Genomic DNA, 265,455 nt, shown 5'->3' with positions numbered 1-265,455 from the left:
TGCCAGCTCCAAGTCTTGGTCCATGCTGTGTGGCGCAACGCGAAAACTGCCAGTGTCCTCGAGAGGTAGGTGCCTTTCGAAAGTATTAGTAATCGGGTCCTCATGATGTGTGAGGAAGGGATAGGTTTGGAAGAGACTTACAAGATGACAATCTCACCATTATGGCTGGGCACTCTCCTCTCCACTGTCGCAGCAGTACCCTCAAGGCCCTTTTGGAAGTTGACCAGATAGCGAACTTGCGCGTCAGTTCCGTCTCCCGATGGTCGCTTCATCATGGCCAGACCAAGCTTATACTTGCTGCTGCCGATAGGCTCCTTCTTAACAGCCTTGTCGTAGTTTTCATTATAATCGTAGAGGGGCAAATGAGTAGAGGCGTCTTTATGGCTTGGAACATAAACGACGCGGGTGAGATGGGCCGGCGTGGGCGCGAGGTGACGGCCCAGCCTCTGATCAAGGGCAGAGTCAAAAACCCCCGCCAGCTGAACGTGGTAATAGTTTCCGTACGCTGGGAGGGTGGCCATATTGGTGATGACAGACGCAGACAAGAGTGAAGTCGATGCCATGGGATCGGGCGTTGTCTTATCAAGGCGGTATGGTGGTTAGGTTGAACAAAGCTTAGTTGGACGACTGGAGGATCGGGTTGGCCTGATGAGGAATGGTGTCGTTGGGGTCAATGATGCGACGATAACGGACGGCTAGGAGCAATCAATCGAAATAGTTCATGTCAATGATAGGAACAACAGATGGCTTGTTTAACTATTGTCGGCTTCAGCGTGCGGTCGAGATGTGCTATGCATTCAAAGAACACAATGGCAATTGACAGAAGCAAGGTATCATCAACACAGCGATGACCCAACAAACAGACACGAAGGGAGATGTTTTCCCACCGGGCGCAGATTTCTTGCCCAGTTTCTCAGGTAGCTGAGGAGGAATAATGTCATGGCATGTGACGTCGAAATGCAGCTAACCCCGACAGTGTAGCGTGATTGTCTCACTAGGGGAGAGCTAGAAATTGTTAGCCGAGCTCCCGAAATACTTAGTCCCAACGCCAATGAGGGACGTGATCGTCGTAGTTGATGTGCCGGCATATCAGACCAACCAGCTCAGCCAACCAGCGGTTAGTCATACGGCATGATTTGTCAAGGGAAACAAAATTCCGTCTAGAGTTACACAAACACCAAAAGTCCTGAGGCTGGTCAGTATCATGACTTTCCGAGGATCAACCGGCTGCGGGCATCCGAACGGGGCAAGGCCGGTCGATAATATGCTGACCCGGCGCGTGGATAACTCCGCTACCTCCGCCTCAGCTCCACTTGTTTGCTATCCTCAAGGCGAAAACCACAACGAGGCCCGTGATGTTGCGCATGTATAGCAAGATACTCTTTGTGGCGACCTGATTACTCAATGGAAAGTGACGGCAACTATATTCCGTCTCACTTCCCCTTGAGCTTATTTTATCTACGGCACGATGCTCTCAGGATCATTGAGCATACGAAGCTTAGAACCTAAGGTTAGTCAGATCCTTAGCTTGCCGGTGGGTTCTATTGCCTCTTTGGGAATCGATCGCAACTATTCTGTACAGGGATTATCGAATGCTGCCATCGTGCCACCTAAACGCCCTTTCTAATTCCTTGAAGAAAACCACATCCTTTTTTTCCAAGAGTCACGTAAGAAACCTCTCTGCAAAAGCATGCCAAGTAGTCAATGGACTACGGGGACTAGGGAACACTATCTAGGGCGCACCTGCATACTTCGTCGAGCGATCACCTCTTATATATTACCCACTTAGTACTATACATCTAAAGCATAGTGGCCCGGCAAGAGCCGGATAAAGAATGGACGTACTATCTCAAACGGGGTTAGTAATCTGCTATACTAACTAGACGCGACGCAAACCAAAGCCATCAGAGCGATGGTCCCCGTATACAGAACTACGCCTGTACCGATCCTACAGCGCGAAGCGGCTCTACCCCCAGCAGAGGTGATACTAGACGCGAAGCTCCACACAGCGTCCACCAGAATCCATCGTCTGGACGAGCGACACCCTCTCCGAACGAGACTCAGGGACAAATCAGGACCAGACTCACGGCTACGACGAATAGCAAGCCTCGTAAGCAAAAATATCGAATACATCGATCCGTTAGAACTCCCCCCTTGGGAGTAACTAGCGGACTGGCAGACAGCCCTCGCCAGGGTCGGCTACGAACCTAATAAGACCAAAGAAGAACAGGCCATCTCTTTTACAGGCAGGATAGTAACTTTCTCCAAGCGGGATATTGTTATCTATACTAACGGGTCCCAGATGTCAGACGGCAACAGCACCTCCGCCGGAGCAGGCTAGGTAGGGTACCAAGCTATACGACAGATCTTCCGCAGATCCGAACCACTCGGCTCCCAAACTAAGGTGTATAACGCGGAGGTATATGCTGCGTATTACGGCCTAATAGAAGCTACCCGGGCTCCTACGGCTCGTATAGTAAATAACATCCACATCTACCTCGACAACCTCGCAGTCGCGGCTAGACTATACTCCTAGAGCACAGGAAGCAGCCAGGCTAGATTTAGGGCCTTCAATAGGCTCTCTTCCTCCTAGACTCGGAGATAAAGAGAGAGCTGGACAACCCCCGGCAGGGTTTATGTTTCGTGGTGCCCTGGGCACACGGGAGTACCAGGAAATGAAGAAGCGGATGCTCTAGCCAAGGAAGCCTGCAAACTAATCCCAAAATCACAACCACAGCCCTCATTAGCGTACCTAGAAAGGCAAGCTAAAGTAGCTACCTTCCAAGCCTTTGCCAGAAAATGGCTGTCCCAATGCCCTCGGCAATATACCGACCTCGATAATTCTTCACCCCAAGCCGCCCGAACTCCGCCTCCCTCGGCACTTACTAGGAAGGCTATACGCAACAAGATCCCATCATGGAGACTTTGCAACATACCACGAGAGATTCGCTTATCAAGATACGTTACTCAACTGCAGCTGTGGGAAACCTAAGACACCAGTCCATTTCTACTTCTACAAGCATGGACGCAAGGCTACACCGCGCTACCTCCGCCAACGTATAGCCAAAGCAAGCATTGATTTCTTATTAGGTTCTACTAAGGGAGCCTCTCTTCTATACGAATAGATAGAGGAGACCAATTTCTTTTCTGAAATTTGCCCGAGTCATTAAACAGGAACGTTAGGTAAAGACGGTAGCCTATAACATAGTTTAGATTAGCATAGACCATATCGGCATAGCGCCCGGCACGTCCTTTTGTTACCAGACGTTAAATACATCATCATCATCATCATCATCATCATCATCATCATCCTAGGCCGTGCCTCGCAAGGCAAAATCTTCTCTGAAGGCGGTCACGTACTTTTGCGGATTACCTACCTAGGTACTTACTGTTGCCTTGAGGCTGAAGACGTTGGATTAGGCTAACTTCCGACGGAAAATAATCCCGCCCATCCCCGACGGACAGCATGTCACTGTAATTTTACCCATGTCGACATAAACAGCATGACGCGACTCACGAGTCACAACCTTGCTGGCTGGGCTTTCCATCACCTTACTTCTACTTACATCGAAGAGCAATGAAGACGAAGTTTTTGCACTCTTTGATGATTTTAATACTGCGAACCGGAAGTTATCAATAGTTCCCATGCTTTCATTCTTCTCACGACTAACGGGCGTAGAAAGCAAAGATGCGTGTCTCAAAATTCTGTAAGCGAAGTTATTCTTCAAGTACTAAGTAGGGATCCGGCTAGCTCGAGTTCTTTAGCCAATCATCCTCGCTGAGCATTAGGATGGATCGAGACTATGTGTTCTTGAGAGGGACAGCGGATGAAGCAAACCAGCAGCTCCTACAGGGAGTTCTCAATCTTCGTCTATCTTCAGAATAGCCCGTAGTTAGTATACGGCTACGTTTAGACGGCTTTTCCCGCCGGAGGTCAGTGAAATCTAGATTAAGCCAGCGTTCATAGACGACATAATGCTGAACGTTTGTTACGAAATAGGAATAGCATCAGCACTCTGTAATCAGCACATCACGTGCTTTATTACGTGATTCTCTCATTTGTTCCTGCACCTTTCCTTGCTCGATTCTATTTGGGTTAATACAAGCCACTTTTACCACACTTCATATGCCCATTGCTGCGTGCCATAACTCGTGACAACGTTTCTACAGGGACCATAACACAAGATCCACAATGAGCGAATGCTCAAGCACGGTCCGTGTTCTCGAGTATGAATGGCCTCTTTTCCTTACCGATCATAGTCAAACGGACTTCCGCCCTAGTTGCTCCGACAGTACTCCTCATGAGTGGCCATTCGAACTCTCGATACCAGGGGGATATACCAGAAACCTTTCAGGGGTATAGCCGGTGTAGTATTACTTACTAGCTGACGGCCACGACGATCCGAAGCAATACTTCTTCATCGACGCCTCAGACATACAAGACCATACGAATCAACAGAACGCTGCCAAGTTCAGCATTCGAGCTGATGGACCCGGTGACAGTTGAAGGCATATGGAGTAAGAAACTACGCTACTCAATATCCGTCGGCCATCGCGCCATCGCCCTGGGCACAGCTATTCCTCTCGAGATGCGTTTCGCGCCGCTGAAAGCAGGGACAAGAGTCTCGCAGGCGAAGTGTCAGCTTTTGGAGTCGCACAAAGTTAAGGCTGGTAAAAGTCAATTTACATCCTTCGTCGGCGACAGAGACGTTGCCGAGTGGGAGACACCCGTAAACAATCATGAGAATTTGGAGCAAAGAATTTATAAGACAACGCAGAGTCTTCCCCTTCCTTCCGAGCCGAAAGATTATTCTCCTAATATAGAGGCCCACAATATCAGTATAACTCACCTTCTTTCTATCGAAATTACCATCCAAGAATCAGACAATAGTCCCTTTATAAACAAAGTAAGTACGAGGTACTATATAAATATTCAAACATTTGTTAACAAATTTCAGTACCGCGCATCACTTACCGTCGTGCTCTTTGCATCGTCTCAGATGCCGATTGATACAAACAACAAGTTCGTTCGGTCACTGGGCCCCGATCTCGATGATGACGTGACACCGCTTAGCGGGTTGGACGTGCCACCTGTCTATAGTGCTCACCTACAAGACAAGATTCTGAACAACTTTACCGAATCTTTATCTGCCTAGCAATTCTTAATGAGACATAGACCCCAAGCCATAAAGCCACTAGATTTCATAATTTTGAGAATCGTTACCGCGGGACTGTGAGTGGACGGCGTGGCTCGTACTGCTTTGATGCTACATTTAGTACATTATCCTCTCCCCCAAAATTTGAAGACGACAGTCGATTGCATTAGACAGGAAGCATATGTCCTGGCTGTCTATGTAGTCGAGTTCAAGTCCGGTGGGGAGTACTTCCTGATTCGGGAAGCGGTTCCTGACTACAGGACCCATAGAATCCTCCCTGTTGGTATCACAGGCGTGATACATTTCCTCATGAGGGTGTATCTTCGGCAACAATCACGTCGATGTCCGTGATAATTGCTGTTGTTCTTCTTCCTATTTATATTGTGGGCAGGGGCCGATCGAAGTAGGTGGGGACGGCCTGGGTGGTTGCCCCACCTTAACCGGCCGTGATGACTAAGCCGGTTGTCCCACTTCGCCCAGGGCAGGCGCCAGCCAGCCCACGATACCTACCCATTGCTCCTTATCAGCCTTGCCGTTCCGACACTCCCCGATCCACAATTTACCAAGCTCGGCGTTCGATCCGCTAAGAAGATATATATAGATATACTAAATAGGTCGAGTTTAAACTATAGATTAATATAAAGAAGTATAACTAGACCCGTACTAGAGTATCTAGGAAACAAATTTTTATCTATTTGAAAGCTGGCACGAGATATTAGTTTAAGTCACCGCCTAAGCCTCTCGAATAATCATAATAATCGATAATGCAGAGGTTCAAAAGTAACAAAAGTAAATGTGCCCGCCTTTAAAAGGGTGTTTGAGCAACCCTGTGATAATACAGAGGTTTAAGCGGATTACAAATCCTTCGAGCACTTACTGGTACTCTTGCCCGCCTATAATTAAACTAATCATTACGACAGCTTAAGTACAGAACTGTCAGTTCATATAAGCACTTGTAAGTTGTGTGAATATTGAGTGTGGGGACCCTAGTCACCCTATGCGCGGCAGCCGCACTCACTGCTCTGGGAACTCCGACAGAAGGGACTACTCATTTCTGATCACTTCTGCTAGGAAGAGGCTGACAATGACAGATGACCTCTTCTTATTTTGAAAATTCTATACCGTTTTTAAATTGAGCCTTCTTACAACACACCTCAGATCCATCACCGTTGAAAAGCTTCCACTTCGCACATCGAGGCATAGACCTCCGGGCTTCAAAGCCACAATTTCACCACATGGCGCCGAGTAATCAAGTCCAACGCATCGAGTTGCGACAGTTTCCTCTCCCAGCTATAGAGCGAGAGCACGTCCCAACATTCGGCATTTGGTCCGCTACTGGAAGTGCATACCGAGAGGATAACCCCAAGGGGCCAGAACCAAGAGAGTCAATTATACACGAAACTCTTTTTACACTGCCTTTGGCTCGGGTAACTTGGCTCTGCGCAATATTCGCCCTAGGTTACGTCGGACTGGAAGTGTCTCTCGGCGGTTGGATCGTCACATTCATGTTGCAGGTTCGTCATGGAGAGGATTTTGCTAGTGGTATGACGACTACTGGTTTCTGGGCCGGATTAGCTCTGGGTCGTGTTGCCTTAGGTCTTGTGACACAAACTACCTCTATTAAGAAACCAGATGGTTATAACGGAACTAGGGCACCAGTGGGAACTAGGGATGGATAGAACACATAGTAGCTCACGAGCAAGATTTGGAGGACGTCAGGATACGGCGTGTACTATATAGTATATAGCTAGAGCCTGCGACCCTTCACGCCACATACCCTCCGGGAGGTCTGCCGCAAGGGCGGCTGCGCCCTTGCTGCCATGGCGTTAAATAGAACAACAACAACATTGGGTCTTGTGACACCTCGAGTAGGCGAGAAGCTCGCTGTCATGGTATGTTCAACCTTAGCCACGCTCAAATTCGGCGTAATGGTGTCAACCGACTAATCACTTGGAAACCTTATTAGCTATACCTCGGCGCCACCGTGTGTTTACAGCTCTTATTCTGGCTTATTCCCGGATTCTTTGTCTCTGCAATCACCGTATCGCTCCAGGGGTTCTTCCTCGGACCACTGTTACCCACCATGATGGTTGCCATCACGAAGCTACTACCAAGGCACTAACACGTCAGTGCTATCGGTTTTGCCATTGCTCTTGGAGGCAGTGGCGCGGCTATCCTACCCTTTGTCATTAGAGCTCAAGCTCAGCGCCATGGCGTGCAAGTCTTATCTCCAATACTGCTCGGGGCACTCGCATTTTTGTTGTTCACCTGTCCTTCCTGCCCAACTTCGGTCGCAAACATGAGTGAGCTGCCGCGGAAGGGGACAAAAAGCCTTGCAAGAATTATTCCGGGTTTTCGTACTAGATCAGACTCTGTTTCTCTCTTGCTGTCGTCTGAAGTACTCCCTTTCTGTTCAGTCCGCCTCACCTTAGCGGGATCAGTCCGCACGGATGGTGTAGACAGGCTTTTAACTTCTCATCTCTCATAGGCGGAATTATTATTCAAATTAATTGTTGAGCGGAGCACTTTGCGAATAAAATCACCAACCTTCACGGGGCTCGGATTATTCCCGAAGCCTCTCCTCTGACTCGCATTCAAGCCCACTTAGTACGCTGCTTATCTGAGTCGACCATACACAGTCAGTGTAGTACGTGAGGTGACGGTCAGAGCTTCTGATAGAACTTCGCAAACCCCCACATTAATCAAGGAGAGTTCAGTCTACTTGATAGAGTAATTTCATATTGCTCCTATCGCTCATTTCAAAGCAATGAGATTGTCTGCTGAGGTAGATTTGGCCTATAATTCCGGCAAGTACGGCTATACGTACTGTGCTAGAGACTATAGAGAGTTAAGAATAAAGGTATCAGCTGCCCATACAAGGGAAGTCAAGGTATCAGCTGCCCATACAAGGGAAGTCAAACTCTACTGCGAACACCAAGCAACACCACAACTCTCCAGCAGCAAGCAACCTGCACCTCATTCCCACCCAATCATATACTTGAAAAAAAAGAAAGATCGTCAAACTCAACCAAAGACAGTCACAATGCAGCTGTTGACCCTCTCTACCTTGGCTGTAACCCTGCTGTGGGGTCAAGCTCTCGCAGACTGCGGTGAAGGGACTTTCAACGGCAAACCCAATGCATACAATAGAGTTTCGAACTGCAACCTTAATGCAAACAACGTCTATTTCTGCGGCAACTCTGGGACTTCCGTGGTCCACAAGCAAAGCCAACTTATTCTCCGAGCTGGAAATGTCGATTCAACAGTCCTAGTTGCCTGCAACGGATTCAGCTTCTTGTATCACTGTTCAGCCGGCGAAACAGGCCGGTTCAGGGAGCCGCAATGCAAGGGCGCGGTTTGGGAAGTTGAGAATATTAAGGAGATTTGAGAAGTAGTGTGGGAGACAACAGACCGCTGGATTCAATATGACTCGTAAACATAGAAGCATGTTGATGGTAACGTACATGCATAGCGAGTGGCCCATCATAGCGAGTAGCCCACCTTCAAATACCCTCCAGCCATTTGTATAAGTCAATTAAGCTACATCTTACAAAATCAATTCGAACTACTCATTAGCCTCTTCTTCAGAGGTCTCCCAAACTACCTAATATATTCGTATATTATATCCAGTCTTTCTATAGTTACTGTTGGATCTCTGAGCAGTCGGCAGAAAAGATGGATCTGGAAGGCGGTATTGGTTGGCACTTACAAACGGCCCTTTCACTTACATACCACTTCTGGGAGATCGTGGGCGGACTTTGAGATATAGACCATTAATAACATCAAGCTCATCGGTAGCCCGATCTTGAAGAAGTTAAGGGACTACCTTATTAATAACGTTATTAACGCTGGCAGCGCTACAGGAGGCTACCACCACCGGCTCTACCGGCTAGTCAAGTTAGATAATATACCAACGTAGACCGACGAGGAAATCCACGCGGCCCGCAACAAGTCTGCCCGTCTTCGCGAGATTACAAAAGACCTCAAGTTCCTTGCCACTCTGCTCCCCGACAGCACTTCGACGGCAGACCTCCTTCGTGAGGTCAGAGGCACTGCCCCTCCTTCTCGGCCACCCACTCGACAGCAAGCTCTACCTCCTGCCCAACCCACGATTCCACCGATTACTCCGAACCCACTAGGCCACGGCCTTCCTCCTTCAGGTCAACATCTTCTCGAAGATACCATAATCGACGAACGCCTCGAGCGACATCAGCGACATCCTTACCTTCCTTCCGAGAACATCATGCCCGACACTCGCTCCCTTATTACCCTAGCTAAGCTCTACTACGATGAGCGTAAGTACGGCGGTGATAAGTACGAGATCTTTACAAAGAAGGTGGCTATATTTAGAGACCTCTACCGTAAAGCAGGGATCGACTAGTCTAGCTACGCGGGTGCCTTCTCCAAGATGCTTCAAGGCAGGGTAGCATCTTTCTATTTCGATAACCTTAGTTAATTAAGCGCGACCATAACCTCCTATAACATATACTACAAAGTTAGGGATTACTTCGAACCTCCTTCTACTCGACTTATATACCTTACCGAGCTTCGCAATCTTAATTACCGTTCTATAGCCCGCGGGCAAGTCAGGCCAATAAGTGCTTTAAGAGCTCGTCTAGTGGATATTAATCCTATCCCATCGAGTGCCACTTGACGCCATTTTCGCCAAGGGCGGGTGTCAGAGCCCTCCCGGATAGGGGCTAGTTAGAGGTAGTAAGGAGTCCAAGCAACAAAGGAGCAGCTCAGATATATATACAGCGCAGGGAGTACACGTCGGGGGAGGAGCAGATTTCAGTAATTCATCATTCTACCCCTAACTGCAGTTGGCCTCTGAGAGCTTCCACCCTGCGTCAACACCCCAACTTGACACGTAGCGATTAGCCCTACTATAAGCATTGCGAAGCTCGGCACCCGCAGCCCTACTTCGTTGCTTATCCGGAATTAATGCCTAAGGACTTCAAGTTCCGCCCGTAGTTTTAGAACAGGGTAGATGCCCATACCTATACAGATAAATACAGAGAGTTTAATGGTAAGGCTGCGGTAGTAAAGGCCATAATTAATAGTCTTTACTAACCGTCTATTAGGCATACTACCCTGCCCGTACTACCTATGCTTACTTATAACCTGCGCCTACTGTTGGTAGCTGCTGGTTCCGTCGTTAATAAGAACGACGTGATCCTGGATTCTGGATGTAGCGTTAGTACCTTTAACAACCTGTCGTGGTTTATTTCCTTCATAGAGGCGCAGATGCCGCCTATGGAAGTCGCCAACGGTCAATTGGCAGCCCCGTTGGGTTATGGAGACGTCTACCTGCCTGCTGTTGACCCTGACGACAGTGGGAAGGTTGTGGACTGGACTGTCCAGCAGGTCCAGTACTGCCCTGAATGTCCAGTCAACCTGCTCAGTTACGGCAGCCTTCGATCACAAGTATACCGTACCGATGATTATAATAACATAATCACGTTAAATGGGATCAACATGGCCAAAGTGGATTGGCGTAGCAACGTCGCTGTATTCACCACCCACGAGACGGAAGGTCCACGACTTGACACCGCTATTAGCCTTACTATAGTTACTAAGATGTAGAAAGTCACGTTTAAACTGATACATCAACGCCTTACACATGCTAATAAAGATCGAGTGATCTAGGCCTACCGCCGCGTCGGTATTATATTTAACCGTCAGGAAGTTAAGGACTTCTACTGTAAGGCCTGCTACCTAGGGAAGTCGCAGTAGCTCATTAGTAGAGTAACCCCGGCCCGCGAGGCCCAGCCTAGCCACTTTATTTATATGAATCTAGTAGAAGTTAACGTGCATGATAAGCGAGCGGATCGGACAAGCGAGCGGATCGCTCGACAGGAACCACTCCACGTATGTAAATCTTGATCAACATCAACAAAGTTTAATTAATTGAAACTACCCATAATCCTCTTCTCTAGACATTTCTCTCTGAAATGGACATGTGCGCGCATTGTGTCCAGTGTTCCCGCAGACGCCACATCGCCGTTGACCTGTTTCCGTCCTCGGCCGACGGCCACTACTCCGGCGCGTTTCCTCCTCAATCTGAGCTGTAGCCTCTCTCTGTGATTGAAGGTCATCTGCCTCAGCTATAGTAAGGCTCCCTCCTTGCCTGAGACGAGTTTTCTTAGATCTCCGCCGTCGGCTAAGTAGATTATTCTCCTCCCGAAGGGTTTTGTTCTCAGCCTCTAGAAGAGCATTACGATGCATCATAGCTAGTGTCCCTTTGAGGATATGGTCAACTGCGTGACTAGTTGGTATTGGCGAGCTATTTGGATGATTTAAGATTCGATCTTTAATCAAAGTTGACTGAGAATTTGCCTCTGTTGGGTTGTTTGGTGTCTGAGAAGTCCACGCTGGGGGTGTTGCTGGGAGAGACCCTGGGGGCGTTGGAGTGTGTAACTTCACATCCAGCTTCGAAAGCACACTTTCAGCACTTAACGGAACAAGCCCAGCCCCTCTAAAACCTCCCTGGATGTTTTTTACCGTTAGGGCTTGCGTGAAAGCGTTGCGAAATGCAGGGAAGAAGTCCTCCTTTGTAATATGCGTATTACCCCGGCGCATCTTATCCTCAATTTGTCGACCATAAGCCGTCTTTAGTGGCCCAAAATACCCAACGTCTAAGGGCTGAAGTAGATGAGACGAATGGGCCGGTATGCAGAGTGTGATGATATTGTTTTCCTTTTAATATATCTCAAAGTCCGCAGAGTGGTGACTTTCATGCCCATCAACGACGAGGAGGCGATATCTACTAGTTGCACGCGGTTTTGTATGCCGATCAAAGTACTGGAGCCAGTCTAGGCCTCTTTCATTTGTTGTCCATCCGTTTTCAGACGTTGCAATGACCTAGTCGCGTGGGAGACCTGTTTCTGTGTATTACCAGGTGGAGAGGTGATATTGGCCTGCGACGATGATGTACGGCGGAACGCTGTAGCCTGACGAACTGATGGCTTGAATGACTGTAACCCATTCACGATTGCCAGGCTGCGTCATTTTTGTGTTTGAACGCCTTTCAGCACTCGTGATAACTATTCTGGATGCAATCTGGCCCATCATAAACCTAGTCTTATTAAAGTTGTAGATATCGGAGTCCACGATGCCGTACTTTGCGATTGTGTTTGCTATAAGGCGAAACTATGCGTTTATCGCGTCTGGATCTTTGTATTGGGCCCTCTTGTAGTCATACTTGCGAAAAAAGCGCGTCCGGAGCTGTGGGTGTCGCTTGACGAAGTTCGAAGCCCAGCGCTTCCCAACTAGGGGCGCGTCGCGGTCGGCGAGCAGTCGATTAGCCATTTTTTCTATACCACTGATCCGAGGAGGGAATAATCGGGAATCTAGGTCGAGAATATACTTAACTAGCGTAACCTCTTTGAGCAACGTTAAATTCCGTGAGTTTGGTACGGTTTTAAGTTGCGAAGTTCTTCTATTAATACGGGCGCGTAAGGTTGAAAATGGTACTGAGTAGATCCGAGCTATATCTTTAATACTCAAATTTGGTGTTTTTTCGATAGCTTGAACTATTAGAATTATACTAGCTTCTTTGTTTGATGACTGTATCATTGTGGTGGATGGATATGTGTTGGAAAGAAAAAGATGTGGCGGTCGCTGTTGAGCGATCCGCTCGCTTGTCCGATCCGCTCGCTTATCATGCACGTTACCCCGCTATCGATCCATAAGTCTAAGTACTACCTACATATAATCGACGCCCATACTAGATTCTATTAGGGATACTTTCTAAAGGACAAGAAGGCTATAACCGTATACGAGAAGGTCAAAGGGTTCATCCAGTTCTTCAAGACCCAGACCAACGGCCTGACCATCAGGCCTTCCTTATTAACAACGGCACAGAGCTATACAACACTATTACAAAGGAAGCCTTCTAAGAACTCGGTATAGCTATTAAGCTAACCGTTACTTATACCCTATCGATAAACGGTAAGAGTGAACGAGCTAGCAAGTCCTTTGTGGAAGCAGCCCGGACCAGCCTGATTGATACTAGCCTGCCGGAAATACTATAGGACTACGCTATTAACACTATGATTACTGTGCAGAATTTGCTGCCTAAGAAGACCAACCCAGGCCAGCAGAGCCCCTACGAGATGTTGGCCAAGGACTTGGGACTTGACAAGCAGGCCCAGATCCCCCACATCCACTACCTTCGGACCTTTGGCTGTGTTGCCTACCTTTACAAGAAGGGCACTCTTCAGCCAGGCCGGGCAGCGAAGATGTCTGCCCGCGCAGTTAAGGGTTACCTAGTTGGGTATGAATCCCACCATGGTTACATTTTCAACGTCTGAGTGCCTTAACACTGTAAGGTCTACCGCTGTCGCGACGTACGATTCAATGAAGGACAGCAGCAGAAGGCTGATGACGAATATGACGATCCTACTGTTGAGCACGATGCAATTCTCATCGATCCAGAAGTCGAGGCGGACCTTACTGCTTACGAAGGTCCCCTCTACCCGTACAATGACAACACTGCTGCTGACTAGTAGTCTATTAACGACCCCTGTGATGGGGATGATGCTATCGCGGCCAACAAGGAGCATAATGAGGTGACGAAGTCCTTGCTATCGCTACCTCCTGAAGACATTATTGTGGTCAAAATAGATACCCTGGAATAGCAAGATGACGATGACGTCGCCCTGATTCCTACCTACCAGGACTAACGTAATAACTTTGATAGCGAGAGTAACTACGACGAGGCCCTAGAATCACAGCTCTAGCTGGATATTAACGAGGCTACCTAAGTAGTTATAGCTGAAGATCACGACCTCCAGCCTACCCAGCCTCTTCCTATCAAGAGGAGACCCTGTAAGGATTACGGCCCGCCGTTACGGAGCTCTGCCCGCGTTGTCAACAAGGGTATAGCATCTATTCCAACTATTATCAATAAGGCTTACGTGAGCCTCGACCTCATTGATAGTCAACACCAACAGCTAGCTACAGTGATCACTACCAGCACTACTGCTGCCGCCACCAATCCACATATTCCACGTACGTTTAAGCAAGCAAGAGATAGTCCTGAGTAGGACAAGTAGAAGCCTGCCTTTGAGAAACAAGTGAAGGTACTGGAGGATACCGGAGCGTACGTTCTGGTAGACCTGCCAGACGGCCAGAAGCTTCTGCCCGGCTAGTGGATCTGCGATATTAAAGATGACGGTATTCACACTCGTTACCGCGCCCGCTAGGTGGTCTGCGGGAACAGGGTAGTGGAAGACTGGCCTGTAGAGGAGTTATATGCTGTAGTCGCTATAGCTGCTTCTATCCGTGTGTTCTTTGCCATGGTTATAGCTAAAGAATACATCGCTGAACTGTTCGATTACGATACTGCCTTCCTGGCAGTGCTGATTCTAGACGACGTTAAGGTATACGTCTAGTAACCCCATGGATTCCGGAAGGGTAGCAAGGTCTACCTGCTCCGCCGCGCCCTATATAGCCACCCGAAATCACTAGTATAATAGCTTGAGAAGATAATTGGCTATATGACTGATCTAGGCTTTACCCTCGTTGAGGGCGAGGTCTGCTTATTCTACCATAAGACCCTTAATTACTTAGTTCTAATAACGTGAATGATAAGCGAGTGAGACAGACAAGCGAGTGAGACACAAAACTGCGCCGATGATGCTTCAACACAAATGGAGACGTTTCTTCCACAACACATCATGGCATCCAGAAGTAATGAGTCAGGCATACAGCTGGCCCTTCAAGCTATCAGAATCAATCCAGAGCTTAGTGCACGGGCTGCAGCTACGATCTACTCGGTCAGCCATGCAACATTGAGTCGACGATTGAAGGGCTCTACATCTCGAAGCGACAGGATACCGAACTCGAGGAATCTTACTTTGCTAGAAGATCAGACGTTAGTTGATCACATTCTCGATCTAGATGCCCGATCATTCCCTCCCCGGATCCGTGGTGTGGAAGAAATGGCTGATCGACTGCTTGCTGATCGCGACGCGCCTCCGGTTGGGAAGCGCTGGGCCTTAAACTTCGTCAAACGACAACCACAATTGCGGACGCGGTTTTTTCGGAGGTACGACTACAAGAGGGCCCAATGCGAGGATGCAGAGGCTATTCGCGGCTGGTTCGCTCTTGTGAAGAACACAATCGCGAAGTATGGTATCGATGAGTTTGATATCTACAACTTTGATGAGACTGGCTTTATGATGGGCCAGATTGCATCTGGCATGGTTGTCACAAATACTGAAAGGCGTTCAAACACAAAAATGGCGCAGCCTGGTAATCGAGAATGGGTTACAGTGATTCAAGCCATCAACTCGCAAGGCTATAACGTCCCGCCGTACATCATCGTTGCAGGCCAATATCACCTCTCAACCTGGTATACAGAGTCAGGTTTCCCGGACGACTGGGTCATTGCGACGTCAGAAAACGGATGGACAACAAATGAAAGAGGCCTAGATTGGATCCAGCACTATGATCGTCATACGAAACCACGTTTGAGAGGCCAATATCGCCTCCTCGTCGTCGACGGGCACGAAAGTCACCACTCAACAGACTTTGAGCTATATTGCAAGGCAAACAAGATCGTTACACTTTGTATGCCGCCTCATTCGTCTCATCTACTCCAGCCCCTTGACGTTGGGTGCTTTGGTCCGCTAAAGACGGCGTATGGGCAACAAATTGAGGATAAGATGCGGCGGGGCGTAACCCACATCTCAAAGGAGGACTTCTTTCCTGCATATCGCAGCGCATTTAGTCAAGCGATGACTGAAAAAAACATCCAAGGGGGTTTTAGAGGAGCTGGGCTTGTTCCTCTGAGTGCAGAAAGCGTCCTATCAAAGCTGGATATCCGGCTACACACTCCAACGCCTCCAGCATCACTACCACAGACACCTCCGCCTTGGGTTTCAAGGACACCAAACAACCCAGTAGAGGCAAGCTCTCAATCCAACTTTATTAAGAGTCGGATCACTCGTCACCAAAGCAGCTCCCCAACCTCTATTTGCGAGGCTGTTGAACGACTTTCTAAAGGTACAAGAGGCATCATGCACCAAGTAGCCTTACTTAGATCTGAGGTACAGATTCTTAGAGACGAGAATAACCAACTCAGTCGACGACGGAGAACTAAGAAAACACGCCTACAACATGGAGGAAGTCTTACTGTAGCTGACGCAGCAGATATACAGTCACAGAAAGATGTGACTGCGCAGGTTCAGGAGGAAATGCGTCGTACTAGTGGTCGCAAACTGAGGGCCGAGACAGGTCAGCGACGGTGTGGCGTTTGTGGTCACCCGGGACACAATTCACGAACGTGCCAGTTTATTGAAGAGATGTCTGAAGATGAGGATTATGAGTAGTTTGAATTGAATTGATGCTGTTGATGTTGATATGGAAGCCAGTTTATCTCATCGGCGCAGTTTTGTGTCTCACTCACTTGTCTGTCTCACTCGCTTATCATTCACGTTAGCTTTTGCAAAGGTATTAACTCGGTCGAAGAGGGCATCATAGGTTTGCTCTGGATCGCCAGGAATCGGTGGGTTTGGGATTTCGGTTATAGGAGGAGAGGAGGATCGGTTGCTTAGAGTGTGGTAGGAGGCTGTAGTTCGGAAAGACGCTTCGCTTTGAGGGGAGGATTACCGTGGGGGTGAATAGGGTGGTGGGTTGACTTGGGGACCCTATGTTTCTTGCCATTGACGGATATACTCTTGTTGTCGGAGGAGTGCCGTTGTTAGCTGTTGATTAGTCCTAACAACCTGTAGAACAAGCTAAAGAGCACTATTGAACTGCTCTGTTGTAGGATAGGAAGGTTACTGGGACTGTTCGTTGGGAGGAGAGGGGCTATGCTCTGGAGAAAGTCGTGGGAGAGTAGTCCGCTGGGTTTTTATTGTTCCTTTAGGGAAATGACGAGTAAGATATAACATAGGCTCTATGCTAGGGTAATCGTATGCAAGAGGTCGCGTGTCTTGTAATATGTCGGCTGGGAGCTCGGTGATAAGGTCGCGCTGCCCTTGAGGATCACCAACTCCATAGAATTGGCTAACGCTAGGGCGGCTGCTTTCTGAGGAGGGAGATAATGGTGGTTGGCCAGATGATAGTGGGAGGCCGTACTCAAACAATAGTCGCTCTCGTATAGGGGGAGGTTTATTAGTAGGGGTATTGCTTTGAGATTGGCCTTTTGGAACATCTCTAACTCCAGTTAGAGAAGCCATTGTAAGCAAATAGCATAAGTTAGACTTAGAGGCTTGATGATGTAACCTTAGAGGAAAGGGAGCAAAGGAACAAAAAGGGTTGAGTGTTACGGCCAGCTAGTCGTAGGGGTAGTTTGCAGAAGTTGAGGCTGCGGAACTGGTAACAGTAATCGTAGTCGTGGAATAGTTTCAAGGAAACTATGTCTGTCAATCGTAAGGGTAGGTAAGGCTTCGGTGATCAATCGTAGTCTTGTCAAGGTAGTAGCTGAAAGCGGATGTTAATCCTGATACGAAGTTAATTGCTGAAGAGCTATGGAAAGTCTGTCCTAGAGCCCAGCTCGAGTCCATCCTTATATACAAGTCCGATCCTAACTGAACAGTGCTGTACAGTCCACTTTGTCTGGATATGTTGGATATGCCGAATATCCAACATATCCTTGACTCGGTTGGATATGTCGAATATCCAACATATCCTTGGCTCGGTTGGATATGTCGCATATCCAACATATCCTTGACTCGGTTGGATATGTCGCATATCCAACATATCCTTATCCCTTATCATATCTCTTATCATCACGTGACTTGTACCATAGTTCTTCCGTTCCTGGGGTTTCCCCAATGTTCCGTCCCGTCCTGCATATATGATGCGCCGTAGCCGCTAGGCGTCAGCGGGGCACGCCCTGGTCTTCATGTTGGGTCGTAACATATTCAGAGTCCTCTTCCTCAGACATTTCCTCATTGAATCGACATGTTCGCGCATTGTGACCAGTGTTCCCGCAGACGCTACATCGTCGTTAGCCCGTCTCAGTCCTCGGTCGGCGACCACTACTCCGGCGCATTTCCTCCTCCACCTGGGCTATAGCCTCTCTCTGCAACTAAAGGTCCTCTCCCTCAGCTATAGTGAGGCTTCCTCCTTGTCGGAGACGGTTTTTCTTAGCTCTCCGGCGTCGACTAAGTAGGTTATTCTCCTCTCGAAGGATCTAGTTCTCGGATCTTAATAAGGCGATCTAGTAATTACATAAATCCACGAGCCCCCTTAGATAGGTACTCTACAGCTTCGATAATTGAAATTGGTAAGCTGTTTTAATGACGGGAGATTCGATTCTTAATAAGTTCTGACTGAGAAGATGCTTCCGTTGGGTTGTTTGGTATCTAAAAAATCCATGCCGGTGGTATTATCGGGAGGGATCCTAGAGGCGTCGGAGTACGTAACTTCACATCAAGCTTTAAGAGCACACTCTCTACACTCAAAGGCACAATTCCTGCCCCTCTAAATCCTCCCTGGATGTTTTTCTCCGTGATCGCTTACGTAAAAGCCCTATGAAACGCCGGGAAGAAGTCCTCCTTGGTAATATATATATTACCCCGACGCATCTTATCCTCGATTTCTCGACCGTACGCCGTTTTTAGAGGCCCAAAACATCCAACATCCAAGGGCTAGAGTAGATAAGACGAATAAGCCGGCATACATAGGGTAACGATATTATTCTTCTTATAAAAAATCTCGAAATCCGCGGAGTAGTAACTTTCATATCCGTCGACAACGAGGAGGCGGTATTAACCCTTTACACGCGGTCTTATATGCCGTTTGAAGTACCGAGCCCAGTCTAGACCTCTTTAATTTATTGTCCATCCATTTTCAGACATTGCGATGACCCAGTCGTATGGGAGACCGGATTCCGTATACCAGGTAGAGAGGTGATATTAGCCCGCAACGATAATATACAGCGGAACGCTATAGCCCGACGGGCTAATAGCCTGAATGACAATAACCCATTCAAGATTGCCAGGCTACATCATTTTCGTGTTTGAACGCCTTTCGGCACTGGTCACGACCATGCCGGTTGAGATCTGGCCCATCATAAAGCCAGTCTCGTCAAAGTTATAGATGTCTAAGTCTACAATGCCGTACTTCGCAATTGTATTCGCCACAAGCAAGAACCACGCGTTAATCGCGCCCGGATCTTCGCATTAGGCCCTCTTATAGTCGTACTTACGAAAACGACGCGTTCGCAACTCTAGTTATCGCTTTACGAAGTTCGAAGCCCATCGCTTCCCAACATAGGGCGCGTCACGATCAGCAAGCAATCGATTCGCCATTTCTTCAACACCGCGAAGACGGGGAGGAAAATATCTGGCGTCCAGGTCGAGGATATACTCAATCAGCTTCTTCTCTTCTAGCAGCGTCAAATTCCGTGAGTTGGGTATACTACCACGTCGTGATAACGTTCCCTCTAATCTGCGGCCTAAGGTAACGCGACTAATATTATAGATCTTTACCGCGGCCCGAATACTGAGATTTTGGTCTTTCTGGGTAGCCTGAACCGCTAAGTTTAATTGGGTATCTTTGTTATGTACTGTCATTGTTTTCGATGGAGAAATGCGTGTTGTGATGATGTAGGTGGCACGATGGCGGTTGGGTGGCCCACTCGCTTGTCTGGCCCACTCGCTTATCATGTACGTTAGTTATAGCTTTATATAAGAGGAAATATAAAACTGGGTCTACGATAAGGCTAAATTTCTATATAGGAGTTTTAGAGGTAGTTATGTATAATTTTTATAATATTATGTTTTATAATAGAACCCTTATGTTACGCCCGCCGCAACTTGTCACTGTGGGCGCGTAGCTATATAATGCAGAACAAGGGACAATGATGCCGGAGTCATCATTATCGAAGCTTTTGCTTTGTGCCACAGTTGGTTGCCTTGTCCAGCTCGTAACACCTTATCAAATGCTCATTTGAAAAGGCTTCTATATTTTAATCTTATAACTTATAAAATTAAGGGAATTGATAGAGCGGCGTCAGGAATTGATACAGCGGCGTCCACCTTACAGCGGCGTCCGCGTCCACGATTTTAATTGGTTGAAAAACCTAGTACTTCCCCATGAAGGCGGTGAATGCAACTGCACTAATATTTCCTTTTTGATATAGCCCAACACGCATCACCACCACTAAGGCCTGCCCCGCAGGACCGTTCCGGAGCCTTACCTACCTTACCTTACGACTTATAGACACGCCTATTACGACCCAATATGCATAACAAAGCCAGGGGGCCCGCCCCGCGGGCCTGCGGCGGCTATTCACTAGATATATACAGGAAACCCCGGGAACTCGGGAAACTCCTCACGGAACGGAAGAACTATAGTGTTACAACCCAACATGCATAACAAGGCCAGGGGGCCCGCCCCACAGGCCTGCGGCGGCTATCTACCTGATATACGCAGAGAATCCGGGAACTCAGGTGACTCCTCATGGAACGGAAGAACTATGGAACAAGTCACGTGACGATAAGGAAAGTGAGCACACGATAAGGTGATTACAGTGATCACCCAAAGTGAGCGCTCACCAGTATCCACTTAGTGATCACCAACGAACATGGTGACCAGGCAACAAAGGATATGTTCAGGATCAGGACTTGTATATAAGGATGGACTTGAGCTGGACTCTAGGACAGACTTCCATAGCTCTTCAGCAATTAACTTCGTATCAGGATTAACATCCGCTTTCAGCTACTACCTTGACAAGACTACGATTGATCACCGAAGCCTTACCTACCCTTACGATTGACAGACATAGTTTCCTTGAAACTATTCCACGACTACGATTACTGTTACCAGTTCCGCAGCCTCAACTTCTGCAAACTACCCCTACGACTAGCTGGCCGTAACATATAGATAAGTCACGTAATGATAAAAAGGACCGACGGGCGATAAGCGGTCCCTGAACATGGACCGACATGATAAGGGCGGTCTACCCCTGAAGAACCGACACGGTGATATCGGTCCTAACCACAAATGATATGTTCAGACAGGATCAGGACTTGTATATACGATGGACTTGAGCCGGGCTCAAGGACAGACTTCCCATAGCTTCTTTAGCAATGAACTTCGTATTAGATCTTATGATCGCTTTTAGCTATCTTTACTAAAAACCCCTCTAATAAGACTACGATTAATCACCGAAGCCTTCTCTACCTTACGACTTATAAACATAGCCTCTAGGAAGCTATCTAACCACGAAGTATAATAATCTCCGGTTATTAGATCCGATTATTACATCGACTAGAACTGTTCATTAGTATCGCAGCCTCAACTTCTACAAACATACCTCACTACGACTAGCTAGCCGTAACAATAGCCTACCTATATCTAGTTTTATGAATCTCAAACAGGCCAACTTTATCTACTTATAACGTACAGCTGCTTTTTATATATTGTAGACTACCTAAGTACCTGAAGTACTCAAGCGACGTGGCCGTAAAGGCTAATACTCGTCCCCTTCACTAAATAGCATCTCCCATTCAGATCGTCGCCTCTGAATACTAGGCTGTAACGGCCGACCACTAGCATGATCTCCTGTAGTCTTCCCTCTACCAAGAGCACTGGACGGGCTCCTTATTCGCCGCTGGGACGAGGTTAGAGCCTGGCTTTGACTTGGCTGGCTGGTCTTCTGCGTAAGCCTCGCTATTGTTGACATATTCCGGCTTCCTGCTGGGCGACCTCGCTTACGACCAGCCGAGTCTTGGCTAGTACGGACTCTGCCAGCTTGACCAGCTGGCTGGCTTCCCTGAGGTATAGCTAGCTGTAATGGAATAGGCTGTACTACGTTCTTTGGCCTGCCACGTAGAGAAGTCGCTATCTTTGGGTCAAGGATCCGACGATACGGATCAGAGGAAGATGTTTCTCGAAGCCGCCAGCGGGGGTAAACCTCCCATTTGCTGAAAGTCGCTAAATCAGCTGTCTTTGAATAGATCTTGCGATAGCACGGAATACCAAGCTTAACCGAGATAAAGCAGTCATTGCCACAGTCCCCAAGGGGGGGTGGGAATGGCCTTTTACCGGAAGTCATCGCCTTTTGTGCAAGCCGGTACTGCTTCCTAATCAATGCCAGACACGTTGAGGAAAGCATTGTCCGGAGTTCACCAAGGTACTCTGAGCGAACACCTATATACTCTCGGCCTGTCAGCACCTCATCCTCTGCACAAGCCTGTCTAAAGCGCAGCTCCTGATCACTGATCATGTCTTGTATAACGTCGACAAGCCGATATAAGTGACTAAGACCATTCAGAAGGTAGCCCTTAATGTTGTTATTGCTTGACTCTGTACTAGAAGTGACGCGAACACCAAAGTTCTGGTACTTCCGAATAAAGCAACGGGACCATTGCGCCCTTGTAAGTAAGTACGTAGTATAGAGGTACTGTAGAATTAGGCGCTGGTCGTTAAATTCTTTACAGAGCGTTGTCCAGGCCTTCTGAAAACAATCCTCCGTCTCTACAAAAACAACATGTTTCTACATCATTAGGACCCCGCGATAGGTATGGGGAATAGCTTCATCTGCAGGCGTATTGATATAGGCGCGATCTTCGTCGCTAAGCTCGGCTATTACTTACATAGTTGGCTGATGATCCTCATTGTCAGACCTATTACTGTCACTACTGTAACTAGGGTCCTTGATCCACTTCTGTTTAGCCTTTAGCATGACGTTGGAGTTGATATGGTGGATGTAGAAATGTTGCTGGACTTCGGGAAACTGCTCATTGAGTGCAGCTTTCATCTGCTTATCGTAGTCGGTAATGATGACGGAAGGCTAGCGAATTAAGTATTGCTCGACTAGTTGACGGATGCTTGCTGAGAGGAACTGAAACCCTTTTAGTCTCTCGTTGTCAATAAGACCGAATGCTACGTTGTAGACAGACCCAAGGCAGGTCTGCCCAGTCGCCTGGAACAGTGGGAGCTTAAAGCGATTGGTATTATATGTGTTGTCAAAGCTGATCAACTCAGGGAACCACTTCCACATTTGGAGACAGTAGGGAAACGTCCAAACAAGCCCTACAAGGCGGTTAGGCTCATCGGCCGCCCACTTAACGACGTATGGGATCTCTCGTTCATCAAATAGCTTGATTAACGCCGCAGTTGGTGAATATCCATCCAGTTTCTCTCGGTTTATTCCGGCTCTAGCGTTATAGATGTCTCGTTGAGTGAATGAGGACTCTAGGAACTGCTCTTGGACGACAGCACGTACGTCACGTGCCCGAATCCTAACCCGTCGGCTTGTAGTTTCAATGGCATCCTTAACTAGCTAGGTAAGCTTGCGATGAGAAGGGTATGCAGATGCTCCGAGGCTGGGGCTATGGTTATGTAGACCGTGCTGAGGGTCTGGATGATAACGCAATAGCCACTTGCCCTCCTCTTGGGCCTCTGCAATAACCTGCCATTTACAGCCACACTTTCGAGACTTACGTTGACGAATGCCTGCACCCTTAGGAGGTCCGGGGCTCCCAAACCGATCGCATTGGAAGGAATACCTTATAAGCCGACCTCCTCGAGACATATATTTGTTACGTCTCACAATCCCAAATCCATTAGCTTTAGCAAAAGTATTAACTCGATCGAAGAGAGCATTCGCTGTTGGCTCTGGGTCGCCAGGAATCGGTGGGTTGGGAGTTTCGTTAAAAGAGGAGAGGAAGATTTGTCGCTCTGGGTACGATGGGAAGCTGTAGTCTGGAAAGATGATGGACTTGAAGGGGGGTTTTGTCGTGGGGGTGAATAGGGTGGTGGGTTTGTCTGAGAACCCCACGTTTCTTGCCATAGACGGCTTTGCTCGTATTGTTGGATAAGGGTAGTTAGTTGTTAACCTTTGGTTAGTCCCAACCACTCGCACAACAAGCTCAAGAATATTATTAAACTGTTCTATAGTAGGTTGGGTAGGTTGTTGAGATTCATCGTAAGAAGGAGAGGGACTTGGCTCTGGCGACATTCGGGGGAGGGTAGTACGCTGGGTAGTCTGTGTCCCTCTTGGAAAACGGCGCGTAAGGTAGAGTGTGGGCCGTCGAGACTCTTCGTCAGAAGGGGAGGGGCTGCGCGCTGGCGAGAGTCGGGGGAGAGTAGTAGGTTGAAGAGAACGCGTTCCATTAGGAAAATCGCGTTCAAGGTAGAGTCTAGGCTCGATCCCTGGGTAGTATGGCTGATGGTATAAAAGAGGCCGTGTTTCTTATATTACCCTGCCTGGAAGCTCGCTAATGAAGTCGCTTTGAGTATGAGGATCGTTAACTCCATAGAACTGGCTAACACTAAGATAGCTGCTGTCTGAAGTAGGAGATGATGGTATTTCGTTCTTGTCGGAGCGTCGGCGTTTTGTAGGACGGATTTGATTATTAGAGCTATTATCTTGAGCTTGGCGACGTGGATTACGTCTGGACTTGGACGTAGAGGACATTATGCGCGTATATTATGCCTTGAAGATAAAGCTCCTTTGAGGCAGATTCGCGTTGAAGAAACTATGAAAAGTGATGGGTACTTCAAAGAAAAGTGGCAGAATCTACATGCACTAACAATGAAATTTTCAACCAATTAAAATCGTGAACGCGGACGCCGCTGTAAGGTGGACGCCGCTGTATCAATTCCCAAAATTAATAGTTACTATTAGTATTATCAGGGTCGATATATTTTTAAATAGCCTATTTACGAGCCGAAATACGATGTTACGACCCGACATGCACGACCAAGTCCAGGGCCTGCCCCGCAGGACCACGGCGACTAGGGCACACCATAAGTGCACGAACTATGATGATGATGATGATGATGTATTTAACGTCTGGAAACAAAAGGACGTGCCGGGCGCTATGCCGACATGGTCTATACTAATCTAAACTATATTACAGGCTACCGTGCACGAACTATGGGAACACATGCGTCACCCTACGGAACGGAAGAACTATGGTACAAGTCACGTGATGATAAGATAAGACATGAGCGGCCATGGTGGGGCCATGAGCGACCATGGTGGGGCCATGAGCGCTCATGCCAAGTAATGAGCGCTCATGCCGAACAATGAGCGCTCACCCGATCAGAGGAACTGATCATTGACAAGGGATATGTTCAGGACCAGGACTTGTATATAGGATGGACTCGAGCCGGACTCTAGGACAGACTTTCCATAGCTCTTCAGCAATTAACTTCGTATCAGATCTTATGATCGCTTTCAGCTATCTTTCCTGAGAACCTCTTTGATAAGACTACGATTGATCACCGCAGCCTTCCCTTACCTTACGACTTACAGACATAGCTTCCCTGAAGCTATCCACGACTACGATTACTGTTACCAGTTCCGCAGCCTCAACTTCTGCAAACATACCTCACTACGACTAGCTGGCCGTAACACTACAGCCCAAGTTAAAGAGGAAACGTGCCGGAATAATGGTCGCCGACCGAGGACTAAGATAGGCTAACGACGATATAGCGTCTGCGGGAATACTGGTCACAATGCGCGAACCTCTTAATTCAATAAGAAAATGTCCGACAATGAGGATTCTAAGTAGTCTTAATTGAATTAATAAGGTGGGCGTTGATATTTGCTCCTTTATATAATGTGGTCGCGGTCGGGTGATCCGCTCGCTTGTCTGATCCACTCGCTTATCACGCACGTTAGCGCTATTAGTTATTATTGTATAATACCGCTTTCTATAAGCCGATTACCTATCTTATACGGTATATAGATATGACCCTCATACGGATCTTCTACTTAGAGGGATCAAGCTACTTTCTACTATACATGTCTTCCACTTGCTACCTCGCTTTATGGTACCTTACCTTAGGTGGTCAAATACAGGGTAGGATCCTGTATCCATGGGGTTGCGGGGAGTGGTGAGGGGCAGATGCTTGGTTGTTCCAATTCTGAGTTGAATGGAAGCATTCCACTCCTTTTTTGGTGATTGATGATTGAGATGGGGTTACGACACGGTCTTTTGTCCTTTCATCTTGTGCATATTGGATAGCATTCACAGTAAATAACAGAATATTCTGCACTTGAGCTCCCCTTCGTGCGCATGCACTCTACATTGGACTTGACCTCAAGGCTTTGATCCCTGGATGGGCTGGTGATTCGTTGCCTCATTACTCTATTTTCGCAAGTGTGTTTCCGAGCATAATTAGTACGTACATAGGTCAGATCTCTTCAGGAGTTCGTTGAAGGATTCATACCCCAGAAGACTTGAGGAACTACCGGTATCTGACTCGATCCGCTCAGGCACGACACCAACAAGGTTGAGATAAAGTTCTGACGCGGCATGTATTAACGAACCTGAGGTGGGATGTATTTTCTTACCAAATCATTTTATGTCGCCTCTACGGGCTCTGCCACTTATCCCAGGTTGATGGAAGGACAAATGAGGTGGAGGTGAAAGGATGCAAAAGGGGATCCTTTCCTAACTATAATGGAATGGTCCTCGGCGTATCCCGTATACAGCGAACGATGGGCAAATCAAGACCAGGGCGTCAATTATGACTAATAATATGTACATGAAAACTTAACGGATGCTACAGAATCTCTTACAACGCCCTGCCTCAACTTGACTCCTCCTGCATCTAGAAGTCACCATCTCTGGTAGTGACTTGATGGTAGTTTAAAAGTCGCAAAGCCTAGTAAGGCCACTGGAAAGTAGTGGAAATGTTCACAGACCAAGGTGCGCCCGCAGAAAACGAGTCCACGCGGCGAAGCATGAACTCGCTGTGTCTAAACGCCACGCTGGGAGCGTACTGAGGCACCATGTGACCACTGATCTTGACAGTAGAGTGGGTGAAGCCGCGCTCAGTGTGAACAGAGCCTTGCACATTGGCACCAGCCCAGCTAGGAACGTTGTCATCAACAATGTTGACGGTGGGGATGAGAAGATCCTCGGAAGGCTGCTTCTGGAATCCCTGCTGGCCATTCCACTTGATATACTGGATGGCAAGGGTGGTGACGTTGGGCTTGATCACGTAGTCTGCCAGGCCGGAGCCGACGTGGACGTTGTTCGTGCGCTCTACGAGCGTTTGGAACTTCTCCTCGTGCTCGGTGCCGTTGTAGTTATCGTTGTAGTCGACAAAGACGGGGTCCTGGCACTCGCTCCACGTGGGGTAGTCAACGGGCACGTGGATGGCCTTTCTGACTTCGGGCCTGTTGAAGTACAAGGTGGCGTTGGGAGGACTGTACATGATAGAGGGGAATCCCAGGACATCCCAGAGAACGGGGCATGTGTCGAGAATGTGGTACCCGTTGAAGCAAGGGTTGATAACCGCTGAGATCGCATCAAAGTGGGCAATGATATCGCATTCATCCTTGACATTAGCCGCGGGCCAGGGACGCGCAGGTGGAGGGTAAGCCAAGTGCTTGTTGAAGTACGCGTCCAATTGACAGTTCTTGGCATCTTGCTCGATCTGCTTGTCTGCACCGCTGGGAAGCGCAAAGACGTTCTTCCAGTAGCGGTAGAACGAAGGGAAAGCGGCGTGGTCAAAGTTCATCGCGTCGTCGTAGGGCATGACTGGGTCATAGTAGACCGCACCCTTGACGTCGAAGTAGGTGGTGTCGTTCTTGTCGAGCATGGCGGCGCCGACATAGGGGACGTAGATTCCAGCATAACTTTCGCCAGCAATGTAGATCTTTTTGCCTTGCAGGTCGAAGGTGTTGACAAAGTTCTTCCAGAAGCTGACGAACTGATCTGCCGTCTCAGCGTTGTCAGTGGCAGTGACATTGCCGCTGCTAAATCCAGTGCCGATTGGGTATTCAACCCTTTCAGGAAAGTATCAGTCCTACTCTCTCGCGTACTGATATTACGGGGATTCTCACCAAATTATGTTAGCCAACTTGTGCCAGGACCAAGCATTCGCGACAGGCTTGATGGTGCCGTACTGCCACAAGAACGGACCGTTCTCTTGCAGGAAGCCTACTGACGTTTAGTAATCCATTTTTAAGGGTCAAGGGGCTTGACTGAGCCAACCTTCCATGGATGAGCACCCTGGGCCACCATTGAACCAGATGATGACATCGTCTTTGCCAGCAGGGTTCTCGGTGGGGAAGAACCAGAAGAAATTCTTCTGCTGTTCGCTCTCAGGCTTGGTAGCGTCGACAGGAATGAGACCAGCATAGCTTTCGCCAACGTCGAAGTCGACGTCTGGGATTCCTGTGCCGTCAACGTAGAAAGCTGGTTTCCAGGTGTCAGAGAAGCACGAAAATCGAAGATGAAGGGGCATTGCTTACCACTGGTCTTGTTATTGAAGTACTGCAAGGTGCTGCTGCGACGCATAATCGCCCGTGGCGGAGCTTGCACCTCAGCATGACCAGGAGCGACGCGACGGAGCGGGCTCCGGTGCGACTTTGGCGGCGAGTAGGCGGAGATCAGCGGCAAGCTGAGCACAGCCGTCAGGCCGGCGATGAGACTTGACGTGCGCATCTTGAAGGTATGTCGTCGGTTCTTGCCAAGATGTCAAGCTTCAGAGCCTCAAAGTGACACTGCAGAGCCAAGAAGAGGCCAAGAGATGCAAAGGAACATGGCATCGCTATTTACATGTCGGTGGGCAGGCGTCAAGCTGGTATGGTGGCAAGTCGGGCGCCGGCCAGTTGGGATTGACGAATGATACGAGATTTGAGCATATTACCGTGGGTAGCGACTTGCCCCAAGGAGGCATGTCGATTGCTATGGCCCGTTCCCCAACTCTAATTCTCTATTGCTCATTTTGATCTTCACTTTGAGCGCCGTCTCCCGTTAGCTACTGCATGGGAGATGGTTTGATTCATGTACAAATCAGGCAGGTCAATGAGATAATCTGGGGCAGCCAACTGATAAGAAGACAAAGTGCCGACATAGCCAGTGTCGGAGTGGAGAAATTGAGATTGATGTCACCCTCTTGGTTTAAATTGGCAAAAGATTGTTTTTTTGACCCCACGAGCGACCACGGACTGCGGACGGCTATTCCGGGCGATGCATTGTCACTGTTGGAACAGCAAAGGCTGATAAGGAGTAATGGGAAGGTACCATGGGCTGGCTGGCACCTGCCCTGGGCGAAGTGGGACAACTGGCTTAGTCATCACGGCCGGATAAAGGTGGGGCAACCACCCAGGCCGTCACTACCTACTTCGACCGACTCCTGCCTACAATGTAAGATAGAACAACAACAAGACAAGAACAAGCAATAGGATCACCAACAGACGAGTGATAATTGCTACCACTATTTGTCGTATACGACCCCGTGAACCAACAGTCACCATCAACGGCCGACATACATATCAAGTCTAGCGTCCATGTAAGAAGTCCCTTTGTAATCCGATTCAAAAATGGAATCTCCAGCTCTTCATCACGGCCGGCAGCCATCAAATCAACGTGATGGTCGCAAATTCAGCATGATCAAACCACGCTTGGTCAATAATCTATCCGACCCCAAGCCTCTCGAACCGTCTGTAAGATCCAAGTCCAAGATCTGGCTTTACTTCTGCGAGGAACATCAGTTTAAAGCCATCAGGCTTTCCGTCAAATTCGTTAGCTGAAATTATGGCCAGGTAGTACGGCTTCGCAGGCCACTCATTCGATGTTGGTATCACAGGCGTGATACATTTCCTCATGAGGGTGTATCTTCGGCAACAATCACGTCGATGTCCGTGATAATTGCTGTTGTTCTTGTTCTTCCTAATTACATTGTGGGCAGGGGCCGATCGAAGTAGGTGGGGGCGGCCTGGGTGGTTGCCCCACCTTAACCGGCCGTGATGACTAAGCCAGTTGTCCCACTTCGCCCAGGGCAGGCGCCAGCCAGCCCATGATACCTGCCCATTGCTCCTTATCAGCCTTGCCGTTCCGACATTCGAGTCAAACACCACCCATCCAGCAGGCGCCATATCCCTTCCCGAGATGGGTTTCGTATTCTGCGTTACGAAACCGCCATATGTGATGGATCCTTTGGGATAAAACTCCATGTAGTAGTAGTCATCTCCAGTTCGAGTGGACGAATCCCCTTCTCGTCGTGCCTCCCACTCCTTCAACAGAGCTGAAAACTTCCAAGACGATGCTGAAATCTTTGGCTGAACGCGAATAATATCACTATTGCGGTTCTCCGCTGCTCTGGCAGGTACTAGGAACGATATGGCGCCAATGGTAGATGTCCAGGACCAAGTTGGCTGATCTCGAAGTGCGGACGGGCGAGTCAGCGTCAATTTCGCAAACCAGAGCAGTTGAGTGACCACGCAGTGCGCGTGAAAGTCTTCGCTGAGCAGAGAGTCGTTGTAAAATACCCCGTAGGTGTAGCGCTCGCCGATTCCATTGCCGACCTCCGTAACCAAACCCAAGATGGCGACAGGTTTGTCCGAGTCGTACGTTAGGTTTCGTGCAGCGTATGTGGACACAAGATCGCACCAGTCAGCATAGAATCCCATAATTTCCTCGTTGTCTACATATGAGTCGCCTCTCTCTGCTGCGAGTGCTTGGCTTGTTGGTAGCGCCGGGCGCTCTCGAAGAGCCTCTGTTCATCCCCAGAGGCCTCATTTTCACCATCCTCGCACTTGAGCAAGGTGCGGCACGCCCAGACCAATCGTGCTTTTGTGTAATGAATGACGCGAGGGGAGAGCATCCATTCTTGAGTTATCCAAGCCCGATTGTCAAGCGGCGTCTCGCTGACAGTGGTATTTATCGAGTCTGGAAATAGGGTTGCGGACATATATTCTCCTTGGCTCGGTTCGCTGTAGGGAAGACGAACGACCGGTTGCAGCGGAGGACGTGGAACGAAGCAACCCTCCGATCCGTCTCGGGCGCCGGAGGCGGCAACGGTTATTTCGGCGTCTTTGTAGATACGACCCATCTGAACTGATTCTTTACGCCAGTCATCGGCATTATCCTGCACGATGCAGAGGCTATCGATCCAGAGGTAACGCAAGCCGAGAAAACGAACAATCCTGATGGCATCTTGAGCAATGCTGGGCCAGGTTGTGGGATATAGTTGTGAGGATTCTGTGCTTTCCCCAGCAATGGCTCAAGGCGGCATACGAGGCATGAGTCCCGTTGTTTACCAGAAGTTTTGGTTCCCCTGATCCATCGGCTGAACCAACGTCAAGAACTCTGGTGGGCAGCAGTGGTTCGTAGCTCTTCGTCAAGGAGCCCACTGTTCCAGTGAATGTCTCATTGCACTCCGTGTGGTTGTTTTTGCTGGTATTGTACCAACGCTCTACAAGTCCAAACACCTCATTCGAACCCGAATCCGTCAACAATCTCATCCCAACAACGTCTTTATTGCGAGAAGGAGCGGTCCCTGTATTGTGAACACATCAGTCTCTCTCGGTGACATTGAAAGTTTTTTTTTTCGTGTCGCCAAGAAACCTACCAGGTTCCGAGAATAGACTCAACCTGACGAGATCATACTCATATTCGATATCTGGGATATGCACATTGATGCCAAATAATTTCGGCGGCTCACTGCGTTCAATGCCATCCCCACAAGCATCCTCGGCCGTGGCTAGTCCATCACCGACCCCGAATAGGTAAAGAGGTTCAGGCTTTGTGTTTGTCGGGAATTGATCGTCCGTTTTGGGGGTCCTGCAATCCTGGTCCATCGCGCGGCGTATCAGACTGCAGAATTCGCACACCTTGGCCGAGTGAATGAGGTCGTGTGCACTCTCGATATGGCGATATCCATCAGGCTGAGCCAATGCTTGCGGGGTTATGCCCTTGCAAACTGAACAGAGAGATGCCATGGCTGCAATTGTTGAACCCGTGAGCAGGCAAGCGTCTTGGGTGGTCTGTCAATACTCAAGGGGCATTGTTTAGCACTGAAGCCTGCGTTTCGAACCTACTAATCTCCAGGATTTGTAGAGAGTGATTGCGCGATATTCTGCCACTGCTGCGTTTATCATTATGTCTCCCGACCGCTCATCGGCAATCCTCCATGCAGGTCATCTCAGCCAAGCTGAGACGCTGTTGGCTGAGCATGGCTAAACATGCCTTGTAAAGTGAAGCCACGATGAGATCAGTTTCTGTGCCTTCTCATTCGTATGTGCTCTGAGGCTCACATTCGAACTTCTTGCTGCAGCTCTTTACCCGGACATTATATGTCTATTCCATAATAGGCCACTATAAATATCCCCATATAAGATCTGGAGCTTGCCTGACTGATTCTGAAGGAACGAGTCCGGGTGAGAGACTCAGCGTGTAGGGCTGATTGGTAACTTGAGGCAAAAGTCCACAAAGAAAATAGTTCATGCATCAAATATCTCCAAGAAAAGTCTCGAGTCCCAGCAGAGAAGAATTTCAGGGGATATTTTGAAACGTCTATTGAAATATGGACCTTGACAGGCGCTTGCCGGAGGCTGGAGCCAAGAGCAAGCCAAACAATGGAACATGACGTTTAAACAACCTTTTGTCCACCCTGACCAGTCACACTCTGCAGAGAAGTGGATTCTTACTCAAAACCGTATCGCAGTAATCTACCTCTGATAATGACAAAGTGATGTACCGGACGGCGGAGGAATCGAACTCTCCTGGAAAGCCTCCCGGTCACTTTACAATGTCAGTACGCGCAGGACGTGGACGCCGAAGAAGGAACTTCATTTCGGTATGAAGTCTTGGAAATGGAAGCCCGAGGACAAAAAGTGTCGAATGCCATTTGTAAGCCTACTGAGTAAACGACGAGCTAGTATTTGTTTTCGTTCTTTCCGTCTCTTAAAGAAAGGGGCTTGGTGAATAATCAATAATCTCTCCATTTAATTCGTACAACACCCTGGATGCCTTGGTTTCTAAGCAATCAATGACTGGTATCCCTGCTAAGCGGAGTAACAGCTTACATTTAAATCATTAAGCCGGTGACAAAAGACCGGTTCATCCCAAGTTTACCATTCCGGGCTCACTGCCTCGATTCCCCGTACCAAAAGCTCTGCTAGCCTCTCATCGCTCAAAATGGATTCCTCTATCTTCTATGCCCTGACTTTGGCTGCTGCTTTAATACGGCCCGTATACTCGATAGACCTTCCCGACTACACCGGATTAAAGATAGCCCAAAATGGAAGCATCCTCACGGTTACTTTCCACAACCCGTCGTCTCCTATCAATTTATGGAATCTGGCCACACAAAACGATTTGACCGACCTGGTATCCCGTCTCCAGGGAATTAACGAGACCTAGGTCATCATCTTCAACAGTGATGTTCCAACATTCTTCATGGCCCATCTCGATCTCTCCTTGCCTGAGTTGGCAGATCATAAGTGCATCGGAGAACAAAGATTGAAGTTTCTGTAAGGTTGAAGACATGCTCACTGACGATTTGAAGCTGCGTTTGGAGAAGCATTCGGAACTCTCATCTACAACGTCTCCCGGTTGCCCCAAGTCACCATCGGGGCTATAGAAGGCCGCGCCCGCGGTGCCGGCAACGAATTCCTTGTCTCCCTCGACATGCGCTTCGCCACAAAGGGCGAGAGCCTCTTCGGCCAACCCGAAGTCGGAAGCGGCCTGTTCCCTGGCGGCGGCGGCAGCCAATTCCTCCCTGGCCTGATCGGAAGAGGTCGCGCCATGGAGTACGTCCTGAGCTCAAACGACATCACCGCCGAGGATGCCGCAGAGATCGGCTGGATCAATAAGGCATTCGACACCTCTGCTGAGATGTACGGCTACATTGGAAAGCTCGCACAACGTTTCAGCTGGTTCCCTCTGTCGGCTCTCCATGGTGGCAAGAAGACGATTAACCGAGCTTCGGCACCGTCGCTTGAGCAGATTATCAAGGATACCAAGGATTTTTTCAAGCAAAAATTCAACTCAGAGGCACAGGCTATCGCGAAGAGATCGGCGGCGTTGTCTCGCTATATTTCCGCTGTGGATTTGGAGCTGAACCTACCTCAGTCGATTGCGCGCCTTTACATTTAGGTGGAAAAAAGAGATTTAGGAAGGACAGGAATTTGGACCAACAGAATTTATCGTCTTCGACCTCTAAAGGTTTCTCTTTTGTAGTTGATACTTCCCAAATTAGCAAATCATTCATAAAAGAGAACCGCATCTTGAGATATGAGCATGAATAGACTAAGGTGTTTCAAGCCATAATTGTCAAGTTGGGGTTGTTGACGCAGGGTGGAAGCTCTCAGAGGCCAACTGTAGTTAGGGGTAGAATGATGAATTACTGAAATCTGCTCCTCCCTCGGACGTGTACTCCCTGCGCTGTATATATATCTGAACTGCTCCTTTGTTGCTTGGACTCCTTACTACCTCTAACTAGCCCCTATCCGGGAGGGCTCTGACAATAATCCCCGTGGCGATGATCATTATACTTCGAACAGCTTTGCCTTTGAGACAACTTTCACTCTGATTTGAGTTTCTGGCAATTTCTTGACCTGGATCTCAAGAATCGACTCTGAGTATGTGAGTGACGTGGCTGGGAAAGTCTTAGTAGAGTCGCGAACCGCTGGATGCAGGAATTTGCGCCCTCAAGATCCCGACTTGAAGTCGCCCCTCAGATGAACAATGAGCATGCTGCTCGATATTTGTTTTGAGACTATCATCAGATTCTTCCGGAAATTAGCTTGTAGCAATTGTAAGGGGCTGGCCCCTAGGCTTGTTCAACATAGAGGTGCCGTCGATTGACTATTCTAAGCTAAGGAGGAAAAGGAGGAATTATCCCATCGAGTGCCAATTGGCAACAGGTACATGCCCTTGAGGGGAACTGACCACTCAGGAGACAGCCAAGACTTCTTCTAGCCAACCAAAAAGTCTAGATTATGGATACTTCTGTTGTCTATATACTCTGACTATGAAAGAGGTACCAGCAATCATCCGAGTTACAAAGCGCTACTCCACACTGCAGGCACCCTGACCTCGTCTTTTTTCTGTGGGATCGTGAGTGTTGTTGAACAGGGCCTCGTACTGCGGCTTCATTGGTCCACTGTACCCACGATTCAACCAGCCTCAAAGGCACATACTGCTGAAAAAGCTCTAAAGGGGTAGTAGATAGACCCCGTACTATTGCGGCGCGGTAGGGCACGTCGAGGGGGTTGAATTGGCCCGGTGTGCCCCTTTCTAGCGGAGGCGATTCGTGTGGGCGTACAGTTGCGTTATCACACCTCTCGGGCCTACATTGAGCTGTACAGGCGCTATCAAGGTCTTCGGGAAGTACTGCGACGGTGATATGTGAAAGCGCTGACGAATCAGACGCATCAGAGTCGCTTGAGGACATCGCGACAGTTGCCCATCTGTAGAAATGTTAGTTGTGGTGGTGAACGCAGCTGGGAAAATATAGGGGTTGATGACGTACCGTCATGTATTCCCGCGGTGAGGGGGCAAAGGTGGGTCAAAACTGGGCATAATGTACCTGTTGCCAATTGGCACTCGATGGAATAGGGGTTTGCGTATCCCATCGAGTGCCAGATAGCTCCATTTTTGCCAAGGCTCAAAATACCCACTATTTACCCATTATTACCCCGCATTCAAAGGGGTACTTGACGATACGTCATTTACCTCTATGCTCTTTTACCTGTTATCGCTACTATTACTACCATTTTGATTGATGCTGCGATGTCTTCTAGTGATTCTGATACCTCTATTACTTCTGTACGCAGCTGTATAGTAGTTGAGGTCCTTCCAGAAGACCTTACTACTGCTTGTAATACAAGCTGTACGCCAGAGCGCTGTGACGCGGCAACAGTCCGGCCCCACGAACCTCCGGTCACGGCCTAGACGGGCTACAGACAAAAGGAATACCTCTATTCCATGGGAAAACCACAGGAAGGGATCAAGGGGGGCTAATTCACTTTGTTCCTACTGTAGTAATAAGAAAGCATTAAGGGCCCGCCAGACCCTAGCTGAGATATCTGGGAATAGCCTCATACAGAAGAAAGGGACGCGGAAGGGCTGCTTAGACTGTAATGTAGCTTTGTGTACCAAGGGAGATTGCTGGTATCTATGGCATACCCAAAATATATAGGGAACAGAGGTACTGTTACCCTATTGATTGACTCGACAGATTCACAAGTCCCTATTGGCTCTACCCCGCCCTTGGCAAAAATGGAGCTATCTGGCACTCGATGGGATAGCTATGGTATGGTATGTCCGGACTCGGCGGTGTACTGCGGCAGAATAGTAGCTCCGGCAAAGCCGGAGATCTCAACCGGGCTCTGGCCCATGACAGCAATCGATCGATTAAACTCGGAGTTTTGCCGTGTTGAAATACGTGGAATCAGGTCGGGCCATCCGACTAATACGTCCGGCTCAGCCGCAGTCAGCTTGAGCTCAGAGTGATTATTGAACGCTTCCAAGTCAAGACTGTGGCTTATGGAGTCGGGCCAATGCAAGTTCCGCTACCGCCCTCGTGGACCACCGATTCCCGGAAGCATGCTAATGTAAGTCGCGATTCCGCAAAATCTTTTTCCTGATTTTGGATCAACATCTCTTGGCTGGTATTGCTAATTTGTGGATCAAGTGACAGATTGGTCAGCGAAATATCAAGTTGGCGCCGGGTTTGCCAATTCTTTCACAGATCGCTGGGCACAGCTTTGATCAATGTCGCAAAAGCAAAGTCTCCGAGACAGCGCGTCGAGTAAACCAATCAGCAGATATTCCTTGCGGCTCTGAGAACTTGCCAATCAGTATACTATGGACTGTTCGGCCCGCTGACCGTCGCAACCTCCTCACAATTTACAATACATACTAAGTTACGACTACCTTACAATCAATATACCCCTTTATTTAATACCGAATCGCACAACGTAGAAGCCGGCAACCCGACCTCATCTATATTAGAAAACATCACGCGCATTGTGTCTTCTTACGGAATTCTTCTACCTACTCAATACAAAGTGTTCAACTCACGTCGCGACCTTGCAATGACGTTCTCTCAGGAGAGGGATATACCCGACCTGGCCGGAAAGGTCGTCATCGTCACAGGCGGCAGCAGCGGCCTCGGAAAAGAAAGCGTCATCCAGCTCGCCAAGCACAATCCCGCGGCAATCTACCTCACAGCCAGGACAGAAGCCCGCGGCAATGCTGCCATAAGGGAGGTGTAGCAAGCCGTACCGGCAGCCAAGAACAAGATCAAGTACCTCGAACTAGACCTGGGTTCCTTCGCCTCGATAAAGAAGTCCACCGACGCCTTCCTCACCGCATCAGACCGTCTCGACATCTTGATGAACAATGCTGGTCTGATGGCTACCCCTCCGGGCCTAACAACGGATGGGTACGAAGTCCAATTCGGGTCAAATTACATGGGACCGGCCCTCTTCACTAAGCTGCTTCTCCCAATCCTCAACAAAACCGCCGAACAGCCAGGATCCGATGTCCGCGTCGTCAATCTGAGCTCCGAGCTCTTCAAGCAAGCGCCCTCAGATGGAATCCTCATCGCAAAGTGCAAGACCCCCCTGGACGATATCTCTAGCTTGGCTCGCTACGGTCAGTCCAAGCTCGCAGACTACTAACACACCCGCACGCTGAGCCAGCTCTACCCTTCCATCAAATTCGTCGCAGTTCATCCCGGAGTGGTGAAAACCGGCCTGTTTGACGACTTTAGGAAGAGAAGGCCGTGGGTTGGTGGGGTGATCAGTGTGCTTGGGTCGATCTTCTTGACAGACGTTCACGCGGGTGCGAGGGCTCAGCTTTGGGCCAGTACGGCTGCGAGTGCCAGCGTCAAGAGTGGAGGCTTTTATAATCCCAAGTTCAAGGAGTATAAAGAGGCGAACTTGTATGACGATAAGGCGGCCCAGGAACTGTGCGATTGGACCGAGAAGGAGCTTGAGGGCCAGTGATCTAGACATGAGTTTCCGTGCCACTTTGTCCGAGTGATAGACTGCCTGAGATATAGAGCGCAATTAGGTTGGGATATGTGTCCATAAGAAATAATTAACTAAAAGGTATCAATCGTAATAAAACCAGCTAAACACCAGACGCATCAAATCATCGATGAGTGAAGGGACGTCCCCCGGTTCTAACCCTTTTGGTCATTCTTCTTCTCGTCCAGACAGATGCACAGGGCACACATGAGCGCCATGTCGACCCCCGGCGCCACCGTTAGGGCGTATGTCTGCTTGCCACCGAAGAAGTCGCGCGCCCGAAGCATGTTTCTGTCAATCCGTCCAAGCACCTGGCCAGTATTCGTGTCGACGATATCTGCCTGCGTCGATAGCCAATTGCCCTTCATCTCGAGTGATTCCGTTTTGCCCGTCTGCGGTGAGACGAACGTCGCGGTAGCTTTTGAGCCGATGACTGTTGCAACCCGGTTAGCTACTCGTCCCGCTTTACTAGTGCTAGGCAAGGATAGGGGAAAAGAAACTCACGCGCAAAGCTGTTCTTCACTTCCATAATCTTATTGCCCTTGGGATCCTGCGCTGCAAACGTCGTGTGCAGGTGCAAGTGCTCCTTGACGATATCGAACAGGTGGTTGCCCGACATGTCGTAGACGGCCTTGCGGCCTGAAATGGACAACGCCTTGCCCTGCACCCGGAGGATGGGCTGGCCATTGGCGAGCTTGATGTCGAAGCTGTCGCCGGTGATGGAGAGGATCTTTTCCTTGAGGACGAGGGTCTCGCTCTGTCGCGCCGTCAATTGCGGGAAGATGCCGACCGAACTCCCAGCTTGGGGCAGGTTGTGGACCGCTGGGGCAGCCATGGTGTGTGGTTGGTGTGTGTACGTGTTGGGGATTATTACTAGGTCTTTTTGGCAGGTCTGTTGTTGTCGTGAATGACGAGGTCGCAATAGGTGTTGACAGGAAGATTGGTTTCGTGAGATCGATCGCCAGACGAAGACGGGGGATGGCGACTGGTTTTATGAGAGACAGATGCATGTGAAAGCCCAGGCGCACACCAAAGTTGCTCCTGCCATCAGCTTGAACCTCGACAGCTTCAAGATCCGCTGGCTGCCTGCGGCTGGGTAGACCATTGGGGGCAGTGCGTATTGCTTAGCGCCACCAGTCGGTTTCGCGGGCTCACAGGGCGACGAGAGACAACGCAAGTACGGAGTACCTGAGGGGAGGGGAGGGGCAGCGTCGCTGAGAGCTCACGTACATTATTGGTGTCAGACAGTCAGATTAGGCTCGGGATGACGTCAAAGGATGAAGCTGTCTGTCCATTGACAATGCGTAGGGAAGCTCGAGCAATGCTGAGATCAGACCCATTTTGTTCCCGTTTAACGGTTTAAAGGAATGGGCCAGTCTTACACTAATTAGCTGTGATCGACCCCTAAGGTGCCTTACTTCGCGACAGATGAGGGGCTATGAAAGCCACATCATCTGCGGACCTACTGGTGACTTACCCAAACCATTGCAGCTCTCGAGAAGCACGGAAATGAGACCACTTGCCCCAGGTGAGGCATTGTCTACGGGCCAAGTTACACCATTACACGTAGCTCGGGCAGATTAAGACATCATCGCATCCGAGGCCGAAACCGAGCGACAAATCTGATCAAAGTTTAGCACAGCCACAAAGATGAGGCGCGTGGTCCCTCCAGCCACTCAACTGAACAGTAAGGTACGTACGGTTAGTTCTGCAACGCCACGTGAACGCCTCGGTACGCCACAGTGGACCATCATGTGGCTGAAATGCTTCGTGGCGCAGACGATTTCCACAGCCAGGTGCTCATATTAAAGTTGTCGCAAGATTTCTGCCATGTTCTCCACCGATGGATCACCTCAGCATCGAGAATAATTGCTAGTATTGAAGTTTAAACAGTTTAGGAGAACGTAATTCACTACTTGCAGACCTCGTGCTCAACTTGTCAAGTGAAGCAAGGATTATCAGAATCTCGGTAATACGTTTCACACAAGGCCATGAGAACAGAACTTCCAGCTCAATAAATCAACTTTTCAGTTCATATTCGGTCCCGGCACCGGGACAGCTCATTCTTCCGTTCGTGTGCACCAAGTCTGTGATCCAGTCAGGTCTGTCGTCTTCCGGTTCAGCGCCGATGTGATTAATATTCAGTTCACCTAGTCTTCCGGGCCTGCCTCCATCGGTTCGGTTCGGCACGGAGACCAATTCAGCACCGCTTCACCGCGACCAAGTGCCGATAAAAGCGATTGAGACAGCCGGAAGCTGCCCCGAACAGGTTTCCCCGCGTGCTTCCCCACAAACAAACGCCCGGGTCTGGGGAACTTATAATTACCTAGCGCGCCTGATCGGGATGTTCGTCTGCGAGCAACCCCAACCTCGTGGTTCCTTGGTGGAGTCTGCGAGGGATCTAATAGTGAGCGAATTGGCACTAGGAAGCATACGAGACAAACATCAGGACGTTCTACTCGGTGACCGATTGCCCGAGTAGCAAAACTTTCTTGCTGGTCGACGTAATTTGCTCGGTGTGGATCATGCGAATATTCCAGACTACAAGATGACACCCACAAGCTGAAGAAACTGGACCCAGGATGATCGCACTCATGGAGTATTTCCTGTCGAGACGACGTTTCACTGGTGTTCTTTCTCTCGAAACATCGTTCCGATCTTTTCTGCCCATAGTACCGGGTTCCAGAAGCGTGAATGGCAGTCTCCCATTTGTTGCTGGCGCTCGCAGCCAGTGCCGCTGGTGTTGTCACGGCCGTGTCAAATGGCAACTCGACTACGAGGTATGACATCAAGACCGGTTGTTCCCAAGCAGAGAACTCATTCCTATCTTTCAAATTTCCCAGAAACTTCACGGCCAAAGGCATCGCTACCGGCACGACAGCACAGCTTCAAACCTCCCCTTTCGCCCCATTCAGCTTAAGCCCGGAAATCCCGCTAGCCACCTTGGACTACGGGGCCGAGAGAGCGGGTTATCCGACCTTCGAAGTCTCCGCCATCAGCGCCCCGGTCCAGATCGAGGTGAAGTACACGGAGCACTTTGATGGGCTCAATCACCCGTTCGACGACGGGCCGTACACTTTCTCCAACCAGCTGAGCAATAGTTTCCGCGTCGAGACGTTCAATATCACTTCCATCAGCCGAGTTACATCGCCGCTCATACAGGGGGGGCAGAAATGGCAGTCCATCAGGCTCTTGACGAATGGCACAGTCTCCTTTTCGAGCGTAGGGTTCGAGGCGACAATCGATACTCTCGAGCCGGAGGAACTCCCGGGCCAGTTTGAGAGTGATGATGAGATTCTGAACGAGGTCTGGAAGCTCGGTGCTCGGGCAGCCACGGCGGCTTGCTTCGACAAGGGTACGCAAAAGACGATTTGGGAAGTTACTGAGGAGAACAGAGTGTTTGCGCGTAGCACGAGGCCCTCGATGACTTACAAGGCCACTAAGTGGAGCAACTACACCCTTGAGTTTGATACCAAGCTCGAGAGGGGAGGAAGCTGGTGGGTGACGGTAAGTTTGGACTCAAGTGCATCCCAAAGGAAGTAAGTGCTGATGCGGCATACAGGGAGGAGTTATTGCCGGCAATGGATACACCATGCTTCTTACCGGCGAGCTTCCCGAGTCGAGCACCTTCGTCAACGTCAACAAGACTCTGACACCGCCCAACACCATCTCGTTGGCATACGGGCCCGACTTTGTCAACTAGACAACACTCACAAGTTACTTGTTGGATGTATTTGACGTCCCTTTCACGGTTAAGGAGAACGATTGGTACCGCATCAAAGCCTCGATGGCTCCCACCGGCTACCTCGCAGTCTCCATCAACGACACGCAAATTCTCAACATCTCGCGATCCGACTACCCGTGGGCCCTTAGCTCCGGCACAGTCTCGTACTCCGGATCCCCTGACTTCAGCGGCTCATTCGGCTTTGGAGCGTACCAAGACCAAGCAGCCTACTTCAGAAACGTGCACGTCTACGACACCGCCAACGGCACGATGCTCTACTCCAACACACTCACCGGCAGTTCGGAAGACGTTATCGCCGATTATGGAACCCAAGCCAACAGCGAAGCCGCCTGCCTCGATGGCCCGAAGCGCGACCGACTCATCTGGCTTGGCGACTTTTACCACACCGCACGCATAATCGCCGCCAGCACGTCAAAGATGGAGCAGGCAAGGGGAACCTTACAACTCCTGCTTGATTCGCAAATCGCAAACGGGCAGATGAACATGTCGCCTACCCTGGGTTACAACCTTGCCTCCGTCGCCAACGAGCTGGCCGCTCCAGCTGGGAGATTCGGGCTGCAAGATTACCAGCTCCTAGGCCTGATTGTCGAGTTGGGGTGTGGACGCAGGGTGGAAGCTCTCAGAGGCCAACTACAGTTAGGGGTTAGAATGATGAATTACTGAAATCTGCTCTTCCATCGACGTGTACTCCCTGCGCTGTATATATATCTAAGCTACTCCTTTGTTACTTAGACTCCTTACTACCTCTAACTAGCCCCTATCCGGGAGGGCTCTGACACTGATGGCCTTCAATGACCACGTCCGTCTGACAAACGACCTCGACTGGGCGCGTTCAACGTGGCCGCGGTGGCAAAAGGTGCTCGATTGGCTCCTGCCGCAGATCAACTCACGACGGGCCTATTGACCTTCGATGGAGGGTTCGCGTTCACAGGGCCCGCGGACGGGGGATCCGCCATCGGGTGCGAGGCCGTCCAGACTCTCAACGGCGCCGCCGACGTCGCTGACGCGCTCAACGATACAGTATCCGCTACGCAGTACAGGGACGCGGCGACGTCGTTGGCGACCGCGATCAACGAGCGTCTCTGGAACGAAGAGGCAGGCGCGTACGGTCTTTCGCCGGCGGATCTGGACGGCATCTCAGTGGCCGCAACAGCCTTCTGCATCACTTCAGGCGTGGCGAACGCAACACGCGCATCGCGGTCGCTTGCCGCCGTGTCCGGCCTGAAGCTGGGACCGGGATACAAGGATAACTCGGCGGTGAGTTCCAACGACTCGAGCGTCAACATCTCGCCCAACACCAATGGGTTCTTGCTCGAGGCACTGTTCGTAGGCAACGAGACGCAGGCAGCGAGGGAGCTGATGGAGAGTCTCTGGGGCGCGATGCTACCCGGCGACACGACCGCAGCGCAGAACAGGAGCGCGGTCGGCGCGAGATGGGAGTACGTCAACGCTGCGACGCGACAGCCCGGCTTGGGACTCTTCACGAGCTTGAGTCATCCGTGGGGCGGCGCTGCGACGTATGTGTTGACGGAGTGGGCTGCTGGTCTCCGGGCTGCTGCGGGTGTTGATGGGTTCGGGTATAAGAACTGCGTGGTCTCGCCTGCGACTGGTGTCGAGATGGGTTTGAAGAGGGCGAGTGCCAAGGTTGTCACTGCGTTTGAGGGAGAGTTGAGTGTTGAGTGGATAGTGCGGGATGGTGATATTGGTATTACTATCCGGGCGCCGATCGGCACACGGGGACAGTTTGTTTACGGGAATAAGAGCATTGCGTTGCATGGGCGGTCTGAGTATCAGTATACCGTCGACGCGTCGTTGGATAATGGTATTGCTTAGACTGGCTTAGCTAGCCGAACTAAGGTACTGAAAGTAATCAGTGAGAATTGGCGACTCGCTTCCTTATAACCATCACCATTATAGTTATACGTTGACTGCATCTTTTGAGGAACATTTTCCTGAGGACATAAGGCAAGTACAGAGGACTGTACCAAGCAAACAAGAAGGGTTGTGATAGCGGCGGTAGTGGTGGAAAGAATAGAGGTACGATATTGTTGGGCGGCAACTGATCTTGTCACCTTCGTCCGGTTGCTCCGTTCCGTCTAAGCACACCGAAAGTAGCCTGGTGGTCTAGTTCAAGTCGTGACGTCGTAGACAGTGGTCGAGGTTTGCATGGTCAGTCACGATGTGGCCCCCCGTCTGACGCGTCTGCGCCGTTTGGTCGTAGCCGAGACACAGTCAGCGCTTGGTCGTTCTTATTGTGGATTCTCGCTTTTCACTGGCATCGATTGCCTCCACTCAGGCGATGGGTCAATGAGACCAACTAGAGGTTGTATAGTGTAGCGGTTATCACTCCAGATTTTGACTACATCAAAACTTCTGGTAACCCCGGTTCGAACCCGGGTACGACCTAACATACCGGCACCCTTCAAGGTGTGTAAATTCTCTTTTTGCGGTTCTGCATCTCTCTATTTCAGTATGTATGAGGTTATTTTCAGTGAATGCTTGGTCACCAACTTGCATGCACCTACAATGCAGTACTCAGACAATGCTCTTGAACGATGACCAGTGAATACTACTGATTATTGCTATGCTTTAATTGGATGCTTGAGTTGGTGCAGCAGAGACGAGTTGACTAGGCTGGACTATATCAACAACAATCAGAGGCACGCAACTAGAATACAGCCAACTGACGGAAACCCTTATTCCCAGCAACGGAGGTTACTCACCCAGCGACTTGGAAAGTCGCATGGACACGAGCTGGACGCGCTTCCGGAGTCGAGTAGCCCGGCCCGCACGAGGCATCCCCGGCTACTTTCGGCACCAAATTCCGGCATCGGAGCTGCCAAACAGAGACCGTGCCCCGCCCCTTCCCCTCAAACTCCGAACTCGAACCGTCCCACCTCCGCACTTCCCGGTCACATGACGCCGTACTCCATCTCTCCGTGTGAAGCTTCCCCCTCCCTCGTGCCACAATTATGTCAATGTCTGCCAGAATTCTGAGAAGCAGCTTCGTTCCCGCAGTTCGGAGACCGTTTGTTACTAGCAAGCCCGCCTTTTTACTGTCCAATCGCTACCGCACAATGGCCACCAAGGAGTTCCTCTGCATCCTCCCCGACAAGCCGGATGCGCTTGCCCGGCGCTTGGAGGTCAGACCGTAAGTGACCTATTCGCGGAACCGGTCTCCTATATGAGGCTGAGTGACGTCCCGGACCGATTACTGACTTGCCGCAGTACACATCTTGAGAATGCCCAGGGCCACAAGAGCAACGGAAAGGTTGCCGTCGGTGGTACGTATCTGAGCTCAGAATACCTCTCCTTTCCTTATTCGAGGTCTGTGACATTATCCATGCTAATGGTCATTCAAGGTGCCATGTTTGAGAAGGAGCACCCTGTCGAGGGCCAGACGCCCGGCTTTAAGGGTAGCGCCATGATCTACACCGTCAAGGACGCCGAGGAAGCCTGGGAACTCATCAGAGGCGATGTCTATGCCAAGAACGATGTTTGGGACCTGGAGAAGGCACAGGTCATTCCGGTAAGTTTATGCTCTCTTGTGAAAATTGTCAGCTATGAAGGATTCAGCTGATGTGGAATGATCGGCATAGTTCAAGTCAGCTATTCGCGAGTCTCTGTAAACATGTCTGAGTACGCTAGTCAACTTGTACACAATCATATTGCAACCTAGGGCAGACTTGGCTCCAGCGTATTCCATCACAGGAATATACAGGAAGCCCATATAGGTCCCTCTGGTGCCATTCCTGTCACCAGCATAGCAGGCGCCTTCCTAGGTCGGTTGGTCAATTCAAACTGGCTGGGCGGTGGAGTGGTCTAAGGTCAACAATCAATTACGCCCACAGCCTACTCGACGACAGGCTACGAGTTCCGAGTTCGAATCCCAGCAGGAGCACCCAGAGATGTAACCACACCGGTGGTGAAGTCTTTTTTGGTTTCAAAGCCAATCATTCCGCAGCAAACCACTAAGACAGATAGACCATTAAAGCGCTTTTTGTTGTCATTTCCCATTTGCCATTCAACTTTTGATTACCGTTAATCATTACCTCCTACCTGTCACCATCCCCATCGACAGATTGAATCAAGTCCTCCACATCCAACCTCTCCGCCAAATCCAACAATGCCTGCGGTGACAGACCACCCATCCCGCTCGTATCGAAGATGTCCCACCCAGCCTCCTCCATCTGATCCAAGAAAGACCCATGCTCGTGCCCATGCCCATGCCCATGGTGATTCTGAGATTGATGATGCGCCGCACTCGTCGGCGGCGGCGTCGGAGGCTCCTCGCCCACAGGCGTCAGCGCAGACATGATGTGCTCCAACTGACTCAGCTCCAGCTTCCTCAAAGGCGCCACGAGACTCCCCTTTGAAATCATCTTGTCTAGGACGCACTTGATATTCTCACACCACGAATCGTCGTGCAAGAGGGAAGGGCTGATGACGCGAATGAGGTAGAGGAGGAACGCGGAGGAGAAAGCGTCCTCTAGCTGGAAGGGGAGGAAGGCTTCGAGGAGGTCTTCGTCGCCGAGAACGCGGAGGGTTCGGAGGACTGTTTGTGCTGAGTCGACGCAGGATTGGAGGAGGGATGCGACTGGTGGTGTTAGAGAGACTGCTTGTGTGTGTCGCGTGTGGCTATCGGAGTGTTCGATGTGCATGTGGAGGGCGCACATGACTAGAGGTCGAGTCGTCAGAACGACGCACTTCTCTTGTTAGCAGAATGACAGTGTATGGTTTAATAGGTGTACTTACGTGGTGGTAAGAAAGGATGAGTCGCAGTGCCATCCTAGAAGCTCGGCTGACGGAGCCTTGGAAGTGGGTGTCGAGGAGTGCGGTAAGGTCTCGTGATAATCTGGCTAAATCCCTGAGGATAGACTGGGTGTTGGGTACGAGTGACCCGTCGAACTCTTTTCCCACACCGTAAATAGCTGATACAATCATGTCAGTGACCGAAGACTTTCATCCACATTGCTTTGCGGCCGAGGAACTCACTTGTAAGAATACGGGCCATGAGCCGTGATAGCCGTACGTGGAGGGTCATGTTTAGCGCATCGAGAGAGTTGTCCATCTGCGAAGGAAGCTTCACAGTGATATCTTCATCCCGAATAGAAGTTGGCGCTCCCATCAACGCCGAAAATTCTCTGTCAAGGGTGTACACCACCCAGAAGACAATGTTGCAGCGTCGGGAGTACTCGATGCCGACAACTTCTTCGGGCATGTGTCTATAGATGCCCTCAACGATGCCGATTCGCAGCGCTTGACCGATCTAGATTCTCGTCAGTACTCGTCTTCTCAAAAGTTCCGGGTCGCCAGAAAGCTAGAAAGGGGGCACGGGTCTTACATGCTGATACGCAGCCAATCTCATATCCAGACATTGAAAGTACAAGGCAGCTAAAGCAAGCGCCTGGATAGCCGGAATCGTATCAGGGTTTAGCCCCGACAAATCTGGCAACAGTGACATAGCCCTCGCAGCATACTGAACCCCCGGCGGCGCCGCATGTGAGCTGCTATTCACGACGAACGCTTTCCCGAACGCTAGTACTAAGAGATACTGCGCATACCACAGCCTTGTAGAGCTAGCCTTGCCTGCTGGGTCCTCGTATAACTCATGCAGGTTCTTGAGAAATGAAGGCTCGTCAATTAAATAGAAGACAGCGCCGAGGTAAAACTTGACGGTGTTGAACAGGAAGAGGGCGTAGTCTAGAGGTGGAAGGTTGGAGACATCGGGGGTCTCGGTTGCGCCTAATGGTGTCCATTGCATCCTGAAGGCACCTTCATGGGGCAAATGCCATGGGTCTGGGGCTGCTTCTGGTAGACGTTTGCCTAGGAGGGCAAGTACTCTTCGGCAGAAGGACCATGATGATGTTGGGCCCATGTACCCTGTGGAAGTGTGAGCATTGGATCAACTTACATGTACTCGGTACTAGAAGAGACAGAATATGACTTACAGTATCGTTCCCCGACCTTTGCAAAGGTGTAGTCGTTGTCCACCAGCGGGTTTTGTCTGAACCCTGGGCCAAAGTCGCCGTGATCTCCCTGATTTGAAGGGGCATCTCCTACTTCAGTATCTGGCTCGGATGCCGGAGGGCCTACAGGTTGTGGACTGTCTAAACATTTGGCAGCGTGAGCTAGAGTATCTAAGTGCACCGCATCCAGTGACAAGAGACAAGCATAACTCACCATGGCTCGGCGTCTCCAACTGTCCGGTATTATCTTCACCCTGAGAAAGAGAAGTATGATGCGGCGTCGCATACGCATCCGCATCCGCATAGCGACTCTCCTCAACGTCGTCTCCTCTACTCAGAGCCCTCGCCGAGCGGTCTGAACCATGCTCGCTATTCCTGTTCTGAAGTTCTCGGAGGTAACTGGAAAGTGGAGTCAATTGTTATTGTTTCCTATCCCGACAACTGCACGCGCACGGGTTCCGACAACTCACCTCTCCGGCACCGATATCCTCTTATCCTCAACAGCAAAGATGCATCTATGCTTCTTTCGATCGCAACGGGTACAAGGCGAAGAACCGGAGCACTTGACCTTCATTACCCGACATCTTTCGCAACTTTTTGTCCATGTCCCAAGTCAGCCTTCAGTCAAAGAACACGAGACTCCTCCGAACATCGGAACGCCCGGGCCCCTCCCTGTCGCACAAGACGCACGCTTTTTGGCATTTTTTGGTCACTTTGTATTGTCCCTGGCTTAATTGCGGCATGGCGGACGGTTCTCATGGGGCCAATTCGACAACTTCATGTCTTTCTCGTTGCTGGATACGGTATTCGCGATGGCTTCGGGGCCTTTTGATATGTCGGAGCAGGGTTCCGACAAGTTTTCTATGTGCGCAGCTTGGCCTCTTTATTGGCACTGGCAAATTTGGGGCACACAGTCCACTAGTGCGAGACCGCAGGACGGCTTATCAGCCGTGTGTTGGGGCCGATGACTCGCCGTAGATAGCCGAGGAGGTCTTTGCGCCATTGTTATCTTTGGGATGCTTGTTATTTACCCCAGTGTCGACGGATGTTCGTCCGTTCATGGTCTCCGGAGCACCGGAGCGGCGGAGTTAATATGGATAATGGAGAACGTAGCATCTGCTGAGCTGCGCACTTCATCGCGGGGAAGATCGGCACGTGTGTGTCAAGCGTCAAGGGATATGGAGAATTTGCCAGAAATCCGGGGTTGAACGATCACGAGACCAAATAACTCCGAGGGGTAGGCTTGCAAGGGAGAAGGGGCGTTGGTGAAGCAGCCTCAAGCAGGTGGCCCAAGCCATGGGGTAAACCAGGTGAAGGTCACACCCATTGGCATTTGCGTCTCAAACCGCACGAATATATGAATGTCGGACTCTTATTCGAAGGTAGATTCTCGTATTTTGCTGTCGGAATTGGCATGACCCAGTATCCTGGACGAAGTTGAAGGCATGGCCGCCGAAAGAACGAATAACGAGCCCTCACTCTATCAGCGTTGTCGGCATACAGTGAGCAGAGGATTCAAACCCCAGGATCGTTCGCCGAGATACCACCTTGCAGTCGTGAGATAACCGTTGCGTAAGATCTTCAATGGCAAACAGCTAGGTTGTGTTTGAAAAGAGGCTTGGAAAGTCACCGGTTCTGCCACGGGGTGGCCGACGCAATGTCGGGTTGTGCGTCCGACATTCCCCAACACACGCCAAGGTGGATATCGGATTCTCATTCCGACATTTTACAAGCCAATAGCGTCATCGTGTCTTATCACGCCTCTAAGACAGGCTTCGTGCCAGCACGCCATGGCTAGGCGAATTGCCGACATTGAGAACGACGTCGTCAGGGTCTGTTACAAAGTGAACTCTGGCTGTAATCCAAGATCTCTGTAATTAGAATTGAAGCACACTTTGAGGCAATTGGAGTGACGATGAGGTGTTCCTCGTTCGGGCGGTTGATTCCTCGAAGGTAAGTTAGTAATCACGATGCTTGTAGCCAAGTGCTAAGTGAGCATGTTCTCTCTCTCAGACCACACCCTGCACCGGCTCTACTACCAAGCCAGAAGTTTTCTGTCAGAATGTCTTCAAACAAGTCGGAAGACTCCAAAGGGGACATTGCAGAGCGTCTCGGTAACTTTGAAGAGATACAAACCAAGCGCCCGGACTTTGACCACTCGAATGCCCGCATTGAGGTCACAAAGTCTCCCGATCCGACTTGGTCTTACGGTCAGGGAGTCCGCACCCGAGTTAGCAAGTCCGCAACGCACAAGGAGATTGACCCATACGCATCCGACCGATCAATGATCAATAACTACCGCCTTCTCGTCTCCGGAATCGCACCGAGGCCGGTGGGCTTCCGGAGTACCTTGTCAAAGGACGGCAAGAAGAACCTTGCCCCGTTCAGCTATTTCCAAGTCATTGACCATGATCCACCCATGTTTATAGTCGGCTTTTCATCAAGACCCGGCGCTGTCAAGGACTCGTACCGAAATCTCAAGGAAACGGGCGAATGTGTCATCAACACGGTGTCGGAAGACATGATTGAGGCCGTGAATGCAACCTCCATTGACGCTCCGCGCGGAGTCTCTGAGTGGGACATATCTGGGCTGCATGAGGGAGAGACTACGACGGTGAAGCCATTGAGAGTTTTGGAGTCGGTATTCTCGATAGAGGCAAAGGTAGTAGACATCAAAGAATTTAGTGACCATGCTAAAGACGGGAAGAGTGTGGCCGGCATGGTTTTGCTCAAGGCGACGCGGTTCTGGGTGATAGAGGATGCAGCTGATTCAGACTACAGTCATATTGAGCTCGAAAAGTTGCGTCCTATCGGTCAGCTAGGTGGAAAAGCATACGGGCGCATCACATCAACTTTTGAGGTGCCTCGTAGAAGGTGGCAAGATGAGCAGAAAAGCGACTTTCTTCAGAAACTAGATAAGTCAACCTCTAAATATAAATTTCTCTTACAGAAAGATGCGTACGACTAGTCACGCTACGGGCAGACTGCACATGCACTTAATTGTTGATCGGCGTCGGGTTTTCAATGTCGTTCAACGTGGTCAGCTGTCCAGTATCGACTAAAGCCTTATCTGCTTGGGCGTGAACGACATTAATGACCATTTATCTCCAGATTTACTTGTGCAAAGAATTCCAGCTTGGTTACGGGATGTGGAGGATTGATGGCTCGGAAGCCATCGCCTGCGATTCAACCTCGCCTGATTGGAGATCAGTCACCTAGGTCTTACGATGGTAGGGATCTGTAGCCCAATCAAGTATATTGAGGCTGTTGGTGTTGTTACATTTCATGCTTACGAGAGCCATGTTGCTTGGCGAGATGAGGCTCTTCTTGTCATAAAGGGGAGCACCGAGTAGAGTCTTCTCGTCTCTCCCCAAGCCTTACGCTTCTTTTGCATCACCAAATTTGCACATATTCAACATGACCTCCGAAGTCGTCTCGCAAGCCTCCGCCATCGCAGAAAATGCGTGGGAATCCCTCGTTGAGCGAAGCATCAACGAATGGAATGCACCCAGTGGGAATATGCACGACTTCGCGAAAAGCTTCTTGCAGTCTTACACAAGCTTGGATGATTTCCTCCTCGGTCCAAGGGAGCTATTACTTTTCTGGTTCTTCCAAAGAAGAGAAGCCTTTCTCTCGCAAAAGACATTCACTAAATGGGATAGAAATCGTCTCGATGACTATGTTCTTCTGCCCGCTATAAACAACTTCGTCATGCGGTCAGAGTGTTTCTTTGTCAGCCACTTCTGGACCACGAGCAACGATCCAGACCCCAGCGGCGACAACCTGCGTCTCCACCAGATGGGGCTTGGGCTTCAGAGCTGGTCGCACATCTGGGTCGATTGGAGTTGTCTGCCTCAACATCCTCGGACTCAGGTAGAGGAGGCATACTTCCTGCGAGGGCTCGAGACGATGCCAGGTATCATTCGCAACTGCGGGTTTATGTGGTTCTACCCGTCATTTCAACCGCGACTATGGATTCTGTATGAAATCACCGAGTACACCTTGACGTGTGACAACGGAATTGAAGAGACTGAAGACAACAAGGAGTTTGTAAAGCACATTCGAGAAATGGAGGAGACGGGAGTTCGATCGGTGCTCAGCAAGTATGGATACAGATGTAGCGACGATCGGGACAAAGACTACTTGACCTCTTGTCTGGAAATCCTCTGTTACCTGAGACGGTTTGGAATTGACCTTGTGGAGTTTAGAAGACTAATGTCCGACATTTTGTGGTTCTCTTTCACGCCAGACATAATGTACCAGTCTCACCTTGGACTTGTGCAGATTTGGAGGTTCGAGGGGGCGCTTGAGTTTCAAGGGAAGCGTTATGAGTTCACGCCGTATGCAAAATGGGCAAGTTGTTCCACGGTATCACCAAGTTGATCATGATAATTAATCAGGTTTCTACAGGGAGAGGGCAAATACTCCGCCAATGCAGAACATTGGAAAGACTTCGAACTTGCTACCTAGAACATATGTGTGTGATAAGAGCAATGGCAAGATAAGGGGAAAGAAGCACCAAGTGCGCGTAGTGAGATCTGACATCAAACGGTCAAGGGCTTGGGATTGGACATGCGGAGTTCTTGTAATTTCTTTATTTTTTTGAACGTCTATTATTGGATATCTTTAATTCAAGTCATTATGCATCGCTGGAAACAAAAAGGAAACGTCTTGTTGGTTCAACCAAACACCCTACGTCTCAGCTCGCTCTTCAATGAGCCGAGCATATGAGCGCTCTCTGCAACAGCTCCCTTGTTCTCGACCGCCCGTCTGTGCAGGTATCCCATGCACTCTGAAACGGAACCCCATGGCAGGTACTTAAAAGGCTTGGGGATAGCATCCCTCTTCAGTCCAGAGTCCGCCACGCACGTGTCGTAGTTGTCCAGCAACTCGCAGCTCAACTCGTCCGCCATACCAAACAGCTGACCGCACTCGAGCTCGGTCGTGGCCTGGCCGTCGAGGATTCTGCGGCGGTGGGTAGAGATCGCGGTCGCGGAGCTGGCGGCGTTGTGGGTGGCAAGGAAGAGCGCGCTGGCGGGGAACTGGCACTCCTTGGCTTCCTCGGGAAGTCTCTGGCTGATGAACATGTCGGCAATATCGTCAAAGTTGTTATCGGTGTCTTGCTTGGTGTCGTGGATCAGGGATCGGACCTCGTTCTCGATGTAGGCACCGCGGACAAGCTTGACTCCCAGACTCCAGCCCTCCTTAGCAGCCAGGGAGATGTGGCGCTCAGAGTTGGCCTTGGAGCCCTTGAGGTAGCTCTGAATAGTGTTGTAGATCAAAGGCTTGCTCTGGCGGTTGTGCTTTCTCATAAGATCGATGGTCCACTCGTCCAGTTGGGGCTGAAGGGCTTGTTGCTCGGCATCGATCCAGAGACGGGAGCCTTGTCTGTTGGTTTCCACACAGAGTTCGTCCAAAGCATTGCTCAAGACTTCAGGGATGGGTGCTTTCTCCTTCAGGGCATCGACAGAAATGGGACCAGCGCCAGTAATCCTGATCTTGTTAGTGGGGACATATGGAAAACAGTGGTAGTGCAACTTACTTGACGGCCAGGAAATCGCCCGGTGCCATCATACGGAGAGTCTCAAGGTTTCCGGTCTTCCATTGCTGAACCATTTGGTAAACCTCCGGTGCGTACTGCCCAGCTTTCGTTTCCGCTGCGGCTGCCTTCTTGTCCAACACGATTTCCTTTGCGTAGTTGAGAATGACACCCTGGTATCCCATCCGCTTAACTTCAGAAACTGTCTTCGAAACTTGAGGGATGTTCTCTCCGGCGCAGAAGTGGTCGTAGATAGTCCATCTAAGAAGCCGATTTAATAAGGGGTTCTTATCGGGGTTGAATAGTGCGAATTTCGTGTTGGCGATAAAGTGTAATATAGGTAGTGCCGGCTTCATTAGAAGTGGTGATGACATAAACTGGGTGAGAAATAGTGACCGGACCAAGGCCTTGGTTGAAAGTCTGGATAAGGGTGATTTCTTCGGGGTCGGGGTGAAAGTTCGTGGCGCTGTTGGAGACAAGGTCTGAGTCTTGGCCGCCGTGGTGCTGACATATCTCGCCGCTCCCTGCAGTCGAAGGGATCTGCAGAAAGGCACTTGCGCCTGGCCGCACGCGACGAGTCTTGCGGGCATCGTGATAGCTAGGAAGACAGACTTCAATGTTTTGCTGAGACAAGACTTGACACACGCAAAGATGTGTGGGAGGGTGCCTGGGTACTTCTATTTATCGATCACGAACGGCTACGGCCGGCATAAACTCTGAATCGCGACCGAGCCATGGCATCGTGGAGATATGTCTCCGAGCTAGCCACCCCCCAGCCGTCGGCGTTCCGATGGTGTGTTTCTGCACACTCGCGGGGAAGACTAAAGTTACGTGTGGTATTTGCGGCTCTTCTCCATCACGGAGCACGGCGGAACCGTCTTTACACTGGATCATCACCTCGCAGGTGGATAAGACAAACCCGCCACCGACGCAATATCAAGACATCATTGGGCCTCGATGAGATCGAAATCTAACACAAGCCCGTTATCGGAATGCTTTGAGTTTAGATCCATGAGATAAGAATGACCAAGTGACCAAAGTCGGGTGCTCGGATATAGCAGGTGTCGGTGCGCGCGTCCCGACATGTCGGATCCAAAAAGTCGGAAGGGCTTATCGCGTCGGAAGCTCGTCCCGACAACACTAACACGCTTGTTCTGTTGTAGATCATCTACCAACCTGTCGGAGTAGCACTCTGTCCCACGCGATGGGCTGATATATTCAGCTGCACCTTGTTTCCCACCTCAGATAAGTCCTATACAATCATTCTAGCCGTAATCGAACTCTACTTTTCGTAGACTGTGTAAAGTGTTTGCGACGATACGCCTAGGCCGGTTACCTTTACCGGCATTGTCTCTTGCTCGGATGAGCCCCTTGTTATCTATTTTGTTGTTGTTCTATTAAACGCCGTAGCGGCAAAGGCGCAGCCGCCCTTGCGGCAGACCTCCCGAAGGGTATATGGCGTGGAGGGCCGTAGGCTCGAGCTATATACTCTATAGTACACGCCTCTTCCTAACGTCCTCCAAATCTTGCCCGTGGGCTACTGCCTGTTCTATCCGTTCCTAGTTCCCGCTGGTTCCCTAGCTCCGTTGTCACCGTCTGTCCCTCTAGGAGGAGAAATTCGTTAGTCGGGCCTAGGTCAAGACCTAGTCCTTAGTACCGCGGGCAGATCTTCTGAAAGAAGTTTGTCACGCGGAGAAAGGCCTGGAAGCCAATAGGATCAGTAATTAACCCCTTATAATACCGCTCAAGAGATCCTATAGGTCCTATAGGATCGAGTAGGCTAGAAGGGTGGAGGGTAGGCCACTGATGCCTCCTCACTAGGGTCTTTTGGCAGTAGACTAGATGGTCTACCGCCTTTGCCTCCCCGCAGGAGCAGGTAAGTAGTGCTTCTGTATAGTTAAAGCGTTAGTGGTATTATTCGAAGTCTCCATGGCCTGATCGGGCTGCTAGGAGATGATAAAGGATAGCCCGCGGCAGGGCTAGTTCGGGAGCGCAAGTGAGGGTGGCCTTGAGTCCTAGCTGGGTATAGCAGGATATTGCCTCCCGTTTCCACCATTTTCTATATTAGCGACGTATACGCTCCTTAGCAAGCCGTTTGATCCCTGAAAGAGTTGCTAGCTGTCCCCTTGGGACTAGTAGGGTTGTGCCCTCCTTAGCTAGGCTGTCTACTTCTTCGTTTCCTTTGATACCTTGGTGCCCAGGAGACCAATAGGTTCGTATATCGTGTATCCTGCCTACCTCCTGGATCTCAAGGAAGGCCGCTTATGAGGAGTCTAGGACCTTACCGCAAATCCCCTAAATTACGCTGGTATTATCGATACAGATATGTATCCCATCGAGTGCTGAATGGCAACAGTACATCCAGTGAGGGGTAATAGCCACTCAGAGACCAGCCAAGCCTTTTTCCAACCAATCAAAAGGCCTAGTTTTCTAGTACCTCTTCCGTCTATATATTCTGGTTATGAAATAGGTACCAGCAATCTTCTGAGTTACAAATCGCAACCCCACACTGCTCACACCCTGACCTCGTCTTCTTCCTATGGGATCGTGAGTTTCCTGAGACTTCGCTAAGCGCCTTCTTTGGCCGATTACACGCAACGCAGGCGGAGGCGCTCTTCCGCGAGACCCTTATATGCTGTTGCCACGGAACAGAGTTATTTCTCGTATTGTCGGCTTCCGCTCGGGTACGTTGAAGGGGTTGAATACGCTGCCCCTTTCGAGGGATGGGGGCTCATATGGGCGTACGACCGCATTATCGCATCTCTCGGGTGTACAGTCAGCAGTACAGGCAGCGGCTAGGTCTTCGGGAAGTACGGCGACGTTGATACACGACCGTACCGACCCCTCGGAATCGCTAGAAGTCATCGCGACGTTTCATCACATAGGAAAATGTCGGTCTTGGTGGTGAAAATAGGGAGGAACCCATAGGGGTAAATGACGTACCGTCATGTATCGCTGTTGTGAGGGGGAAAAGTGGGTAATAATTGGGGGGGGGATGTACTGTTGCCATTCAGCACTCGATGTCGTAGATGGCCGCTGCGATAAGGTCGCTACAAGAGCGAAGAGGGAGTACTCCAAACTATTGATCGTACAGAACACGATATTTAACTACGATCCAGGCAAGTCGTCTAGCGATGAGTCTCTCCAAGCCTTTTCCGAGGACGGCTAAGAGCGTAATTGGCCTATAGGAGCGCGGGAGTGTCTTGTCTCTTTTTCCCGGTTTTGCTAGGATCACGAGAGTTGCTTTTTTAAAATAAGTAGGATGCCAACCCTCGCGTATATACGAGCGACACCCTCTCCGAACGAGACTCAGGGACAAATCAGGACCAGACTCACGGCTACGACGAATGGTAAGCCTCGTAAGTAAAGATACTGAATATATCGATCCGTTAGAACTCCCCCCTTGGGAGCAACTAGCGGACTGGCAGATAGCCCTCGCCAGGGTCGGCTACGAACTTAAGAAGACTAAAGAAGAACAGGCCCTCTCCTTTACAGGCAGGATGGCAACTTTCTCTAAGCGGGATATTATTGTCTATACTAACGGGTCCTAGATATCGGACGGTAGTAGTACCTCCGCCGGAGTAGGCTGGGTAGGGTACTAAGCTATACGGTAGATCTTCCGCGGATACGAACTACTCGGCTCCTAAACTAAGGTGTATGACGCGGAGGTATATACTGCGTATTACGGCCTAATGGAAGCTACCCGGGCTCCTACGGCTCGTATGGTAGATAACGTTTATATCTGCCTCGATAACCTCGCAGTCGCGGCTAGACTATACTCCCAGAGCATAGGAAGCAGCCAGGCTAGATTTAGGGCCTTTAATAGGCTCTCTTCCTCCTGGACTCGGAGATAAAGAGAGAGCTGGACAACCCCCGGCAGGGTTTATGTTTGGTGGTGTCCTGGGCACACGGGAGTAAGGAAATGAAGAAGCGGATGCTCTAGCCAAGGAAGCCTGCAAACTAATCCCAAAATCATAACCACAGCCCTCATTAGCGCACCTAGAAAGGCAAGCTAAAGTAGCTACCTTCCAAGCCTTTGCCAGAAAATGGCTGTCCCAATACCCTTAGCAATATGCCGACCTCGAGATAATTCTTTACCCTAAGCCGCCCGAACTCCGCCTCCCTCGGTACTTACTAGGAAGGCTATACGTAGTAAGATCCTATTATGGAGACTTTGCAGCATACCACGAGAGATTCGCTTATTAAGATGCGTTGCTCAACTGCAGCTGTGGGAAACCTAAGATACCAGTCCATTTCTACTTCTGCAAGCGTGGACGTAAGGTTATACCGCGCTACCTCCGCCAACGTATAGCTAAAGCAAGTATTGATTTCTTGTTAGGTTCTGCTAAGGGAGCCTCTCTTCTATGCAAATGGATAGAGGAGACCAATTTCTTTTCCGAAATTTGCCCGAGTTATTGAACAGGAACGTTAGGTGAAGACGGTAGCCTGTAACATAGTTTAGATTAGCATAGACTATGTCGGTATAGCGCCCGGTACGTCCTTTTGTTACCAGACGTTAAATACATCATCATCATCATCATCATCATCACCCAAAGTGAGCGCTCACCAGTATCCACTTAGTGATCACCAACGAACATGGTGATCAGGCAACAAAGGATATGTTCAGGATCAGGACTTGTATATAGGATGGACTCGAGCCGGGCTCTAGGACAGACTTCCCATAGCTTCTTCAGCAATTAACTTCGTATCAGGATTAACATCCGCTTTCAGCTATCACCTTGACAAGACTACGATTGATCACCGAAGCCTTACCTTACCTTACGATTGACAGACGTAGCTTCCAGGAAGCTATCCGACCGTGGCGTGTAATAATCGATTATTACATCGGTTATTACATCAACCAGACTTACGACACTGTTACTGAGTATCGCAGCCTCAACTTCTGCAAACATACCCCTACGACTAGCTGGCCGTAACAGTATTCATCTTAATAGTTTTATATTAGATTGTATTACGCCCGTCTCTAGCTTCCACTTTCTACATAAAAACCCTTGCTTCTACTCAAAGTTCTTCGCTAGCAAGCTGTCAGCCAGCATCCCAATAGCACGGCATTCTGTGTCTGAGTTTTACCTGGCTGTTTCTTCCCGAGCGCTTGTATCTCTCACTGAGCCTACTTTAGATACATCTCCATATGATTGACTTTATTCATACTTTGTTTACTTCGCTTTCCATATCTCTTTATTATAATGTGGATATTCTTAAGTAAATATGTGGCGGATGAATACTAGATCCTACTGAAGCCCTATTTGGATGATCGTGTCCGTTGAGGGACGGCCTCGTCACTGCTACTAATCAACATCTCCCACTCGCACCTCCTCCTTCGAATGCTCGCTTGTAATACCCGTCCACTAGCTCGCAATCCTGTAGATCTCCCTGTACCGAGTTTACTAGACTGACTTCTAGTATGTAGCTATGATGAGGCCGCATATTAGTTACTCTCTTACTGCCCTATCTCTTATATAAGCCTTGCGATAGTCGCCTTATTACGACTTCCTAGTGGACGGCCTCGCCGAGTTATCTTTAAGGCTGCCGGTGGCGTTTTCCTGCGCTGAGCCCCTAGACTATTATCCTCTTGTACGGCTAATCGAGCAGGGACAGGCTGTGCTATGTTCTTCGGCCTACCACGGAGGGAGGTAACAATCTTAGGGTCTAGAATCCGACGGTATGGATCTCTAGAGGATTTTTCCCTTAGTCTCTAATGAGGATGGACGTCCCACTTCGTAAAAGACGTCCCAGCTATAAGCCTTGCGTAGATTATATAGTAGCAAGGAATACCCAGCTCTACCGAGGTAGAACAATCGTCCATACAATCTCCAATAGGAGGGGGCCGTGGATAATTGCCGGTCGGCAATGCTATCCTTACTTTCCGGTATTGCTTTACAATCAACCCCAAGCACTTTAAAGAAAGCATACCTCGGAGTTCACCTAGGTACTCCGAACTAGCTCCAGCGTATTGACGGGCAGTTAGCACCTCATCCTCTGCACAGGACTGCGTAAACCGTAACTCTTAGTTTCGAATCATATTCTGCATAACATCAACGAGTCGGTATAAGTAACTCAGGCCATTAAGGAGATAGCCTTTGATATTATTATTACTAGACTCGGTCCCTAAGGTGACGCGAATACCAAAATTCTGATATTTTCGGATATAGCAGCGAGCCCACTGAGCTCTAACGGGAAAGTATATCCCGTAAAGATAACGTAATATTAGCCGCTAATCATCGAACTCTTTACAGAGACTAGCCCATACTTTCTCATAAGCAACCTCGGTCTCCACAAAGACAATAAGCTTCCACATTGCAAAGACTCCGAGATATGTATGGGGGATTGAATCGTTGGTGGGCGTGTGGATATACGCCTGGTCCTCGTCGCTTAATTCCGTTATGAGTGTTCTCGAGGGCTCATTGTCGTCTTCGTGGTCCGAGCTACTGCCGGCACCCTCTAGCCGTTTTCCCTTTACCCACTTCTGCTTAGCCCTAAGCATAACATTGGAGTTGATATGGTGGATGCAAAGCTGTTGCTGTACGTCGGCGAACTCGTAAGCTAAGGCGGCCTTCATCTGCTTATCATAGTCGGTAATGATGACAATTGGTAAGCGAATCGAATGCTGGTTAACTAGTTGACAGTTGCCTTTTACGAGGAACTAGAACCCTTCCAATCTCTCGTTATTAATAAGGCCGAATGCTGCGTTGAAAATAGATCCAGTACATGTCTGGCCAGTGGCTTGAAACAGCGGAAGCTTAAAGCGATTCGTGTTATATGTGTTGTCAAAGCTGATTACCTCCGGGAAGCGCCTCCACATTGAGAGACAAAATGGGAATGTCCATACTAAGCCAACAAGCCGGTTGGGCTCGTCATCAGCCCACTTAACAATATAGGACACCTCTCGCTCGTCGAAGAGCTTTATCAGAGCGGCTGTTGGCGAGTGGCCGTCTAATTTCTCCCTGTTTATAATGGCTCTAGCATTATAGATATCCTGTTGAGTGAACACGGAATCTGGGAATTGTTCCTGAACGATAGCACGAACGTCGCGGGCCCTAATACCAACCCGGCGGCTAGTGGCTTCAATAGTACTCTTAGTTAATGGTGTAAGCCTCCGATGCGAAGGATGTGCCGAGGAACTGAGGCTTAGCCCGTGGTTATGTTGGGCATGCTCGGCTTTAGCATGCCGTCGTAAAAGCCAAGCACCCTCTTCCTTCGTCTCAGCAATAATCATCCACTTGCAGCCACACTTTCGCGATTTTCGTTGGCGTAACCCCGCACCCTCAGTAGGCCGCGGTTCACCAAAGCGGTCGCATTGAAACGTGTATCTTATCTTTTTGCCTTTATATGTATATCTATATCGACGTACAATGCCAAACCCGTTCTCTCTAGCAAATGCGTTGACTCGGTCGAACAGGGCATCGACTGTAGGCTCTGGGTTGCCAGGAATCTGTGGGTCTGGTATCGGGTCGGGTAGAGGCGAAGACGAGCGTTGACCTGGGGAGTAGGAACTTCGTAGTAATGAAGTTGGTGAGTTTACTTGAGAATCGGTAAAAGGATACCTCGTATAGCGAGGAGGGGAATATGGTGGTGGGGGTGGTGACGTAGACGTATTAGATGGGTGTGGTGAATAACCCCATCTCTGTCGCCATCGTCGAACTCGTTCAAAATAATTAAGCAGTTCTTTAGTTAGCTGCCGGCCTTCCCCCACTACTTCCTTTACTAGGCGTAATGTAGATGTGAAATCTTGGGTAGCTTGTATAGGTCGATGCTCTTCGTCTTGTGAAGTGGATTCGTAGGTAGGATGCGATGGGAGTAGGCCGTATTCCGGGCCAAGTATTGGCATAGTTACTCGATAAGATTGAGTAGTATTCGTCGGAAATGACCGGTGTAGAAAGATTTCATGGTCATCCTATATTTCGATAGGTGCCGCGTTATTCCCGCGCGAGCCGTAGGGGCGAGTAACTTAATAGAACCGGTCTAGGTAGGAAGCAAAGATGTTCTCAAGAGCATTATCGTCGCTAAGGCCATAGTGGTTACCAATGCTTATATCCGAACTGCTAGCGGTAGGAGGTCGCGAGATAAAAGAATATCTATTGCGTCGCCGCTTTGGGTCGGGCTCGTTACTCGAGGTCGAGCTCCTAGCTCGACGTTGCGGGTTGCGCCTTGGTGGCGGTAGGGCGGACTCGGACATAGGAGGTATCATGATATAGCAATGGCGGCTTAACCGGATGGACGCGTCGCGATTACGAATTCCGAAAATTCCTTTCCAGATACTTTGGGTAGAACCGGCAGAATCAGGATGAGTTAACAGCAGTTTTTGGGCCAATGACAGTGCGTAGCTGTCATGCCCGTGTAAGAGTCATGCCCGTGTATCAATTCTTCATGCCCGTGTATCAATTCCCTTTATTATATAATAATAAGATTAACTAACGTGAATGATAAGCGAGTGAGACAGACAAGTGAGTGAGACACAAAACTGCGCCGATGAGATAAACTGGCTTCCATATCAACATCAACAGCATCAATTCAATTCAAACTACTCATAATCCTCATCTTCAGACATCTCTTCAATAAACTGGCACGTTCGTGAATTGTGTCCCGGGTGACCACAAACGCCACACCGTCGCTGACCTGTCTCGGCCCTCAGTTTGCGACCACTAGTACGACGCATTTCCTCCTGAACCTGCGCAGTCACATCTTTCTGTGACTGTATATCTGCTGCGTCAGCTACAGTAAGACTTCCTCCATGTTGTAGGCGTGTTTTCTTAGTTCTCCGTCGTCGACTGAGTTGGTTATTCTCGTCTCTAAGAATCTGTACCTCAGATCTAAGTAAGGCTACTTGGTGCATGATGCCTCTTGTACCTTTAGAAAGTCGTTCAACAGCCTCGCAAATAGAGGTTGGGGAGCTGCTTTGGTGACGAGTGATCCGACTCTTAATAAAGTTGGATTGAGAGCTTGCCTCTACTGGGTTGTTTGGTGTCCTTGAAACCCAAGGCGGAGGTGTCTGTGGTAGTGATGCTGGAGGCGTTGGAGTGTGTAGCCGGATATCCAGCTTTGATAGGACGCTTTCTGCACTCAGAGGAACAAGCCCAGCTCCTCTAAAACCCCCTTGGATGTTTTTTTCAGTCATCGCTTGACTAAATGCGCTGCGATATGCAGGAAAGAAGTCCTCCTTTGAGATGTGGGTTACGCCCCGCCGCATCTTATCCTCAATTTGTTGCCCATACGCCGTCTTTAGCGGACCAAAGCACCCAACGTCAAGGGGCTGGAGTAGATGAGACGAATGAGGCGGCATACAAAGTGTAACGATCTTGTTTGCCTTGCAATATAGCTCAAAGTCTGTTGAGTGGTGACTTTCGTGCCCGTCGACGACGAGGAGGCGATATTGGCCTCTCAAACGTGGTTTCGTATGACGATCATAGTGCTGGATCCAATCTAGGCCTCTTTCATTTGTTGTCCATCCGTTTTCTGACGTCGCAATGACCCAGTCGTCCGGGAAACCTGACTCTGTATACCAGGTTGAGAGGTGATATTGGCCTGCAACGATGATGTACGGCGGGACGTTATAGCCTTGCGAGTTGATGGCTTGAATCACTGTAACCCATTCTCGATTACCAGGCTGCGCCATTTTTGTGTTTGAACGCCTTTCAGTATTTGTGACAACCATGCCAGATGCAATCTGGCCCATCATAAAGCCAGTCTCATCAAAGTTGTAGATATCAAACTCATCGATACCATACTTCGCGATTGTGTTCTTCACAAGAGCGAACCAGCCGCGAATAGCCTCTGCATCCTCGCATTGGGCCCTCTTGTAGTCGTACCTCCGAAAAAACCGCGTCCGCAATTGTGGTTGTCGTTTGACGAAGTTTAAGGCCCAGCGCTTCCCAACCGGAGGCGCGTCGCGATCAGCAAGCAGTCGATCAGCCATTTCTTCCACACCACGGATCCGGGGAGGGAATGATCGGGCATCTAGATCGAGAATGTGATCAACTAACGTCTGATCTTCTAGCAAAGTAAGATTCCTCGAGTTCGGTATCCTGTCGCTTCGAGATGTAGAGCCCTTCAATCGTCGACTCAATGTTGCATGGCTGACCGAGTAGATCGTAGCTGCAGCCCGTGCACTAAGCTCTGGATTGATTCTGATAGCTTGAAGGGCCAGCTGTATGCCTGACTCATTACTTCTGGATGCCATGATGTGTTGTGGAAGAAACGTCTCCATTTGTGTTGAAGCATCATCGGCGCAGTTTTGTGTCTCACTCGCTTGTCTGTCTCACTCGCTTATCATTCACGTTAATGGATTTGGTATTATAAAGCGGAATAGGCATAAAGCTCGAGGCCGAATCATTCGATACACCTTCTAGTATGATCGGTTTAGCGAGCCTAGGCCTACACAAGGTGCTGGTATTCGACAGCGCAAGTCTTGTAAATGCGGTTATAAATAACAAGTTATTACCGAGGTTTAAGAGGAGGGCAAGTGGCTCTTACGTTATCACCTAGACCCCCAGCATAGTTAGCATAATCATGGCCCTAGCCTTGAAGCTACTATACACCCTTTATATCGCAGGCTTACCTAGCTACTTTAGGATACTATTGAAACTACAAGCCGACGAGTTAGGATTCGGGCTCGCGATGTGCGTACTGTTGTCTAGGAGCAGTTCCCAGAGTCCTTATTTACCTAGCGAGATATCTATAACGCTAGGGCTTGTATAAACCGAGAGAAACTAGCGGGATATTCGCTAACTGTAGTATTAATTAAGCTGTTTGATGAGCGAGATATCCCATACGTGGTGAAATGGGCAGACGCCGAGCCAAACCGCCTTATTGGCCTTGTCTGGACCTTTCCCTACTGTCTCTAAATGTGGAAGCGATTCCCTGAGGTGATTAGCTTTGATAACACCTACAACACCAATCGCTTTAAGCTCCCTCTCTTCCAAGCTACTGGGCAGACCTGCCTTGGATCTATTTATAACGCTACGTTTGGCCTTATCGATAACGAAAGACTAGAGGGTTTCTAGTTTCTCTCAGTAGGGATCCGCCAACTTATGGACTAATACTCAGTCCGTTACCCTACTGTTATTATTACAGACTACGACAAGTAGATGAAGGCTGCACTGAATGAGCAGTTCCCAGACGTTCAGCAACAACTCTATATCCACCACATCAATTCTAACGTTATGCTCAGGGCTAAGCAGAAGTGGGTTAAGGACCGCAGCTGTAGCAGTAACAGCAGTGGGTCTGATGACGAGGGATATCAGCTACCAATACAAGCAATGGCCACGCTAAGTGATGAGGATGAGGCCTATATCAACACATCTATTGATGAGCCCCCCCCTCATACGTATCGTGGGGTCCTTATGATGTGGAAGCTTGTTGTTTTTGCTGAGACTGAGCACGCTTTTGAGAAAGCCTGGACCAAGCTCTGTAAAGAGTTTAACGACCAACGCCCAATCCTCCAGTACCTCCACATAACATACCTACCTTTAAGAGCACAGTAGGCCCGCTGCTCTATCCGAAAATACCAGAACTTTGGTGTTCGCGTTACCTCTGGCACTGAGTCAAGTAATAACAACATTAAGAGTTATCTCTTAAATGGTCTTAGTCACCTATATCGACTTGTTGATGTTATGCAGGACATGATTGGTGACCAGGAGATACGCTTCAGGCAAGCTTGTGCTGAGGATGAAGTACTTACAGGCCGGGAGTATATAGGTACTCGCTTTGAGTACCTAGGCGAACTTCGAACGATGCTTTCCTCGAAGTATCTTGCATTAATTGGGAAGCAATACCGGCTGGCAAAGAAGGCAATGCCCTCTGGCACGAGGCCATTCCCAGCCCCCCTTGGAGACTGTGGTCTAGACTGCACTGTTTTAATTGAGCTGGGTATCCCATGCTGCCATAAGATCTACTCCCAAAAGTTAGATTCTGCTACTTTCAGTAAATGGGAGGTACACCCTCGGTGGCGTCTTCGAGAGACGTCTTCCTCAGATCCATACCGCCGGATCCTTGACCCTAAGATTGCTGCATCCCTCCGCGGCAGGCCAAAGAACACAGTGCAGCCTGTCCCATTATAACTAGCCTTACCTGCAGAGGGCCAGTTAGCCAGACAAGCCCGCACTACCTACAGCAGCCAAGGCCTAAGTAGTAAGAAGCGAGGCCGCCCACCTGGGAGCAAGAATAAGTCGACGCTAGCTGGGCTTACACAAGAGACAAGTCAGCCAAGTTAAAGCTAGATATCAAGCTCATCCCAGCGACAAACAAGGAGCCAGTCTAGTGTTCTTGGTAAGGGGAGGACAACAGGGAATTATGCAAGTGGACGGCCGATGCAGCCTAGTGTTCGGAGGAAACAGAGTCAGTGGAAAATGGTCTGTAGTGACGATGAATCTTTGCAACCACGTCGCAAAAGGTAGTTAGGTAATAGGCCTTTCGAGGGGTTATATAGTCTCTATTTGAGATTTACAAACCTGGGGTATAAGTAGGCTGTAATACGTACTTTTAGAAATCTCAAATCAGAGCTTTGGTTAGAGAAGAGGGCAGGAATAGCCATGTTAGTGCAGTCACCCTCACCGCCTTTATGGGGAGGTATTGTTTTTTTGAGCCAATCAAAAGGTCGAATAGCGACGCCGGTGTAAGGTCGACGCCGGTGTATCAATTTGCGACGCCGGTATATCAATTCCCTATAATAAATAGGTAAATAATTGACCTTTAAGATGCGATAAAAGAGTGGCCCACTCGCTTGTGTGGCTCACTCGCTTGTGAACTACGTTATCCTTAAATATAGTTAGTTATGACGGTTTTATTTATATTAAAAGGGGTAATTTAGAGAGAGAGAAGCTCTTATAGCCCGCTTTATAATAAGAGGTGGTTTTATTATTTATAGTTAAGTTAGAGCTGGGCGTATAATTATTACAAAGCAAGGTAGTAAGTGGAAGATATGCACAGTAGAAAGTGGCTTGATTCCTCTAAGTGGAAGATCCGTATAAGGGTTATATCTATATACCGTATAAGACGGGTAATCGGCTTGTGGAAAGCGGTATCGTACGGCAGCATCCGGTAGCGCCACGTGTGGCGCTGCGACATAAGGTGTTTGTCGTCTTATCGTTGAATGTACTCTATTGTGTAAATATTTAGCCGACGTACTTGACGGTGACGGTGCTGCCGCTGACGGAGGCAGAGGCCTCGATAGTGCGGCCGCTGTTAGGGGAGATATCAATGATATCAGCTCCGGCAGGGGTGGTGGAGCCGCTGGAGCCGGTGGCGGCGGCGCCGGTGAAGACGACGGTGCCGAAGTCAGCGAGGGTGACCTGGCTGCCGTTTTCCTCGAAGGCCTCAATGATCCACTCGGCGTTGGTCTCGCAGAGGGTGGAGGGGGTGCTGGTGAAGGTGTGGGTGACGGTCTTGCCGGTGGTGAGGTTCTGGAGGGTGGCAACACCCTTGGTCTTGGAGGAGGCGTCGACGGTCATCTTGATGGAGTCACCGACGGAGACGGAGAATCCGGAGAAGCTGTAGGCGTAGTCGGGGATCCACTCGTACCAGGCGTCGAAGGTGCCGTCGGCGTAGAAGGAGATACCAGTCTGAAGGATTGCAGTCTGGCAAGTGTCGCCATCGATACCGACCCAGGCGGAGGCGGCGGCACCGCTGGAGCCGCTGACCTCGGGGACGGTGATGGTGCCGGTGACGTGGTTGTATCCGGTTCCGATCTTGACGGCACCGGCCCAGTTGCTGGAATAATCGACGTTCTTGACGCCGGAGGTCTTCTCAAGGGTCTCGACGGCCTCAGTGGAGAGTCTCTTGATGGGAGAAGAGTTGTAGCGGGAACGGGATGAGCGAGGGGTGAGAGGAGAGTAGTCGCGCTGGACGAGCTGAGTGCCGGGAGCGGCGGCGACAATGCCAGCGGCGGCGAGGACGAAAGCTGTGAACTTCATCTTGACTGGTGTAGATGAGGATTGGTGGGTTGAGACCGAAGGTGAGATGGCAAGGGGCTTCTTGGGATTGATGCTGGCGATGCTGTTCTAGATTCTATTTTCTTGGCCAAGAACACAGCTCATCTTTATATCCTGTGTGATGCTCGTTCGAATTGTCGACAACGGCCGGCCGGCAGTCAATATCTCACGCCATTGTCCTGGCCTCCCGATGCAATGAAGCCGCTATCCTTCTTACCGCAGGTCAGTAGATATCGCGATGCCGTGTTTCCCGAGGAACTTTTTGAAAATGGCCGTTAGGCCATAGAACGTGATGGAGAATCATGCTGTTGCATCGAAATGCATCAGGCGTCAACTGAGCTCCTCCCTTATCCGGAATCATCGTGAGAGCCGTTGGTGTTGACCGTTGTATCTAGGGATCCGCCTGCAAATACCACTTTCCTTTTAAGAGTAGCCTTAAGGTATGGCGCTATCCGCGCGGACTAAACATAAGTGCCGGGAAAGCTTAGCACTGCGGGGACTCGGCCGGCGGATAAGACAAATGCTGCGCTGGTGTTGGATGGTTACTTGGCACCACGCCGCCAAGGCAGGGGTTTGCAGATGATTGCAGACTTGACATCGTGGTGTGTGGCCAAAGCCGAGGTCTGGGGGGGCCATGGGTCCAATCGTCCAAGGCGTCGATAAGTCTGAATGCCTGACATATCTCGGACTCAAGGCACACTTCGAGCGTAGTGCAGCGTCTCCGCCATTCAAGATCTGGATGACGGGATGGCGATTTTGCGGTACCCGATTGTGCCGCAACGACTCCCGCTCGGGTATCCGGCACTTCACATACTCCACCTTACGGGAATACCCCCAAATAGGAATGAGGCTTTGAAGGACCGACTGGTCACAAGATTAGAGGCCTGGAACGAACGATAGACAATACGTGTTTTCATATGAAGAGGCGTTTGGCTGCCGTCGGTGGAAAATCATTTCCGCATCCAAAATCATGCCTGCTTTATCTTTCGACAACAGCCTTCACCTAGATCAAGCCTACTTTTGTAAAGGTGCGCAAAAGGCTTACCGATAATCATGACACGAGAGGTATCCATTTCGATTTTCCAAGATGTCAAAGGTGAAAATGTAGCACAAACACGGTCCTTCTTTTCGCGACAACTTCATGTTGACAACTACTTTGCCCACAGGCCTGGTGAAGGGAGGCCTGCACTCTTGATAATAATTCGAAGAGAAACACGCGGCCACACTGGAATTTGTCTTGCCTTTTTAGTGAGTACACCGAATGACAGTTCCGATGGTTCTCATACAGACCGCAGTATGTTTCGCCAATTGCAAACCATCCAGCTCCCAACTGGGCTTCAACAGGCATCGTCCACAGGACTTGGCTCAATAACCAGACTTTCCTGCAATCTGAATTCACCTTTCTTCTTGGAGGCTTGTTCAACATCAGCTCAATCCACGTGTGTATCAACGTAAAGCAATTCTTGATCCCCGGCGAGAGCTGAGGTGCCCGACAAAACCCCTGTGGATGCGTTTATTGACAGCCAGAGTAACTTTATCTAGACTCAAGTTTCTACGTGCAGTGGGAAGCTTAGCTAGCAATGGAAAACTGGGAAAGAGTCATGTTAACCACATGTTTCTAGGAATGATGCTCATCGTTAGTTAAACAATAATACCAGCCATACGGAGTACTTCTATCTTTTGGTCGTAATCCTCTTCATTGCCTCGAACAAGGGGGCCAAGTGAAAGACGCCTGCATGAACCCGTAATCTCGAACAGGCCATGTCAAATTCACAGGACAGACAGCAGAAGTTACCATCTTCTTCTGGACACCAATTGGGTAGCGATGTATAGCCACGGCTATATACAGCTATGCTCGTTACAGAACCTAACAGCAAGCCCTACAACCTAGTCTTACGAGGTTTTACCCCTTGTGGTTTCCCTTGTGGCGGTATTACCTATTACGATATACTCCGGACGGTTACTGGAACGTTGTATAAACCAGAAGCCTGCGGGCTCTGGGTCGAAGGATAGGTGTTGGAACAGCAAAGGCTGATAAGGAGTAATAGGCAGGTACCATGGGCTGGCTGGCACCTGCCCTGGGCGAAGTGGGACAACTGGCTTAGTCATCACGGCCGGATAAAGGTGGGGCAACCACCCAGGCCGTCACTACCTACTTCGACCGACTCCTGCCTACAATGTAAGATAGAAGAACAACAAGAAGAACAAGCAATAGGATCACCAAAAGACGAGTGATAATTGCTACCACTATTTGTCGTATACGACCCCGTGAACCAACAATAGGAGATACTGGCGGAATTGCGTTCTAGGGACGACCATAGCACTGTCTCGGGCAAGCCAGCGGCACCCAGAGACAGGTTAAACACATAGTTGCCTTTGGGCACGATTTGGAGGACGAGCTGGACTGTATCTAGTGATAGCTATAGGCCTACGGCCCTCCACGCCATATACCCTTCGGGAGGTCTGCCGCAAGGGCGGCTGCGCCCTTGCCGCTACGGCGTTAAAATACAACAACAACAAATTCTGGACACCAACCTTGCCAGAAGGTGGAAATTGTGGTGCTACTCTGATCGTTGAGAAGTAGCATAGGACCGTCAAAAAAACTTTTTTCAGATTTCTGTTGGTATTCCTTTCACAGGGAATACCAACAGACACACACGACGCTTTTGCCCTAACAGTCCGCCTTGCCGTCAGAAGCATGATAATTTCGAAAGTTTTCGGCTTGTAAGTCACCCAAAAATACGGATAATTGGGCTTATTATTGCCGGAAGACCACAAGAGGTCTTTGCAAGCACCATGGGGAAGCGCGTCTCCTTCTTGTTTCTCCTGGCTTCTTTCCGGCCCAGTCAATGTGTCGCTTGGTAGTCGCCGAAGATAGCACCAGAGATTATGTTTCAAAATAATGCGCGATGAGAAGGAGGGCTGTTCCCGCTTTTCTCACTGAGTGAAGGTACCTGGAGTAAATGCCTTTCCTCCTTCCAAAGGTCAAGTTTTGACATGACGTCAACGGTTTTGCCCACAGAACTTCGCGGGAAGGTAACTTTCCACCTTTCGTGAGCTATGGGAGGAGTGCTGGACGTTGTATCGTCATCTGCCAATGGTGAAGGACTGTGGGAAGGAGGTGAAAGGGCATGTAGGGAGGTGCACACTGCGGTTGCTGCGAGAAAGACCCCTAGGAGTTTACTCAGTGACGCAGGAAGTTCTCGATGGAAGGACAACCTTAGACTATTATTCTGCACTTGCTCGTCGATACTGGCTGCTCCCTGGTGGTATTCAACTCTGTGGTAGGTGGGTTTCCCGACACCTGGCTTTGAGCGTTGAAGAAGCCACCTTCGTAATCTCCAGGCTCCGAGGCAGGCGTACCAACAACCAAAGCTTCCGACCATTACCGAATTGCAAGAGCGGGCAGTTCACCAAGCAGAGTTGAGCATGATCCTGAAGCTGCGGAAAGTACATCCAGTGTCGGGTGTCGTAACGTTGAAGCAAGTGGTCCAACATCCCCTGCTGCAGCCTGCATTTGTAACACCACGTCTTCTCAATCTCTATTCCGGCACCATTACGAGTATCTTAATTTAACAGGTTCACCATCAGAATGGCAGCGACGTGTGAAAAGCTTCCCCCTTTGATCCGATACAACAGATCCCCCGAACCCAGCAGGACCAAATCTGTCGACTATATCACTTCTGCCAGTTGACAAATAGGTCACTCAACAGTCCGCAGGTCACATCTCAGTGTTTATATGACGGACAGTAAGCATGGATCTATTTACAGCCAGCTCGCCATTCTTCAAACCGAAGCCACCAAAATGTCCGAAACGGTGGCGGTTTCTGTAAAGTTTGCTTTCTCAACTGTGGTTTGAGCAAACTTTGATATTGACCTTTCTTATCTCCGAAGCCCTGTCATTGTTGTCCGTAGATTATGTTATAATAACGTGCTTGGAAGATGTGTTGCACTTTTCGTCTTCTTGATCGCTACTCACCAGACCCTTTAGTCGCTCACATCATCGCTACCACCGTCCAGATTCTGCTCTCAGCCCTTGATTCTAGGCCAAAAACGCGCATTGCACTGTTGGAACTATCAAGTACACCCCTACAGATTGGTTTGGACGTACTGCAAGATGGCCGACGGAGTCATACCCGATTCTTGGATGACTGAAAGGGACCGTCTCATCAGGGTCAGCGCCATGTCTGACTCTTTGGCCACTGGATCCATCCATTATATCGTCACTATCACGCTCGGCAAACTGTTCAGGTATTTGATTCTACCACACAAGCCAACATTTGTACGACGTGTACGACAAATTCAGAGCACCCTGCGGTTACCGGACAACATGCGGATCACAAGCGACGTGGGAGATGGCATGACTGACAGCTTCTGTGTGGAAGGCATCGTGGGACTGTTCGTCATCAGCTTGGTCTTCTTCTCCATGTTGGCGATGTCCACATGCATGGAGGACCCCCTAATCACCGTATCCGACGCATTTTACTTTCCCATCCTCTTCCTAGGAGTATGGTGGGCTTGTGTCAGAGCCTCCCGGATAGGGGCTAGTTAGAGGTAGTAAGGAGTCCAAGCAACAAAGGAGCAGCTCAGATATATATACAGCGCAGGGAGTACACGTCGAGGGAGGAGCAGATTTCAGTAATTCATCATTCTACCCCTAACTGCAGTTGGCCTCTGAGAGCTTCCACACTGCGTCAGTACCGCAACTTGACAGCTTGCGGCATCGGTTCTCGCTGGATGATGGAAAACAGGCAAGTTTACATCCGGGCGAGGCGACAGCTCTGGGGGTAGGCTGGACATTCCCCAAGAGTCAAATGTGAGAGGCAACAAAGCCCGCACGTATATGTGCTAATGCTCGGGGCTGAGTAGAGACCGGAGTCTCTATAGCCATAAGTATTATAGTATCAGTGCGCGCGCTCCTAAGCGTGGCCATCGCGGCCTGCCAGGATATATCGCATACGCACTCTCTCTCGAATCAAGTAAAGCTGCATGTGCGCTCCCAGAAGCGCGGCTGATGCGCCAACAAGTTCCGGCTCACAAACACGACGCTAATGTTGGCTTGCTTCATGTGAACTGAGGATCGAAATCTTCGTCGATGTAACAAGCGATCCGCCTTACCTACAATGTCGGGTCAAAAGTCTGGTCTCAGCAATAACACCCCCCCCCACCAGGGCCCAACCACGTAACCACCAAATCGGTTACAGAAACGCATTGTCAAACTCATAGGAATAATTCTTTAGATTCCACAATAAGACAGAATCGTTCCTAACTCGAAGTCCCGTAAAACAAAATTTGGCGGGGGAAGTTGGGTGCAATGCTTCTTACTATGACCAGACTTTTGAGCCAGTTTGACAGCTCATATAGACAATATTAGCAAATGGCTTTTGACACAGAGCATACTCTATAGACCAGAAGCGGCTTCCTTCACTTTTATATTCGCGTTAGTGCTCCAGCTCGGTCCGGCCCCTCATCTGTGACTTCAAGTTCGGCGAATCACTACCCAGGCACAAGGCCAAGTACGGGGTCCTGATAAGACAACGCAGGATACGACTCACGTCGTTCCATCTGATCCATACGTGCCTGTCTTGCATAGTAAGAAGAATTGCGTCGCACCAAACCCATTATCATTGGCTATGTCCTCTGGCAAATGCAAACCTGTTTCACTCGGGCCAAAAGCTTCCAAGGCGCCATTGAAACCGTGAAAGACCAAAAGGCTTATGGGATGCCGCTTATCCACATTCACTACGAGTGTTGCTACTCTTAGGTAGTTCTGTCGACCTATGACACACAGATGAGGGCATTGAAAACACGAATACGTGGATGCAAATTCGCCTTACCTTCGTCAAGCCATGGCACTAGGCCCCTTCAATTACAGAGGCTTTATGAAATCGTCGATTCGCTTCCTCAACCACCTTCCTCTACCCTCTACCATCGCCTCACTGGCAAAAGTTCATCGTCGTACTTGTCAAGATGTTTGTCACGGAACGGTTGAAAGATCAGGGGTCCGTGATATCAGAGCGAAAGGGGCTGGACACAGAGAAACATGTATCAGATCTGTCTATGAAAGCCGTCGCAGAATACCTCCAGACGACAGTGTATCAATGTAATATTTGCCAAGACATGATAGTCTTTGATCCTCATGGAAGCACCCTCGGCATCGATGAATACTTTCTCTCCCTTTCAAAAATGAATGAGAAATAATGTTGGCTTTGTGAGAACCTGGTTGGCATAATGTTCGCAACTACAAGTTCTTCAACGAGCGAGGAAGTGCGATTATATACCCGGACCTAGATTCATTGATCCAAATGGGACTCAACGAGGTTCGTAAGTCAATGCGGAGTGATCCTCCCCTTAGTGACGTGTTCCGTAAGGCAAACAATCTGATTCGTGTGTCGATTTCAACTCGTACAGCGCGGTTGCTGCGGCTTGAGTCAAACTAGCGAGCAATCACTGTATCCATACTAACGTGACCTACCTCACGACTTCTAGTCATTTCAGAATTGATGAACTCTGGGCAGAAAGATTAGTAAATCTCGCATTGAACAGAGCTGCGCTGAGACTGACTCGAAACACTCGACCCGATAAGCCCGGCGAGGCCAAGAGTCAATACATGTACTCACTCATAATTATAATCTCGCTGATTTGGAGTCTGGTGACGGCGAATGGTCGCATAGCGGAGAGCCATGCTGAGTTGATCGGCGGTTATCTACCATCTCTGACGCTGATTAGATGGCGATGTGATGATTCTACTGGAGCCTCGAGCCGATCTGTTCCACAACCCCATGGGCCAAAACTCCGCTCAGAACTAACAACTGGATAATCTGAATATTGGAGTTTGAGACCTGTAATTTCCCTGTACGCCATGTCTGAAGAGGAGTTTCAAAGATAAGAGCATGTTAAACAGTTAAGGTTCTTGTCGTCAATTCTGCCCGTCATAAACGACGAAAGTGAAGTTCTGCCTTCGAGTCCTCCTCCGCGTCAGCACCGGCCAAATCGTCGGGCTCACCGAGTCAGTTCGTCTGCCCACCACAGGTCAGAGTGTTCGGGCCCAGACTGCGCCCGATCGGCCGAAATACACGTGCGCGGCCCCAGAGATTCTGGGTTGCGGACGCGTGACTCCGCCCGAAAGTAAGAAAGAAATCCTCGATGTGGACAACTTTTCCGCAATACGAGTAATGGCAACACGTTTTCACGTTTTCGGCGCATTGTCCACCGCCCGTTCCTTGCGCCCAGCCACAACCACGTCTATTCTTGGCCAAGACGGAGATGTGAATGGGCATTGACTTGTGCTGAGCAGAAAAAGATAGGGATGAAGGGTTGGGGAAAGGGAGAAAATGCATACGCCAATGCTTTTTTGCGCTTCGTATAATACGAGTCAACATATCAGTGTCTATATAGCATGACACATAATCTTCGTACTCATATCGACATAACCACCCTGATGGTCAAAAATAGCAGATCGCCCACCTTGAGAGACAACGATTCTCCAGCAAACTTCATTCCGCGGAATCCGAGCACAAAGAGAATAAACAAATCACAATTAATGATGCGATAAGTATGATCGAATAAGAGCGGGCACGTGTTGGCATGCCAAAAAAGGGGATTCTTCATTCAGGAAGTTCAGGGGCGTGACATTGTAGGCCAGAAATAAATCTGGAACGTTAGACTTGTTGACTGTGCAGGACAGAACCAGGACTCTTGCAGGGTTTCTGGTTGCTAGAGAGTCATGTCAAGGTAGACCCCAGTCACAGCCACGCAGTCCCGCGAAGAGTCCCACCGTCCCATGTCGTCTCCATCATCCGCCATCCCGAATCGGGCGCGGATGCTACTGAATATGTCCCCTTAATTAGAGTTTCGCCAAAAGCATGCTGGGACTTCCTCTCCAGTTGACGTGCTGCTCATCACGACATTTGGTCTAGAATAGAATTGGTTTTGGCATGTCAACCTTCCCACTGGCTCTCGAATGGGCAATTGAAGGAACCCATCATCTCCATAACAAATCTTAAGACACTTACACCGAAACCCGGATTTGACCGAGTACGGATTGGAGCTTGTTATCTAATCGTACCTGAAGAAGCAGGTAATCCTTGCCTCGATTCCAGGCTGTCGGTGCGGGTCGTCCTGTCGCTTGACGATAGCGCGTTTTGAAGCGAGCTGCTAAGACAGATGGTTGCAAGCGGTATGTCGAAAATAGAGGCGCAGCTCATCGGCAGCCCCGCGGGCGGGATGTCACGGTATCAGTTCAGATGCGCGAGTCCAACAATGCGAGCCAAGTTCGGGTATCCGTATGGAGTACGTAGAGCTATGGGACTCCAAATGAAGCGAGCTCCAGTCTTCTAGTGACACTCTCAACTTGGAAGAACATGAAGAGAAACCAAGGGTGTGAAGAGTGGTGTCAGTGACCTTTCGAGATCTTATCGTATGGCTGCGAATGTGGTGATTGTAGTCGTGATTCTTCACGTCAAGGCTCGATTGTTTCGGCTGATTTGCACTCTCACTCGATATCAAGGAAACAGGTATAACGAATTAAGTGAAGCATGTGCAGGGTGGAACTTTCAAGTAATTGCAAAACATGCAGATCTATTTGTTTGATTTATGGACGACGCTCAGAGAGCGCCGATCATATTTACGACTCGCAATGCCACACATCTATAGGTATTGATACGAAACACCAGCAACGCCTCGAATTTCGTGAAAAACTAAACGGACCAAATTTTCCACTACCGCTGTTGTAAAAGCCACCTCCCCAGATCAAGGCAGCCTCTTGTTTCATTCCCCTCGAAGGCACCACGATCCAGAGAGCCGGCTAAGGATGGTGGGTGTGGAGTGCATGATGACTGGGCTGTTTTCATCCAGCCTTATGAACAGGCTGGCCTTGCTAGTGTGAAGGAGGAGAGGATGGCTTCCCGAATCTTTAGGCCCCCCAGGATATCTCTAAGCGAGAGACGCTTAGCAGCTGCCGCGGACATCGTCGGGGTTGGCCTTGCAGTACAGGCCCTTGCCGTCGGCGCAGTCGAAGCCGGTGTTGGCGATATCGCGGCAAGAAGCCTCCCACTCCTTACCGGCGAGCTGATCGCTGGCGGAGTTCTGGACGCACTATTTACTTGATGTCAGCGCTGTGGTCTTGATGTAAATGTGTGTAGTGAGATAAACTTACACGTCCGGTCTCGTTGTTGTAGGTGCCCTTGCCCCACTGGTAGTTCTTGGTGGCGTAAAGCTCGCAAGCCTTGATGGTAATGCGCCAGTTGTAGCTGTCACCGTTGTTACAGGCGCAGTTGTCGTGAAGATCGGCAGAGCTGATTCAATGTTAGTTGGGTGCTCTGAGGACCTTGAGAGTCTGTGTTGAGACTTACGCAACCGAGAGGAGGACGAAGAGAGAAGCAACCTTGGCGATGGAGAACTGCATTTTGGTGGTTTGGGTGTGTTATTTGTTGTGTAGTTGGTAAGGTAGTGACTGTAACGGAGGTGTTGTTGAAAAGAATGAACGGAGTTGGTAGATAACTGGATCTGGACCGAAGAAAAGAATGTGTGGAGTTTGATGAGGATGGAGATAAACTTCATTATATCGGGGAGGAACCTATGGAGGTTTATATCCACGGTCATAACATCCGAGTTGACTTACAACGAGTCACGGCCAAGCTCTGTTTCCCAATAAACAATCTATCGCATTCGGATAACCAAGGTCATGCTCTGACGGTCTGACCAACATGTTCGGCAAAGGGACAAGGACCATCATCCATGATCCCACTGCCAGGCAAGCCAAGTCCCACTTCCGCGCGCCTTCGTCGGCGCGCGCTCGTCTCCAAGGTCCGTAAGACCCGTGGCCCGCAATAGGAGTTTGATCATCATTGAGGAGTGGACTCACCGTGTGGATGAATGTGACCTCTGGGCGCCCCTCTAGGCGGTGCAGCTATTCAACAGGGCTCTTTCTGTAGACCATCCGTCATCAAACTTAATGTGTGTTCTAAAGAGGAAACTCCCAGGGTTAACCTCAGCCCTTTGGAGCTCGAACGTCTTTGAGTCCTTGCTAGCTGGGCTGATTGAGACCATGTGCGCCCATCTGCGTCTAACACGGGCATCTTGGCATTAGGGGGGACTCTATGGGGTTTCTACAGGGGAGAAGACGCGCATGAGCAAATGATCTCCAGCCGCCTTCTGCATTAGGCTATATAAGGGGTCATGGATGGCGTTGCATGAAACGGTGAGTCGGGACCACTTGCGGTTGTCGACTGACTCGTAGCCGCTCCCGCGAGTCCATTGGATCAGATGACTACGTGATACAACCCCAGAACCGCACATTACTCACGCGCACAACACCATCCGCCGCCCGGATCCGGCGTCTACCATCTCAATGTGAAACTGCTACGCCCTACATACCTATCTATGCCTTGTTGGTGTTCGTCCCATTTTCCATCATTAGCCCAGCCCATCTGATATCCAACTCTTAGCCTCTTGCCCAGCATCCCATCCGCACGCTCTCCCCCACAACGGGACCTCACCGATCGCCGCCCTGCCACGATCCGAGTCAGCGCATAGTCGTACTGCCGCTGGACCTGCTTCAGTCATATTGTTCAGGTTGATGATAACAAGTCCTCCTAAATGGGATTTTGATTATGTCGAACCTATCGCACCCTGACCGGCTGGCCCGATCACCACGCTCTGGTGTCATGGTGGAAATGCCGGCAGCCCCGTAGGGATTCTTGGCAACGATATCCATTCCAACTCCTTCGGCCTGACGAGCGCGCGCATGTGCGCTTCCCCGTGGATGCCATGGAGAGTCATGGACATGGGCGGGCGGCTTGACAGACGCAGAAGCCGCCTGGCAAACATCAGAGAGCGAAAGTCCAAAGTCTAAGTTCGTAACTGGGGAACATTGTGTCATCCACATGCTTAAACATCTCAACACGAACATTGTATAAGAACACCTTCTTCCCTCCCAGAGATTCGGAATATCTTCTACTTGCATCATCAGTCTATTCTCCAATAGACTTCCTTCCCCACATTCTTTTCTCAACGAGTCACTAAGCAACTCTTCAGTCTTTACTTTTCAAAGTCGCTCTTTTGCAAAGAACCACCACCCACTTTCCATTCTTTTCAACCAACTACCAAACCATCAAGATGCGTTTCTCCGTTCTTACCGCTGCCGGCCTCATTGGCGCTGTTGTCGCCGTCCCGGCTCCTAGCTCCGCTCCCCTCAACTTTGACGATGTCATCGTTGTTGGCGAGGACGGCTCCCATACTGTCATGAAGGCTTCCGAGTACGACGCTCTTGAGCGCCGTGCCGCCCTTCCCGTCGCTCCCGCCCCCGCCCTCGGCGACGTTCTCTCCCGCCGCGGCTGCGACGAGTCCACCGAAGTCCAGGTCCTCACCGACGAGGAGTTCCTCAACTGGGACATTGCTGTCTCCCCCGTCGTCACTGCTGCTGGCAACGACGTTGCTGTCTCCGTCGACAGCGGCTACTCCCTGGCCAACTCCGTCTCCGTCACCGCCGGCCTCTCCACCAGCATTGCCCAGATCGCCCTCGGTATCTCTCTGTCCGTCAGCTACTCGAAGACCTGGACCACCACCCAGTCCCAGAACCTCCGTTTCACCGTCCCCGACGGCCAGTACGGCCTCGTCGTCTCCCAGCCCAACGTCCGCCGTGTCACTGGCAACATCTTCTCCGGATGCACCGACAGCCCCTCCGTCGATGCCTACACCTCCGACACCTACGCTGACCAGTCCTACGGCAACCTTGCCTGGGTCAAGGGTGTCATCCGCCTTTGCAACAGCACCTCCTACCCCGTCCCCTACTGCATCGGCAAGGGTGAGCACAAATAAGTGGCTCGTAACAATGCCACGGCTCAGCCCGCTGCCACAAACGCTCGTGCGGTCATCGATACCCCTAGGACCTGCCGAGAAACCATTTGCCAACTTTGCGAGAGAGCCCATCAAATCTCAGGGACGTCTGGAACGGATAGGAGTTTTGGAGGTCTTCTCTTAGAACCACCGAGGATACGCACGATATAATGCCAATACACCCTTGTCCTTGATACCACATCCCGCACATCGTCTTTGCGAGTTATGCTTGTTCTTTGTCTTGTTTTTGCGTATAGAATTGGGAATAGAATTATGGATAGATCTCATTCAAGCGTTAAAGTTACTTAAGCATCGTTGAATACTACTGCAAGTGAGACCAGTGAATAATGTTGGTTCTATCATCCGTATTCCTTGCCAACTTCTCGATAATGTGACATTGCTTGCGGGTCTATAGTCGAACCTGTCCCCCTTACTTACCAAGGCTGAGACCGCATCCGTATTTGCATTTGCTAAGGGGTATCCGTTCGATACGTACCCGTCGTGTGTTTTCGATGAAGCCTCACTTAATTGGGACTTGGCTCTCGAATGCGAATCTGGGGCTGTCCCAAGCCGCAACACTGAATCATGACAGACAATCACATGAAGACAGTTTGGCATCTACCGTTCATGTTCCGAGCTCCGACGATTAATGTTCCTTGCGTACATGCCCTGAAACTTTGAAAGGTCGTTTGACACTTTCCAAGCGGTGAAGGAAAGCTGACAACGCCGGGGTCAATGTCCAGAAGTTTGGGTCGCTAAAAAGTGAAGTCATCTCCATTAGATTTGGGCAGGATTTCCTGTTTGTCACAACAAGCACTCGGTATCCGAATGAGAATTTGGAGAACCCCACGTTCGGGTCAAAATGAGGTGGTCCAGTGATTAATGATTCCCGTGCGAACGGTGTTGGCCGGAATTATTCTCGCGCCTGTGGGAGGGCTAGCATGCGCGGCACATGCAAGGTACGTGCCAACTTCTGTCCCTCAATGTTGGTCCCTTTGGGCACGCAGCCCCTAGCCGTCCAGGGCAGCCAAAAGGGGGATGGGATGCCCCCAGAGTCAAGGGTCCTGCGTCTGGTGGATCTACTGGGGTTGGTGTCATCGACCTTCCCCTTTCAAGCACCAAATCCGACACCAACTGGGCCGTGTCTCCGATGGAAATGCCTCGATGCAAGATGGTCGCTGCAACCTCACGTTGTGCGCTAACAGCCTGACGTTCATATATACCACCACAACCTCACATCTTTCAGCAGAGCATCTCCAACTTCCTTCCAAAACTCCTACCATTTCCTCTTCTACAATGAAGTTGAACTAGTCGAGCTGACCACAGCGCTGATCTTTTGTGAAGCTGAGTCATTATTCCCCGCCTACGGGCACCAACAGGGGTAGCATTGGCCACAGAGAGTCCAATGCAAACGCTGAATAAGCTCACGGAAAATAATACGGTTTAATGAAGAACGTCTTACCGTGGGAGATGTCGCACGCGCTGTCAAAAGTCAAAACAAGTTCTCTTCACACGTGTACAGCGCCCGCCGGACGCAAGTGATCGGCGGAGGAGAACTGCCACGACTCGAGGACTTCATAAGGGACCTTTTTTCTGCCCTTGGTCTGGCCCGCTGCCGGGCCTGAATATGTCAAAACATTTCGGCCGGGTTCCCAAAGCCCGGACCAAGCTACTGGTGGCTTGGTCGGCTTTTCGCCGAATTCTTTGTGTTTGGGGTGCTCGCTTTTAATTTCTGAGGCAATCCCGGCCGGACAAAGTAGAATGCCGTCATCCGCTTCTCATTGTCTATGTGAATGATGAGTTCGTGTATAAAACTGCAGCATACAAAGTGCCTACATCTGTGTTCTGAGAGTAAATGCAGTTCGAGAAGAATATTTTTGCGCAGCAATGTGAGCAGTGCATACAATTTCAACAGCGAAGGATGAAGATTCGCAATGAGCACAGGCAGTTAGGAAGTGTATCACGACTGCGGCTATGCACCGGTAGCCATGGCAATAGAAGATATGGCCGAAGCCAATATTACACGAATGTAATCGATTGGAGGATCCAGTCAAGTTCACATTTGTCAATCGACAAGTGCTATCACGTGATGCCTCACGTGATAATTTCTGAGAAGCTCGTGAACTTTCTTGACATCGTCACGTCAATAGGTCAGCTACCTTAGCTTAATAATTGATGATCATAAGTAGCATACTCATTCTTATGTTTTTCCGATCTTTAATGTACATGTTGGATTCCGATGTGAGACATAAAGTGCAATAAATTAGGCCGCGTTATCCAAACGCGCATTCTGGCCTGCAAATACCTCGATGTCAATAAAACCAGACATGGCGAATCATATGAGAATATTCAAAGTCTTTCATCATCTAGTTGCGATTGCTGTTGTCATCTCACGCACGTGATGGCGTCTCCCCCAACGGGCGCAGGAGTGATCGACGGGTGAGATGACATGCGTGTAGGCCCTGGGCACACGGGAGTACCAGGAAATGAAGAAGCGGATGCTCTAGCCAAGGAAGCCTGCAAACTAATCCCAAAATCATAACCACAGCCCTCATTAGCGCACCTAGAAAGGCAAGCTAAAGCAGCTGCCTTCCAAGCCTTTGCCAGAAAATGGCTGTCCTAATGCCCTCGGTAATATGCCGACCTCGAGATAGTTCTTCATCCTAAGCCGCCCGAACTCCGCCTCCCTCGGCACTTACTAGGAATTTTTGTTGTTGTTCTATTTAACGCCATGGCGGCAAGGGCGCAGCCGCCCTTGCGGCAGACCTCCCGGAGGGTATGTGGCGTGAAGGGTCGCAGGCTCTAGCTATATACTATATAGTACACGCCGTATCCTGACGTCCTCCAAATCTTGCTCGTGAGCTACTATGTGTTTTATCCATCCCTAGTTCCCACTGGTGCCCTAGTTCCGTTATAACCCTCTGGTTTCTTAATAGAGGTAGTTTGTCGTTTGGAGGAATAGGTTATGACCTATCTCCTAGTACCGCGGGCAGATCTTCTGGAAGAAGTCTGTCACGCAGAGGAAGGCCTGGAAGCCTTCAGAGTCAGTGATTAGCCCCTTGAAGTAGCGATCGAGGGACCCTATAGGTCCTACGGGCTCCTGGCGGCTGTAGGGGTAGAGGGTGGGCCACTGTTGCCTCCTCAGTAGGGTCTTTCGGCAGTAGACTAGATGGTCTGCCTCCTTAACCCATCCACAGGAGCAGGTGGGTTCTGCTTATCGCCAACCTGCTCCAAGCGATCGTCAACTGGTTGTTCATTCGAGGTGATTTGGCAGGAACGTAAGATAACGACATTGCATCTCAATGATAGTACACAGCTCGCTGACCTCTTGCGCCAGTTTCGGTTTCTTTTTTGGGAGCTGCATCTTGTGGTCGCTGCAAACGCAGTTAGCCCTCCAAATTATCGCGAACCGCCTAGGCCTTGTCATAGTTGACAAGAGAAGAGTGAAAATCATGAAGATCTCCTTGCTTATAGTCGGCATCATCATTATCTCGGTTGCCTGCATCTGGATCCCGGCGCGTCTAACACAGGAAGAGCCGTTCGTGCGCATCAATGAGATCTGGGACCGCATGGAGAAGATCATCTATCTCTTGGTGGATCTCACTTTGAATGCAATTTTCCTCCGCAAAGTCCGACGGGAACTAATTGCCGGGGGTCTCACCAAATATTGGCTGTTGTTCAACTGCAATGTCGCTGCCGTCTCAATTTCCCTGTCCATGGATGTGCGTTCAACTGTCCCATTCTTAAATTACCATGCTGATAGCTGCATCAGATTCTCATCATCGTCATGATGTCGCTTCCGAACCCTTTTCTTTACGCCATTACTCATCCGGTTGCATACAGTGTCAAACTCGTCATCGAGATGATGATGGCTGATTTGATATCCACTATCGTCCGACAACCACACCAGCTTCTCAGCCGCTCAGATGTTTAGCAGGAAGAGTGCCACGAGGATAGCGATCAAGGAGCCTATGGTGGGTGGAGAGAGGACTTAAACCAAAATCAGAACCAAGGTGGTTCGCGTTTGTGAATCTACATATAGAAGGCTGAAATTCTTAAAAGAAAAATAAGTTTCTGTGGTAAATAAGGCGTAATTAATGGCCGGCAATTACGGATTCGTTTTTGTACGACAGTTTCCCAATTGCTGCGTAACAGCTCTAGGTGCCAATATCAGGGCTTCATGTTCTATCTGGCCTATCGTCTTTCCGCCCAATATTCATTATCTCTCTGTTACATATTAGAAGGTGAATATGCTATGACTCTGAGGATAGGCCGCTGGCCAACACCGACAACGACGATAACGGCAACGAAGACACCGACACTGACGACACTTACACCGATGTTACCAACACTCACTACCTAGTCCCTGTCCTACGGTGCTGAGCTGTCAGCCATCCCATGGACGCTTCTCTGGGTACCGAACAGAGCGGAATAGCCCTTCACACTCGAATCCAAAGTCTAGCATTGTCGGATTGGAAGTCCAATTCGGCCGCGAGTAAGGGCAGAGCATGGGCCACCTCGAGGGAGTACAATTAGACCTCGACTACCCACCCAACCCCCGGTTGGAATCTCCCTTTTACTCCTTATGCGGAATCAATCAATACAGAGATATTGATACTTCGTCACCCCCAGGACCCTACGGTTCGAACCAACATCCCTGTGATAGGGATACCAACAGTACCAAATACCGGTATCAACAACGCCAACTTTGGCCCTCTTTCCAAAGACACCCTGTGCGTGCAACTTGGAGATACCGGTAGCATTGTGCGTCGTGTACGCCACATCCTCGCCTTGGACCAACCGCTTGCTTTCCACAGGGTCGAGCTTGACTGCCACATTGGGCCAAACATTCACAACGTCAGGAAGACTCAACAAGGAGTCGAGAGTGTGGTTCTCCGTCTCGACGCTTGCACCCGTAAAGACCTTGTTGTCGTAAGTCTTTACGAGTGTGACACCATCGGTCGACGCGAGCCCATCCCGTCGCTGATTCGAGCCCTGGTGTCGCTGGTCAACGGCCGGCTATTAATTGAAGAAGCACAGGATGCATACTCACTGGCGCAAACTCCACAATGAAGCTCTTTGAGATAGGTCGATTATGGTCTCTGAAGTCGACATTCTGTCGACTTCTCAGCGCGGGATTACTCCCTGCTTTGACAAGCGGGAGTGCAAGGGGGAGTGCAAGGGAGATTGCAAACAGCCGCATTGTTGTCTAGACGCCGGGCGAGCAGACGTTCGGAGGGGAGTCAAGAGCTAGGTGCTCTCATCCGTAGTGCGTCCCCATGGCCGTGCTCTCCTGGCCTTGATATAAGTATCTGCAGATGTTTTAGCTTCTTTACATCTAGTAGATACGCGGGTTCGCGGACACTCCTGTCACTTGTTGACGCTGAGATCTGACCAAGATAACGCTCGTTTTCGGGCGCCGGCTGCACCAAACTCCCTGAAATCCCCTGCTCAACGTACATGTACGAGGTTACAGTGCATTCTCAAAGCACTGTGTGCCTGGATTGAGGTCGCATCGCTGTTGCCAAGATGTGATAATGAACACCAAGAGACTTTATCAGATGAGATGAGATGAACCACTCCAGGTATTTATCATTGCCCATGCCGACGCGACTCGGTCGCGTGCTTGACAGATCACGGGATGGCCTATGGAAAGAGAGCTTGACATTAAACGTTAATTGATCGCGTGCTGTACCCTAGTTCAGTGCTAATCCATCTTCCTCGTTGAGATTCTTGGCACCCGCGGGTCGGATAAGTTTGGCCTTATCACCGCGGCTTCGTTGCCTCTTGGGAACCTTATTTCGATTGGACTCTGCAAGCTAAGCTCTAAAGACGCCTTGCTGACAGGTTTATCCGTATCTCCGGATCGGCGGATATTATCTCACGGTGATCGCTTGCCTTGGGAGGCGAATCGGTGCAGCTTGACTTGGATGGGGCTGGTTCTTCCACAGCTCGTTCGAAGAGAGGAATTGCGTTCCGACCTCCACCGCGAGAAGAGCATAGGTGCTAAGTCAAAATATAATCAATTGTGCTCTAAGATGGATTTAATGCCGCCATGTTGAGACTCTTCCGATGTATGATGAACCTGAAAATCCAGTGCAATGATGCCAGCTCGTACTTCACGGAGGTCGAAGTCGGTTCGAAAACCTTCCAATACCACCTTGCCCCGCCTCCGCAGTGATAGTCTAATTGGAGGATTCAAGCTGCAATGCTTGAAGAGACTGCCGCCGTTGACGGTTCCGGTGCCCGGGCCAGCAGCTCAATCGGCGTGTTGGGGTTTGACTGGGATTGCGGGTTTCGGTGCCGGGCCCGCGGAGCGCAAAGTGACCCCATCAAGCTGGTGAATACCGGTCGTCTGAACTCACTCTGTATGCTTTCAAGTGATCGCCCACGAGTTTCGGGCATGAAGACAGTGAGAACAATCGCTGTGATGACAGTCAACCCGCCGAAGAGGAAGTAAGCGCCATATGCTGAAGCGGATAAGAGGATCGGAGTGATAAGTGCCACCAGCCAATTGGTGAACTATGCCATGTCAGTGACGTCTATCTCAAGATGGATAATGAGAACTTCACTTACGAATGAAGACGCCATTCCAATCGAATTGCCCGCGGCTCTGGTGTTGCCAGGCAGAATCTCGCTAGCATAGATCTTTCCGACGACATTTGTCACGAAACAGGAATGGTATCAGCACTTGTCAAGCATCTTGCCACGTGCTTTCTCACGTGGATATCACACTCTCTTAGTATATAGACTGCTCTCATGTGCTCATTCTAGATGGGTTACTTCAAGCCACTTTAACCCACTTCATATGCCCATTGCTGCGTGCCATAACTCGTGACAACATTCCAGGTAGCACAGTAGGCCATGCCAAATGCGAAAACTGAGATTACGACAACCCAGCGAGCAACTCCTGTAGGGCCAACCGCGCCAGCTGCGTAGAGGCTCCCCATGAGCATCATAAGTCCAGAGAGAATAACGCCGCCACTGATTGCCGAGGTTCGTCTTCCCCATTTGTCGGCCAGGATGGATGCTGGAATAGACACGACCAGCATCGTGATGGAAGAAACGCCAGATGCGATGAGCGAAGAGTTGGACTGTGAGATTCCAGCCTGGTCGAACAATGCGGGCGCGTACTATCTTGGTCAATCTTTGTCTCAAATAATAGAAACGACAGGCGCATCTTACATAAGTTATCGCATCGGTTCCTGTTGGTATTCCTTTCACAGGGAATTTGGTTCGAACCGTAGGGTCCTGGGGGTGACGAAGTATCAATATCTCTGTATTGATTGATTCTGCGTAAGGAGTAGAAGGGAGATTCCAACCGGAGGTTGGGTGGGTAGTCGAGGTCTAAGTGTACCACCTCGAGGTGGCCCATGCTCTGCCCCTACTCGCGGTCGAATTGGACTTCCAATCCGACAATTCCTGACAATTGGATCATCGACAGAATAAAGAGCGCCAGCAAAGTTCTAGACCGGTACGGCCCACGGAAAGGTAAAAGGAAGGTCTGCCTCGTGGAAAGACTAGGCTGCTCCTGCGGCATGTTGAGGAAGTCGCGCCGAGCCTCATCCATGTCAAGATCAAGCAGCTCGAGAGCCGTCACTGCCTCTTGCGTTGTGCCCCAGAGCAGCAGCCACCGTGGCGACTCGGGTAGAGCCCTGCAAACGAGCGCGAGCATGATTGAGACTGCAATTTGGACAACATACGGAAGACGCCACGCAGTGCTATCTTCAATGGAGCTCGTCGTGTAGGAAGAGAAGTATCCGATACAGATGCCGAGAGTTGCCATGAACTGAGGCAAGGCGGCGAGGCGACCTCTTCGACGGGAGGGGCTATCTCAGCGAGGTAGACGGCGATGTTACCGAGGAAGACGCCCTGGCCAATGCCGCTGACAGCTCGACCTAGGATGAACTGACCCAGGCTGAAGGATGTTGTCTGTAGGAGAGCGCCGAGGGCGAAGAGTGCGGCGCCGGGTGATATTATGCGCAATCGTCCATACTTGTCTGCCAGCTGACCAGCCAGCAACGAGGGAATGATGCCAGTCAACAATATCATGGAAACTGTGATACCTCGGACGGTCGCAGACAGATCGCCGAATGTGGTCGCAAACTGCTTCATATGCACTACTGAGCCGATAGTTCCTGTATCAAAGCCGTTCAGGAAGCCTTCAAACGATAAGGCGATTGTCGCCGTCACGTAATTCGGCATCAGTTTCGCGAGGTGCGGCATGTCGAAGAGTCGAAAAAGATGATTGTCCAGGAGAAACATAAAACTCAAGCTAAAATATTGGAGCAATTACACACGTAAGTGCAGGATGTAGTCGGAGAGTCCTCCTCGTGGCACGGTCAGGCCACGGGGACTTTAAACAATATCACCAACGCTTTAACCACACAGAAGCACTACTCACCTGCTCCTGTGGATGGGTTAAGGAGGCAGACCATCTAGTCTACTGCCGAAAGACCCTACTGAGGAGGCAACAGTGGCCCACCCTCTACCCCTACAGCCGCCAGGAGCCCGTAGGACCTATAGGGTCCCTCGATCGCTACTTCAAGGGGCTAATCACTGACTCTGAAGGCTTCCAGGCCTTCCTCTGCGTGACAGACTTCTTCCAGAAGATCTGCCCGCGGTACTAGGAGATAGGTCATAACCTATTCCTCCAAACGACAAACTACCTCTATTAAGAAACCAGAGGGTTATAACGGAACTAGGGCACCAGTGGGAACTAGGGATGGATAAAACACATAGTAGCTCACGAGCAAGATTTGGAGGACGTCAGGATACGGCGTGTACTATATAGTATATAGCTAGAGCCTGCGACCCTTCACGCCACATACCCTCCGGGAGGTCTGCCGCAAGGGCGGCTGCGCCCTTGCCGCCATGGCGTTAAATAGAACAACAAAAAAATTGACGATCGCTTGGAGCAGGTTGGCGATAAGCAGAACCCATATCCTTCAAAATGTTACTACTCGCGGTTGCTAGAACGGAATGGAAGAAGCATCAACGGAGAAGGACTCACATCCACACATAAAGGTTGAAGACTGGGTTCGTTCTCATGTAGATCAGGACCGTTTGCTGAGATGCTTTCACAGAAATGAGTATGGCGAGACCAATTGTAATGCCAAAGTAGATGCTCGGTATCTCAAGAGAGTACACGGCCGTCCCAAAAGTCTGGGCGCCCATCGTAGCTTCGATGTCAACAGCAATGTTGATGTTGCCAGGAATTGATGAATGTGCGATGTCGAAAAGGGGCGATCAACGTTGTTTCATCAGCGCTTAGCGGACAAAGAAGAAGATGATCATGTTTAGCGGGATCGCCACTTATATGTAAGCCTGCCAACTGGGCCGACGATGATCGCAACCGGCGCCTTAGTGCCGCCTCCAGGACGTTGATTCGCGGGACTGGTGTACCGCTAGTTCAATGTGGCAGACGCCAAAACACATCCTTCCTGCAATGCAAGTATTTCAATCCCACGATGCAAATGACTCGAGTTCTGCAGTCGCGACATGAAGGTCGCGATGGTGTTTTACGCAATTCGTAGGCGTGCAGACATGGACGCTATCAAGCTCGTGAAAGCACCAGACGGTGTAACTATTCATCTCCATTGACGCGATAGAGTCTGAGCCCATCCTCTCTCTGATAAAAGCATGTCTCTTGAAATTTTTGTAATGACTAGGTATCAATAGAAGCCGTTTTCGCCAAATTTCCATCATGCTTTAGGGTGCGCATTCGATCGAAAGAGCTCCAATGGGAACATTGATGAACATCTTCATACCAACGGAAATGATTCATCCACCTCATGGTGCGATATCTAAGTGAGTTGTCCGGGCCCGAGATCCCCGTTCCGTTGGCGATGTCCATAGTACCTGGGCCTTAGTGTCTTGCGTGACTGTCGCAAGAATGATCTACCGCCATGGTGCATAGAGGTAGGTCGCTGTCAAGTTGGGGTTGTTGACGCAGGGTAGAAGCTCTCAGAGGCCAACTGCAGTTAGGGGTAGAATGATGAATTACTGAAATCTGCTCCTCCCCCGACGTGTACTCCCTGCGCTGTATATATATCTGAGCTGCTCCTTTGTTGCTTGGACTCCTTACTACCTCTAACTAGCCCCTATCCGGGAGGGCTCTGACAGTTGCATCATAGTGACGAGACTCAGGGCGGTCTAGAACTCCAACTAAGTGAAGTCCCCTCAAAGATTCTTATCACGCATGGCACTTACCTATATCTCCCCGTAGGGATTGGTGTGACGGGCAAAAAACGTGGTCGAACCCTGCCACGTTCTGCATTCAAGTGCTGCGAGATACGGCTAGAAAGGGCCGAAGGAATACTTTGGTCGGCAACGATTAGTATATCCTCAATGGCTTCACATTGCTTTTTCTCTTTCCCTCGCTGTCGCTCCTCGTATCGTGGCTTGCAGGCGCTGCCATTCGAAGCCAGCCACCGGACCCAGCCCCGAAGACGTGGAGTCGGTGAGACAGCTAAAGTAGGGCCCAAGTAGATGGTACGCAGATTTGGGGGTTGACTGAATTGGGCTCTTTCATACAACCGAGACCACAGTCATCCTTCTTTTCCTTTTTTCCGATGAGCTGCTTTCGATGGCGATATGTGTCAGTGACAATCGGGCGCATCGAATTGGAGGTGAAGACTGAGGGGCATTGTAATAGGTCTGACATAGACTACTCCGTACCTTAGCGACATAAACTAGTGCGACGTGATAAGTGATAATGGTTAAATGAAACAGCGGGAGTATTCACAGCTTGGAGGATTTCCTCGTTCGGTAGATTTCCAACCGGTGGGACAAAAAGATGAGAACGACTACTGTGCTTGGCAGTCTGATTCGAGGCTGAGGACCGATCATTACCCGTTTGCTATGTTAGGGCTATGCAGTGCTGACTTCGCGGGATGTACTGGACTCCAATATCATAATGTTGAAGGCGAGGGAAAGCTGAGAGCAGCGGACCAACTTGCAATACCGCAATGCTCGCCCTCGAATGCAGCGAGAGTAAATTTACGTGGCTCCTCTTGTTGGGGACAGGTCACGCAAAAGCTCAACCGACAAGACGTAATTGAGAGGCATAGCTCTGTTGATATATCACAATGAGGTAAATCAAACCCCTTCAAGTTATTAGTTACAGATAAGATATGAGGAGTTCCGAGAGCAGGGAGAAGGGTGCTCGACAGCGTCGGCGGGGTTATTCCCACGAGAGAAGCCGGAAGCCGTCCAGCAATAAGGCCAAGAGTCCATGGAGTCCCTATGTAGCAGGTAAGATACATACCTTGTTCTAGGTAAGCTTCGTGGCAGATGATCCTGCCTCCATAGGTACTAGCAAGGACGACATAACATCTTGCCCTACGTGTCTCTGACTTGGTACCTTATGGAACAGAGCCATCTGACACCACTTGATACATGTTAGGACTTAGAGGTAAATACAAATCAAAGCTCGTCACAGATGTCAAGGTACATGAAAGTGATATGAATGATGAACGCACCTCAGTTATGAAAGATAAGAGACTCTCGGATATCTTGAATCAACATGAATCTAACTTACGTGCCAGAAAGAGCTTGTCTAGCTCCCGATTATTCTCCTTCACTCCCTCAACCTTTTCTTACATGTAGTAACCGTGACCAACGTATTGACAATTGCGAGCTGAATGACAATCAGAGCTACAATGCAACTTTTTGAGCTGAAGGACAAGGCACCATGCTACATTGATCTATGCCAGTGGCCCCCTATCTCGCTACCACAGACGCCTTGGCGCGTAAGTCGTCTTTATCTACCTAAGTCGACGGCCGAAGCTTTGGGGCCCGCGAGGGCTTGCAGAGAATTGCTTGTACCACAAAGCTTCGTAACACCGTCCAGATCAGCGGTGAGACTTGAGCAGTATTGTCCCATTGGCGAATCGGCCCTGCTCCAATCCCCAGGAAGCTCCTGTTTGACCTCGAAGATCATGGCGCTTGCCGAGGTCCTTTGTCAGCCCCGCACCCATGTTTTCATGTAGGATTTATCAAGGGATGGTGTGTTGTGCGGCGTACCTTAGGCAGGCCAGATTATATTGGTCGTTTCGCTTCCTTTGCCGCTTCGTCCCTGGAACTCATGAAGTGGCCAAGTCTACTAAGGAGGTCTGCCATTGAACATGGACCTGCCGGTACCCGACTTGAGAAGGCTTTGTTTGCTTTGTTCCTAGGAAATGGCGATTCCAGATGGTCGATAAACCAGGGCAAGCATTGGACGGTTTACGGCATCGATCGTATAAAGGCTCGTACCGACGCATATCATAAATGTCTTCACCTCGATGCAGTAAATGTCGATCCTAGCCAAGACATCAAGCTCCCCATTCCTGCCGTTCACATCAATCCCATCATGCTATCTATCGTCTTTGTGACCTTCATAGCTCTGGCTGTTGCCCAACGCACCCCTTGGCCTAAATACGGCAACTGGACCGAGAACCTCAATGGATACCCATACATCCTCTCAGGCCCAATGACCCTAGGAAAGAAAATAGACTTCGAACTCGAACGATGCCACTACGTCCTCAGACTCCTCAGTGAGCGCACAAGCGTCCCCAACAGCCAGATCCCGCTCCCAACCCCAGCCTCCCTCTGTATGGACATCCTCGCCAAACGAAAGGCCACCATCGGTGACCAGGGCTTTCTCGAGCTATTCTCCAAGGAAATCGAATATGCCAAAAAGTTCTGGTATGAGGTCAACCTCAACTCCACGCTGAACGATCCCGCCACCTGGAAAGGAGTCGAGTGTCGCGCCCTCGTGCCACTCCCCAACGTCAACGCGTGGGCTTTTTCGACCTGGTCTGCCTCGCCTCTCGCTGATGCTGCTAATAATCGGGGCAACGCGGAGCACTACTTCAAAAAGTCGAACAGCCAGGGAGGTCCAGGTGTGGCCGCGACTTCAAGTATTCTAGAGGGTTGGGGCGGCGTGGTCACCAACTTTAGTATTCCCAACTACAGCAGGAGAACTTGTGCGCAGAGACAGATGGTCCGGCCTCTGCCTGAGTTTCGGCTCAAGGCGTGCGGTGACAAGAATCTTGTCGACGGCAAGAATACCAGATTCGGGGTGTTGAATATTGCAGCTAGGGATGTCAGTGTGGCTGGGACGAGGTATCTTGATATCTACGCTTCGGTGTGGTATGGAAGTGGTATTTCGGAGGAGCATCTCGAGGCGGAGAGGCAGCATATCATCATTGAGATTGTAAACCTGAGTTTGAAGGCTCAGGAGGATATTAAGAGCGGCCGGTTTAGGGTTCCCGCACCTCCAGCATCTTGAGGCTGGTGTCGTGGGTGTCACGAGGCCACCAGAGGGAGGTGGCTTTGAGCCCTCAGTTGGGGAGATAGCGTGGCAGGGTTGGAAAGATCAGGTTAAAATCGAACCGGTGCATTGTTCCCTGCGAAAGTAGTGCTTTTTGCATCCGGAAGGATCATTGGCATGTGTGCTAGCTCCAGAGTCTCCAAATTCTTCAGGCCTCAATAACCTCGCGCGGCGTGACTGATCATCATTCTTCCATGGCAATGAACAATACTAAAAAAGAAGAGGTACTGATAAATAACATACAATAGAACAGCAATGCTTGAAACACTCTGACGAAGTCCCTTTTCCCTCCAAAGTTTGTGTTCCTAAGATGGCATCGCTAGACCAAGCACGCGTGGTGATCCAGCGACGTCCGCTAAACACCTCCCCCTCAGCCTTACTCAACTCCTACAACCACCACGCCCTAACGCCATCGTATCTACATCGAAGAGAGTAGGAAATCGCGCCGTTCAACATGGGTTGCTGGTTGACTCTACGGATCCAGGAGTGCATGCTGAACCCGCCTACTGCGATCCACCACTTATCCAGAGATGAAGTTCGCCGACTACTCGAGATTTCAGCGTGGCTGAACTACGACCTGAGCAAAGCTGAGAAGAGTGAAACGTTGGGCGTACTGGCCGCAGAGATGGAACAGAGAACAGAAGATCTTCAGACAGGCACACCGGCAGGATACTTCATTCGGACGAGTCGCTGCAGCCCCAAAGGCGCTGATGGAGGTAACCTTCAACCTATCAACAACATGCGCGAAGCACTCACCAAGCTGGTCTCTTCGAAAAGAACCGTTCAAGCACTTCTCGGCTTGTACTATCAAATCAACCAGGATGCAGAATCCACAGATAACCGGCTCTACTTCTTCCCATACTACACCCACCTCGACCGCTTAAGCGAGTGGCATTGCTATGTCAAAGAAAGCCATATCGTCATCATTAGCCAGAGCAGATTTTATCAGCCAAACCACGCCGGCATCACAAACGACATGCTGAGCAAGCTAGTGTTCCAGGCTCGTCGCCTCTGGTCTCGCATGGCACCCGACCTCGACTTCAAAAGCTGCATCCTAGACGTCTATGCAGAAGTCCTTGATCCAGATTTCGAGGTGAAGCTCATCGAGATTTACCCCTGGGGCGCACACTCCGGCTCAGGCAGTTTACTCTTCCACTGGCTCGACGACGCGGATATCCTTGATACTGAACAGCATGACGGGACGACGGTGATTAGATTGGTTGAGCCAGGCGAGGCAAAGGACCTGTCGCGCGATGATGCCTTTCAGAGTGGTCGAAGTGGGATTATTGAGGACGAGTTGCGGTGTTTGCAGGAGAGGGGGCTTGAGTGGGTTCTGGAGGAAGGAAAACACGCTGAGTTTATGGGCTTGCCGGTGCCGAATGGACAGTATGGACTTACCACGAGAAAAGATGGTCTTGAAATCTTTCGGAAAGAAGAGGAAGGGAAGGGTCCAGAAATGAAGCCGCGGGATCACCCGCGATTCCTGAAGTTGAAAAGGGCGTATCGGGCGGAGCGATGATGCTGGATATCAAGACCGGAGGTATTTAGCTTTGTCTCGCTTTAAGACAAATCGTTGTCCTCATCAGAGCCTAAAATGCTTAGAGTCACGCAAGTGGTAACGGTATGCAGCAGGATGGGTGTCTCAATTCCGGTCTTGCGAAGGCATAACTCTATCTCAGTTGTCTCTACGACTGTTGATATCTCTCCGTGCCCCCAGAATATTCGAATTCGCCTCATCATTTCCTCCCTAATCCTACTCGCGTGTAAATGTGGAATCGGTCTGATGACTCCTATAATCAGCTGTTAGTATCTTTGGATCAGGTAAGAGAGGTGGAATTGAACTGACTGTAGAGACGGCGGTCTGTCACGAGCTAAGTCCGCTTGGTCGGGAGGCCAGACGACTGCTCGAGGATCTTTCCAGAGTTAGCGGCGGTGACCTCGGTCTTGGGAGCGTTCAGGCCGCCCTCCACGTGGTCATCCGCGGTTGGTGCTTGGCCGAGAAAGTCGTCGTAGGACGGGTAAGATTGGAGCAAGGCAACAAGCCCGGTAGAGTTAGGATCGTGAGTTGTCGATCCGACCTCGAGGTCATAGGGCGAAGGAATCCCATCCATCGGATGACCTTTGTAGATCTCCTTTTGCCTAAAGTGCGCCCAAAACGCACGGAACGCTTTCTCCGATGTTGGGGTGCCAGAGGCCTTGGCGAGCTTGAAGTACTCGACGATCGCGGCGAGGTGCGCGGGCTCGATCTGCTTTCCACAAACCTGCATGAGGTGAAAGCTGGAAGAACGCTTCAGGTCCACGACCTGCAACTGGGCTTGGCGCAGTCCGGTGTTCTGAGGTGCCTCCTACGCAACCAGAATCACCGTCTGGCGGAACACGGAGAGAATCTCCTCGTGGTCTTCATGGAGCTCTCCGATTGGAGCAATTGCAATTGGTACGGCAGTTCGAATGTACCAGCGAAGGCCGAGGTGGAAGAGTCTACCGACCGGGAAGGATTGGAAATACTCATGCTCTGCGGCGACGTGTGCCTTCTCGACCTGGCAAGTGACCCCCAAAGCCTCCATCCAACGATCCGAGAGATCGTTGACCTTCAGCGAAGGAAGTGTGCCACCTTCCAAGATGAATCGGCCTGGTTGAGCCACAGCCGGGTTGGTCGAATTGAGGATGTGGCAATCCAAGACATGACGGACGTCTCGAACAGTCACATCTCGTGGGGCCTTTACCGACCGATTCTTGTCGACTTCGTAAGCCCAGACGATTACGGCACCAAAGTGGCAGGCGACAAAACCCGGCTTGCCGAAGCTGTGGATGCAGTTGTTGAGATTTCCAACGCTGGTGTGCTTGGAAGAGCCGAACTTAATGGCGTCGACGCCATGGGCTAATTTCTTCTGGATGGGAGTCGCTACCGAATTCAGACCCACCTGTATGATGTCGGGGCCGGTAGAGCTGTCGTTGGATTTGCCAGCCGCCTTGGCAATGTCGATCTCATCGGTAGCGAAGTTCATCTTGCCAGTCTCGAGATCAAGATGAAGAGAGATCCAGATCGGCTTCGGGTCAGCTCCATTAACAGGAAGTAGCGCCGCGAGGTAGTGGTTCTCAGATGGTCGAGTCTCCAAGGGGAGGCCAAAAGAAGGGGCCGATTTCGCTGCCTGGCGACCCACGCAGAGTCGTTGATGGAGATTATCGGCCTCGAGACACTGGGCAGAGCAGTACCTAGCCTCTTTACAAGGGCAGCGATACTTCCGGGTGGAAGTATTGCCGCAGGCCAGGCACTGCTCGGTCCTCTGTCTCTCATGCTGGTTGTGGCAGCCATCGTAGACTCCAGGGTGATGGAGAGCCCAGCCGCTGCCTTCACTGCCCTTCACTCCCATCGAGTATTGCTCAATGGGCGTAAGAAGGACGGTGAAGGTGACCACCGGCTCCCACATAGACTTGCCGTGAGAGGAAGACATGCTAAAGAGATGAGGCTGTCAGTAGATGAAAGAGCCTAGGATGAGAGTGGAGGACAATGCTTTCTTACATGGATTTGTTAGGGTCTGTGACGTCTTTGTAGTAGTGGGTGAGTGTAAAGATTGAGAGACAATGAGGAAGCGATCGGTTATGATGGATGGAGTGAGATGATCGTCTGCGAAAGGCGAGGGCAGGATGATTTAGGGACAGATGGAGCCCAAAGTATGAGGTCGAGAGGAAAGTTGAGGATGAGGTTGGAAGAATGGGTGCAAAAGGTGAAAGCCTGAAGGCGTGGGGTCGTGAGAAGGGGAGGTCTTGTTGCTGGGGGCAAGAACAAGAGAGGGTCGTTTGAATTTGAAGGCAAGAGCAACCTTAGGGCAGAAGAAGAATGACCAAAGAGGAATTCACGGCGGTGAAGGAGTGTTCACATTATATTCGTTTTCTTAGTGCAATCACGTGCCATACGCCCACTCAATGGCACACACCTCATGATGGAACAATTGCAAGAACTCCAATCGCTGTTCGTTTCCTTCATTTGCAGGTGGTCTAAACAATCTTGTAGACCAGCTTCTCAGCACTCACACCGCCCTTGGCCTGCAACTCAAAGCCCTTGTTGATATCATCCAGACCACCAAACTCCTTTTGCGGGTTCGGCTTGATGGAGCCATCCTCCAACCACTTGGGCAGGAGCCCCAAGTACTTCTCCCAAAACTTCTTATCCTCAGGCTTCTCGCCATCAATGTTGTCGAAACTTCCATATGACAGCGCCCTTCCAAAGACTGAGTACACCAACGTGCTCTCGACCTTTACACCCTCAGGAGCGCCGACCTCCTTCGCCTTGCGCGGCAGAATGCAGACGACGTGGCCACCTTCGGGTGAGAGCGCCGTCGCGACAGCCTTTGTGGTCTCGACTTCGCTAATGGCGTCAAAGACGTGCTTCAGGTTGTTCTTCGCAGCCGTCTTGACCTGCTCAATCCAGTCGGCGTCGCGGTAGTCAATCGCCACATCCGCACCGAGACTCTTCAGGAGCCCGTGGTTCTTTTTGCCTCCAGTCGCGATGACGTATAACCCAGCCTTCTTCGCCAGCTGGATGGCATATAATCCAACACTGCCCGTTCCGCCATTGATCAACACAGGAAGCGCCTCCTTGGACGGGCTCGTCGGCTCAGGCAGTCTCAGCCGCTGGAAAAGTGCCTGAATAGCGGTGGCGAAGGCCAAGGGGATGACAGCGGCCTGGGAATCCGTGACGGATTCAGGGACGGGGAAGACGAGGCTGCTCTCGATGACGGCGTACTGCGCGAAGACGCCGCGTGGTGGGTCGTCGCTGGTTCCCATGACGAAGCCTGCAACGCGCTGGCCTTCTTTGAGGGAGGAGCCGTTGGGGTCTGCGACGGTGCCGGCGAAGTCGCAGCCGACGGTACGGCCTGCGGGAGCGCCGGCTGTGGCTTTCCAGTCGGTTGGGTTCTGGGCTACGGCGGAGATCTTGACGAGGATCTCGCCGGGGCCGGGCTGAGGCTTAGGGACCTGAGATGGTGGTGAGTAAAATGATGAGAATCAGTTGGAGAGTCTAAATGACATCATGTACCTCTTGGACTTTGGCGGTCTTGTCGCCTTGGGAGACGAGGGCTCGGATGGTGCCTGCCATTGTTGCTGTGTATGATATAGACCTGGATTGAGTGGTTTGAAGGATTGTAGATGAGATTGAAGACGATGGACGAGGTTGTTGAAATTGTTTCTTGGACTGGTACTCTCGAGATGGATGACGGAATGAGGACGAATTTAAGTCAAGAGGAGAAGACGTTGAAACAACACGTGAGATTAGTAACCTGGAATGCAAGCTGTTGCTGAGAATTCGCGTGCTCAAGTGGGTAGACGCCATTGACGCAGTCAGAGAAGACTTGGTGAAGTTATGGGCTGAAAGCGCTTAGAATTGCGCTTAGAAACAATCGACACTTCGTAAAGTACCCCATTGAATCGCATCTGCCCCACGAACTTAATTCCGCGGACGAACGAATTGGTCATTTTAAGGTGTCAAAAAGGAGCTATCCGCAATGCCGGGGCGCACAGACATTCAGCATTAGTCACCGAAGGGATGTTCCTGCTTAGAAATGTGGCTGGATATAGCATGGGAATTCCGCAACGCAAAGAATTCAGATTGATGCCAAAGTCCAATTGTGCCAATCCTTCAAGTTCTCTTCGCAAATCCCATCATTAGGTAATGCATCATTGATGTATACATTCGCTATCTACCTTTGGGTGCCTCGGTGAAGACATGATATGATGATGGTACCTTACTCTGAAGTTCGTTGGGGCCTGTGTGAAACGCGTGCTGTGACCGTGTCTTGCTTGACGAACAATGGCATCGAACAGTGATTGAGAACAGCGATTGCCTACATCTTGTCCTAAAGAGATATTAAAAGTTGATTTTTGGCGATGAGATGTCTGTTCGATCAAGTTAGCTGATCTCACAATGGGCCCTTGGGCTCCGTAACGTTCGGCTTCGCTCCCGATCCCCATAGATCCTCGGGAGACTCGGCCGGCCACTGTGACCCCGCATCGTGGGAGCCGACCGAACACGGCAATCACTGAACGAAAGCTCCGAATCCACCACCGATGAGGATGGATCGGAGAAAATCATACATATCCCCCTCCTCGATATCGACGTCTGAGATGCAGTGACCGCCCATTCCAACATCTCTTGCATTGGAGATACCTGTCCATCATCTTGGCGCAGCATCAACCCCTTTCAAAGTAACCCAGACTTCCTTATCGTCGTGCATCTCAACGTAACTTTCGGAACCTGGGTTGCGTGTACCCCACAAATGTCGCTGGCGCCATAACAGCCATGAATGATAAAAGCATTCCAACGCTCATATCTACTGCGTTGGGTTGTTTTCAGACTCATTCCCCTCACTCGGCCTTATGAGACGACGCTCATCAACAGCCGCTTATCAACTTCATGTGAAGCATCGTCAATATGAAACCTCTCTTGCCGGCAGCACTCATCTGCACCCTGGCCTCATCGGCTTGGGCCGCATCCTGCACCGAGTCCCTCATCAGCCTACACAAGACCCTCGTCGAAGCCGACACAACAACCAAATCCGAAGCCCTCGGAACAGAAGCCCTCAAAGGCTACCTCGAGACAAACTTCACAGTCGAGCTCCAAACAGTCGAAGGAACACGCCAGAATGTCTTCGCCTACCTCGGCAACGCCCGCGAAGCTCGCGTCCTCGTCACATCGCACTTCGACACCGTACCGCCTTACATCCCCTACTCCCGCTCTGGCGATGAGATCCGCGGTAGGGGAACCTCTGATGCGAAAGGCAGTGTCGCAGCACAGATCATCGCCGTGGAGGAGCTCCTAGCAAGCGGGGAGATTGCCGAGGGCGACGTCGCGCTGTTGTATGTGGTCGGCGAGGAATCTGGAGGCGATGGCATGGGCGCCGCAAATGAGCTGGGCTTGACGTGGGAGTCCGTCATCTTTGGCGAGCCGACGGAGCATACCCTCGTCCGGGCGCACAAGGGCGTGCTGGGGTTCAACATCACGGCCGACGGCGTCGCGGGGCATTCTGGGTATCCCGAGTACGGGCGGAGCGCGATTGACCTGCTCGTTCGGGCCTTGGATAAGATCCAGGATACGAAGTTGCCTTGGACGGAGGAGTTCGGAAACACGACGTTGAATGTGGGCTTGATTGAGGGCGGGATCGCGACTAATGTGATTTCCGAGAGCGCGTCGGGCAGGGCGTCGATTCGAGCTGCGACTGAGGACTTGCAGGGGATTCAGGATGTTTTGCAGAAGGCTGTGTCTGAAGTTACTCCGGAGTTTGTCAATTTGACGTTTACTGGGTCTGGGTTACCCGTGAGTCTGGATTATGATGTTGAAGGTATGTCGTTTGCCTCACTGCTCTTATGGATCGGCCCCAGTTGACACGAGCAGGCTTCAACACTACCGTGGTGAACTACTACACCGACGTGCCTCGACTGAACGGAACCCACAAGCGCTACTTGTATGGACCAGGCACGATTTTGGTGGCTCACTCGGCCGATGAGCGCATCACGGTTCAGGATCTGGAGCTCGCTGTGGAAGACTACAAAAAGCTAATCCTCGCTGCCCTGAAGTGAAGAGTTCTAAATTGCTTTCAACCATATGTCAATAATATACGCATGAATGACGACTAACACCGTCGATGGCGACTCTTGATCATGTCTGAGCTCAATGGCTTTGGTTATCGCCAATGCTCTCTACACCGCCTGACTCGTTCTTGCACGCCAAAATGGCCTTCTTGTGTCCATGTTACCTGTAGGCGGTGGAAGGAGATGAACAAATGTCACGGTTCTTGTGCAAAATTGTGAGCCAGGACTTGAAGCTCGAAAGTCAGCATTCGCCTGGGTTTCGTTACGATGAGTGAGATGAGACTGGGATTGGGTGAGTGAGTGAGAGCTCAGTAAGTGAACGATACGTACCGTCTACCCCTCACGGATGGTCCGTGCCGAAATTGACGTCAGGCGTCTGGGCAGTCGCGACCCCGCCATGGCGATGCCGCCACACGTGACAGCTCAGCTCGAGCTCAGCTCAGCTCCCCCCGGCTGCCTCACCACCACCAGCACCAGCGGGACCGGCCGCCGACTATCCACCAAACTAGCACCATTTGAGAGCTCAACGGTCACCTCCATTGTGCCTGTCTCTCCTCTCCAAGCTAGTCATTCCTCTCCAAATCCCCCGACTCTCAACACCGCAATAATGTCCAACTCTCGTGGCCTCCCCGATGTCTTGATGACAAAGGTTGACGAGTATGTTGACTCGCTCGCTCCACAGATTCAACCCCGCATCGCGTCTGAGATCGACACCTTCCAGACGAGAACCATTGATAGTCTTGAGGACCAGGTTGTTGACGCCTTTCGTTCACTCTTCAACAAGGATAAGAACTCTGGCGATGGCTCGAGAGGACTGAACGACACACCACCCGATGCCTACGGCATCCAATCCCTGCCCTTCGCCGACGAGATTGGCAAGCTCACCCGCAGCTTCAGCGTCATCACAGACGAAGCAGGAGATGACCTACGAGACATCTTCAACCTCACCGACGAGGCCCGCGGAGGAGGAGGTGGCGGTCCCGAGACCCAATCCCGCGGCATCAGCCACAGCGACTCATTCGGCGGGGCAAAGGGCTTCCTCTCCTCCGCCATCAACGTCGTCCAGGACCATCTAGAGAAAAACAAGGGCTCAGGCGGCGGCGGCGGCCAGGGCTTCGAGCTCGACGGCCTCCTCGGCGTTCTCAGCAATACCGTCAAGGACGCTGCGCGGAACCCCGAGGAGAAGGCTCGCGTCATCAGCCCTGAGATCAAGGAGAAGGTCGGCATGAAGCTGAGGGAGCAGCACGCGCCTATTGCGGAGCAGTTCACTAAGATTGCGCTGGAGCACATCAAGCGCTGGCTGCGCGGCAACACGAGCACGCGGGACCTCGGCGACGGCGTCAAGGGTGAGATTGAGGACCAGGTCAAGGATTTGGTTAAGGGGCTTGGTGGCCTGTTTGGAAACAAGAAGAGCTCGCAAGAGGGTAGCCGTGCTATCGGTGATCGCGACGGTCCCGAGGGTGAAGGCGAGAGGGGTGGCTTCTCCAAGGTCATTAGCGACAAGCTCAGCACGGGTCTGGCAAAGGTACACAGGGAAGTCCGTCTGGAGTTCCGCAAGATCCTCGGCGCCATCGAGAAGCAGCTCTTTGAGATCCTGCCGGACGCCTTCCAGCGACCACTGGAGAAGATTCTGGGCGGAAACCCATTCGACTCTCAGCTCGACCACGACGCTGGCGGTCACGCGGACCGCGGGTTCGGAGATGACATCAAGGTGAAGCTGGTCAACAAGATCCGAGCCCTGGTCCGCAAGGTGCAGGAGACGCTGCGCGAGAGCATCCTCGGCGTCGTCAACGGTGGCCACCGCAAGTTTGAGCGCGAGAGCTGGGTGTTTGTGCAGAACATTGTCGAGCAAAAGGTGCAAAAGTACCTTCCCAAGGTCAAGATCAATGTTCCGGATGATATTGGCAATGAGAATGTTAGCGTTGGTGCACCCACGGCGGGATCGCAGCTCGGTGGTGAGCATCACTCGGGTCAGTCCCAGGGCCAGGGCCAGAACCAGAACTACGGCCAGAGCCAGAACTACAATCAGAATTACAACCAAAACCAGAACCAAGCTTACGACCACAGCCAGGGTCAGAACTACGCAGGAAACCAGAGCCACGGAGGGAACCAAGGTCATGAGAGCGGCCAAGGCTACGGTGGAAACCAGGGCTATCAACAGAACCAGGGGTACGGCGAGAACCCGCGTTACTAAAACGTCCTAGGCATAGGAGACAAAGTCCAACGGCATCAGAGGGAATTTGCATTTGGACAAGGAAAAGGATATCATCGGGGCTAGATTGATCCATAAGCGGCCATTTTGCCCTGATAGCTCAAGCTAACGAATCATGAAAAGAAACCCACCGAATCGCACCTTCGTGACCTACTTCCCATCTCCCCTCGCCATCTTCAGCGCCTCCTCCATCTTCTTCTCAAGTTGAATTCCAACAAGCACATCCAACATCCTCACAAACTTGCCCCGATCCCCCTCAACCGCATCAGCCAACTCCTTCGCACCGCTACCCTCCTGAATGACACCAAACTCTGACAGCAGCCTCAAGAGATCTCTTATCAGCATAAGGAAACACCTCCTCCCACTCCTCCTGCACCCTCCTCAAAAAGATCCCAGCACCAGTCGGTCCAACGCCTTTAATCCCATCAGTCAACACCTTCTCAACCTTCTTCTGCGCCTCCTCGGCCTCCATCCCCTTGACCATCTCCCTCAACGCCGTCATCTTCTCAACATCCCCTTCGTCTTTCTCTCCCTTTCCCTCTTCCTGTTCACTTTCATCATCATCACCCCCCCGCCACAAATCTTCCTCACCCCCCCAACTAAATCCCCCAACTGAACAGCAGTCTTCTCCTTATGCTGCGTCCTCGCCTCCCACATCACCTTCCTCCGCCCCTCGAACCCAGCTTCGTCGAGGTCCCGCGGCGTCCGCAGGCCGAGACGGTGGGAGATGGGTTTGCTTAGGAGGAGGGCGGCCACGAGGTTTTGGAAGGGGGTGAGGGTGGAGTCTGGGTAGGTTAGACTGGGTGCTTTGTCGTCATCATTGTATTCATTATTGCCATCGCTGTTATCTTCTTTCTTTGAGGCATTGATGGTGTTGGCTTTCTTCCCGGCGTTTTTGGGAGGAGGGTCTTTGCCGTGTTGGCCTTCATCCCAGTCGATTTCGCCTTGGCCTGGTGGGTGGGCTAGGAAGGCGAGGGAGAAGGCTTCATCGCTCAGGAGCCACTCCACCATTGCCTTTGCATTCTCAGTCTTGGCCCTTTTAGTATCGGGTTCATCATCCTCGTTATGGTTGGACGGCGAGGCTTCTGAGGCTTTGCGCTTGGTGCCGACGTCGGCGGCTTCATCGTCAGGTTTGTTGGACTTCGTTTCGGTTCGTGGAGTCATTGTGATCTTCTTATGCGGTTTATGTGCCAATCGATGGTGTGATAATTAGATTAGCCGAACTTGAATCATTGCTCGGCTTCAGGAATGAAATGAAGACGTCTACTTTTTGAGATGTGGTTGTAGACGGTAGGGCGGATGATGCCATGACTTCCGTGGAAGACGCCAAAGCGCGTCACTGCGCGTTGACGGGTTTTCCTTTTTTTGATCGTACATGATGAGGTCTTCTGCTGCTGTGCTCTGGTCACAGCATTCTGAAGAGTTTCATGGAATGTGGTAGTTCGCGACTATCGCTTGATCGCGGGCTCCCAGGTATTATTGACAGGGCACTAACAGACATCATTCACTTGTCACGAAAATTTTCAATGTCAATATGCGATGAGTGGTTTTGTTTCCGAAAGTACTTTGTGTTAAGCACCGCCATCCAGTCCCATGTAGCTTCAAGTAATTCTGAAGGCCATACGTCGCAACCACGCAGCTAGACATCAGCCGTCCAAGCCAAGAGAGGGGTATTATCAATCCAGAGTCCAGAAAGAGCAGTCACCCATCCATTTCTCCTGCCGAATCCAATGAACAAGATGAAGTTCCCAAAGTAGCTTGCGACCCATCTTTTTCCTCATCGGCATCCTTCTCCTTGCCGCCCTCAACAGCACCAGCCTCCTCCTTGGTAGCACCATCGCTATCCTCCTTCATATCCTCATCCTCCTGGTCAGCGGCCGCAGCGGCAGTAGCCACAGCGGCAGCAGCTTCCTCGGCACCTTCCTCCTCCTCGGCAATCTTCTTCTTGCGCGGGGTAGCAGTCTTCTTGGGGCGCGGGGTGGTGGTAGAAGCAGTGCCATTCTCGGTGCCACTGCCAGCGATTCCAGCAGCGGTACCGCCGGTGAACCAGCCGTGCTTAGTGGCGGCGCGGGTGAAGAGGGTGCGGGCGCTGGAGGCGCTGGAGAGGAGGCGCTGGAGAGGAGGCGCTGGAGAGGAGGCGCTGGAGAGGCCGGCCTCCTCGGTCATTTTCTCGAGGACGGCGGTGGTGGGGCGCTCCACGTGCTTCATCATTGCGAGGGCGAGCTTGAGTTCACCGTCGGTGAGGTTGAGGGTGCTGGCGGCCTCGGCGGTGGCGGTCTTGGGAGCCATTGTTGCGGGTTTTGTGGTGTTCCGAATGGGTTTCTGTTGAAGTTTGTGAGTAGATGGGTCGCGGTGATGAGGGTGGGTGTGATGAAATTCTCGTGATACTTACTGCGAAGGGTAAATGTGAGTAGTATGAAATGAATGACTATGAGAGAAGGAAAGAGAGAGATCTTGGACCTGAGAAGTCGGGGTATTTTGGGTCGAGAGTGAAGAAATATGGGTTGCGAGATTGCTATGCGAGTGATGTAGTGATGGTGGGTGGAAGTTATCGCTCAGTAAAAAGAAGAGAGGGCCTTTTATTCTCGCCCTATTAAGGATACGACATCGTCTAGAATCAGATTTTAGGCAGGCAGGCATAATGCGACTCGAGGAAGGAGCCTTCTTGAAAAACCTGCTTCCTTCCACGTATTGGCGAGGTTGAGATTTTCGGTCCCATCAAAGGGCGTTTTGTGAGCCACGAAACCGCAGGCTCCTGCATTTCGATGCATATTCCTACCAGATTAAACACTGTAGGATACTAAGGTCATCTTCAGATCAATTCTTTGAGACTTCATGACCGCGATACACCCCACACCTTTTTTGATAGTCACCCTTTCTCTTACTAGGCTCGAGGGGGCTATCGAGTAAGGTAGTAAAGTACAAGTCAGAAGACCCTTCCAAAACTTTCTATAAGGGTCAAGACTTCGCAGGAGAGACAGAATGATTAGGGAAGAGAGAAAAGGAGAAGGTGTCGGAATGTAGTGGTCGATATCGCACATCCTTTGAACCATGCCCGCTCAATTCGAGGGCGACTTGATTCATCTGACAAAGCATAAGACTCCATTACAGGTACCATGGCAAATGTGTCATGGTAGGCACCAAACTGGACTTCGAGGATCGAAATTCTACGACGTTGAAAGACTCATTTCATCACTACTGCCTGCATGCAACTTGAAGTTCTGATGATGAATATATGGAAAGTACTTTGACAGGGTATAAGGAAATGATATGTACTCCATAGATGATGTTATTACAAATTGTCGCTGAGACTTCTTATCTAAACAATGCACACTTGACTGTAAACACTCCCTTACAAGCCAACCGCAGAGCGGATAGCGTTGACAAGGATGTTGTTGTAGTCACCACCAGCCTCCCACATGGCGAAGCCAGCCAGCTTGTTGGATGTGACATATTTGCCCTTAGCGGTCAGGGACTGAACGTTGTCGTAGGAAACCCACACCTGAGCAGTCTCGTTGTAGAGGAAAGGCTATTTGTTATGTTAGTCACTATACAAGTCTGAGGATACCAGGAGTGGAGAAAGTGCTTACAGTCTGACTGCAGTTGTCGTAGCCGGTAGCGACGCTGTCGCGAGGCTTGCCCGTCTCGTCAAGGAACTTGCCCTCCTTGATCATGCTCCAGAAGGTGTAAGTTCCACTAGGGGGCGAAGCGGCGCCGCACTCATCGATGGATGGGTCATCGTCCCAGCTGCTGCCCTGGAATCGGTTGGTGCTGTTCTGGACAGGGTAGGCGTTCAAGACACCAGGGGAGGAGAAGGCGCTGGTAGAGTTGACGGAGAATCCGTGGCCGTAGGCACCGACGGCGAGAACGAGCTTGTTGGCGGGGATGCCGGCGCCAATCCACTTCTCAACACCCTCCTTGATACCGCCCTGGTTGTTGCGCGTGTCGCACGCCATGGCGAGGGGCGCGTTGGGACCTCCCGTGGCGGCCCAGGCGCCGTAGATGTCGTAGCCCATGATCATGAGGTAGTCGAGGGAACTAGCAAAAGACGAGAGGGTGCCGTTCGTGCTGGCGACATCGAGGGCGTTGTTCCAGGGGTTCAAGCTAGTGGCGGCAGTGAGGTAGAGCTGCTTGGTCTGCTTCTGGCGGAGCTCGGTGAGGAAGGAGGCAAAGTTTGCCGTGTCGTCCTTTGCAATGGTGTTGCAGCCGAGACCCTGGCGGTTGGGGTACTCCCAGTCAAAGTCGAGGCCGTCGAGGTTGTACTTTTCGACAAAGTCGAGGCAGGTCTTTACGAAGGCAGTTCTGTTCTCTGCGCTGCCGAAGGCGGTGCTGAAGTAGCGGCTGCCGGTCCAGCCTCCGATGGAGGCGAGGGCCTTTACGTTCTGCGGAGGTGTTAGTTTTGCTACATGTTGAAGTGATCTACGGGCAACTTACGTGCTCCTTGGCGGCCGCGACAAAGGCGGGAAGCTGGTCGGGGGCCGACTTTGCGAGGTTGAGGCTGCCGTCGGCGGCGGTCTCGGCGAAAGCGTACTTTGCGTCGGTGTACTTATCCCATGGCATGTCAGAGACGGGGAATCCGCGGTTTGCGTGATAACCCGCGAAATAGGTGGATGCGACAACGCCGGAGGTGTTGACGTTGCGCGCAGAGTAAGGCGCGGCGGAAGCGCCCACGGCCAACATGGCCGCGAGCGAAAGTTGAGCGAATGACATAATGCTGTTTGTGAATAGTAGAACGAAATAGAGCAAAAAGAATGTAGTGAAGTTGGAAAGATGTTCAGCTCGAGGCTAAGTTAGCAAACCATCAACATCCGGAGTTTGGGGTGACGGCTCTGTTTGGTTAAATAACTTCCCACTCGTCGTACGACCACTCGCGGCCAACACTGTTCACAACCTTGAGGAGTTGAGGAGCTCCCCCCCCCCCCCGACGGAGCACTACAATAGAGTTTACCATAGCCCCATGTTGACGAAGCAAACTAATTGCTTTTATGGGGCCGCTGGGACCAACGTCAACGGCAAACAGGCGCGCGAATGACTCGGAGCAGGGGGGCTGGGGCTGACGACCACTGCCGGCAGGGATCACCCAGATGACGCGAACCCAAAGGTTTGGTCTGATGTTCAAATTTTCTCTCTACGAGCTGTTCGGCCTTTTTTGGTACGGATACTCAGGGTGTTGAAGAAGATCGGTATGTTCATCTTGATAGGCTTGCGAGGTGCGTTTGTGCTCTATGCAGGAATGCGGACATACATGTAGCCCCTGAGCCCCGAGCGGGAAAGACCGGATCCCGTATTCTGCGCGTCTGCGTCTCTGCGGCGGCAGCCCTGTCGGTATGCGAAGTTGCGAACATGCACCCAGCACGAGCCCCCTATTCTTCGAAGGGCGGGCCAACAACAATGAAAGGTTTTCCTGGGTTCCATTTCGGTTCCAAGGATGCCTCTTGCGCCGGGCCGCCCGGGACGGAGCTGGGCACTTACGTCTGCTGCGCTGCACTGCATTCAAGCAACGGGAGATCGGACTGGGCGACTGACTGCCATATTGGGTTTTCCTAACTTGGGCTCTTGGAAGTCTGAGCCTTGGCCCTTGCGGGAAGGGGGAAGCATGGCGCAGTGAGTGGCCACGAAGGCGAGGTTGACAAGCCCGTCTATAGAGTTATGCCTCACAAAAGATGCCGTGCTCTCATGGAAATGCTGGGGATTGGTTGATGGGGATGAACTCTACTATGTGATGGAACCCTGGGGAGCTGACTGGACGGGACGCGTTGGTTCGTTTATTGCGTGTTGGTCGGCCGGTTGGTCTGAAGAGACTTTGGCAATCGGAGCAAGGCTTTCTTTCTTTCTCTCTCTCTCTTTCGGGCTTCGCAATCGCATGTTCGCGAACTATCTTTCACGAAGCTGTCGACCCCCTTTCAAGGAACAGCTTGGTTGTGGAAGGCCTCCCATTGCCCACCTGTGCCACCCTTCTCCGACTGCTCCCCCACGGTTTCGGTTCCACCTTGGCGGAGAGCAGTTCCTCAGGGTCGAAACTCTGGTTCTCTTAGTGTACCACCAAAGCAAAGATTCTGTCCTACGGATACTAGCCGTACAGAGTGCAGAACGAGTGGTTGAGCGGGCTGCCGAGGTCGAACATTCTGAAACTCTGGCTAAAAGCATTTCGTGCGTCTTCGGTGTTGGTTGGTGCCGTGCATTGCAGCCAGCGTTACATGGCGGCGTGCCTGGGGGGTGTCGACCGGCGGTTGACCCTCCGATCGGGTGAAGGAGAACAGCCAACAGATCATGAAAGGTGACAGGCCGACAGCAGCTGGGATTGTCGCTGTTGATTCCTTGCATTGCTGCCCGTATTCCATCAGTCAAATCATAAGCGGCCGTTGGTAGCCTTACAGGCGCAATAAACGCCCAGTCGGCCGGCGCGACGCCGCCCGCCAACGGTCCCCCGGCGCCCCGGAAGTGCCGTTTCCCATCTTGCAGGGCGCTTTTGTTGCCCCCGCTTTACCCCTGAGAGCCGCTTTTCTCGTTGTTCTCGTTGTTTTTCGTGAGCTGAGTCAGCTACCAGGATAGAGCAAGTTTTCTCTTTTTGGAGAAGTTGGGGATTGCAATGTTCATGTTCCCAGTCTGACTGCGAAATCATTCGACCATTTTTCGTCTTGTGTCTTGGCAGCACATCGGAAAATGACGACGCCAATATTATTTTCCGGCGGGGGCGATCAAAACTAATTGGACCCGCTGCGTTGCTGTAAAGTTTTTTTAAACCCGAGTGCGGTTGAGTTGCGAAAACGTATCGTGTCTCCCACGCGATTCCTGCGTCAATTAGGATGGACAGGGTAAACCTAGAGCGCACCCCGAAAGCTTTGGCTAAGGGGATGCAAGAAAAAGTTACTGATGCAGAAATCTGCTTTCAGGAGAAGTCGTCGTCGACTTATCGCTGACATCACTCTCAATTCGGGTCAAACATCCGTACCTAGGCTATGGGCACGCCTTGCTTGGATCGTGAGAAGTGAGCTAAGGGAACAGCTATCATCGTCTGAAGGTCCAATCTCACAGTTCTATCAAGAAAAAACTGATATTTTCTCCAACGCTCTTGAAGAGCTAGTGTATTGAGTGCCGTGCGATCATGGATGAAATACGAGATCGGGTTCACGGTGATGCTGGCAACCCTATGGAGCCGTAATTTACTAAGCTTTGTTGACACAGGGATAACGATGAACCGTGATGATCATGTCTATTTCTAGCAAGCATTCGGCGAGAAAGCCCTGTTGATCAAGTACGAATTTTGCTCTTCGAAATGCTTTTACAGTTACTTGATTGAAAATCATCTGTGGTCGTTCCTCAAAGTTCAAGATACTTTATTCCGTCAGGTTACTTAGGCACAAAAGACAAAGCTTATTTATTGTACGCGCCTAACTAAGGTTTAGATCTTGGGCGAAGAGTCTCTCAACATGCTATCAACTGCAGCTAACGCGATTTCATCACACCACCCGTCAAATAGAAAATCGTTGGCTCCCTATCCCGTTATCTTCATGTACTGCTAGACCTTTGACATAACACGAAAGCATGCGCTGCTCTAGAAGACCGCAGTCTGCGATTGGAATTTTATGCTGAGGATGAGCTAGCCTAGATTCTGTGATCGAACTTTTGGCAAAGTGGCGAACTGGAACTCTTACTCCGGGACGCTGGGAGTCCCGCAGACTTCAAAGAGACTATGTTTGGCAAATACCGATTATACCGTATGCAAGGGCGTCGTGGAAATAGGGTAAGGATATGAGTATACCTGTCAAGTTGGGGTTGTTGACGCAGGGTGGAAGCTCTCAGAGGCCAACTGCAGTTAGGGGTAGAATGATGAATTACTGAAATCTGCTCCTCCCCCGACGTGTACTCCCTGCGCTGTATATATATCTGAGCTGCTCCTTTGTTGCTTGGACTCCTTACTACCTCTAACTAACCCCTATCCGGGAGGGCTCCCTACCAGCAGAAGCGGCGGTCACAGGAGGCTCTTCGGTGTTCAGGCCTCTATCCCTCCCCAGCCTGTCGTACACGGGCAAGTCGGCAAGGGACTTGCAGAGCTTTCTGTTCGACTGTTACTACCGCTTCGACTTATGGGCGCAACAGATGAAAAGCGACCGCGACAGAGTAGCTTACGCAGTGAGCTGCCTACAGGGAAACGTCAAGACGTCATGGATGCATTACATCTTCGACCGGAGACGCGACGTCGGGTTCACCATGGACCAGATCACCTGGGCCGAGCTAGAGACCTTCCTCCAAGACAACTTATCGGACCCTGCAAGCCGCGGAGTAGCGGCGAGTATACTTCTCGACAGCGCCTCCCAGGGCGCAAAGGAGAAGGTGGACGAGTTCGTCAGCCGCATCGACGGGCTAGAGATAGAGCTTGACTACGTACCCACAGAGAAGCAACGGATTTCTACCCTACTAAGCAAGTTACGTCCTCAACTCCGCCACACCATCACGTCGTAAATAGGACTCCCTCGTACAAGGATAGAGCTAGTATCGCTAGTAAGACGGATCGAACAATCGGCTTTATTAATAGGTGATAGGTAGACCTTACCTCCTAGATATACGGACCAGACGATGGCAGGTATAGCGACGCGCCGCCGCAGTAACGAGCAAGCGACTTCGGGCAGGGTACGCCGCACATCTCTAGGTAAAGACATTAACTACTATAACTATAGGGAGGCGGGATATATCGCTAGAGACTGCCCTAGGCCGAGGGAGCAGTATTAGCAGTGCTATAACTGCGGAGAGACGGGGCACCTTACCAACGCGTGTCCTAACATGGTGTGCCGGAAGTGCAACAAGAAGGGACATAAGGCGGCTAGCTATCGTAGTGACACCGCTAGAGGCGAGCAACGGGGACCTGCTACAAGTTCCAACACAATCCCCGTAAGGAACATAGGAGCCGAGCAATGAGGGCGGCGCTTAGACATCCCGACCCATGTGCGTCTCAACAACACATGGGAGAAGCTAACCGCCATTATCGACTCGGGAGCCGAAGCCAACGTAATCAGCTAGAGTCTCGTACGGAGCTTTAAAGCCAACCCACGGATCTACCCATCGCAGAAACTAGTAGACGTCGACGGCAATACGGTCAAGACACTAGGCAGCTGCTACCTTCGACTCAGGACTACGGACAGCGACAACTTGACGGAGACTCAACTACATCGCTTCGTTATCGCAGATCTCGCGACACCGACCCTCATCCTAGGATTTCCTTGGCTAGAAGACGTCGACCCGCTAATCAGCTAGAAACATAAGAAGTAGCGATACCCTATCTATGAGAGACATATCCGCTTAGACGGACTATCTAAAGGGCTACCTAACGACTTATAATGTACGGCAATAGCGTACATAGCTATCAATCTAATCGCCGACGAGAGCCTTATCCCCTTACTAACGGTAGAGGACTAGAGACTACGATATAATAAATTCCACGACCTTTTCTTAGAGGAGAAGGCTATCTTACTACCCGATAGAGCACCTTACGATCACCGTATCGAACTAGAGGACGGTGCGACTATACTATGGGGACCAATTTACCCACTATCAAATCACGAGTTAGAGATCCTACGAGACTACCTAGTAAAGGCAGAAGCCAGGGGATGGATACGACCGTTAACGAGCCCCGCTGGCGTACCGATATTATTTGTTCCGAAGAAAGGAGGGGAGCTACGGCTTTGCGTCGACTACAGAGCTATTAACAAGATCACAAGGAAAGACAGAACGCCTTTACCGCTGATTGGCGAGATACTCGACCGCTTGTCCAACTCAGCGGTCTTTACCAAATTGGACCTCAAGAACGCTTACCACCGCATACGTATAGCCGAGGGCGACGAGTGGAAGACCGCGTTTCGCACTAGGTACGGTCATTTCGAGTACCTCGTAGTACCATTCGGCTTGACCAACGCCCCGGCGACCTTCCAAGCGCACATCAACAACGTTTTAAGCGGCCTAGTCGATACCATTTACATCGTGTACTTAGACGATATCTTAATTTACAGCAGCAACCACGACTCGCACGAGGAGCATGTGAAGAGCGTCCTCCACCGCTTACGGCAATGGAACCTGTATCTCAACGGTGGTAAGTGCGAGTTCCACACATTACAAGTGGGCTTCCTAGGGTATATCGTATCGAAGGACGGAATCGAGATGGAACCAGGACGCACCGACGCCATAGCGAACTGGCCGCTCCCAAGGAGCGTCAAGGATATCCAGACGTTCCTGGGCTTCACCGGATTCTACCGAAGGTTTATATCCGACTATGTAAAAATTACGTTACCCCTTATAGACTTACTTCTTAAAGCCAAGCCAGGACCATTGGAGCTACTATTCGATATAGTCGAAGCGTTTAGGACTCTACTTAAGGTATTCACCAAGGCTCCTATGCTACGATACTTCGACCCAGCGCTATAAACGCGGCTCCAAACGGACGCTTTAGCAAAGGCAATCGGATCCGTTATTATATAACTCTTCGAAGGGAACTGGCACCCGATAGCTTTTAAATCAAGGAAATTAACGGACATTAAGAGCCGCTACGGAACGGGCGATGTAGAGCTACTAGTAATCATTAACGCACTATATAACTAGCGCGACTACCTCGTATATAGCTAGAACGCAATCACAATTTTTATAGACCATTTCAACTTATAATTCTTAGTTAGATATAAAGAAGAGGCCTAACGGGAGACAGTTACGCTGGCTCGACGAGCTAGCGGCGTTTAATATAGAGATACGGTTTAAACCAGGCGTTGTAAACCTAGTAAATAGATTATTAAGACGGCCTAACTATAGCGAAGGAGGCTATGTTAACGGTGCGGAAGAGCTGCTCGAATAGATGAGGATTAAGCTTTATAATGTAGAAGAAGCTTGGAAGCTACTACGGGTGGCACTGTTCACAAGGGCGTAAGGGCGTCGTAGGAGCGGCTCGAAAGATAAGGAGTCAATTATATTACGGAGAAGTAAGAGAAGGAGGGTAGGAGCTCCGGCTCGAGATATAGCTCACGAGGAGCCCCTCGAGAGGCGCAACGGGGCTACGAGCCCAGGGCGTTAAAGAAGCGGCGTAGCACTCAGGGAGTTACTTAAGCCTGCCGCTAGAACTGCAGATCGCAAGCTACTCATTCTACGGGATCCCGAAGGCAGGGGAATACCCAAAACAGCGCTATATAGCGGCGAGTTACTAATGATAGGTCAACTACGAGTAGCCCAACAAGAGGACGCTTTTGTTCAGGAACGCCAGTGGACCAGGAGGCAACGACGCCCTCGCCAAGCTGGAGGAAAGCAACGAAGGAGCTAGGGCTACGACTCGAGAGGCCTGCTGTGCTACGGCGACCGAGTCTACGTCCCAATGCACCGGGGATTAATGAGAGAGGTCATAGAGGCATACCACGATGCGCCGACGGCGGGCCATTACAGCGTCAAGCGAACGATGGCTCTGCTTAAACGCTACTACTACTGGGACGGGGTAAGTAGAGACGTAAAGAACCATATTAACACATGCATAGTATGCCAGAGAACAAAGCCACGTCACCACAGACCCTACGGCCTACTACGACCTCTGCCAGCACCTTTAAGGCCGTGGCAGGAGATATCCCTCGACTTTATCACCGGCTTGCCAGCATCGACAACGCTGATAGGAAAGAGGCTATGCGATGCGGTACTAGTAGTGGTCGACAAATTTACGAAACATAGCGTCTACATAGCTACCAGGGCGACGCTCATAGCGCAAGGGTTCGCCGATCTACTGTTCGTAAGGATTTTCACCAAGTTCGGCGTCCTAGAAGGCATCGTCTTAGACCGAGGATCCCTTTTTACGAGCAAGTTCTGGACTTACCTATACTACCTCCTAGCTACTAAGAGATGCCTAAGTATAGCCTTCTACCCGTAGACGGACGGTCAAACGGAGCGACAGAATCAATATCTCGAGCAGTACCTACGCTACTTCTGTACTTGAGACTAATCCGACTAGGCTCAGCGCCTTCACCTCGCTAAGTTCGTATATAATAACGTATAATATTTAGTAATCCGAAAAGCACCCGCAGAAGCTCTCTTCGGCTTCCTGCCGAAATGCCTAATATCATTTCTAATAGGAACGAATAAAGGGACGTAGAATGTCTCTGCCGAGGAGCGGGTAGTATACCTATGAGTAGACCAAGTCGCTTTATAACTACTACTACGGAACGCCAGAAACGTATACGAGAACCAAGCTAACTGTCGGAACGGCAAGGCTGATAAGGAGCAATGGGCAGGTATCGTGGGCTGGCTGGCGCCTGCCCTGGGCGAAGTGGGACAACTGGCTTAGTCACCACGGCCGGTTAAGGTGGGGCAACCACCCAGGCCGTCACCACCTACTTCGACCGACCCCTGCCCACAATGTAAAATAGGAAGGAACAAGAACAACAACAGCAATTATCACGGACATCGACGTGATTGTTGCCGAAGATACACCCTCATGAGGAAATGTATCACGCCTGTGATACCAACACTAACAAATCTAGGGTCGATAAGTCGTATAAAGTAGGCGATTGGGTTCTGTTATCAGGAAAGAATATACGGAGGTAGCGACCGAGCCGCAAGCTAGCTGATAAGTACCTGGGACCCTTCATGATCAAAGCGATCATTGGGACCTCGGGAGTCGCGTACGAATTAGATATACCACGATGGTACCGGATCTATCCCATCGGGTGCGGATGGACGCCATTTTCGCCAAGCCCCAAAATACCCACTACTTATCCACTATTACCGCGCATTTAAAGGGGTACTTTGATGGTACGTCATTTATCCCTATGCTCTGTTACCTATTATCACCACAATTACTACCAATTTGATTGATGCTGTAATGTCTCCTAATGATTCTGATTCTGATGCTTCTATTACTTCTGTACGCAGCTGTATAGTAGTTGAGGTCCTTCCAGAAGACCTTACTGCTGCCTGCAATACAGACTGTACGCCCGAGCGCTGTGACGCAGCAACAGTCCGGCCCTGCGAACCTCCGGCTACCGAGCATGGTCTTCCGGGCTCCTTCCGGCCCTTTAACGTGCCGGCCACTCGAAGGACAACACGAAAGGGCTGCTAAGACTGTAATGTACCGTTATGTATTGATAGAGATTGCTGGTACCTTTGGCACACCCAAAATCTATAGAGATTGGAGGTACTAGAGATCTATTGGTTAACTTAAAGGGTTTCCAGGCCCTTATTGGCTCTACCCCGCCCTTGGCGAAAATGGCGTCCATCCGCACCCGATGGGATAACGTGTTCTACGTATCACTTCTGGAGCCTTACCGACATTGCGAAGGAGCACCTCGAAAGCCATTACCTATTGGCGATATCGACGGCGAGCCCCTTTACGAGGTAGACAAGATCATTCAACATAGGGGGCTAAAAAAGAAGAGACAATACTTGATCAGGTGGAAGGGTTATGGCAGCGAGGAGGACACGTGGGAGCCGGCATCATACATCGAGGACGCAGCTCTAATCAGCATATACGAAAATCGGGTATCGATTGGGCGACGAGCCCTAGCTCCTAATGAACCCAAAGAAGCAGCTAACTAGCTGCTAAGAAGACCCCTAATCAGGAAAGAAGCTCCTCCAGAGCCACATATGCGCAGCGCGGGAAACCCTCACTCGGCACTATTAGCACTATCGTCCTCCTCCAACTGGTCCTCGTACTGCTCCCCCTGCTGGGCGAGCAGCTACTACTGATAGATATAAATAATCGAATTAGGAGGATATACGTAGCGTAGACAGGGCGACTTACCTACGCTATTATGGCGCCTATACGGACGAGCTTATCAAGAATAGAGCGAAGAAGCTGCGCCTCAGCATCGCTGCGGTTCGAGGACGAATTACAAGAGGCGCTACCACGCTATGACTTATTATTGCTATCGTCGAGACCCAGAGTGGAAATAGCAGAGCGACCGGAGCGCTTTAGCGCTTTCTGCGCGTTTCCCACCGCTATACAGTAGGTATTATAGGCCTACGGATTATTAGCAAAGAACACGAGCAGCGACAAAGCAACGACAAAACAACGACATACGTCCTCATCGCGGCGGTCCTGGTTAGACGCGCGCGCGGTGCTCCAAAGCGCGCGCACAGCAGAGAGGGCGGTGTGGGGGACCTCATCCTTGCAAGAGTGGTTCTGATTAGTACACTCAACGCATCGAAGTCCTTTTCCTAAGAATCTAGTCAGCAACAGCAGCTAGAAAGTACTTATAGAGCACCTACCAAGCTAATCGAAGCATTCATGCTCCGGATCGACCGCCTTGCGCGCGACGCACGAGGGGCAGGGGACCTAACGACGGGAGCCAGCCTTGACGAGCTTCTTGTTTTTCTTACGCTTCTTCTTGGGAGTCTGACATGATCAGCAAGAGCACCAACGGAGCACCATCAGAGCACCGACAGAGCACATACCTCGGGACGTGAATAGGGCGTCTTCTTAGGCGGATCACCGCCGCCGTTCGGGGGCTGCACGTCCGAGCCGCCAACGACAGTACCCCCGGAGATAGTAGCGACGCCACCAGTTCGCTGAGGAGGTATGCTGTGGAACTGGAGTAGAGAAGATCTGGAAAATTATTAGCAAGCAGAGACAACGCTACCACAGGGAGATAACGCAGCGCGTTTATTGCTACTAAGCTTCGAGGACGAAGCCTAGTTAGAAGGGGCGCCCTGTCAGAGCCCTCCCGGATAGGGGCTAGTTAGAGGTAGTAAGGAGTCCAAGCAACAAAGGAGCAGCTCAGATATATATACAGCGCAGGGAGTACACGTCGGGGGAGGAGCAGATTTCAGTAATTCATCATTCTACCCCTAACTGCAGTTGGCCTCTGAGAGCTTCCACCCTGCGTCAACACCCCAACCTGACATATTCAAGCAATGTTTCACGCGGACACTGATCACTTTCAATAATTTGACAACTTCAGGAGTTCAACCGTTACTTCATAGGCTACTTCTAGCACTCAACTTACATCAAGCCATTCCCCGATCAAGGTCCCCCCAGGCATATAAATATTCCGCGGTAGTTCCCACTCTACTCGAATCGCCAACTGAATTATAGACATTGAAAGAAGGAAGGGCTCTAATCCCCAGAAGGAGGCAGCTCCCAGGCCAAACTATGCATGTACGTCACTGCGACGAACACGCTTAGCCGGTGGTGCAGCCACCGAGGCGGACGCTCCCAGCGTACATCTCGTAGGTGTCGGCGTTGGCAGCAGCCTTGGTGGCAGACAGGGCCTGGGCGGCGGTGGGGCCGTAGGCCCAGTCGGTGGTGCCGTAGAGATGGGTCATCTCGTGCAGTATGCTGCCGGCACGGTCGTAGTCGTCGCCGGAGCACTGGGAGGCGAGCTCGGGGAAGCCCCAGAAGCCGTTGTTGGGGCAGGGGACGATGACGTTGTCCGAGGGGACGGTGTAGAGGAGGGCGCTGCCGTCGGTGCAGTCGCTGTAGGTGTCCGTGCAGGAGATCTTGGGGGAGGTGGTCTGCACACCGGCGACATCTTTGTAAATGGTCTGGACCTTGGAGGCGACCGAGGTCGACTTGAACCAGGTGGTGTAGTAGTAGGACGAGGTGCCGGCCGCGGTGGAGGCAGCCTTGGCCATGGAGATGGCGTCGGTGACGGAGGTCTTCAGGGAGGTCGTCTGCGCGGTGGTGCAGGACGAGTAGGTGATGGCACGCTTCTGGATGCGAGAGTTGAAGGTCTCATCACGCTTGCGGGAGATGTGGTCCCTACAGATATCAGATTAGCAAGAGAGTTGCTTCATTGTGGGATGTTGTGATGGGACTCACTCGGCAGCAGTGGTCTGGTCGACAGTGACCTCAACCTCGCCGGAGGTGACATCAGCGCAGGAGGCCAAGTCCTTGAAGGCGGAGGGGATGCTGTCGCCGACGGCGTAGCGGAAGCCCTGGATGGCAGTGACCTTGGCGTCGGCGATGCCGTCGAGCTTGTAGCTCTTGGCGGCGTTGACGGGGACGGTGATGGTCTCGCCGGCGGCGATCTTCTGGAAGAGCTTGGCGTCGAGGCCAGTGCGCTTGTAGTTGACGAAGATACCCTCGAAAGGAAGAGCAGTGCCCTCTGTTGTTTGTTAGACACCGCTTTCAAAGATATAAGTGCTTGCTGTTACATACCGGCATCGGTCACCAGGAGGTCCTGGGTGGCATGGTCGCTGAAGACGGTGTTGCCCTTGAAGACGGAGACGGCCTCGCTGCCGGTGTTGGTGACGGCAACGTTGACGGTGTGGTTCTCGGCATTGCTGATCTCAATGGAGAGAGGGCAGGTGGCCGAAGCAGCACCAGCGAGAAGGGCGACGGAGAGAGCCTTGGCAACCATTTTGACCTAGAGACCTGAGGGATGAGGGTTGAGTGGATAGAGGGGTGAAGAGAAGCACCATGAGACTTGTTCGCGGATTCCTGGGCTATATAAATACTCGATTTGTTTTTATTCTGTCCGACAATATCATGAATGAATGTCAGCATGGTTCAACAATAACAGGGCTCCGATAAGCCAGATCGGAGCAATGTCTTCGTCAAGAAGGTGAGATCAGAATGGTGAGTCTCAAAGTGCACGTCTCCGCCGGTCGTAAATGTGGGCGATTCACGATGAGCATGGCTAGTCTGGATCTGGCAGGAGCTAAATCAAGCATCACTAATACTTGTCGGGGTAGCTTGAGTCTATTCAAGAAAAGCTTCGGGAACTCGATCCATGTCGAGGAGGTGCGGAAGGCAGAGGGTGGGTAGCGTGCATACCACACGCTGGCAGAAAGCCGTTGAGCAAATCAAAAGGAACGCGGTAAACAGCAGATAGTATCGGGATAGTCTGGTGATCTCGGGATGCGGGCAACAAGGGGGAGCGGATGGCCCGGTGCAGCGCCGCAAGAGAGGCCGGGGAAACCGGCAATTAAGACGCATGGGCGGGAATCCCACCCTCAAGACTAAGTAAGTTAGGAAGGCTGTTGTGGAATTTGGTGCGAAAAGGGGAGGTCCTTAGGTAATGAGCAGGGTATGGCCTGGCAATTCATTGGAAAACAATAAGTATTGTCGCATCAGTCCATATCGCGGGAGCGCCATGTGTGGACATTACGGCTATGTCCGCTTCTACGTTATCAGCGAGTTCCTGGCCAGACGATGCGCGTATGCGCGTAACTTGCCACTTTGAACTGTACTTGGAATCAATTGCGGAAGTTGCTTAGCGGGCGGGTGGGCGGACGGGAATATCATCGCCTTAAGGATGCTGAGAGCTGAACTTCCACGCCTCATCTAATCATGAGCCTCGCCAATCGGTCTCGGAGTGATTGACGACAGTGGTCGCCGAGAGGAGCGATTCTCATGCCGCAAAGAATGATTTTGCTCATGAAAATGACAAGTAAACATGATACGAGGAAGTATACGTTCGACGAGTCTAGCCAGGGCAACAGAGTTGAGGGGCAGATGCGAAAACCGGATGGGAAATGAAGCGGATACCACTAACGGCCTGTCATCTTGCCATTTTAGGGGACATCCGCCCCGATCTCGCGCCGAGGTTATGCTCAAACACACAAACTCACTTCTATCCTGACCTCTTGTTGTCTCTGGCACGTCGTTTCTGGGCTTTTCTCACATCTACAACATCAAATATGAAGTTGTACATAAGACGGATCTTGAAGTTGATGTTGGATCTAGGTTCGGTCCCTTGAAGGTGGATCGACGTCTGCACTGAAGCCAAGTGAAGCCAAGTGAAGCCAAGACTCTTGGCTGGACTGCTAAGAATCTTGGCCCAGCGCGACATCTGTGATATCAGATCTGGGCTGCAGGACCCCTCGTCAGTAGTCCCGTCTAAGATCATTAGCTGGGCAAGCTGTACTCCGTGATACCTTGTCGTCAAATGATGTCACCTTCGGAAGGAGTCCAACAGCGACCGGAAATGCGCCGGAGCGTGAGCGTTTGCGCTGCGTCCAGTCTACCGATAAGAGATTAAATGCAGTGTGTTGGAGATCTCCTTTGAGGCATTGAAATTTTTTGGGCTCACAGAGACTTATGCCTCTCCTCTGAAAGTCCTGCCAGAGGTCGCCATAGCTACCTACTTAGCTTGCTCCTGCTACCTTACTGCGCAGAATCTTTGCTGTCATTCGGTCTCTTGAGCATCTCATGGAGCAATAACACCGCCTTGCCCAAAGCAACCTTCACCGTTATTCTTGGGATTCTTAGCCCGAGTCCGATTCTCCCTACCGCCTCTGCTACCCCATTGGTTCAACAGTCAGGGGTCGGAGAGCAAGCTGCATCATAATCGCAATCTACTTCAACGAAGTCTGGCAGTTTCATTGCCAATACTGCCAGCTCCCCTCAAAATTCCGGAGGTCTCATTCAGAGCTCATCAAGCTTGGCAGCAGCACCCACTGAGACCGGCGGTGTAGCAACAACCACCATCACGACCGTGATCCCAATCACCCTGGCTTCCCAGAGCGAAAGCAGCGCCCCCCTCGAGACGGCAAATCCTTTGTAGACCGTCACTGGGAACGCCTCAGCAAACGCCCCTTCGCGGACGAGTCAGAGTGTGCAATCCCAGACGCCTGTTCAGGTCTCGGCTTCGACTGGTTCTCAAGCAGCTTCCTCTTTGTCCGTCACCAAGATGTTTCTGGTCTTCATTCTCTTGGCCGTAGAGGGATTCTTCATCTGCTAATCGAGTTGAATGTCACTCAAAATGGTGATAGCGAAACATCGAAGAAAGTAGAAGAGAAGAGCCGATATGTCGCGACGGATCTGTGCCGGTGTTGTAATGGGTAATGGGGGCCAAATAATGCGTGGATGCGTCAGTTTGCTGGTCAGTGGCCTGTCGTTGGTCCGAGTCAGAAAGCCGTTGAAGCTTGTGTGAGACATTCGTCTCATTTTGTGGCAGTTTTTCTTCATTTTGTGGGGTAATTAGCCTTGGAATCGTAATCATTAGCTCTACCATTTTAATCTATCTATGCAGATATTTCCGGTATTCCGGCATCCTGACCCTTGTCGAGCTGACTTTGCCATTTTGATACTAAGACATGGAAGCTAGACTAGCCTATGTGAGCCAAGGGAGTCGCCTGTCCCCACACTGACTCTTGGTATTCTGCTTGCGACAGAAAGATGGGGCAGAACTGGAAATACGAAAAAGAATTTCCAAGTCCAGGGGATCCCGCAGCTGCTTCTTGAAAGGTGCGTGAGCTTGTGGTCTAGCACAGGCGGTTACGATAAGGGCGGTCCAAAACTTCAGACACTGCCGAGGCGCCTCTGCCATGGTTACGGAAGACGCTTCAGTCAATCGTGAAGGTGACCTTTTGGCGGGTCAAGATATCCATAAGAACAAGACAGAAGCGGATCCCGAGAGTTAGGTACGCTAACAACGAATGATTTCCGCCTACCTACTAGTCGTCAACATCGCCCGAACGTGATGTAAACTTTAAAGATCAAGACGCCTAAGACTCACGTGGTTGTTATCACCCATTACGCAAAATCTAGCTCTTTGGAGGTAAGGACATCCATTCGAAATAGATGAACCCTGGCAACAGTAATGGCACTCCTCGTGATGTCTAGTATGGGTCCCAAGCAAGCTCATAGGACAGATTTCGCCCATTGTCACCAACCAAGCAACTGTCACTGGATGTCAACAGCCACCAATCCCCGATAGTCTAGTGGTGAGGATATCTGCTTGTCATTGAAGTTAAGAGATTCGCAGGGGACCGAGGTTCAATTCCCCGTCGAGGAGTTCTTTTTTGCTTTTGGGGCGATCTAAAGTCTCTAGACTTCGTCTTAGTGCGATCTCTAGTCTGTATGGCACGTTAGGAAGGTATTCCAGACATAAAAAGGTGTTGAAGGGTTGCACGACAGCGCCTGGAATGAATCTCCCAGGACTTCAATTGAATTTCCGGTTGAACAATCATTTGTGTTTCTAGCCGACTAGCGTTATTGGCAGGACTTCGACATATAGGTAGTCACAGAAAAGTCGTGGAGAGTGGAGGCAATTTAAGGGACCGGGAGCGCTGCGCGACTCATTTATTAGAATCTTGAATTGAGAAGATTTGAAGAAGGAAAACTCGGAAACACTTCTAACACTGTGCTCCTAACTTCCATTGATCCTTTGATTCATGGTGACCTGGGAGCCATATGATGATATATCGGATGACACCTTCACTGAGCTCAGGTAATTGCAACACCTTGTGTTTTCATCAAGACCTCGCGACTTTCCCAGTAGAGCTGCTCAATATTGGCTCTTCTATGCTGAGACCTCCGGGAGTGTTGTTGTGCAGACTCATCAAGGTAAAATAATGAGACTATTCTGAGTGGCTACGTACAATTATGGCAATAGCCACGTCCCAGATGCTCGTATTCGCTATGACGAACACCTCCCAACGCGGTCTTCTACCTAATCCGAACCACAGCCTAAAACCGACCGAGTCATCAATTACAAATTTATCATTCCATTACTGAAAAGAACTTGACACAAATCTCGAAAACTCAAAACTCATCGCGAGAGTACTGGGGAAGACCATGATGAGAAGTAAGCTGTCCGTCCTAGTGTAATGCAAACCATCATGTTTGATTGGTCCTCATATCGGATTAATCAGTTACTAAGCTTCAACCTTCCAACTAGGCCAAAACCGTTCATCGGACATTGAAACAGGTCATCGAGATCGTAACATGCATGAAGATTGCGACTCTGAATTTCTTGTCTGTCGTCTTCCCTCTCCCTAATTATCGTGGCGTGTGTCATTATTCAACCCCGCAGGAACTCAACTTTTTAAGCTATCACGTCACATCCACGACTTATTATGGCTTCGACTACACAGAATTCAACACTTCCCTCCTCATCGTTAGTTTCCAAGTTTCAGCGACTAAACGGTTCCCGAGCTATTGCAAGAGTATTGCGATGGGACGCGACATGGGCACTCGCCCAATGTCCCTTCTGCGAACAACCCCATCGGCATACCATCAGCTTCTTCCCAAGCGGCGAGCAGAGTCTACGTAAGCCGAGGTCAAACAGTCCATACACTTTCCGAGGATTGGAGCCAGAGACAATGTGGTTCTTCATCGCACCATGCATTACCGCCGGCTACACATACAGGCTTGTCTTTCCTTTTGAAAAGCATGATGCTGTGAGGAAGCTGTCGTGGCAGATCGGGACCTCTCCATCGGAGAAGACTGACGACTCACATTTTGAATGTTTCGAAACGGTTGGTTTCCAGGACCCCGGAGTGCATTCTTTGCCGGAGCCTACCCGGTCAAGTCAGAGCAACAGCTTGGTGGACCACTTTGAGAGCATCAGCATCAAAGACCATGCTGTTCCTTTTGGAAACGAGAGACGGGACAATGTCATCAGCCCTGCCCAGGCAAGGGACTTGCCAAAATTTGGGACAGGGGCAAACGAAAAAGGGGACCGTTGGGGTTGCGTTCACGACTACGCGACTTGCCCTCACTTCAACCACGACCTACGCATTGAAGGAACTCTAGGCTCTCCAAGGCTATCCATGGAGGTGGCCCACGGGAACCGCACAAATGTACAGGAACTCCTTCGACTAGGCGTAGACATCAATGCAGGGGACAATCGAGGCCGCACACCCCTGATGGAGGCTGCCCTCTGGACTCGTGTCGAATTAGTCGGGATACTCCTCGCCGCCGGGGCAAGTGCGACACAGAAAGACCGAGATGGGAGAGTCGCTGCCGACTTTGCCGAGGAGAATGATAGAAACGACGAAGAGAGGGAGTATCGCCACGTCGATTACGCAGAGAAACCGTTCAAGTCAAAGAGCCGACGGAGACATATTAGAGCTCTTCTGGGAGTTGCACCTCCTATTCGTTCTCAACTCGCCAAGACGGATCTCGCCAATTTGTTCCAACCCCGGTTCGTCAAGTCTTCAGACGTGAAAACTGCTCTGTTGATTAATCCAAAACGAGGCATTCCGATCGCGCGTCAGGATCAGACGGTAGGCGTCCTTGTCCGAGGCACACCCTTTGAGACAGTTGTCGCGGTTGGCGGTTGGGCTGGCATCGGCACCCAGTTCCCGTTGACTGGGGGCGAATACAGCAAGCTAGACTCTAACTACTGGGCGTATAAGACGCTGAGTTTTGCGAAGAGAATTGGGTTCGTTTTCGAGCCTCACGAGCTGGATCCCAGTTCTGCGCAGGGGTTGTATCACGCCAGTCACGTCGAGGCTCAGTTGCTTTGCTTCGTTGCCCACAAGCATCAATTATTTGTTGAGAACGTTGATAATCGCGACAGACAAATCAGACTCGAAATTCTTTTCCATTACCAACACATGGAGACACTCACAAAGGCCGAGATTGTGATCAGTCAGAAGCCGTGTTCTAGTTGCCTCCTGTTTATGGAATATGTAGCGAAACGAATGTGGTTGGATTTCGTTGTGGTGGTGGCCAAAGAGATAATCCTGACATGAAGTGGCGAAATTCGAGTACATTGAATCACAAGTATTGGTTGTACTCGCCATTACCAGTCATAGAACCACCATGAAGGAACAGTCTAGTATACACCGGACTTATCCGATACGGTTGAGAATGTGTCGTACAAAAACGAATCCGTAATTGCCGGCCAGCAATTACGCCTTATTTACCACAGAATGCCAAAGGCTAGGGATTCGCTGGCAGAGTCTCGGTTTCGCATTTAACCTCTCGCTGTTGCGAAGAATAATCTAGACGAGCGACTTTACTGTTTAGTAATGAAACAGAGCAAACGGCGACTGGGTCAAGACCTGCCTCAACCATTATAATATGAGCACTTTTGTCGGGAGATCCGAAGATTGATATCCAGTTATCAGATCCCTGTTGTCCATCGTAACTCGGGAAGTGGGTAGAGTGTGATCAGAGATGTTCTCGATATTAGTTCCGGCCCGTCTTCTCGCTTCAACCCCACCTCCCACACTCCGCGGAGCTTGGCTGGGCTGAAGATCGGCACGTCAAGCTTCAACCATCGCCGCTCCCAAGGGCCAACGACTCTTCTCGAATCCTGAACCTGGGGAAAGCAAAAGCCGTGAAGGACGTGTTCAGACTTGTGGGAACCGATGACTACTCAAAAAAGTGAAAAACGAGTTAAGGGGACGGTAAGTTCCTTGCGCTAGAGCCAAGGGATGGCGAAGCCGCGCAGGCGATTCATGAACTTGAGCCACACTAAGAGTTCATCCCACTAATAAGGCCCTCTTGGTGGGGCTTTTGCGAGCGAAATAGGCCAATTGTGCAGTTGTTTAACCTTCTAAAAAGAAACCTTGGAGACCCAGAGATGTTCCCCACGACGCTTGCTTGTCGAAATGATCCTTAATGTTGGGTTTTCCGAGGAGGGTGGCATGACGATTTGCAAATGAGGCTCAGAGGTGGACAACGTCACCCGGCTCGGAGGACGCGTCGTTGTCACCGGTTAGAACGGCGATCACCGTCTTGGTGAAAAGTCCGCTCGAAAAAGGAGTTGAAGAAGTGGTAGGCTTTCTGTTATATAAACAGCCCACGATGTTGACCTTGAAACGAGAAGACTTCTAAGGAGCATCGCAAACCAACAACCTCCGATCGCTATTCACCTTCGATCGCTATTCACCTTCGCTTCAAATCTCGAAATCAAGATGAAGTTCACAAACACTCGCCTGCTGATGGCAGCTTAGGCCGCGGCCCAGACAACCGCCCCGGCCCCGACAGCGACCTCTGGCTCCGGATCCCTCCCGTCAGTGACCCTCGACTACTGCACTGTTGTCGCTACCGCCGGCAACGAGTCCGTCGGCTACTATAAGTACCAAAACATCCGCTACGCCGCTGTCCCCATTGGCGACCTCCGATGGGCCGCCCCCCAAGCGCCCCCCGTCGAGACGGAAATCAACACCGGCGACTTGGCCTCGGCCGACGTCGCCTGCAGCTCCGCCGAGGACTGCTTGTACGTCGACGTCTGGGCGCCCGCTGACGCCGCGGGCAAGAACCTGCTTGTCATGGTGTGGACCTACGGTGGTGGCTTCACCGGTGGCAGCAAGTCCGAGAACACTCCTGAGGGACTCTTCGACCTTTCCACCGACTTCTTCTACGTCGCGTACAACTACCGTCTCGGTATGACCGGCCTTGCCAACGGCCCTACTTTCTTGCACGAGGGTGGTACCTCCAACACTGCCATCTGGGACGTCACGGCCGCGTTCGAGTGGACCAAGAAGTACATCAGCAACTTTGGCGGTAACCCCGACGATGTAACCGCCGTTGGCTTCTCTGCCGGTGGCTCCCAGACTCTCTTCCAGATGACTGTGAGTACTTGTCTTGAACTGACTACCAGGCTGGACATTTAAGCTAACTCCTGTGAAGCGCTTCGCCGGCCGCGCCGAGCAGCTTTACAACCGCGCCTACGTCATGTCCCCCGGCTTCGTTCCCGGCGCCGGCCACCAGCACGCCGAGGCCTTCTGGCAAAACGTCTCCACCGAGGCCGGCTGCTCCGGTGGCAGCCTCAAGTGCATGCGCTCCATCGACTTCGACACCCTCAACACGGCCGCCACCACGGTCCAGGACGCCTATGACTACCAGTTCCAGCCCCGCGTTGACGGCGACATCATCGCCGACACCTACGAGGCCCAGTTCTACCAGCGCCGCTTCAACTTCTCCGGCCCCGTCGTCATCACCCACGAGCAGCAGCACGAGGCCAACGGCCAGGCCTACGATGGCGTGAACACCACCGACGACGTTGCAGCTTACCTCCGCATATTCTTCCCCGCCATCAGCGATACCATTGTTGACGAGATCCTGTCGCTTTACCCCGAGGACGACTACACCTCCCCCGGTCTGCGTTTCTCCGATATGGAGCAGCATTTCGACTTGACTGCTCACAACCTGGCCCTGACCCACGCCATGAACAACCAGACCTGGAACGCCATGGTTGCCCTGGACCAGGCCACTCACGGCACTGACCAGAGCTACTACTGTAAGTTTAAATCCCTTCCACTCTGCATGTCATATATCATCTAACACATTGAACAGGGTACAGCACCTACTCCATCTCCGACTCCACCTCCAGCACCGGCACCACCACGTCCAACTCCACCGCTTCCAACTCGACTGCAACCTCTGCCGCCGCTTCGGCAACTGCTTCTTCTAGCGCCGGTGGCCCTCACGGTGCAGGCGGTGCCGGCGGACCCGGCGGATCCACCTCCGTCAACGCCACCGTCGCCGTCATGATGCAGAAGTACCTCATGTCCTTCGTCCTGACCGGCAACCCCAACACCATGTGGTCCGAGGACAAGATCGAGTGGCCCCAGTACGGCAATAGCTCTGCCGCTGGCACTCAGCTCGTCTTCAACACCACCTTTTGCCTTGAGGAGGACGACCTGGCGAATGCCCAGGCCAAGTTCTGGAACAAGGCTCTTTGGTACTAAGCGATATGATGCTATTGATACCCCTAGATATAGGACCTTTTCTTGTCTGTATTGACTCTTGTTCTAAAAGTACATAAACATGATAACAATTCATCCAAACATCCAAGTCGTCCAACTCGTGAGACAGAGCATGCCATATATCATTACGAAATATCTATCTACCTTTCAAAGCCGACTGTGGTATCATTACATGCTATCATAAGATGAAACTAAATAGGAAAAAGACGTCGCGATTACACAGATCAGTTTCTCCGAGGCTCCGGCGACCACCCAGGCAGCTCCTGAGGAGCAAAGTGATCCGACACCAAGGGAGGTTTCCACTCGTTAGGCGCTTCGTAAACTTGATCAAACACAGGCGGACTGACGTATCGAGCAGGCGGCGGCCCCGGCGTGTAGTATTGCACCTGTGTTTGGGCTGCCTCTTCTCGGGTACGGCGCTTTCGTCGACGGAGAAAGATGAACAGCCATGCCGCGAGGACCCCGAGTGCTAGACCACCTATGGAAGCCCCAACAGCCGCGCCGATGATGACCGTCTTGTCATTTGTTGCCTCTGGCTCCGTGGTGGGGCTGGTTTCGGGACTGCTTGTGGGACTTTGTGTTGAACTTTGAGTTACGCTACTTAATGCTACCGAGCTCGGGTTCGGAGCACTCGAAGGATTGGCAGAAGGGCTGATGATAACGGTTGTGGCGACTAAAGTTGACTCGGATGTTGTTGACGATGATGGAGTTGGTGTGGCTGCTACGCCGATGGTTGTGATTGCAGTTGGTGATTCTGCGGCAATGAGGTTGGTAAGTACTTTGCTCAAAGAGGTGCGCAAAATTGAGGAACATACTGAGGGAAGAAAAAGAAAAAGCACAAATGACTTACGCTGGAAAAATAGGACATTCTTTTTGGCCGTGCAATTATCCGTGTCCATAACCGAGTTGATACAATAATACAACTCCTCCGCCGTCCCCTCACACTTTGCAACCCCGATGCCGCCCCCCACGTTATCCGTCTCCGGGTTGATGCAGAACAGAGGACAAGTCGAGCTCCGCCAGGACCGGTCAGTACACGAGCCCCTCACGAGCTCCGTCGCCCCGTCCTTTGATAACTCTTTGCCCGTTGCCTCACACATGGCGTTCGAGAGGCACGCGTAGCCCTGCCCGCAGCAAGTCGACTCGGCCGTTAGGTCCTGGCATGGTGTATCGTTGGGGGCGATGCTGCCGTCTGGGTAGTAGCAGGCAGCTCGCACCTGTGCCAAGGAGAGAAGAAGGGTGATTAGGAGGGACAGAAATGGATGGGATGCCATGATGTTGATGCCCTTGTCAACCCGGAACTCCAGGTTCCAGAATGAACTTGACCGGTTGATGTTCCCAGAAGGCACCTGCACAAGTGAGAGTATGGTCCAAGGGAGAGGCAAGCAAACTACCAGATTGTGACAAGCGGGTTACAGCGAGGCACTAGCAAGTTATTAACTCTTTCATGGTTGCCACAACTCCCACCGCAACTCCGACTCTACGGGCTGCGCCGCCTACCTCAGACACCCACATCAAACCACAACAACCCGGTACGCCCAATCCTTTTTCAGCCTCTTGCAACAGGATCCGGTCAACTCTAAACACAGCCTCGATGCTCAGACGCATCGCGGGCTCTTTTGCGCTATCTCTCTACCACCTACCGACACAGTGTCTCCTCGATTTGTTAACTCGTTCGTTAGTTCAGGCCCCAGGATTAAAAGTCGACACTCTCAACTGCTATGATAGGACAGCCAAGACAATTCCCATGTCGATACTACGGCAGACTACAAGAGGCACTCCGCCAAAACACTTTTTCTCAATAGACTTATAATGGCCGTATAATTAAATACATTAAAGTACTATAGTTACGTATCCTACGTATAAATAAATATTAAAGATTAATCCCGTATAACTAATATAATAAATTATTATTTATAACTAACTAGAGGTAACGTACTTAAATAGTGAGCGACGCACTCTCTTAGACCTTTCTACCTTTTATGTAAGTTAATTTAGCCACAACGTATAAAATCAATTAAAACTATATATTACCCTCTTCCTTATTACTAGTTATAGGTGTTACGCCCGCCGCAACTTGTCACTGTGGGCGCGTAGCTATATAATGCAGAACAAGGGAAAATGATGCGGAGTCATCATTATCGAAGCTTTTGCTTTGTGCCACAGTTGATTGCCTTGTCCAGCTCGTAACAATAGGGTCTTATAAATTTAATTAATAATATATTTTAAGCCGTAATTCTATATAAACTATATTTATAGGTTTTTTTTTTTAGTGTAAAGTTTAATAATCGGTGGTGGGGTGACTATAAAATTCGATTTCTGCTTTGCCATATGAAAAAAGTGTTTTGGCGGAGTGCCTCTTGCAGTCTGCCGTAGATACTATGCAGCTAGTAAGAAACTCAACCAATGGCACAAAGCCACAAGCGGGGTTTCCGTCCCGACGGAACGGTATGACCACTTAGGTGAATTTGCCCGGCGTTAAGCTGCATATTGAGAGAAATTAGAATGGGCGCTTTGAGCGCGCGTTACTACCGTGCAGCAGTTAGCCTTGGGGGTCTCTGATGTGGCCGCCGCTCAACCTTTTATCGTGGGCCGTTGAGACTTCTGACGCCGTGAGGCCCGGGTACGGTACCTCTGGAACCTGGCTCGACTCGAGAGATCAACCCTCTTCCTTGGATTTGACTCACTTCTTTTCCTATCAAAGCCGGCGGCCCGGAGTTGAAGGCTGAAGCAAGGGATGCTGAATGGTGCAACGGCACTAGCCATGCCCAGACCGAGCTACCCATGATCCCTAGTCCAACAGACAAAAGTCGACACTGCAACGAGCCGACGTGGTCATATTGCCGAATCACCCAAAGAGTTATCGCGCAGCCTCGATCGCGAATCCGTACTGTACAGGGCTGCGCGGGATGCGTTTCCTTTGCGTCCCTCTCAAATCATCCCCTCCTCCGCGTCAAACGGTAGCGATCAACCGCCAAGATGTGAATGACAAGGATCACAACCAGGGCGCAAACCAACAGACCTCACATGCATACGCATTGAAAATGACTGTCAGGGGCGCCGCCGCCGCCCGCACAACCCAAAATCTGTAAGCGCCCGACTCTTCGCCCCTCTTCTGCCTTCTCTTCCTCGAGCGGCACAGCCAAACGGGGAGCAACAAAAATAAAGAAAGAGATAAACGAGCAAACAAGCCCGCAACCCCTGAGACCCTTTCCAAGTTTCTCACCAACAACTCATAGGCGGGGGTTGATAAGGACAGAAATCCGGCCTGGCCGCAATCCAAAATACGTAAACGACCGCCAAACTCTGGGCCCGAAGCAAAGGAAACAGCAACGGTCTCGGTTTTTGTTCACACTCTCTCTCATTTTCTCCTCTCGCGTGTTCTCCGTTTTCTCACTTTCCACGACGCGATATCCACGTTTGACACGTGTGTATCCAGACCGGAGAGTGACAGTCCTAGATACCCCCCCCCCCCCCCCCCCCAAAAAAAAAAGCACAGAGAGAAGATGCTTCTGGCAAGGCGGAAAATGCCAGGCATCGTCCTCCTAGGCCTCCCCGTCTCCCTTCTCCTCCTCCTCTGGCACAACGACGGCGGCCTGCCCACATTCCCAACATCCTCATCCTCATCCTCATCCTCATCAGCCACCCCGCCAAAACCGATAGAATGGATGACGGAACAAGACGAAACATACTTCTGGCGGACCGTCAAAGTCCACCACCCGGCCCCGGAACCCCTCCGCCAACTGCCCGCCGTCCCCTCCGTCCGCTTCCCCCAAGTCCAAGCCCATTTCCCGCCCGAGACGAGCACCCAACGCCGCGTCCGCGAAGAACGCCAACGGACTGTCAAGAAAGCGTTTCAAAAAGCCTGGACATCGTACCGGAAACACGCCTGGCTCTCAGACGAACTGACCCCCGTCTCAGGCGGCCGCCGGAATACGTTCGGAGGCTGGGCCGCGACCCTCGTAGACTCCCTCGACACCCTTTGGATAATGGACATGAAGTCCGACTTTAATGAAGCCGTCACCGCCGCTGAGACTATCGACTTCACGCACACCGACCTCGACGACATCAACGTCTTTGAAACAACCATCCGCTACCTAGGCGGCTTCCTCTCGGCCTTTGACCTCTCAGGCGACGTCCGCCTCCTCCGGAAAGCAGCCGAGGTCGGCGAGATGCTCTACAAAGCCTTTGACACGCCCAACCGCATGCCCATCACCCGCTGGAAAGTCGGCGATGCAGCCCGCGGTGACGCACAGAACGTCGGGAACGGTGCCCTGGTAGCGGAGATCGGCAGCCTCTCTATGGAATTCACGCGTCTCTCAATACTAACCGGTGATCCAAAGTACTGGGACGCAACACAACGCATCATGGAAATCTTCGAACGGCAGCAGAACAAAACCAACATCCCAGGCCTCTGGCCGCTCGTCGTAAACCCAAAAGACGAGGTCTTCAACCAAGGCGACGACTTCACCCTCGGCGCAATGGCCGACTCCCTCTACGAATATCTCCCCAAGATGTCCGCCCTCGTAGGCGGACGCAGCGGGATGTACAAGTCCATGTACGAAGCCGCCGTCAAACCCGCCATCGAACATAACCTCTTCCGGCCCATGACGCCCACCAACGAAGACATCCTCATCGCGGGGCAGGTACACTCCCGCGAGACGAACGGCCTGCGCACCATTGAACAGGAGCCCCAGGGCCAGCACCTCGTCTGCTTCATGGGCGGGCTTCTCGCGCTGGGCGGGAAACTCTTCAACCACCCCGACGAAGTATCCGTAGCGAGGAAGCTCGTCGACGGGTGCGTGTACGCCTACAAATCCTTCCCACACGGCATCATGCCAGAGACGTTTTACATGGTCCCCTGCCCCTCCAAAGCCAAATGCACCTGGGACGAAGCCCTCTACAAAAAACACGTCCTCGAGCGCGCAGAAAGGAAGGAGGACGACGACGAGGTCCTCACAGCAGACGAAATCATCAAAAAGGACCGCCTCGTCCCAGGATTCTCTGCCGTCCCGGATCGTCGCTATATTCTTCGCCCCGAGGCGATAGAGAGCGTGTTTATCATGTACCGCACCACCGGCGACGCGAGCTTGCTAGACTCCGCGTGGGACATGTTTTCGTCCATTGACAACGCCACGAGCACGGAGCTGGCGAATACGGCGGTGTGGGATGTTACTGCTGAGGGGCGGCCTCCGCAGTCGGATTCGATGGAGTCGTTTTGGATGGGGGAGACGTTGAAGTATTTCTATCTCATCTTTAGCGAGCCTAGGTTGGTGAGTTTGGATGAGTTTGTGTTCAATACTGAGGCGCACCCTTGTAGACGGTGGAAATAAGGGAGTTTATGTAGATGTTTGTGTGTGTATATACCATGTATGAATAAATGGTCGGGATGCAAGTCTCATATGTACCCTTGACATATCCACGCTCTGATATCTTGCTCCAACTCTAAGAGCACATTACCATGGACCGTCAACCTCAGAGCTCCTCCTTCTCACCCTGTCCAATCTTCTCACCCGGGCTAACACAAACCCATTTCTTGCCATCCCAAACCCCCTCCTCAGGATAAAGACAAATCCTTCTAACCTCCTCATCAACAACCACCCTCCCATCTTCTCCCACCTTGAACCCCCTCGCATCCAACTGCCCCGGCGCAACCCCATTCTCAACCCACGACCTCAACTTCTTCAACGCACTCCAGGGGAACGGCGCCCCGGTCATCGAGACACAGTGATTCACCCCCGGAACCTCAAAATACCGCCAGAACCCTTCAATCTCAACCCCACGCTTGGTCTCAATCCCCTTAGCCTTCTCATACAACCCGCGTCCGATCTTGATAGAGATGGCCTGGTCCGCCATGCCGTGCCACATCAACACCTTACCCCCGCGCTCCCTAAACCTCCTCAGATCCGGCACAGGTGTCCCGATAACAGAATCAAACTCCTCCACGCCCCGCCGGAAGACATCCCGGAACGTCTCCCTCGACATCTTCTCCGGCTCAAACGCCGGATCCTTCTCGATAAACAACCGAATCCACTCATCCGCCACGGAGAACGGCACACCCTTACACCGCGTTCGATCGGCCTCATCCTGGCAGACACTATTCATCATAGCAAGGAATCCCGCAAACTGCGTCCCAGGAACATAACTCGGAAACATCGCCCTCCCCTCGTCGTCCAAAACACCCCCAACAACCTCCTCAACAACCTCAACCGCCGCCCTCGACACCCTCCCCTCAATCTTCCTCCCATCTGCTCCCTCACAAGCAAACTCCCTTCCCTCCGCCGACCTCACATCAAACCCACACTCCCCGACCCTACCAATAATCCCATCCCCCTTCCCATCCCCCAAATCACACTCCTCAACCCCAGCTGCCACAATAGCACCCAACTCACACCCAGAAGGCCAATGCCCCCTCCACTGCATAACCAACTGCCCAAAATACAACGACGTCACCATGGCAGGAAACTCCACCGCAGGACACATACTTAACACCCCGTCAAAGTCCCCGGGGTACTTCTGCGCCACAGCCAGTCCCTGCCTTCCCCCCGTCGAACACCCCTTAAAGTAACTATACCTCTCCTCCTCCTCATAATACCCCTTCAAAACGGCCTTGCCCACAACAGCGAGCTCATGCAAACTCCTGTATCCAAAGTTGACCAGCTGCGGCCAGTCCAGATTTCCAGGGCTTCGTAGCGCCCAGACATCGGGTGGGGTGCTGGCGAGATGCCCGCCGTCCGTAACGGCAGCGACGTAGCCTTCCTGGATTGCGGCGCTCGGCGCGTCGCCGTCGACTTCGCCGACTACGAATCCGCCGCCGCCTAAACCCATGAATCGCCTATTCCAAGCGTCTTTCTCGAGGGGCAGCCAGACGTGTACGTTGACGACATCGCCGTGGCCTGGATGGGTGTATGATACCGTGACGTTGCAGAATGGCGGGATGCCGGTGGTCGGGGCGGATGTTGTGGAGAGGGACGCCTCGGAGAATCGGTTTGGGAAGCCGGTGTAGTTGTGGACTTCAATGGCTGTTGTTTTGATGTGTTCGAGGTCAAGGGTGGAGGGGAATGTGAATGTTGAAGGGTCGCATTTTGCGGATGTGGATGTGGATGCGGATGTTGAGGGTGTGAGGGCGGCGAGGGCGAGCAGTGTTGTCCCGATGAGGCCCGGGGGCTTCGGGATGTGCGCGGTGAACATTTTGACCGGGTGTATCAAGTTCCCTTCGTCGGAAACAAGATGGAGAGATCCACGAACGGGGAAAAGATCAGTCTCCGTACTTCTAACACAGCAGAATTAAGAACCCAAAACACCGGGCGAACCGGTAATAAATACTCATCCCCCATCCTCGGTCCCCATCCCTCGGCCCCGTTCGTCTCTTGCAACGTTGTGGATACTCCAAGCTAACGACTCCATTCTCCAGGTTACCAGTCTTCATCTTTTCCCCGCCCTCTCCTCTCCCCCGCGTTGTTACCGAGCTAAGACCATAGGTGAGTTGCAACTAGCAAATACCGCTCCGCCCGACCCCCGCACCCGGCACCCGATCTCGAAACAACCATCAGACGAATTCCTCTCGAGCCAAGGAGATCATGACCTAGATTGGGACTCATCGGCGACCTGGAAACCTACTTGAATAATACTATAGACACCTCATCCAGCAAATTCCAAACGCTTGACCTCGCACTTCCTACTGAATGCTACACGCGTACCTCTATGAAAAGGATAAAACATGAGAAAAACGTACTACATTGAAATCCTAACCGTCGGTCCAATAATCCAACACTAACGGACTCCCGGATCCATCCTAGACTCCGATCGTAAAAGCCACAAAAGTGATTAGGAAATATCTCCAGCGGCGGGGTGGGAGGGATTCATCCGCGGTCACCCGGCATCCTCTAGCCCCGGGACCTCGGATCCACCTCCAACGGGCTGACCGCTGAAGAAACTTCGGCAGACATGATCGGCATTCCTCCGAAAGGCGCCGGGGGGGTTAATGAACCGTAAGCAAGTCCACGGCGTTCATCCTACAAGATTGTCCGGCACCATTCCACCCCGCTAGAGTTTGAACCCGGGCGCAGATTGGCAGATCCATCAAATCTTTCCCCCGCGTCTCCCAATCTCTTGATCGTCGTCACTGAACCTGCTTCATTGGCTGGAGGCTGACAGACAAGCTGCAGCGCTGCTGACTATAACCACATCATCGTGCATAAAGAGGCTGGCCATCTCTCGCCCTACCTTGGTGTCATTCCCTTCATCACAAGCAAATTCACAGAGCACATCACTGAATCGCATACAGTCACCAAGAGAGAGAACAATTTCCAGATAAGATAATCATTGAGAGCATGTGCGTCGTTATTCCTTCCGGTTGTACGCCTACAGACACATGTATACCGCCCGATCCTTGGTGATGGCCTTGAAACCATCGCTTCCAACTTTGTGAGCATCGACCAGGCCTCCCGTAAAATCAGAGCTGCTGGTCGTTACCAAGCTCGGGTATCTCGTCCACATATCCGCCAACCTTGCCCTTCCATCCCTAGCCTGCCTCCATATACATGCGTGCAGGCCGACTGTTTGTCCGTCTCAACCGCAGAGAGAGCGACACATTACTATCCACCACTGAATCCATCATCCCGGAATGAGTGGGTATCTCATTGATCGTGAGCAAACGTTACGGGGAATCAAAAGCCGAGATAGGAAATTCTACTTGCGAAATCGCTGCCACAAAACCCGGAACCGTCAATGGTAAACCAAACCTGATGACAAACTGAAATCATAAATGTTGAAGCAGGATATCAAAAATAGAAAAGAAAAGATAAATGTAAACGGAAAAGTGGAAAAGTCGACCGTAATCCAGATGAGCTGAGATGAGGGTGGTGACACCCAGACAGATAGGAGAGCAAAATCAACGCTATGTATCAACGCCCGCCATAGAAAAAATGCAGTTGCCCACCAAACTTGGTAAAAACGGGATATCATGATAAGAAAGCGACTGTATGCCATGCAGAGATTGAAAGCCCTGCTGACATGATTCCAGATAGGAAAAAAGGAAATTCGTCAGTCGTGTTGCGTATATGTACCATCGCCTTATGGCACATGGCGGAAAGGTTGTAGAGAGGCGTGACAAGCATTCGGAGAATCTCAGTACGCGGTGGCGGTAGTTCCCTCACTCGTAGCAACGGCCACCAACGCCTCCAGCCGTCTCAGGGGGTCAGGGTTGCCAGGCTGATGCTGCTGCTGCTGCTGCTGGGCTTGCTGCGGCTCAGGCTGTCGCCCAGGAAACCCGGCAAAGTGTCCAATGTTGGGATGAACCATACGGTTGACATGGGGTCCGCGAGAATCGTGGCTAGGCGCTTCCGGTCGAGGCCCGTGGACGTTGCTACCGGAAGGACCATGATACCATCCATGGCGTTTGGTGTCTCGGTGTGCAAAGGACGGGGCCGACATTGTGTGCTGGTGATTGCGAGTGAAAGCGCCCGAGTTGGCGTACGACGGCGGGTCGACCTCGAATCTCACTGTGGGCGGGTTCAAGCGCACCTGCTCTGCTTGTGCCTGCACTGCCTGGTTCACTTCATTTGCCCACGCACCGGCGCTATCGCGGGGAGGTGTGGTGTTGGAGGCAATGTCAAGTCTGGTCAGGCCACGGTGCAAGCTCATATCCCATTGAGCAACATTCCGTCGCTCATCAGCGACTGCCTCGGTGCCAGGCAGCATGGGGCGGCGGTGGGCACCCTCAGCATCAACCATCATCGGCGAAGGGATCCGTCGAGGAGGCGACACCTGTCTGGACGGCAGGGGGTCAAAAGATTCAATGCCAGGCAACCGAAGTGTCTGCTGAGGGTTGAGAGCATTGGCAATGGGCGGTGCGGGGTTCGGTTGAATTTGACTGGGAGTGAGGACGTTGCTGAGGTGGCTGGTGTTGGTGTTAAAGGTCCTCGTGTCAGGATGCCAAGTCCGCCTGCGCCAGGCCTCGTCTGCATTAGACGATGTCGAGTCCCTTCTCCCAGACCATCCAGACGTCGGCGTGGTCGGCGATGCCAGATGGCTGCTGGGGGCGGGGGAGAAGGCTCCCATGTTGGAAGTGTTGACAGGTCCGTTACCATAGACGATCCTGTTGACCGGTGCGCCGTGCGGTGACTGGAAAGGATTGACGCCGGACGGCACGCTGAGTCTCCGACCCGGAGTCCGCGACCCAGAAGAGTACATGCTATGAGATCGGGAGTGCGTGGTGGTAGGAGAAGCGATTGCCGAACCCCATCGCGGGCTGCTCTGGCCAGTCGAGAACGTTGCTGACGTCGGCGTGCTATAGTCAGTTGGCGAGACAGGGCGATAGCCATAATGACCGTCTCCAGCACTTCGGTACGATTCGAGTGACAGGCGGGAGCGAGGGTCGCTTGCCATGACGAGAGGCGGAGGGCGTCTTCGGATGTCATCTCGAGGCCCGAAAGCAGAGCCGATGGAGCCGACACTGGCGATGCTGGATGTCGACAGCGACTTGGAGTGACCCCTGACAGGACCACCAGGCGTGCTGCCAGCCGTTGATGCGCGAGCCCTGCCACCCTGCTGACGCACACGCTCAGTGCGCATCTGCCTCTGGAATCTAGCACCAGTCGCGGCCAAGGAATCTATGGGGATGTCCTCGTTGACGTGCACCGTCTGTGCGTGTTGTCGCAGGTTATCGAGACGGGAGAAACGGCGCGAACAGTGACACTGGAAAGGTCTCTCGCCGGTGTGTTTCCTGCGACGGTTAGCAAACGCTCGTCTGTGGGAATGCCAGAGGACCTACCGAATGTGCCTAGCCAAATGTTCGCTTCGAGTAAAGCTCAAGTTGCAGGGCGGATAATCGGTGCAGTAGAATCGCTGTGACTTCTTCTTCTTGTTGGATCTGGTACCGTCGGCATTCACGCTGTCGTCGTCAGATCCCTCTTCACCTTCGCCGTCGGACTCGTCCATGTCCACATCTTCCGAGTCCCTTGATCTTCTCGAGTGTTGTGAATTCGCTCTTGTCGGGGTCTTGACCTTCTCGGCACTCTCGGGAACCTGGACGGCCTGGGGAAATGGCGAGCTTGGTAGAGGCTTCTGGGAAGCCAGACCTGTGGTGCCGCTACCACTGCTAAAGGTCGCTTTCGTGGGTGTCTTCACATCCTCGGCCATGGGCTGTGGTGTCCGCGGGAGCGGTGCAGTGCTTGGCTTCGGTGTGGTTGGTGACGTCGTCATCATCTTGTCGTCCATCTTGATGTCAGCACCAGGCAAGGGCGAATTTACTGGTCTAAATGCAGCGGCCATCTTCAAGCTGTGCTGTGATTCGGGATAAGCGGGCGTCGCGGAAGACAGCCTGTTGAAAACCTCTTGCTGTCGAGGAGATAGTGCGGACGCAGGCTGGCAAGGCCGAGTCGAGCACAAAAGCACACAGGTGCGGGGAGAGCGAGCTGCGGAAGGTGGTATTTGAGAATGATTGAGCCGGGGGGAGAGCGGGCTGAAGAAGGGTGGGGGAAAGGCGGAATGAGAGGGGGTAAAGGGAAGAAGAAAGAAGAAAAAATGTCCCGAGTCTAAATCAAGTCATCCGAATACTTGTTAACAAGTCTGGGTTCGAACTCTTGAGTGTCTCTCCGTTCCGAGTATGCGTGGGGGAAGTGGTTGTGGTGGCGGCGGCAACGGGCTTTGAAAGGGCGACAAAGGTGTCGTGAGCCGGATATGTGTGGTAGAGAGATGAGAACCGTAGAGCGCCGATGGAAGTGCGACCGACGTCGATGATCTATCCCCGGGCCTTGAGGAGTGGGGTGGTCTGCTGGAAACAAGGTGCAAGGCCGGTTTGGTAGCGGTAGCGCGGTTGAGTACGGATACCGACTGCGTCTTTCGTAGTATAAACGGAGCAGAGTGGAGGACGAAGAGAAGAGAGACAAGTTGGTAAGGAGACTGTAGGGCGAGGGGCAGGCGGCTCTAGAAAAGGACCTGCCAGGGGAGTGTGGCGATGAATGGTCGATGATGAAAGACGTGCCTTGATCTGACCCTGCTGGCTGCAGTAAAGTGGTTCTCAGTGGTTCCTCGCTGACTTTTCTTTCCCCCTGCCTCCGGCTTTACGCCTGCTTGCGTTCGTTCGAGTCCAGCGACAGGTAGTGTCGAGAGCTGGGCGGAGTTTGTCTAAAATGGGTTGGAGGAGCCAACCAACCAGCCTCCTCTTGGGGGTGTGCGTCGTGTGCGTCTTGGGGGGTCCGGCGCACCAAGTCGGCGAATTTGGGTGGGAGTGTCTGTGGGCTATCGCAGAGCCAATGTAGTCCGGTCCAATGCCAATCAAGATCCGAGTTGACGGGTTTGCGAGCTGGGTGCCTTGCGTTTTGGTAGACGATTTCGTAGGTTGCCGACTTGCAGTATCCGTATGGACCGAATATCAGCTAAAGTATCGAGCGTTATAGGGCAGGCCGTGTTGGTCCTGAGTCTTGGGGGTGTTTAAAGGTACAAAGGAGTCTTGGTTGGCGAAATTGTATGTGTCAAAGATTCTCTGTATACCTACTCGCTGAGAGTAATAGAGAGGGAGAGGAAGGGAGAAATAAGATGGTTTGCAGCGAGGGCGAGGGAGGATTCGTAAGTATTCGTAGTTGATGATGGGCCACAGCACACGGAAGCGCTGGCGGTACTCGTGTGCGAGAAAGAGTTGGTGGACCCAAGGGCAGGCCAGGTCCAGGGCCAGGGCCGGACGCCAGGGTCAGGGTCAGAACCAGGACCTGGCGGCGGTAGTGGTATTGGTGGAGTCGATTGGCGGGAGGTACAAGGGGTACATGAAAGTCAGACGGCTTGGTGTGAGCTCCCAGTCAGCCGGGCGGTTGGGGGGTCGAGGTCGAGGTCCGCAGGAGTCAGGACTACCTAGGACGGACTGGCAACGGACGGGAGGCGAGAGTGGCCGGAACGGTGGGAAATGTGGCTTGCTCATCCGTCTGCGGGCGGGAAAAAGCCTCGAGGAAACTGGCAGTCGATAGGTTGCTCCCTGGCGGGCGCGTGGAAAACGGAGGACAGCGTCGAGCGAGGGGTAGGAGACGGTTTGCCTCCTTTGCTAAAAGGTAGCGGGGGATAAGAAGCGACGAACGTGGTGACTCCAGCGCCGGGCTCCAGGGAGAGGGGCACACGGGGAGGTTGGTTGGCGGAGTTGCTGTGACGGCGCGGCCAGTGCCAGACAGGGCGGCGGGCCAGACGTAAGGTACCGATTATGGCTGGCTGGCTTGGTCGAGTGCAGGCACACAGGCAGAGACGGGGATACAATGCGAATGCTGGTCTTGCAAAGATTGTCCGTGGGTTCGAGGGTTTGTCAGGAACAAAGGATGAAAGGTCGAGGCACCGCAGGGGATTGGTGGCCAGGTTGAGTTATGGGGGTGGTTTGTTGACGGGTGCGAGACGCGAGATGCGAGGTTGATGAGGTCAAAGTTAAAAGGGACGGCGGCCAAGCCAGTCTGTGAGCCTGTGAGGTGAGGAGCCTGGCCCGAGGTTGCGATGCGCCGCTGGTTTTGGAGTTTGATGCCGCCGCCGTTGGTGGTGGTGATGCTGGTGCTGGTACTGGTGCTTGCCAAACTGGGGCATCTGGTGAGTCCTGACGGTGGTTGATGCGCGAGGCAGGCCGCAGTGGGTTCCCGTCCTGTGGATTACACTGTAGCGTGTCCGTACATACAGTAAGGTACGGATACCGTCGAGAACCTTGCCCTGCCTCCTTCTGGCCTTCTGCTGGCAGCTGGGCCTTTTGGCTTTGGCGGCGTTTTCCTTGTTGATGCGCTGTGCTGCTACCCTACGCAGGGGTAGGCGGTAGAGTAGGCGGGGACAAAGTTGGACGGATACGGACGCAAAAGGGATAAACGGCAGGATGCATTCGGTGCCACGATGGGCGGGTGCGTGGATGCGTGGATGCTTGGCCTCCGAGGCACGGCTGCTTGTAGGTACTTGATCGACTAGGATGGTGCCGTAGTAGGTAGTCTGGTAGTGTCGTGGATAGAAGCTAGAAAGCGGTCTCCGAAGAAGTGGATGCGACAACGAGCGGTGGGAGGCTGGTGACGGAAGCTGAAAAGTGTCACTGGGCAAGATATCATGGATATCCGTGTACGAAGAGTCAAGTTGATGGATATTGATGGTTGACGGTGTTGGATGTGTGCGTGCCGGCGGTCGGGGATTGGGGGCTCGGCTCGGCGTCGTCGAGATGTTGGCTGAGTGTTTATTCTTCTTCTAAGCTGGTGATGGATGACTCGATAGGATGATGGATGGAGAGCAATTAAGGTAAGGCAACGTAAGTATCCCGGGATCCCTCAAGTAGAGAGGCCAAGTCTGAGAGAGATGATCGATGCTCATGGTCGGGTGGTGTGTGCTGTGCCTCTGTGGCTTTCACGGTTCTCACCTGGGCCGGAGGTGGAGGTGGACGCGAAAGAGGATGAGTGAGGGGACGTAGGGGCGGCGATAAGGATAAGGGGATAAGGTAAGCCAAGGCCCGGCGATGCGACAAGACACAGCCCGAACTTTGCGCGGGCTGACGACAGGAACTTAGGAAGGCACAATCAAACTTACGAGGTTCAAGTCAGGGCAGGCACGGGGTCACTCGGGTCAGTGAAAAGTCAGTTTGGTCAGGTCCGGGTCAGCAGTCAGTCAGGTACGGACGGCACGGCAGCGCGACCATCAAGTGCCTCGCTCACCACCTAATACACCACATATCAGGTGTCTTTACATCCGTACCTTCCTCCGACACATTGCGAACATCAAAACAGTCAGGAACGAGACGGTACCTTGGATTGTTTACTTGAGGCAGCCACTCGCTGTACCTGAGGCACTTTACCCGACCTGCCTTACTTCCGTGCCTTAGCTGATGCACCAAGACGGGTCCAACACGATGTTTCTGAAGAAGGCGCACGTTGAGAGGAGCCGAAGGGGTTCGGTGCCTGGCCCTGCCTTCCAGGTTCCTTCCTCACGGTAGTAAAAACGAGTGGTCGGTGCAGGTGGTCAACGCAGGAGGCAGGCATGAGTACTCCGTACCTTTGCAAAGGAAGCAAGAGGTTCTCTCCCAGCCCGGCCGGACTTGAAAATTCATCCATCCATCCATCCACCTAGGTACCCGTACCTTTTGCGCTTACTTGAGCTGTCTGTCGCAAGCCGCAAGCCGCAAGTCCATTTTGGACGGCGGGATGATGTGTCGAATGTACCCCTTGGCTGTGTCTGCCGTGACCAAGGTACATGGACTGTGCCCCTCCCCCTACCTCCCCCTCCATCACCCCGCCCCTCTTCTTTTTTTTTTTCTGCTGCATCATGCGAGGGGTTGGGTGCGCCCTCACTGGCCGCCTTTTTTTTCTCAGGTAAGCACCCTCGCACCTCAACTTCTTCGACAGCTTCGCTTCCTCGTCTCTTAACAGCCACCACTAACAGTCTGGCGCCGCCTTAGCCCAGGCACCTCAAAGTGCCCGGGGACCAGGTGTTGGCGTCTGCCGTCTGTGACCTTCCAGTCTTTGCCCCCCCCCCGTCTTCCTTGTGCCTGTCCCTGGCCCTGTCAACGTCCTCCCAGAGCCCAGGGGCCTTCCTTTCTATAAAAAGCCATGGCCGAGAGGGGAAAGACAGACGAGGCCTGTGCACTCAGTCCCTCACCCGTCACCCGCCAAGCGAGAATCCACCCCGCAATCGAGGCGCCGCCGTTCCGTCTTCAACCTGGACCCGACCTGCACTGGCCCTGAACGGTAAGGTTTCTTACCAGAGACAGATATGCCTTGGTACCGATATGCGCCTTGCATATATGCCTTACAATGCCTACAATGCTAAATCGAGGATATATGTGTGTCGCTATGTGTCTCGTCAAGTGCCCGGACGACAAGCAAGCCACTTAGTCAACCACTGCAAAAGTAGCAAGTGTAGTGGAAGAGCGGAACCCATTTCCCAGATAAACGAGCCGCGAACGACGACACGGACCAAGACGGGTGATTTTCTCAACGGGAGACCGGGACAGCACGGCGTGCCGGAGGCGACTACCAGGCACGTGCCAGTTCTCAGCCCCGGCCCATCAGAGCTTATTGCGTTTCCTTTCTTCCGTTGCTTCCGTTTCGCCCAAGGAAGCAAGCAGCAGCTAAGGTAAGGCACACAGGTACAGCTTGCCGAACCGTGGGTCGCATGATGATAGACACGAGCCACGGGAAGCATGTTGATTAACTGTGTCTGGCCAAGTAATGTCACGGGCGAGAATATGCACCTTATTCGTGCCGTGGTGCCGCATCATACGTGTCTATCTATTTCTTGGACTGCCTCGCCGTAGCTAAGGTGCGACTTCTGAACGTCTTACGACACACCATTTACGGTATTGATACGTACCTTACTTTCGGTCTTGCCTTCCATGCCTTGCCTTCCATCTTCAGGATGTACCCTCGCCCATGTCTCCCGCCGGCGATTGTTAGAGAAGGCCCGGACCAAGGAGGACCAAGAAACGGGGCATTATGAGCTTGTACCTAGCTTTCCATTAAGAGGCAGGAACAACGTGACATGGCAGATCAGGAACAGGAAGAGGCAGGCGATGCCAACGCCGAGTGGGTCCGGACTCCACGAGTTTGAAGAATGGAGAGGAAAGATCAGGCACAAACACCCTGCACCGGGAAAGAGCCGATATCGTCGCTTCCATCTCTGGTGTTTCTTTCTTGCCCGATGTAAATGATCATTCATCAAGGTGCTGCATCTTGCTCTTTTCGGCTTCCATCTTCTGAGGTAAGGTACCTTAGATAATACGTTCCAAGGGAAGGCACCAAACCATCCAAATTCTCCAGCGGTTTGGACTCTCCCTTTTCGTCTCAGACTGACAGCCAAGAATTCCGCATGCCCGGCCGTTGCCCACGTTGTCTCCTTCCATGTTGTGTCCTCTTCTCCGTACCTCCGTACCCATCTGCCCTTTGCCATCTGCCAACGTCCACTCCGCATCTGCCGTCTGTCACCACCCATCACCCATCACCATCCTCAACCTCAGCTCCGTCTCGGCACCAATTCCTCCATTCCAGCCGGGCCAACATCCTGAGACGCATCAAATCCTCCAGCACTACACCATACACCACGAATCCTCTCTGGCTATCGGTACGACTGACTCCCTACTTTACCTCCTACGGCTACATCGCTCACACCCGCCAGAGTCATAACTTCCTTCGCGGCTTCGCCTTGGCTCAAGGGATGCCGCACGCCAGACGCACGCCAACCCACCAGCCCACTCACACTCGCGTACTTTTGCTCTGTTGGCACACCCTCACAACCCTCTCATCGGGCCCTTCCCTGGGATGGACACCATCAGACCAGACCGCCCGGCTAGGTGAAGGACGGGAGTGACGGGCTCTGGAACTCTCACCAATCACGTTAGAATCACAGCGACAATGGAGCATCGCCACATAACACATTCTGTGATTTTCTTGCGAGCCATCGTCTGAGAGACCGAGACCAGGCACTCGTTCTCGACATCAGCCATCAAGGGCGGCCCTCCCTTGCCCTGCCACAGTCGAGCTCAGTGTGACCCAAACCCAGACACCGACCGGGTCCAACCCCGGACGAACACCATCAAAAACACAAAGTCGCTGCCGTCACCTCTCACCATTCGATAGGGTCCGTCCTCGTCCCGTGACAACCATCTCGTAATGACCATGGGAGCTACCTACCCTTGTGCCTGGATCTAGCCTGGAGTCGCCTACCCGGGTTGAACATCGAAGAAGCCATCGTCAATCGAGAATCCACGCCGACTACTCATTCATCCTCGGAACGATGCCAACAACTTCGACACAAACTGCATACGCGCCAAGGAAACACTGCTGAAAAAGGCTCTCTTGGCTCTTTCGGAATCACCCTTTGCGATGCATTGTTGCTCCAGCTCAATCGCATTGGCGATCTCGGTGTAGGAGTCACAGCCCGGCAGATGGAAGCCGGTCGTTATCCAGCTTCCCCACCATCTCGTCAAAATCGCATTCAACATGTCACCGCCACGGTACAACAATCGATCCGACAGTTGCAGCCAAAGACACACTCAAACCCAAGTGTTTCGGTCTCGACCACGCTAGCAGACTTACCAAGTCGCTGTCCTGTGTAATACGTGTGCGCGGCAATCAATCACCGACATTATTCTCGCCCTGCGGTTCGGGACTGATTCAGTCGACCTTATCGCCAGCTCGTACCGCCCACACACGAACGTCTCCCTAGCAGCCATGTTCTGATTCTTCGCACTCTCCGACCTCTCGTTCGTCGCAAAACTGCATTCGCCTGCCGACCTGCTGTTTCTTATCAGCCAGACAGGACAGGGAGGTCGCCCTTCTGCAATAAGCACGCACAAACTCCAGCCGCATTCTCCACGATGTGCTTCAGCACCCTTCGTGCCTGCATGCCTGCATTTACAGCATGTACCACTGTACGCCTGGGATGGATGGAAACCTGCCGATGCTCTACGTTACTGCCCCGCATTTGACCGAACGCGGGGGGCTGGCCACCTGGCCCTGGTCCTGGACTGCTGGGTGATGGCCGCAGGGACACCACGACACCGATTCTTATGCCCTACCGTCTAGAGTAAGGCTGGCGCCGCTCGCTGGCTAGAGGGCGTGGAGGGCAAGGATGCCCGCCGATCTTCACTGCCAGATCGCAGAATTTCTCACCAGGCCGCTCCACCGTCGCTGCTGAAGATCACCAAGACCCTATGTCATCATACGCCAGCGACGCTCAATAATTCTTTACCAAGCCGCCATTAAACTCGCCGCCCTCGTCGTTTCAAGGGCTTGATCGGCGTCCCCTCCGCACAGATAGACCAGCATCGACCACCGTTTTCTTTCAAAGTTGAGAAGCTATCCCAAATCCCACAACATCTTGCCCGTTGTCGACTTCGTTGGTTAGGTCATTTTGGCGGATCTGACAGCGCCCATCAGGACTCGAACGACCCGGCGCCTCTAACTCTTTCCCAGGCACCTCACTCACTTTCCATCTCTCGTCCTCTTCACGAGCGAACAGACAATGTAAACCCCCCTGACGACACTCACAACCTTGCGCGTGCTTATCTGCGCTGCGCCGCCAACCATCGCATCAGCTCATAGCCACTGTGAACTGTCGCATAGCACGACGTTGATTCTCGATTTTCGTCGGTGTTAAACAACTGATGAAGGGCCCACCCAGTAGCTGTCTAGTCCGACGGATCAGGTGATGTTGAGCTCGCTTCCCAGTTGGCCCAGAGCGACGACCATGAACGAAGTATCTGCGTCAGTCTGAACTGCCCAGTTCAGGTCAGCCCATGCGTGGCACCCCCCACCAAATGATCCTAGCACCTGGCAGTTCGTCCTCCTTGCTCGGAGAATGAGGAATTTTAGACTCTGCGCGGATGAAACAATGCATCGGAATCCCCGCCCCTTGGCTTCGCGTGTCAACGGTCTGCTGGGAAGATGCCGGTACACGGGCGGCCTAGCGCCTGGCCACTACGGCCTGTCAGCGGAAACAATGGGCGCGCAAGCATCGGATCGCTGATCAAAACTCAGGGCGAGATCCCGCCCGTCCTTCCAAGGACGCAAGCTTGGAAGCGCCGTGGTTGGAATGCATCAAGCGTTGGGACACTGGCGCCAGCATGAGTTTGCTACTGGTACTCGAGCAAAGCCTCTCCTTGCGCCATTGTTATCGAGCTCTACATACTGAGATTCTTTAACCCGCCGCGTTATTTGGTTGAAAATCGCACCCACCCCTCCGCATCCAACATCCAACCCAGAAGACCTATAGGTTGACAGGTTGATAATGGCGGAGGGATGACGAGAGCGCTGAGCAATCTGACCTCTCTCCCACTCACACCTCCCAAACCCCTCACGAGGACACATCTTGGCTCGTTTCAAACAAAGTGCAAAAGACAGCAGTAGGCGCTGATGCATGCGAATCGACGAGGGAGGGGGATGGGATGCCCGGAGGATCACTGTGACTACGGATACGCAGTAGGCGGGATGCCGTTTTGGGAGACGCGCGTGGGAGACTGCAGCCATATGCAGGTCGCTGGACTCGAAGTTTCGAACCGTACCTGGAATTGGCATTGGCATCCTCACTGCGCTCACACTGCTGCGAGTGTTGTGCTTTGGCCCGACGAGGACAATCTGCATATCCGTTCTTGACTGCGACCCTGTTCATGCAGCTCGGATTCTCGGTGTGGTTCTCTGGGTACTGTAGTTTGCATATCTGTACAGCCTCAGCAACCATCTTCTCGAATCCTTACGGTAGAAAAGTACGCCTGGATCTCGAGCTGTTCTGTAGAGCCTCGGTAGAACGCCACGAAGTTCGGTAGTCCGTCCCGGGCAGCGAGACAAATCTGCTGCTTCAGCACTTGCCTGCCGAGTCTGTCGAGAATGCGAAGCCATGGGCAAGAGGCGAGGCCTTTCGTCACAGCCACTTGGCTACCTTTTCTCCCGAAAGCATCTCGTGGTTCAGGGGTACTTTCTGCTACTTGGACGCGACCAGCCACGTCTGTCGAAAAAGTCGATCAAAGTGACCGCTCGCTTGGATCTCACCGCCGAAGGTCTAAGACATGGCCGAACCTGTGATCCAGGCAAGGGAGCTGCCGTAGCCATGGGCTGAATCAACTTTGTGCGACATTCTACGCCACATTGTGCTTCAGGCACCAGACGGGGGTCTTTGGAAACGACACTCGAGAATTCCATTATCGCGTTAATAGGCTTGCACGGCTGAAGCTTGAACCCCTGCAGATATCGCGGCAGTCATGGATGGATTTGTTAATTGTACTGGCTTTCCGATCAAACTGGTCAAAGGTAACCCATCTCACGCAAAGTCCACCAGCGAGAAGTGTGTAAACTGGTTTCTTGCCGCAGCAGCTTGCGCTTACTCGGGCTTTGCCATCGAACGCCAGCGTTATATTTCGAATCAGCGTTCGCGCCCGCAGCTATCGGCGAACAGCACATTATTGAATGGCTGCTCCACAGCTGCATTCATCTCCATCGTACCTGTCGATGCTTCGTGTCAACTGCCCCGCGTGGGATACTGGATGCCCACTTACAATCGCGATGCAAGATGCAAAGGCGATCGATACTGGTCCATGCACTAGATTGACTTGATGTAGGTGCGGATAGTCCACACCGTCTTGTCGGCCAGGGCGATAGGCGAGACGAGCGGCGAGCGAGAGACAACAATGCTCTCCGCGAGCCGCACAAGATGCCATCCGACATCGACCATCGTTCGCCTCATGCAGATCCAAAGGTTGCAAGTTACGCTGCACGCCTTGGCTTGGTCGTTTACCAAGCTAGGCCCATCCCTGAGACGGATGCTCTTTTTCCCTCATTCTGGCGTGTCTGGTCAAGAGTCAAGGCGCTTCGGACCCCATTCCAACAAACCTGTCTTTTGTCACCGGCGTAGTGTCCCTCTCTCACCGCTCTTTTACAAGGGTTTACCTCGGTGTCTAAGCAACTGCACCAACGCGGCCCCCGACGATGAACGAAGCCTCTCGCCCACGCAGACATCCCTTGAGTCTCGAGTTCCTCCCGTATACAACGACTTACGGCCGGCCGGTTCACGCCACGCACCGTTTCCTCTCCGTTATCGATGTTGTAAAAACCGTAGCTGGCTAACTGGGCTAAAAGTGTACAACGAGACGCATGAATAGCGCCATGCATGCGCAGGCAGTAGCCTGCGAGCTGTCCCCAGTGCGGCGCACAACATGCAGACGTGCATGGGCTCGCATCCGAAGACACTGCTGCTAGAGCAGTTTACCTATCTAGTCGGAGTAGCCAGCCATATTCCCTCCCCTTTGGCAGCACTGCAGTCTTTCTCAACAGATCTTGTTGGCCGGTGCCTTTTGCCCACGAGAATCCGCGAGATTGAAAGTCTCCATCATTCGGCCACCTGCGCATGTCGTAGGAACTCCCCTGTTGTGACATGCAGCCAACGCATGCGCTGAGGGGCGGCCGTGGCTGCGCTGGCTGACATGTTTCGTTTCGAACACACATGCCAATGCTGCCGATGAGGACTGACATTGATGTGTGAGTGGGCGATTTAGCCCTCCGCTCCAACTAACAGTCCATGCAGTCATCCTTCACCCGCCGACCGACCGATCCCTTCCACGACTATGACGAGGCATAAACCTCCGGCGCGCCCCTAGTGCTTCCATCGCCCGGGCGAGGTCGTTGGTCGGGACCGAGAGGGGCGCCGACCTGCATCTTATCTTTCCGTGAGGTATTAGACTGTCACCGAGAGAGAGAGAGAGAGAGAGAGAGAGAGAGAGAGCAAGAGAGAGAAGCAACAGACGTCTTGCGCCAGCCGCTTTTGTTCAGGCACGAGGCACAAAGCCGCCTGCATCGCCAACACCCGGTCCCGTTGCTTTTTCCCGCTCACGCTCCTGGTTCCTGGTCTCGCGGCCCCCTCCCACCCCCTCTGCGGCTAGCTACGTTGTTGGTTTTCTTATTCTTCTCCGCATCGACTGAGATCTGTTCCTGGGTTATCTGGCTGCTGCCATTGGATGAACGACGCCTGCCGTTGCTTTGACCTCCCATCGGGTGACAGATGGATGGTCTTAGAGTCGAACTGTTGATGAGATGGCGGCTGACGAGTCATGAACTCAAACTTCACATGCGGTTGGGTACATGACTTTTGGCAGTTCAAGTCCAGGCCTGCCTACCCTATTCACATGCTGCTTTCGAATAGTAGGACTTACACCAGGGTTCAAACTTTCCGCGGAGTGGCAAAGAAGGACGTGGAATATTCGACGTTTGTATCGAAGCTTTCGTGACTCGTCCGAGCACACGCACGCTTTTGACGAACGACATGAGGGCTCTCCTCACCGCCGGGAGCGGCTTTACTCAGCGACTTGGTCCGAACACTGATGAGTCCATGCCTTCAGTCTTGGGCAGTGCGCACATCTCATCCGAAGACGCTGTGTCTCTCCGGACAGGGGCGCTGTGGCGTGGGAGCGCTCATCTCGAGTCGGGGATCAGGATGTTTGTCCCGATCCGAGGCTGTACTGACTGACACCGCTGTTGATACGAGCCCGGTACCTCAAGTTTACGAAGTGAGGTCTGTGAGAGCTGGTTCGGCCTGACGATAACATTGTGATAGGACAAATCTGGGGAGACGACCTGTCAGATGGGACAGGATGCGGCTACCCGACATGCAGAGGGAGGCTGATGTAGGTCCCCGAGAAGGGAACGGGGGAGCCAAGTGCGGTCTCGCCAGATGGGTGACGGTATACGGGGTAAGTTACTACATTCCACTGAATATCTTGTACAGTGACAGCCAAGTGGCCAAGCTTGCTATGGAGTATTGTCCGCCGGCGAGCCGGTGTCCATGGGCGAGTTTCTTCCTAAGCTTCCTATGCGATGCGTAATTATAGAGAGTTCACGATGAAGATATCTTTTGTCTTCGATACGAAGCGAACGAGCATCAGACAGCGAGTATCATCCAGGAATTGTATAGAGAATAATCCTCCTATTGCATCTATCATACCAAAAAGCTCGGCGCCTCTCTAGTAGTCACTGGTTTCTTCGTCCCAGATGCAAGATGGGCGAGATTTTCTCCACGAGCTTCCTCTGGACACTTGGAGACTAGGGTATCTTCTTCCATGACTGTACCATGCAGACACTGAGAATCATGCTACGAGAACCAAGTCACAAGAACCAATCTACGATAACAGTATTGAGAATAATTTTACCATTATATTCTGAATAGTGAACTCGGCACTTGGTCTAAGATACCTGATTTCTACATCCCAGATATCACACCTTCCAAGCGCCGGCGGCAGATATACACACAATACATACTTTCTTAGATGATTCATACCTCGTGATCTTTATAACTTTCCAATATTTCATGCCCCGGGTAGGCGTCATACTACAATCAAATATCCAACATGCTCTTCACCTGCTGCGGCTGCTGCGTCATTGACACGGCTGTACTCGCGCTGTGACTCCTCTCCCCTGCCCCATGAGTCGTTGAAGAACTATCCGGTGTCCTGCCCCGACCTGCACCGCTCCCACTCTGGACGTCGGTGTAGGACGGCGGTGGCGGGCCATTTTGCATTAACTCGGCGGACCGGTCGATGCGAGGTCCGGCGCCTGGGAAGAGGAGTTCTGCAGCAGCGTTCATTGCCCTTTCGTTACGGCGGCGGTCTGATTTTCCGCTGTAGGAAGTAAAAGTAGACGGATCCGCTGCGTCAAAGCCAGGTCGTAGAGACCCGTGCATGGAACTCGGTCTCGATGAGTGCCCGTGGAAGCTACCCATTTCAATCTCTCGCTCCTCAGCTTGTTGCGCTTGCTCACGCTCAGCAGCCCTTGCCTCGAGCGTCTCGTCTATGCCGCGGGACGTGGCGCGCCCACCGCCTAGTTCGCGGACGTTGCGCGCGATGCGCTCGCGCATACTCATCTGGCTTACGAGGTGGTCGTTGTTCTTTGCGCGACGCCACCATGCGGGTTTGGGCACGTATCCCATCTCCCGATCGATTTGCGTTCCGCGCTTGCGGCGCTGGCGGATGAGTTCTTTATCTTCGTTGGGGGAGGTGAATCCGTATGCGATTTGCGTGTAGATGATCAACAGCGCGGGCCCGTAGCCTCCAGCATAGACAGCCGCCAGACTCGCTTTGGCGTTCAAGACGGAGTAGGCAAAGTTCCAGGATACGAGACCCTGGTATGCGATGAGGCATGCCGTCAGGGGAGGATGAGGAGGAAGCGCCAGGGGGTGTAGCGGAGGAAGCCGGCGAACTTGTTGAGGGGGCCGCGGTTGCGGGGGTAGTAGTGTTTTATGGAGTGGCGGAGGGAGGCGAGGATGGTGAGGTAGCAGACTACGAGGCAGAAGGTTGCTGCTTTGAAGCGGGCGTCTGTTGCGGAGGGGGCGGCGCGGGCGGCGGTTTGGTCTGGGGAGCGTTGTTTTTCGATTTCGCCCCAGTTGCGGGGGATGATGAGGAAGAAGTTCTAGGGTACGTGTTAGTTGGTGTTTTGGAGGTTGAGTATCTTGGGGATGGCGTGAATGGGGGAGGGAGAATGGACATACCAGCCACAACCAAAGGTAGAACCACAATGGCATCCAGAACTCGAGCTTGCTACGACGATCACCCTCGCGCAGGGAGAACGGGTCCGGGTCAATGGCCTGTCTCTCGCTCCAGCTTCCCCAGTGGCGAACGGCCTCCCAGACCAGCGCAATGGTGAACATTTGCATGAGGTACCAGAAGAAGCTATTGATGATGATGGGTAATCCAATGACGTAGAAGCGGTCGACGTCAATGTTGGTAAACAGACTGATAAACGCCGCAACGCAGACCAGAATCGCATAGTACCACTGCCACCGCCGTCCTATGGGATAAAACCGCTTCGTCGTCGGGAGGTAATGCCGTCCATGGCGATTCAGGTTCGCGAGGACAAACATGAGGGCGAAAGCATACACTATGCCGAAGCCTACGCCGACGCCGGCGCGCTTGCCGATTGGGTTTATGGGGTCGTAGCACCATGTTGAGTTTTGGAAGGTGCCGTTTGGTAAGAGGTAGACTGGTGTGTAGGGCTGTTCTGTGACGTAGCAGTTGGAGCCGTTGGAGACTGTGCCGTTTGTGTAGAGGGTGTAGTTCCAGAAGCGGAGGACGGTGAGGTTGAAGTGGACGCCGCCGAGGAGGGTATCGGAGTCGTTTGCGCCTTGGGGGTAGGCGAGGAGGGCGCGGGAATGGAGCATGGTGGGTGGGTGGATTGGCCGTCGTCGCCGTCTAATCGGGGAGGGATTGGAGGTTCTTGGTTCGAGGGTTGAAGATCGGACGTCCAGATGTTTTGATCTGGGTCGCCCGGAGATGATCGCTTGGGGGCGGGGCCTGTGGCCGGTGTTGTTTGTTTCCGTCGTCGGCCGCCGTCCAATGTTTTGCTTCCGTCGTTCGCGGTAGGGATGATCGATTGAGGACGTGCTCTCGAGGAGAGATTGACGACGGTGCTTTAAGTTAGGGAGGGTATTGCATCGAAGAGGAGGAGGGCGGGAGGGAGGTGAGAAGTGAGAGAAGAAGAGGATTGGCGAAAAATGATGTATTATGACAATATGGTTTATGGAACGTCCGGAAAGGCGGAGATGGGGGAGGGGATTTTTTTTTTTAGTTAGGCGCGTTTTTTGTTCGAGTAGTCAGCGTATTGGCACGCTACCTTGGTGCTCACCCAGCCAGTGACCGACCACCGACTGCGCAGTAGGTTGGTGATTGAGGTGCCGGGAATGGGCGCTACCCGCAGATCATTGATGACAGACTGCTTCTCCACTGGGTGACTGGGTGCCGAGTGGTTCCAGACTCCAGTGGTGCTTTGGTCGTTGTGTGGTGTGGGAATGGGGAAGAGTTCGGGCGGCGGCGGGAAGAGATGGGAAACCGAGGGGAGCGAGACGGAATGGCCGGGAGCAGCGGATTTGTGTTTTTTTGTTTTTTCCCTCTTTGGGATCGTCAGTAGAGATGCCGAAGCTCCGGGACCTGGAAGAAAACAGGTGAGTGAGAAGTGCAAATGGCTTTGATCATGAGATTTTGGCAGATTGATTACTCAATGGCTGTCGGCGGGCGTTCCTGGAACAAACAGCGACAGAACGTATGCTGTGTATCTCGCAGCATCTGATTACAGGCAATGTGCTTTTCAGTCGACCGAAGCTATCCGCGTATGGCAGCATAGCGTCATCATGGAGTTCGTGAGAGAAGAAGGCGGGATTAAACTTGTGGCTGGAAGAAACAATTTGCGGGGCACAATGTCTGTGTGGCTCAACTACCATGTGGCTAGTGATTTCGTCTTATGTAAGGCATTGTTGACCAAGCAGTACGTACCGCCTCTCGACGAAGACAGGACAGCTGGAGCTTGAGCATCTCAATCAACAATTCCCAGAGCTTTCCCCTCCAAGCTCCCAAGCTCAATCCCTCGACCGGCGCAACACCAACACCACACCACACATTGACTCAACGACAGTCAATGGCTCAGACCTGCCCATCATGACGACCCGCGAAGAAGAGGACCCCTCCTACATCGACTACGAAGCCTTCCTCGACCCCGAGTTTAGCCCCTCCTCCTTCGCAAACACCCTCGTCCTCGCAACGAACAACCCCAACGATGCGCCCCTCGATCTTTCCACACCCCTCTCCCGCGTTCTCTTCGACACTCAAGAGATCGATTCCCATATTGACGTCCTGACGACAAAGTCTGCCGCCCCCCTCCTACAGTACACGAAGGAACAAACAACCTCAAGCAAGCGCATCATCTCGGAGCTCGACGCACAGATCAAGAACCTCAACGACAGCTATAAGCAGCTCGAGAAGGAAGTCATTGATAAACATGCCGAGGCTGAAGAGGTACGGCAGGTTGCTACGAGGCTATGGGAGACGCTAAAGCTTGGTCGCTCCGTGGGACGGTGTCTGCAGCTTGGGAGGCAGCTCGAGGTCCAGCATACTGAAATTGCCGGGTCTAGCGTCAGCGCTGCTGCTGCTGCGGCGGGCAAGAAGGAGGACCACCGAGCGCTGGTGCGGTGTTCACACACAATTCTCTCGCTGCGGGAGGTTCTTGATAACACAGCGCCTGGGGAAGAAGGGCATGGTCTAGGAAAGGTCGACGCGATTCGCACTCTCCGGGAATCTATAAATACACCAGTCGAGCGGTCTGTGAAGGAAACGGCGGAGAAGATTATCCGCGACTTTGCGATTCCCAACTCAGCCACTTTTGCGCAGGGCGAGGAAGTCAAGGCAAGAACCGTATCAGCCATGGTCACGCTCTTCCTACTCTCTCCGGTACCGACGCAGAAGACGGAACGATGGACGCCGCAGCTGCTCCTGCAGAGCCTAGAGACATACTTCCGCTCGGCGCTGCAATCCTCCATCGCCTCGCTTTCGCGGTCACTGGGCCAGCTCCCCTCCCTCGAACGCACCCTCGCTGAGATCTCAGCGCGGTGCCAGAACATCGTCGCCCTCGAGCTCGTTCTTGAGTCGACTAAGCTGCCTGCGCACCCGCTCGTGTCGGCGCCGCAGAAGCAGACCAACATGCTACAGCCTCTACTTGCATACCTTGAGACTGGAAGTCTGCCTAGCTATTTCTGGCGGACGATGGCTGGCAATTTGGGCACAAGGGTGCAGGAGATTGTGAACCGCGGCGGGGTGTCTGCACGTACGTTGCGGTCTAACAGGGCCAGCGTTGGAGATGCTGTAAGGGAGTGTGTTGTCAGAGGGTGCCAGATGCCGAGTGCTTTGAAGGGCAAGGGAAGAGGGGAGGGCAATTGGGACCGAGAGGTCGCTGTGATGGTTAGCAGCGTTGTTAACAACCTTGGTCGGTAGCCTCGTTCCGGTCCAGGAGGTGGCGGATCTATAGAGCTATTATCACACAAGCCGCGGGCCAGAAAGCTTGATACCCTAGATGGAAGCCTAGATGAATAGCAAGAGCGGAGTGAGATATATCATACAAGGTGACTGCCATACAACCACCTTCTCATCCTTGGTTCTACCATCTTATGCTTCACTACATACCTCGGTCTCTCTACTGGCTAATCCGCAAGAATAGAGCCACTGGTCAATAGCGAGGGAGATAGAGATAGCCATGAGAGATCGCGCACCTGCGCATGTGTCCCGTATGGACGTACCTATTATGTGGGGCGCTTTCGAGCATCATAGGTACCTGGAAGCAGGCTCACGGAGTTCAACCCCCCCGCTATGGAACTGCTCTGGCGTATGACTCCCTTCCTATGCTCACGGAGATTGCGCAGCCGCATACAAGGGGGGTGATGACCAAACTAGGTACAGTCTGGCCAATCTAGTCTAGCCGCCGTTCTCGGTACTGTACCCTGAGGCGCATCCAGGTCTTGGCGTGCTAAGGTCAGACCGTCAGCCAGTGAGTTTTTACAACAACATTCGCCACGTCAACTTAAGTTAACAGGTCTTCTGCCTCTTCTTCATCTTCTTCCTCTTTTTCCTCTTTACACACTTTGCACCAAAAAAACCATATAACGTCACGTCTCGTTCTCCTACCTCTCCAACTCATTCTATCGTCGTTTCCCTTCATTCACAACCAACCTACACTCTGTCCTTTGTGCCGAGCTGTCTGCGCTTTCCGGTCTTTGCGCGCACCAATGCCAAGCAACTCGCCCTCGTTCGAGGCTTTACGACACCTATCGGACCCTACACTTTACGCTTGACAACCACAATATTTTCCTTTCCAGGCCACTTCGACCAATTCACCTTGGAGCGTGGCTGTTCCAAAAGACATCCGATTTCCCGATATCCGGTCTCGACTCGCAGATCGAGCCGACGGTCACATGACTTCAGAAAAGGCGAGCCGCTTCTGAAGACGAGGCAACCAAAACCCCTTGGCGGAATTCATGATGCCTGGAATCGGGCAGAAACGACGCGGCCCAACCCCTCACAAGGCAGTCAGGCTAACGAACAAGGCAAACAGGAGGCCTCACTCTGTCTGCAGGCGGACTTTTTGCGTGTGTCATTTGATACCTCCCAGGCTTTTGATTGGATCATCTCGACGATCTCCATCTGCAGCTCGCCCTGTTTTGACACCGAAACACGACATGTGCTCATATTGAGGCTTGGCTCCGATAAGTAACCATCGAATCAACGACAACTTCCACCCTCCCAGAAAATCAAGGCCGGCAAACCTACAAATCTCCAAGGACCCGGGTATTAGACTCTGTCGGTTAACCTGCGGTCTCAATCCCCAAGAATCATATCTCGTAAGCCCCGATATGTTCAACTTTCGACGCGAATAGCAGCATCGTGGTATCGTGTATCTTGCGGCATCGTGGGATTGACACCGAATTGCCATCACCTGGCGTTGTTTTGAGGAGATGGTGGGGTGATTTGACATCGAGTGATGTCAATGAGTGGAATACACGGTTCGATAGAGACCGCAACTTCGGAACCGAACTCGATCTGCCCTTCCGGCCGATCCCGCGAGATGACCTCCGAAGCCGGATGTCTCCCGGTTCCGGAGCTGGTCGGACCTCCGTTGTCTCGACGGAGGGCCGGGGCATGTCTTCCCTTTTCTCTTTTCCGGTATATTATCTTTGAGTTCATCCCATGGGTCGGTGCAATCTATCTCCTTGTTTCTTCACTTTGAGATCCCTTCGAAGTTATCCTGCAACATCGCGTCCATGGTCATCATGAACTCTTGCCTGGATGGTCACATGACTCAGCGTGTCACCGCCGCACTTCATCAGCCATGCCACATGGTTGGTTACAGACTTTCTATCCTTGGTACGTGGATAGATTAGAGCTTGCCTTGTGAAGTGTTTTCAATAATCGTCTACACAATGGCCATCGCGGAGCAAAGCTGCGTTGGTAGCCGGCGCGTTGTGTTCTGGAAATGCTGTTATCCAGCTTAATCCAGCGGGGTCTGGGGTGCCCAACCAGGATAAGGTGAACCGAGACTGCCCCTCACTCCACCCCCACCACGACCGTGCAGAGCACGACGAAGTAAAATCTGCCTACAGGTCGATAGCGGACGCCTGACTTTTCCGCCGATGATGGCAAGGAGGACTCTCGACGACCAAGCCAAACAACTACGCTGGGCAACGCAATTCCACATCTTTACAGATGTTAGTGTGGGTGGTTTGGGATTTCCCACTTCAAAAGCCTGGTTCGCCAGGCATGAGAATCAGTATGAAATACCTTAGACCAAGTCACCATTCACGTTCAATACAATATTACTATGCTCATTCACTCGAACTCATCCGCACCAACAGCTTACTCCGCTACGACCGCAGTGAATTGAGACAATAGCCAGGCGTTCTACCGCGCCGCAAAATCCAGAGGAACTCGGCCCATTTCTTACTGAGCGTTTACCATCGTCGAACCCCCTTTCAACATGCGTCCCACGGACTCTGTTCACAATGGGTACCTCCAGCAACGTTCCTTACTAAGACATTTCTGCTGGTGATGGTGCACCCAATGGCAACATGCTGACAGTAGCGCCCCCAGGAGGACCTCGGGAAAATCATCACACAAGCACTCGACCGCGGAGTCGGACAACACCCTGCCGAAGCATCGAATCTCCGAGGACAACAAGTCATCCAGTGACAGCAACATGTACCACGTTCACAACAATGGCACCGACGCTAAAGCTAGCAAGGCCTACCACCAGACCAGAATGGTAGGGACTTTGGCTGACTTCGACAAGCAATTCAGCTCCAACCCACCGAGGCCTTCTTGAGCGGACGAACGAAGACGCGCGAAGGGCGCCATATATCGAGACGAAAATAAGAAGGGAGGAAGGGGAAGAAAGGATACCAACAGCTCCATTACGACGTCGACTTCGGCAACATCACACAAGTCGTTGTCACTCTGCAGAGAGACGCTTCCCGACACAGCTACCAAGCTCTGAAGCAGTGAAGCCCTGCCACCAGCCTACCCAGAAGATCAATATATCCCTACTTGCCTTCAATTTTTGTACAACATTGTCCACAGATCAGGCCAACGAGTCATCCTTTCATCGAACTGTCCATCCAAGTTTGCGGACTCTTCGCATGCATTGCTACCGAGAACGAAGCGTCGAACTCTCCTGCTCGCAGTTGAGCCCGATCGTAGTCGCGAAACATCGCACCTAAACTCAAGCCCTATCCTTCAGCCAGATTGCCCCTTTCGTGGCTGAGCTTTCAGTGATGGGCTGCTGCTTCTTGTCTGCCAAGGCTTTGCTGACACGTGATACCAGTCTCTGTGCTTGGCATAAGCGGCGCAGAACTTCCGGCTTCTCTGGTGGGTCGAATGCTTGTCAGCAGGAGCCGAAGCCATGGCTTGGGGGTACGTACGACAACAATCAACTTCAGAGGTACAAAATTCTTCATCGAGTGCACTCCATCCCACGTCCAATTCCACTTCACAACGTTACACAAACGTTTAGGTCGCTGACTTGCTTCATTTTGAGCCACTACCTTTCCAAGCCCCACACTTTCCCTGCCCTGGCGGAGTCGAGGCATCTCAAGATTTCCACGCTATTTGATCCCATCAACTGAGGCATGACGTCGGTACAGATATCTGCGATTTTCTCCAACGCTTATCCTTCTTGAACTTTTTAATTAGGTGCGTCGAAGGGAGTTAGGGCGGAAGTGATACGGAATATCTTGGAATGATACGTGGTTCGTTGCTATGCCTCATGTGTAGTAGCAGTACGTATCTATGTACTGATGTCATGCCGCAGTTGATAGGATAAATGTGCCACCGGCGAATGCGCCTCTTGGTCTGTTCTCGAGGTCAAGTAGTGACACTTGACCTTTGTCCATATGAACTGATGTCAGGTAAGTGATTAGAGAAATATTGAGGAACTGAAGACGTTTAAATCCTATTACCAAACGGGACCAACATGTCGTTAGTTGATCCTAACTAGATCGACCTTTGCCAAGTTGCTAATTACCTTTTGTCAGGCCCATCCCAGTACACTCGTTACAACGATTGTCACACTATGCCTATGAAACAATATGGTCTTACACAAGCATGACTAAGTTTGCCAAGGATATGCCAGTATAAAGGGTCTTCCACTCACTATATAGATAGTCGGGATATTCCCATAGCCACTCGTTCTTCATACTCATCAATACATCCCATTGACCCCCTACCTGATAATCGCTGCCCAACAGTTATGAGCCCAGTTGTCTTTCTGACCACTGGATACTCTGAATAAGCATCACACAGTCAACTACCTCTTTGTCTATTAGCAGCCCAGGCAGGCACCTGGTCAATCCACGGGTATCACAACCGACCTATTTGTCTATCGGACAAGATGTCTACCGTACAGACTACTATTCGCCTTAAAAGCCAATCTGACTGGCCAGACTGGTATACCTTCATCAGGATGAATGCCAAATCTAACGGGATATGGCAGTTCTGCAACCCTGACTCTGATGAGGCCTTGACTGCGCCTATCAGATCACAACTGCCAGTCGACCCAAATAGCGACCAAGTTACTCTGTTTGACGCCAACAGCAGAGTATATATCGAGGAGCTTAGGCAGTACGAGCGAAGAACCCAGGCGCTTCAGAAAACCATGAGAGACATCACCACCACTATCGAGCCAACCATGCTCTCCTGGCTAGTGGATGCTGATACTCCAAGAGAAGCCCTGCGAAGCCTGAAGGACAGGTATCAACGATCTCCTCAAGCGGAGAAAAGACTTACCTACAAGACCTATAGAGATCATCTCATGAGGATCAAGAGATCAGGCACCCAAGAGTGGATTCAATCTTGTGAGACCAATCTCTCCAAAGCAGTCAGATTGGGCTGTGAAGAGATGAGTGTACCTCATCAACAAACCACCCTTCTCAACGCATTGAAAGGGGTATATCCAGACTTCGTCGCTCCCATGGCTAGGGATACAACCAGGGAAGAAATTGACGACGTTGATCCATCAGAACGGCTGACAGGCAAGAAAATCCTTCAGCATTTGAGAACCTGGCTAGAGGCTGGGCATGGAGATGAAGACTCCAAATCAGGCGGTGCATATGCCACTTGGCAACAGCGTGAAGAGGGCCAATCTCCACGGGTTTCAGCCAAGGGCAACACCAACAACGCTTCTTTTGGCCGAAAACCAAAGGATAAGGACAACAGGCCGAAACCCTTTTGTCTATTAGACGGGAAGAAGCACTTTTATCAGGAATGCTTCTATTTGAACCCATACATTCGTCCATCCGGCTGGACTGGAGACACAGCGAAGATCCAGATGGCTCAAGATTTCCTTGCCAACAACCCTAGGCTAAAGGAAAAGATAGAGCAAAGCAGGACCAAGAGCGTCTCTCCAGACCAATTGGCAGAACAGAAGGCCAGCAAGGCCAACTACATACGGGCATCCAGTCCATCAGACTCAGATACTGACTGGTCGGATACCAGCTCAGTGCCAGAAGAACCAAATGGCAGCTGTCAGCACATCGCTCAAGCCAGCGATAACAAACACGCTGTACTTGTTGACAGCGGGGCATCAGATACCCTCACATGGGACAAATCTCGCTTTGCAGATCTAAACCCTGTCAAGAAGACCTTTGACACCCCAAATGGGCCTATTATTGCAACCGCAAAAGGGACCATGATAGTCAATGCAGTAGATGCAATGGGCCAACCTCATCAATTACGAATCAACAGCGCATATTTAGTACCAGACGCTCCAACTACCCTGATCAGTACCATCAGATTAGAGGAGCAAGGACTTTGGTTCTCGGCAAGGCAACGATGCCTTGAAGACAATCAGGGCAGTCCTCAATTTCAAATCTGGATACTAGAATCACAATACCATCTCGAGCCTCCTGACGGCCAAGGGGCAGTCTATTTCTCATCCTCTTCTCAGCCTCGAGCAACCAGCAAGGAGAACGCCAAACTGTGGCACGAACGACTCAGCCACGCAAATAAGGCGGCTCTTCAACACCTATCCAAGGCATCCTCAGATGCAGGAATAGAGGGTCTTCTGATAGAGGACTGCGAGACATGTAGACAGGCCAAAGCAATGAGGAGCATCTCAAGACGTCAACCAATTTACAAAACCACTTACCCATTCGAGAGGATCAACATTGACTTCTTTCTGATGGAGGAAGCGTACAATGGGGCGAAAGTCAGTATTATCGCCACATGCCCATACACCAAGCTGAAGCTCCAGAGAGCACTTCCACATCGACGACTTCTTGGCCTTCGATTTATCAAGCAACTAGTCAAGTTTCTCTCAGTGCAATACGATATTGTTGTACGATTTTTACGGCTTGATGGGGATGTGTCTCTACAGACCAACATAGAGGACTACACCTCCGAGGAAGGGATCATTCTGGAGAGAACAGCACCATACACATCAGCACAAAACGGCCAAGCCGAGAGAGCTGGGGGAGTTATGTTTGCAGCAGCAAGAGCTCTCTGTATACAGTCAAACTTCCCCCCACAACTCTGGCCAGAGACAACAGCGGCAGCCGTCTATCTTGGCAACCGAACTCCAAGAAGGAAGATCAACTGGATGACACCAGAAGGAAAGACGAATGCGTGGCTGAATGCCAACAAGGGTACAAAGCGCCCAGAACTATCATCGCTTAGCCATCTCAAGAGATATGGTTGCAGAGCCTATCCTCTGACAAAAAACTACATGGCTGGCCGCCAAAAGTCAGCCAAGATGGCACCTAGAGCTCATATTGGCTATCTCTGTGGATATGATAGCTCGAACATCTATCGCATATGGGTCCCTACTCTGAATCAGGTTTTCAGATCCAGAGACGTGTCATTTGACGAATCAGTTGTCTACAATCCTTCAGAAGTCCAGCAACTTGATGCCGTACAGATAAGAGAGCAGACAGTGCATCTAGACCTGTTGGAACTCCATGACGATATTGATCACGATATCGAATCCATTCTAGAGGATTTCGCGGCCCCAGATACCTATGCAACTCATCCGTCAGACCGCCAAAGTTCTATTTTCGCTCCAGATAATAGTCTTCCAACTCTACCTTGTCTTGGGGAAGAAGTGTCGCTAGGTAACCGCCTATCCAGCCAGCCTGGCAGTTCTGTAAGAGGAACAGAAACCAGCCTCGATATCTCTTCGGCTGGGGGGGTGATGTCTAGTAGCCCTCCACTTCCATCTTCATCGTCAGCCATTACTTCAGACGAAGTAATCCATGACACCATCTATGTCAACACAGAAGAGACAGTGTCTCAACAAGAAGAAAATCAACCCTTACATAGGGACCATCAGATCGAACCTGGGTGGGTGGAAGGCTCCCCTCGACCAGAAGATTCATCACCAACCCAATCAGCGACTTCACCAACTCCAACGAGTGGAGATGGTAGCAATACTTCCAACAATAACACTTTGGAAGGTGTAGGTCAACAGCCCCTCAGCAACGTTATCAAAAGACGCCAGAAATACGACAAAAGTGAAGGGGTTGACTCTTCCAACATCCTGAAATCCCCGAGGCGACGGAAACCAAGTAAAAAGGCAGCAGGCTCTGAATCGAGAGGTCTCTATCAGAAGCAGTATATCGCCTACATATCCGCCAACACAAGCGCACTCCATAGCGCAACGATGGATGCGACAAGAAAGATGCACAAGAGAGATCTTCCTCCAACTCCCAGAAACTGGAGAGAGGCTCAAAAGCACCCCTTCTTCAAGGAATGGAAAGCTGCTTGTGAATCTGAGCTAAAACACCATTGGGATATCGCCACATGGAAGAGAGTTCAGATCTGCAACGTCGACAAGGAAAAACACTTTATTATCCCCTTATTATGGGTGTTCACTTATAAGTTCGACAAGCACGGCTATCTTCACAAGTTCAAAGCAAGGATTTGTGTCCAAGGCAATCTTCAACCGCCGAACGATCTCGACACTTCAGCATCAACTCTTGCTGCCAGAACCTTCAGAACCATGATGGCCCTTGGAGCCAGGTTTGGACTTCGTTTCTGGCAAAAAGATGCAGTCAATGCGTTCACAAACGCCTGGCTAGATGAGGTGATGGCAACCATAAGCCTCACAGAACCTCCAGGCTGAAACATATCGATATACAGAATTTGTGGGCTCGCCAAGTCTGTCGGAAAGGAGACATCACTTTCAAGTGGATGGATACCAATAGCACTATCGCTGATGGTCTAACCAAACCACTGAACGCACAAAAACACCGAGAATTCGTTCGTCAACTTCGTCTTGTTAACATCACACACCTGCTGGGCCAGGAAGAAGTGTGAATAGCTTCAAGCAAAGACTTGAACCTAGGGGGGTGTGTCAGGCCCATCCCAGTACACTCGTTACAACGATTGTCACACTATGCCTATGAAACAATATGGTCTTACACAAGCATGACTAAGTTTGCCAAGGATATGCCAGTATAAAGGGTCTTCCACTCACTATATAGATAGTCGGGATATTCCCATAGCCACTCGTTCTTCATACTCATCAATACATCCCATTGACCCCCTACCTGATAATCGCTGCCCAACACCTTTCTTGATAACGAAGATGCGAGTATCCAGAGGTTTGCGTTACGTCAAGCGCTTGACGGCTATATTTGGCGAAATGACATCCCTAAAGCCTCACGAACAGGAACCAGTTCGTTAACACAAAACGCAGACACAATCTCGTTCGGAGTTGTAGGGCGTCAACCCCCCGTTCCTAAGGCACGAACTCTAAAGCGATGCTGCGCCGCTAAACGCTACCATTCCTCGGACTTGGCAGTCAGAACCTTATTTCCTCTCGACGTCGCAAAATCCCCTATAGCGATTCAACTGCACATGAACGTAAGCTGAAGTCATGGACGACTTTACCAAAGTCGAGTCATGTTTTGCATCTCGGTGGATTGTGATGAATCAACATCACGAACCTACTTTGTGGGGGCTCCATAAATCTAGACCGCTACCCCATCCAGTCCGAGCTCTGGACCTTTGGAGTCCGAACCAAGACATGTATAGCCATATCCCGGCGCCAAAAAGTTGTCGCAAAATTGAGCTCTGCCGACCGAAGTATGATATCACTTCGGGCACCTAAGCTATGGGCTCCAACTATGATTGTCAAGCAAACAGCATTTGGTGGGGCGTATGCTTTTCCTGCAGATGAAGTTTGTCCAGGTTGTCGATACAACGCAAACACTAAGCCAACAATCGTTCCTCCCTTGGCACTCATGTCTCCGCGCCGGGTAATCGCAGTACCGTCTGCTACGATTCGTCAGTTCGGAAACCTCCAAAGAGCTGGGGTTCTAGTGGAGGCCAGTGCGACAGCGATCATGGTCGATAACGGGGGTCAAAACCCACCTCTTCCTTGTACGACTAGTACCCATCCTGGCCACGTTTTGACAGGCATCGTGAGAGAGATATATATCTCGTGGGGGGTCCGGCTCGTTGGTACGTTGTACGACGAGTTTCCCAAATTCTGCATCTGGCGACGTTGGACTCCAAATAACTTCCCCATCATGGCGCTGTTCTCCTCCCCTGTAGTGCTATTCGCACTTCCGGCGTTCGTGATCTACTACATCGTCTCAACTTTCCTCGCCCGTCGCCGCATTCTTCTCTTCGCCAAGACAAACGGCGCAACTTTTCCCAAGCACTTTTCCTCGAAACTTCCCTTCGGCATCGACTATGTCTGGCACACCCTCAAGGTCGTGCGCAGCGGCGGCGACATCCTCGACGATGTCATTGCCGAAAAGTTCAAGAAGTGCGGCGACACCTTCAGCACCACGGGCTTCTTCGGCCCTGATGAGGTGAACACCATAGACCCAGTCAACATCCAGGCCATCCTCGCGACAAAGTTCCGTGACTTTGAGCTCGGCCCGCGCAGAATCGCGCAGTTCAAGCCGTTGGAGGGCAATAACATCTTCACCCACGATGGGCCCTTCTGGGAACACTCGAGATCTCTCTTCCGACCGCAGTTCTCGCGGGAGAACATCAACGACCTTGAGGGTACGGAACGTGCCGTGCAAGCTCTGCTCCGGGCCCTGCCTCTTGTTGGTCAGAAGACTGATGACGATGGCCTGTCTGTTGATATTATGCCCTTGATCTTCCGTTTCACGCTCGACACCGCGACCGGCTTCCTCTTTGGCGAAAGCGTCGACTCACAAACGGCCGCTGCGACGGGCAAGATGTCGACATCAACAAGCGCGGCGACAGCTATGGCGGCTGACCAGGCGGGCAGCGACATGTCCTTTGCCTCGGCCTTCCACGAGGCGCAGATGTACATCGTCATGCGCGCCCGGCTGCAGGGCTTGTACTTTCTGGCACCCAGCAGCGTGGGCAATAAGTCCATTGACTACATCCGCCGGTATGTCGACCACTATGTCCAGCTAGCTCTCAAGCGCGCGAAGCCGTCGGCGGACAAGTTCAGCTTGCTGGATACCCTCGTGGAGCAGACGCGGGACCGCGGGGAGCTGCGGGACCAGATCCTCGGGATGCTGCTGGCGGGTCGAGATACCACGGCGACGCTGCTCTCGTGGGTCATGCTGATGCTTGCGCGGCACCCGGTCGTGTTCAAGAGGCTTCGGGAGGAAGTGGTGGCGGAGTTTGGGGAGTACTCTGAGAACCCCGAGGGTGTTGACTTTGCGACGCTCAAGTCATCACAGTATCTTCAATTTGTACTGCGGGAGACGTTGAGAGTGTACAATGTCGTGCCACTTAACAGCCGGTATGCGGCTCGGGATACGGTCTTGCCTAGAGGTGGCGAAGCCGATGGGTTGTCGCCCATCGTGATCAAGAAGGGACAGACGGTCACGTTTGTGCCGTATCTGCTGCATCGGCGCTCGGATGTTTGGGCGGATGCGATGGAGTTTAAGCCGGAGCGATGGGAGGGGGTTCGACTGGATTGGAATTATATCCCGTTCAGCGGGGGCCCGAGGATCTGCTTGGGACGTAAGTCGCTTCATACCTATTGCCGATTCGCTCGCAGTGTTGTTGAATTGGAGTGCTAACTTGCTTCAGAACAATTCGCCCTTACAGAATCTGCCTATCTCTTGGTGAGACTCATCCAGAGGTTCAAGAGCATGGACTGGATCGGGGCACAAGGCGAGCCGAGAAAGGATATTCATTTCACCATGGCTCCTAGAGATGGGGTCAGTGTTAAGCTCCAGTACGCCGAATCATAGAAGAAATTGATTATTTTCTAATGGAAAGGCGTGTTGACACACATAACGACGGGGTGGCTGTAATTGATGAGTATTCTGAATGCCGTATGGTGGATACTGGGAGCTCTCAGTTCTAGTGCCTGCTGAAGTGCTCTGCGCCTGGCTCACTCTTGTAGACGACCCATCATGAATGCAATCATCTTAAGATGCGTAATCACGAACCCAACTATGAGACTTCTGCCGACTAGAAGGGTTCTAACAGAGATGCGTTCCGCTGTCGCTGCAGGTCCTCCGGGTTGTCAGTCGGGAGGCGTGAGGCTTGACGTTTGAGGGCCGGCACCTGTTTGTCTCCGGCCTGGGTAATAAAAGGCCGGTTCCCTGGCTAGGGAGTACACTCTAAGGCTCTTCTAGGCCACGCCATACACTCAATATTCTGGAGGTCCAGGATACGAACGGATAGCACCTCCCAACACATCCAAGCAGACCGAAGAAGTTTGAAGACACGAACACACGAGCGTCGCACTCAACTCATCTCAAGGTCTCCCAATCTACGGACAGAATAATCAAATCGAGCAATCGATCCCATAAAATTCGAGATGGACCCCGACGCCTCCGTATTTCTTGTGGGTTTTGCCGCCACCACCGGATTCATGTTGATGATTGCGTTTATGTGGTTTCTTCTTGCTTACAATCGATTGTGAGTGGGCAATATTAGACTCTTTGCAGAGAATAGCCCGTGCTAATTATTTCAAAGTTCGGGAAGATGCGGTTGCCAAGCTGCCAATGATCCCTTGTGCACAAGATGTGGGCTCCCTGAGCCGTCTACTCGCCAGGAGCGGGATGGAACTTCGCAGTCCGAAGGATCCCACGCTCCAAGTAGCAAGATGGATGTCTGAAATGATTGATGGCGTGAGTCTCTCTTGAACTATTTTCACTTGGAGAGTCCCAGCGACATAGGTTAATTTGCCATAAGACGGTGTCAATTCGTTTATCTGGAACTCACACAAACTACGACCCATAAGAACGGTAAATCTGTAATCTGTGCGATGTTGAAACTTGAGCCTCACAGCAGAAAGCTGCAAGACGCCTCTGGGGAACTACGTGTAATGTCCCTTATCATGGGTTAGATGGAAAAGCTCAGAATCAAGCATGCAACTAAGGTTACAAGTATTTCGAATTGAGTTAATACGAGAAGAAATTGGGCAAACTAAAAAGTTCTGGTATCTTGGTGAACAAATATTGCAGCGGATCGTCTTCGTGAACATCATTCATTCATACGCTGATTGACCCCGGCAACGTGTCTTTTCTGCCGCTCATTTCCATAGGCATGCTAGCCTGCCGCGATGGGAGGTGATCGAATGCCTCTGACGCAGTCGATTCCTTCCTCTCTCCAGCTGTGCTGAAACCAATCGCAGGGTTTCCGATGACGAGACAAAACACTGCGAATACCATGACACTAGAATAGGTGTTAGCCACACTACCGAGTGGCATTCTGGGTGTAGAATGACTCACGAAGATTCAAGACCAATGAACAAGGGTTGGTTCCGGAACATGGGGCTGAAGTATCCCTCCTTCAGTTCCTCGATACGGTAGGAGCATCGTACCAGGATCAGGATGGTGGAGATGAAGAGGAACGCCAAGAAGTTTTTCATGTTTTTCGTCATGCGTTGTCGAGCATTCGACCTCATGCAGGTGATGAGGTAGTCTGCGAAGAGAGCACAAAAGGCGACGAGACAGACGACTTGAAAGATGAGCCCCGCCAAGGAGACATTGACACCTCTTTGTACGGCCGCCTTATCGTTTCCAATGCTGGATAGAGCCCCGCCAGTTGCTTGTAGGATGAGGGATACGATGTCGCACGGGATGAAGAGGTAGTAGCATAATCTCGGGTTGAATCTGGATATCGATCGATCGACGTGGATGATTCTGCGCTTCCAAGGTTAGTCAAGAGCTCCAAAAGACTGGATGATTGATAGTCTCGGCAAGTTGGACTTACACTTTAGATAGCATGACATAGATAGCAGCGCAGAAGAACACCGGTCCGACAGTGATGCAGACTGAGACGAGAAGAGATTAGATCAAGTCATGCCATAGGGACATCGATGGCACTCACTGATCTGCAAAAGAAATCCACCAAAGGAGAACGGATTATCGTTGAGAATTAGCCTCCCAACATAGCCGACAATCTCGAGCAAGCATCCACCGATCATGCTAGCCATGAACCCCCAGTTCTTGGACCGAAGGCCCTGAATAGTATGGATGACCATGGCCAGAGCAAAGAGTCCGATGAATGTTCCATTGACTGGTACTGAAGGGCGATAGCGTAGTAGACTGGCCTCGAGCGGGCATACGTCGAGAGTGCAGTTGGCCTTCGGGCCGAACGACTTATAGCCGTTCGGGAGCTGAGTTGCAGACATGATGCCGACGTGAGAGTTAAGAGGAAGACGCTAGGGATGGAAGACGGGTGTCACATGAGACAGCTCGATGCTTGGAGAAGACGTTGAGATCTTGGGGCGCAGGAGGTAGTACTTATGTCTGGGGGCATTCCGTGAGCGGTCGAATGAGGAGTTGCCGCTTGCGTCTGTGATCATCCGGCCAAGCGAACGACGGCCGTAAAAGAGGGAGATGAGACACGTGGAACACTCTCAAAGATTCATCCATATCGGATCTAATCCAGAACGTTAGGATTAATTCAGAAGGTGGAAACGCTCTATGCAGCACCTAACAGCCCTTTGATTCCTTAGCATTTCGCTTCGCATTATACAAAATGGGTCAAGACACAACATACTTCATCGTGGCATACGGTTGACATCCCGCATATGGGGAGAGCGGGATCGCGCTACCCTGGCCCGGCCGCAAACTATACCCCGTTCGGCCATGAAGAATCTCAACGCGGACAAGGGAGGGGGCAGGGAGGCGTCATGCCATGTGTCTCTGCTGATATCAGTCAGACATTCCGGGCTAAACGGCCAGGCCGATCGACGTCCCGAGAGTCTGGGACCTATACTAGTCCGACTTGCATCCAGCTAGACTCGCACTCGCACTTCGCAAAGCGACGAATCAGCAAGAGAGACTCAGAGTCGGCCGCGATCCCATAAGCGAGGGGACCACCATAAGCCTTCAGGCTTCAACACAAAGAGGCCTTTCCGTCCATGGCACCCGTACCCGTGCCAAGAGCCCAGGGAAGTCGGGTAGCAAGCTTCGGAGCGCGTCATGTTGTGAGCCATGTGTCGCGGGAGTTGACTCGATAGAAAGCTGTGAGGTTGTGGCCTTGGATCTAGAACCCGGGCTCATTGTTAGAAATCAAAGTATTCTACGCGTGGCATGCGGATCTAGCCACTTTGACACTTCCACTTACACGACCAAGTACATGGAACGGGTGAAGTCGTTTGAGGCGGTTTCCCGGTCGAGTTGTCATCGCTTACGAGATGCGAGACAGCCAAGACATCAACATCCCGGACAGGCATGCTCGGCGCTCTTTGTCGACTGACTTCCACGCTGTCAGACGGAGAAAGAGACACGGGGCAGGGGTCTATAACAGACCTGAAAACTAGACAATTGATAATTAACGGTCATTTGCTTCTTTACTGAATAACTTGAAGTAGGTTTACTCGCAAAGGAGAACCTCTACATCACAAAACCACAATTACTAGGTAACACTCACAAACACCCTCACAACTTCCAATTCCTAAGTGTGCTGTGGTTTCTGAAAGGCTCTGATGGGGTGGCTTGCCCTTGGGCTAGAAGCAGTCTAGATATCGCGCCATGGCTGCCTCCAGCAATACACCTCTACCTCCTCCGCCACTGCAATGGACAAGCTGCCATGAGTCTAGGCCATGCTAGAGTTCACTTTAGTTCAAAGAACACATTGTCTCCACGTGGGAATGAGGTTGTGCTTATTCGATAGCAGAGGGTCGGGCCGCCAGAAATGGTAGGTTCGGCGACATGGCCTACAACCTTACCAATGATATTTCCCAATAAGTCCGAGCAACCAAGTACATAGTCTAGAAAGTTTGGGACTGATAACATGGAGCAAATCTCATTCGCTTTTACTTTTACAATTATCTAGGCAAAATCTGGATTAGACTCGGATTATTGCCCGGAGCAAACACAATCCTTTTGCACTTCTTTATTGGATTCACAGTCAAGTAATACACAGCGGACAGAAATATCCGTTCAAGGGCATCCAAGTAAGCTGCTGCTTTGAAACTCTTGCTACTGATACCAGGATCATGTTCATTTCTTTTAATGAATACCTGATGATGATGATGATGATGATGTATTTAACGTCTGGTAACAAAAGGACGTGCCGGGCGCTATGCCGACATGGTCTATGCTAATCTAAACTATGTTACAGGCTACCGTCTTCACCTAACGTTCCTGTTCAATGACTCGGGCAAATTTCGGAAAAGAAATTGGTCTCCTCTATCCATTCGCATAGAAGAGAGGCTCCCTTAGCAGAACCTAGCAAGAAATCAATGCTTGCTTTGGCCATACGTTGGCGGAGGTAGCGCGGTGTAGCCTTGCGTCCACGCTTGCAGAAGTAGAAATGGACTGGTGTCTTGGGTTTCCCACAGCTGCAATTGAGCAACGCATCTTGATGAGCGAATCTCTCGTGGTATGCTGCAAAGTCTCCATGATGGGATCTTGCTGCGTATAGCCTTCCTAGTAAGTGCCGAGGGAGGCGAAGTTCGGGCGGCTTGGGGTGAAGAATTATCTCGAGGTCGGCATATTGCCGAGGGCATTGGGACAGCCATTTTCTGGCAAAGGCTTGGAAGGTAGCTACTTTAGCTTGCCTTTCTAGGTGCGCTAATGAGGGCTATGGTTGTGATTTTGGGATTAGTTTGCAGGCTTCCTTGGCTAGAGCATCCGCTTCTTCATTTCCTGGTACTCCCGTGTGCCCAGGGCACCACCAAACATAAACCCTGCCGGGGGTTGTCCAGCTCTCTCTTTATCTCCGAGTCCAGGAGGAAGAGAGCCTATTGAAGGCCCTAAATCTAGCCTGGCTGCTTCCTGTGCTCTGGGAGTATATGTCAAGTTGGGATGTTGACGCAGGGTGGAAGCTCTCAGAGGCCAACTGCAGTTAGGGGTAGAATGATGAATTACTGAAGTCTGCTCCTCCCTCGACGTGTACTCCCTGCGCTGTATATATATCTGAGCTGTTCCTTTGTTGCTTGGACTCCTTACTACCTCTTACTAGCCCCTATCCGGGAGGGCTCTGACAGTATAGTCTAGCCGCGACTGCGAGGTTGTCGAGGCAGATGTGGACGTTATCTGCCATACGAGCCGTAGGAGCCCGGGTGGCTTCCATCAGGCCGTGATACGCAGCATGTGCCTCCGCGTCATACACCTCAGTTTGGGAGCCGAGTGGTTCGGATCCGCGGAAGATCTACCGTGTAGCTTGGTACCCTACCCAGCCTGCTCCGGCGGAGGTGCTGCTGCCGTCCGACATCTGGGACCCGTCAGTATAGACAACAATGTCCCGCTTGGAGAAAGTTGCCATCCTGCCTGCAAAGGAGAGGGCCTGTTCTTCTTTGGTCTTATTAGGTTCGTAGCCGACCCTGGCGAGGGCTGTCTGCCAGTCCGCTAGTTGCTCCCAAGGGGGGAGTTCTAACGGATCGATGTATTCGATATTTTTGCTTACGAGGCTTGCTATTCGTCGTAGCCGTGAGTCTGGTCCTGATTTGTCCCTGAGTCTCGTTCGGAGAGGGTGTCGCTCGTCCAGACGATGGATTCTGGTGGACGCTGTGTGGAGCTTCGCGTCCAGTATCACCTCTGCTGGGGGTAGAGCCGCCTCGCGCTGTAGGATCGGTACAGGCGTAGTTCTGTATACGGGGACCATCGCTCTGATGGCTTTGGTTTGCGTCGCGTCCAGTTAGTGTAGCAGACTACCAAACCCGTTCGAAATAATACGTCCATTCTTTATCCGGCTCTTGCCGGGCCACCATGCTTCAGATGCATAGTACTAAGTAGGTAATACACAAGAGGTGATCGCTCGACGAAGTAAGTACGCAGGCGCGCCCCAGACAGTGTTCCCTAGTCCCCATAGTCCATTGACTACTTAGCATGCTTTTGCAGAGAGGTTTCTTACGTAACTCTTGAATATGAGTTTACGGTCGAAGTGAACGCCGAGCCAGCGTAGAGAAGAGCCTTCTTTAATAGCCTGAACTATATGATACCTCCCATCCGGCAAACCTACTGTGATTGATGGGTTTCCGTCTTTTCGTGTCTTGGTGAAGTGGATCAGTTCGGACTTATCGAGGTCAAAAGTGATTCCTTCCGTCGCGCCCCATCCTAAGGTTTCTTTCCATTCCTTGGTTAGGATGTCACAGTTGTTCTCTAGTGATGTTGAGCTTGCCAAGATAGCGACGTCATCGGCTTTAATGAATACCTGGACTTGGGCATTGTCAACTGCGGGACTCTAGCGGACCAAAAGGAGACGGTTCCACTCACGTGCAATAACACGTGACCTTCCCAAAATCATCAAAGGAATCAATCCGGACGTGATGCCCGCCACGAAGTTCACGGCACTACCGCCACGTTCGCGATACCGACAGAAGACAAATCCGCGTCAAACATATCCATGCCCAAGGGCTCTCTAATCAAGTTTAACAAATGATGAATGCCTTTGGAGGTCGATCGCGCTCCACAGCAGGATGGTTTTTTGCTGGCCTCGACTCATCATTCCCCGATCTCGGATCCGATGAGAGCAACCTATCAGATCTCCGTTTCTGTGGCACAGATCTCAAGTCTGGTTGCAAGGTGTTCCAAGTGCGGAAGTCGGATCCCTCGCGGAGTACAGAGGTGCTCTTGGCACCAGATGTCCTAAACTACGACGAGCTCGAAGGCGATTTGAAGGATCAGGTCTTAGTTTTCAAATTTAAGGGGAAGTTTCACGCCGTCGACCATGTGAGTCTTTTCTTTTCATTACGGAAGCACACATGCTATAGATCCGACTAAAACTTCTGTAGAAATGCCCACATTCTTCATATCCGCTCTCACATGGCACACCGTTCGATATCGAAGACTTTGGAATTGTTTTGAGCGCAGGGTTGACTTGTCCGAAGCATGGATGGTCGTTTGATTTATTCTCCGGCATGGCAGACCGCGCGCGATATAAGCTGGGTATCTGGGAGGTCCAGTTGCGCGATACAGCATCAATAGGTTCAATACCAATAGGAGATTCTCTTGCAGACACAGAGAGCATAGACAAAGAAGTGTGGGTTAGGAGAAAGCAGAGAATAGGATAATATCTAAGAGCGCATTAACGACACACATGCCGCTTCATAAGTACCTGGCGCACATTTGATGTCTTCGCTAACAAACCTCCAGAACGTTCGTAACTTTGTGTGACCAACGTACAGATGGACATGCATGTGACTAGGTAAGATGATTGGTCTCCTGCAGGAAGTAACGTGCTAAACAGCCAAACAGTACGGTCTGAAGTAAATCTGCAGGCTGCGGGCAACGGAGACGCTGATGCGGGGAATTAAATTTGAGCTGAAGTTTGACCGGAAATCATCATCCTCGCATCCTCACCCACCTTAACACGAGTGAGGGAGAGCCACCATCCTTCTAGCACACCTTCACCTTTTTAATGGTCTCTGAGTGCGTTGGTAGAACTCCTGTTGCGCGATCGAAATTCAGGTTGATAAGTGATTACATGTAATCACCAGTCACCTCTACACGTCGAGCACGATGTCATCAAGCGTCAGAGAAACCAAACCATCAGTGGGTGACCCGGAGAAGTCAGTGAGTGAGCTCTTCAGGCTTGATGAGCGGACCATATTGAGTGCGAATCGCCATGTTTCCTCAAGTACCTGAATGTTCTAACATCCGTAGTAACCGGTGGTGGAGGTTCTATGGGTTTGGAAGTTGCTCGCTCCGTGCTAGAAAGCGGCGGAGATGTCATATGCATTGACCGACAGGAGAGTCCTCTCGAGAAACCTTGGAGTAAGCTCCTTATACCTTCCTTCAGCGGCTTCTCAATCACAACTTCCCCTATGACTGAGCTGAATGTCTTCCGCGTCTAGGTCGTGTGCTCGACGTGTCCAAGAGTCACGGGACACAAGCGTGGTACTACAGGTGCGATATTACGGACGCAGAAAACGTAAAGTCTGTCTTCGCGGAGTCTATGAAGAAGATACGGTTCCCCTTTATGGGGTTGGTCGCCTGTGCTGGTATTTCAGGTGATGCACCATCCATCGACTTTCCGATCGACATAGCGAGACGCATCGTGGACATCAACGTCATCGGGACACTTATCTGCGCGCAAGCTGCGGCTCAGGAGATTCAAAGACAAGGATCGGCCGGAAGTATCGTCCTCATTGCGAGTATGAGTGCTCATGGGAGCAACAAGGCAAGTTGACGGTCTGCTTAAAGTAGAGGAAGACTCTAATCAAATTTCCAGGGCGTTGATACCGTGGCCTACAATTCGTCAAAGTCAGCAGTTGTTCAGATGGCTCGTTCTCTTGCCGCTGAGTGGGGTAGCCGCGTAGACATACCACTCATTCGGGTGAACTCGATCTCGCCCGGGTACATCCGCACACGAATGACTGACAAACCACTCAGTAACCCTGAGATGGAGAGAGAATGGATCAATGGCAACATGTTGATGAGATTGAGTGAGGCGCACGAGTACAGAGGTCCCATCATCTTTCTGCTCAGTGATGCCAGCAGTTTCATGACTGGATCTGATGTCCGCGTAGATGGGGGCCACACAGCTTGGTAGTTGAAGAAATTGCGAAAGCAACTCATCTGTCTGACTGCTGGATCCTATTATAGCTGGGGAACCTCAAAGAGAGGGCCGACACACCTGATCATAACATAACTCCAAGACCCTTCGTTCACAGCGACCTCAGCAACGGACTTCAGGGGACTACATGTACCCAAGGTGTCATCAGTGTTCCCACAAAAGCCCATCATACAGAAACGTTACATCAGTGAAATTTCATAGGGGCAGAGAGAAAAACAACATTGAACCAATCGGGTAGCTGCTTGGACTACGAGCGGTTAGATAGCATTACCTAGGTAGACAGAAACGGTTAGAAATGAGATTCTATCGAATTGGAAGATCACTTCTGATATTTTCAACGCTATTTCGGACAGGCTTTCTCTGCGAGTTCAAGGCCAGGCCGAAGACATAACCCGTCTCCGAGATGGAGTAAGAGTTGAGAGCCCTACATGCCCCTTCACTTGGCTAACAGCCCGAAGATTTTTAGCGCGACATCATTACGAGAATCCAACGACGCGAGATCTCTCAATCAAGCCATCTATGTGTTTACCATCGTCACTATTATATACACACCGCTAGGGTTTTTGGCAGTACGTTACCTCCTTTGCACATTTAGTATGAGTCCAATTAGGCCTAACGGCGAACCACAGACATTCTGGGCGCTTCCTGTCTTAAATGAGACCGGAAACGGCCAGAAGGTCCAAGAATTACCAGCCTTTCTGATGTCGTTCATTCTTGTTCCAATACTTACCTACATTGCTTCTGCAATCCTACCGTCCGTTCTACCAACAGTCCTGGAACTGTGGCACCAATCCCGTATTTATCAGCGATGGACTAAGTCCTTCAGTCGACGCATGATATCGTTTGTTCAGAAGTTCAGGCTACTGTTAGAAGTCATGTCGATGCTTCTGAAGGTCATCACACCACATGAGATACTGAAGATGCGGTTTAAAGGGCGATGGCGTGAGCATAGGCTTCGCCCGGATATTCTACCACGATTGACCGCGCGGACCCCCTACTTCTACGCTCCACCTCCGCGGAAGCTTCGCTTATAAATCTCTTCTCCTTAGTTTAGATTCTGTCAGCAAGCCGCCGTTGATAGTACGAAGATAAAGCAGATGTATACATACTTGGAACCAGATAGAGAACGTTCAGATTCCCCGTTAGAGTTCGATATGAAACAAATTGATGAGGCCTTAACTAAGGTCATTCCACTACCTGGCGTTATGGCAAAAGCTCTAGACTTAACGATTTAGTCCAGCTTATAGACTTAAAGGATACTTATGTTGCGATATCCTATGTCTAGTTAGACAGAATAGGCGTAGGATTATCAGCAACGAAAAGGGGCTCGGAATCGAGCTCTCGTATAATAAATCGCTGCCTGTGGGAGTTTTGGGAATATAAGATCAATAAGGCTAATGAAGCTAACGAAGCCCTAGAAGAGAGGGTCGGTCAGGCAGTAGCGCAGTTAAAGTCTAGAAAACAGAAGACTGCCCAATAACTGCTTGATTCAGGAAAGGTTGACGCCAGTCTTTCCATGAGTTCCGGGAAGACGCCTCTGGACCTTGCTTTGGAGAGTCAGGAGCCAAAGGAGCCAGTAATCAAAATTGTTTCAGACAGGACGATGTTCTTACAAACGACAAAGATTGAAGGGGTTATGGTAGATGACGTAGATAATTCATAGAATAAGGTATCACCATTGTTCTCGAAGGGATATTATAAAAAGTAGTCTGCTGACCCATTTTCGATCTGCTTTCGGCATGTTGCTGTAAATTCGCCGCTACCACAAGGAGAGACGATTCCGAGGACGCGGCCAAGATCCGTGTTGACCGGCCTTTGAGCGTGCGCAGGTGCCAGCGACATCGCCAATTCCTACTCCACCCTTGTGCGACTTTTATTATGGGTTTAGAGATCGGGAACTTTTGACAAGCCTATCTCGGGCTGTGGCAGGGGTTTGTCACGATATCTGTTTCAGGAGGCGTGCGTCTCGACCTGCTTTGTGGATCCTCTGGGCGTCTAGAGGAAACGAATTTAGGCCGGGATGAAGAGATGGGCGTCGAGGGGGCGATGAAAATGCCGGGACTCAACTCATGATGCTTTCTGCTTTTATGGTGAAATGTTCAGCGGCTGTCACAGAGGGCATATTGATGCACTTGTGGAAATGTTTCAATCGTTATGGTTCGTGATATTATTGCAAATTTAAGTATAGTACATCGTGGACGGCAATCTTCGCTCGGGGTATTCAACAAGAAAGGAAAAGAAATAGTGATAGATGAGACAAATAAGATGTGTGACAGCAGTCATCTCATCTATGCCTGAGTACAGTGTGTGTGGTTCGCAAGGTCTGGTTCGGAGGGTCCATCATCCGATCCTTGGTATGATTTAATATCGTGGGTTGATCCCAGCCCGAGAAAAAATGTCGCCGTGTGCTCTCAGTAATGACCGTGTGGGCTTGCCGCGACATTGCGCACCTCAACCGCGATATCCCATTTCGGGAGAGAATCGTCCATCAGGTCCCCTCTCCGCTCGGGGTAGCTGACCCGGCTGCGGTCGGTAAAAGTTGTCCGGGTTGTATGGTCGATAGCCGTTGTTGGGCTGGTATCCAACATTGATAGATTCCCGGTACGGACCCTGTCCTACTTCCTGGTACATATCGTAAGTGGAAGCAGGGTACGGCACCCTCGCCGTGGAAACCGCTGTCGGCGGCCGTCGTTGCGCCGTGCTGATCCTCAGCGGCGCGGGAACCGCCGGCTCGTTGATGGACTTTTCGTAGTAAAAGCTCTCCACTTGCATGTTCCTCGTGTTTCCAATAGGATCGTTGTTGTTGGGCATGCTGGGAAGAGGCGGAGCCGCGGCAGCCGCGTTCGTTGTCGGGGAGTTCGGTAGAGGTCTGGCGGATGAAGCCTCCATCTTTGATGCTCTGTCGGTCTTGAACTGCTCCATCATCTGCTCTTCCATCTCCTTGGTGGTCCGATTTGCAATCTTGGTTTGTCTGAAGGTTGTGACCATGGCGCGCTCTATCTCGCGGGTGCTGCGTTTCGGTTGACGCAGGATGGCTGATTCGCGTGCGACAAAGCCGTTATTCCCTGGTGACGTATTTTGTGTCATGTTTGTTGCTACGGCCGCGACCTTCTTCTTCCTCTTGTAGCGCTTTACGCCGAAAATTACTGCGCCTATGAGCAGTCCGATGATGGCTGTAACCTTTGGTCAAAATTCTGGTCTAGAATGCGAGAGTTCTGATGACTTACCGACAACGGCGAAGGAGACTCCGATGGCAAACCCGCGGTCTGTGCCATCAGCAGGCGCAGCCGATGCTGATGGCGCGTTGGAAGCCTCGACTTGTGAGCTTGGCGGGAGAAGTTCTGGCTGTGGAGTTCCAGACGCCGCATTTTCGACTGGCGGTGGCGGCAGATTCGTTGAAGGAGTAGTTTCGGCGGTGGGTGGAGGAGGCGGTGATGGCGGTGCCGAAGACTGACTGGCAGGCGGAGGGTTTTGCGGTTGGCGAGCAGGAGGGTTCGACGGTGTCACGGCCGGGGCCGATTGTTGCGCGGGAGCTTCTTGAGGCGGTGGGTTAGATGGAGGCGGCGCCCCGGGGACAAGAGTGATGAAGCCTCTTGCGGGCGGCAAGCTTGCCGGCAACACCGGGTTCAGGACTGCCGATGGGATCGGAGACCCTTGAGCTGCCGGAGGCGGGAGAGATGGTGCGGCCGGAGGCGGCTGTACACTCGGAGGAGGGGCCGGAGTTGCTCCTGGCGGCGGCGGTACTGCTGGGGGTGGTTGTTCTTGTTCTGAGTCGCTGCTCGAGTCGGAGGACTGGCCGGGCGGCGCGCCCGGTTGTGGTGCGTCGGAGTCGCTTGCTGATGATGCTGCGCCGGCTTGGCCGCCCGCTTCTGAGTCGCTCTCGGCCTCCTTGGCTGCGCCGTTCGCAGGCTCCTCCCCCTTCTCCTCTTTCTCGTCTTCCTGTTCCTTCTGTTGGTCGGCGGGCTGGTTAGGCTTGGCCTCCTCGTCCTCGTCCTCTTCCTCTTCCTGCTTGCCGCCAGCCTCTTGTTCCCCGTCTGCTTCCTCTGCCTCCTCTTCCTTTGCGGGCGGTGGTGCTGGGCTTTGCCTACGAGTTAGATTGTGACGAGGTCTGCCAGGGAATTTAGGCGCTGATCTCCTCCTCCGCTGTCTGTTAATACCGGTTAGCGTTTCTCACTAAAAGACTGCGAGAATGCTTAGTTGACCCCATACCTCAAAGTAGACCAAGTCGCAGTTGCCTCCATAACTCCGAGTCTTCGCGTTTCCCACAGACTGTACTGCGAACCAGTAACGAAATAAAATCGACCAGCGAGTGAGTGAAGAGAGAAAACAGCACAGCTGCAAATCTAGAAGAAACCGACAAGAAAGGAAAAAGGACGCAAGCGCCGCATGAGAAAAAGAGTCACGATTCACCGAGATCTTGGACAGAAGCAGAAGCAGAAACAACAAGAACCAAAAGAGACGTCACGCTGGGCTGGGCGGCATTTGCTCCATGTTATCAATTCTCGCTGTGTCGATCATCTTGCCCAACCCCATGGACAAGTTCGGAGACATCCATGCAAAGATGTCTCCCACATCAAACAACTTCCAAGAAGAACGGGCAAGGGGGTTCGAGATGTGCCTCTCTTACGAGCTGCGGGCGGCTCATGCACTGAGGGACAGTGGGCACTGGTCTCTGGTGCGACAGGCGCACGCGAGGGAACGCTCCGGGGGACGTTCACACGGATGGACCCTACGAATAGAGGTGGCTTGACATGACTCTGGCGCAGCCGCTAGAACCATCAGCAGCAGTGTTTGCCCAGTTCTAGCTCCTCTTCACCAGCCTCAGTACGCCGCACAGTTACACCCAAGGGGTCGAAGAGGCCCGGACAACGGGGAGTTTCTCAGCTGGCAAGGTGACTATGAAGTCTCTGAGCAGGCGAGCCGTGAACCACACCCGTTCCATATTCGGGGGGTTTCAGACGGACCCCGGCCGCTGTCACTCTGGTGAACCCGCCGTGCCGCACCAAAACCCTCGGTCGTGTTTGACGCGCTTCTTGGCGGCTTGGCCCGGAGACGCCCTCTTTTTGGTGTCTGAAACCACCGAGAATGCGACTGCGAGCAACCCACGAATAGGTACGAAGAGCTGTTGGCAGATTTGAGCACCGAAGTGTGCTAGTTTCCGACGCTTGCCCACCAGAAACTCCACCATGGCGCTTCGAGGACGGAGAGAATTAGAAACATGGTAGGGGGGCCTTGTCTGAGCCTGGAAACATTTTTCGTCTTTTCTTGATTGCGCCGCCGACTGCTGTTGCATCTCCTGCCTACCCCTCGGTGCAACTTCGTGTTCCTTTGCCGTAGGATTCCTACGGCGACAAGACTGTGATGAGGATGGAGCTGATCTTTGCTCAACACATGTAGTAGCAGACCGCGGTTCCGATTTTGGATGCGGAAGTGTGCATGAACTTGCGTCAGCCCGACAGCGCAACTCTTGGCGAGCCCAGAGCCCATTTGCTTCAATGGCCAACCACGCGTGGCGGCTCGGCCACGGAACAGTCGTGATCGACACAAGGACAAAATCTGGCTCAACCTGCCTACAAACAAACAAGTCAACTTTTACCGACACGCTCGCGACGAACAGCAGTGAGGAGTCAGGAGAGAGAGGGTGTCGCGTGGTAGTATCCGGGGTAAGCTCTGGCTCAACCTGATCCACTACGGGGTCGACGACGAAACTGGAAATGCATGGGCACCTTGCAAACATCTTTTTTGACTCCTCACCTGACAATGACGTTGGCCTCTACAGTTTTCAACACCGATGGCATTGGCAGGCGATGGGCTTTCTATTAATACCATTGCCCCTCCGTCTATTTGTCGCCTGAACGCCGAGCGCCTGATCTGCATCTAATTCAAGTCGAGGTTCGGTTCGACTAGCTGTTCGGCTCCAATGCCCTTTCGGCTATATAACCCTCCGGTCTATGAGAATCATGCTTTATGTGACTTGCTTTCTAGAGTACGGAAGATTGATTTTTGGCCGTGTGATCTGACGAGGCACTTTTCTTCTTTCCGGCAGCGGCTGTGACTCGGATGAGCTGTGTGCTTCGACCAAATGGTAGCTGTAGACAAGTTGACAACGTAATACAGGCTTCGATATGAGCAGTACATTGTATCATCCAGGATTCCAGATGTCTTGCGAATCCGTTTCTGTGGTTTCTTCCCGTTCCTCAGCATGTACCCAGCTCTTCGTTGAACTGAAAGAGACCAAGGAACATTGCCATTCCGGAAGCCAAGATCATCACCGTGTCTCGCCTTCGTAACACATGGTCCCAATGAGTAATCAGCCAGTCGCATTTTTCCAGCACGGTTAGCTTTTGAGCCCTCGCCATCCGAAGATGATGCATAAAGTAACACAGCAGGATAGGAGGCTACAGAAGCCGCGTCTTGTAAGAATAAATCTTCCTTCCCTTTGATACGCACGTACTGGTTGCACCACCAAGGGCGAATCTTGACATGGAATTTCATGGGGTGCTAGTCGACCGCAATCGATGAATCTCGTGCTGAATGTGCTGAATGGTATTGCTTCACTCATTCTTTGATAAGGTCGATGGCTCCAAGCACGTGCAGCTTACGGAGAGCCGCGATTTGGCAAGTTCTCACACCAGGTCTCAGGCACATCAACCTGACATAGTGAGCAGGTGATTTCATTCCACAACTGATGGACTCGACTCACGAATTGGAAAATATCCACATCAATATCAGCTACCTTGCCTATGTACTTATGCAACATAATAGACATGTCAAAGTCCTATCATACACATGCTCCAGAACAATGCCAGCACCACAGCAGCGTTGCCAACTGTCTTCCAAGAAGATGTTAGCCCTCCAATTCTGCCGAGGAACCCAAATCCAAGGGCTCCAACCCTCAAATCCTTCTTCCTTGCCCAGGTACCTTAGCTCACCGTACATCTCATCGTCGACCGTCGGCCCAAGTGCAGCTCGCCTCAACTCAGTTGACCTAGCGAATAACAACACGGCATTTCGCTCACCAAAGGTATCCCTCAAGGTTCTCAAGGGTCCGAGCCGGCCGTTAGACCCGTCATCCATGTTTTCGCGAACTCTTTTTTCCTAATATGGCGAGGCGTTTCTGGGGATCGAGTCCCGGTCGATGTCTTTTCAGCCAATCAGAGGGCGGCCGATGATGATGACGGCCCCGGTGACGAGCCAGCCAATCCCGTGTTATATCGCCGGGGCAATCGTCAGAACCCGGATGGCCCGTCGTGCACACGTCGTACAGAACGAACAGCACAGGGAGATCATTCAGGGAGATGGCATGATGAAATGATGGACTGATGGCACCTTGATGGCAGTCGATTAGGGAAGTCGGCATCCGAGATGTTGAAAGGTTGGAAATGCCCATATAAATATTCAAATGTCGAAGGTTTAGACTGAATAAGTGTACCCAAACCTTTCATTCTTCAATCTCCAACGAGTCTTCAGAGTTTACGGGAAGCCACGCACGTTCACAATGGGCAAGAAACTCTCAGCGTCTTCAACGAAGCCCAAATCGGGTGCCATTGTTGTGCCAGCAACTACACAACCAAAATCCACCGATGAGGTCCCGAAGCTTGTCCGCCAGGACTCCGGCGTCGATGTTACAAAGTCTGGTCAAGGAAAACCTCTACCAGTCACACTTCTCTCGGGCTTCTTGGTACGTCCTGACTCCTGAGTGACGCATGCGAGTGTGATTGAGACATGTGGCCAATGGCTAGATTATAGGGCAGTGGTAAAACGACGCTCCTTCAGCACATCCTCAAGAGCGACCATGGTCTTCGTATTGCGGTCATTGTCAATGATATCGGCGCGTGGGTTACCAACTATCTGCTCTACACCTTGTATTTCATGAAGCAGTACTGACTAGCTGCGTCAACTAGTGTGAACGTTGACGCATCCCTCATCAAGAAGAGCCACCGACTTACAAAAACCGAAGAAAAGGTCATCGCACTGCAGAATGGCTGCATCTGCTGTACTCTTAGAGGAGATCTGCTGGAAGAGCTCGTCAACTTGTCAGAGCTCCATGAGTTCGACTACGTGATTATCGAGAGCAGTGGTATAAGCGAGCCCGAACAAGTCGCAGAGACCTTTGATGCCCGATTGGCGGAGCAAATGGCTACAATGGGGGAGGGACCCGAGGGATTGGATGAGGATACCTTGAAGTTGCTCAAGAGGCTGTGAGTCCTATACCCTCTCTGACCCTACGATTAAGATCTTACTAACGAAACCTGCTCCTCAGAGCTGATGCTGGCGGAGTCGACAAGTTCGCTCGCCTTGATACCACCGTCACGGTCATCGATGCCTTCACAATCTTCAACGATTTCCACACTAGCGATTTGCTATCTTCGAGACGAGATGATGTCGTACCAGAAGACGAACGGACCGTGTCTGACCTGATGGTTGACCAGATTGAGTTTGCCGACGTGATAGTTCTCAACAAAGTCGATATGGTGAGCACTTCCACGAGAGATATATCGTGAAAGGATGAAATTGCTGACTAGATTCAGGTGACCAAGAACAATCGCGCTCGCGTGCTGGATTTGATCAAGAAGCTCAACCCAAGAGCCAAGATCCTGGAATCCAGCTACAGCAAGATTGACGTCAGCGAGATTGTCAATACCAACACATTCGACCTCAAGGTTGCTCAGTCTGGTTTCGGTTGGCTCCAAGACTTGCATGCCATGACTGTCCGCGAGGTTAGACTTCACTCGGACTTATCCACACATCAGATGAAGATATATGCTGATCCTCGATGCTCCAGGTCAACGGTCGCAAAGCAGTTACCCCAAAGCCAGAGACGGAGGAATACAACGTCCGCAACTTCATCTACACGAGGACGCGGCCATTCCACCCTAGACGTCTATGGTCACTTCTCTACGACAAGTTCATTCTGCAGATGGAGGAGCCCGAGGGCGAGGATGAAGATGCAATGGATGAGGACGATGACGCTGACATGAGCGACGGAGATGCTTCCGACAAGGAAGATGAGGAATGGGAAGACGACGAGTCAGAAGCAGACGAAGATGAGGACGCTAACATGGAAGACCCCCTCGAGCCCCCCTCCAATGAAGTCATCCTCGCCAACAAAACCGCCAACCCCCTCTTCAACCGTCTCTTCCGCTCAAAGGGTGAGTTCTTCCTCGCGACACGACCACACCGGGCAGGCGACTGGTCCCAGGCCGGCGCAATGCTGACGATGACCGGCGGCCGCCCGTGGTTCTGCACACTTGACCCCGGTGACTACCTCACGGGCGATAGCGAAGTCGACGCCCTTGTCACACACGACATCAAAAAGGGTGGCGAGTGGGGTGACCGCCGGCAGGAGATGGTGTTCATCGGTGAGAAGCTTGACATCAAGGGTTTAGAAGCTGCGCTGGATGCGTGTTTGCTCAATGATGAGGAGTGGAAGAAGTGGCAGAAGGTGATGAGGAATAAGAAGTGGGATGACGAGAAGAAAGGGGACAAGTTGCAGGATTTGTTTGATGATGGGTTTCCAGACTGGACGGAGGATGGGGAGGATCATGAGGGGCATGATCATGCCTGATTGTCGGATTGGAAGTCCAATTCGGCCGCGAGTAGGGGCAGAGCATGGGCCACCTCGAGGGGGTACACTTAGACCTCGACTACCCACCCAACCTCCGGTTGGAATCTCCCTTCTACTCCTTACGCAGAATCAATCAATACAGAGATATTGATACTTCGTCACCCCCAGGACCCTACGGTTCGAACCAAATTCCCTGTGAAAGGAATACCAACACTGATACCGCATTACTTGGAGAAAAAGATACATGGCGCATAATAAAAATCATTAGATTCACTTCACCTTCGGGGGGTTAAGTGGGATGGTAGAAAATTTCGCTTAAGGTGAAGGAAACCCTACAACTGTGACGCGGGAAGACGAAGCAGGAGAGTATAACATCTGAAAGACCTCTCATGCATGAACTGCCCGTCTAGATGATCTAGCTTCGGGCTTCTGTCATCTCATTTGTCGGCAATTGGCCTTTGCTTGGGGGCAATATCAATTGCGCGGCAGTGATACATCAGACTTTTAGGTAGAAGCTGACAACACACAGTAAAGCCAAGAGAAAGGAATTGTCAGCAACAGTGATGACACAGGCTAAAATCTGGGCATCACGGCAGGACATAGTGTAACCGATGTGATTGACCAAGTAAGTTGAGTCAGCAAAGGAAGTCGCCGACGGATTTCGCGATAATTCGTCGCTGGGGATCATGTCTATGACCCAAGTCAACAGATGCATCGGCTGCTCTATCATTAACCTCGTCTTGGCAAAAATATACATGAGAGACAACGAGGCCCTTTTTGGCTCTTTCACATAACATAGGTCTTGGTACGGTCTCATCGGGAACTCACGTCGAGTCGATAACCTCGGCTCATGGGGGCGGGACATTCAGGCTAACAGACCCACCGGGCTACACTGCCCGGGAGCCGATCGTCGGCGTCAATGAAGTTGAGACAACGGTCGCAAGTCAGTACCGCGCCCTCGGAGCTGATAGTGGGATCGTCAGTCCAACTCACTGCCCATCAGGCTCGGTCACCGCTCCGGACGGTCGCACTGCGGGAAGCACGTATGGCACGCTGGGGGCGGATCCGAAGACTAGGCACACTAGGTGACTTAGTCGAGTTGCTTCGAATATCACTACTTGGTTCTTTCTTCAGTGGTTATTATTGACCGGGAAATGTTGAGGTGGCCCGATAGCCAAGATCGGTGGATGCCGAAGAATCTTCTGTGAAAATATTGGAGCGCAATCGCCCACAATGACGATCTTGCTTGTAGACGGAGCAGAATCCGAATATTTCGGGGGCGTCGACAGGCTCGGTCGAATAGGTAATCCCACCGGCGGCTCAGCCATGGAGCCCGATATTAGACATAAATCGAGTATGGAGCCGGCTTTGTTTTTCTGTGACGGGCATGACCCCTCTTTTTGATGGAGACTGACTTGGACAAGAGGAGAACCAGGAGAAGCATAAACGGAGGGAGCGGTTCTTTAGGTCTGACTAAGAAGCCTCGGCGGAGTTGCATGCCCAATTCGACTGGCACTTCGCCTCTGGAACGTCCGGGCCAGCGCTGCTCAACTCGCTGGATCGATTCTTAGGCCCCGATCTCCTCGCGTCCAAAGCCAATTGCCAGGGCTGTTATGATATCTCGGCAGGGCGGCACTTACCGATCGCACTTAATTTTCACTTTAGTTGTGAAGCGCTGGGTCCGACTAGTAAGCCGTGATAACGACATAGGTCGGGGTTGATGCTGGTCTGGCCCGGCCTCCCTCTTGGTCATCACACCGCAGCAAGAGAGGGGAAAATGCGAAACCGCAAAACCACAGTTGAGAACCAAGGTTCACCCAAGTCATTCACTCGGCTGTACGTGCCGAGTGTCTGTTAACGACAGCTTCACAGTTGGGAGCTGCCGCCGAAGAATCAAATGCAATCCAAGCGCCGTCCTCCTTTTCTTCTTTTTGGTGGGGGGTTTTTCGTCCCGTGTAAAGTGATCTGCGACAGGGAATAGCCGCCAGCTGGAGTTTTTCTTCCTCGCTGCGCGCCCCTGTACCCAGGTTTCAGGTGAATCCCACCGCGGCCGCGTCGATCAGGAACCAGAAGTTCAGAACAGAGTTCATAGTGGCATAACCTTTTCGCGGGATCGCTCTTGAGACGAAAGCTACACATATTGACTCTGGGAAAACGCTCGTTTATGACGCTCTCCATACTCTTTACGCGGGTTCAAATGTTTTTGTAATGACTTTGTAAAGACCCTGGATTTCGGAAACACCGGAACCAGCTGTACGGCAGAGTTTCAAGCATTCTCCAGGTGACCCAAGTCCAGAATTGTCAAGCCGAGAGCACAGAGTACCAATAACCGGGTATTGACAGACAAACCTGGCTTGTCGCCCGAAATTGACAGCACCAAGTTCGCCAACGGCCAAACCCCGACAAGCCTTTCACGCCGTTGCGGGCATGCAGGCGCAGAAAGCCGCCAGCGGCTAGGACGAATAAGGGTGACCACTGTGGATATAGAACAATCTACAAGCGACCGATTCGGGGCTTCAACCAGCTCGGGCCAGGTTCACCTACAAGGGTATGTGCTGCAAGCGAGCTGTGAGTTTAGATGAACAGGAGCAGAAGGGGAATCGGCGCATGAGCCAAGCTTGGCGACTGTATCTCCACAGATTTCGACAACCTGGGCGGCTCATGAGCAACCCAGGGGTCGATGTCGTCAATAGTACTCTAGTTGCGACCCCAATCCAGGGGTGCTCGCCGGCGTCGAGGACCGTGTTTGGTGGGAAATGGATCCCGCGTACATGTTGCTCCAATGTTTCAAACGAAGAGCACTTCGACCAAATCGTCACTGAAGCCTACTCCTATCGTGCGATCTTGGTTGGGCGAGGCAACGAGGTCGAGCTCCTTTGGCCATCCTTGCTCTTTTACCACCCCTTTTCGCGCCCGTGATGCCTGGATTGTCCAGATGAAGGTAGTCTGCCATGTTGTGGAGAGAAATCTCATCAGGAATGTGTATGGGATGATGGATCATGGCGGCTGACAGTCTATGGTTCCCATCTTCTTAGTGCCCAGGGGTGGTGGGATATCTTCGATATAAGACAACCATTTCTTCTCACCATTTTTATCTTGTCTCTATTCCCTCTTCGTTCTCAACCATCGCTGTGTCTTTTGTCATTGTACAAACCACTTTCTTTTTGAAACTTCACTTTCATTCATTCCCTGGTGGAAAATCAATCTCTTCATTTTCTTCCTGCCCAATCTTTCCAACCACCGGTCTTCACCAACCAAACCAACCACCCATAACACAAGTCAAGATGCGCTCTTTCGCTCTCCTCGCCGCCGCGGCCGTTGTGCCCCAGGCCATGGCCCACTACGTCTTCCCTACCCTCATCGTCAACGGTGAGCAGACCGAGCGCTACCAGTACGTCCGCGAGGCCAAGAACTCCAACTCTCCCGTCACCGATGTTACCTCCGACGGCATCGTCTGCAACATTGGCGGCAACGACGACGACGTCCTCGCCAAGACCGAGACCAAGGCCGTCAACGCCGGTGACGAGGTCGGCTTCATCGTCGAGAACGACATGGGTCACCCCGGTCCCCTCGCCGTCTACCTCTCCAAGGCCCCCTCCGGCGTCGCTTCCTACAAGGGTGACGGCGACTGGTTCAAGATCTACGAGCTTTCCACCTCCAACATCACCGAGGCCGGTCTCCAGTGGGCTACCTACGTCAACAACGCCGGTATCCACAACTTCACCTTCACTCTCCCCAAGGAGGTCCCCACCGGCGAGTACCTGATGCGTGCTGAGCACATTGGCCTCCACGGCGCCGGCACCAAGGGTGGTGCCCAGTTCTACATTGCTTGCGCTCAGATCTCCGTCACCGGTACCTCCACCGAGACCCCCTCGCCCGTCGTCAAGTTCCCCGGCGTCTACACCGGCGAGGAGCCCGGTCTGTTGATCAACATCTACTACCCCGCTCCCCAGAACTACACCGTCCCCGGTGGCCCCGTTGCCTTCTCCGGATGCGAGGACCACACTGCCAACCTTCTCGGCCAGACCTCCGACGGTGACTGCACTGGCTCCGATGGTGCCACCACCCCCACCACCCCTACTACTCCTACCACCCCTTCCACCCCCGCCGCTCCCTCTGCCGGCATCCCCAACTACAACGGTGGCAACAGCACCAGCCCTGCTGAGCCCTCTGCTGCCGCTGGTGAGGATGATGACTGCGAGAAGTCTGCTGCCCGCCGCCGCGTCCGCTCCATGCGCCGCAAGCTTGCCCGTGCTGCTTCCTTCTAAAGCAGTAACGAGAGTGTGAGAGAGAGAAGTTGGAAAAGTTTTTGGACGTAAACCCCGGGCTCCGCTACTGCCACTTGGTTATAGCAGTGCTCATCACATTATTCTTGTACATATGACTTAAGACACTGGATGTAAATGCTATTAGATATCGGACGATCCGTTGTACAGATGCGTCCTCATGTTTGAAATATGAGAATCATTCCATATGAAACCTTTTCTTGCTCTCTTAGTGTCCATGATTTTTCCATCCTTGTTATCGGTAGCGAAGGTGTCCAAAGACTTTGGCTATGGTCCTGGGCCGAGTTAAAGTCTGGTTACACGTCGGAGTCTACACGTCGACCACCTATTACTGCCGACGGTTTCCCCTTTTTTTCATGGCTTCTCTGCGTCCAGGTGCTACAGCTGACTATGCTAATAGTCTCCATCTTCTTAGAGGTCAGTTAATGGACCCCCTGACGGGGCTACAGGGTTCGGCTTTGTTATCTACCGCAACAACAAACGTATAGCCCAGGGCTGCGGCCGTCTCGGCTAAGCAGAAGTGTTTGATGGCGAGGCTGAGGGGGCGAGGGCTGGGCTCCGACGGGCCCTTCAGACCTCCCAGGGCCAGCCCATACACATCTACATCGATAACACCAGCGTTATTCAGGGGATTCGCGGCAAGGTCCCAGACTCCTCACAAGCGGCCTTCCTTGAGATCCAGGAGGTAGCCAGGATACACAATATACGAACCCATTGGTCTCCTGGGTACCAAGGCATCAAAGGAAACGAAGAAGCAGACAGCCTAGATGAGGAGGGCACAACCCTACTAGTCCCAAGGGGACAGCTAGCAACTCTATCAGGGATCAAACGGCTTACTAAGGAGCGTACACGTCGCCGATACAGAAAATGGTGGAAACGGGAGGCAACATCCTATTATACCCAGCTAGGACTCAAGGCCACCCTTGCTTGCGCCCCTGAACTAGCCTTACCGCGGGCTACCCTTCATCATCTCTTAGCAGCCCGATCAGGCCATGGAGACTTCGAACAATACCACCAACGCTTTAACCATACAGAAGCACTGCTTACCTGCTCCTGCGGGGAGGCAAAGGCGGTAGACCATCTGGTCTACTGCCAAAAGACCCTAGTGAGGAGGCATCAGTGGCCTACCCTCCACCCTTCTAGCCTACTCGATCCTATAGGACCTATAGGATCTCTTGAGCGGTATTATAAGGGGTTAATTACTGATCCTATTGGCTTCCAGGCCTTTCTCCGCGTGACAAACTTCTTTCAGAAGATCTGCCCGCGGTACTAAGGACTAGGTCTTGACCTAGGCCCGACTAACGAATTTCTCCTCCTAGAGGGACAGACGGTAACAACGGAGCTAGGGAACCAGCGGGAACTAGGAACGGATAGAACAGGCAGTAGCCCACGGGCAAGATTTGGAGGACGTTAGGAAGAGGCGTGTACTATAGAGTATATAGCTCGAGCCTACGGCCCTCCACGCCATATACCCCTCGGGAGGTCGGCCGCAGGGGCGGCAGCGCCTTTGCCGCCACGGCGTTAAATACAACAACAACAGTTAATGGACCACACTTTTGACCTGATATAACTGGAAGCAAAAATTCTAGATGTTATTAAAATAATCCTTGCCAGTTTAATACTGTGTTTTGCCGCTTGTGATACCGTGAGGTGCCCTTGTCTCCAAGCTGCCACGAAGTGTGAACATGAAGAAGACTCAATTAACATTCTCGCAAGTGCGCACATGATTCTCGTTGTGTAAGGTTTTGAGCAACGCATTCTCCATCTGCGATGCGCCTTTCCGCAAGGTTTCCTCTTCGTAGGTATTAGGTGAAGTAAAATACAAACAGCTACCAATAACCGGGCCTTTTCGTGTCTTGGTTTTGGATGCATTTCGTGTTACTCCGAACTCACTTCGTGAACCCCGAGAACAGTTCTAGCTCGTGACAGACACCATGAGATATTCTTATCCCACTTTCCGATCGTTTGTAGAGACCTGGAAGGCTTGCATACATCTAGTTTCACTGAGGCGGCTCCGACCACTAGAATGAACATGTAATTCTGCACCAGACTGCGGTATGCCTTCTGTAACGCAAAGGGGGCAAGTGTTCACGCGAGCAGCATCGGCCGGCTTCATTTCTTGTCATATCTTCACTCCAGTCACGTCGACTGTGAACTAGATACATAGTGATCATAAAAACCTGAGTCTTGTCCTAGGTCTCCGGGAGTATTGTTAGCACGTCAAACAAGTCAGTCGAAGTCATCATTCTTTTGTCAAGATTCAATTATCAACTCGCTATTATATGTAAAATGGATACAACCATGATTGAGCCCTATCAATATTCCCCTCTGCAGAGCCAAGACTCAATTCGCATTGTCGTCCTCAACCCAGCTGCCGGTGCCCAGTTCCCTCTGCACTGCTCCTTGGTTCAATAGGATAAAGCGGAGGAGATAAAGAACTTTGGCACAGAAAAGGACTTTGAAGCCGTGTCATACACCTGGGGAAGCAAGCCACCGTCCCGCCAGCTGCTCATTGATGGGGGGGTATTCACACTCGACATCAGTCCGACTGTCGATTCACTCTTGCGAGCACTACGAAATCCATTCACCTCCAGATCCCTTTGGATCGATGCCATTTGCCTCCATCAGCAAGATGCCAGTGAGAAGGCGCAACAAATCCCTAGTATGGGCAGAATTTACAAGGGAGCCAAGGAAGTCCACATATGGCTCGGCGAAGCAGACGACAAGACAGCAGCAATCTTCTCCGCCATTCGTATGATGGAAACAGTTCGAGAAACCTAAAACGTGGAATCAATGGAGCAAGCAACATTGGCAATTACGAAGAACGAACTTGGAGACGACCACCTCCTTCACCTCCGGAGCTTCCTCTCCCGCGCATGGTTCTCGCGCCGCTGGATCAACCAGGAGGTATGCTTGGCGAAAGAGGCCAAAGTCCACTGCGGAACATCCTCTCTCGGCTTGCCTTGGTTTGTCGCTGCTGCTTGGCGATTGGAGTGTATCGATGATGTCCAAATATCATTTTACTGCCGCTATCAAGTCGTCATGATGAAGAGTCTCAGCGAGAAGCGGAAGCCGATTCTCGAGCTGCTCTGGAATTTCCACGCTGCCGAGTGTAGGCAGCCGAAAGATCGGATCGCTGCGTTATTTGGATTGATACCCGATGACAAGCAGATCATAGACCAGCAAAGCTATCTCGACCTTCGACAACACTGGACTGTTGTATACCGAAAGCTTGCCCTGGCGATGTTCCAGCGGAGTCAAGAGACTGCTTTACAGATGCTTCTCCATTTGGCCGAGTTCGGTCCGCTCATAAAGCAATCTGACGAGTACTATCCGTCATGGGTGCCGAACTGGACCACGGAACGGCGCAGAAACCTACCATTCTACAACATGAGCGGCAATGTCGATACATTTGACTATCCGGAGAGGCCTGGCTTTCCAGAGGTTGCTGCTGTTGTGGACTTGGAGTACGCCTCCGCCTTTGCCACGCCGGTTCCTAAGCGTTCCAAGCTTGACAACAACCAGTGGATCGTGAAGAACATTATCGAGGGAACACCAAGCTGGACAGACCAACGTACTCTACGGTTTTTGTTCAAGGGTGACCGAATATTCATCCGCTGGTATGATTCCTCGGGTGGCCACAGAGGCCGTACTGTCGACTATTTCATGTTCGCGGATCTTCTTAATGAATACCCCCGCCTGAGTTCTCTCCCTTCACTAGTCTGGTGCGCCTCTGGCGTGAATTCTGCCCAACCAACTTCCCACACGCGGAGGGCGATTCGAAGAAACTCGAGACCATTGCGATGCTATTCTGGACGTTGATACGCTTTCGCAACCCCTCTCAGAAACAGCCTGAGCAGAAGTTCATCCAAAATACCCTCAAGAAGCTGGACAAGCTACGGCCGAATCAACTCAGCCGTGAGCAAACCAAGCTCGTAGAGCAAATCTACAGATTGCTTGAAGAGAATACGTTCTTCAGTCTGGAGCCAAGGGACCTCCCGGAAGACCTCAGCCCTTCATTCAGGTCTCGAGGTGAGTACGGCTTCGGTCCTCGCACTATGGTCCCTGGGGATATTATGATTCCTGTTTGGCGTCTCCACGAGGATCCAACCAGGTGTTCGCGCATCACGCAACAGGAAGAGACGGGACGACACATGGCCACCATGTTGGTACTGAGAGTTGAGCGCGGACCTACCTGGAGACAAACGATATGTCCCCTATCCGAGTACTGTGCCAGGCCAATCGCCGCGCCCAAGCTGGATGAAGTACCCAAGCCGTATCAGACCTTATTCAATTGCAGCGGCCAGAGAGCACGCACCACAGAGCGCAGCTGAACCTGGTCCGCAGGGGGTAGTCGGAAAGCCGGTCAGAAGAGGCCGGGTGATTGGTATGGCGGTATGTGTGACGTCTGATGGTATAAAGCGGTACGCTGAGCATGATATTCGGCTGAAGGAGAAGATGAACGGAAATTTGGATATAGATCAAGCTTGTCTCATTGAGTTGTGTTAGATGCTACTCCTGAGCGGAATTCTCTTAGTCAATCTTACTACTTCGTTGCGCTACAAAGTCCTATCATCGAAGTTTACTCCTTGGACAACCACTCAAGGTGTGTGCGTTTTAGGCTAAGAGAACAAGATCAGTCGAGATCACGCACTGCCTATCGAATGCCATGTAAAGACTGTCCTCACAATTATGAGCCTTCGTAAATCGACGAGAACTCAAATACAACTATGGCGATGGAAGACTATATTCGCACTCAATGCTACTATGAGGGGATGCAAATAAGTCTAACTGAACTGTCGGAACAGCAAGGCTGATAAGGAGCAATGGGCAGGTATCGTGGGCTGGCTGGCGCCTGCCCTGGGCGAAGTGGGACAACTGGCTTAGTCACCACGGCCGGTTAAGGTGGGGCAACCACCCAGGCCGTCACCACCTACTTCGACCGACCCCTGCCCACAATGTAAAATAGGAAGGAACAAGAACAACAACAGCAATTATCACGGACATCGACGTGATTGTTGCCGAAGATACACCCTCATGAGGAAATGTATCACGCCTGTGATACCAACATGAACAGAGTCGCACTGACTTCCGATGGCCCGATATGCAGATCTCGTAGATCTCGAAGCTTGCAGACACTTGTGCATCGAAAGACTGTCGGGTGCATTCCTTTAGCTAAGCTGCTATGCAGCTGGTCAACTCTGGGCTCTGTCGACTTGACTAGATCTCTAATCTAAAGAAGCGCCAGTCAACTAGCGGTTGATGATTTGGAAAGCACAACCCGGAGCCGCAACGGGGCGGCAATGCGGAACCGCATCGCCGCTACGCGGAAATGTGCTTGACGGACTTAGCTTCCTTTGCCCCGGATTTCTCATGCATGTTCCCGCACCTTTCCCCGCACTCAACCCCCACCGACGCTGATGTGAGGCAGACCAAAGGTATCCGGGTTGAGAAACTTTTAGAACGGTTCAATCGTTTGCAAAGTCTTCCAAAGGAGACTTAGATGATCTATGACCACTCAAATGGTAACATGAAATCCATCCAATGCCCAAACCTCTGGGTCTCTACCAAACCTTGAGGCAACCTCAAAGAGCCTGGGAAACCAAACATCCCTTGCCAACCCCGCGACTTCAAGTGCGGAGAAGCTTCGTCTTAATTGTCACCAAGCTGCGTCAACGCCCCTCAGTCTAGGGTAATTCGAGCCGCCGGCGGGTCCAGTAGCCCGTATCAAGGCAGAGTTTAAGCTAATCCATCCAAGCAGAGCGCGTCCAACTCGACAGAAACATCCTGAAGCTCTGTGATTTGTCCGCGGGGTCAGATTTGTCTCCCCCAGTTGTCCAGTTCCCCGCATTCGAGGAAGCCGGTCGCGCACTATCGTCTGCAACTGAGAGACAATGTGCGGCGCTTGGCGGCTCCAAACTCCACAAAGGCGCAACGGAAAGGAAAACTGTTGAGAGCTAAGGCGGCAGAGCAGGACGCCATTGCTTCGTGGAGTGTGTGCAACAGAGTTTCGTCTCTTTGCCCGATCTATCCCCGGAGGAACCCCCTCAAAATGCGTTCTCGCGTCGAAAGCTGTCAGGTGATGTCACGACTCAGCCCTCCGGTGCGGAGGAAGGGAAGCTGTCGATTGGGATGAAGATCTTTCGTCCTGCATAAAGTCTCCTTTACGACCCGGTTTTGAAGTCATTCCTACACCACTTTTCATCACAAATAGGCTCTGGCAGACGCTTTGATACCGCACCACCACATCCGAACACATATCTCGAAACCATGGCAGGAAGCTTTCCGCGAAGCGAACGCGTCGAGCCGGGCTCGGTCAACCTCCCGCCCCGCGAGTATCCTCCATCCGTTCGCTCAACATCGGTCGATGCGGGGAAGGCCGCGGCAAACGTTATTAGCGCTTTCAACGCTGCACTAAACTCCAAGGACTACAACAAACTCTCACAACTCTTCGTCGCCGACGGCTACTGGAGAGACCACCTAGCGCTATCATGGGACCTCCGCACCCTCAAGGGCAGGGAGAAGATTCAAAGCTTCCTCAGCGAGGCGTGCCGGCTAAAGGAGGTGCAAATCGACACATCCACTGCGTATCGAGCACCTCACTTTGCGCCGCTCGATGCCCATGGCAAGGTTCAGTGCCTGCAATTCTTCCTCACGGTCAAGACGGATGTCGGCCTTGGTGAGGGCGTAGTGCGGATGGTCGAGTCTGGTGATAAGTGGGAGATTTTCACCTTCTTCACGGTTCTGCGCGAAATCGCAGGCCATGAAGAGCCTACGCGGCACCGACGAGAGAAGGGTGTTGATCACGTCCAGAAGCGAGAGAGCAAGAACTGGAAGGAGAAGAGAGACGACAGTGTCAATTATGTGGACAGTGAGCCTACGGTGGTGATTGTCGGTAAGGATTTGCAACACTTGTACAGAACTCCCATTGAGTCACCGAAGCTAACAGTTGCTTAGGCGCCGGCCAAGCTGGTCTCACGATTGCCGCACGATTGAAGATGCTTAAAGTCAACGCCCTGGTGGTAGACAAGCATCAGCGTATCGGCGACTCTTGGCGCAAGCGGTATCACCAACTTGTCCTCCACGACCCTGTTTGGTACGACCACTTGCCGTATATCAACTTCCCAAGCCACTGGCCTGTGTTTACGCCCAAGGATAAGATGGGAGACTTCTTCGAGGCGTACGCCAGCCTTCTCGAGCTCAATGTCTGGATGTCAACAACACTGACAAAGTCGTCATGGGATGATTCAAAGAGACAATGGACCGTCAGTCTTGACAGGCAAAAGTCTGACGGGTCCAAGGAGACTCGGACTTTACACCCTCGCCACGTCATCCAGGCGACGGGTCACTCTGGCAAGATGTTTTTCCCTAGCATCAAGGGCATGGACAAGTTCAAGGGAGACCGCCTTTGCCACAGTTCTGAGTTCTCAGGAGCGAAGCCCAACTCCAAGGGCAAGAAGGCAATCGTTGTTGGCTCATGCAACTCGGGTCACGATATCGCGCAAGATTTCTACGAGCAAGGGTACGATGTCACCATGGTACAGCGCAGCTCAACATCCGTGGTCTCCTCAAGCTCAATCACAGACATTGGCTTGAAAGGTCTTTACGACGAAGACTCACCCCCAGTCGACGACGCAGACCTCTGGCTATGGAGTTTGCCGGCCGAGCTCTTCAAATCGCTGCAAGTCGGCACCACGAAAGTCCAAAACGCCAACGATGCCGAGCTCCTCTCAGGTCTCCAAAAAGCCGGATTCAACCTAGACATGGGACCCAGCGGAGGCGGCTTCTTCGTCAAGTACTTCCAGCGCGGTGGTGGCTATTACATCGACGTCGGATGCAGCCAGCTCATCATTGACGGCGAAATCAAGATCAAGAGCGGGCAGGAAATCACAGAGGTTCTCCCCAACGGCCTCCGGTTTGCGGACGGTTCGGAGCTGCCGGGCGACGAAATCATCTTTGCGACGGGATACCTGAACATGCGTACGGAGGCGCGCAACATCTTTGGCGACGAGCTCGCCGATCGCGTCGGCGATGTGTGGGGTTGGGACGAGGAGGGTGAGTTCAGGACCATGTGGCGGCCGACCGGGCACCCCGGCTTCTGGTTCATGGGCGGCAATCTTGCAATTTGTCGGTACTTCTCAAAGATTCTGGCATTGCAGATCAAAGCGGTGGAGGAGGGGATCGATCAGAACAAAGGCCACACCAAAACTTTGGGGACGGCGGGAGGTATTCCTAAGCTGTGAGGGATATGTATGGTTTGCTGTGTCTAATCCAGATGTAATGTGATTTTCTTCGAAACGTTAGCCTGTTCGCTTCTACCTTGCTTGAGCTCGCATTGCCTCAATTTCCCCGCCTCCAGTTCTTACCGTGACTTTCGGCCCCACACTACCGTCCGCGCCCGCTTAGCCCCGGGGACAGACAGATCCGAGTGTAGCCGCTTTGAAGATTCCGTACACAATGTTCTTACGCACTTGAGACTCGAGATGTCTTCTGCCTGACGCGATGGGCTAAAATCTTATCTTGGTTACATTGTTGGTAATTATGCCTAGCCTGTGTTGATAAAATTGCTGCCCACTTGGTCTGTGTTGCGGACCTCAATCTTGACAGCTCAAATCGGATCTAGGGTCAGAATTCTCAGCTCTTTCAGCAATTGGACCCCGGTCATTTCAGTTTGACGAGAGCGCTACTCCCGGATCATCGATGCTCTTCTGTCCGAATCACCTGAGTTCTGATCAAAGTAAAGCGGTTTCTAGGTTCATAGTTGATATGCTCACATGGCTCGTGGGGCTCTCTTGAAAATTTGCGATTGCAATCAGCAAAACATCGGCAGAGTGGTGATCTGCGATTTGCGGCATGGTTTTGGACGGCATTTGTGGATATCTTCGCCCAGCCCTGGTCAATATTTATCCCCAGCTACGACCTTGGCCCCCAAAAGGCCCCCGACTGTGGAGTAAAGTTTTTTTGTTTCTCCCGTCAGGCCCTAGTTCTCACGACTAACGGGAAGAGATCATCGTTCTGATGGAACCGCTGAGAGTTGCCGCATTCCTATTCTGGACTGACTGGAGAGTTTCGCAGACCAATTAGTACTTACCAAAGCATTGCCGTCTCCTTCAGGACACAGCTGGGCCACTGCTGCGGGCTCATATGTTGATCTGTCTTCATCTGATATAACATACCATACTCACAGTTAAATGCATCCTTCATCGGTTCACACATGGGTTTGGGTCGTCGGCAATTTACCCTGTCACTTCCTATTCACTACCCTGCACCCGAAGATTTCGATAAATTTCACATTTAGACTTCCGTGTCTTGCAAATGACGAAATCCGAGCTGATCCTCTGTCTTGATAGGGCTCATGGATGGGTTTGGCACAATGATCTTCCCCCGCCTCCGTGTCAGCCGTTCTTTCCGGCGTGGAGAAAAAATGCCTGTCGTCTGGTCTCAAACTGCAGTTGATCGGCACTAGAATTGCGATTTCAAAGGGTTATTGCTCACTAACTGAACTCTGCCAAGATCACAAACTCACACATGATAGCTGTAACTGATGTACGAAGTAGCGAAAATGTCTCAACTATCAGAAAGCTCTTGATGTCTCTGCATTTGCTGATCAATCTTGTCTGTTACCACGTGGACTTCGCGTGTCCGCCATCGCCGAGCTACAGAGCTGCCCGGGACGTGCGCGTGCCCGAGGCAGGCCTCCAAGAGCAACCAACCGTTGACGCTAGCAACGAGACCAACTCACAGACATTTGACCAAAGGCGCAACTCAAAGCGTGCCGTCGGGCGGGCGCCAAGGTTCCACGCAGGAAATGAACACAGCGAAAGAAGGAGTCGGTTTGAGATCGATGATACACACTGTCTCTAGTGCCGACGTTAATGGTTGCACTGTCGGCCGCGATCTGTGACAGCTCCCTGGTGCCGACTTCAACGGCCTCGATATTCTGCTCACTCGGCGGCTACACACAAACGAGACCAAGGGCCATCTTCTCAAGCCACCGGATCTCGCGGGTGTCTTCATCCGAACATGCAAAGGCCACCCGAACTGGCGACAGTCCGTCCTTCACTCCAGCGTTGCGTCGAATAAAGTTCCGAGACTCGGTTACGCGCAGAATTCGCGACAAGCAGTCTGGTCACCGATTGGTAAATTCCACATACCGCGCTACGCAATCCATTACTGCTGGATTCAGGGGCAAGTTCGGGCCCTATGTTCTGCAGCAATCCTTCAGACAGGTATCTCTCGATCTGTAACCCAGTCGAGACTGCACTCGTAATTGGCTAGCGAGTGCATCTTGAGCACCTTCCCCCCTCTTTGCGAAGTTGCGGCCATGTCGGCCTGGTGTGTCGAGTCTGTTGGAAATCGGGATAGATATCGTATACATGGGAGGTTGGCCCTTGCATCGCGACGCTTGGCGGAATCTCATCCCCTTCCCCGGATTGGTTTCTCACGGCTTCATGATGGCCGATCCCTGCCAGAGTTGCCTCAAGGGCACCAATGCTACCCCACGGAAGATCTTGGGCCATCGACTAGGTGACTAGTGCGCTCTCTTTTCCCACTCAGCCTCTATTACGACGTTCAACCGCGTGGGAGTATCCATGTCCGCAGAGATGACCCGATAATTCGAAAATTGCACCGGTGCAGGTGGAAACATGGCTTGCGTCTGCTGGGGTCTCGATCTGATGCGGGCAAATTTCCCTGGCGAGGTGAGAGTACAATAAGGATGACTGAAGACCTCTGCTCTTCGATCACAGACGAAGGCTTCTACTTTTTGGTCTTCACAAATCGACTAAAATTACGCCACTAACGCACGTCATCTGGAGGTCTGTCAGAGATGGCGGCAAACGTCCTCGTCAGAAACCTCAACGCGATACAAGAGACTCAGCAACAGGCATCCGTCAGCACCATCGACCATGCCCTCGATGGCCAATCCCGATTTGGAGAGATAGTTGCCATTCTGGCTGTCGGATCCGTTCTTTCGACTGCAGCGGTTAGTCTTCGGGTCTACACTAGGGTCAAGATGCTGCGAACTTTCGGCCTGGACGATTCGGTGATGGTGGTTGCCCAGGTAAGCCATAACAGCACCTTTTTGAGGCTTGGACTTGGCGGCTCACACTATTGCTTTTGCAGATGTTCCTCATCGGATCGGCTGTTGCCATTGGGCTTGGTAAGTTCAGATGATACTGCAACCTGTGAATATCGACTAATGGCTCTGAAGAAAGCAAGTGGGGTCTTGGCTTTCATTCTTGGGTTCCTCCCCCTGAGGACTACGTTCCTTACATGAAGGTAAACCACTATTGGGTCCACTCGTACTCGGAGCCTTTACTTACAACATCGTCAGTCCTTTTACTCTTCGATCATCGTGTACAACATCGCGACCTGCGTTGTCAAGGTCTCCATCCTATTACAGTACCGTCGTATTTTCGCCATCGACATTATGCAGAAGTTGACACTATGGGGTCTTGCTTTCATGATCTCGTGGACCGCCATGCTCTCCTTCCTTCTCCCTATGATGTGTCTTCCCGTTGCCGCCTTCTGGGACCCGACCATCGAAGGTCGATGCATAGACTTTCTTGCCATTTGGTACACCATGGCCGGAGTCAACCTCATAGCCGACTTTGCCATTTTCAGCATGCCGATTCCTGTCATAAACTCGTTGCAACTCCCTCGCAAGCAGAAGCGAATGTTACTCGTAGTATTCTGTCTTGGTTTCTTGTAAGCTCAACTTTACTCTCACATGCACTCTTACGATTCACTTGTCTGACTTGTCCTTCACCAGTACTTGCATCATCTCCGCACTCCGAATCCGAACCCTCCGCGTTGCAGCAGACACCAAAGACCCGTACTGGGATAACGTGGACGCTGCGACATGGTCCTTCCTCGAGGTCGCCATAGGTATTTTGGCGGCCTGTCTCCCCACCCTCCGACCAATCTTCGTCACTCTACTGCCACGCCTCTTCAACGCGTCCTCACTGCAGTTCATGAGCAGTGGCAGACCATCGAAATATGGAAACCCTTACGCTCAGGCTAGCGAAGGCAACAACAGAGCCAGTTTCATGCGCGGGCTGGGGATTCATCGCCCCTTGAGCAGCACGGAAGGGTTGAATTGCCAAGACGGAGTTGAGTTGTCCGGACAGGAGAGTGAGACGTCGGCTGAGTACACCGTCAGCGTTAGCACGGGAGCACCCGAAAGCCTGGACAAAATGTCTCCGGTGAAGAGCAAGAGGGACAGCGTGATGGATGGTCAGCATGTCAGGGGACACATTCGGACCACGACTGTGGTGACTCAGGAAGTTACGTTCGAGAAGCCTTCCAGTGCCAAGTCAGAGCCGGACCAGGAATGAGAGGATGAAGTGTTTCTTTTGTTGTGGGTTACTTCGGTTGTATTGATGAGAGGACGATGATTTCTTTTCCTTCTGTCTTGCTTCGGTTCATCTTATACCCCCTTTTTACCTCTACTTATTTTCATTCGCTTCTTTCATCACTTAGAGGTGTTGTCCAGATATTTACCTACTGCGCGGGTTCAAGCGCAATCTCACAAATCTAATTCTATTTGTCTGCTTAAAGACGATCTCGATATCTTTGACATGTACCCGTCCCGACCCTAATTGGAGTATTCTTCCAGCACACTTCGTGGCTCTACATACTTTCCCAGCGGCTTGTACTCGATGTCGTAACCAAAAGCACTTGGTCCGCCAATGTCCAGACCAGCTTGCGTCTCCGTCCACCGCGGCGAGCAAGTAATGCCAATGACTGTAACTCTATATCCATACTTGAACTCAGGCACTCCGAGAGCTCTGCCCGACTCATTGTCCAAGATCGAAATTAGATCTGGCACAGCAGCTACTATGCTAGTCTTGCCGCCCTCATCAGTGTGCTCTGCCAAAATGTTCTCGTTCTTGAAAGGGATCTTCATCGTGCCTCCTTGCGCAACGGCAGCGACCCTCTCCTTGTTGTTCGCAGCTTCATCTTCATCTCCACTTTCAAAGGCGGCAATATGTACTTCACCGTATGAGTGGCCTTTGAAAAGGCGCCTCTCAACCTTCATAACTTTGCCCCTGAACAAGACCTTGGCAGCCTCGAGGCCACCTGCCTCTTTGATGATCGACTCAGCGACCGTGCTCATCGTGTTCATCACTTGGCAGAGCGCAATACAGCGCCCGATCCGCCATGCAAGAGAAACAGTGTTGAGAACGCCGAATTTCTTGACCCTGTCGCTTGTCGTCGGCTTGGCTGCCATGCCTACGCGCGAACCCATCTCGGAGCATGAAGCGCGCAGAGCACGGTCGACAATTTCATCGTTGGGCGCTCTGGTCATGACGATTGTCTTGCCGTCCCCAGAGTCTATCGCACACGGAACCAACTCTAGCGGAGCATGCACGGCCAGCGTCGTCTGCCAGTATGTTGGGTATGCCCTGCCCATCCAGTCGCCGTCAATGATTGGACTGTCATAGAACCGGGATGAACCAATGAGGAAGGGTTCGAGGCCGTTGGCACCACCAATCTCGAGACCCATCACGGCGTCGAACTTGTCATGGCGAAGGTATTCCATCAAGCCCTTGAAGGCATCTACCGTCTCGATCGACTGCAGTCGTTCGATGGAGACAGCCGGCGAGCCCATGTGGCCTAGTCGAAGTTAGTTGATCACTAGAGCCCCTTGATTTGACAAGGTGGGATCACTTACCACCCCAGTAGATGACATCTGAATCCTTCAGCGAGGATGGCTCGATAACACGCATCTTGTGTCCTGCTCTGAGCATATTTCGGAGCTGGATCTTCGACGCTGCCGGGCTCCCGCCGCCTGCGCACCCGAGCACGTAACAGCCATCGGCAAGGTACTCCAAGTCAGTTTCGGTAATGTGCCATTCTGAAATGCCGCTCGTATTTCGAAGAACGGCTGGCTTATACTTAGCTGGATCAATCTTCTCTTCTTCTACGGTAGCCCGCGTCAAGTCTTTGGTCGCTTCAACCTGTTCCTCGCCATCTTCTTCTTCGTTCTCCTCGACCACCTCTTCCAGTTTGGCGTGGAGGTCAATGTCGCCAACGGCTTTGACGAGTGTTCGGATCTGGTTGGCGACGTATTGTAGCGGCATCGTCTCGATCTCGGCGATCTTGATACTTTCCGGAATCGCACCAGCAGCAATGGCGCGCTCAACGGCCATCTTCTTGGCGTTCTCGATGGCTTGCCCTTCTGTCTGGTGAGTGGTACCCTGCACGATATCAACAGCGCCGCAGACACGTGCAATGGCAGCACCAACTGCGTTGGCGACATCGTGGAACGGCGGTCGAACAAGCTTTGAGGCACCTTTCAGGCTCTCTGGTGATAGAATGGCGCCTCCACCGACGAGGAGTACCGGGACGGGGTCTGGTGAAGTCTTGATAACGTCAACGGCACCTTCCAACAGTGCTTTGATGCGGAGGATTGCTTCTTCCACAAAGGTGGCGTCGAGACTCTCGGCGTGCTCGGTTGCACCTACGACTGCTTTGCCAGCTGCGACTGCAATATCTGTTGTCGTGCAAACGTCTCCGCCAAAGACAAGCGCACGTGTGGTCAGCTCGAGTCCGACAGACTCGGGACCAACTTTGACCTTGCCATCAACGTGTCTGACGATGGAACCTCCGCCGAGACCGACAGAGTGAAGATGAGGCATGGAGTAGTTGACTCTCACCCCAGCTACCGTAACGTAGGCCGATGCTTGTCGAGGCATGCCTGAGGGAAGTAGGACGCCAACATCAGATGTAGTTCCACCAATGTCAACCACAATTGCAGAGCTGTCACCGCCGGTGTCTAGGCCCGCGAGGTATGCCGCGCCGCGCATCGAGTTTGTGGGACCGCTCGAAAAGGTCCTAATCGGAATCTTTGCCGCAGACGCTGCGTCCAGAATTGTGCCATCGTTCTGAGTCAAGAAGAGAGGGCAAGAGAGATTAAGCCTCTTCATTGCAAGACGGAATCTGCTCACAGTCTTCCTTGCATAGCGCAGGATAGCACCGTTCAGGATGGCGGCATTCTCTCGCTCAATGAAGCCGATGCTCGCACTAGCCTCTTTGCTGCACACGACATCCACGCCAGGGACTTCGCGGAGAAGGATGTTGCGAACCTTTTCCTCTTGCCCAAACACTTCGTCGATGGGCGAGTATACACCAGACACAACAACGGCGCCGACGCCACTCTCGCGAATCTTGACGCACTCAGCAACGACCTGAGATTCCACTACCGGCGCCTCCTGCGAGCCGTCAATGTGTAATCCGCCGTCGACGATGCCCACGTAAGACTGGATCACGGCTGCCAGGTCCGGAGGAAATTCGGCGAAAGCAGGTACTTCACGTAGGAAGGATTTACTCAGTCGGAGGACGCCGACGCGCTGCAGGCGACGAACATCGCGCTCAATTACTGCGTTGATAAAGTGCGTTGTCCCGATGGTGACGCTCGCGATGCGTTCTGGCGAGTTGGTCAGACCGGCGGCGGCGAGAACGGTGCTTACGGCGGTCTCAATGCCTGCACTGGCGTCTGGGGTCGTTGGAGTTTTGAAATGTGCCAGGACCCCGCGGTCCGCGGTATTTTGGAGACTCAAGTCGATTGCGACGGCATCCGTGTTTGTTCCTTCGAAGTCAAGCTGTCAGCCGGATTGCTCTTCAGTAAAGTCTCTATTCGACAAGACGAGCGGCACACCAGGATGTCAATCCTCCTCGTGTCTGAGCTGACGGATGGAGCTCGTAGACTCACCTCCAACGTCAACACCAATCCGTACAGTCCGCCGTGCTGGTGGCATCTCTCCCATTTTGGTAGTCAGATCACAGCTTGGCTCCTCACAGTGTTGGTGTTTTCTTGTTTCCGCTCCACGACTTTCTCAGCAATACGAATTTTGTTGTCAGAGTCTCATATAAGTTGCGCCCATCTCTTTTGCTCCAAGCAATTCGCGCCAACAGACCCCGAATGGCAATGTCGCTGGTCCTTGGCCAAAGCTCGTGTCGTCGCAGATCATCCCACAGGCATGTGGTCGAAGCGGATAAAGCGGTTGAATGAGTTCCCAACACCACGGCCACGGTCAGATACCGTATGCCACTAGTCTTTAGGACGGCGCAAAGGATAGATAATGATAGATAATCGGGCAGGTACAACCGCGTGTCCCCTCCGTGAAAACATGCGCTTAAAGGTCCGGAGACCAGATGCCGAACGATGAGGTTGCAGGGTAAACTTGGATCCCCTGGGTTGTTGATCTCCAGACTTTGCCCAATGCCGTGCTTATCACCGTCCATGCTCCACACTCGCTTGAACTATGATAAGAGCTTCACACCTACGGAGTGTTTGGAGGCATTCTCCAACGATAAGAAATAGCCTAAGTCGATATCTACACGTACATAATGCTCGTGTTTGGGTTATCGATAGAGGCTTTAGATGACGTGAAAGTCTGCCAAGCGGGCGCCGATGCAACGTATCAGGGGCATTACCGACATGGAGGAACTTCATCCGACATTCGCGTGAGCGTTGACTCTCTTCGGGCCCGGGTCCATTAAACCAAGTTAATGTCCCTCGTCCTGGCCTACGAACCCTTCAGAGACTCTCAATATCTCAGATTCGTAGTTGTTAATATGAGTCTCAGCGGGCTTTTGAGATGGGCACGGCTACCCGACACTGATGTGGCCGAGTCCAACCTGTGGATCAACGAAGACATCAGGCCTTTGCCTCCAAGCCGTCGAAGATGGACAACATCGACTTTCATCTCATTCTGGTTAACTAACCAGGTTGCCAGTCAGTGAATCATTGGTGTTAATAAGTTTGTTGGCTCAACTAACACTGTGATAGTTTCTAATTGGCAGCTCGGCGCATCCCTTGTTGCTACTGGACTATCCGTCTGGCAGAGCGTGATTGCCATTGTCATCGGCAAGATTATCATCGCCCTTGTTGCCATCTTCAACGGACATGTAGGCGCTCATTGGCACATTGGATTTCCGGTTGTTTCACGATATATCTGGGGTGTGTACGGGCAGTACATCATTCTGATCCAGAGAATCATCCTTAGTTTGGTGTGGTTCGCTGTGCAGTCATGGACTGGAGGTTTGACAGTTGTCAACTGGTCAGTAATAAAGACACGAATTCCCTCCGCGTGACCTATTACTCACAGACTTCAGTCTTTCGGCAATCTTCCCTTCATTCGAATCGCTAGGCAACGTGTTCCCCGAATCTTCGCACCTTACCACCAAAGACTTCATCGGTTGGATCATCTTCAACGTTCTCCTCATTCCTATCCTCTACGTTCGGCCTGAGAGGATTCAGAAAATCATTCTTGCTTTCAACATCATCTCTTCGATTACTCTGATATCCATCATGATATGGGCTTTAGCCACAGCCGGCGAAGCAGGGTCTCTGGTCCGCCAAGGGTCAAAGCAAATGTCCTCAAGCGAACTCGGCTGGCAAATCGTCCACGGCATCACCACGGTCATCGGCAGCATTGCTGTCGGATTGACCAACCAACCGGACTACTGTCGCTTTGCTCGGAAACCTGGAGACCAGATCTTCGGACAATGGTTCAGCATCATCTTCTTTGGGGCCATCTTCCCTACCTTTGGCTGCTTGGCTGCCTCAGCAACTGGTGTCATCTACGGTGAACCGATCTGGAACCCGCCCTTGATCGTTCAATCATGGTTAGATACAGACTACAATGCCAAAAGCCGTGCAGGGGCCTTCTTTGCTGGACTTGGTCTCTTGTGTATCCAACTGAGCATCAACTCTGTTGACAATGCTTTCTCCGCTGGCATGGATCTGTCTGGTCTGTTCTGTCGATACATCAACATCAGACGCGGGGCTTACATCGGTCTCGTGCTGAGCATCGCACTTTGCCCGTGGGAGCTCCTGTCATCGGCAGCTGTCTTCATCAGCATCCTATCTGCTTACAGCGTCTTCCTTGGTCCCATTATCGGCATCCAGATCTGCGACTACTTCATCATCCGCAGACGCAGAATCAAGTTGTCGGATCTCTACCACCCTCGTCCAGATGGCTCTTTTTACTACTACAAGGGCTTCAACCCCAGAACCTTTATCGCCTGGGTGTGTGGTTTTGCGACGCAGCTCCCAGGTTTTGCTGCGAGCGTTACCCCTAACAGCGTCAAGGTTGCCGAGGGTTGGATCAATCTCTACTACTTGGCGTTCCCACTAGGCTTCGCTATATCATTCTTGCTTCATCTGGGTATCAACACCATCTGGCCCCCTCCGGAAGCTGGTGTTATTGATGAGGTGGACTACTATGCGACTTTAACTGATGAAGAGGCAAGGAAGCTGGGAGTGTTGCCGCTGGACACCGAGATTATCGAGGGCTCTCACAAGGGTGTTGAGGGGCGTAACTCCGAGAAGGGGCCCCGAACTTGGCTGAAGTCTATGATGAGTTAGGTCGCAATTATTTGTTCACGTGAATCTCGTACATGTCATATTCAAGACAAAGAGGCAATGGGACATGCGTCAAGTATTATTATTGTTCTGTAGTACCCGGTCATCTTCATGTAGCAACATCAAGACCGCCGCCCTTCATCGCGTGACTTCATACTTACATACCTTCATACATAATTCATTAGACACTAAGTACCTTACTACATCTAAGCTCCATATTTCCGTGGTTCGAAAAGATCTGTCGATGTCTATCCGGACTGTGAGCGGGATGAGACTCGCCAGCTCAGTCAGAGCGTCAAAGGTAGAAGTAGCAGAATGGTCCCGACATGGTGTCCATCACATCTTCAACCTTGATTGAGGGTCCCGTGTATCCCATGTCGATAACGTCCGTGAGCTGGGTCTTCACGGATGGCGGGCTGTTGGCCCAAGTGATGTGGCCGTAGTCACCTCCGTTCAGCTCTTGTTGGCGTGCGATAGGATCAAGCGCTTGCCTATTAGTCCAAAAATTAGATGTCATCGAATACGATTGAATCCTGAAATTCTTACCAAAAAGTCCACATGCGGTCCATCATACCGTGATGAACCCAAAATGCAGGGTCGCCAGGTGACGTGAACAGGTCCGCACCTGGATCACCGGAGATGGCGTAATGCATTCCTCCGTGCGGTCCAATCTCAGGGGTATAGGGAACTCCCTCGCTCAAAAGCCTGTACTCTGAGATGTTGGGCTTGAGCAACAAGTCTGGGAAGTTTGTCAGCCTCGATATTACATGTAGTCACTTGATAGGCACATGGAGAGATACTCACTCAATACCGTTGTGTAGTTGGCGTATCTTTGGTTCATGGCCGGGCCGACGTCACGCTTCAGGCCGCGAGGGTTGTAACCTAAACCACCGTCCGGCCCGGGCGCCGTGCCCTCAAGACCGCCGACCGGGCCAAGATGTACAGTCATGTTCGCAAACGGTCCGGTAGTCACGAATCCTCCGCCGACACCAGCAGGCAATTGGATGCTTGAGCCGCCAATCCCTTCGGGCGGCTCAATGACAGGCCCGTCATGGGGGGTGTACTCGCCGTTTCCGCCGAGACTGTAAGGGTCTCCATTGAAAATAGGGGACTTTTCAGGTGCGGAAGCATACTTGGGCCAGTCCCAGTACTGATATCTAAGTGTTAGAAAAGGTGAAAAAATCACGTAGTTCGAAAGAACTCACGGGTTGATAGCCGGTGTAGCCACATTCATCGCGCAAGGCCTTCTCATAGAGATAGACGAACCACCGATGCCACGGCATAAAGTTACCTGTGTAGTGGATCGTCATGGTCTGCTGAATATGGGTCACGACAAAGTCATCAAACTATTCAACGAGTCAGTCAAGCCCGGGTTGCCGCGCTAAAAAAGCTCGGATAAAGCCGTGGATATTATTGCATACCCGAGATCGAGCGCCAGCAGAGACATTGGCCGGTGTTCGTGGTGGCAGGCGTTGAAGACACTTGACGGCGTTCACATAAGAAAGCCTCTCGCTCAAAGAGAGAGCGCCACTATTTGCTCGTCAGTCTCCAGTCTTCAACAATGATTTTGGACACAAATCTCAGCACTTACTACTCCTTACGGAATACAATGTTGCTTGTGGTGCAGTTGGCAGATTCACCACTCTTTTTCAACCTAGCCTCCCGCTCATCCAGTGCCTCGAGCACATCGGCTTGGATGCCGGCAGTGAGATCGGCAAACTGCGCCTGGTCTGTGGTTGCGTCGCCGCGTGGCTTGACCGAGGGTGCAGCGAGCGCGACCGAAGCCAGGATGGCTGACGAGACGACAGACGAAACCTTCATGCTGCACGGCTCTGTCAAATTGAAATGAGGTGCAGATCACAAGAAAGTGTATGTCTCTCTGAACACAAAGGCAAAGGTTGGGAGAAACAACTGCACTGACCAGCAGTTACCGAGACTAATAAAGGCGAGCGTAGCAGCGTTCGCAGCAGGGGTTTGCGAACCATCATGCCGGTAGGTTGGAGAATTTCCACAGTCATATCAATAGAAGCTTCAGTGGCTCGATGGAAAACTTGCTAAATCATTTTGAGCCGGCAACCGATGCAGGCTTGCGGTGCTGTATGCAAGATGCCTGTGATGTTGCGGTGGAGTGGCAAGACAGGAAGTCTGGCTGCATCCGAACCAACCAACTCAATCTTTGTCACGAAAGAGGTATAGCAGTGGATACCTCAGGGGTAGAGGTAAGGTGTAGACAGGGGTATGGGCATACAAAAGGGGCTCCCTCGAGGGCTTCCCTTTTCCTCTTTTCATAGTTGATTAGACCACAATTGAGATCCCGATTTCCATGAGCTACTGTGGGCAGTACACACTGCTCATCTGGACCAACGAGGCAAGCAATGAGGCAATACGACTGGTATTGACGGTTGGTTGGTGATGTTGTGGTGAAGGTGGCTGCGGTGGGCTGGATCAACCAGGAGGTGGATCAGGCAGCTGGTGTCTGGGGCACCAGCCACTGCCTCAGGTATCCACAGTCCCACAGCTACTCTATATGCTGATTCGTGACAATTTTCAACTACCTTACTTATTTCGAAGAACTCACCAAGCACATCGCATGCTGACCTCACTTCCCGCCTGTGCCGCCCTGTCGTGCCCGCACACAATTCTCTTAGCGGGTCTCAGTAACTGTGGCCATGTACCAGTCCTGGCAGTCCATTATCATGGTACCCCTGTACGGGAAAGGAGTCAACGGAAGAGTGGCCGCCGCTTCGTCCCGGTTGCCTATCCGTACACCGTGCGATCTATCGATACGAAGACCGGGGCGCCGGGGTCGGCAGAGGCTCGGCGCTTGCTCAAGGGTCTTTAGGTTGCCGCCGGCACACCGTCAAAGACCAATTTGTTCGAGTTCTTCTTGTCGTATTCGCACGATAAAGTATCATCTTGCGACATAAACGTCTCCGAAATCCCCATGGCGTGGTCTTTTTTCGGCCTGCCTCCTTGAGTTGCAAGTAGACCCAGACCTAAAGTTTTTCGTGCCGCCAAGCGGTGTTACTTGGGCGGCGGCACGAAAGGAACATCTGAACCGTCTACTTGGGCGGTTCGCTGAGCTCGGCTTCCAACTAATTATGGCTTTGAGTCTGAACGGATAACCATCAAGAATACATGTACTCGCCTAGCCGTCTGGAAGCCCAAATTCTGTCTATACTCGCTGCAAGGCTTCGAATCCGAGGGTGAATTGCCTCTTGCTGCCACATCATCCCGCCAATTGTATGCCTCTTAGTGTGGGACTAATTAAAAATACAAGTCATGCCAACATGAATACGATGGGACGCATTGACCATTCAAATCTTTCGTGGGTTCAACCCTTGCGTTGCAGACAAGCAGGCTTTATTTCGAGCTACAGAAGTGCATTGTGCAAACGTACTGCAAGCATCACAGAAGAGGCAATCTCAGCCTGACCAAAGTTTCAATCATGCACAGCACAGGTGACAAGGTCTAGTCGATACGTGCCACTGTGAAGGCCTGGCCAAGATCATAAGCAGGTCGGTTGGCTGTCGCAAAGAGGTAGCTCGCACGAGATGTGGATGTTCCCGTCAAAAATCATGGTGATTGTTCGTTGCAGATGGCTCACCCCTGACCCAGTTCGACGGTCCGTGAGCCGGCGGCACCAACTGCTGCACTGGGATCTTGGCACGTAACTATACAGATGCAGTCTGATCATCTAATGATGTAACACCTCACCGGATCCGATCGTGAGCAACGCGTTTATCAAGAGCGTAGATCCGGTATTGCTGATCCAAGCTTTCCGACTCCAAAGACAGACTCATAAAGTACGCTAGCATGCAGGGTTGTTGGATATGGTGGACCCACTGAAGGATGGCCCGCTTGCCAACATGTTCGTGATGTTCATCAAGCGGGGCATCAAAATTAACCGTGTTGGAAACTTTGACCAACTTCGACGAGAGATACTCCGTACTCCATAACTTTGATTGATCTACTAGTACCCCTGAAATATGGTGCCAAATTCTTCGCAAGATACTGAGCTGAGTCAATCGCCGAGAGTGGGCATTTATCGTCATGTTCCTACTTAGTACGGAGTAATGTATAGGCCTTCAACCTGAAAGAGATGATTCGGAAGGATGAGGGAGAGGGCAACGTCAGCCATGAGCCACAAAGCGATAGCGTGGCCGAATCCTTGCGGGCCCTCTTTCACTGGGGATGGGAATAAAGACAATTCTTGATCACCGAGGAGTTTGGACTGCAGTCTCTCGCATCATTGCTTTTCAGGTTGTCCATGCAGCCCAGCCCGTCATGGGCGACTCAGTCCCCTTTCCATCCGACATTAACAGAGGCAGCGAGATCCTGATAGTATGCGGGACTCTGGTTGGCCTTTCCGTGGCCGTTGTCATCTTGAGAATTTGGGTCAGGGCGAGACTCGTCCGGCTTGTCGGCCTCGATGACTACTTCATGATCGCAGCTACGGTAAGATCTCTTCTCATGTATTGTCGGTGAAGGTACGGGCCGGATTGCAGGAAGGCTGAAGCTAAAACAACGTTTTCGTCAAGGTCACTATCTTTGCAGAAATGATGGTCATCATTCCCGAGGTCAACTACGGCGCAGGTCGACATATCCAATACATCGAACCGAAGAGCAACATCGTCAAAGGCCTTCATCTGAATTTCGTCACGCAGCCTTTGTGCCTAATTGCGCTGTGTTTGGCCAAAGTTAGTGTGGGCATGTTTCTGTTGAGAATCACACCATCTGGAAGATACCGGCATGTCATTTGGGGAATAATCGTCTTCACGGTGTTTTCAGCAATTGGAAACTTCTGTGGGTTGATCTACGCCCAAAGCTCCGGGATGAGCGGTCGAAAGCGATCTCGTGCTGATATCACTTTAGTGACCGTCTTCTTCCAATGTCAGCCGTTAGCATTCACGTGGGATTTCTCTATTGAAGGAGGAAAGTGTATCCCACAAACAGATCTCAAATTCGCTGCCTTCTTCAACTCGAGTGAGTTACACGATGTCCCTCTTCCCGAAGAGTATGTCTCTCTGTAAGCTAACAGCTGTAAGGCGTATCTGTTTTGACCGATCTTCTTTTCGCTCTCTTGCCAGTACCAATAATGTGGAAGGTGCAACTAAACTGGAAAGTCAAATCTGCCGTCATCGGAGTGCTGTCTCTCGGAATTTTGTAAGTCTTCTGCACGAGCTGTGAAAGTAAGGAACGCTGACAACTACTTTTAAGTGCGACTATAGCGGCAGTTATCAAGATATCATTCCTATCGGGTTACGGAAAACACGGTGACTTCCTGTTTAACAGCACTGATATAACCATTTGGTGAGTCCTCGACTATCTTGGTGACTTTGTACTTTGAGTGTCCGCTTCCTAACATCTGCGTTTCCTAGGACGACTGTCGAAATATGCACTGCGATTATTGCAGCCTCGATACCATGCCTCAAGCCTCTATTCAAAGCCATACTTGCTGGGTCGTCAGCTGAACAGTACAACTCGTCAAAGTACAACAACGACGGGTACATGCGGAACAAGAATGCAAGCAAATCTAGAGGAGCGCACACCGCAGAAGGAAACTTCGAGATGTTTGGGCAGCCTCGAAACACAGCTGCTATTCGCTCAGGATTTCGCTCCAAGATGGGTTCAGAGGAAAGCATTATCCCGGACCACGGTAGCGGAAGCGAAGGAATAACAAAGACGATGCAGGTGTCTATCTTTGTAGACGACGAGCAGCAGAAGAGCCCTAAAGATCTTGTATAGACGGGTGAATATGACATAATGTGCGGAGAATACTCTCAATGATATGGCCTTCATCTCAGCCAATGTTGCTCTTCCATCAACCTACCATGGTCTCTAGCTTTGCCAAGAATGAGGCAAGCCCGAGATCATGCCATCATTTTACCAGAAGATGTGAACAAAAAAGGCCCCTTGTATCACCGTGGAATTATGTCTACAGGTCCCTCGACACAAAGTCATCGAAACTATTGCTAAATGCCACCTACCGCCAAAGGCCTGAAGGAGGCCAATAATGAAATGCCCATAAAGTAGTCACCCAGTCTGATGTCCTGGTAAAGTACCTTACACCACCAAGTCTTGACGTCATTGACATAAGCAACTCAACGATCCTGTACAGAATGGTTAGAGGTACAATTCCCGCTGACTGGAGCAATAAAGTCGCTGACTGTGCGCCTGGCCATGTGCTGCGGGACTTATTCAGATCCTCAAAACATGCAGAAGACGATTTCCATCAAAGAGTTGTATGTGCATGGACTCGCGATGAATAGCGTTCGGCTGATAGCCGACAACGTGATGTTTCGTCAGAGCGTAGAACAATGCGTTGCGGTCCAGGTTTCAATTGCTTGAAAACGCATGCAAAGTCTGTGCAAAAAGTTGAGACCACAGCTCTGTGATGAGATGTTAAAAGCAGCCTATTTCTGCACACTGCTTTTTCTTGCCCTTCGATCTTGACTTTACGACTACTCACCCAGTAATTCAACGGCCCTGCTAAGCCGCATCGCCAAGATGAAGTTCTTTTTTTCTCTCGTCCTTTTTGCTGCCGCTGCGACTGCCGCAAGCCCTGCTCTCCTGACAAAGCGCGCCGTTTATCCTCAAGAAGGCCAAGTATGCTGCAGACATGACCGGGCCGAAAACTGCGTAGGTCGTCTTCTAGGTGTAGTATGGGTTCTCGATCTTTTGTGGCTAACTGATCAATGTGAAGATCTGCGTCGCTCGCGACAAAGGGGTTTGTCAACTGTCAACTAGGTATTCAGAGTCTAAGCCTACGGCTAACCACTACACAGGAATGCAACCGAGGAATTTGCATCATGTAATTACCAATGATACCATACAACAAAAATCGCTCTTGCGTATTCATTTGTGGAAGAGCCAGGGTGGCTCAAAGTCACCTTCTTTCTGGTCATGTGCTGGCTGTTGGCTCCCGGATCTTGGCGGAAGTCCGGGGACTGTTGCTTCTGGAGCGCTCAGACGCGGTGTTTTAGTCGCAAACCTGCGATGTGCTCGGCTGTTTGGACGTTTTGCATTCGGTCGGAGGCGGATTCTGGAATAATCTGAGTGTAGACATGGATGGTGATGAATCAAGAATTTCTTCACCCTGTTGGTGCTCAATTGCTAAACGTTCTACACATGTTGCTTGCCGAATTACTGGGGATTCTCAATCCTCTTCGGCAACGTCGGTCGGTCCTGGCCTCTCCCTTTTGCTCGATGCTTTTAAACATACGCAGGTTGGTTTGACTTTGATTTCGTTAACAAGAAGTAAGAGCAAGCAATTGCCGTACTATGAAAGGCAGGTAAACAACACGGTGGACGGAGGTAAGTCTCCACTATAGAGCGCGTTCATCGGCCGGGAGGAATGGCTTTGACCGATGTGCCGTAAATCCGGTAGCCGGCAGCCACCGATGAGGGCCGGTCCATGTTATCGAGCCTGACTCATCGCAGCAATTTCCCTATTAGTAGGGTCCTTTACTCAGTCGCCCAGCAGTCTCCGAATTGGCTTCAGGGACTAAGCTACCGTAGCCTGTATTGAGTTCCCAATGGACCGCCCGACATCGGCTTGCCCTACAATTGAGCCGGAAAGTTTCCTGTTGCAAAAAGTCACAGTCGTAATGAAGGGATGGTCTCTTGCGTTCATAAGTCTCAAATTGTTGCTTTTACACAGCTACAGCATATTTATCGTGGACAACCATGGCGTCAATTAATCCGGAGGCCCCCCTCGAGGGCCAAGGTCGCGTTCAAGTTCCGGTGTACTCTCGCTTCAGGCCCTTGCAGAAGCGCACGATCACCGCCATTGCTGCATTCTGTGGCTTTCTCGCTCAAGTTTCAACGACCAGCGTGTTAGCCGCAGTTCCAGAGATCGTCGCAACATACAACACCACAGCGAATGTCGTTAGCATCAGCAATGCAGTCTACCTTGCGTTCATGGGCCTTTCGTCGTTCATTTGGGGACCTTGGGCCGACATTTTCGGCCGTCGCTCCGTATGTTATATTCCAAGATTACTAGACAGGACTGGGCACTTCTGACTGAGTCATAGGCCTATCTCTACAGCCTCACATTATTTCTTGTTTTCACAATTGGAACGGCTTTGGCGCCTCAACTAGAGCTGTTCTTCCTTTTCAGGGCTTTCACGGCATTTCAGGGAACATCATTTCTCATTCTTGGATCTAGTTGCATTTCTGACATCTACCATCCCGTAAAATTATTCACAACGACCATGCCTTTGATCGCGTAACTACTTAAGCTTACATCTACCTTTCCCGGCTGCAGACCGAGCGAGCCACATCTTTGGGCTAGTTCTTGAGCGGCACTACCATTGGTCCAGCTTTCGGACCGCTTCTCGGGGTAATAGTCGTGACCTTCACTTCATGGCGTGTCATCTTCTGGATCCAAGCTTCACTTGCCGCCATCGCACTAGTTCTTGTCTTCTTCTGCCTCCCTGAGACACTTCACCGGTCTCGCGAGGGCGAGGGCAGGGCTTGGACCAGTCCAAAAATGCGTCAAGCTTTGGCAATGGGAAAACCCAATCTGTTGGTATTCCTTTCACAGGGAATTTGGTTCGAACCGTAGGGTCCTGGGGGTGACGAAGTATCAATATCTCTGTATTGATTGATTCTGCGTAAGGAGTAGAAGGGAGATTCCAACCGGAGGTTGGGTGGGTAGTCGAGGTCTAAGTGTACCCCCTCGAGGTGGCCCATGCTCTGCCCCTACTCGCGGCCGAATTGGACTTCCAATCCGACACAATCAGAGTCGTCAAGATCTACGGCAATAGGAACATGCTTCTCATCGTAAGATTCCCTGCTCCTTTCATGTCGTACTGATAATTCATAATGTTATCAAGATACTAATCAGTTAAACAGTACCTCGCTTCCTCGTCTCTGGTTTGGAACATGTACTCTTTACTCACCCCAATCAGATACGTGCTAAACCCCAGATTCCACCTCACTACGCCACTGCAATCAGGGCTGCTCTACATTGCACCTGGATTGGGATATGTAGTAGGCTGCCAGATTGGTGGGCGATGGGCTGATTACACCGTTAGCTCATGGATCCGGAAGCGCGGTATCCGCTTGTCTGAGGACAGACTCCGAAGCAGTCTGGTCTTCCTTGGCTTGATGTTGCCAGGATCGATGGTTCTGTATGGCTGGACGCTAGACAAAAGGTTCGGCGGTATCTCTCTGCCTATTATCTGCATGTTCCTGCAGGGTATCGCGCAGTTGGCTGCGTTTCCGAGCTTGAATGCTTACATTCTGGATGTCATGCAACATCAAAATGGAGAAGCTTCAGGTAAGTTGAAATACCCGCTTTCTGTGATCCCGCGCATGATATTGATGCTCAAATTCTTGCAGACAGTCACTACCTCATGCGATACATATTCGCTGGCCTCGCAACTGCGGTGTGTCTTCCTCTGATAGAAGCTATCGGTGTCGGCTGGGTTTCAACAATGTCAGCTGGAATACAGTTCATCTGTGCTGGGCTTGGATACCTGACCGTTCGACTTGGCGAGGGCTGGCGGCAAACTCACCAACTACCTGTTCCGCTGTAGCCTTTACATGGTTTCTATCTCTAGAGTGCTGTCTTCGATACACCTTTACACGGTTTAGGATTGTTACTTGAAACAGTATCTCCCGAAATTGATATCAACCTTGACTTGTATATACTAGCTAGATTTACCACTTTTCCCCATGTATATACACGTGCTCGACCATATGCTGGGCTTTGTTCACCAATACTCAAATGCCCTGTCCCTGATGGAGATAGACGCTCGCAAGACTTAATCAGTCTCATCGCCCGTCGCAAACTCTCCAGCCTTGATTTTGTCGCTAAGAGCCTTGTTCTCTCTAATATAAACGGCAAGATCAGTCCGCTTCTCGAGAAGAAGGTCTGCAACAAGGCGACCAAAGACGACTTCTCCAGCGGTGTTCAGGTGCGTGGAGTCGCCCGAAGCAAGGTCGTACTTGTGCCCGTTCTCGTTTCCGATGGCGTTGATGTAGTTGGTGCTGGCGGTGTTGAGGTCAAGGTACGTCGCACCCACGGCTTCCGCGGCAGCGATGGCTCTGAGGCGCTCATTTTCCAAGTTCTGGATAACCTTGCCGCCGCTGAAGGTGCGGCGTGTAAGTGACGTGATCAAAATCTGCGTTGGACGTCAGTATGCTGTACTGATGGATTTCCTTATACTTCCATCAAGTGTTTACTCACGGGGGTTCCGCCAGCAGCAGTGACTTCGTTAGCCAACTTTTCCAAATTTGCTTGGAACTGGTCGGCAGAGATGTTCGCCGCAGCCTTTTGGTCGTTGTGGCCAAACTGAATCGTGACAATCGGGCTAAACGCATCTTTGTTCGCTTCAACTTCGCCAATCACGGTGTCCCAGATACCCTGAGCCCGGAAAGACACGGTCGTCGCTCCGCTCTTGCCGTAGTTCTTTCCGTCGGCCGGCGACTCAACAAACGAGAGGAAGCCATTTCCCCAGCCTCCGCCGATGGCAACGGTGGAATCGCCGGTCAAGAGAAAGTATGGCGGCTTGTCATCGCGCGTCTGAAGCGCGCCAAGTGAACTGAACGGAACAGCGGAGACGGCCGTCAATGCCGCGGCGACTATTGTTAAAGTTTGGTTAACTCTCATTTTGGAGCTTTGGTAGGTTCTGACTGGAATGACAGGGGATATCGCTAATAAATGCTGAACAACCTCAAAAGACTAGAACGTGATCGGAAAGACTGGAGCTGTCTTCACACCTGGGCTTATGAGCCTGATTTATTGCCATGAGAATTGAGTCTTTAATCTACCTTGCCCCTTCTAACAAACTGTCAAAGTCGCATCGTCGCATCTCGGCGGAGACTGAGCCGAAAGAAGCGATCACGGCAAGCAGGGCACCAATGCCGCGATGTCTCCACGCCAATCCCACCAATAACTTTAACTCCTCTATAGTGAAGCCTTGCGCACCTCCTGGAATAGTCAAGGTTCAACTCATGGAGCGGCACAATTGCTGCGGAGATGAGATCTTGCTTCCGCTGATCGCACTGCCAATCTGGACGACCTCGGGCAACGGGAAGCTTGGCATGCAACAGTGCGGGGGAGTCCACGCCTTTCACTCGGCCTGCTCCGTGGCATCATTCGGCCGACATGTGCGCATCGCGTGCGCGGTAATTACTTAAGTTCCGTGCGATGTCCCTTGGTGTGCCGCGACTAACCCAAGGTTCGCGCGTGATTTTTGGTTCCGGCCGATCTTTGGCGAATTTGTCTAGAAGGTTGCTGACCTCGTTCGCGATCATGGACGACGACTCCAGGCACACAAGTAACAGAACCTCACTCGCAGTTTTAGTGAGTGCAGTTGTGATATCCAGCAATGACGTCACGCACTCTGGAAACAGAGTTGACCCAAGTACGTTGCAAAGTTGGATCTTGACTCTACTTCATCAACATCATACATGAATGAACACAAATGACTTCGCCCAATATCTCAGCCTTGGTATGGCTCACATGTTTTAATCGAGAGCGTATCATCATCATCTCCAATCCTATTTTGTCTTCTTTGCCTTAACTAACTGGGATAAGGCACTTTGCCCTCAATTATCCAACAAGAGTTGGTCTTTCGGGATTGGACGTTCGCAAGTTCATCACATGATGTCTAGCCTCATAGGGATTGTTGAGATGTCTCACATGCACGATGCCCGGTAAGGCAAGCAATGACGTGATGCACGATTTCCTCGAGAGTAAAACTTGAAAATGTTGACTCGCAATAGAGTCTGCGCAAGCACGACAATCACAGACCTCAGATTGCCGGCGCCATCCTGCCCGGTGCCAGATAACGAGCAGGCGATTTATCAATCTACATTTCCAATTTCAGCTTACTTGCCTTGAATGAGATTCTTTCCAAAGCTGCGCTTGAACCCGCGTTGATATCAAAACTTCAGTAATGGCATCCTTTCACTTATTCTCGGAGCTCCCGTTCGAGCTACGCATTCAAATATGGCATCTTGCGAAAGAGCCGCGGACCCTAGTCATTCGAACCTGTGATGAGCCCGCAAAATACCGCCGTCAACCACTCGAGTCTGCCTTGATCCACTGCCATTCGCCAATTTCTGTGCCAGCAATTTTGCAGATGTCGTAGGATATATATGGCGTTAATTGCTGCCCGTAATTAACGGCGTCGTTTTTGCGACAGCAGACTTGTCGAGAATCGCGCAACCTCGGTCTGTATGCCAGAGCCTTCACCGGTGGCTTGAAGCCGCGATATGTCTGGGTTGATTTCAACATTGATACGATCCAGGCTACGTTCTGGGATCTCAAGCTTATGGGATCCGACAAGAGCCTCTTCCAGCATTTGATTGTGGAGATCAACGATTTAGAAGCCTTCGGACGTCACTACACCGATGCACTGGCTGGTGTCGGAGATGTCGGCACATTCCAACTACTTTCGAAAAGGCCCGGGGGCAAGATCAGCTTTGCGATTGAGGGTCGTCCGATGGCAGATATAAACTATACCATACAGCGGATGTTCACAATTCCCACAACTGTGCTAGAGGGCCATACTTAGGGGGAATTGGTTGATCATGGTGTTCGGCTCCCGAGAATACTCTCAATGTAATTATTCATAACTGGCATTATCCCGCTTTTCCGACCGGCTATGAGTGATGATGCTCTTCCTTCTTCCCTTCTGGCGGGAAGGGCGGCTCGGCACCCTCAACATTAGGGTCCCAAGATGGGTTGGACCCGGCATCGCGCCACCGCACCGATCTTGGTCCATGCTTGTTCCAATCTAGAATGGCATCAAAGTCTCTGCAAGTGTGCATAGATGACCAGTTGGGCAAAGCATCTCGTCGCTTAGGGTTATCGAGGGGATCCACGAACAAGGCCGGCGTGACATCTCCCTGGCATTGCAGGTTCATCCTCAGCATGTCGATGCAGTGGTCTGTGTTGTCAGATTCGGTTCTCTTGGTCCAGACTTTTCAAGAACATCAGACTCACCAAAATGACTGTAGATATTTTCATCAGGGACACCCTCGTCCAAGAACTTGTAGTGCTCATAATTGTAGAAGAGACCCATCCTCAAAGAGTTCTTAGAACGCCTAAGTGTCAATACTAAACAGTGATCCATTGAAGGTAGGTGATGGGCCTACCAAGCAGTGAAGCAAATGGAAGACTTCAAGCATCGCCAAGTAGCCGCCTCCATGCTCATCGGGAACTTTGTGGAATGGCATTTCCGGCGAGTCGGTCATGTTGAGCAACTTTAGTTCCTCATCAGTGACCCGGATGCCACCAGCCCCAAGTTCAATCTCGTGCCATGCAATATCGACATCGTTCGAATGCGTCCCGGGAGGACCGCGCCATTTGTTTGTCTGCCTGAACTCAGCGTTGTAATGTTCCGGTGCTTTGTACTTGACCACCTCAAATGCAGGCGCTGCAGTCATTATTCAGTCAGTCACAGCTTTCACGGGCGAAAGACAGACTCCGTACTCACATATCGTCGATAGGCTCTCAGTGCATTGTTGGAGAAAGACTATTTGAGACTGACGTGGGCTGAGATTATAAAACAGGACAGCAAGTGTGATTAAGTTCGTTAAACCAAGCCAAACCGTAGATCGTGGCCAACGATGTGAAAGCCATGACGTGGAGGCCGATGTCCCGCTTGCTATGCTCTCTGACTGCGGCAAACTTTCGTACGATGGTTTGAACTTCCACCACATCTCTGCGAGTGATACCACCAGACAGTTCGGGGAATGGAAAGATTACCTGCGGATGGTGTTGGTGAGAACGAGAATGGGATAGAGAGAACGGGAAACAACAGCCCCAACTTAGCTTCCATGCACCATCACGTACGATAATACTCTGCCACCCACCTCCGGCACAATCGTCGGCATGTCTATGTGGCAATCGGCCTGCCCCATTACGCCTTGTATGGGCCGATAACACTCTCTCCAGCCTGCTTCTGCATAGTGCGATCCTTTAACTTGTGAGCTTCTTATTCAGGCCTAGTTTCCGCATGGGAGCCGCTTCAAAAATCCCAGGTCACCATATTGTGGACCACGTCAACATAAGCTTCGCAGCCAAGCCCGTCCATTCAGAGCGGCGGAATGAGATGCACATCTAGAGGACAGGGCACACCAAGTCGTGGAAGTCCGAGAGTGCAAAACAATTGGAAGCGCAACCCCGCCACCGTGGGATCGGATTCCCGGCCAAGGCCTGTCGCTTACTTGGGCTCTTGCATCTTTGTATGGCCACATGCGCGGATAGAAGGTTCGGGAGCTCCCAGGCAACCGTCAAACCCAAAGGTTATACGTCTTAGTTGCAGATGTCTAATCGTGAAGGGACTGCCTTGATAGGTTATATCTTATCCATCATGCTCCGTGTCTATTCACCTTCCCTTCTAGGACTTACGAACCCGACTGTTTGGCCAGATGAGTAGGAGAGAACTGAAGGGAACCTTTGAAAGAAGGGCTGCAGGATCCGATGAGGTGCAATGGGTTAGAGAGATTCGCCATACGAGAGGCCCAAGGAGGACATGTTTCTCTCGTTACATCGTGGAAGACAAGGGTAAAGGGGCAGTATATAACCTACCTACCTTAAGGTAGTTGAGCTAAATCGATCACTTTCTTGACCTTCTCTCCAAGCCGTTTATCTTCTCATCTCTTGCAATAATTTTGAGTCCACCGCTATCATGCAGCTGTCTATTATCACCGTCCTCGCCCTCCAGGCCATCGGCGCCGTCGCCGCTCCCGTTGCCGCCCCGGCCGCCGACTACGCTGATCTTGCCAAGGACTCAATCTACATCAAGTCCGTCAGCACGTACAAGGGTGTCGAGGAAGAAAAGCGCGAGGCTAGCTATGCTGATGCTGCAAAGGCCAACATCATCATCAAGTCTGCTGGAACCTACAAGAGAGATGATGAAAAGCGTGAGGCCGATTACGAGCAGCTGGCGAAGGACTCCATTCAGATCAAGGCCGTCAATACGTACAAGCGGGATGAGGAGAAGCGTGAACCCAGCTACGCGGACGCCGCCAAGGCCAACATCATCATCAAGTCTGCTGGAACCTACAAGCGAGACGAGGAGAAGCGCGAGGCTAGCTATGCTGATGCTGCAAAGGCCAACATCATCATCAAGTCTGCTGGAACCTACAAGAGATGATGAAAAGCGTGAGGCCGATTACGAGCAGCTGGCGAAGGACTCCATTCAGATCAAGGCCGTCAATACGTACAAGCGGGATGAGGAGAAGCGTGAACCCAGCTACGCGGACGCCGCCAAGGCCAACATCATCATCAAGTCTGCTGGAACCTACAAGCGAGATGAGGAGAAGCGTGAGGCCGATTACGAGCAGCTGGCCAAGGACTCCATCAAGATCAAGGCCGTCAACACATACTAAGATAGCGTGTCGAGGGGTAAGCGAAGTTGGCAAAGGATATTATGGTCATCGACATAGCACCGTGTGGATGGTAGATGCAGAGGCTTGGTATGCGATGGAATACTGGACATGCTCTATGGCTTGCGAGCTAAAATCGACATTATGACACTCTTTAATGCACAACTTCGATCTCAATCATTCATATCGTTGTCCTTAAAACTAGTACTTGTACTCATGTTTACTTCGTCCTCCTCACCATCTTCGTGTGAGTAAAGAAACTCGGAGTGATGCGTCGTCGAAATTAAGTTACCAAAGTCCCTACTTCCAAACAAACTCTTCTCCGCCAGCCCAAGAACTTGTGAGGCTACTGCGGAAAGAGAGACAGTTCTTTGACCGGCCATTCGTACTTGCGCTCAAATTCAGTTTCAAATGACCATTCACCTGATCCTACCACCTCCATCCTCTTGCCATCTTTGGTCGGCAAAACTACTTCCATCTCTGTGAGAGGTGGCACAGCCACATCCACCTTGAGTCGCAGACGCCCCTCTCCCCCATCAACCAGTTTCCATGCGCAAGAAACCTTTCCATATGGCGTGATATGCTCGGCAGAGGCATGCGTAAACTCAGCGCCCAAACACGGCTCCGCTTTCGAACGCCTCCATCCAGGCTCCAAGCGCTGCAAGCCCGCAAGCCTTTCAACGAGGAACTTGGCAACCGCTCCAAAGGCGTAGTGATTGAAAGAAGTCATGTCGCCTGGGTTGATCGTACCGTTGGGCAACATGCTATCCCAGCGCTCCCAGACCGTCGTCGCCCCCATTGTGACGGGGTACAGCCACGAAGGACACTTACGGTTGAGGAGCATCGCGTAGGCTACATCGCTATGGCCAGTACGAGTGAGAGCTTCGCAGATGTACGGTGTTCCCGCGAAGCCGGTGCCGATCCTGAAGCCGTTGCGGCGGACAATCTCTGCGAGTCGGCTACCTGCTCTGACTGCCTGTTTCTCAGAAATGAGGTCGAAGCAGATTGCTAGGGCATATGCGGTCTGTGAGTCTGACGTGAGACGCCCATTGCTGCTGACGTATTCGTCTTGGAACTCCTGGCGGGCAGCATCGGCTTCTTCCTGATAGCGTTCAGCGTCTTCGGGTTGAGATAAGAGCGCGGCGATCTTGGTGATTAGGTCAAGGGACCTGACGAGAAAGGCGTTGGCGACCAGGGGCGGGTCAGTCACTGCCTTCATGGGCTCGTCGGGAGGGGCGTTGGGGTCCAGCCAGTCCTTGAAACGTAAGTGAAAACATTCGATCTCTGCAAATTGTCCTATAACTTACACCAAGCTGGAAGAGACCAAAGTCCCAGAGATGGGTAGAGCCGGTCTTGTTCCGGGGAATCACGTCAATCCAAGTCTTCATGGACTGATATTGGTCTCTCAAGATACCAAGATCGGCAGACTCTTCGTAAAGTGCCCACGGTGCAAGTATCACCACATCATGCCAGATCGCGTTGGCGCCAATTTTGCTCCAGTTCTTCTGTCCGATGAGCACGTTCGGGGACACCATCGGCGGAACGCCATCCAGAACCTTTTGATCGTGGGCAACATCGGCCAGCCAACTCTTCAGAATCCCGAAGCAGTTGTAGATGAAAGTAGCAGTCGGCGCAAACAACGCCAGATCTCCCGTCCACCCCAGTCTTTCATCTCTCTGAGGGCAATCAGTCGGCACAGACAGGAAGTTGCCGCGCATCGACCACCGGACGTTGCTGTAGAGCTTGTTCAAATCGATGTCGGAGCACGAAAAGTTACCGACCTCTTCCATGTCTGTGTGGCACACGCAGGCCTCAATTGAGTCATTGAGAATGGGCGCGGTCGAAGGCCAACCCTCGACTTGGACGTAACGGAAGCCGTGGAAGCTGAATCGCGGTTCCCATGTTTCGCCGTTCTCGTCTCCTCTGAGAGTGTAAATGTCCTCGGCTTTGCAGTCTCGCAGAGGTCTAGTTCCTAGTTCATCTTTTTCTAAGACTTCCGCGTGGAGTAGAGTGATTTTACTACCTCGCTGACCTCTGACATTGTTGAGACGAATGAACCCGATGAGGTTCTGGCCGAAGTCTAGAATTGTCTTGCCTGAAGGGGTCGTGATCAACTCCACAGGCTTCACATATTCGAGTCTCTTGACTGGTTCCCCGTAGCCGCATATGAGGTCCGTCGATTCAGGGATCTGAGGGAGTATCTGTACTGTATTCCATGTTCCGGAAGGTGTACCACTGCTCGACCATCCCGGTATATCCGCGGTAGCATTGTACTTTTCGCCGTCGTAGATCTCTGCAAGCTTGATGGGCCCTTGAGTAGTCGCCCAGCTACCATCAGTAGCCACGGTCTCCATGGAACCATCCTCGTATGTGACTTCAAGCTGGGCAAGAGCCGCAGTCCGCGTACCCCAAATGCTCCGTTTACCACCTTCGAAACCAATACGACCGTTAAACCAGCCTTCAGCCACGCGGATGCCGACGCAATTCGACGCATTCGATGCAATCTGTGACGTGACGTCGTAAGTCTGGTACTGCAGTCTCCCGTCGTACGCCGTCCAACCAGGGGCCAGGAAGTAATCGCCCACTCTCTGGCCATTGATCTCGGCTTCGTAGACACCCTGTGCCGTAGCGTAAAGTCGTGCAGAGCGGACTTTGCCCTTCGCTTCAAAGACCTTTCGGAATAAGTCCTCCGGTTGGGGACCACTCTTGCTAACTTCCGCCCACGGCGCCGAGATCAGGTTGCTGTTCCAGTCGCTGCGGGCTAAAAGTCCTGTTTCAAAGTCGAAGGGTTCGCTCCATGGCGAGAAGTCGTTTTCTTTTTCGCCTTTGGCCCTCACCTCTATTGAGTACGTTTGCCGAGATTGTATAGGAATGTCTTCGGGCCATTCGGCTGACGTTGAGCTGTTCTCGTGACTGCCGGACTTGTTCTGGATGACTGAATGAGACCCGTCGGGGTTCTGGATCTTGACTTCCCAACCGCCAATATTGAATTTTGAGGGCGCGTTGCTGAATCGCCAGGAGATCCGAGGTCTTTTTAAGTGGATACCGAGTGTGTACGGCTGTCGATAATGATCGACGCGTACGTCAACCACATGGAGTCCTGTCATTGCCGTACGCCTGCGTCTGCGTCTCAGATTCGGTTCGCACAGCTGTAGTTGTATCTGAAGGCTAGGTGTTGGTATTCCTTTCACAGGGAAGTTGGTTCGAACCGTAGGGTCCTGGGGGTGACGAAGTATCAATATCTCTGTATTGATTGATTCTGCGTAAGGAGTAAAAGGGAGATTCCAACCGGAGGTTGGTTGGGTAGTCGAGGTCTAATTGTACTCGCTCGAGGTGGCCTATGCTCTGCCCTTACTCGCAGCCGAATTGTGCTTCCAATCCGACACTAGGACTTGCTAGATTGCTGGGTTTTTAGAGAGAAGAGTCTCAAGAAGTTGTCGTATGTTTCCAGATCAATCGTAAGTGCCATGGCTCAATATTTTAACCATCTGAATGGACGCCATCGGTACGATGTTGTAACGAACGGACAAGAAGAGACCGAAAAGTTGTCTGAGGTTTGTCTGGTGATGAGGTGTGGATGGCCGCTTTTCTGGAGCTTGATCCTGGGCAGAAGAGGGGCGTTTCCGCAGACTTATGAGAATCACCAATCAAACGTCTTCCCTACTCCGAAGTAAAGCCTCCAAAGTCCAAAATAGGAACATTGAGACTCGAAGAATCGCCGGTGTTTTGCCAGCCCCTCACATTGGTTTTCCGCCGTGTCCGGGCTAAGATCTGGTAGCTTCGGCAGCTCATCCTTGCATCCGATGATCCATTCAACTCGGGTGCTTCACGCGAGGCAAGTCAAGTGTCGATGTGGTCCAAGTTCGTCAAATGACATGCAAACGCTTTACAGAGGCTCTGCATGGGAATGAGATCAAGGTGCCTTATCTTTAGTCAAGACGTACGAAGGCGTGGTATTGAACTTACTCGAGACCGCTGACCGATAATAAGAAGCTTCATGAGACGTTATCGGAGTATGCTCAGGATAACTTCAATTCTAGGTTGAAAAAGTCCAGTCATTCGACCATGGCAAGTGTGAGTAGATGGGTCTATCTATACAATCAAGAGCACTCATGAAAACGACAAGGACAGCGTGATCTGCCTCGTACGAAGTTGAGCACTTGGCCTATGTTCAACTTGCAGAGGATATTGGTGGTTGACATCGAGCGCGATGCATCATTAGCTACTATTACAATGGAAAATTGCTGCTAGCCTGTGAAGTTTTACAACAAAGAAAATCTTAGATACAATGTGTGCGACCAGGTTCACTGGTGACCTGACAAGAACTTCTTCCACCGCTCTATTACCTCGTCCCTCTCAGCCTCCGTCGACCTCCTGAAATCGTCGATGCCCTGTCGTAATCGAATAAGCAATACCTCGGCCTTGAGCGCCGTAAGCCTGTGTTTTGAGAGTTCCTTTTCTATGCCCTTTAATGTGTATCCAGGGAGACCAAAAATAGCTGCATGACTGTTAGCATCTTTTCCTCTAGAGTGGCGAGGCCTCAACTCCCAACCATTGCGTAGAAAAGAAGATGGGAACACAAGAGACTTACCAGCAAAGAGATTAAACGTAAACCCGCGACCGGCCTGATAAACACCCTTTCCGAAACCCTTGACACCCTCCCTCTTGGCACCCTCATACGGCTTCACAACAACACCGCTAAACGCCTCCCACGTTCCCAAAACAAACTCCTTGCCTGACGTCCGCAGCCCGCTCCCGAGACCGGTGATCTGGTCCCGCCGTCGCACCTCGTGCCCGATAAAGCCGTAGGAAGGGTAGTTGTGGAACCCGTTGGCGACATTATAGCACACTGCCACGGGAGCCTTTAGACCAGCCTTGACGAGCTCAATACCGTATCGCCCCGTCGCGCGCGCGAATTCCGTCGGCCTATTGGGTTTCTTGACGAGGGTTGCCACGGAGGACTTGCGTCTACCGCGTTCGTCGACGGCGCTGGCGTCTATCATGGCGATTTCGGCAGCCGGGTCAGCGCACTGGAGGGATTTGGTGGCCATCTTAATGGCGATGGCATTCATCTGCTTCGGCGTCATGATGTGCGCCTTCGCCACGCGCTTCAAGTGGCCATCTTCCGCGTCCTCTGCTCCGCACTCTGGGCCCGGCTGGACGTCTGGTCCCTCGCTAGGTTCCGCCGAGGGTTCACGCGTCGTGTTACTCTCCTCCTCGGGCTGCTTCTCGTGCGCAGGACGCTGAGCTTCGAGGTCGACGGCGTGCATCCGCGCCTGAGCGGCTTGGGGCGGGTGCTTCAACCGCTGCGAGTAATCCGACGTCGCCACGCCGATATTCGTAAAGAAGCCAGAAACCGCGGCCACGAGGCCGATGAAAGGGTGTTCGGCGCCTTCGTCGACGTACCAGTGCTTGTGCTTCAGCAGCTTGTAGTCGTGCAGCTTCATATACCCCTTATCGACGAGACATCCGACCGCAAAGTTACTCAGATACGCACCTGTCTTCCTGTGTTGCCAGTTGGCTAGCCTCTCTGGGCAGATGTCGCATCGCATCGTGTCGAGAGCCAGTCGTTCCTGGATATCCCTCGCCGTATCCCCCGCGCCGTCCTCTTCCGCGATCCGCTCCGCCATCTGCTGCACCGCCACCTGGACCTCAGGCTTGAGCGCGAAAGTGATGCTCGCTGCCAGTGTCTCGGCCGTCATCTCCTTGAAGGGCACGGGAGCTGGGCCGGCGCCGGCACGGGCAATCATCTGGCCCCAGAAAGGCTGGTCTCCAAAGAAGGGTACAACGACAGTAGGGCGTCCGCATGCAATTCCTGCCGCGGACGTGCCGGCGCCGCCGTGGTGCACAACAGCCGAGACGCGCTTGAAGAGCCAGTCGTGCGGGCAGTTGCCGATAAGATAGACGTTGTCCGGGACATCGTCGCCGCCGCCGACGCCGCCCCATCCCTTGGAGACGATGGCGCGGACACCGGCTTGCTCGACGGCTTTGAAGACGAGTTGGGTGAGGGCTTTGGGGTCGTCGACGACGATGGAGCCGAAGCCGATGTAGATTGGCGGTGGACCGGCCTCGAGAAATGCGATGAGGTCTGCGGGTGGCGTGTACTTGTCGGCGAGGGAGAGAAAGGAGAAGCTGGTGATGTTGATGTGGGAGTCCCAGTCGGCGGGTTTAGGGATGAGAGACTCGGACCAGAGGAAGGTATATGGAACGCGGAGTCTGGGGAGGAGTTGACATCCCCACAACGGACTAATATGATCGAGGCCTAACGTCTGTGTGCGGAACTTATTGATCAAGTCACCGAGTCTAGTTGCATGTCAGTAATGAGTGAAAGGAAGCAAAGACTGAGAATAAGAGTGAGCGACTGACCCTTGCCACGTCAAAAGCTCCATCATGATAAACGACAAATAGTTGGCGGCGCTCGTGTCGGCCTCACCATAACTCATCGAGGCCAGCGGGTGATGAAAGGCCTGTGTTGGGCACCACGGCATCGTGAAAATCATGTGAAGCGGGATACCAAGCTTCTCAGCACAATGAATGTGAGCCATCGACGGCGGGTTGGCGATAATCGCATCAGCGACAAAAAGGTCGTCCACATTTGGCACAGTAGCAGCCGTAGTTCGTTCGCCCATGCCGTCTCCCGCCTCTATACAACTCCTCCATGCCCCGTTGATAATCTCAGCCATCTCTTTCCTCCGGTGCTTAATGTCTCCGGCCTTGACGCTCTCTCGGCTGGGAAGCAGTCCGGGGTTCTTGACCATGTAAGCCATGAGCGCCTCCGGGTCGCCGCCGATACTGAAGAATTCGACGCCATTGGACTCTACAAAATCCTTGAAAACGGGGTGCGTGCAGATGCGGACTCGATGACCGTAGGGCTCCTTCATGAGAAGCTGTGCGATGGGGATGAAAGGTTGGACATCGCCGCGGGATCCGACAATGTGTATCGCGATGTTGAGCCGCGGGCTCTTTGACCGCGGATGTTGCTGCGAATTTTCCAAAATGACGCTGCTGCGTCGCCGTAGCCGTGCCTGTTCGAATTCTTCATCGTAGTCGCCAGAGTGCGGTCTGAATGCCCCTTCAAAGTCGCGAAGCCAGTGTGCGAGCTTTTGCGGATTCGCGTGAAATCTCACTCGTACGCGTCCATCGTTGCCGACGTTGCCGGATGTGGCCGTCTCTGAGCGACCGCCGTCCCCCAACGTAATGTGGCCCAGTCCCTTTGACTTTACGCGTGTGAGTGCCGCCATGTTGGAGGAAATCCAAAAAAAAAAAAGACTTCAACGAGCCCTCCCCAGACCCCAGTGAGCTAGGCTGGTTATGTGATGGATGGATCCAGTTCCGCAATGGAGTCGATGCTTTGATCAATTAATCCAGACCTTCTAAAGCGACGTCCGATGAGATGAGAAAACGAGCCTATATAAGCATATAAGAGTTTGTATGAGCTCTGAAGTGATGAGATGAACTAGCAAATTCCATCTCTTGCCGCAGTGCCGCTGACTCGGGGAACAATCACGTGTGTCATTCCCGCTCTCCGAGACTTCCCACCCACCAGTGCCACCAGAATGGCAGAATCCCCCATTGCCCGCTGCTTTCATCGGCGTTGTTTATCCCCAAAACGTCATAGAGGGGCTGTTGTTTTGCAGATTAGCGTCGAATGGAAATGAGGTTACTATGCAGATTTACGAATGGACCTTTAGGTTTACGCCGTTTGCAGTTAGTCCCCTTGGCTCGCCCTTTTTCTGTGGAACTCCGTTTTCTTGTGCCGTGGTGCCCCTTCGTTCTCGCCTTTCTGTCACATTTCTCTCCTCTTATCTGACTGCTCCGGGCACGTCTGGCTGCCTGTTTGGGCCCCTTGGTGGTACTGTAGTCGCGCGTATAGTGGTTGGCCTGGTGGCCTGTTACGCGCATTCAGGTTCCTTTGGGGGCGAGGCAGAATGGAACAAATGCCATTCTCGTTTCAGAGATCCCGGTTCGGTTCAATGTCTTTTCTGGGGTCCAAGGGGATTGCCATTATTCCCGCCCTCCAGGGTCTCCATTCACTCAACATCTTTTGTCTCTCACAAAGCCTGTCATATGCCTTGGCAACCGTGACAACTCAAGTGACCTATTCCAGGAATCCAGAGTTTTCCAGACTCCAAAGACGCAACAACCGGATTGTTCCTCGGGTTCCAGGCCTGAACGGAGTGCTCGGGCGACAATCCTCGGCACCTCTGGCTGGGCTATTGTAGGTAACCCATGCCGCAGATCGGGCACATCAGGGGTCCGTCCCCCGTCCTCATAGACCAATTCACCGAGACTCCGTTCAGTCCTTGAGAAGTTTCCGTTCCCTTTGCCCGCTCGTGACCAGCCAATTCCAGCCAGCTCGGGGCCATTTTCGTGGACGAAAATCCGGGCCTTGAACTCGGAAAACACCGCAACACATCCTCCGGCTGGCCCGGGATGTTCGGCGATTGTGCCACCGGGCTTGCCGCTCTTCGATGCAGCTTTCAGGTTTTCAGCGCCAATTTGTTGTCCAAGGTGGTGGCTAGCTGCACTTCTGATCGGTACCAAAACACACATGCACTTTTTACACATTTTTTGTTAAGCGCCGAGCCCCTGGAAACCGAGCAAACGTCAAAGTCAATTGAGTTATTTAGCCTATTCGAGATGCTAATCGAGATACTAATGATCACAACAACCACACTCCCCAGAGGCCGTGATATTACCATGCAAACTTTATCATGTCTCATCAATCATTGCAGGCAGAAAAACAAGTAGTTACTCCGTAGCCAAAAAAAAAACAGACATCCGAAAACCGAAAAAGAAAAAAGAAAAAAGAATAAAAAAAAACCAGTAAAAGACGAGAGAAACCGCCCCCTTATTATCAAAAACCCGACGACACTTAGCTGCGCAGCGCGCATAAAGAAAACGCCTAAAGGAAACCCCAAATAGCGGCGCTAAAAACGCGAAAGATGAGGAAAGATAAACTAAAGCAACTCGGTCTCGGTTACTAATTAGCAAATTGCTGCCTGAGACTACTCTTCTTCGTAGCAAGCACCGCCAAATGTGCGATACTCGAGTTATTCGTAATATCGAAGACAGACACCTCGGCCCCAAGCTCCTTCATGAGCCACGACCGGAGCTCGACCGCCGTCAGGGAGTCGATACCGTACGCGTGAAGCGGCTTGGATGTCTCGAGGTTAAGCGCGTCGATGCTGAGCATCCGCGCAATCTTGAGAAGCAAAGCGTCGAGAATAATGTTCTCGGCTTCCTCCAGCGAGGACGCGCATTGCAGGTTCGCTTTGTGATTGACTGTCTTGTTCGCGTCGTCCCCATTGTCTGCATCGTCTGTCTCTGTCAAGCGCAGGTGGCTGAACAGGGGATCCTCTCCCCACGTCTGCGTCTGATACCCCTCCACGGCTGTCTCCTGCGGCAGCCAGAGGCGGGGGATGACTTGCGCCCTCGCCTCTGCCTGGGTTGAACTAGCGCTGACCGGACGGCAGTGGTAGTCTAGCACGGCGTAAAGCTCGTCCGCGGTGATGTGAGTCCATCCTGCAGACGAGAGGTAGTCCCAAAGTTCTGGCTTCTCTGCGACGTAGCCTACGCCGCGGATGATTGGAAGGTCGATGGAAACGGCGTTGATACCCTTGGAGACGAGGTGGTGCGCAAAGGCGTCTTGGAACGTTCCTCCTGCCGCATAGTTGACCTGCTCGGGACTTCCTGTCACTCCCACAGTGGAAGACAGGAAGACGAAGAAGTCTGCCTTATCGCCGAGGGCGTTGTACAGGTTCCAGGAAGCGTGCACCTTGGGCTGCACGGCTGCCTTCCAATTCTCGAGCGACATGTTTTCGAGAAGGTTGTCCTTGATGTGGATTAGCATTGATGCATTTTCAAAAATGGATTCTGGTATGATATTCAACTTACTTGGAGCACCATGGACCCTTGGATGCATCCCTTGATAGGAGGAAGAGTCGTAGCAAGCTCAGCCATAACACCTTGCAGAGCACCGGCATCCGTCACATCGCAGGCCGGAGTGACCACATTATCGCATACAGATTCGAGCTCGGAAATCAGCTCAATCGCAGCTTTCTCCACGGCGCCACGTCTTGAAAGTAGGATGAGGTTCTTTGCCCCTCGAGAGGCCATCCATCGTGCGACAGACCTCCCAAGACCACCGAGACCACCAGCAATCACATACGACGCCTCGGGATCGAAGCTACTGAGAGGCTTCCGGCTCGGTACGACGGGTACCACATCGTCATCACGAGGTTCAAGCACGATCTTGACGGTACCCTGACCTTCGGACTGTATCCGGCGGAACGCGTCGCCGACTTGAGAGAAGCTGTAGAGCGCGGTAGGCGACGGGCGGCTAATTTTCTTCCAGTTTGCGAAAACGATGTCGACCATGTGCTGGAATATGGTCTCGGTGCGAGTGAGGTCGAACGCGAGGCAAGACGTAAGATCAAAGGACTCAAGACGGACGTTACGGCCTCTTGGGACCCGTGTGTTGGAAATGCCGGCACCTGAGCCGATGTGAACGATGCGCCCGAATGGTGCAATGCAGTCGATAACGCCGTCGACAAGTCCGTCGTTCGCCGTGACGAGAACGTTAATGCCACGCTCCTTGACCAGCTTCTGCTGGGCCGATCGCATTGACAAGTCACGGCTGCTGAAGACGTGGTCTTCTGGGACACTGTACTCCTTGACCAGGACGTCTCGCTCTGACTGATTCGTCACAGTTGTGTAGACTTCAGCTCCTTGAAGCTGGGCAATTTGGATGAATGCCTTTCCGATGCTGGAGCACCCTCCGTGCACCATAACAGAGTCCCCCTTACGGATCGAGCCAAACTCGCAGAGAACGGCGTAGGCCGTCGTGTAGTCGACGGGCAGGACCGCGCCATCGGTCCAAGACACTCCATCAGGCAGCTTCGCGAGCAAGCCGTCCGTAGATCGAACATGAGTTTTGATGGTGCCCGAGACCGCGAGTCCAAAGACCCTGTCCCCAACCTGGAACCTGGAAGTAGGTCCAGTCTTCGTGACTATGCCAGAGGCCTCCAGACCCAGAGGTGACTCTTCCGCTTTACCGAGGACTGAAGAGACATCGCTGGTGCTCACTCCACAAGCCATGGTCTTGAACTCAACATCGTGGTCTCCCAGAGATGTCTCAGTCAGGGTGTCTTCCTCGAAGCGCAGCGAGTCAAGTTGACCAACGTTCCCGACCTGAAGGGATAGCGACCGGGAGGTTTCATCTTTCAGAAGCTTGTTCTCGACGCTCACGAGGCCAGTCTGGTTCTGAATGTGGTCGGTCATGTACTCTGCCTGAACGAGTCGAGACACGTGTACCACACTGTCGATCACCCTGAATGAGTTCTCGACGCTAGCTTGTGCTGCCTCCAGAACTTGGGCGCACTTTTCGGCAATGAGCTCTTCGGTGGCGTCTTGTTCGAATGAGAGAGTGAGGAAGTTGACGTCTGGTCTCTCTGAGCGAACCACCCTAGCCAGTCCAGTCACCAGTTCTGAATCAGGGTTGGGTGCAGTTGAGGTGCCGCCTCGGGTCACCCAAAGAATGTTCTTGCTTTGAGTGAGTACTCGCTTGAAGCTATTGAAGATCTCATCGTTCATATCCTTCAAAGCAGAATGATCCAGCTCGGAGAGTACCACACAGGTGGCAGAGGTCAGATCCTTGTCAGCCACGGACGTGAGGGCGGCAGTTCGGCAGTCTACTCCTTGACCGATGGCCTGCGAGATTTTCGCGGCCAACTCGAGCTGAGCGGGCGTCTCACTCGTCAGAATATAGTGCGAGGAAGCCGAGTGAGTTGACGACTCCGATGCAAGGTTACTAGACACAAGGATCGAACTCATCTGATGCGGCGATGAAGCGAAATCCTCAAAGACGGCATCGAGCCCATTGAACCCCGAAGCCCGAAGATGAGTATCCCATGAGTTGGGAGACATCAACGGACCCCAGATACGGTCCTTGTCCTCCGAAAGCCACCACCCATGCAGCGTACCGAAGCAGAAGCTGCCCAGAAGGATCTCAGTGTTGGTGATCTCAAAGAGGAGAAGCTTTCCGCCAGGCTTGAGCAGTTTCCTGGCATTGACGAGCGTGTCGTCAATCTTCTTCGTGGCATGCAAGACGTTCGCCGCGATGATGAGATCGTACTTGCCAGCCTCGAAGCCCTGGCTGAGGGGATCATTTTCGACATTAAGGACTCGGAATCCCATCCGCCCAACCTCGTCCTTGAAGTTCTCCTTGGCCTGCTCAAAGAACGAGGGCGAGATGTCGGTGAAGTCGTAGTGTCCGTACCGACGACTGCTGTCCTGTGTCAACGTCGCCACTGCGGGACGCGTGGCGCCGCCTGTTCCGGCGCCGATCTCGAGGATTTCCATGTTGGGGTTCTTGTGCGCCAGGATGTTGAGGTAACTGCATAGCTGGGCATAGCATCTCTTGGAGCCGAGGCCGTGGCTGTAGACATCCTCTGCGAGCTTGTCTTTGAAGATGACGTCCAAGGGGTCGCGTTCTCCAGTGAGGATACCTGATAGGGCTTGGCCGACGGCGATGATGAGCTTGCCTTCTGAAGCGCTGCCGGCGAGGACCTTGGCCTCGAGCACCTCGATGCTCTCGCTTACGGGACCTTCTGAGTGCTGGCGGGCGACGTGTTGGAACCACTTGACATATCGTTGGTGGTACCAAGTCATCTTGCCAATGGACTCCTGGGTAAGAGATTCTGTGCAACGACGCATGTAAGCCAGGCAGAGCGCCTCGCAGTCCAGCATCCAGGTAGAAGGATCATCCTCCTGTGTCAGCGGCAGCTGGAACAATTGTGAATTCTGCTGCTTCGTCAAGAAACTCGGATCAGGTTTCCAAGATATATTGAAAGCCGGATGAACCACCGCCTCAGAGGTCTCCTTTGACGAATCACTCGAGATAGTCTTGAAGACGATACCCGACATCTGCACCATATCCTGGCCCAGTTCGAGGTGCGTGGCCTTCACGTCCGAGACCACCTCGCTGCGCCCCTTGACTCGAGACTCCGCGGAAACATTGTAGGAGTTGTGAGACAGGCTCGATTGCGCCGAGATCCAACCATCAGCCAGGTACGTCGGCACTCTGGTCGCTCCAGCGTACTCGGAGCTCGAGACCAGGGCGGCGAGGTTGGCATGCACGAGGCCGTCGAGGGTAGCCGGGTGCACCAAGTGCGGCTGTACATACTGGTGCGGCATCGACTTCTTGATCTTATCCACTGGGGGACGAAGCGTTGCTGTCATTTTGAGGTCCTGGCTAAGGCGCACGCCGCTCAGCGTCTGGAAGGTTGGGCCAAAGTTCAATCCGGAGTCTGCGAAGTTGCGGTATAACTTGTCGACAGACACTTCCGTCACGCAGGTGTCATCAACGCTCTCCTCGAGCGCCCTGGGTGCGAGTTGATCCTCTGACTCGTACTCCGTCTGCACGAAACCGTGACAATGCTCCCTCCACGTGCCATCTTGCATGGTCCAGAGCTGGAACTCTCGCCATGTTGAAAGGGTGGAAAGGCTGTTCTCCCGGTGCTGGCGAAGGTAGAATTGGGACTCCACACCATTGGTGTCATCGGGAACTCGCAAGGCCAGCTTAAATGACACGTCTCTCAGTCTGAACGCCTTCAAGACCTTGCCCTTGTCGGCGATCTGCCGGCTCGCCTCGATAGCCATGATGAGCATCCCGGCTGCAGGATACAATATGTCCCCAGATACCTTGTGATCTTCGATCCAAGGATTCTCTGAAAGCCGGATGTAATTGCGCCACACTGCGTTGTTCTCATTGAAACCCGGCATGGGAGCTCCGAGCAGCTCGTGTCGGCCCACAGGTCTCTTACGGAAGTCGTCGCTCAGCGTGCTCTGTACCCAGTACTCTTTTGAGTGATCAAAGGGATAGGACGGAAGATTGGTGAGCATGAGTGGCCTGGGCCCGTGAGGCTCGTCTGCGTCGTTGACCTGTGCCAGGTTGACGTTGTAGCCGTGGCAGAAGAGAGTTCCGACAGATCTCAGGGCGGTCTCGACACCCGGCTTCTGTCGGATGAGAATAGAGTGATAGTCAACCTTTGCATTGCCGCGAACTTGTTTGACGGTACTGAAGAGCGGTCCCTTAAGGGCACTGTGAGGGCCAATCTCCAGGAAGTCCGTGATAGGCTCGAATGCAGGTTCTTCGTCGATGTCTCCATTCATAACACCATTGACATGTCCGTTGACGTTCCCGTTGACGAGACCATTGACATTTCCGTTAACATGTCCATTGACCTTGGGTGTTTCGGAACCCTTGAGCATCTCAGTGACAGATTCGGTAAACCGGACAGGTGATACCAAGTTTTTGACCCAGTACTCTGGCCGTCGAAGTTGCGAGGGCAGTATCGGCACTCCCATAGTCGAAGAGTAGAACCGAGGCTTCACAGGGCTCCTCAAAGTACCCTGCTGAAGCTCTCCCATGGCCACAAGATACTCATCAGCCATGGCCTTCATGTACTGAGAGTGGTACGCAATCTCGACGTTGAGCTTCCTCGCAAACACCTTCTCGGCACTAAGTAGCTGGACTAGCGCGTCAATCTTTTCCGCATCACCGCTGACTGTATGGCTATCCGCGCTGTTCATGCAAGCGATCTCGAGGGTACCGTCGCCGCCAAGTTGCTGGTTCACGCGATCGATAGCGTCCTGCGTAGCGGCTTTGCTCAGACCGACGGCGGCCATGCCTGTGCTAGGTCGAGAAACAGAGCGCGTGAGCTTGGCGCTTAATTTCCCGCGGTAGTAGGCGATTTTCCAGGCCGCCTGTCGTGAGATTGCACCCGCGGCGTAGGCTGCGGCCACCTCGCCGGATGAATGTCCCGTGATGGCATGCGGGTAGACGTCCCAGGTGGAGAGGAGGTCCACCATGGCAACTTGTAAAGCAGTGCATATGGGCTGGCAGAATTCGGGGTCGTTGATTCGAGAGGATGTCTTTGACTTTGACAGTTCGACTGTAGTTCCGACAATGGTCAGTAAGAGGTCACATAACACGGCTCAAGATGGCACTTACACGTCAACGACCAATTACAACCGAGATCATTGAGATACCGATCAGCCGCCAAAAGACTCTCTTGAAAGGCGCGGTACGCCAATAGGTCCATGCCCATCGTCGCCCATTGCGCTCCTTGGCCGGTAAAGACAAACGCAAGCCGCGGGTTGGCCTTTGCTCGTATGGCAGTCGTAGAGTTACTCTCGAGAGACTTTTGTAACTGGACCGGCGAGCTAGCGATATTGAACGTCCTCCAAGAGTGACAGGTCCGCCTGCAGGCCAGTGTGTAGCTCAGGTCCCTCAAAAACCGCAGCTGGGCGGATTCTCCGACGATCTGGGCCGCTTTCGTTGCAAGATAGTCCCTGTACCCGTCCCGTAACCGAGAAACGGCATCCTGGTCGTTTGCCGACAGAACGAAGAGACGTGGGGCATCTTCATTTTCAAAGTCGTCAAGATGGATCCCGCTATCCGATGGGCGGTGGAATCCATTGACGCGACCTGAGCAGTTGTGAAGAAACGTCAGTTGTGCCCTCCATTGCGCGGAACAAGAAGAATGACTTACCGGTCCCATTCACCAAAGGTGCGTCTAGTTGTCTCGGGATCTTGGGGATCGTCTCTGTGCGATGGTTCCCGACTAAGCGGAAGCTCTTGAGGAAATGGAGCGCGTCGTCCATCACCACGTGGGCGTTGCTACCACCGACGCCAAACGAGTTCACGGACATGCGACGCAGGCCACGTTGCGGCCAAGCCGTGGGTTTTGTGGGAAACCTCAGATTCCACGCGTCTTGGATCTTGGGGTTGCGCTTCTCAAACCAGATGTTCCCGGGAATAACACCGCTCTCTAGCGTCAAGACACCCTTGATTACGGCCGCTACTCCCGCAGCGCCCTCCAGGTGTCCGACATTGCTCTTGAGCGCGCCCACGTACAACGGCTCATCCGCAGATCGAAGAGGTGCAAAGATCTCGGCAAGGGCACTCGCCTCGATGGGATCGCCCACGGGTGTACCCGTGCCATGGGCCTCGGCGAACCGCGTGAGCGAAGGGTCCAAATTGGCCCGGTCGTAGACGTGCTTGATGAGCGCGACCTGGCCCGCTTTCGTCGGCTGCGTGATGCCGGGAGATCGGCCGTCTTGGTTCGTAGACGAGTTCCGGATGACGGCGCGGATGACGTCCCCGTCCCGAATGGCATCCGATACCCGCTTTAAGACCAGGGCCCCGAACCCTTCGCCGCGGGAGTATCCGTTGGCCCGGTGGTCAAAGCTGTATGACTTGCCCTCCGGACCCAGAACGCCCGCCGCGTCTAGCTTTAGTGTCATCTCGGGAGTCAGGATAAGGTTGCACCCGCCCACGACGGCCTAGTACACGATGACGGGGTGGTTAGCCAAGAGCCCGGCTTGCAGACAGCGGGGGAGGGGAGGAGGGGCGTGGTTTGGTTGGCTTCAGTGTCACCGCCCCTTGAGATGAAAGGGACTTTGGTAAAATTGCATGTAAGAGAAAAAGAGCCTCACCATGTTGACCTCACGAAGCTTGAGACTCATGCATGCTTCGTGCACAGCCACCAGACTACTTGAGCAGGCCGTGTCTACTGTTACACTCGGGCCCCGGAAGTCGAAGAACCACGAGACTCTGTTGCTGAGCATACTTGCTACTGTGCCCAGGGCTGAGTATTTGTTCGGGATATCCAAGTCTTTCGCTATGTGATCATTGTAATCGGCCGTGAAGCAGCCGACGTATACGCCGGTCTGGGTTCCGGCAACTGTATCGAGAGGAATTCCGGCTTCGTGCAAAGTCAGTATTGAGACTAACTTGAAGTTTCATAGTTTCGGAAATCAAAAGTCTCTCCATACCATTTTCGATGGCCTTGTATACACTCTCCAACATTCCTCGCTGTTGAGGATCAATACTCCGTGCTTCTGTGGGTGTGATGGAAAAAAACGGCGCGTCAAATGCCGATATGCTGCCCTTGAGAAAGTGGCCATGGCGAACTCGTGTCTAATTAAAGCGCTGCAAGTTAGTTTTCGTCTCATAAACTTTTGCATAACACGGGGGGCGGGAACACGCACGGCGCCGCTCCTGTCGGCATCCGGATGCCAAAAGGCCTCTGCATTGTATCTCTCCCGCGGCACTTCCGTCCGGGCTGACCTCCCGGCGAGCAACGACTCGTAGAACCGCTCTGGTGTATCGCCGTCCCCGGGGAGCCTCGCGCTGAGCCCAACAATGGCAATGGGATCTCCCATGGTGTATACCGTAAAGGGGCTTTCTCGTCTAGTGTTTCGATACTATTGATCTGCTCAGGTCCGTGCGGTGAGCTACGGTGAGAGTTTGTGGGATGGTGGGAGTCGGGGAAGTGAATTGAGACATGGAACGAAATCCTTAGGACAAGACTGGAACCTGGATCAAGTCTCCAGCGAGATAGTAGCATTATTAGATAGAATCCACCACTTGGTTTCCCCTCTTCATGTGGACTACTCCGTAACTGCTAGCTATCAGGTATTTCTGGCGTCAAACTCGACAAGTAAATTTACTCCCACCCTGGTCGGTAGAAAAGGCCAAACGCGTCATATTGCGATGCACCAAGCACGGAGATGGCTCCAACAACCTTCGCACTTCGACTGGAGTTTATCTTCCAACAAAACATGGTGCATGAAGAATAAGACAAGGGTCCCGGATAGAAGGGGGGAGATATAATAGATACGTGGTTGATTAAGGGACATGCGGACGAGAAGGGGTGGCTACGTCTACGGTTTTCGTAGGTAACTGCGAAGCTTTGCGTTCCGCATTCCACAGAGTTCATTTGTTGCTCCGCCTTGGCATGCCGTACTTTAGACCCCGGAGCAGTTCAAGTAGACTTGTTAGTGCAGGCGAGACATCCATCGGGCCCAGATACAGGGGACCGGTGGAACACAAATTACACAAGATTCCTCGGGCTGGTTTCGACCGGGCCTCTTGTGTGTTGGCCCGCAGTGTGCATGCGCCCCTGTCTCTCGTTCCCTCTCCCAAGCTCGCTCGACTCGGGATCGGTCTGACCCCTCTTGGAAAGTACGGCGACAATGATGACCAAGTCAAGACTCGAGGCACACAGGGTGTCGCACATATTTTGCAGTTTAAGGCGCTTAGAGGTGTGTGGGGGCCGCGGGAGATTAGTGTTGGTTTTCCCATTTTGTTTCGGTTGCAATTCTTCGGCACCACGTGAAGCCAAGTTTGCCAACTCCCCAAATCCAATAGTCGTATGCTCAGCATAGGCTGCATCAGTGCATAGTCGAGCAAATGGCGAGCTGTTCCTCTTGGCTTGGTCTTCCCCCTTTTCGTCAACAACCTCGCTGCACTTCTGCAGTGATGGCCTGGATCGGGAGCCGGATCCCGGAGATCCGATGACGATCGTTGCGATAGTCTGCCAGGATACGCTTGGCCCAATCACTGCTTCTGGATTCTGGAAGGCGGCATCATGGCAGAGACCTTGACTCAGTGCCGTGTAAGCAGGCAGGCTCAGGCGTCAGGGTCGATCCCACACGATGGCGTCCCAGCTGCCGAACCCTGGACTGTTTAGCGACAGGGGTTGTGCTGGTTGCTGGCCAGTGGCTCCCCTGGGACTCTCGGCTGCTGCTCCATAAGAAATGCAAGGTCATGACTAGGAGGGTGACAGGTTTTAGCTGCCGGTCCAAGGCGTTGGGCCGCATTGGAACGTTGGAAAGTGTGTGATGGCTGTGAATGCGAGGCAGAAGTTGCGCTTTGATAAGGGGATTTCTGACAAAATTGATAAATGCGTCTTGATATACAATGTTTGCTTCCCCTTTCTCACCGATAGCACAGAAGCAGCCCATGCCAAAATTGCTTCGTTTCTTTCCCACCATTCCCAACGTCTCCTGACATGACGACTATAGACTGGGTTGCGCAGAGGCGAGGATTTCCGCATCGCTTCCCTGGACAGTGACAGGCCCGGTGCAAACTCAGAGAGTCAGAGTTGTCTGCCCATCCGGGCACATTACCACTGATTCTGATAAAGCGCCGACAAAAGCCCCGCAGATATTAGCACTTAGCAGCGACGCGGCTACGCGCAGTACGAGGCTTACCAAACCAGCTCGCCATCCGTACAAGGTTTTTCTGTTTTAGCGGCAAGGGATGGAAAAGGGAGAAGCGACACAAGACAGGGGCCGTTCAAACACGGCAGTGTCCGGGAGATGATGGCATGGCATGGCCACCTTGGGACCTCGGGTTGGGACCTTTTGCCCAAAAAATAAACTGTTGCCCTAGCCCGTTTTTATTCGGTTTCCCCCAGAAATGAAAAAACAAGACGAACCGCTTCTGGTTCATGGGACGACCTTGTCTATCCCATCCCGCCGCACCCTCTTTCTTGCTGGTTGCTTGTCTATCACTTTCTTCCTACACTCATGCTACTAGTAACATTCTTTCTTCCCCCTTGCGTTATACGGAGACCAGAGACAAAGTCCGCCTATCGTCGAGCCTTGCTGACCTGCAACTCTCTTGGTTTGTGCATTGCGTCTTTGGCCCGGCATTTAACTTGGACCCCCCCCCCAGTTTCCCGAATTCCCCCTCCTCCAGTCCCGAAGCGCGCACCGCTCCCTTCTACCCTTCCCCCTTGCCCACCACGGTCTCGCTCGGAGCGGACCGCATGTTGATGGACAGGTTCTACAACCAACAGCGGCTTCGCAAAAGCGGTGGTAGCAGCTTGAGCTCACTCGGTCCTGGCTCGCCCGTGGGACGGCACCAGCCGCCGCGTCCTCCAACGGCCGCCAACAGCATCTCGGCCGCCTCCACATCGACGCTGCTCACCGCTAGTTCGTCGTCCGAACGTACCCGCAACTTTTCCACAGACAGCAGGCCGCGCACGCCGCCCTCGACGAGACCATCGATGCAGTCAGGCGAACAAGACGTACGTACTCGGTCTATGAGACATTGACCCCTCCGTGAACCGTGGCAACTGTCATGTTGCTGCTGGCGCCTACGGATACGGGGTACAAGCTGAACCAGAACTCTTTGAATCTCATGCCGCTTATAGGAGTACCCCGAAGATCATCCGAGTCCGACCTCCGATGAAGTGAATGAGACCGTCTGGGCTGGAGGGTCCGATTCTGACGACGGATCGGACAGCGACCCGACGCCGGGTCAGAGTCTCCGGGCGGTAACACAGTGAGTCTCTCATTCTGACCCGATGATGATGTCTTTCATTGTTTTTTGGTTTATTCATGTTTCACGTTTATTTTCATTCTCACTTTATCTCGCCACTTCATCGGCCACTTTTATTTTCCTGCGACAATCTGACCATCCTTACCATCCGTGCAGTAGCGGTTCCAGCAAATCAAAGATCAAGTCGGGCAAATCGTCCATCTTCCAGTCCATCTTCAGCAAGTTTGCCAAAACCGGAAAACGCTTCGGCTTCGTGCCACATAGCAAGGTACGTTCTACCCAATCATCCTTTCCTGCAGGCGCTCCCAAGCTAACCCACTTTACCAATCCTCTAGGAGGAACAAGATAGAAATGGTCAGCAAAGCATCCTTCACCGTGGTCCACCGGTCGGTCTATGAGTCCATGGCCGCCAACCTCTTCACCTCCACATGTATGCTGCGCTTGCCGCAGGATCTGGAACGTCTAGACCAAGACCCAGACTGTCACTGACCAGGAATCGCAGCCCTCCAACACCAGATCATTGCCGAACTCTTCGACCACAGACTCCACTTGGCCCCAGTCGTCAAGGCCAGGGCCGCCCTCGACGTTGGCACGGGGCCAGGGCTATGGGCATTAGTGCGTTACCTTCCCATCATCAGTCACTTCGCAACCCCCCCTCCCCTCACCTTTCCCGCATAAATGATGTAACTAGTCTGATATCACGGAATGACTCGCTAACTAGCCTCTTCGTGTACTTAGGAATATGGCAAGTCGCTCCTATTAATTCTTACGGGATCTCATAACGCCGGGACATTGACGCTAACACCTGTTGACTGCCGTAACAGCCAAAAAGAATCCAAACTGTGCCGTGATGGGCGTCGATATTGAGAAAGTGCGCCCTCCATATAACGTATCCAACTGTCAGTTCAAGGTTATGGACATATCTACCGACTGGAACCTCGGCAGACAGTTCGACTTCATCCATGTTCGTATGCTGGGCGATATCGCGGAGAAGGAAAAGTTCGTCGAGTCCATCTATCGCCACCTCAACCCTGGGGGCTGGGTCGAGTTCAGCGAATGGATCGCGATCCTCGTGTCCCCGGATCACTCGCTGGAGGGAACAGCATTCCACAAGTGGAATATGCTTCTTCAACAGGGTCTTCACAACATGGGCCGCTCCATGCACTATGTCTCGCAATATCAGCCCATCTTGGAAAAGTCTGGGTTCGAGAGGATGAAGTTGACAAAGCACGCTGCACCTACGAACGCGTGCTACCCGGGTAAGAAGTGTCAGCGGTTCGGCACCATGATGTCCAACAACTGGAATGCCATTATCGAGCCGCTAAGCGTCCCTGTTTTCACTATTGGTCTAGGCTGGTCCGAGGCCCAGGTTCTTGCATTGGTCAAGAAGGTCCGTAAGGAGATTGACGATACGAACTACCATTCGTTTATGACGCTGTAAGTTATCTCTGGAAGTCAGGTGAGGTTGGAGGAGGTCCCGGATCATAACTGACAATCATATTTTTGATATCAGGCTTACGATATACTGCCGGAAGCCACGTAGCGGTGCATCATCGTCCGTATCATTGGCGAGCTCATCACGCTCGGCAGCTCAAATGTCGGTGTCCAATGTCAGTTCACATGGGTAGTAGCAAAAGGCGTCTAAAAATGGATGATGTGTTTACAAGGGGTTTGGGGATATCATACCACCACGAAGCGTTTGCAAAGCAAGCGAGCGATTTTATTATCAAAGGAATCTTCCGGTTCCATTATCAATGTAGTTGAGGTTTCCAGCCATTCCATAATCTCGGGTTCCAGCAGGAACAGTCCCGTATGTGCATGTGGGTACGTGTATCCGTACATGTAGGTCGTTGAATCGAGGCAAATGCCGCATCTTTCCATGAACGCAAGCGACTTCCTCTTCACCGACGGGCAATTTTCTGCTTTGGGCGGGACCTGTTTTCTCTTCGATTAAGCGATAAGAAGCTGCGTTTTTCATCGGCACAGCCACCCCCGCTGTGCCCGCATGCCAGGATCAATAGACTGCTACGGGATTTCCAGGGCGTCTTATGCAGGATTGCGGCGCAGTCAGGCGACTCGACGCACGCAGGCACTGTGGCACCGCAGGAAGAAGGATTACGAGGAGGGGCAAAAAGTTCCTGTTCGTATTTCCTATGATCCTATCTTCTTCAAGCACTGGTAGTCCCGCAGATCAGTGGTGCCAATTGAGGCCATTCAGACCATTCAAACCCCCCTCAATTGATCCAGACCGGCATTGCTACATGTCACATGCATATTCGCCTGCGTGGGGAAGAATGAGCTGATATGATATGGGCCATCCGGCTCTTACGGGGGTCATCTGAGGGATTTAAACCCTTACTCTGCAGGCCGGAGCCAATGGATAGGTAATCCGACATGAACATTAACGAGCACGAAGATAATAGTTCCTCTTGCCAACTACCCTAGCGCCAACAAGACTGTCATGACATACGTAGAAGACTTTGGGCATTTGCCAGAAGCAGAAGGGAAGCCGGCAATTAACCCACCACCTTGCATATGACAGAACCACTTGGTCCTGGGTACGGATACCGAAGAATGCGGTAGGTGTTGCTGCAGAGTTCAGGACGGAGCAGACTCCGTCACGCAGGTTCTAATTGGCCAATCCCGACACAATGTACTCTTGTTAACGCAGAGTTGAATAAAGGAACAACCCATGCTTGATAATGAAGGAAGCTCGGAATAGGATTCAAGCGCAAGTAAACCGAATAGCCACGGTAAGCGCTCGGTGGCATACTGTCGGTGAGCTGTTACCGACAAGGTGATAATTACCCAGCTCCCGGAAGGATCTAGGGCTTTTCCCGCGTCCTTTGTGTTGTGTTTCTGCCAGACCTTACTCACGAGTCACGACAACCCAACGAAGCGCAACTAATTGAGTCGCCGTCATTCCCACCCCCTTGTTGCCAATCTTTCCGCTTCACCCCAATTCATCAATCACTCAGTGCTATCGCCAACAATGGCCGATCTAGGCGCAGACCGCACTGCCGCCTACGGCGCAGTCTACTCGCCCTCGTTCCTCACAATCTTCTACGACAAGTACGTCCTGGACTTCAACATGTCAAAAGTCTGGGGTTGCAGCACAGAAAAACTCCTCCTCCCCTTCTTCAGCGAGAATTTCACCCGCAACCACCTCGACATTGGTGTCGCTACGGGCTGGTTCCCGGCAGCCGCCCTGGCACGGCCGTTCCGCGCAACCAGCAAGCAGCGCATCACGCTGCTGGACCTCACCGCGCCGCCTTTGAACGCGGCAAAGACCCGTGTGCTGTCTGTCACGACGAATACCGAGGTCCAATGCGTTGAGGCCGATGTCACGGAGTCGCCGCCGAAACAGCTTCTCGGCGAGCGATTCGACTCCATTTCCATGTTCAATCTGTTCCATTGCATGCCTGGCGGCAAAGCCAAGCTTCGTGCCTTTGGGCTGTACAAGGAGTTGCTAAGTCCCGATGGTGTGTTGACTGGTTGCACGGTGCTGGGCCCAAATGAGTCAACTGGATGGTTTACCAAGTTCTATCTCAAGTGGTACAACAAGTGGTGGGGTGTTTTCAACAACTGGGACGACAAGAAGGAGGATATCCAAGAGGCTCTGGATCAGGAGTTTGAGGAGGTCGAGACGTGGGTTGTTGGACAGGTGATGTTGTTCAGGGCAAAGAAGCCCAGGAAGGCGCTTCTTGATGTTTGAGATTTGGGACGGGTCAGATACCTAGGTACATTATAGCGGCATGAGTTATGAGTTAATGAGACGTGTGCACGGCTAGACGTAAACAACTAGCTATATTAACAATACGGAAATGAAAAGGTTAAGCTCTCTTCCAAAGTGCTTTCCTTCGCCTTTTACTCCGCGGGATGAGCCATTTTACTGAGACATTCCTCAAGGTCTTCCAGGACTCATGCATGAGTATCAAACTGCCCTCACTCCAGTCTCATTCTATCTGCGTGATAGAATCGTAATAGAATTGAGCCCTCTCCCGTATCACCTGAGTTTCTGTTGTGTCTCTCGCCAACACGATACTGTCCGCTTCAAAAGTCTTCCGTGCTGCGACTCCATCGCCGCTGCCACACCAAATCCTAATTTGATGACCTAAGATCTTGTCCATGGTTCTCTTCATATCCGAGTCCGAATCAAGAGCTTCATGATAGATATTTTGAGCCTTTAGATCCAATCGAATCAGATTCAAAAGCGTCTCTTCTGGTTTCGCGTCCGAGCCTAATGCAGCTTGAGCAGCAGCAGCCAGCAATTCTTCTATGGCTTCGTTCAAAGCTTCCGTTCCTCCTCTAGCCAACCTCCCTATCCTATGAGCCCGTCCAATGTCTCTGGTGTTGCCATCGTCGAGCAGCGCGAACACTGACTGCGTATCCTCGCGGATTTTCTTGCAGAGGTGGGGTTCTAGTGCGACATCAATGACCAGCGTCTTCAAATCCTCGTTCATATGACGGGGGAGAATAGTATGGCAGCGACACTCCTCTTCGAGCAGCCAGCGGCCAACCGTGGAACAATACTCAGCGACTGAGCTCTGAGATGTGAGGGTTTTTGCCGAGGTTTCGTAGTAGCCGCGGACCCTTTCCAGGTAGCCCTTACTGATTAGATCTCTGAACCTTTGTTGGCCGTCTTTCTCGTCGACCTCGCAAAGACCATCGATGACTCTAAAACAGGAACCGGCAGCATCATGGACCCTGACGGTCGGATCACTGGACTGGAGGGGTTCGGCGTATTCGTGCGAATAGGTGAGAAGGGTGAGTGTGTGGAGTATGGATCTCGATGATGGATCTGAAGTTGTGATGGAAGTCAAGAAGACTTTCATGCACTCGTTTAGAAGACTGCGTTTCGTGCTGCGCTCCTATTAGGTTTTGTTAGTACATATCTTGGGACTGCAGAACATTGAATGATAGAATATTCCCCCAATACCGCCATGAACGGCACACAGGACGTGCAGCTCCAATGAAGTATGAATCTTTGCCTTGTCCCAGATACTTACCAGATATGAAAGCAAATCAGGCAGCACACTGATTGCTCGCCAGTAACTCTCCCAAACCTCCATGAATCCGTGGAAGAAACTAACTTGCGACCCCAGGAGCTGACCATCCGCTCCCGCAAGTTTGATCAGCTGCTTGGACCAGATTGCCCGTAGTCGTTCATCGTGCCACTTCATTATGTCAGCAAAGAGCTTATCTGCTCTGCAGATGAGTACAACTTTCCAGATGCGCCTATAGGTTGCTTCAAAGTTTTCCTCGACGGTTTGTTTGTTGTAGATCTGCTCCAAAGCGCGCTCTATGGCGTCCCAATGTGTAGAATACTCCGAGCTAGGCGACTGACTACGCAGTAACTTCCGTTGCTTGACATTTTTCTGATTGACTGTGTGACAGAATTCGGAATTGTACCGTTGCGCCATATACAAAAGAGAGATCCCTCTACTGCATTTAGGTAGTTGTGGGTACATATAGTTTCCGTCACTGTGCCTCGGTGTGGTGAGTCAGACATGACTAAGTGCTGTCTCTCACAATAGATTATTAACTAGCAGTCATTCTTTTTTTCGCGACCGGATTTGTTCGTAGATTATGATTCCGTCTGATCCATTCAATCGGCCGGGGTGTTCCAATCTCAATCGCAGACCTCTCTGATCTGGTCCTCGAATATCTGATGGCACAGGGGGAATTTGCGCGGACGAGGCTCAATACAACGTAATCATGAATTCCTACTTTGCTGGAGTCGATCATTGTACACTTTCTCTTTCTTACCTGAGAGGTTTCACGATGATCGAGGATGAAAATGCTAACCTGGCCCACCTTCCGTGATGTTTGCTTATCTGCCTACTACACACAGTTGCCGCCTGTCAGCTTGTGGCACAATCGGTCTTGTTCATTGGTGCCCTCTCCTCTTCAATGTGACGTGGCGTCATTCCATATGAGGCTGGAGCAAACAATCTGATGCGAAACCCACAAGACTTTTACGTCGTATTATTTTCCGTTGCAACATGGCTGGTGAGGGCCGTTTTGATTCTTCAAACTTTCCTCCCTCCTGAACCGAACTGCCTCAAAACATCGCCTACTGCTGACAATAACCATGTCAGAAGATCCGATTACAGGCCATTACAAAGAGTACAATGTTGTGACGCCCGGCCAACTATGCGTCGCATGCATTGAATTCGCACAAGACTTCCGCAAATACCTCGAGGAGATCATCATCGAAGGCATCAGCTCCGTCTACAGTTCCTCTGGTCAAAATCATCCGCCTGGGGCAAAGGCCGTATGGCCCAAAACCTTTGCTTTTCATCACAATCTCCGGAGTCTGAAATCATCGCTCGAAGCAGATTGCCACCTCTGCACTCTCCTATGGCTCACTGTGCTCTCTGCGCAACTTCTTGCGGAGCCTACGACAGGCTTTGATTGGGATCGATCACTCAGTATACTGGTCGAATCGAGAAGTTTTACTTCAGAACTGACAGGCCAAAAGTTTCTCCTATCTCTTGTAGAGGCTGGCACAGAATACGCACTTTCCTCAGGGTTCGCAGTGCTTGATCTTAACTTGGGCGTACAGGCTGTGTCGAAGACATCTTCTGAACAACAGGATGGACATATTCCAGCGAAAGAGGCCTTCAGCGTATGGACAGGTTCTCCTACTAGCCTCAAGCTCGCTAAATCATGGATTGAAAGCTGTGCCACAGAGCATGTAGCTTGTGGAGCACCCTCAAGCAGCTACAAGAATGCAGGCTCTCGACCAACTCGGCTTGTCGACGTGAGTTCTGGCACAGAGTTCGTCCACGTTTGCAGCGCCCCCACGGAAAAGTTCGAACGGCCGATCAGCAACCAAGAGATCACCAGTCTCCAATTCATCTGGATTATGTCACGTTTAGTCATGCCTGGGGCGGAGCTGAGTTCGTCAAGTTGACGACGCAAAACTACGCTCGGTTATGTGATCACTTTTCAATTCAAGAGTTACCAAAGACATGGCGAGACGCTATCTGTCTTACACGATCACTCGGATACCGATACATCTGGATTGACGCCTTGTGCATTATTCAAGATTCTTTATGCGACTGGGAAGTTGAGTCAGACTTGATGGGCCAAGTTTATGAGCACTGTCACCTAAACATTGCCGCTCTGGGAAGTATATCGAGCAACGATGGCTTTTTCAGATTTCGAAATCCCCTCATGTTCAAGAATTGCTGTCTTCGAGACGCTCTTGGTAATTCCGGATGGCCAAACAACCACTATCTTGCTATGGCTGTCATAAGGCCACCAAATTATCATGCTTGGGACTTCAAACATTTGTTACATCACGCGGGAGACCTAGACTACATTATCTCCCTGAGAAACGAGCCACTTAACAAAAGAGGATGAGTCATTCAAGAACGCGGTCTCTCTCCTCGAACACTATATCTTGGAAAGGCTGGCCTTTTCTGGGACTGCCGAGAAAAGGAGAGATCCGAGATGTGGGCGGACACATTAGGCTGGGGGCCTCATTTTCGCGACCCTGAACCTACGAACTCGAAAAAGGTATTCTCCTGGCGATTGAAGTACTCCGGTATAACAGCGAAAGGAGTATCGCTCAGATATATGGGCTGGCGAGGGCTCATCAGGGAGTACTGTGCTGCGGAACTCTCCTTCGAGTCCGATAGACTCCCAGCCATATCTGGTCTAGCGAGGCTCATTGCAGCAAATCCAGACATGAAGTGCGCATACTATGCTGGCATCTGGGAAAAGTGGCAGATAGACGATCTGCTGTGGTGCATCAAAGAGCCTCTTGCGTACGATACGGAAGCTGTCGGCCCCCCCAACGGCCATCGAGCACCTATTGCTTTCTCGTGGGCTTCAATTGGAGGACCGTGCAGGATATGTTGGCCATTGAGCGAGTACCAGCTCACAGTGAAACCGAGGAAGATCCTATACAGTGCCCAAGCGGTTGGGCGTTGTGTCCCTTTTCGACCTGCAGCATTTACGACGGCTGACTGGAAAAGTGACGGACAATTTGGACGCATAGTCTCAGCATCATTCACTCTCTCATGTTTGCTTTGCTCGTTATCTCAGACCGAGGTAGATGAGTGGAGTGAGCGCGGGCGACAAGGAGATCTGTATAAGATTAAAGATCATCAACAGGCGAGACGGGAGACGGGAATCAAGTTATTTCCGGACAAAGTAGAGAGCAAGCATGTTTCAACTCACAGAGCATCTCTTGCTCATTTGGACCTGATCGAACCAGATCAAAGCTACCGTCACAACGAAGATTTTATCGTTGACTTTAGCCTGATCCTAGCAGCGAGTGGCAATGGTTCGCAGAGAAACACTACCTATAGACGTTTGGGCACGTACTATGATACCTTCTACGAAGAATCATACGTTAAGACCTGGAGAGGCATGTATTAACACGCTAGTGTCACACTTATCTGACCCAGGCAAAAAGCATGGCTACTTTACTCAGAATTGAGGAGGCTTTCTTGCGTGGAAGAATACTTTTGGCCAAATCTAACTCAGTTTGAACATCACTTTTCCAACTCTGTGAAAATTAACTTTTCCAAGCCTCGATCTCAGTTTTATTCTCTAGGCCTGAATACATTATCTTCATAAACATAACAGAAGTCTCAGATCATATTTCACACAGTGTTCTCTTGCTTCCGGGCTTGAACGTCGAGCTTTTTCTGCTTTCGCCACTCCTCGGCATATCTTACGCCAAATCCGTGCTCGAAAACCACTCTGATCTCCTCCAATGTCATATTTGCCGCTTCCGGGAAGCAAAGGATCAAACACCCAGCCCAAGAACGACAACCCAGCGTATAGATCAAATGTGCCTGAAGGCGTCATACCCCGCATCATTGACAAGAATGTCGAAGAGACGATAATGTTGGGACCCCAGTTGAAGATGTTGATCATCATGGTGCTCATAGCTCGGACTTCCATTGGGAGAAACTCGTTCGCTTGCCATGGGACACAGCATAGGCCGGCAGCATAGAACGCCACGAACATGATCATCGCAACAAGAACCAGGTTTGCGGACCAGCCCACCTCTTTTGTGGTCAGCTCCAAAGTGTTGTTGTCCAGGGGGATCCAGTGAAACGCAATGGCGGCGATTGCGAGGCAGACAGGCATGCCCCACATCGTCCAGAGCAGGATTCTTCGCCGGCCGATTCTTGTTGTTGTTGTTGTTGTTGTATTTTAACGCCGTAGCGGCAAGGGCGCAGCCGCCCTTGCGGCAGACCTCCCGAAGGGTATATGGCGTGGAGGGCCGTAGGCCTATAGCTATCACTAGATACAGTCCAGCTCGTCCTCCAAATCGTGCCCAAAGGCAACTATGTGTTTAACCTGTCTCTGGGTGCCGCTGGCTTGCCCGAGACAGTGCTATGGTCGTCCCTAGAACGCAATTCCGCCAGTATCTCCTATCCTTCAACCCAGAGCCCGTAGGCTTCTGGTTTACACAACGTTCTAGTAACCGTCCGGAGTATATCGTAATAGGTAATACCGCCATAAGGGAAACCATAAGGGGAAAACCTCGTAAGATTAGGTTGTAGGGCTTGCTGTTAGGTTCTGTAACGAGTATAGCTGTATATAGCTGTGGCTATACATCGCTACCTAATGGTCGTTTCGTCTCTTCGAGGGAGTCTTCGATCGTTTAAGGGGCAAAGGTGCTGAGAGAGCGAAGTCGAAAAGTCGGTCGGTGATGTTCACTTTTGGGCCCGGAAGCGCCACTTGCGCCGGGAAAGAAAGTCGCCCGTCTCCTTCGGGAGGCTAGATGGAACCTCTGCTCCCTGCCCTACCAGGAAGACTTCGTCTAGCCTGCAGAGGCGAATTCGAGTCGACGGCGGCTCGTTAGGTTGAATAATCGTCGACTCGATTCGAGGGGAAAATGTGCGTTGTTAAGGGTTTGATTAGCGTATAGCTAATCCACCCCAGCGAGCAGCGGCAAACCGCGGGGACTGGGGCCCCTCCTTAGCATGGCACTAACAGCCCGTGCCAAGCTGGAGAGATGTTTCGTGGAGGTTGGGGGATACCAAGTATCACCGACGGAACACCACCAAGCCCAACCATGTATCTCCAGCCATGCGCTGTTGTGTTGAAGGCTGCGGCGAAGGCGTACGCGAGCACGGATCCGGCACCGAGGAAGATCATGTGGATTGAGATCATTCGGCCTCGGAACCTGGCAGGCGAAAGCTCCGCGATATATAATGGTACGATCTGAGATCACAATTCATGTTAGCATATGATCTCCGGTCAAGTCTGAGTCCACTGGGAGAAAAGCATAGCGATATGGAGACGACCATAGTCGCAGAGCCGACACCAAATCCTATCACAAGTCGACCAACAGTCATTTGCGCAATCGTGAAAGAGGTGGCCTGAAGCAGAGCTCCAATAGTAAAGACGACAGAGGCGAACCAAATATCAGGCTTCCTGCCGTACTTGTCAGCAGTTATGCCAGCAATGACAGCACCAATCAAGGCCCCAGCTGCGGTGATTGCCGTGATCAACTCCTTTTCTGAGTGAGTGAGCTCTTTATTATCGAGGTCTTTGCCGATGACAACAAGGACACCGGATATGACACCTGTGTCGTAACCGAAGAGCATGCCGCCAATCGCATTTGCTGCAACGCAGAGCCAGACAAAGGTACCTGGTTTGGTTTCTTCGATCCGCTCTAGGTCACGATTCTCTACGGCTTTGATGGCATCGCTGACTGCATTGTTCTGCTCGACGTGCTGGACGCCTTGTTTGTGGAAATCATCTGGTAGGCCCATGATAAAGAGGACCGTAGATCGGCAGATTTCTGGCTAGAAGAGGGGTTTTGAATATAAAGATCTTGTCAAAGCATGAAGATTGAGATTAGAAACGAGTCCTCTAAGATATTACTCATGTTTACGAACTCGGGGCCGGTGGGATGGCCGAGCTTTATAGACTTTGCAACTTCACCATTTGCTTGGGCAAATGTACCAGATGAACGCAAAGTCCCAAGTTCCAGAGTATCAAAGGCAAGGATACGACGCTTCGGACTAGCGTATGGGATGGTTTCCGGCAGGTCTAAATCGTCCTATGGCGATGCTGCTGCGGGGTTGTTCCTTATCTGACAAAGTGAACACTCTCCGAGCCCTCATCTCGATAACATCCAAGGAAACTCCAGCCGTCTGACATAGCTCCTCGTTTCTATAGGTCAGTAACACTTTCTTGACTCTAGTTCGTCGTATTCGTTGGGTCTCTAGCGGGTCTGAAGCACGGGGAAGTTTGGGGGAAATCTGGATTCGCGGGGTAGTAGACTAGGATTCATCTGGGGAAATGGAGCAATTGCGAGCGCCCCCACCAATTGTGCGACAGTCTATTGCCCAGCTCGTCGAGTCAGGCCTGCCTAGCGCCGCGCCCTTTTTACTCTCTTCGCGCAATGAGGCAAGCGTTTCCGTAGCGAACCCGAGCCGCGGGCTGGATCTATTGCCGTTAACAGGGTAGTCAGCACTTCTGTCATCCCGAATGCTTCGGTTTTATGGCCGCTGACCATTCTCTTGGATGAGTAAACAGTTGGGATACGCTGCAACATTCCGCAGTATGATATTCTTGACGGAAAAGGCCTCTACGAAAGCCCGAACGTTGACGTAATGTCGGAAGTATCTCATTGAAGATGGGCATTTCCGCCGTTTCGCACCTTTTGAGGCCGACGCTGGAGAGTCTGAACAGTCCTCCTCTGCACGAATAAAGCATCGTTTCACCAAGGGGTCAAAATCTCCGGCAAACACCCGAAATAACGACATGTAAGGGCGTTTCCTCTACAACGTCACACAAGGAAACATCGAGGTATTTGGAATTCTGGGAGATATGATCTAGGACCATTTACAGAGTGCCTTCATGGTTGAGAGCCTAAAGCTGTTTGCTACGGATAGATGAACTTCTATGATTTGATCACGGAAAAGTATTGTGATACACTCCATTCCTCAAATTAAGAAGTTGTAGTAAGGTGAGGACGCGAGAAAAGGATTAACGGGGTAGTGCTACTGCTTAAGAGCCAAACTATTACTAGGTACCAGAAGAAACACGCTAATGAACAGTCAATCCAGCACGCGACATCCGAGCCTTTCAGTAGAGTAAAAGATTGAGCACACTGTTGAATGTTAGAGGAAGGATGCATGGTTCTTGCCAGGCTCGGAACTCACTTTCCGGCCGTGTACCATTTGTGAAAGCAACCCCTCGGCAAAGGCACTGTGGAGAGGCTAAATTATTGATCTCCAACCTAACGAGGCACGAGCATCCAACCAGACCCACAACCAGACCCATTAGACCGGCTTGGGTCACGTGGAGAAGCCGGCCTGAAAAGACAAATGGCATATCGTTGTGGCGATGTGGAGTGGGTGGGCGCCTTCGGGCATTTGGTCAATTTGAATCATCATGGAATGGGTGGGCACACCTTGACCGGATGGTCCAAGTGGTAGATCGCACCATGGGATGTATCTATCATTCAAGGTACCTAACTCGGGGTCTTACCCATGGACAGTGCTGACGTCTGTTGATATGCCTCCAGTTGATTCAATCGATCATTCCAAATTGGTCAAGAAACTGAGCGGGACCTCTTTCCTAGAGAAGAAGGGCGCGTGAGTTGACCTTTTTTGTGAAGTTCAATGTAAAATTGACAATAGGTATGCCGATACAAGCAAAGAGAAGACTTTCACGCGACTTTGAAGCTTCGAAATATCACTTCGTAGCATTTGCCCGGGAGGGAAGGTGGGCCTAACATAGGAGTGGTCATCATCAGAAAGCCTTTGTCTTCGGGGTTTCCCCGGAGCGGAGTGTAGCCCCGGTTCTACCGGGATAATCGCCGAAGATCCACTTCGGCCTCGCACGGTCTCGGGCCCGTAAGACCGGCCTCTAATTAAGACCTGCTTAGTAGCAAAGGGGATAATAATGGGCCGAGGTGTTCAAGTTTTCAGTCTTTATCGAGACCTACCGAGTTTCTCTTGATGCTGCCGGACAACCGGACAACCTGACGAAACGCAAGACTTCCTCAAACCCCAACACATCGCTAGCCGAAAACAGAAGCGGAAGCTGACACCAATGCTCCGTAGTACATGCCCAGTAATATCATCGTCAAGGGTGCTTGATTTTCGGAATCAAGACTTCTTAATGGCCCAGACTTGAGAAACTGAAGCTATATCAGTGCTACTCCACGTCGCCTGGCCTCCGCCCGGCTATTTTCACCCCCCCTACAGATCGGGAGGCTCGCCGGCAAATGTCGACCAGACGCCCTCTCTCATTCTTTTGCCGCCGGATAAATCGATGTTCCCATATTAATCAACTCAGCCGCCCTAAAGACCTTAACAATGTTATCATTCAGACACGGCTGAGATATTCCGACTTCCTTTTTCAACCCCTTAGAGACACTAGTAGGTACGACACCGCAGCATTTGATGTATGGAAATTCGGTACGTACATTTTGGATGCTGGGATTCCGAACATTCATCACCCCAAATCTATAACTCACAAGAAACTGTATCATATCCCAGAGATGTGAAGCGTTGAGAAATATGCATGCCTCAATTTTAAGCATACAGATCAAGTGTCAAGATCTTGGGACAAGCATCGAGAAGTTGAAGGTGTTAAACCAAGCCGATTAGATGAACGTTGAACCGATGCCAAGGACTTGGTTCCGGATGAAGTCTTGGGTAATTTGAGATGGACGAAGTGACATTACACCCGTCCTAAACCCAAGGACGAGGTACGATTGGTTGTCAGAGGCACAGCATTTTAGCTTGATGGCGCGGTGGTACTAGTACCAATCTCTGAAAGAGAAGTTTGTGTTACATTCGGCGTTCTTCAGTTGCGTTGGTAGAGCGAGGATGAGACTGAGCGCAACATCCTGCAGATATAAAGCTACAGACTTTCCCTTTGCCTAGACAGTAAACAACGGAGATGAGAGACAATACATCAGCAATCAGATCACCATGGTTACTCTCAACTCGCTTCTCCTGGCTCTCGCCTCCGTGGCTGGTGTTCTCTCTGCTCCTGGAGAGCTGATGAAGCGCCAGTCAACTCCTTCGTCCACTGGAACAAACAACGGCTACTACTATTCATGGTGGACTGACGGTGGATCTCAAGTCACTTACACAAATGGTGCTGGTGGCCAGTACAGCGTTGTCTGGAAAACCGGTGGTAACTTTGTCGGAGGGAAAGGCTGGAACCCCGGTGGTCCGAGGTATGATTGCCCTACGTATAGAAAAGTTTTGATTACTCCTCTGACAGCGCCCTTCTAGGACGATCACGTACTCTGGCAGCTATAACCCTAACGGTAACAGCTACCTCGCCATCTATGGCTGGACTAGGAATCCCCTGATCGAGGTTCGCTTCGTGCCTTCTCACCTTACATGTACGGAAAATCCCCTAACCTTCTCGCACAGTATTATATCGTCGAGTCCTTCGGCACCTACAACCCGTCCAGCGGCGCCACCAAGAAGGGCACTGTTACCAGTGATGGCGGTACCTACGACATCTACGTCAGCACGCGAACCAACGCCCCCTCCATCGATGGCACAAAGACCTTTCAGCAGTACTGGTCCGTCCGCCAGACCAAACGCGTCGGCGGAACCGTCACGACCGGTAACCACTTCAAAGCCTGGGCTCAGGTGGGCCTCAACCTCGGTACTCACGACTACATGATTGTTGCCACGGAAGGATACTTTAGCAGCGGATCTTCCACAATTACCGTTGGCGCTTCTGATGCTGGTGGTGGCGGCACCAGCCCGCCCACGACTAGCCCTCCGCCCAGCAGCGGCGGCGATGGAACTGTGAGACCTCAATTCTTCACTCTAGGACTTCATTGACTAATGAATCTTCTCTTCGCTACATGTAGTGTGCTGCAAAGTGGACTCAATGCGGAGGCTCCGGCTTTACCGGACCGACTTGCTGCCAATCTGGGTCCACGTGCCAAGCCTCGAACCAGTGGTACTCTCAGTGCCTGTAAAACCTGCACTTTGTGAACGGACATGCCGTGTGAGGCTTATAATCTCGCGAGGAAGCACAGGTCAGGGTAAACGAGAGGCCCTCAATAACCCATATTTCGCGGTCTATGACTAGGTTGCCTCTAGGAAAAAGACAAGGAAAGTTGGCGGCAAACCTTTTTCAAATAAGATAACTATGTCTATCGACGAAATACAAGGTACTTGATTGAACGTGTCAAAGTGCTGCCTTATCTTAAAACGTTCCTCCACTGCAGATACTGGAAGAAGCGGACAAAGGTCATTAACTTGCAACGTTGTTTATTGATTATTGATTAAGTCTATTCTGCATTCAGGCAAAGGGAAGATGTATCGTCAACGAACGAGGCCACAGTTGTCAAGATATCAGTAGTGCCATACAATCGTAACTCCACCCGTGTTATGTAAGGTAGACTCTAGTCGAAGCGTGCTCTTTGACATGAATGCACGGTAAACCCCTTGCCGGAGGATGTCCCGTGATTGACATACGCGGTTCTCAATCCTCATGAGACTCCTGGAGCTGGATTAAAGGAATGTATTGTTGATCGTGCCGCAGTGGCGTTGTTTTAGACGTTCTTAGGCCTTTGATGTATATCCACTCGATGTCGTCTTTTGATCATTCCAGGGAGCAACTTCTTTCAGTCATCTTTTTCATCAACTTCGCCTCTCGTCAGAAAACCGCACAACTTGTAGTTCCACGCGAATCCCTTGATCCCATCCTTCTCATCAGTACACCTGTCTGCAGTGCAGAAGTTCATGTGATATGTCCACCATGTTCCGACCGTACCCCAATCATCGTCGCACCACTGCCTGCGAGACATTTTGAAAACGTCGCCGACGCCTATAATCTTGTTGTGATTCCATCCGAAGCACTCTTGGTAGCAGTCGGGAAGCTCGTGAATGGGGAGGACTTCGTTCTCGTCTGGAATCTTCCAGCCGGGGTGCGTCTTGGGATCTTTCGCCGTGGTGACGCTTCCGAAGACGAGAAGAGAGAGCAGAACGTTTTGTATATTGAGTTTCATCTTTTCGGATCCTCAAATGAATTTTGATGTCTCAGATATTGATATGGAAGATTGCGGAGATGAGTACGTGCCGAGAACTATTGCGTGCCAAAATTTGTATGTAATTTGTTTATCGTAAGTAAGTAAGGTAGGCGAGAAAGTCTTATGTAGGTGCACCAAGAGACTTAACGGTGGGCAAGGAGGTCTAACATGAAGAATGATAGAGAGAGACAAGAAGGGATATGTAGCCTACACAACATTTCTTCGTGGGCAGCGCTTGAACAATTTACAGACCTAAGTAAGTGCAGCGTCTCGGAGTTGCGAGGATTGCAGCGGCTGCAGCTCAAAATCAGGAACACAAAATCTTTTGGAGTTGAAATCAAAGTTTTACTTTCCCAAAAACTACTAGAAGGTAGAGAAACCCTGATGGCTCCAAACTTCAGGTACTCGTCGACCTATTACCTTTCACTCTCAGCCTTGCCTCACTTCATCTAACAGTCATTTCCGTGTCCTGAGCATCCCACCCTGACAGATCTGAATCGGTACCCGTAAGGAAAAAGGTCGAGGCTTTGGGTAGAATAGGGGGCTACGTCATCAGCACATGAGACTGTCTCTCATCACATCCAGTGCGAATACATTGGTCACAAGAGAGGAATGAAGATCGAACAGGAAGAGCAGAGAGGCGGGAAGCGTTATGAAACTTCCACCTAGAAAGGAGACGTGGGGCTTCTAACAAGGCAGTAGAGATAACTCACTATTTAGTCTCGGATGGCAGATGCAGGATTTCGGGCTGCTGGGCAGCAGCGGGCTGTTATGCCCCGGAGGATCTCTCATAAGTACATTTGTATCCTCAGGCAGGATATTTATGAACTTGACCTTAGATTTCCAGCCTCTCGGCTAGGTAATATCACTAAGTATCTTAACTACGACCTTAAGTACATGGACTTAATTAGTGAAAGTCCTACAGCTTGTCGTGACATGAATCTAAACTGAACTAAATAGTCTCTTCTGGTATCGTTCTGTTACCGAGTTGACGAAGCACTTGAAGCTTCTTATCAGTATTCCGCACAATCTGCCGCTGAGGCGTAGAGTCCCACCACATCCTGTCGCTCTTCGTCGACAGAAGAACGTCCTCCAGTTGGACTTTCACCCCGTTATTCACGCGAGCACCTTTGGCGATAAGACGCTCGAATGTCTTAGGTAGGACGTCCGGGGAGGTAGCAAGTATGATGGGCCTTGGTCCAGCGCCGGCTCCTCGTGTGGAAGAATTCGGATCGGCTCCATGGCGTAAAAGTGAGGCAACTAGTTCATCGTTGCAAGGCACTCCTGGTTGACACTGTCGTAGTACGGCACCTAGAGGAGTATTCGACCAGAGCTCCGGTCCCTCTGCCTCGTTGACATCGGCGTTGTGGTCGATCAGTATGTTTGCCACTGAAGGTCGGTCGCTCTTCAGGCATATGTGGAAAGCAGACATATGGGGGCGCATAGAAGATACGTTCTGCGAGTTGGGCTTAGCCCCAAACTTCAACAGTGTGCGAATTACGCATTCAGGGTGATTTCCTTCAATAGCCGCAACCAGCGGGGTCACGTCATCGTCCCAACCTGCCGTTCCCAAAGTATTGACGACGCTGGAAAACCCCCCAGTGAGCAGGACCTCCATGAGCTTGGGACACTTGACCGAGTGAAGAAGATAGCTTTTCTGCGCCCACAAGCCGTCCACTGCATGGCAGCCCTGAAGGAGGTATTGTACAACATCGATCTTGTTGTTCTCGATCGCAATGCTTAAGGCAGTCTCTCTGGTGAGAGTTTCTCCAAAGTCAAAGCCAGGATCAATGACTGGACTAAGGGGACCTGCTCCGTGGGCGACAGCCATTTTCACGGCACTCAGTTGGCCGGATCTAGCGCCCCAGCATATGGCCCAGTGTCCATTGAGCGAGTCTTGGTGGTAAAGACTCCATCCGACAATCGCTGCACATCTACGGGAGCACCGAATGAGCGATAGGGCATCCTTTGCGGGAAGTTGAACGCCAATCTCGTTCAAGATCTCGTATGGGAGTCCATCGATAAATTGGACGTCTCGAATTTGAGTTTCAGGCATCTTCGTGGGTTTTCTCGTCGCGAGGATCTTACGAAGGCTAGTATGGGTCAGTAGATAATTTGGTAACTCAATGAAGGAGGGTGAACTGCGGAATCAATGCATCATACCAGCTATATCTAAGGCCTGCTATAGTGTCGGTAACAACTAATGTACCTAAGTGGATAGCGTGAGGGAATTTCGAACAAGATGGCCGAAATGGAAGTTAGGGAAACCCCAAACCATTTTCAAACAGCTGGATAACATAAATATGGTAAAGCACAGAGAGCCTGGTTGAGAAAGGTCTAGGTGGAAAAGAGGAATGAGGGAAGTGGAAGGTGGGCAGCGCGAGTGCTAAAAAACGACCATGAGAGAGTCTAAATACTGACCCACGAGCCGTGTGGTCGATGAATGAAGGTTTACGGGTGTTGAGGGTGGCAAGGGAACTGAAGGTGATGAGGAAATGAGCTTCCTCATAGACGTGGATGGAAAATTGTAGGTGAATCAGCCCAATTGGGTGTAGTCGAGACGATGGCGGTCACGTGTTAACTAAGCAACCGGCTGGGTCTTGAGGCACGACGTAGCCAAATCTCGGGGATGAGCTATAGGGGTTCAAGGAATTTAACACCCGGATGGTTTTGTTTAACTTCTGACATGTAGTCTTCTACCGCTCAAGGGGTATGGGGATGGAAACATTTGCTCAGCCAGCAGTGCCAGTAAACCAAGAACCACGTTCAGACCAAGTCATATATGCAGACTTGGGGACGGCTTTAGATAAATTGAAGACGAGGATGGTAGCAGATGACTAGGAGACCAACGTCTAGACAGCGGTATGTTAGGTCGCAGCGCAGCCGGGCTGCAAGTACTCTACTTCCCTAAGGCCTGGAGTTGAGCTTCGCAAGGCGCGGAATTGTACATTTACGCTGCTCTATAGCGCCTATACATACTTCATACCTACCTTACGCATTACTAAAGCTTTTAATCTTTACGAACTGGAATTTACAAAGATGAATAACTCGATAAGGCACACTCGCTTTTATCCTAAGTCCCCTAACAGGTAGGTAACAAATAGAATGCCTACCAGCACACAACGAGCCATCATCTCAGACCACCGCTACAGCATTAACCTCTCGAAAGCTTACGTACTCTAAGAGGAATACATAGATGTCGCAGCGCCACACGTGGCGCTGCTGGTTACTGCCGTACGATACCGCTTTCCGCAAGCCGCTTACCCGTCTTGTACGGTATAGATATGACCCTCATACGGATCTTCCACTTAGAGGAATCAAGCCACTTTCTATTATATATGTCTTCCACTTGCTACCTCGCTTTGTGATAATAGATGCTAGAAAGTAAGGACAGCAGTAGTAGCGATAGTATCAACAATTATAGAAGCACTAGCATCAGCAGTAATGTCAACAGTGATAGCAACAGTTAGAGTAGTAGTACTGATAACAAAAGTAACCATAGCAGTAATAGCAGTGATGATATAAGTAGAAAGAGAAATATAAAGGAGAAACAAAGGTAACATAGAATATTGCGCGGCAAACTACTGTGTCACACAGGGCAGTTGCCTAGCTGGGACCAGTGGGGCAAACATCCCTGCAATAAACCCGATGTCAGCCCGCGTCACTGATACGGATCCTGCCAAAAGTCCCCTGCGAGATGATAGTGCCTTGGAATTGCCAATCTGCAAATGCGGAAGGAATTCAACATCCGCTTGGTGTGGCTGCGCATCTCAATCTTCATGTTTGTTTTGTCCATGTCGAAGAAGAACAAAATTGTTGAAATGCAATGAGTGGCAAGAACGGGCTCAAATCAGCGCCTAGTTTGCGGAAAGGTCCGTCAAATATCGGGCGAAAATGGGCAACAGCTGTTGTCGCCGTGTTTGGCAGCGCCGTGTTTCTGAATGAGCGCGGCTTGCTGGGTGGATCTCTGCCAATGTCGACGACCTCAAGGCCTCCCCAAATTCCTCATCAAGGCTCCAGCATTAACTGTTGGTATACACGTCAGCAGGGGCCTGTGGGCCGGTACAAAGCTCAATAATCTTGGTATTGAACTACGTATATCTGTGTAAGGAGGAAGTTGGTGGGCGTAGCCCACGATTCCTCCGTTGGGTGTAAGTAGGTGGAAGGGCCGTTTGCAACGGCCCAGACCACCTTCCAAATCCACCCTTTTCTGCCGTCAATATTCCAACATTAACGGATTCGATTGGGATGCCCTTGAGCCAACACGAGACTTGGCCTACGTGCCCTGTTTCGAGAGATTCCAATGCGCGAAAATCCTTCTCCCAATGGACTGGACGGCTCCAGAAGAGCAATGGCGAGATTACGAGGTGGCCATCGCGATGACAAAGCAGCCAGCCAACGTCTCGGTTCTTGACCCTCGATACGGCGGCGAAGTCTATTTTAATCCAGGTACTCCATCTCGCATATCTTGTAGCTGAACTCGGGCTCACCCACAATGCAGGTGGCCCTGGTGTCTCGGGAGTAAGCTTCCTCAGAGGCTCGTCAAATGACCAACTAGTATCAACTATTAATGGAAACGATACCAATGGGAAGGTCTTTGACCTTGTCTTGTTCGATCCAAGAGGGATCGGTCTTTCGACGCCGCGGATCTCTTGCTTCGATGATCCAATGTATCGGCAGCTATGGTAGTAAAGGTATTAAACGGCGAAAGGGGGTTCATTGCCCACGGCGGCAAGCTCAGGTACATGTTGCGAGTATTCCCATGGAGTTTTTGATGGAGTAGAATTTGCGGTAAGCATCTCCCTGTAGGTATGCTTGTATGAGCCTTCAAGCCATTTTTACCTTGTAGATGCCCGAAAAAACATGATCTCGAGTATTGAGTCTCGCCACTTGGTTCGGAGACAGCTGTGGCGCTTTTGTTTGTCCATAAAGGTAGGCTGACTTCCTGATTCATGATACGATGCCGACCTTCTGCCATGATCTTACTCCGCAGCACCTCCCATCGAACCAAGAAAAGCATTTTATACTTGATCATACTGTAGGTAACCACCAGCGTTCTCTTTCACACATCCCACAACACCTTGGAATTCCTGATACAGAGAATCATCACAACCAGTCAAATTTAATGAAGATGGGCGAACTCTCACACGACGCACAGGCTCTGTGCCTGCAACGCAATAGCCAAAGGGGCCCAGACTCTGTCACTACCGAAGCTTTCGAAAAGTACTCATCCAGCTCTCTCCAGCCTGCCAAAAGAAATCGTGGATCAAATAATCTACGCTCTATGCCAGTCTTGTCAGTACTGCGATCACGACTACGAGCCCACGGCTGCCGGGCGTGATGCCCTCGAAAACTTCAGCTTGACATGCAAGGCGTTTCGATACCTGGCCACGCGACACTTGCGACACACCTTCAACTTATACTCCATCAAGCACTCGCATCCCACCAAGTACGATGCCGCGGTTCGTCAGCAAACAAACCAGTTAATCAGCAGGGGTGGCTCCTTGGCCGACATTCGATACGTTGAAGCCAAGCTGTCTCTTCACTGTACCAGGCTTCATGCAGGGCAACGCCACTGTGACTGCCCCAAAGACTTACACCCCTCGATTCCGAGAGCACTGGCTTCGTTGAACAATCTCGAGAAGCTGGACATCATCGTCGACGGGCCCTACTGGTCTAATAGACGCCAAACTCCCGTCCCTCGATTCCTAGGCTGGGGAGTCTACAATTCGATCAGAAGTCTCCGGATTCTCTGTGCTCGCTCCCCAAGAGGCCGAGAGATATCAGTCGACCTCGCTCTCACCTGGGGCGGTACCCAACTGATTGCCAAGCTTCCCAATCTCACTTGCCTTCATATTCACAGCATCACGAGACTCCAGTTCTATGGGGACCGTGTGCCCTGTCACGGTTACCCAGCCTTGGCTCGTCTCAGATATCTTAAGCTGACGAACTGTAGATTCATCTCCAAAACTAGCTTCCACCTCCTGCTCGAGCACTACAGATTGCTGGAGGTCTTCATCTTCAGTCGGGGCGAGTCTCCCAACGGTAGTATCATCCGAGAGCTCAGTTGGAACAACTGCAACCTCATCCCCGAAATTACCCCTCGTGAGATCGTCGACTTGCTTAGCAGACAGATACCTAACACTTTGAGATGCTTGGAAATCGGGCCAT

At 51.6% G+C, this 265,455-nt stretch overlaps 71 protein-coding genes and 2 non-coding genes across 73 annotated transcripts in view; 37 read left to right on the top strand and 36 right to left on the bottom strand.

The window, feature by feature from the left end:
• Positions 1-521, bottom strand: part of BDP81DRAFT_450729 (uncharacterized protein) — a gene marked incomplete at both ends in the record, with an annotated part of 947 nt that extends 426 nt beyond the window's left edge. Inside the window, 2 exons of the mRNA XM_060592565.1 lie at positions 1-73; positions 142-521. The exon at positions 1-73 is cut by the window's left edge and continues 426 nt beyond it. Coding sequence (XP_060444502.1) covers positions 1-73; positions 142-521 — 453 coding nt within the window. The remainder of the gene's footprint in view (positions 74-141) is intronic.
• Positions 522-4,067: 3,546 nt separating this feature from the next.
• Positions 4,068-5,018, top strand: BDP81DRAFT_43394 (uncharacterized protein; the record flags this gene model as incomplete). The annotated part of the gene is made up of 2 exons (XM_060590908.1): positions 4,068-4,907; positions 4,959-5,018. Coding segments are annotated over exons 1-2 (480 nt in total), but the record flags the coding sequence as incomplete, so codon positions are not given.
• A 3,181-nt stretch (positions 5,019-8,199) lies between these two features.
• BDP81DRAFT_450727 (uncharacterized protein) lies at positions 8,200-8,544 on the top strand (the record flags this gene model as incomplete). Its single annotated transcript, XM_060592564.1, has 1 exon — positions 8,200-8,544. The coding sequence occupies one exon, from the start codon at positions 8,200-8,202 to the stop codon at positions 8,542-8,544; it is 345 nt and encodes a 114-aa protein (XP_060444500.1).
• A 17,995-nt stretch (positions 8,545-26,539) lies between these two features.
• On the bottom strand, positions 26,540-28,112 carry BDP81DRAFT_430503 (Alpha/Beta hydrolase protein). The gene is made up of 3 exons (XM_060590612.1): positions 28,082-28,112; positions 27,931-28,027; positions 26,540-27,873 (listed from the first exon to the last, which is right to left on the bottom strand). The coding sequence occupies exons 1-3, from the start codon at positions 28,086-28,088 to the stop codon at positions 26,745-26,747; spliced, it is 1,233 nt and encodes a 410-aa protein (XP_060444499.1). The 5' UTR covers positions 28,089-28,112; the 3' UTR covers positions 26,540-26,744.
• Positions 28,113-29,323: 1,211 nt separating this feature from the next.
• Positions 29,324-31,815, bottom strand: BDP81DRAFT_491219 (heterokaryon incompatibility protein-domain-containing protein; the record flags this gene model as incomplete). The annotated part of the gene is made up of 4 exons (XM_060595304.1): positions 29,324-30,590; positions 30,620-31,041; positions 31,112-31,373; positions 31,446-31,815. The coding sequence occupies 4 exons, from the start codon at positions 31,813-31,815 to the stop codon at positions 29,509-29,511; spliced, it is 2,136 nt and encodes a 711-aa protein (XP_060444498.1). The 3' UTR covers positions 29,324-29,508.
• A 1,198-nt stretch (positions 31,816-33,013) lies between these two features.
• BDP81DRAFT_462048 (ClpP/crotonase-like domain-containing protein) lies at positions 33,014-33,973 on the top strand (the record flags this gene model as incomplete). Its single annotated transcript, XM_060593853.1, has 3 exons — positions 33,014-33,205; positions 33,239-33,254; positions 33,441-33,973. 3 exons carry the CDS (start codon positions 33,014-33,016, stop codon positions 33,971-33,973), a joined length of 741 nt encoding a protein of 246 aa, XP_060444497.1.
• Positions 33,974-36,918: 2,945 nt separating this feature from the next.
• Positions 36,919-37,833, top strand: BDP81DRAFT_395429 (retinol dehydrogenase; the record flags this gene model as incomplete). The annotated part of the gene is made up of 3 exons (XM_060588066.1): positions 36,919-37,092; positions 37,120-37,480; positions 37,556-37,833. The coding sequence occupies 3 exons, from the start codon at positions 36,919-36,921 to the stop codon at positions 37,831-37,833; spliced, it is 813 nt and encodes a 270-aa protein (XP_060444496.1).
• Positions 37,834-38,012: 179 nt separating this feature from the next.
• On the bottom strand, positions 38,013-38,692 carry BDP81DRAFT_450722 (tubby C-terminal-like domain-containing protein; the record flags this gene model as incomplete). Its single annotated transcript, XM_060592563.1, has 2 exons — positions 38,013-38,290; positions 38,362-38,692. The coding sequence occupies 2 exons, from the start codon at positions 38,690-38,692 to the stop codon at positions 38,013-38,015; spliced, it is 609 nt and encodes a 202-aa protein (XP_060444495.1).
• A 1,588-nt stretch (positions 38,693-40,280) lies between these two features.
• Positions 40,281-43,666, top strand: BDP81DRAFT_482076 (Six-hairpin glycosidase-like protein). The gene is made up of 6 exons (XM_060594987.1): positions 40,281-40,637; positions 40,701-41,364; positions 41,420-41,529; positions 41,575-42,198; positions 42,371-42,432; positions 42,483-43,666. Exons 1-6 carry the CDS (start codon positions 40,552-40,554, stop codon positions 43,433-43,435), a joined length of 2,499 nt encoding a protein of 832 aa, XP_060444494.1. The 5' UTR covers positions 40,281-40,551; the 3' UTR covers positions 43,436-43,666.
• Positions 43,667-43,924: 258 nt separating this feature from the next.
• Positions 43,925-44,008, top strand: BDP81DRAFT_t195. Its single transcript has one exon. It is a non-coding gene; the product is annotated as a tRNA-Gln (tRNA).
• A 520-nt stretch (positions 44,009-44,528) lies between these two features.
• Positions 44,529-45,391, top strand: BDP81DRAFT_472562 (uncharacterized protein). The gene is made up of 4 exons (XM_060594621.1): positions 44,529-44,753; positions 44,831-44,886; positions 44,965-45,131; positions 45,202-45,391. Exons 1-4 carry the CDS (start codon positions 44,575-44,577, stop codon positions 45,229-45,231), a joined length of 432 nt encoding a protein of 143 aa, XP_060444493.1. The 5' UTR covers positions 44,529-44,574; the 3' UTR covers positions 45,232-45,391.
• Positions 45,392-45,657: 266 nt separating this feature from the next.
• BDP81DRAFT_321803 (fungal-specific transcription factor domain-containing protein) lies at positions 45,658-48,314 on the bottom strand (the record flags this gene model as incomplete). Its single annotated transcript, XM_060584652.1, has 8 exons — positions 45,658-46,217; positions 46,306-46,533; positions 46,598-46,871; positions 46,947-47,485; positions 47,554-47,742; positions 47,825-47,970; positions 48,042-48,164; positions 48,262-48,314. 8 exons carry the CDS (start codon positions 48,312-48,314, stop codon positions 45,658-45,660), a joined length of 2,112 nt encoding a protein of 703 aa, XP_060444492.1.
• A 787-nt stretch (positions 48,315-49,101) lies between these two features.
• Positions 49,102-50,566, top strand: BDP81DRAFT_430490 (uncharacterized protein). The gene is made up of 2 exons (XM_060590610.1): positions 49,102-49,524; positions 49,585-50,566. Exons 1-2 carry the CDS (start codon positions 49,487-49,489, stop codon positions 50,537-50,539), a joined length of 993 nt encoding a protein of 330 aa, XP_060444491.1. The 5' UTR covers positions 49,102-49,486; the 3' UTR covers positions 50,540-50,566.
• A 422-nt stretch (positions 50,567-50,988) lies between these two features.
• On the top strand, positions 50,989-51,954 carry BDP81DRAFT_462041 (uncharacterized protein; the record flags this gene model as incomplete). Its single annotated transcript, XM_060593852.1, has 1 exon — positions 50,989-51,954. The coding sequence occupies one exon, from the start codon at positions 50,989-50,991 to the stop codon at positions 51,952-51,954; it is 966 nt and encodes a 321-aa protein (XP_060444490.1).
• Positions 51,955-52,250: 296 nt separating this feature from the next.
• BDP81DRAFT_450716 (proline dehydrogenase) lies at positions 52,251-53,700 on the bottom strand (the record flags this gene model as incomplete). The annotated part of the gene is made up of 2 exons (XM_060592562.1): positions 52,251-53,064; positions 53,114-53,700. 2 exons carry the CDS (start codon positions 53,698-53,700, stop codon positions 52,251-52,253), a joined length of 1,401 nt encoding a protein of 466 aa, XP_060444489.1.
• A 12,540-nt stretch (positions 53,701-66,240) lies between these two features.
• BDP81DRAFT_407424 (peptidase A4 family protein) lies at positions 66,241-67,038 on the bottom strand (the record flags this gene model as incomplete). Its single annotated transcript, XM_060589018.1, has 1 exon — positions 66,241-67,038. One exon carries the CDS (start codon positions 67,036-67,038, stop codon positions 66,241-66,243), a length of 798 nt encoding a protein of 265 aa, XP_060444488.1.
• Positions 67,039-75,616: 8,578 nt separating this feature from the next.
• On the bottom strand, positions 75,617-76,597 carry BDP81DRAFT_407423 (uncharacterized protein). Its single transcript, XM_060589017.1, has 3 exons — positions 76,410-76,597; positions 76,214-76,352; positions 75,617-76,152 (listed from the first exon to the last, which is right to left on the bottom strand). The coding sequence occupies exons 1-3, from the start codon at positions 76,460-76,462 to the stop codon at positions 76,006-76,008; spliced, it is 339 nt and encodes a 112-aa protein (XP_060444487.1). The 5' UTR covers positions 76,463-76,597; the 3' UTR covers positions 75,617-76,005.
• A 1,577-nt stretch (positions 76,598-78,174) lies between these two features.
• Positions 78,175-78,876, top strand: BDP81DRAFT_450713 (uncharacterized protein; the record flags this gene model as incomplete). Its single annotated transcript, XM_060592561.1, has 1 exon — positions 78,175-78,876. The coding sequence occupies one exon, from the start codon at positions 78,175-78,177 to the stop codon at positions 78,874-78,876; it is 702 nt and encodes a 233-aa protein (XP_060444486.1).
• A 3,216-nt stretch (positions 78,877-82,092) lies between these two features.
• Positions 82,093-82,880, top strand: BDP81DRAFT_491159 (uncharacterized protein; the record flags this gene model as incomplete). The annotated part of the gene is made up of 3 exons (XM_060595303.1): positions 82,093-82,172; positions 82,232-82,616; positions 82,667-82,880. Coding segments are annotated over 3 exons (627 nt in total), but the record flags the coding sequence as incomplete, so codon positions are not given.
• Positions 82,881-83,487: 607 nt separating this feature from the next.
• Positions 83,488-84,097, bottom strand: BDP81DRAFT_450711 (uncharacterized protein; the record flags this gene model as incomplete). The annotated part of the gene is made up of 2 exons (XM_060592560.1): positions 83,488-83,913; positions 83,948-84,097. 2 exons carry the CDS (start codon positions 84,095-84,097, stop codon positions 83,488-83,490), a joined length of 576 nt encoding a protein of 191 aa, XP_060444484.1.
• A 995-nt stretch (positions 84,098-85,092) lies between these two features.
• BDP81DRAFT_450710 (major facilitator superfamily domain-containing protein) lies at positions 85,093-88,071 on the bottom strand (the record flags this gene model as incomplete). Its single annotated transcript, XM_060592559.1, has 6 exons — positions 85,093-85,416; positions 85,471-85,542; positions 85,698-86,027; positions 86,080-86,186; positions 86,598-87,169; positions 87,908-88,071. The coding sequence occupies 6 exons, from the start codon at positions 88,069-88,071 to the stop codon at positions 85,093-85,095; spliced, it is 1,569 nt and encodes a 522-aa protein (XP_060444483.1).
• A 3,178-nt stretch (positions 88,072-91,249) lies between these two features.
• Positions 91,250-92,170, top strand: BDP81DRAFT_321340 (uncharacterized protein; the record flags this gene model as incomplete). The annotated part of the gene is made up of 1 exon (XM_060584604.1): positions 91,250-92,170. The coding sequence occupies one exon, from the start codon at positions 91,250-91,252 to the stop codon at positions 92,168-92,170; it is 921 nt and encodes a 306-aa protein (XP_060444482.1).
• Positions 92,171-92,654: 484 nt separating this feature from the next.
• BDP81DRAFT_491138 (uncharacterized protein) lies at positions 92,655-93,752 on the top strand. Its single transcript, XM_060595302.1, has one exon. The coding sequence runs from the start codon at positions 92,667-92,669 to the stop codon at positions 93,729-93,731; it is 1,065 nt and encodes a 354-aa protein (XP_060444481.1). The 5' UTR covers positions 92,655-92,666; the 3' UTR covers positions 93,732-93,752.
• An 809-nt stretch (positions 93,753-94,561) lies between these two features.
• BDP81DRAFT_407420 (uncharacterized protein) lies at positions 94,562-95,977 on the bottom strand (the record flags this gene model as incomplete). The annotated part of the gene is made up of 2 exons (XM_060589016.1): positions 95,733-95,977; positions 94,562-95,665 (listed from the first exon to the last, which is right to left on the bottom strand). A coding segment is annotated over exon 2 (1,101 nt), but the record flags the coding sequence as incomplete, so codon positions are not given.
• A 231-nt stretch (positions 95,978-96,208) lies between these two features.
• On the bottom strand, positions 96,209-97,307 carry BDP81DRAFT_450706 (zinc-binding dehydrogenase; the record flags this gene model as incomplete). Its single annotated transcript, XM_060592558.1, has 2 exons — positions 96,209-97,186; positions 97,248-97,307. 2 exons carry the CDS (start codon positions 97,305-97,307, stop codon positions 96,209-96,211), a joined length of 1,038 nt encoding a protein of 345 aa, XP_060444479.1.
• Positions 97,308-98,639: 1,332 nt separating this feature from the next.
• BDP81DRAFT_395410 (uncharacterized protein) lies at positions 98,640-99,784 on the top strand (the record flags this gene model as incomplete). Its single annotated transcript, XM_060588065.1, has 2 exons — positions 98,640-99,546; positions 99,600-99,784. The coding sequence occupies 2 exons, from the start codon at positions 98,640-98,642 to the stop codon at positions 99,782-99,784; spliced, it is 1,092 nt and encodes a 363-aa protein (XP_060444478.1).
• Positions 99,785-100,293: 509 nt separating this feature from the next.
• Positions 100,294-102,158, top strand: BDP81DRAFT_430458 (uncharacterized protein). Its single transcript, XM_060590609.1, has one exon. The coding sequence runs from the start codon at positions 100,404-100,406 to the stop codon at positions 101,988-101,990; it is 1,587 nt and encodes a 528-aa protein (XP_060444477.1). The 5' UTR covers positions 100,294-100,403; the 3' UTR covers positions 101,991-102,158.
• BDP81DRAFT_407416 (uncharacterized protein) lies at positions 102,159-103,297 on the bottom strand (the record flags this gene model as incomplete). The annotated part of the gene is made up of 3 exons (XM_060589015.1): positions 102,627-103,297; positions 102,325-102,552; positions 102,159-102,263 (listed from the first exon to the last, which is right to left on the bottom strand). Exons 1-3 carry the CDS (start codon positions 103,170-103,172, stop codon positions 102,159-102,161), a joined length of 879 nt encoding a protein of 292 aa, XP_060444476.1. The 5' UTR covers positions 103,173-103,297.
• A 412-nt stretch (positions 103,298-103,709) lies between these two features.
• BDP81DRAFT_450702 (uncharacterized protein) lies at positions 103,710-104,297 on the bottom strand (the record flags this gene model as incomplete). The annotated part of the gene is made up of 1 exon (XM_060592557.1): positions 103,710-104,297. One exon carries the CDS (start codon positions 104,295-104,297, stop codon positions 103,710-103,712), a length of 588 nt encoding a protein of 195 aa, XP_060444475.1.
• A 1,063-nt stretch (positions 104,298-105,360) lies between these two features.
• Positions 105,361-106,688, bottom strand: BDP81DRAFT_321994 (family 18 glycosyl hydrolase; the record flags this gene model as incomplete). Its single annotated transcript, XM_060584665.1, has 3 exons — positions 105,361-105,537; positions 105,599-106,390; positions 106,443-106,688. 3 exons carry the CDS (start codon positions 106,686-106,688, stop codon positions 105,361-105,363), a joined length of 1,215 nt encoding a protein of 404 aa, XP_060444474.1.
• Positions 106,689-107,642: 954 nt separating this feature from the next.
• On the top strand, positions 107,643-108,437 carry BDP81DRAFT_43034 (uncharacterized protein). The gene has a single exon (XM_060590602.1). The coding sequence runs from the start codon at positions 107,731-107,733 to the stop codon at positions 108,256-108,258; it is 528 nt and encodes a 175-aa protein (XP_060444473.1). The 5' UTR covers positions 107,643-107,730; the 3' UTR covers positions 108,259-108,437.
• A 1,782-nt stretch (positions 108,438-110,219) lies between these two features.
• BDP81DRAFT_450700 (uncharacterized protein) lies at positions 110,220-111,260 on the top strand (the record flags this gene model as incomplete). Its single annotated transcript, XM_060592556.1, has 4 exons — positions 110,220-110,467; positions 110,570-110,592; positions 110,687-110,897; positions 111,137-111,260. 4 exons carry the CDS (start codon positions 110,220-110,222, stop codon positions 111,258-111,260), a joined length of 606 nt encoding a protein of 201 aa, XP_060444472.1.
• Positions 111,261-117,143: 5,883 nt separating this feature from the next.
• On the bottom strand, positions 117,144-118,324 carry BDP81DRAFT_321796 (deuterolysin metalloprotease; the record flags this gene model as incomplete). Its single annotated transcript, XM_060584650.1, has 3 exons — positions 117,144-117,723; positions 117,784-118,069; positions 118,123-118,324. 3 exons carry the CDS (start codon positions 118,322-118,324, stop codon positions 117,144-117,146), a joined length of 1,068 nt encoding a protein of 355 aa, XP_060444471.1.
• Positions 118,325-121,617: 3,293 nt separating this feature from the next.
• Positions 121,618-121,705, top strand: BDP81DRAFT_t196. The gene has a single exon. It is a non-coding gene; the product is annotated as a tRNA-Asp (tRNA).
• A 3,307-nt stretch (positions 121,706-125,012) lies between these two features.
• BDP81DRAFT_472547 (esterase) lies at positions 125,013-127,441 on the top strand (the record flags this gene model as incomplete). Its single annotated transcript, XM_060594620.1, has 4 exons — positions 125,013-125,051; positions 125,601-126,221; positions 126,280-126,889; positions 126,946-127,441. The coding sequence occupies 4 exons, from the start codon at positions 125,013-125,015 to the stop codon at positions 127,338-127,340; spliced, it is 1,665 nt and encodes a 554-aa protein (XP_060444470.1). The 3' UTR covers positions 127,341-127,441.
• Positions 127,442-127,582: 141 nt separating this feature from the next.
• On the bottom strand, positions 127,583-128,632 carry BDP81DRAFT_321944 (uncharacterized protein; the record flags this gene model as incomplete). Its single annotated transcript, XM_060584661.1, has 3 exons — positions 127,583-127,761; positions 127,834-128,112; positions 128,209-128,632. 3 exons carry the CDS (start codon positions 128,630-128,632, stop codon positions 127,583-127,585), a joined length of 882 nt encoding a protein of 293 aa, XP_060444469.1.
• Positions 128,633-131,026: 2,394 nt separating this feature from the next.
• Positions 131,027-132,691, top strand: BDP81DRAFT_462026 (family 47 glycosyl hydrolase; the record flags this gene model as incomplete). The annotated part of the gene is made up of 1 exon (XM_060593851.1): positions 131,027-132,691. One exon carries the CDS (start codon positions 131,027-131,029, stop codon positions 132,689-132,691), a length of 1,665 nt encoding a protein of 554 aa, XP_060444468.1.
• Positions 132,692-132,986: 295 nt separating this feature from the next.
• Positions 132,987-134,285, bottom strand: BDP81DRAFT_268324 (Tannase/feruloyl esterase; the record flags this gene model as incomplete). The annotated part of the gene is made up of 1 exon (XM_060582909.1): positions 132,987-134,285. A coding segment is annotated over one exon (1,299 nt), but the record flags the coding sequence as incomplete, so codon positions are not given.
• A 1,379-nt stretch (positions 134,286-135,664) lies between these two features.
• On the bottom strand, positions 135,665-136,643 carry BDP81DRAFT_430449 (uncharacterized protein). Its single transcript, XM_060590608.1, has one exon. The coding sequence runs from the start codon at positions 136,347-136,349 to the stop codon at positions 136,086-136,088; it is 264 nt and encodes an 87-aa protein (XP_060444466.1). The 5' UTR covers positions 136,350-136,643; the 3' UTR covers positions 135,665-136,085.
• BDP81DRAFT_321781 (uncharacterized protein) lies at positions 136,488-138,632 on the bottom strand (the record flags this gene model as incomplete). Its single annotated transcript, XM_060584646.1, has 2 exons — positions 136,488-138,084; positions 138,133-138,632. 2 exons carry the CDS (start codon positions 138,630-138,632, stop codon positions 136,488-136,490), a joined length of 2,097 nt encoding a protein of 698 aa, XP_060444465.1.
• A 5,024-nt stretch (positions 138,633-143,656) lies between these two features.
• Positions 143,657-144,568, bottom strand: BDP81DRAFT_42931 (uncharacterized protein). The gene has a single exon (XM_060590507.1). The coding sequence runs from the start codon at positions 144,279-144,281 to the stop codon at positions 143,784-143,786; it is 498 nt and encodes a 165-aa protein (XP_060444464.1). The 5' UTR covers positions 144,282-144,568; the 3' UTR covers positions 143,657-143,783.
• Positions 144,569-151,166: 6,598 nt separating this feature from the next.
• On the bottom strand, positions 151,167-152,984 carry BDP81DRAFT_395397 (uncharacterized protein; the record flags this gene model as incomplete). The annotated part of the gene is made up of 3 exons (XM_060588064.1): positions 151,167-151,899; positions 152,028-152,236; positions 152,316-152,984. The coding sequence occupies 3 exons, from the start codon at positions 152,982-152,984 to the stop codon at positions 151,167-151,169; spliced, it is 1,611 nt and encodes a 536-aa protein (XP_060444463.1).
• A 1,008-nt stretch (positions 152,985-153,992) lies between these two features.
• BDP81DRAFT_430440 (Golgi transport complex subunit 5-domain-containing protein) lies at positions 153,993-156,052 on the top strand. The gene has a single exon (XM_060590607.1). The coding sequence runs from the start codon at positions 154,255-154,257 to the stop codon at positions 155,581-155,583; it is 1,329 nt and encodes a 442-aa protein (XP_060444462.1). The 5' UTR covers positions 153,993-154,254; the 3' UTR covers positions 155,584-156,052.
• A 9,109-nt stretch (positions 156,053-165,161) lies between these two features.
• On the top strand, positions 165,162-166,823 carry BDP81DRAFT_322390 (cytochrome P450; the record flags this gene model as incomplete). Its single annotated transcript, XM_060584694.1, has 2 exons — positions 165,162-166,590; positions 166,660-166,823. 2 exons carry the CDS (start codon positions 165,162-165,164, stop codon positions 166,821-166,823), a joined length of 1,593 nt encoding a protein of 530 aa, XP_060444461.1.
• Positions 166,824-168,074: 1,251 nt separating this feature from the next.
• BDP81DRAFT_322433 (parasitic phase-specific protein PSP-1) lies at positions 168,075-169,219 on the bottom strand (the record flags this gene model as incomplete). Its single annotated transcript, XM_060584697.1, has 4 exons — positions 168,075-168,258; positions 168,315-168,728; positions 168,799-168,859; positions 168,916-169,219. The coding sequence occupies 4 exons, from the start codon at positions 169,217-169,219 to the stop codon at positions 168,075-168,077; spliced, it is 963 nt and encodes a 320-aa protein (XP_060444460.1).
• Positions 169,220-173,420: 4,201 nt separating this feature from the next.
• Positions 173,421-174,052, top strand: BDP81DRAFT_321527 (Rieske domain-containing protein; the record flags this gene model as incomplete). Its single annotated transcript, XM_060584621.1, has 2 exons — positions 173,421-173,711; positions 173,774-174,052. 2 exons carry the CDS (start codon positions 173,421-173,423, stop codon positions 174,050-174,052), a joined length of 570 nt encoding a protein of 189 aa, XP_060444459.1.
• Positions 174,053-174,329: 277 nt separating this feature from the next.
• On the top strand, positions 174,330-175,895 carry BDP81DRAFT_430399 (oxidoreductase). Its single transcript, XM_060590606.1, has 4 exons — positions 174,330-174,594; positions 174,645-174,755; positions 174,836-175,161; positions 175,213-175,895. The coding sequence occupies exons 1-4, from the start codon at positions 174,501-174,503 to the stop codon at positions 175,531-175,533; spliced, it is 852 nt and encodes a 283-aa protein (XP_060444458.1). The 5' UTR covers positions 174,330-174,500; the 3' UTR covers positions 175,534-175,895.
• Positions 175,896-178,008: 2,113 nt separating this feature from the next.
• On the bottom strand, positions 178,009-179,798 carry BDP81DRAFT_462017 (uncharacterized protein; the record flags this gene model as incomplete). Its single annotated transcript, XM_060593850.1, has 3 exons — positions 178,009-178,730; positions 178,785-179,704; positions 179,767-179,798. 3 exons carry the CDS (start codon positions 179,796-179,798, stop codon positions 178,009-178,011), a joined length of 1,674 nt encoding a protein of 557 aa, XP_060444457.1.
• A 1,548-nt stretch (positions 179,799-181,346) lies between these two features.
• BDP81DRAFT_430396 (uncharacterized protein) lies at positions 181,347-182,184 on the bottom strand. Its single transcript, XM_060590605.1, has one exon. The coding sequence runs from the start codon at positions 182,050-182,052 to the stop codon at positions 181,516-181,518; it is 537 nt and encodes a 178-aa protein (XP_060444456.1). The 5' UTR covers positions 182,053-182,184; the 3' UTR covers positions 181,347-181,515.
• Positions 182,185-183,055: 871 nt separating this feature from the next.
• BDP81DRAFT_376682 (CobW/HypB/UreG) lies at positions 183,056-185,264 on the top strand (the record flags this gene model as incomplete). Its single annotated transcript, XM_060586754.1, has 6 exons — positions 183,056-183,238; positions 183,307-183,392; positions 183,462-183,758; positions 183,821-184,031; positions 184,089-184,277; positions 184,343-185,264. 6 exons carry the CDS (start codon positions 183,056-183,058, stop codon positions 185,123-185,125), a joined length of 1,749 nt encoding a protein of 582 aa, XP_060444455.1. The 3' UTR covers positions 185,126-185,264.
• Positions 185,265-187,929: 2,665 nt separating this feature from the next.
• Positions 187,930-189,604, top strand: BDP81DRAFT_430392 (glycosyl hydrolase family 61-domain-containing protein). Its single transcript, XM_060590604.1, has one exon. It carries the CDS (start codon positions 188,410-188,412, stop codon positions 189,391-189,393), a length of 984 nt encoding a protein of 327 aa, XP_060444454.1. The 5' UTR covers positions 187,930-188,409; the 3' UTR covers positions 189,394-189,604.
• Positions 189,605-195,681: 6,077 nt separating this feature from the next.
• On the top strand, positions 195,682-197,654 carry BDP81DRAFT_321975 (uncharacterized protein; the record flags this gene model as incomplete). The annotated part of the gene is made up of 2 exons (XM_060584663.1): positions 195,682-196,306; positions 196,369-197,654. 2 exons carry the CDS (start codon positions 195,682-195,684, stop codon positions 197,652-197,654), a joined length of 1,911 nt encoding a protein of 636 aa, XP_060444453.1.
• Positions 197,655-199,976: 2,322 nt separating this feature from the next.
• BDP81DRAFT_472535 (uncharacterized protein) lies at positions 199,977-201,749 on the top strand (the record flags this gene model as incomplete). The annotated part of the gene is made up of 5 exons (XM_060594619.1): positions 199,977-200,473; positions 200,536-200,572; positions 200,624-200,691; positions 200,747-201,120; positions 201,185-201,749. Exons 1-5 carry the CDS (start codon positions 200,240-200,242, stop codon positions 201,747-201,749), a joined length of 1,278 nt encoding a protein of 425 aa, XP_060444452.1. The 5' UTR covers positions 199,977-200,239.
• Positions 201,750-201,879: 130 nt separating this feature from the next.
• On the bottom strand, positions 201,880-205,319 carry BDP81DRAFT_491015 (hydantoinase/oxoprolinase). The gene is made up of 3 exons (XM_060595301.1): positions 205,130-205,319; positions 203,090-205,006; positions 201,880-203,031 (listed from the first exon to the last, which is right to left on the bottom strand). Exons 1-3 carry the CDS (start codon positions 205,182-205,184, stop codon positions 202,010-202,012), a joined length of 2,994 nt encoding a protein of 997 aa, XP_060444451.1. The 5' UTR covers positions 205,185-205,319; the 3' UTR covers positions 201,880-202,009.
• A 627-nt stretch (positions 205,320-205,946) lies between these two features.
• Positions 205,947-208,237, top strand: BDP81DRAFT_491008 (NCS1 nucleoside transporter). Its single transcript, XM_060595300.1, has 3 exons — positions 205,947-206,155; positions 206,210-206,480; positions 206,536-208,237. The coding sequence occupies exons 1-3, from the start codon at positions 205,996-205,998 to the stop codon at positions 207,788-207,790; spliced, it is 1,686 nt and encodes a 561-aa protein (XP_060444450.1). The 5' UTR covers positions 205,947-205,995; the 3' UTR covers positions 207,791-208,237.
• On the bottom strand, positions 207,755-209,788 carry BDP81DRAFT_376666 (uncharacterized protein). The gene is made up of 6 exons (XM_060586753.1): positions 209,379-209,788; positions 209,209-209,317; positions 208,993-209,133; positions 208,592-208,937; positions 208,334-208,526; positions 207,755-208,278 (listed from the first exon to the last, which is right to left on the bottom strand). Exons 1-6 carry the CDS (start codon positions 209,606-209,608, stop codon positions 208,083-208,085), a joined length of 1,215 nt encoding a protein of 404 aa, XP_060444449.1. The 5' UTR covers positions 209,609-209,788; the 3' UTR covers positions 207,755-208,082.
• Positions 209,789-212,074: 2,286 nt separating this feature from the next.
• On the top strand, positions 212,075-213,535 carry BDP81DRAFT_322348 (uncharacterized protein; the record flags this gene model as incomplete). The annotated part of the gene is made up of 6 exons (XM_060584690.1): positions 212,075-212,245; positions 212,329-212,593; positions 212,663-212,773; positions 212,836-212,953; positions 213,008-213,100; positions 213,169-213,535. 6 exons carry the CDS (start codon positions 212,075-212,077, stop codon positions 213,533-213,535), a joined length of 1,125 nt encoding a protein of 374 aa, XP_060444448.1.
• Positions 213,536-215,476: 1,941 nt separating this feature from the next.
• On the top strand, positions 215,477-217,713 carry BDP81DRAFT_490996 (putative MFS transporter; the record flags this gene model as incomplete). Its single annotated transcript, XM_060595299.1, has 6 exons — positions 215,477-215,767; positions 215,824-215,982; positions 216,084-216,285; positions 216,537-216,574; positions 216,647-217,073; positions 217,136-217,713. The coding sequence occupies 6 exons, from the start codon at positions 215,477-215,479 to the stop codon at positions 217,330-217,332; spliced, it is 1,314 nt and encodes a 437-aa protein (XP_060444447.1). The 3' UTR covers positions 217,333-217,713.
• Positions 217,561-218,408, bottom strand: BDP81DRAFT_321607 (GDSL-like Lipase/Acylhydrolase; the record flags this gene model as incomplete). Its single annotated transcript, XM_060584631.1, has 2 exons — positions 217,561-217,920; positions 217,986-218,408. The coding sequence occupies 2 exons, from the start codon at positions 218,406-218,408 to the stop codon at positions 217,561-217,563; spliced, it is 783 nt and encodes a 260-aa protein (XP_060444446.1).
• A 2,000-nt stretch (positions 218,409-220,408) lies between these two features.
• BDP81DRAFT_450680 (uncharacterized protein) lies at positions 220,409-221,194 on the bottom strand (the record flags this gene model as incomplete). The annotated part of the gene is made up of 3 exons (XM_060592555.1): positions 220,409-220,695; positions 220,752-220,842; positions 220,904-221,194. 3 exons carry the CDS (start codon positions 221,192-221,194, stop codon positions 220,409-220,411), a joined length of 669 nt encoding a protein of 222 aa, XP_060444445.1.
• A 987-nt stretch (positions 221,195-222,181) lies between these two features.
• BDP81DRAFT_395381 (uncharacterized protein) lies at positions 222,182-223,144 on the top strand (the record flags this gene model as incomplete). The annotated part of the gene is made up of 3 exons (XM_060588063.1): positions 222,182-222,317; positions 222,395-222,803; positions 222,868-223,144. The coding sequence occupies 3 exons, from the start codon at positions 222,182-222,184 to the stop codon at positions 223,142-223,144; spliced, it is 822 nt and encodes a 273-aa protein (XP_060444444.1).
• A 58-nt stretch (positions 223,145-223,202) lies between these two features.
• Positions 223,203-226,378, bottom strand: BDP81DRAFT_376658 (bacterial alpha-L-rhamnosidase-domain-containing protein). The gene is made up of 2 exons (XM_060586752.1): positions 224,449-226,378; positions 223,203-224,396 (listed from the first exon to the last, which is right to left on the bottom strand). Exons 1-2 carry the CDS (start codon positions 226,246-226,248, stop codon positions 223,488-223,490), a joined length of 2,709 nt encoding a protein of 902 aa, XP_060444443.1. The 5' UTR covers positions 226,249-226,378; the 3' UTR covers positions 223,203-223,487.
• Positions 226,379-226,990: 612 nt separating this feature from the next.
• On the bottom strand, positions 226,991-230,554 carry BDP81DRAFT_351141 (uncharacterized protein). Its single transcript, XM_060586212.1, has 3 exons — positions 229,508-230,554; positions 227,733-229,444; positions 226,991-227,639 (listed from the first exon to the last, which is right to left on the bottom strand). Exons 1-3 carry the CDS (start codon positions 230,380-230,382, stop codon positions 227,446-227,448), a joined length of 2,781 nt encoding a protein of 926 aa, XP_060444442.1. The 5' UTR covers positions 230,383-230,554; the 3' UTR covers positions 226,991-227,445.
• Positions 230,555-232,124: 1,570 nt separating this feature from the next.
• On the bottom strand, positions 232,125-240,373 carry BDP81DRAFT_321760 (beta-ketoacyl synthase domain-containing protein; the record flags this gene model as incomplete). Its single annotated transcript, XM_060584644.1, has 7 exons — positions 232,125-232,976; positions 233,039-238,098; positions 238,158-238,634; positions 238,699-239,491; positions 239,645-239,913; positions 239,984-240,128; positions 240,200-240,373. The coding sequence occupies 7 exons, from the start codon at positions 240,371-240,373 to the stop codon at positions 232,125-232,127; spliced, it is 7,770 nt and encodes a 2,589-aa protein (XP_060444441.1).
• Positions 240,374-242,247: 1,874 nt separating this feature from the next.
• On the top strand, positions 242,248-243,355 carry BDP81DRAFT_42328 (uncharacterized protein). The gene is made up of 2 exons (XM_060590055.1): positions 242,248-243,027; positions 243,154-243,355. The coding sequence occupies exons 1-2, from the start codon at positions 242,446-242,448 to the stop codon at positions 243,286-243,288; spliced, it is 717 nt and encodes a 238-aa protein (XP_060444440.1). The 5' UTR covers positions 242,248-242,445; the 3' UTR covers positions 243,289-243,355.
• A 518-nt stretch (positions 243,356-243,873) lies between these two features.
• Positions 243,874-245,140, top strand: BDP81DRAFT_472527 (S-adenosyl-L-methionine-dependent methyltransferase). The gene is made up of 3 exons (XM_060594618.1): positions 243,874-244,026; positions 244,106-244,718; positions 244,795-245,140. Exons 2-3 carry the CDS (start codon positions 244,132-244,134, stop codon positions 244,907-244,909), a joined length of 702 nt encoding a protein of 233 aa, XP_060444439.1. The 5' UTR covers positions 243,874-244,026; positions 244,106-244,131; the 3' UTR covers positions 244,910-245,140.
• A 928-nt stretch (positions 245,141-246,068) lies between these two features.
• BDP81DRAFT_430357 (methyltransferase) lies at positions 246,069-247,059 on the top strand. Its single transcript, XM_060590603.1, has one exon. It carries the CDS (start codon positions 246,274-246,276, stop codon positions 246,994-246,996), a length of 723 nt encoding a protein of 240 aa, XP_060444438.1. The 5' UTR covers positions 246,069-246,273; the 3' UTR covers positions 246,997-247,059.
• A 178-nt stretch (positions 247,060-247,237) lies between these two features.
• On the bottom strand, positions 247,238-248,464 carry BDP81DRAFT_395375 (Cullin repeat-like-containing domain protein; the record flags this gene model as incomplete). Its single annotated transcript, XM_060588062.1, has 2 exons — positions 247,238-248,152; positions 248,291-248,464. 2 exons carry the CDS (start codon positions 248,462-248,464, stop codon positions 247,238-247,240), a joined length of 1,089 nt encoding a protein of 362 aa, XP_060444437.1.
• Positions 248,465-250,892: 2,428 nt separating this feature from the next.
• Positions 250,893-251,794, top strand: BDP81DRAFT_42286 (uncharacterized protein). The gene has a single exon (XM_060590031.1). The coding sequence runs from the start codon at positions 250,980-250,982 to the stop codon at positions 251,673-251,675; it is 696 nt and encodes a 231-aa protein (XP_060444436.1). The 5' UTR covers positions 250,893-250,979; the 3' UTR covers positions 251,676-251,794.
• Positions 251,754-254,207, bottom strand: BDP81DRAFT_482035 (uncharacterized protein). Its single transcript, XM_060594986.1, has 7 exons — positions 253,562-254,207; positions 253,305-253,478; positions 253,192-253,243; positions 252,876-252,905; positions 252,641-252,830; positions 252,057-252,435; positions 251,754-252,007 (listed from the first exon to the last, which is right to left on the bottom strand). The coding sequence occupies exons 1-7, from the start codon at positions 254,030-254,032 to the stop codon at positions 251,903-251,905; spliced, it is 1,401 nt and encodes a 466-aa protein (XP_060444435.1). The 5' UTR covers positions 254,033-254,207; the 3' UTR covers positions 251,754-251,902.
• A 3,005-nt stretch (positions 254,208-257,212) lies between these two features.
• Positions 257,213-258,228, top strand: BDP81DRAFT_321789 (family 11 glycosyl hydrolase; the record flags this gene model as incomplete). The annotated part of the gene is made up of 4 exons (XM_060584648.1): positions 257,213-257,463; positions 257,522-257,606; positions 257,666-258,052; positions 258,118-258,228. 4 exons carry the CDS (start codon positions 257,213-257,215, stop codon positions 258,226-258,228), a joined length of 834 nt encoding a protein of 277 aa, XP_060444434.1.
• A 651-nt stretch (positions 258,229-258,879) lies between these two features.
• On the bottom strand, positions 258,880-259,263 carry BDP81DRAFT_395372 (uncharacterized protein; the record flags this gene model as incomplete). The annotated part of the gene is made up of 1 exon (XM_060588061.1): positions 258,880-259,263. One exon carries the CDS (start codon positions 259,261-259,263, stop codon positions 258,880-258,882), a length of 384 nt encoding a protein of 127 aa, XP_060444433.1.
• Positions 259,264-260,069: 806 nt separating this feature from the next.
• Positions 260,070-261,750, bottom strand: BDP81DRAFT_407385 (ankyrin repeat-containing domain protein). Its single transcript, XM_060589014.1, has 2 exons — positions 261,448-261,750; positions 260,070-261,377 (listed from the first exon to the last, which is right to left on the bottom strand). The coding sequence occupies exon 2, from the start codon at positions 261,338-261,340 to the stop codon at positions 260,237-260,239; it is 1,104 nt and encodes a 367-aa protein (XP_060444432.1). The 5' UTR covers positions 261,341-261,377; positions 261,448-261,750; the 3' UTR covers positions 260,070-260,236.
• Positions 261,751-265,455: the final 3,705 nt, after the last annotated feature.

The sequence above is a fragment of the Colletotrichum phormii genome, assembly GCF_030913505.1.
Source record: "Colletotrichum phormii strain CBS 102054 chromosome Unknown BDP81scaffold_12, whole genome shotgun sequence".
NCBI classification, from domain to species: Eukaryota; Fungi; Ascomycota; class Sordariomycetes; order Glomerellales; family Glomerellaceae; genus Colletotrichum; species Colletotrichum phormii.
The sequence above is the reverse complement of the archived record's forward strand: the minus strand, read 5'-3'. Positions and strand labels throughout refer to the sequence as shown.

Excerpts from the sequence above, each read along its gene's own strand:
- BDP81DRAFT_491008 (XM_060595300.1), top strand. The coding sequence starts at position 205,996 with ATGAGTCTCAGCGGGCTTTTGAGATGGGCACGGCTACCCGACACTGAT. Across the intron at positions 206,156-206,209 it reads GTTAACTAACCAGGTTGCCA|TTTCTAATTGGCAGCTCGGC; the intron begins GTCAGTGAATCA and ends ACACTGTGATAG. Across the intron at positions 206,481-206,535 it reads GGTTTGACAGTTGTCAACTG|TCTTTCGGCAATCTTCCCTT; the intron begins GTCAGTAATAAA and ends CACAGACTTCAG.
- BDP81DRAFT_482076 (XM_060594987.1), top strand. The coding sequence starts at position 40,552 with ATGGCAGTCTCCCATTTGTTGCTGGCGCTCGCAGCCAGTGCCGCTGGT. Across the intron at positions 42,199-42,370 it reads GGCCTGATTGTCGAGTTGGG|GGCTCTGACACTGATGGCCT; the intron begins GTGTGGACGCAG and ends CCTATCCGGGAG. Across the intron at positions 42,433-42,482 it reads AAACGACCTCGACTGGGCGC|ATCAACTCACGACGGGCCTA; the intron begins GTTCAACGTGGC and ends CTCCTGCCGCAG.
- BDP81DRAFT_42286 (XM_060590031.1), top strand. The coding sequence starts at position 250,980 with ATGAAGTGCGCATACTATGCTGGCATCTGGGAAAAGTGGCAGATAGAC.
- BDP81DRAFT_430449 (XM_060590608.1), bottom strand. The coding sequence starts at position 136,349 with ATGGCATACAGTCGCTTTCTTATCATGATATCCCGTTTTTACCAAGTT.
- BDP81DRAFT_482035 (XM_060594986.1), bottom strand. The coding sequence starts at position 254,032 with ATGGGCCTACCAGATGATTTCCACAAACAAGGCGTCCAGCACGTCGAG. Across the intron at positions 252,831-252,875 it reads AGAGACGAAACGACCATTAG|AACCTAACAGCAAGCCCTAC; the intron begins GTAGCGATGTAT and ends TACTCGTTACAG. Across the intron at positions 252,436-252,640 it reads CTAGGGACGACCATAGCACT|AATCGGCCGGCGAAGAATCC; the intron begins GTCTCGGGCAAG and ends AACAACAACAAG.
- BDP81DRAFT_42328 (XM_060590055.1), top strand. The coding sequence starts at position 242,446 with ATGGGACGACCTTGTCTATCCCATCCCGCCGCACCCTCTTTCTTGCTG. Across the intron at positions 243,028-243,153 it reads TGCAGTCAGGCGAACAAGAC|GAGTACCCCGAAGATCATCC; the intron begins GTACGTACTCGG and ends TGCCGCTTATAG.
- BDP81DRAFT_430440 (XM_060590607.1), top strand. The coding sequence starts at position 154,255 with ATGACGACCCGCGAAGAAGAGGACCCCTCCTACATCGACTACGAAGCC.
- BDP81DRAFT_430458 (XM_060590609.1), top strand. The coding sequence starts at position 100,404 with ATGTCCAACTCTCGTGGCCTCCCCGATGTCTTGATGACAAAGGTTGAC.
- BDP81DRAFT_407423 (XM_060589017.1), bottom strand. The coding sequence starts at position 76,462 with ATGCAGTTCTCCATCGCCAAGGTTGCTTCTCTCTTCGTCCTCCTCTCG. Across the intron at positions 76,353-76,409 it reads TTCGTCCTCCTCTCGGTTGC|CTCTGCCGATCTTCACGACA; the intron begins GTAAGTCTCAAC and ends ACATTGAATCAG. Across the intron at positions 76,153-76,213 it reads ACAACAACGAGACCGGACGT|TGCGTCCAGAACTCCGCCAG; the intron begins GTAAGTTTATCT and ends TCAAGTAAATAG.
- BDP81DRAFT_472527 (XM_060594618.1), top strand. The coding sequence starts at position 244,132 with ATGGGCGTCGATATTGAGAAAGTGCGCCCTCCATATAACGTATCCAAC. Across the intron at positions 244,719-244,794 it reads TACCATTCGTTTATGACGCT|GCTTACGATATACTGCCGGA; the intron begins GTAAGTTATCTC and ends TTTTGATATCAG.
- BDP81DRAFT_491015 (XM_060595301.1), bottom strand. The coding sequence starts at position 205,184 with ATGGGAGAGATGCCACCAGCACGGCGGACTGTACGGATTGGTGTTGAC. Across the intron at positions 205,007-205,129 it reads GATTGGTGTTGACGTTGGAG|GAACAAACACGGATGCCGTC; the intron begins GTGAGTCTACGA and ends TTGACTTCGAAG. Across the intron at positions 203,032-203,089 it reads AGATGTCATCTACTGGGGTG|GCCACATGGGCTCGCCGGCT; the intron begins GTAAGTGATCCC and ends AACTTCGACTAG.
- BDP81DRAFT_407385 (XM_060589014.1), bottom strand. The coding sequence starts at position 261,340 with ATGCCTGAAACTCAAATTCGAGACGTCCAATTTATCGATGGACTCCCA.
- BDP81DRAFT_430357 (XM_060590603.1), top strand. The coding sequence starts at position 246,274 with ATGGCCGATCTAGGCGCAGACCGCACTGCCGCCTACGGCGCAGTCTAC.
- BDP81DRAFT_43034 (XM_060590602.1), top strand. The coding sequence starts at position 107,731 with ATGGAACCCTGGGGAGCTGACTGGACGGGACGCGTTGGTTCGTTTATT.
- BDP81DRAFT_351141 (XM_060586212.1), bottom strand. The coding sequence starts at position 230,382 with ATGGCGGCACTCACACGCGTAAAGTCAAAGGGACTGGGCCACATTACG. Across the intron at positions 229,445-229,507 it reads GAGCTTTTGACGTGGCAAGG|ACTCGGTGACTTGATCAATA; the intron begins GTCAGTCGCTCA and ends ACATGCAACTAG. Across the intron at positions 227,640-227,732 it reads TACGTTTAATCTCTTTGCTG|CTATTTTTGGTCTCCCTGGA; the intron begins GTAAGTCTCTTG and ends ACAGTCATGCAG.
- BDP81DRAFT_376666 (XM_060586753.1), bottom strand. The coding sequence starts at position 209,608 with ATGAAGGTTTCGTCTGTCGTCTCGTCAGCCATCCTGGCTTCGGTCGCG. Across the intron at positions 208,527-208,591 it reads CAACTACACAACGGTATTGA|ACTTGTTGCTCAAGCCCAAC; the intron begins GTGAGTATCTCT and ends CAAACTTCCCAG. Across the intron at positions 208,279-208,333 it reads GACCGCATGTGGACTTTTTG|GCAAGCGCTTGATCCTATCG; the intron begins GTAAGAATTTCA and ends TTGGACTAATAG.
- BDP81DRAFT_430503 (XM_060590612.1), bottom strand. Across the intron at positions 27,874-27,930 it reads AAGTTGGCTAACATAATTTG|GGTTGAATACCCAATCGGCA; the intron begins GTGAGAATCCCC and ends CTTTCCTGAAAG.
- BDP81DRAFT_376658 (XM_060586752.1), bottom strand. The coding sequence starts at position 226,248 with ATGACAGGACTCCATGTGGTTGACGTACGCGTCGATCATTATCGACAG. Across the intron at positions 224,397-224,448 it reads TTGGTCTCTTCCAGCTTGGT|GACTGGCTGGACCCCAACGC; the intron begins GTAAGTTATAGG and ends TTACGTTTCAAG.
- BDP81DRAFT_491138 (XM_060595302.1), top strand. The coding sequence starts at position 92,667 with ATGGGTTGCTGGTTGACTCTACGGATCCAGGAGTGCATGCTGAACCCG.
- BDP81DRAFT_430399 (XM_060590606.1), top strand. The coding sequence starts at position 174,501 with ATGTCATCAAGCGTCAGAGAAACCAAACCATCAGTGGGTGACCCGGAG. Across the intron at positions 174,595-174,644 it reads TGATGAGCGGACCATATTGA|TAACCGGTGGTGGAGGTTCT; the intron begins GTGCGAATCGCC and ends TAACATCCGTAG. Across the intron at positions 175,162-175,212 it reads GTGCTCATGGGAGCAACAAG|GGCGTTGATACCGTGGCCTA; the intron begins GCAAGTTGACGG and ends TCAAATTTCCAG.
- BDP81DRAFT_430392 (XM_060590604.1), top strand. The coding sequence starts at position 188,410 with ATGCGCTCTTTCGCTCTCCTCGCCGCCGCGGCCGTTGTGCCCCAGGCC.
- BDP81DRAFT_430396 (XM_060590605.1), bottom strand. The coding sequence starts at position 182,052 with ATGAAATTCCATGTCAAGATTCGCCCTTGGTGGTGCAACCAGTACGTG.
- BDP81DRAFT_430490 (XM_060590610.1), top strand. The coding sequence starts at position 49,487 with ATGAGGTGTTCCTCGTTCGGGCGGTTGATTCCTCGAAG. Across the intron at positions 49,525-49,584 it reads GGGCGGTTGATTCCTCGAAG|ACCACACCCTGCACCGGCTC; the intron begins GTAAGTTAGTAA and ends TCTCTCTCTCAG.
- BDP81DRAFT_472562 (XM_060594621.1), top strand. The coding sequence starts at position 44,575 with ATGTCAATGTCTGCCAGAATTCTGAGAAGCAGCTTCGTTCCCGCAGTT. Across the intron at positions 44,754-44,830 it reads CGGCGCTTGGAGGTCAGACC|TACACATCTTGAGAATGCCC; the intron begins GTAAGTGACCTA and ends GACTTGCCGCAG. Across the intron at positions 45,132-45,201 it reads AGAAGGCACAGGTCATTCCG|TTCAAGTCAGCTATTCGCGA; the intron begins GTAAGTTTATGC and ends TGATCGGCATAG.
- BDP81DRAFT_42931 (XM_060590507.1), bottom strand. The coding sequence starts at position 144,281 with ATGGGTGGTGACAGACGGCAGATGCGGAGTGGACGTTGGCAGATGGCA.